The sequence below is a fragment of the Cucurbita pepo genome, chromosome LG07 (assembly GCF_002806865.2).
Source record: "Cucurbita pepo subsp. pepo cultivar mu-cu-16 chromosome LG07, ASM280686v2, whole genome shotgun sequence".
NCBI classification, from domain to species: Eukaryota; Viridiplantae; Streptophyta; class Magnoliopsida; order Cucurbitales; family Cucurbitaceae; genus Cucurbita; species Cucurbita pepo.
Window position 1 is genome coordinate 1,784,963 of NC_036644.1, and position 247,453 is coordinate 2,032,415.

A 247,453-nucleotide genomic window follows, 5' to 3' on the forward strand; every position below is an offset into this window, starting at 1 on the left:
ATATATATATATATATATATATATATATTTATTTATATAAAAACTATAAATCGTGTATTATGAGACCCTCGTAGATTTTTTTAGTCAACCATCTACCGTTTAGGAGTGTTCAAATGACCCAAGAATCCAAATAACTCATACTACCCAACCCAAATCATAAAGTTCTCGGTTGAGTTAAGTTTTTTTTTTTTTGGTTGGATTGAACTTTAGGAAAATCGAAAAATTCAGATCGGTTCGCGGGTTGACTTATTTTTGGTCAAGTCAACATGACCAACCAGAAAATATGGTTACAGCTCAATCCGACCATACTTTTAAAATTATTATGAAAAATAAGAAAATTTCATGTTTATAACTGCTGTTAGTGATGCATTGTGACGTGTGAATGTTTAATATTTGAGTTTTATGAGATTTTAGTTATTAACTTAACATGTTTGGTGGTGGATAAATAGATAAATAAAAAAAAAACAATCCAAAAAACCCAATTCAATACAACTCGAAAATAGATGGTTGGGATGAGTTATGAACTATATTCAAGTTGTTTAGATCACCAATCCAATGAACTAAAAGTTTCGGGTTGGTCCAAATGATTTTTCCAACTCAGATCATACATTACACCCTTTATTATACACAAAATTAAAAGTTCATGAAACTGTTCGACAGTTTTTAAATTTAAGAACTCTTTAGATAATTTCTAAAGTTGAAAGAGGAGACTTATAATTTAATTTAAAAGATAAATACCCATATAAATAAAGTAAGTAAACTTATAATTTTATTCTTATTATGTACTAACATTAATTTCCCCTCCATCTTCAACTTGGCAATTCCCATATATGCCCTATTTGAGAATGTTTATTTACCGTACTTAAATGGTTTGTAAAAGTTCTCTGAATCAAATAAATTACAATATATGAAAATAATCATAAATGGAAAGAACAATATATGGAAAGATATCTCTAAAGATACCTCGGGTAACTAGGCAAATATCTAGGTATTTGCTTTATAATAAAATATCATAAAATATTACGGATAATAAGGTAAATATCTAAGTATTTAATTTATAATTAATATTAAATATAATATATATGGTAAACTATAATTTAAAATATTAAAATATTAAAGTTACTATTCTGTCTGTTACTTCCCATAAATGGATTTCTTTGCAAGTTCTTTGTACTAAGAAAATGTTAGTATTTTAAATATCAGCAAAAGAAAATTGCTTTGAATTTATGCAGCTATGGCAGATAAAGAGTTTCTTCCTCTCGACTTCAATTCAGTTCAAACCGTCCCTGAATCTCACTTGTGGCCGGACTCCGATGAGTTATCGTCGGTCATCGACTTGGACGAAAAGATTTCGCTTCCATCGATTGATCTTCTCGACGACGGGGCATCGGAGCTCCTAGGGAGGGCCTGTGAGCAATGGGGAATGTTTCAGTTGACTAACCATGGTATCTCCAAAACCCTAATAGCTAAGATGGAGGAGGAGGCTCGACGTCTGTTCACTCTACCGGCGAAAGAGAAGATGAAGACATTACGGTCTGCTGACCGTGTCACTGGCTATGGCACGGCCGTAATATCGAAGTATCATTCGAAATGTATGTGGCATGAAGGATTCACCATCTTGGGTTCTCCTGCCGATGATGCTAAGAAGCTTTGGCCATCTGACTCTAAACGAGTTCCCCTCTCCAACTGATGTGGGATCTCACAATCCACTCCTCTTTCGGGGTTAGCGTCCTCGTTGGCACTCGTTCACCTCTCCAATCGATGTAGGATCTCACAATCCACCCCCTTTGGAGCTAGCGTCCTCACTGGCACTCGTTCCTCCAACTGTTGTGGAATTTCACAATCCACCCCCTTCGGGGCCTAGCATCCTTGCTGGTACTCGTTCTTCTCTTCAATTGATGTGGGATCTCACAATACACCTCCCTTAGGGGCTAGCGTCCTCGTTGGCACTCGTTCCTCTCCAATCAATGTGGGATCTCACAATACAACACTCCCTTTGGGGCCAGCGTCCTCACTGGTAGTCGTTCCTCTAACCGATATGGAATCTCATAATCCATCCCTTTCGGGGCCAGCGTTCTCACTGGCACTCGTTCCTCTCTCCAATCGATAGAATTATAATTGAGATGAATGTCACATTCTAATCACAAGCTGTTCATTGCATTTCAGGCCGATGTTATAATGGCCTTAGCTGGGTCAAGCGGGGATCGTGGTCAGCTAACTATGCAACAAAATCAACTGCTCGGCCAGTTAACGAAAGCGAAACTCCAAACGGAGAACTCGACATCGGTATGGCAAGTGACACCACCTCGTCATTTGCCAAAGAAGCTCGTAGAAAGCTGTGTTGCCGGGAGTTCAGCTCCCATAGCCAGCTCGGTCGAGAGAGTCACAGCATCAGCAGGTGGGTGCGTGAATATATATATCTATGGCACGGAATTGAAACCAACCTATTTCGAGAAATCGAATCGTTGCGTGACATATTTTTGTTCTTATGGCAACAAAAACAGGAGTTGGTAAGGATGTTAGAAACCAAGTTCAAGCTGCTGCTGATTCGAGTGCGGAGAAGAAGAGAGAGTTGTGATATTCGTTCCCCGACTCAAACGAATGTTTCGAAATGCATCAAAGTCAGCTGTTGTAAGGCATTTCTCGTGGCGCCCGTCCTTGTTTCGGTACTTTTTAGCTTCGATATTTGTTGTATTTTCTTACCGTTTTGTTTCGAGGGGAGGGGATTCCGGGTTTAAACTTGATGAGCAATGGAAATGAATTCCCTTTCTTTTTATGGAACTTGCTGTTTAAGAAATTGTTCTGAATAGCTTATAACTACTTAAGATGGCTTGTCCCGGATTAGGTTACTGTAACTCGAAATCATTTTATTATATTTGTGGTCAATTTAATAATATATTTTAAAATATTTTTAATTAATACACTGAGTTTACTAAAATAATATTAATAAATAATAAAATAAAACTACTAGACTGGAATTGCTTGGACAAGAGTTATCCTATGGGCCGGAAGTGACTGGGCCAAGCTACCTCCATATGGGCCTTAGGCCCAATTACCGTATGGAAGAACTTTGAAAGGAAAATTTGTATTTCCTACATAGCATTATTAAAAAATATTTGCAAAGATATATATATATATATATATATATATATTTATTTATATAAAAACTATAAATCGTGTATTATGAGACCCTCGTAGATTTTTTTAGTCAACCATCTACCGTTTAGGAGTGTTCAAATGACCCAAGAATCCAAATAACTCATACTACCCAACCCAAATCATAAAGTTCTCGGTTGAGTTAAGTTTTTTTTTTTTTGTTTGGATTGAACTTTAGGAAAATCGAAAAATTCAGATCGGTTCACGGGTTGACTTATTTTTGGTCAAGTCAACATGACCAACCAGAAAATATGGTTACAGCTCAATCCGACCATACTTTTAAAATTATTATGAAAAATAAGAATATTTCATGTTTATAACTGCGGTTAGTGATACATTGTGACGTGTGAATGTTTAATATTTGAGTTTTATGAGATTTTAGTTATTAACTTAACATGTTTGGTGGTGGATAAATAGATAAATAAAAAAAAAACAATCCAAAAAACCCAATTCAATACAACTCGAAAATAGATGGTTGGGATGAGTTATGAACTATATTCAAGTTGTTTAGATCACCAATCCAATGAACTAAAAGTTTCGGGTTGGTCCAAATGATTTTTCCAACTCAGATCATACATTACACCCTTTATTATACACAAAATTAAAAGTTCATGAAACTGTTCGACAGTTTTTAAATTTAAGAACTCTTTAGATAATTTCTAAAGTTGAAAGAGGAGACTTATAATTTAATTTAAAAGATAAATACCCATATAAATAAAGTAAGTAAACTTATAATTTTATTCTTATTATGTACTAACATTAATTTCCCCTCCATCTTCAACTTGGCAATTCCCATATATGCCCTATTTGAGAATGTTTATTTACCGTACTTAAATGGTTTGTAAAAGTTCTCTGAATCAAATAAATTACAATATATGAAAATAATCATAAATGGAAAGAACAATATATGGAAAGATATCTCTAAAGATACCTCGGGTAACTAGGCAAATATCTAGGTATTTGCTTTATAATAAAATATCATAAAATATTACGGATAATAAGGTAAATATCTAAGTATTTAATTTATAATTAATATTAAATATAATATATATGGTAAACTATAATTTAAAATATTAAAATATTAAAGTTACTATTCTGTCTGTTACTTCCCATAAATGGATTTCTTTGCAAGTTCTTTGTACTAAGAAAATGTTAGTATTTTAAATATCAGCAAAAGAAAATTGCTTTGAATTTATGCAGCTATGGCAGATAAAGAGTTTCTTCCTCTCGACTTCAATTCAGTTCAAACCGTCCCTGAATCTCACTTGTGGCCGGACTCCGATGAGTTATCGTCGGTCATCGACTTGGACGAAAAGATTTCGCTTCCATCGATTGATCTTCTCGACGACGGGGCATCGGAGCTCCTAGGGAGGGCCTGTGAGCAATGGGGAATGTTTCAGTTGACTAACCATGGTATCTCCAAAACCCTAATAGCTAAGATGGAGGAGGAGGCTCGACGTCTGTTCACTCTACCGGCGAAAGAGAAGATGAAGACATTACGGTCTGCTGACCGTGTCACTGGCTATGGCACGGCCGTAATATCGAAGTATCATTCGAAATGTATGTGGCATGAAGGATTCACCATCTTGGGTTCTCCTGCCGATGATGCTAAGAAGCTTTGGCCATCTGACTCTAAACGGTTTTGGTAAATCCATGCACTTTCATGCACGTACACAATTAGAGTTTACCACTCTAGGCATATAAATTAGGGCTTACCACTTACCCGTTCAAATATTTTCGTAGTTTAAACTAAATTTGAGATTAAAATATCTTTCTATACACCATCATTAGAATACTCGTACTAGAAGTGAAACTCTCGGTATTGTTTATCACAAAAATCTAATGATACTTTAACTTGAAGTGTTAATGGTTTAAATCTATTTATATTTTAATTACATAAACTCATATTATCATTTATTGAATATACGTCGAACCATTTTTATCCTGCTCATTACTTTTTTTTTTTTTTTTGGCTTTCAAGTGATGTAATGGAAGAGTATCAAAGCGAAATGAAGCGCTTATCAGATAGGTTAATAAAGTTAATCTTCAAGTTTCTTGACATCTCCGAGGAAGAGACAATGAAGCTGTTGTCTTCCATGGACGACTCGGGTAAGTCCTACACCGCCCTCCAACTGAACTCGTATCCACCGTGCCCTGATCCAGACCAAGTCATGGGCCTTGCTGCCCACACCGACACCTCCCTCTTCACCATCGTTCACCAGGCATGCAATGACGGCCTCCAAATCTTCAAAGACAAAGCAGGCTGGATTCCGTTGTCTCCGATGAGAGGTTCTTTCGTTGTCAACGTTGGCGACCTTCTCCACATTATGTCGAACGGGCGGTTTCGGAGCATTCTTCATCGGGTTACGATACAAGGGAAGAAGGTGCATAGATTTTCATTGGCATATTTCTATTATCCACCACCTTATTTATATATTACACCTCATTGCAAGGCATTGAGTGAATCACCACAAACTCCTCTCTATCGCTGTGTGAGTGTGAAAGAATATTTCACCATGAAGGCCAAAAACAATGGGGAGGGACTTTCTACCATCAAAATATGATCACTCAAACCCCTTTTGTCTTCATTTTCAAAAGGGTTTCCAAAGAATTAGTTACATTTATAAGGGTTTGTTTTTAATTGATCCTCAAGTTTGATGATCACACAGCTATGTAATAGTTTGGAAACCTAGCTTGTTTACGATTTGATTTGCAAATTCTATCAAAGGAATCGATAACGGAAAGAAAAAATCGAGCATCTTACAACATAGCATTAGTATTTGAGAGATTATTCTCGAGCTAAGAAATCTCCATGAGTTTGTTGAGATATCTAAACAGGTTTTTTTTGTCTGAGGGCCACACACGAATGGAACAAAAACAAAGCTAAAATAGAGCGGGAAGGTTTATAATCCAAACTTTTACATCAGATACCGAAAATAATAGTTTAGTCCTAATGATAATTTAGTCTCTATACTTTCACATTTGCCGACTTTACTTTCCTCAATCATCGACTTTTCTACCTGTTAATTTGAGTTGAGTATACTGCTAAAGATTAGACATTTATTACCCTTTCTAAGGCAGAAGGTTCCATCCCTCACTCCTGGTTAAATAGTCTTTTCATACTAAGCCCTTATTATCCTTTATTTAATTTTCTTCGTCAGGACCTAAAGGTTTTCCAAAAAGGACACAAAAACTTCATTAGACAGAGGTCCTACACTCTTAAACATAATATCAGCTGCAGCAGCTCAGATAACTGTATGTGTCCAAGACAACTAAGGAATTCAAATTATGTGAGATCTTACATCGGTTGGAGAGAAGAACAAAACATTCTTTATAAGAGTGTGAAAACTTCTCCCTAATGGACGTGTTTTAAAAACTTTGAGTGGAAGCCCGAAATGCAAAATCCAAAAAAGACATTTTCTGCTAGCAGTGGGCTTGGACTGTTACAAATCTTATCAGAGCCAAACACTAGGCGGTGTGCCAGCGAAGATGCTGGTCCCCAATGGGGGTAGATTCTGAAATCCCACATTGGTTGGAGAAGGGAACCAAACATTCTTTATAAAGGTGTGGAAACCTTTCCCAAGTGGATGCATTTTAAAAATTTTGAAGGGAAACTTGGAAAAAAAAATTTAAAAGACGACAATATTTACTAGCGGTGGGCTTGGGCAGTTACAAATAATTATCACGGAGAAAAAGTGACAACAAGAAAAAATGATGACGAAGCAATCATGCAATGGACAAGAAATATCATTTTTAGGAAGGAAAACAGGAAGGCTAATAAGAAAACAACAAACCGGATGAGTTCAGTTTGGGTTGGCACGTCATCAAGAGCCTCTTTAATGCTAACGCGTCCCTCAATCTAGATGCAAGTGCCTACGATAAAAAAAGATAAGATAAGGTAGATCCAATGATGTGTGAGATCCCACATTGGTTGGGGAGGAAAATGAAGACAGTGAGGACGTTGGGCCCTGAAAGGGGACGCTGGGCGCCAAAGGAGTTGGATTGTGAGTTCCTACAGCGATTGGAGAGGGAAACGAAGCATTTTTTATAGGGGTATGGAAACCTCTCCCTATCAAACGTGTTTTAAAAATCTTGAGGGAAATCTTGAAAGAAAAAACCAAAAAAGATAATTTTGTGCTTTGATATCAATATCATGACATGGAATGGCTTCAAGCCTTAGTTTTGAAATCTTCAGTGTAAAAAGGAGAACACAATAGAAAAATGCTTTGGGTATAAAAAAGGTTTACCTTCTTCACTGAATTCAATTCCTTCTGAGATTCACCAATCAAATTATCTAAGCTATCTGAGAAGCTTGAGCTATCATGGTCTCCTATCAATCTTCCTTCCACCTCAATAATCTCATCTTGCAGCTTCATACGCTTCACATTATAAATAGATAGGAATTCAGATTCCTGCTTTCCACGATCCTGAAACAAACCAAGGTGCATTTGAAACCAAACAGATAATAGAACAAAATGTTTCCGTTTAACAGAAACACAAAAAATATAAGTTGTACATATATATAGGTGATTATGCAATTAAAAATTACTAGGTAGAATACAGATGAAAAGGAACCTTCCCAGTGACTAGGATTTCAAGCCAGAAACACAAAAAAGAGAAGTGTTAAGAAACACGACTCTCCACAATGATATGATATTGTCCATTTTGAGCATAAGCTCTCGTGGCTTTGCTTTTGATTTTCCCAAAAGACCTCGTACCAATGAAGATGTATTCCTTAATTATAAATCCATGATCATCCCCTTAATTAGCCGATGTGAGTTACGCACCAACAATCCTCAACAATAAGTTGCATATTTCCATCCATCAGAAACACAAAAAGATGAGTTTTATATATATATATAAATACATTTTGTTAGGAATCACGGATCTCCATAATGGTATGATATTGTCCACTTTGAGCATAAGCTCTTATGGCTTTGCTTTGGACTTCCCCAAAAGGCCTCGTACCAATGGAGATAGTATTCCTCACTTATAAACCCATGATCTTCCACTAAACTAACCAATGTGGGACTCACTCCCAATAATCCTCAACAATACTCCCCTCGAACAAAGTACACTATAAGCCTCCCTGAGGCTTATGAAGCTCTCGAATGGTCTCTCCTTAATCGAGGCTCGACTCCTTTCTTTGGAGCCCTCGAACAAAGTACACCCTTTGTTCGAAACTTTAGTCACTTTTGACTACACCTTCGAGGCTCACAATTCTTCACTCCCAATAATCCTTATTATTGATTATGCAGTTAAACATTATTATGTGGAATACAAATCAAAAGGAACCTTTCTAAACCACTGCAATTTCAAACCAAACCCCTTGTAGTATCAATTTCTGACATATGTTTAATTAAACATAAAATTCCATTCTTCTGCAAATAAAACCTTGCCCGCGCCTCCATCACAGAATTTTGAAATTTTTACACTAGTCAAGCCAACGAGGTAAATTGTTGATCAGAGACACCATATGCAAATAAAAAGATATGGATGTGCAATAATCTAAACTGAATGTTGTTCCATTTCAGGTACAAATATTTTGAAAACAAGAGCTATATACTTGCTACTATATGACCCGTTATGAACAGAGAGAGGAACAAAAAAAAAGAATTCCCTAGATTGGTAATACAAAAATGTTCTGCTGACTTAAATGGAGAAATATACTTCAAGAACCCTGAAAATGTTCAAGATATTTTTCCAAGAGATGCTGCAGTCACTACCACTCTTCAATTAAAACAGAGAAAATAACAAAATCATCAGCCCCCTAGGAGGAACAGAAAACCAGTTAAAAATTGTATAGCGGGGCAGTTCAGAGAATTTCAAGGACTGAAAATGAAATACAGGAAGGCAAATACTATTCAACAAGAAAAAGAAGTTCATCAGGTGATTTTGTCCCGAAGAGAATGATGCGCTGATGATTATGTTAGATAAACTATATTCTATAACAAATTTTCTGGTGATCTTAACAGTACTCTGAGATGTGAACTAACGCCATGATAGATCCTAACATAAACTTCAAAGTAAATTGAAAAACCAAAAAGAAAAAGAAGAAGAACACTGACCAGTTCATCCAAGTTCTCCTCCTCTAGTAACTCGATTGAAACTCCATTGTCAAAATCCACCACACTGGCCGTAACTCGCTGTCCTCAATCAAGCGCTCATTGCAAGTACTCTACAATTTTCAGTAAATGAGCACAACAGCGGTATGAAATCAGACAACAAACTACAAACACATCATAATTATTTACCTAACCTAACCATCACAACTGATATCATACAAAGATTACATGGATCTATGAGGATGGCGCTCCACTGCATAAAGGAAAATAAGATCTCAGAGTCCAAAGCTCTTGCTCGCAAGACGACGCTGCAATTATACATGTATTACAATCATAAGGAAGTCATCGTCAGATCAATCTGAAACTTATTTCAATTGTGTAAAATGGATACTAACACTTAGTTTCTTATTCGAGAAACTTATCAAAATGCTTCTTCTCTCTCTTTTTTCATGGAAAGGAAGAGCGGCGACATCAAATTGATTATCCACACCTGTTATGGTCTGATGCACCAGAAAATGCCGGAATCCAGCTTATGCGACGAAGAAATCATGGAATTCCGAGCATTGACGAAAACCGATCGAACAGCAAAAGGTTCGACATCGCCGGGAAACGTAACTCCGATTAGCAGCTAATTTTCAATGAATTGCTTAGAAGAGAAACCGCTTCTTCCCGTACATCTCCGCGCTGAGGCCTTCCGGACAAAGTGAGGCGGGAAAAGCTATGGATCGGAACACCATGACTGTAAGCTGGGCCGCGATTGAATTTTGGGCCATTTCGGCCCATTTAACAATTAAGTGCTCTGATAAATTTTATTTGATTAATCATTTTTTTTTAATTCAACCATTCAATTCTCGTTATAAATATAAATATATAATCACGTTCTTAACCGTATTTTTTTAATTTATATTTAAAAAATAATTTTAAATATAATACATTATTTTCAATAATCCCAAATAAATAAATGAAAAAGAAATTTAATTTCAAAAAATGAATTGGAATCTTTCCCTTCAATCTTATTTAACTTAATTAATATTTAAATCGATCCTAATTCAAGTTAAAGTCATATATTATGTACTAAAACATTAAAAATTTGAATCTCCACTTACCCCCGTAACGGTTGCAAATAAAAATTTTAAACTTAACAGGTAAGAATGAAATTTGAACCTTCAATCTTTAAGTCATACTATATGTCTTAATCAGTTAAACTATGTTCAAATTGGCTTTTCGATATTCATATAAAGAGAAACTGTGTCACCTCGATGCAAATTTATACCATCAACCCAACATAATTCAACTGGTTAAGACTATAACATCACCCCAGAGGATCCAATCGAGAGATCACTGATTTAAAACAAGTGAATTTGGGGGATGGGTCAACAAGAAAGAGATTAAAATGGTGGGTGTGGGGGTACTAACTTTAAGCCATATTGTTCTTTGAGTGTAGGACATCAATTGTGATGTCTCGGTCCCACATCGATTGGCCGTTAGAAATGGTATCAGAGCCAGACACCGGACGATGTGCCAGCCTTCTAGCTGTTCCCCGAAGGGGGTAGACATAAGGCAGTGTGTCAGCAAGGACGCTGGACCCCTTATTGGGCCCCGAAGGGGGTGGATTATGATATCCTACATTGGTTGGGGAGAAGAACAAAACACCATTTATAAGGGTGTGACCTTCTCCTAGCAGACCAATCAAGAGATCAATGATTCGAATCATTAAAACAAGTGAATTAGGGAGATGGGTCAACAAGAAAAAGAGATTAAAATGGTGGGTGTGGGGGGTACTAACTTTAAGCCATATTGTTCTTGAGTGTAGGACATCAATTGTGATGTCCCGGTCCCACATCGATTGGCCGTTACAAATGGTATTAGAGTCAGACACCGAACGATGTGTCAGCCTTCTCACTGTTTTTCGAAGGGGGATAGACACAAGGCAGTGTACCAGTAAGGACGTTGGCCACTTACTGGGCCCCGAAGGGGGGTGGATTGTGAGGAAGAGAACAAAACACCATTTATAAGGGTGTGAAAACCTTCCCCTAGCAGACGCGTTTTAAAGCTTTGAGGGGAAGCCCGAAAGGAAAGCTCAAAGAGGACAATATCTACTCGTGATAGATCTAGGCGGGGCTGGACCTATTTCTTTTGGATTTGAAGGTAAAACAAAAGGCATAAGAGAAGAAGGCAAAGGGAAGAGTAATAGTATACATTCTACCATGATTGAGTACCAATTACAGGCATAGTTTTGTCAGAATTTGGGGTCATACTGATATGCAAGACAAAAAGAGTTAAAAGTCTAAGAAAAGAACACAAAGCTATGGACCAAAACAAACCAGAACCAGACCACTTCCTTGGCTTTCCATTCAAGTAGTGTGGGTTACCTTTTGTCACTGTTTTTCTGTGTGTGTGTTCTTTGTTCTACTTCCATAGCTTGATGAACTTATCGTGGCTGGCCGAAGCAACTAGACCCGACGCGGTGGACACTGCTAAGGCAGATATTAGACCTTCATGAGCTGACAGTGTCATCGTCTTGTTCTCGCTCGTGTTCCAAAACTCTAATGACTGCAACAGTCGAGACAAAAACAGAGGTGAGGAGCGAATAACCAACAATGACGTTCACTGTCTATAAGAAAACGTGTTTAGAGAAGACGACTTGCCTGATAACATCCAATGACCAGTAAAGTAGAAAAGGTGGGATGGAAAACACAAGAGTGGAACTTATTCCCGTTAATGCTCAACTCGTGAATGGATTCGCCCTCGCTCCCGGAAGCAAGCGACCATACTCGAACGGAATCCTCACTAACGGATGCCAAAAACTCTCCAGAAGGATCCCAACAAAGAGAATTAATCGTTTTCGTATGGCCCTATACTTGAAAGCACACGTTCAGGTAAGTCAATTCGATGAATAGTAGCACATCAATAAACAATAGCATATGACATTTCTTTGGCAGGTAATACCACTGTTAGGATCGCACAACAACGCACACACTCGATCTAGATGAACACAAAGAACAGGAGAGAGAAAATGCAAAGAGATAAAAACCTGTAACGTATGCAACTAAGAGAGAATACAGAGAAGGCATGGGTATATACTCAGTTTACTATATATAGCTTTATCAGATAACCATTTACCACGTATAGTTTCGGTCTGTATAACAATTGAATAAGCTATAAATAAGCAACTGACTCCATGACCCAACAACCACTTCAGACATAAACCAACCTGTAACGTATGCAGACGTGCTTGCGTCTCGACATCAAAAATGGACACGACATTATCTATAGCCGCACCCAAGTACCTTCCAAGACGAGGTTGAAATCTCAGCTGGCCTGTACCGCCCTAATTTACACAAGTGATTTAGAACCTATGTACAAAGCCTATATACAAATGCTACCACTTTCCAAACCTCGAGTAAAAACGAGCATGGAGAAAAGCTAAGATACCTTGAATACTGCTGCACAACTGCCATTAGTGATATTCCAGTATCGAATTTCACCGTCGCCATCGCAAGAGCCGATAAGGTCATCCTTCTTTGGATGGAAGTCCAAAGACATAACAGAAGTCGAATGTCCCGTAAAGCTACGTAGAGTATAACATGGCTGCAGATTGAAGTATGGATTGAGATACAGCAACATAGTCTATAAATCGGTGTATGGCATCGATGCAAGAACAGTAATTAAGGAATAAAGATTCGAGTTAAATCAAAGACATAGAGACTAACATTGTCGGCATCCCAAACCCGGACAATTCGGTCAAATGAAGATGTAGCTAGACGGGGCATGCTAGGACTGAAACGAACATCGGTGATCATAGAACCATGTTCTTCAAGTGACGTTTTCGGCTTCAAATTTTCCGTGTACCATAATACAGCCTGCACAACCATCATCATAAACCCCCAGGGAAAAAAACTGTCAAATACATCCAGGCAATGACCAATGCTGCAACCAAGAACAGATTTCGCAATCTTACATGCACTATTTCGAAATTTAACGTTCTTGATTTATAATACGGTCTCATCGACATTGGATTCTCACCTTTTTATCGTGGCCGCCACTAGCAAGCAATTTTCCATCAGATGAAAAGTGGCAAGAGGTGACTTTGCTCGAGCTTGCTCGAACAGAATTCACCTCGGTAAATGTGAATCCTGAAGGTTCAATTCATTCCTTAAACATAACATACACAATAGCAGATCATGCCTAAAAACAATTTTCAAGAGACCTATTGTAACGACCCAGACCCACCGCTAGCAGATATAGTCCTCTTTGGGTTTTCCCTTTCAGGCTTACCCTCAAGGTTTTTAAAACGCGTCTGCTAGGAAAAGATTTCCACACCCTTATAAAGGGTGTTTCGTTCTCCTCCCCAACCAAAGTGGGATATCACAATCCACCCCCCTTCAAGGCCCACTCGTTCCTTTCTCCAATCGATGTGGGACCCCCACCAAATCCACCCCCTTCGGGGCCCAGCGTCCTTAGTGGCACACCGCCTCGTGTCTACCCCCTTTGGGAACAGTTTCCTCGCTGGCACATTGCCTGGTGTCTGGCTCTGATACCATTTGTAACGGCTCAGGCCCACCGCTAGCAAATATTGTCCTCTTTGGGCTTTCCTTTTTGGGCTTACCCTCAAGGTTTTTAAAACGCGTCTGCTAAGGAAAGGTTTCCACGCCCTTATAAAGGGCGTTACGTTCTCCTCCCCAACCAATGTGGGATATCACCCATCCTAGCACAAGAACAAGTAGAAAGAAAAAGTATAGCATTTAGAGCACCTGTGCTGCCATCCATACAGCGGCCTACGGGATCTCTCGGGTCCGTATCATCATGGGATAAAAAAGACTCGACATTATCATCAAGAGACCCGTCCTCCACGAAGCGATCCATATCAGCCTGCAATTCAAGTTCTTTATCATCCCACTGCCAAAATGGAATGCCAATGAGCAAGTGCAGAAGGAATTATTTATAATTCCTTTCATAGAAACAACTACCGAGCTCCACCTACCAACTGATTTGAGGGAGATGTAAAAGTTCCAGTACCATCACTGTTGAACATAATCAAAGGTTTAGATGAACTACCACTGTGAGGCAAAGCAGGCATTGAGATTGCATCTCCAGGAGTGTGAGTCGAGGGCGTTGAAGGAGCGGAACTTGGGGACGGCCCTGCTGTATTCGCTGTCCCTGAGCTATTTGCTGGACCCGAAGATGATACTGGCTGCTTCCTCTTTCTCCCGGTCTGACTTTTTGAAACCTGAAATGAAACGCCAAATAATTGAACATTTAAAAGCTTACCAAGAAACACAGGAAACATTTTTTTGTACTTGGAACGTTCTATTAGACCTGATCATTTCCACGAAATGAGTTCGACATGCTACCATCCATCGTGACACTGCCAGCACCCCCGATTTTTTCTTGCTGATGCAAATTGTGGTTTGAGCTCTGCGATTGTGGATTAGAAAGCGCGTGCTGCTGAAGCTGCTGCTGCTGCTGTTGCTGACTATTATTTTGTTGGTGCTGTTGTTGGTGCTGTAATTGAGCTATTTTTATCTAAGGAAAACAAGACATGCTTAGAAAACTGGACCATGGTCCACAGAATCCATAGTGTGCTCTAAAACATAATATCCAAGCATAAGAACAAAAACCGAAACCATCCATAAAAAACTAACACCTTAAGCATCATCTCCGTGTTGTCTCCACGTTGCAAAAGCGGACTGCCTGCTTGAAGAGGAGATCCAACGTTTGGAACAACATCACCAACAGAATTCGAAAGCCCGTCTTTAGAAATTCGACTGTTCAAAAGCATTCTCAATCTTCTACCATCATCGTTAACAGAAGGTGACGTTAAATTCTGCTGAGCGAGCATGAGTTGTTGGTGTTGCGGTGTCAACATCTGAAGCTGAGGAAATTGCTGAGGCGCCTGTATGAAAGATTTTTGTTGCTGAAGGATCCCAGAACGAAGCTGCTCTAGCCCCTGCAAAAGAAACGGAAAGATCGAATGAAGAAAAAAAAACACATCGACTTGGATCTGTACATTTTACATTGAAATTTTATTACAGAAATGAAGAGAATCAGTCATTAAAAACCTACAGTGAGAGGCCATCCCTTTAAGGTCAAATTATTGCCACCATGATTTGATCCTGAAAGATATTTTCATTTAACATGTGAGACACGTCCTTGATCTAGTAAACGAAGATTGAGCGATTTAAACACGGTTTAAGCGTTCAAATCAAAATATAATGCCACGAGAGGTCTCAAAACATCAATAATTTAGCAGTACCAGGAATGCCCATCAATGATCCCTCCGGACCGGCAGCTCTAGGATTCAAACCTGCGTTGATCTCGCTCTTTATATCCTGCATCAAAAAGTTTTTTAGGAAAAAAAAGGGAATTTAGGGAAAAGGGAAAGAATGTATTATGGGATGAACATAACAGTGTTACCATACCGGTGCGGAACCTGCCAATTGCTGGCTCCTAGACTGAACTTGAGGAGACATTCCCCCGGCAGTACTGTGTAACACTTGCCTGTAATTAGAACGATAACGCAAGTAAGGTAGCACATTGGCATCCAATACAACGTTCTTCGATAGTGCCTCACAAGTTTAGTAACAATATATACGAGAAACGCACCCTGAGGACTGGCTGGTTGCTGCAGCTGACTTCAGAATTGAAGCATGATTCGGGTCCAACAGCTGCCCAACATTTTCCCCATATCTTTGCTGCAAGATGACAGAAGAAGAATTTTAAAAAGTAATAAGAACGTATGCGGGTCAAAAAACCTAACCAGTATACCTACTTTCATAGCCGCCTCGTCTAGAGAATCCCTCTGAAGGGGTAGTTTTAATCGATCCTCATACATTTTTGTAGCTAATGCATTTACGGATCCAGGATTCTGGCGCATAAGTGGATCATTTCCAACGAAACCATTTGAAGATCCATTTAAGAGTTGAGCTCCATCTCTTCGTGGCTGTTGCTGTTGCTGCGTTTGCTGCTGCTGCTGCTGTGACTGCTGTTGCTGCTGTTGTTGCTGCTGCTGTTGCTGCTGTTGCTGTTGCTGCTGTTGCTGTTGGGCATGTCTCTGCATCAGAAGCATCTGCATATGTTGTGGTTGCTGTTGTTGTGCCTGTGGCTGCTGCTGCTGTTGCTGGTGTTGTTGATGCTGTTGATGCTGTTGCTGCTCTCTTGCTTTTATTAATTGCGTCTAGAAAGTAATAGACCATGAGTTTCTTTTGCACAAAAATTAATGTCTTGAGGGCACATTTTAATGGCTTTTTTAGTCTCAAATAACTCGAGATTGTTTTAGGACATCCTCGATAAATTGCATCTATAAAGATTTCAAATTCAGGGTCACCAACAATTGAAATAAAACATATACAACAGCTAGGTCCATTTCGCTAGAGAAGTTCGGTAGTGGCCCAAACCCACCACTAGTAGATATTGTCGTCTTTGGGCTTCCCTTTTCGGGCTTCCTCTCAAGGTTTTTAAAACGCGTCTGCTAGGGAGAGGTTTCCACACCCTTATAAAGAATGCTTCGTTCTCCACCCCAATTGATGTGGGATCTCACAATCCACCCCCACTTTGGGGCCCAGCGTCCTTGCTGGCACACCGTTTCGTGTCTACACCCCTTTGGGGCTTAGCCTCCTCATTGGCACATCACTCGGTGTCTAGCTCTGATACCATTTGTAATGGCACCGCTAGTAGATATTGTCCTCTTTGGGTTTTCCCCATCGAGCTTCCCCTCAAGGTTTTTAAAACACGTCTGCTAGAGAGAGGTTTTCACACCCTTATAAAGAATGTTTTGTTCTCCTCCCCAACTAATGTGAGATCTCACAATCCACCCCCTTTGGAGCCCAATGTCCTTGTTGGCACCCCGCCTCGTGTCTACCCCACCCCCATACGGGTCTCAACCTCCTCACTGGCACATCACCTGGTGTTTGGCTTTGATACCATTTGCAACGGCCCAATCCCATTGCTAGCAGATATTGTCCTCTTTGGGCTTTTCCATTCGGACTTCCCCTCAAGGTTTTTAAAACCCGTCCACTAGGGAGAGGTTTCCACACCCTTATAAGGAATGCTTCTCCTACCCAACTGATGCCAGACCTCACAAGTTCATAAGAAAAGAAAAGAAAAAATCCACACGTTCCGAAACAGCACACGCTCTAGTTTTTCCACATTTTACATCTTGCCACATCAAATTCTTTACATAAAATCATATTGGGAAAGGATTTAGGAATAAAGGGTTGGTCATCAAAAAAACGATAATGCTCCCTTATGTAGATGATGTGGAGGATTGTTGGGAAGGAGTCCCACGTTGACTAATTTAGGGAACGATGATGGGTTTATAAATAAGGAATACTGGAACGATGCCTTTTGGGAAACCCAAAGCAAAGACATGAGAGTTTATGCTCAAAGTGGACAATATCATACGATTGTGGAGAGTCGTGATTCCTAACATGGGTATCAGAGCCATACCCTTTAACTTAGTCATGTCAATAGAATCCTCAAATGCCGAACAAAGAAGTTGTGAGCCTCGAAGGTGTAGTCAAAAGTGACTCAAATGTCGAACAAGGGTGTACTTTGTTCGAGGACTCCAAAGGAGTCAAGCCAGATCACGCCACCAATGATCAAGACAATAATGGCAGACTCAATCCTAACGATTCAAAGATTAACATCAAATGCAGAAACAACATATTCAACAAACACACCCCCACTTTGGGGCCCAGCGTCCTTGCTGGCACACCGTCTCGTGTCTACACCCCTTTGGGGCTCAGCCTCCTCATTGGCACATCACTCGGTGTCTAGCTCTAATACCATTTGTAATGGCACCGCTAGTAGATATTGTCCTCTTTGGGCTTTCCCCATCGAGCTTCCCCTCAAGGTTTTTAAAACACGTCTGCTAGAGAGAGGTTTTCACACCCTTATAAAGAATGTTTTGTTCTCCTCCCCAACTAATGTGGGATCTCACAATCCACCCCCCCTTTGGAGCCCAATGTCCTTGTTGGCACCCCGCCTCGTGTCTACCCCACCCCCATTCGGGTCTCAACCTCCTCACTGGCACATCACCTGGTGTTTGGCTTTGATACCATTTGCAACGGCCCAATCCCACTGCTAGTAGATATTGTCCTCTTTGGGCTTTTCCATTCGGACTTCCCCTCAAGGTTTTAAAACCCGTCCACTAGGGAGAGGTTTCCACACCCTTATAAGGAATGCTTCTCCTACCCAACTGATGTCAAACCTCACAAGTTCATAAGAAAAGAAAAAAAAAATCCACACGTTCCGAAACAGCACACGCTCTAGTTTTTCCACATTTTACATCTTGCCATATCAAATTCTTTACATAAAATCATATTGGGAAAGGATTTAGGAATAAAGGGTTGGTCATCAAAAAACGATAATTTGCTTGCATTTGAGAGTAACTCTAATGCTCCCTTATGTAGATGATGTGGAGGATTGTTGGGAAGGAGTCCCACATTGACTACTTTAGGGAACGATGATGGGTTTATAAATAAGAAATACATCTCCATCGGTACGATGCCTTTTGGGAAACCCAAAGCAAAGACATGAGAGTTTATGCTCAAAGTGGACAATATCATACCATTGTGGAGAGTCGTGATTCCTAACATGGGTATCAGAGTCATACCCTTAACTTAGTCATGTCAATAGAATCCTCAAATGTCGAACAAAGAAGTTGTGAGCCTCGAAGGTGTAGTCAAAAGTGACTCAAATGTCGAACAAGGGTGTACTTTGTTCGAGGACTCCAAAGGAGTCAAGCCAGATCAGGCCACCAATGATCAAGACAATAATGGCAAACTCAATCCTAACGATTAAAAGATTAACATCAAATGCAGAAACAACATATTCAACAAACCTCGATATACGATGCAGCAACATCGGAGTGCTTTTCGTTAGTCCTGGCAATGAATATATCCCAGAATACCGACCACCACTCGAACAAAAACCCTCCCGGTGCATCAATAGCTGCAACCCCACAACTCCAAACTCATCACTAACATGAACAAACGGTACAATACCACTCCATATTAAACCAAACAAATCAAACAAATACTCACCAACAGGGTCCGAAGACACTTTTCCCTCTGCTTGAAAGGCCTGAGCCGTAGCCTTCAAATCTCTTTTCACCAAATAATCATGAATATACACATCTAACCTGTTACATAGCAGCACGCCAAGAACAACAACAACAACAACAACAGTACTCCAAGTTAGAGGCAACAGAACTAGAACAATCCGTGAAATTGANACAGTACTCCAAGTTAGAGGCAACAGAACTAGAACAATCCGTGAAATTGATATCAAGTCACTAGGAGAAACACATGAACCCTAAAATGAACTAAGCCAATGCCAAAGATTCGCGCGCAAAATTTCAAGAAACAGGGTCGAAATGTCGAAGCTAGAATGCTAAAAAGAACAATAAAATCCAAATTGTAGAACCCCAAAACCAAATCAAACGAGATGAGACAAGAAATCCAGTGAAGTAACAAAAAAAACAGAACCCCAAGTAGAAAAATGCTGGATTATGAAGCAAAACACACAAGAAACTTACATTTTATCAGCTTCCCAGTTCGTCTGAGACATGATTACGAATCAAAACACTGCCAGAAGAGTGGATTAAATCGAAATAAACTGTTAGTTTCTTGAAAAACAAGCTCCTATAGCTCGTATCGAGCTCTTCTCGGCCAAAAACACCAAACCCAGAAGCGAAAAACAAGAACCCTTTTCGCTAAAGCCACAAAAGAATCCAGAAATAGGAGAAAATTAGTAAGAACTGCAGAAGGGGAAATCTACGCGAAGGAATAGAAGCAGAGCCGATGATTCCAGCATCCAAAGTGTATAGAATGTAAGGCCGTATTATTATTATAATTATATATATATGTTTCAAGTAAGGATCGAAATGGATACCTGCAATCCAGAAACGAAATTTTGTTGGGAAGCTTTTTGATTTTATTTCAAGAGAGCTGAAAAATTATTTTGCCGATATCCGTAGACATCGGATGAAAGAAAACTAGTTGTTTGCAGATATCATAATGCCTTTATAATTGAAATTACTGTTTTACCCCTCTAATACAGTCAAATTTTCGGTATATCGCAAGGATTTATGGGCTCATTCTGCTCTGCTTGGTACAGAACAAGGAGGGTCAGTTCGTACTTTCGCTTTACCTTAATCTGCTGAATTTTTTCAAAATGGGGTTTGAACTTTGTGGTAATTGCAGAAAGAGCCCTTTATATTTTTTCAATTTGTAAAACTGCCCCGTGTATTGTTCTAAATTAATATTTTGCTTCCATGGGTCCAGGACTGCTGGTTGGTCTGACTCTGACCTTGGTTAAGAAATTGCAGAATACCAAATTTGACCTTGTCTTTAGTATTTAATTTTTTATTTTCACGTCTTTTATGTGTTTTTTTTAATAAGTCGCGTGTTTTTTAAATTTTGATTTAAACCTTTTTATTATTATTATTATTTAAGACTTTTACCGACGCTTAAAGTTTATTTATGATAAACTTGAGTGAATTAATGAAAATTAAAAAGGAAAAAATAATCTATAATTTAATTATTATTTTTTTTATGACTGAGGGTATGATGGTAAATTGTCATCATATTCAAGATCGTATCTTCGTGAAATTCAACGGACGTCTCTTGATTCTTATTATAATAGACAAGTAAATCGATGATTAATAATTAGTCTAATGAATGACAAACTGATACGAGACTCAAAAAGTCAAAAGTAAACATAACGGATTCCTTTCTAATTTTGGTATGGTTTTGTGTGTGTCGGGTTTTCTTCCTTATTTGTCATTTGGTTTTCCGTTCAAATTGGATATGTCCTTAAGATCGAATTTCAGCCATAACATTAGTATACACTCTGTGTGACACTCAAGTATGTTAGATGAAGACGACTCTACTCTCCCCAGTGTGACACTCAAGTATGTTAGATGAAGACGACTCTACTCTCCCCAGTGGTATGATATTGTCCACCTTGAGTATAAGCTTTCATGGCTTTGCTTTGGGGGAGATAGTATTATTTAATTATAAACCTATGACCATTCCCTAAATTAGCCGATGTGGGACTTTCATCATCCTCTCCCCTCGAACAAAGCACGCCTCCTCTTAATCGAGGCTGACTCTTTTTTTCTTTTGGAGTCTTAGTCATTTTTTTAACTATGCCTTCGAGGATCCCCTTAATCGAGGATCGACTCTTTTTTTCTTTTGGAGTATTAGTGATTTTTTTAACTATGCCTTTGAGGAGTCGACCAATCTATTGGCACGACTAAGTTTATGGCATGACTTTGATACCATGTTAAATGAACACGACTCTCCACAATAGTATGATATTGTCCACGTATAAGCTCTCATGGGTTTGGTTTGGGCTTACCCAAAAGGCTTCATCCCAATTGAGAGAGTATTCTTTGATGATAAACTCATGATCATTCCTTAAATTAGCCGATGTGGGACTTTCATCATCCAACAAAATAAACGAGAGGTATATAAATAAACTGAGACCGCATCCAAATATTATTTATACCAACAATGTGTTTTTAACTGCTTAATCCAAATTTCAAATCTTGGCGGTAGATTATTACATAATGATATGGTCCAATATAATTATTGGACTATAATTTCACATATGGTAGGTATTTAATGTAATAAATTTGTTAAATGTAAAATTATATTTTATATTTAATAGAATTACTTTCAAATTTAGAACCAATTAAACACAAATTTTAATAAATATATTTGAATTTAAATTCAAAGGCTAAAACTGGACATGCAAATTAATTATTTTTATTTCATCAATCCAACTAGTCCAACTCATTGGGCCTTGTATTGAACCGGCCCATTACAATTGAATCCAAATAGCGCGGCCCATTCAATGGGCTTAGTCGACATTATTGGGCCGTGTATCCGAACCTTTCCCATTTAAAAAACCAATAATAAATAATAAATAAATTTAATTTTCAAAAAATAAGTTTTGTATTTTTTTTTTACGATGAAAATTCGAACATCTGACTTATTGATCGATTGAAATAAATAAATAATATTTAAATAAACATAAAAAGAAATACGAGGTTTTTTTAAAAAATAAAAAATAAAAATGGAATAATAGAGAGAAGAGGCGTTGAATAGGAGCATTGAGAGGTCTTTCTCTTGGAATAACAATACGCATGGTGTCAGCTTAAGCCAAGCTGCCACCAAAAGCAACATACCACTGAGATCACAATGTGGGCCCCTTTTTATTAACCCTCCTAAACTGGCCCCCACCCTACACCCTTCTTCCTTCTATTCCCAAAATTCACATGCCCCTCAACCACTCCCTTATCGTCCTTTCGATATCACCCGAACGAGTACATGTCAATTCTCGTTCAACTATATTTATAAAAAAAAATAACGGGTTGAATTAAACTCCAAAACCCCATTTCGGACGTTTCACCCATTAAGTGAAAAAAACTAAGTTACAATGGTTAGGACCCACGACTCCCCACAATGGTATGATACTATCCACTCTAAATATAAGTTGCTTCAAAATTATTTAATGAGACTGTCACAATGTGTCTGTGTTTGNTCAATGGTATGATACTGTCCACTTTAAACATAAACTCTAATGGGTTTGTTTCAAAATTATTTAATGAGACTGTCACAATGTGTCTGTGTTTGTTAGATTTATCCGATCTCTAACAACCGTTGGATAAGGGTATCAAAATTATAATTTCTCATGAGGGATGGCATGCAAGCAGAGGAGTGTCCAGTGACTGATCAGTACAAATGCATGCCATGTCATGCCAACTTATACTTTGAATTTCCACCATATAGTGCATAGATACGCCCCCTCACCCCCAGCCCCCCTTCCTTCCACCACTCTCTCTTCTAGCGCGTGATTCCACTCTCCTACTAAAAACCCGACCACGCGCTCAAACAGCGAGTGATGAAATGAGGGCTATGAATGAATATATTGTAAGAAGAGTGGAAGGAAGGGTTACAATAAAACCANCAGCCCCCCTTCCTTCCACCACTCTCTCTTCTAGCGCGTGATCCCACTCTCCTACTAAAAACCCGACCACGCGCTCAAACAGCGAGTGATGAAATCAGGGCTATGAATGAATATATATTGTAAGAAGAGTGGAAGGAAGGGTTACAATAAAACCATGCAAATCTGCCTCTGCGTCTCTGTACAAAACACAGATAAATAATAAAAAAAATAAAGATCACATCACCACGTCAGCAGAAGAAGAATATATATATTATATTTTAAAAATGATGACGTAGGTGTCCACGTAAGGCGTGGTTGGAAGCGTGTGAGATGGATTTTTAACTCGGGTATTGGAGTTTAGCTCACACGTTGTCTTATGGCGGCAGAGAGAGAGAGAGAGAGAGAGAGTTTTGTTTTTCTGAGAGGTTCGTACAAAGGGGGAAAGGGAACTGTGTGGAAGAGAGAAGAGAGTGGCGCAGAGCCCCATCATTGTCTCAATTATCATCTCTTTTCTTTCTAATTTGCGAAACCAGAGGCTCTCTCTCTATGAGCTGCTGCTGGCGCTGGTGCTGGTGCTGGCGCTGGTGCTGGTGCTGGTGCTGGCGCTGGCGCTGCTGCAGCAGCACAGCGCAGGAGAGAAGAGATTACATCGGCCCATTGCTTTAGTTTTTTCTCCATTTTTTTTTTTTTACCTTTTCCCACCCCCCTGATTATAATTGCTCCATCATTGCCCCATTCCACTTCCTCTTACCTACCTCCCTACTCTTTTCTAAATTGGGTCTTCTCGGTTCGAGAAATTATTTAAAGAGACCGTCCCATCGTGCCTTATAATTTCATATAAACGCTCAATCCATAAGATAACGTAAAAGTATGTTTACAAAAAAATGGGTTTAAGAAAATCGTGTTATTAGAGAAATGATTCGAGAAGGTATATTAAACCCTACCACTACTAGATATTGTCATATTTTGAACTACCTTGAGAGATTTCCACACTCTTATAAACAATGTTTCGTTCACTTCTCCAACTAACGTAGGATCTCACAATCTACCCTCCTTTGAGATCCAACGCCCAGTGTCCACCTCCCTTTGAGGCTCAGTGTTCTCTATGTCTAGATCTGATACCATTTATAACAGCTCAAGCTCATTCTAACCTATGTTATCCTCTTTGACCAGTTACGTGTCGCCATCAGTCTCACGATTTTAAAACACATCCTTAAATTATAAATCTTTTTTATTTTAAATTAAGTTTATAAATATATATATATATATATATATATATATATATATGAGATGGGGCTTGAGAAAAACCTGCCCAAATTTGAAACTATTGATCTTATTATTGGATTCTTAGATCTGGACAGTCAAAAAAGGCTGGAAGTGTTGAAATGGATAGGGCTGAACAAAAATCTGATGACCCAAAATGTCACTTTCCCTCTAATCATTTGCTTTTTCCTACACTTTCCCTTAATAATTATAAATTAACTCTATTTCTTTACTTAATCCAAACCCGACCCATTTCAATCTCGACATTTCCCAGATCAAATCATACAAAATACTCAACTTTGAAGCGGGTTTCAACTATATTCGTGGACCCTGAAGCACGTACATCATTCAATTATACAAACCCAGATTGAAAGTAGGTCTACGAGCTTCAGAATCATTCGATTATACAAACCCTGCTAGGAAAGCAGGTCTACGAGACTTTAAACGTCATTCGATTGTACAAAAATTGGTTACGACACAGGTCTACAAGGTTCAAACCGTCAATAATAAGATTATTGAGGACCTAATGAAAATAGGTACATTCTATTTTGAGTTTTTTTTTTTTTTTTTTTTTTTTNTTCATTGACAATAACAAGACATTAAAACCTCCCCATGCAAAATTGAGACATTTACAACTCAACCCCAAGAAGAGAAAGAAAGAGAAAAATTACAATATTTTTGGTTAGGTGGAAGAATATTTGCTAATTACCCTCCATATAATCTACTAATTATAAAAATCCCCACAACAAACTTCCATCTTCATTCGGATTCTTTAAGGAATATCACGTATGAATTAGAACAATTCTTCCCATCCTTCCATTGCTGGGCGACATCGTTAGCGATTTTCATAGCATCCGACGCAGTCCCGAGCAACCCTCTTCGAGTAAACCCGACCGTATACAACCCGTTCTCAGCTTTCCATCCGTTAGGAAACGGGGTTTTTGGCATACCATCTTTTGAGAAACAATCACACATCTGTACAAATCAAACAAAACCCTAAACCTTAAACGCTAAACGAGGCGAAGTTTTTGGGTCGGGACAATAGGAATTATAAATTTTAAATAAAAATATCTTAAATTGATTATGTAATATTGCGTCATAGATATGGGGAAAAGCTGGAAAAGGGTAGAGAAAAACCAAAGGAACCCAACTGACATATTCTATTTTGCATGGAGAAAAGAATAGGTTTGTAGGGTTATGCAGTCTGGGAATGAGTCCAAATGAGCTAGAAAGTGATGGGTGATTCATAAAAAGATAAAGAAAAAACTAAAATTAAAATAATTAAATTAAATTATTTATTTATATTTATTTAATTAATTTAATTTATTTATTTATTTTACCTTCAGCCAACTGGGCACATTGCTTCGATATCCAGTTGCCAAAATTATTGAATCAAATTCCTTCTCTTGTCCATCAATGAACTTTGCTCCATTTCTCGTAATTTCCTTTATTCCTTCCATCACCTTTATTATGAAACAAAAATAAATAAATAAACTTTATAATAAATGATTAATTCATTAATTAATCTAAGATTACCTTAATTTTTCCTGATCTGATTTGAGATAGAGCGCCGACGTCGAGAACCGGGGTTTTTCCCGTGGCGTTTTTGAGCTCAATTGGACCGGTTTTCGGTCGACGTAGACCCAATTGGTCGGTGTTGCCGAGAGTTAAGTTTGCTATTAAGAGAAGAATCTTATCGACGAGTCTTAATGGTAGCCATTTTAATAGTCCCATGGCTATACCAAACGTCGAGAATCCGAACATTTCTCTAGGTAAGACATGAACCTGCGACGAATGAATAAATGATTAATTAAATTAATACGATGACATAATTATATTTATTTTAATTTTAAAAAAAAATTATACTTACTGTGTTTCTAACGACCATGTGGGGGATGGCATTTTGTCTGCAGAGGTCTAAGCTAACTTCCATACCGGAATTCCCACACCCGACGACTAAAACCCGTTGGTTTTTAAATTCCGAACCGGATTTGTACATACTTGTGTGAACCACGGTTCGTGTAAACCGCTCGATTCCTAAAATCTCTGGAACGACCGGCTCTGCGTTTTCGCCGGTGGCGACGACGAGCCACCGTGAAATGTAGTCGGAATCCTGGGTGGAGACTTTCCAGAAGCCGGAAACTGAGTCGAATTCGGCGGATTGAACGGTTTGATTGAACCGGGGGTGGATTGAGAAATGAGAAGCGTAGGATTCCATGTATGAAATGAACTGATGTTTAGAAGGGTATTTTGGGAAATTTTGAGGGAAACCCATGAGAGGAAGCTCGCAGAAGTGTTTAGGGAGATGAAGTTTGAGACGATCGTAGGTTCGATATTGCCAGAGAGAAGCGATACAATCGGATTTCTCGAGAATCAACGATGGGATTTGATTCTGTGAGAGACAAGCTGCGGCGGCTAATCCTGATGGGCCGGCACCAATGATTACAGGCCCATTAACCCATAAGCATTTTCGTTGTTGTCGTTGGTGATGATCTTCGTCTTGTTCGTTGGAAGAACCCATCAAAGTTGAAAACAAAATAAATTGCTCTGTTTTTGCTCTGCTTCTGGCTCGATCCCCTGTTCTGGAAAGGGAAAAGAAATGGATGAAGAGAGAGAGAGAGAGAGAGGAGAGAGAGAGAGAGAGGGGGGTTTAATGGAGGCGTGAAGGTAAAGGAAAGGGATTTGGTTCAGTGTTGTCTCAAGGCTCTTTCTTCTCAGCTTCTCTGGTGGCAGAGTTTTACTCTGTTTTCTCTTTTCTGGGGATGTTTAGTGAATGAAGTGAAGCCAATGGACGAAGGGAAGATATAAATACATTTTTTTTTTCTTTTTTTAATTTAAAATTTAAATTCTTGGTGGGTTATTTTATTTTATTTTAATTTATAAATAAATAAATAATTTCCCCAACGCAATTTTCAAATGCCTGCAACTTACGCTCTGCAAGTATACTGTATACCTTCACTCTGTCCCTCGTTTTTCTGCGTTTTTATCCTCCACAGATTTTTAGTTTAAAATACTATTTTTTTTTTTAATTTAAAATATATTTATTTATTTATTTATTGTGTAGTTTTAAATAGTTTTTATTTTATCTATCATTTATATATAATTTTTGCAAACTTTCCCTAATTTGATATTTAAAAAAATATAGGAATCATAATAAATATTTTGAAATGTAATAAAATTTCGAGTGTTACATGCATAAATAAAAATGTACGAATCTCAAATTTATTTTATTTTAATAAATTTTAAAATTAGTCGTTAGTGTTAATTTAAAATTATTTGTTATCGGTGCAGATAAAATAATAATAATAAATTATATATAGACGATATGATTAATATATATGTGTGTGAGATATCCCACCTTCGTTGGGGAGAAGAATAAACCACTATTTATAAGGCAGTGGAAACCTTCTACTAGGAGACGCGTTTTAAAGCCTTGAGGGGAAGCCCAAAAAAGACTATCTACTAGCGGTGGATCTGGGTCGTTACAAATAGTATCAGAGTTAGACATCGGACAATGTGTCAGCCCTCTTGCTGTTCCCCGAAGGGGGTAGACATGAGGAAGTGTGCCGGTAAGAACGCTGGGCCCCAAAGGGGGTGGATTTGGGGGCGGTCCCACATCGATTGGAGGAATGAAAGAGTGCCAGCGAGCGAGGACGCTGGGCCCCGAAGGGGGGGTGGATTGTGATGTCCCACATTGGTTGGGTAGGAGAACAAACCACCATTTATAAGGTGGTGGAAATCTTCTCCTAGCGGACGCGTTTTAAAGCCTTGAGGGAAAGCCCGCCCAAATATGATAATATCTACTAGCGGTGGATTTGTGTCGTTACAATTTATATATTATATATAATTTATTTTTTTTACTAGTGACCGTGAAATCTAATGTTGGTTGGAGATGAAAACGAACTATTCCTTATAATAGTGTGGAAACCTCTCCTTAGTAGACGCATTTTGAAAACATGGAGGTTGACAATATCGGTTTAGTAAGGAGTTTGGGACCATTACAAATGGGGTCGGGCGAAGCGGTGTGCCAGCGAGGACGCTAGGGTTCTAAGGAGTGGATTGTGAGATTTTACGTCGGTTGGAGAGGGAAACGAATCATTCCTTAACAACGATACGTTACGAGTTAAAACGGACAATATATGCTAGCAAAAACATGTAATGCTCTAAAGTAGACAATATCTATTAGCAGTAGTTTCACAANCTTTTAAAATTCTATACCTGGTAAGTTTTTATTCATTATAAAATGAATTTAATTAAGTTCTTAAATATTTAATTTTATGTCGTATAAATTTAAAATCTTCTAATTATTTACAAAACTTTTGAACACTATAAAATTTTATTATAAAATAAAACTTTTTAAATCTATTAAATATTTAGTGACCTTTTTGAATCTTAAAATTAAAGACTAATATTACATTATTATTATGGCAATCTCTTTATATTATAGCAATATTGAATAATTATGTGGGGTTTTATTTAATAATTAATTATTAATTAAAGTATGTGGCTTTATATTCAACATTAATGATGAGAATAAAAAATAAAACCAGATATTTTTTTAATTATAATATATAAAGTAGGTCAATCTTTTAAAATCCATTTAACTAAAATATGGTCATGAGGGTCATAATTCTTTTTTAGCAATAACTTAAAACTATTTAAAATATTAAATGCCATATATTTATGATCTGTTAAGAGTTCATATTTAAAAATTAAAAAAAAAAAATCTTATTATTATATGTTAGAAGCCTAATTTAATATCCAAATTATTTAATTTAAATTTTAATATTGAATCATTAGTTAAATTTTGAAAAATAAATAAAAATTTAAAAACTATTGTTATATTTAATAAACATTTTATTTTTAAAATTAAGTTTATAAATATTAATTCCACTTTTGTTTGTTTGGTTATTTACATTTAGTTTTGAAAATTAAATAAAAAATTTATTTTTTATTTAAGAATTAAATTGTTTCATTAAAAACATATAAAGTTTCGAAATGAAAAACTAATATTTTATTTAAAGAAAAATTAGTTTTCAAAATTTAATTTAGATTTTAAAAAATATTTTTTAATAAAAAAAAAAACAAAAAAACAGTAAATTCGGTTTTAATAAAGGGAGAGAGGCGCGTGAATTAAGGCGCGTAAGGGAATTAATCGAAGACGACAAAAGAAGCTGCCACGTGGATTCGCTGGAGGAAGAGGCATTCGTTCTTGGTTGTTGCATCGTTGGAAACAGAAACGATAACCTTTTGCTTCATTCTCAGCCGTTAGATCGCCATTCTTTCCACGCGCATTTGTTTCTCACTTGTAATAACTAATTTAAATATTTTATCATATATTACTAAAAAAATAATTTATTTTACTTAAATTAAAAAAAATAAAATTAAAAAAACCATTAAATAAAATTTAAAATCGAAAGTATCCGCCTATTTAAATTCATGTAAGTCTAAGATTTAACGTAATTTTGTACAATAATTTTTTCTCGATCTCGAGCGTATATAAAAGACAAATTACGTCATTATTACAAAGTTGTTATTACGTCACGTTCGACGTGTTTACCAACTCATTCAAGGGGTCCGTATAAATTAGTTATAATTCAATAAATTCCGTACATACCGAAGCATTTAAAAATTAAACAATCCTTTTTTCACGTACTCGATAATTCTCGACGCGAAAACGAACACCTGTACTCGTACTTATCTCATTAATGAAAACATTCGACCAAAGTTAGGAAAGCAAAGAAGTTTCGTTTTCGCAGACCTATTACCTTAGCTTCATTAATTCTCAATTTCTCTACTTATTCCCTTTTTTGAAACAATCAATTCTCGATCCATTGTTTGGTAAGTTCTCACCCTCGGTCTATAGGGATGTGAGACTACATATATTGTGTGGGTCACAGACTCAATAATTATTAGTTATGATATTATTTTTCTCTCGTACGACCCAACCCATCTCTCGCTTTCGTTTGTTTTTTTATTTTTATTCCTTCAAAATCAGACTGCATATGCAAACAACGTCAATAACCGAGCCGAGAATAAATCACAAAAAACGGCTGTCTAGTGAGAGAACACTGACTAAAAGAACGTACAATTATCGAGAGTCGAGATGTATATGTTCGGGATTGTTCGACGAATATTAACGGGAAAAAATAAAAATAAAAAAAGTTTGGTAGAGGTAATTAAAGAAAACATAGGCCTACAGGATATGGGGATCTAGGGTGGAGCTTCCTCTCACTAACACATTACCTAACATTTGATAGAGAGAGAAAATGTAGTGTTTGAAACTTTGAATCTAGCTAGCTCTTATTATTTTCCTTAATGGACTATTTGCATGCCTATAAATACCTATTCTTTTTTTTTAATATTTTTTTTAAAAAATTATTAATAAATTGTACGACTATTATTAAAATGATAATTAATGTCTTATTTATTTACCGTGGCTGCTTCTAGGCAAACCTCGTGGCTATCACTGAGCGGTCATTTAGGAGACTGTTTCCTTCTCGACGATGAAGCTTATCCCCCATCGTCTTACGGGCCGACCTTGACCCCTGTTATTTTGAGATCATATCTAATATCCAGAGTTTGCCTCGATTTGGTACCGCTCTTGCGGCCCGCACCGAAACCGTGCTTTACCCCTGGATGTCTTTTTTTTTTTAATTATTATGGAATTGGATTGGTAAAAAAATAAAAATAAAAGGTTTTGTAGATTACCCAATTTCCAAAAACTGAGAGACTTTTTTTTGACACAAAAACTTGGCCTTCATTGACAGCCAAAGCACACAAACTGAAGAAAATTACAGGCTATGTGTTAGACATGGGAGAGTTGTAGGCCTTTTTCTTGGATCTCCATATCAAATATAGCAGCTTTTTAGGCATGCCATCCATCACCTTTGTTTTATTTTCTTCTCCCCCCTCCCTCCTTTTATCTTAAATCTTAATCCAAAATCCGCTCTTTATTATAATCTTGACCTAATCATTTTAACTCTTTTCGACCCTCTTCGAGAATCTTCGAGTTTGTATTACTGGAAGGTCGAGATTTCTCTAAACTCTTTAACGAGATCACCTGTGCCCTAATGTAACTACCCAGTTCACTGTTAGTAAATATTGTTCTATTTGGACTTTCCTTTTCACGGCTTCTAAACGAGATTATTGATGCTCTAGTGTAACAGCCTAGTTCATCGTTATCAACGTTTCTATGCGGCTTCCAAACGAGATTATTCATGCTCTAGTGTAACAGCCCAGTTCACCGTTATCAACGTTTTTACATGACGCCCAAACGAGATTATTGATGCTCTACTGTAATAGCCCAGTTTGCCGTTATCAACATTTTTACGTGGCTTCCAAACAAGATTATTGATGCTCTACTGTAACAGCCCAGTTTATCGTTATCAACGTTTTTATGCGGCTTCCAAACGAGATTATTGATGCTCTACTGTAACAGCCCAGTTCACCGTTATCAACGTTTCTACGCCCTCTCCAATCAATGTGGGATCTCACAATCCACCCCTCTTGTGAGCCCTTCCTTGTTGGCACACCTCGTAGTGTTTGACTCTGATACCATTTGTAACAATCCTAACCCACCACAAGCAGGTATTGTCCTATTTGATATTTCCCTTCAAGGGGCTTCCTCTCAAGGTTTTAAAACGCGTCTACGAGAAATTTTCACACCTTTATAAGAAACAATTTGTTCCTCCCTCCAACAGATGTGGGATCTCAGACTTAATGAGATGAGCAATTCCACTGACAACTTACATTTTCTAGTTCAAAAGAGATTGTCAGTGCTACTAAACATATGGTAATTTAATTTCGTTTAAAATATATATATATATACTTTGATGATTAAATTATGTTCGTAGTAACGTATATTTTAATATATAATGATATAATATAAAGTTTAAAAGTTTATAAAATAAAACAAACATTTAGTTTCATGATTGGACTATGTGGGAGGGTAGCTCTCCTTTCTTACCAACTTTGAATGTTCCTTTGAAAAGCTTTTAAATTTCTTCATTTATGAAATTTCCATGGGACTTGGAGAGAACAAAAATTGTTTCTTAATGTGATTGTGCATAAAGTGGTTGCACATCTTTTTGCTCAAACAAATCATTGCCATCATGTGTGTTTCTTCATATATTGTACTTTTTTACAATTTTTTTATCAATTTTTTTCTAACCCTTTTTTACTTTCGGCTCCGGACGATTAAACTTTACCTAGTGAATTTCGTTCTTAGCATTATTTTTTGTAGCTAATTCCGTGGTCGGTCGATATTCCCATTATTTTTCTCTCCAAAGCATGGTTCCACCTTCATCAATTTACCGACTAACTTTGCTCGTTTATTTTAAACCTAATAATTCGCCCAAATCTAATCCTAAAAACCAATCTATTTCATTGCCCGTGTAAAATATTCCAATTTAATTAGTTTATATTGTTTATGTTGGATGATGAAAGTCCCACCGCCGCTAATTTAGGGAATGATCATGAGTTTATAATCAATTAATACTATCTTCATTGGTTTGGGGCATTTTAGGAGAAACCCAAAGCAAACCCACGAGAGTTTATGCTCAAATTAGATAACATCATGCTGGACAGTCTGATTCCTAACAGTTTAATGTGTTTTTTTATTAATTTTTTATCTATACATTAATTAATTAATCTTCTATTAATTATTTAATGCAATAAAGGAAATATTTTAAAGTATTTATTATTATTTAAAGGAAATATTTTGGTATTATTATTATTATTATAATATTTAATGCAATAAAAATAAATAAATAAATAGAGGGGTCTCAGATTTGCACGATGTGAATAGAATGGTTTCTATCAATTGGTGCAGTGATCGGTATTATCAGATAACTGACTCCCACCACAATAATAACTTATTTTTATTTTTATTTTTATTTTTTTCCCTTTTTAATTTATTTTATTTTTATTAAACTTTCATATTAAAATATTTAATGAATTAAAAACGCATTTAAATATCATTTTAATTATTCTTATTTAAGATTATTTTATTTTTATTTTTCTAATATTAATCCTAAATTAAGTAAAATAAGAGTTTAGATATTTAAAAATATAAAAATTTTAAACGATAAAATTATATATATTTTTTACTATTTAATACATATTTTAAAAATACCTTTAAATAGAAAATTTTAAAATGTTTGACAAATTATTTATTTTAATGAAAATGAAAATAAAATTGTACGGAGGAATCAGTGACGGTAACGGTGGAGTGAGCGTCAACAGCGAGGTTGACGTCACGTGACCGAAGACGACCGTCACAGCTGCCAATCAGGCAATAACGTGGCGGAAAGTGGGTCCACTGAGCCACGTCCAGCCAATAGAATCTTGGCATGTGGCCCCCACTCTGACGAACGTAATGACCAAAACGACCCTGACACCATACGAATTGATAGCTCTCAAAATAATCACCGAGATCACGCTTACACCGAAACGACTCCCGGCCCTCAGTTTTTGTAAAAGGATTGGTGCATTTTGATTTGACGCAGAGGGGTACTATCGTCATTAACTACTCTGCCACGTGTCGTTTTTTAAAAAAAAGAAAATTAAATTCGAATTCCTTTTTGTGGAAATATTTAGACTGCAGTTTAAAAGCCTTCGATTTTCCAATTCCTTTTTTTTGGGTCCCTCTGGCTAATCCTTGAATCCGGACCGTTGGTTGCTCCATCAATCACGCGTAATTCAATGTCAATCCAACGGTCAGGGTTCCATCACAACGGACTTTTGATTTTTTTTTCTTTTTTTTTTTAAATTTAATTTTAATAATAATGACGTAATCCTGATTGGTAATTGGTATAGTTGATTAAATGGATCTCATGATCTGATTTGTTTCATTTTCTCCAAGATCATGACGTCACCTTTAATTTTTACTCCTCTGACACCTTTCTTATTGGCTCAATTTTGCAGGAATATTCAATGCCCACTGATTCATAAATTAATTAAAAAAATAAATAAATAAATTACAATTTAGTTTCTGTGGGCTTATTATTAATAAACAGGCCCAATGGGCCCATCGAAAAGCCCAAATCAGAGAATTCAGCCCAGGCCCAATATGGATGGAATAAAACGAAACTAATAAAAAAGAAAATAGAAAGGGGAGAATTTAATTATTTTATTTTATTTTTTGGATTCTTTTCAAAATGGCAATAACACCCATCACCTTTGTGCATGCTTTACAAAAGTGGGGGGAAATTTCTATTGGGTTTGCACTAAAAAATGGGAATCTCAATTAAAAAAAAAAAAAATTACAAAAATTTCACACAATGATGATAATATTTTTATTTCTTTCCTAAAATAAAAATGACGAATCGTCCATCAGATAAAAGAATATACTCTTAAAAGCACTCGTGGATCGTTAAAAATATAATTCTTTTTTAAAAAAATTCAATGAATAGCTGCCTCATAATAAATGCCGGATAGATACTGCATTGATCAGAGATGGGAACAAAATATTTTTTATAAGGGCGAGAGAATAATATCTGCTAGCGGTGGGCTTGAACTAAGAACAATATCTGCTAGCGGTGGGCTTGAACTAAGGACAATATCTGCTAGCAATAGGCTTATATTGAGAATAATATCTGTTAGCAGTGGACTTCGGATGTTATAGTTTCTCTGTCTCTCTTATACCGTGCAAAGTGCTAGGTTCACTATAGTAGAATTCTCGAGTAATTTTTAATAACTCGATTAAGAACAGTTGAAATCCACTAGTAGTGGAAGTTGTATTATGTTCCCAATTTGGGTACACCGAAAATCTATAGAGAACCATTTGTGAATCTCTACCATTCTCTCGTGGAAAATGATTGATGTTTTGTTAACTTAATGTCTGCCCATTATGGTACTTTACGTCTTAGTTTCCAAATTTGCTATAAAATCATTACATAATGCGCGTTTTATAAATCGTGAGGAAACGGGTTAAAGCGGACAATATCTGTTAGTAGTAGGCTTGAGCTGTTACACATGCATTATCGACCAGAAGGTTAGATATTTAAATGTCATACAGTATCTGCGTGAAACAGTGCTAATACAAAAAAATAAATTTTGAAGACGTTCTTAAGTTATGTAGTCTAATCTGAAAGTCGTCGAGTTATATAGACAAAGTGAGGTTGAGGAGATGTATTGTGTTTTTTGTCAAGGGAGGTGTTGATGTTGTATGCCAACTTTGGTTGCCATCTCTCATTCTCTTTTTACTACAAAAATCTCTAACTTAGATTCTCTCCATCACATCCCACCTACCTTCCACCCTTCATAATTCAACAATCAATCTTAGCTAACTACATATTTTAGTTCGTTTTCTTAATTTAACGAGGTGGTATACGAGAGGGAAACCTAAAAATTAGATGCTCGTATTGTGGGTGTGAACTACTTTTGTCGGTAGGATCAGAAAGAATCATAGAAGATCTTACTCGTACAGAGAGAATAAACCTATCATGATTTATGGTCCGTTAGTTGGGAGTGACCTATAGTTTAGAGAAAACGCTATATTTTTTAGGTCAACTAGCCGAGAGTGACCTAGAATATTATATATATAAAAGAGAAAGTAATAGCTCAAGCCTACCAGTAACAGTCTTACGGTTTTAAAATGCGTCTACTAGGAAAATGCGTCTCCAACCCATGTGGGATCTCGCAGAGAGAGGGTATAAGATCCGACATCAGTTGGAGAGGAAACATTTCACTAGCAGACCAGTTTTAAAAACTCTAAGGAGAAGCCTGAAAATGAAAGTTTAGAGAGGACAATATCTGCTATGGTGGGCTTAAGCGGTTACAAATGATATCTGAGCTAGACATCGAGCGATATACCAACGAGGACACTGGGTATCGAAGGGGGTGAATTGTGAGATCCCATATCCCTAGCAGACACATTTCTCGAGAAAAACAATATTTGCTAGCAGTGAACTTGAACTGTTACATAGAGGTGAGGGGTGATCGGTAATTTGATGTTTTGTCGGTAATGAATTGGTGGCATTTTCTCCACAATAATTTATGCAATTATTACCTAATTATATATAGTGATTTAAATGATTATGTTTATTTTCCTTTCTTTTATCTCATAATGTTTCTTTTGTAAACAAATTAAATTTAAAATAAGGTTTATTATTATTATTATTATTATTATTTAAAGATAAGTGACCTATGTTTTGATAAGGCCCTCTTCATGTTATATGAAAAATAAGAACAGTTCCGAAATAATGGGAAATATAAGTAAATTTAAGATATGGACACTTCCACGACCAGCCCATTATTTTTCTTATGGGCCTCATAGCCCTGAATATGGCCCAATTCAAAAGCCGGGCCCATTTCACGTTATGTAAAGCCCACAGCGCACATCATTTCTACATAGCCCAAATAAGTACACTGGGCCTTACTGGGCCTTGTGGTGGCCCGACTAAATTTATATATCATAAAATGTCAGTTATCGTTAAGCTATACTCATATTTGTTAAATTTTATTTATAGATTCACGACAAAATTGAGAAGCAACCAATCCATGTGAGGTTCAAGAGATCGGACATTGCATAACAGTACCATCCCCACCATATGGGAATCCTCGGTAACCTGTGTAACTTAACGTTCAAGGAATGAGGAACTCCCAAAAAGCTTTCCATATTGCATAGAACGGAGCGGAAACTAAGCTAATATGTATAAATTCTTGGTCTTAAAACGTTGTTGTTGTCCCATATTGATTAATTAGGTAGAAGTTTGAGAGATATATAAGTAATAAATATTATCTCAATAGTATTTTTTAAAAACTTTTAAAAGCTAAAATGTGTATTTTCTAAGAAATTTTTGAAATAAAATATCAATAATGATTTTTTAAAAGATTTTTTATTAAAGTTTTTAAAAGTTTAATGAGTGAAAAAAATAAGAGTTATTTATTAATTTAAATGAAATTTATATTTTTTTAACAAAAAAAAAAACTTTTTGAAGTATGCTATTATGGGATGTGTGCAATTACGATAATGTACACGAATAAAGGTTTGAGCTTTCTCACGCGCGCGTGGAGATTTATCGATACTCATCCGTCGATCTCCACATTTTTCACATCAGGAACTCTCTTCCTCCAGACGGATTTCAGATCAAATCGAAGTCGTCTTCGTAATTACTGCGTCGATTTCAGAATCAAGGTCGGAAGCGGATAGATAATCATGTCGACCGCCGCCGTGATCGCACATTCTAGCTCCTGGTCTCGCGCTCTCATCAATATCTCTCCCTACACTTTCTCCGCCGTCGGTATCGCCATCGCCATCGGCGTTTCCGTCCTCGGCGCCGCCTGGTGCTGTCCCATCCCTATCTTATTTCGTTCTCTTTGCGTTTTACTTGATGAATGTTTATTTTGTCAATCCCTTTCTGAACGATGAAAATTTGCGCGGTTGCGTATTTTGTAGGGGGATTTACATTACGGGAAGCAGTTTGATTGGTGCCGCGATCAAAGCTCCTCGCATTACTTCGAAGAATTTGATCAGGTGAAGCGCTAACTCTAGTTGATGAATTGTTCATTTTCCTATTGATTGGATTACTTCTTTTGAGACGGTCGGGTTGGGATGTATAATTAGGGATTCTTATTGCTAAATTCTTGCACTTACACAACTAAGAGCGACGAAACTCCAAGGTTTCATTTCATTACTTTGTTTAATTTTGAATCAATTGGAACAGAGTTGAACACAAGCCTTGAATTTTTGAAAAAAAATTGTACTTCGTCCAACAAAGTCCAACCAATTTCAAGAACTTAGCTACATTTTTCTGGCCATTATTTTGATTACAACGATTTGAATGCTGTGTTATTTCAGTGTAATTTTCTGTGAAGCTGTTGCTATATACGGTGTCATTGTTGCCATCATCTTACAAACCAAGTTAGAGAGTGTTTCAGCGTCTCAGATTTATGCCCCCGAGTCTCTAAGAGCAGGATATGCAATTTTTGCATCTGGAATCATAGTTGGCTTTGCTAACCTTGTCTGCGGGTTTGATATCTTCTCTCTTACTTGGTTTATTCCATCAAAATCGTCGAATTTAGTTCTTCTTTTACGTTTCGTTCTGATTGTTTGCTCTGAATCTTTTCTGATGCTTTGTTTCAAGGCTGTGTGTGGGAATCATTGGAAGCAGCTGTGCGTTATCAGATGCCCAAAACTCCTCTCTTTTTGTGAAAATTCTTGTAATTGAGATCTTTGGCAGTGCGCTCGGGTTGTTCGGAGTGATTGTCGGGATAATTATGTCAGCTCAAGCCTCTTGGCCTGCAAAGACAGGTTGATCTACGTCTTCGATTTTGAACACGAGCTCAAAGTTCGATTACGATGAAGAGGGTAACTTGTTTTTCTTCCCTTGAGCCTAGTTGTTTGCCCCTTCATAGATAATGATTGTTCTTGTAAAAGCTAGAGTGGGGAGTTTGTATGCATTTTTTTATTGTTTGGGTTTCAATCCTATTCCCTTGGAGAACCATTCCATCATTCTGATGTTGGTATTAAATATTTCTTCTTCTGATTCCTTGAAAACACTTGAATCGTTCAATAACTTATGTTGTAGGATTGCTTCTTTTCTAGCTTGTATGACATTTTCTTGCAAAATCTGTGTGTTCAGTTCTTGAATCGTTTATTAAACACTGGCATCTTTATATCTACTGTGTTCTTTGCTGTATTGTACTCTCTCGATTGAAGATCATCTTTTAAAGCTTTTTAGCTACGGTATGCATCATCATGTATGCAATGAAACACAAAAAGATTCACCATGAAAATGTACGAGTTTGCAATGATCGGTAACGAGGAAATTTAGGCTTGAATCTGAAACACGAGTATTTCTAATCGAAGCAGGTACTTGTATCTTACAATCAAATTGATGCAAAATCTGGGTAGCTGCTGTGTAGTAGAAAACTTGATATAGAATTCTTATTTGGTTAGGTATAAAGGTTCCACATAACTCATTCATGATTAATGATGCGAAGGCTCGACTTGAAGCTGATTTATTTCATACGGTTTAGTATACGTTTTAATCATACAATGTATCAAGTACAATTAACTGCAGCCAGAGAGACTAGCTTCCAACCGAAAAACCTGTCTTGAATGCATACTTCGGTTTTCTGCACATTCTTGACTATATAGGCTTCCTGGTCGTCGTATCGATCAATTGAGGAACATCATTGAAGAAAGGAATGTTTTTCTGTTGAAGTTCTTGGCAGTTATCTGGCATAGCTGCCTTCGGGTCGAAAGAAAGGAATGTTTTTCTGTTGAAGTTCTTGGCAGTTATCTGGCATAGCTGCCTTCGGGTCGAAGGGTTCACGGTCAGGAAGAGTCAAACCTTGCTTAAGCCTACCCATAAACCTAGAATGCAGGACTTGCTTCGAGCTTACAGGCAGTCGAACGGATTGATATTCTGCGAGGGCTGTTTGTAAGTTCTCCAGTCCCCATTTCTCAAGGCATTTGCCTAAAACAGCTGCATCTAATATGGACATGTTTGTACTTCTCAAGCCATGAGGAGTTGTGGGATGAGCTGCGTCCCCAACTAATGCTACATTGTCCCAAACTAGTCGTTCCAATGGATTTCTATCATATATGACATTGATGAAAGGCTCTTTTGTTTCTTTGATGACTCTTGCGAACTCGGGAACCCAAACCTTCTCTGCTTGTTCATGCATCTTCCTCACCATCCCGTCGTCTACTTTCATGGTCAGCGACTTACCCTGCATTCATTTTGCTCATTCGTGTCAACCAATACAAACTATAGAACGAACTATTGTATTGAGGTGTACTCAGATCACATTTGGACAATCAATTACCTTGAGTTGTGGCTCTGGTTGATTGATATACCAAATCCAGTTGATTTTTTTGTTTGGAAGCTCGTAGAGAACAATGTGAGTGCCAGATCCCAAATCAAAATACAAGCATTTCCCAAGATCAGGATACGCCCTTCGGATGTCGATTATCGTCTCTGAATTCTCATTCTCAGAGAAATCAAGGACTCCTCTCCAAGCACAATAACCAGAATATCTACACAAAACAATGAAATTGCTATTTGTAAGCATGAACATATACTTCAGCATTCTGCTCCATTTTCATGTTCATATACCTCAACTGAAAGTTGGGAAGAAAGGTTTGAAGAACAGAAGAAAGACACCCATCTGCCCCAACAAGCAAATCCCCAACTATTTCAATAATCTCGTCAGTTTGCAGAACTCTTGCTGCTATTTTCACAGAAGATTTATCCTCAGATGTGCAAAAAGAGAGGAATTGGTGACCCCATAGAAATATATCAGGAGGAAGCTCATTGTAGAGAAGGCCATGGAGGTCAGCCCAATGAGCTGCTCTGAAATTGAAATTCTCATCCCTAGTTAAAATCCTCCTGCCTTTGGTTTCCTCATCAGTTGCTTGATTCTACATACAAATACACACAGGTAACATTGTTCACAATTCAACAAACCCTAGATAAATTCGAAACCTCTTAGACGTATCTGATTCGATTCGAAATTTACCTGATCGACTGTGAGAGGGAGAGTGGATTGGAGGAGAAGTTGAGGCTTGGAAACCCATGACTGAATGAGGCTCTGAGAGAGAGGATCGAGACCAAGGCCGGCGCCGGTGGAACTTCCGGTTGGGGGAGAGGTTGATTTTTCGAGTATCTGAACTTTCCAGCCGGCCTTAATCAGAGCATGAGCGCAGGATATTCCGGCAATGCTGCCGCCGACGATGACTGCTTTGGGGATTCTGTTCTTCCCATTCATCGTTGCGTTCTGTAACTGCCAAACAGAACAGGGAGGACCAGAGAGACTCTTCCCTGTTTGGGGAAATATGCGCTTCAGAAATCGAGGAAGTGTGCCTGGCACGTGCGGCTTGTGCAAACAAAAGATATTTTCAGCCTTTCACCAAACCACTGGACATATTATTCCTAGATTAGATCAATCCCTTCAGGAACATCATCACAGAATGGTGTATTTCTTATTTGAAGCTCTTGCAGGTTTTCTTCAGCTATATTCGGGTCGAAGGCTTGGCGGTTGGGAAGCGCCAAGCCTTGCTTGATCCGCCCGACGTGCCGGGAATGGAGGACTTGCTCATAAATAATAGGCAGCCGGAGAGACTGATACTCAGCAAGAGCTGAATTTAGATCTTCAGCTCCCCATTTCTGAAGGCATTTGCCCAAAACAGCTGCATCTAATATAGACATATTCGTGCTTCTCCCACAATGAGGAGTTATTGGATGAGCTGCTTCTCCAACCAATACCACATTGTCCCAAACTAGTTGTTCTAATGGATCACAATCATAGATGGCATTGATGAAAGGATCTTTTGTTTCTCGAACCACGTTTGCAAACTCAGGAACCCAAATCTCGTTGGCTTGTTCGTGCAATCTCATCACCATCTCCTTGTTTACTTTCATCGTCATCGATCGACCCTGCATTTGTATGCTTGTTGGTTCCAAACTCCAATTAACCAATGAGTATGCTAAAGAGCTGATGTAATAGAACTCGAAACCAGAAACCGAACGGCACAATTGTATTTAATTCCAAAAGGGAATGTAAGCATTCAATGGAAGTAAGCAATCACCTTGATTTGAGGTTCTGGTTGATTCACATACCAAATCCAGTTGATCTTCTTCTTTGGAACCTCAAACATTCCCATATGAGTTCCAGATGCCAAGTCGAAATACAAGCCTTTACCAAGTTGAGGATAAGCCTTATGAATGTTGATCTCAGACTCTGAGAAATCAAAAACCCCTCTCCAAGCATAATAACCTGAATATCTACAATCAAATTCAAGTTATGAATAAGAAAATGCAGCATGATTTAGACTTCGAGACGAAACAACACTACGACTATGAATGTATGAAAACAATGGGGAAGCAAAAATTTGAACTTCTCCTCCATTTTCAGGCTTGTTTGACATGGGTTTTTGGATGCTTAAAAACGGTTCTAAGCACATGAAAAGTACGAAAACAATGGGGAAGGAAAAAATTTGTACTTCTCCTCCATTTTTGAGCTGGTATGAAATGAGCTTTTGGATGCTTAGAAACGGTTCTAAGCACTTGAAAAGTACGAAAACAATGGGTAAGCAAAGAGTTTAATCTTCTCCTCCATTTTCAAGCTGGTTTGAAATGAGTTTTTGGATGCTTAAAAACGGTTCTAAGCATTTGAAAAGCACGAAAACAATGGGGGAGCAAAGAATTTGAACTTCTCCTCCATTTTCGGGCTTGTTTCAAATGAGTTTTTGGATGCTTAAAAACGGTTCTAAGCACTTTGAAAAGTCATTACGAACACTTGTTTGGTACTTAGAAAGCCCATTTACTTTACAGACCTCAACTTCAAGTTGGGAAGAAATGCTTGACGTATGGAAGAGAGACAGCCATCAGCTGCAACAAGCAAATCCCCAACTATTTCAACAATCTCATCAGTTTGCAGAACTTTTGCTACTATTTTCACAGACGTTTTGTCATCAGATATACGCATAGAAAGAAAAAGATGACCCCAAAGAAATATGTCAGGTGGAAGCTCATTGTATAGAAGGCCATGAAGATCAGCCCAATGTACAGCTCTGAAATTGAGATCCTCATCATTAGTCAATATCCGTCCCGTCTTGCTTTCTCCATCAATAGCCCGATTCTATCAAAACAGATGGTGGATGAAAGAATTAACAAATTATTTTATTTGAAATTCAACTCAAATGCATCGAAATCGACGATAAAACTAGAACAGTTTCTCGTTCAATACTCGAATTGAAACAGATTGAAGATAAATTCCGCCATCCAGATTCGATCAAATACACATCAGAGCACACAATTATTTACTGGTAGCATAAACCTTGCCCTAACATTGAAATCACTCTGTTCAAATTTTACAAACAGAGAAGACGGAATGGTCTTCATCAAGTAACGATCACTATCAGACATCGGCGTAATAAAATTACAAGGAAATGATAGGGAGAGATTTTGACCTGCTCCGTCCCTAGAGGGGAAGTGGATTCGACGAGAAGTTCAGGCCGGGAAAGCCACGACTTGATGAGTCTCTGAGACAGAGTGTCAAGGCCGAGTCCGGCGCCGGTGGAACAACCGGTCGGCGGAGTGGAAGTTTTATCGAGGACTTGAACTTCCCAGCCTGCTTTGATCAGAGTATGGGCGCAAGAAATTCCGGCTATACTCCCTCCGACGATCAAGGCTTTGGGCTTCTCCTTCTTCTGGACCATGGCTTTGTTCGTTGATTTGGGCGCTAGAGATGAATTCTGAGAAGAAAAGTTCTGGCGATGTGGATGGTACCGCGAATTTAACGGAAATTCATTGTTGAACTGAGAAACACTTTAATTAACGTTTAAATAGAATATAAACAAAAAAAAAAAAAAAAAAAAAAAAAAAAAAAAAAAAAAAAAAAAAAAAAAAAAAAAAAAAAAAAAAAAAAAAAANTAATATTTAGTAGTATTTTTTAGTAAGGGTATTATTTTTATTAATTCAACCTAAAAATATTATATATTTTTAGGACTATGAACACGGTATATAGTATATGGAAGGAAAATTTCAACATTTTCCTGATAATTTCCCGGGTCGGGTAAATGGGCCGAAAAAACGAATGGATCAAGGCCCAATTGAGGGTCTCGGAGAATGGAAGATTTCTTCTCATCGTGTCCAATTGATACGAGCGGTTCCATTTCGTCTCCGCCAAAGAAAGTTTCTGTAGCTGTCTCCCTCTGAACCTTCTTTATTTTTTTCTTCATTGAAAAGCTATGGGGGAGGTGCGCGAAGTATCAATTTCGCTCGACGGAGTGAGGGACAAGAACTTGATGCAGCTCAAGAAGCTCAATACAGCTCTCTTCCCTGTTCGCTATAACGAAAAGTACTACGCCGATGTCCTTGCCTCCGGCGAGTTCACAAAGCTAGGTTTGATACTTCTTCCATCGACTTCATTATGCTTTATCTTCTTTATCTTCTCTGTTCTTTTGGTTTGCTCGTTATGGCTTCTCTGTTTCTATCTTCGAGCGTTTTTATCATGTTCGTTATCATTCTGTCTTGTGTGCTTTGCTGCTTGTGATTCTGCCGATAAGCGTTTTGGATTTAGCTGCTTGTTATTTAGGAAGAGTGAAGAATGTTCGTGGGGTTTCTGCTATGAGTTATGTGGTTTTAGTTCGACTATTTGGTGGTTTTTGGAATCTTGAACTGTTTGAACTGTTGATTTGGCCTTTTCTTTCCCTTTGGATGCTCTTTGAGACGTTATATGCAGTGTACGATTTTGAGTTTCTATTCATCAGCATTGCTAGCTTGCAAACTTCAAAACCCAGGTTAGTGTTGGTTAGAAATATATATATATATATAGAGAGAGAGAGAGAGAGAACAACTAATGGAAACCAAAAAAAAAAAAAANTACCTTTCAAACGAGAGGTCTTGATATTTTACGTTTTCGTGGTTGTCTATACGAATATCTTTTACATGCAGGATTTTTTTGAATTTGGAAGTAAATAAATGAAGGATTAGCACCAATGCTCGACAATTCTTCAATCTGGTCTGCTATCTATCAGTTACTCCATTTGAAAAGTTTCCATTTGAGTTCCCCAGCTCCTGGTAGGAATAATTAATCTAAGCCTATATTATACTTTGTATGAAAAATTAGATACCCAATGGTTACTGTTCGTAGTTTTATCAGACCATGGAAGCTTTCCGCTGGGTGGGCTTTGATTTTGATTGTTACTGTGAGGTGGTCAATTCTTGTTGCTTTTATTGTGCGTAAAGGTTTCTAACCTTGTTTCGTTTCTGTGGGGTTTGATGATATTTTTATAGTCCAAGGCTTTATACACGTNGAACCATCGAGTGATTGGTCAGTAAGTTAAGCTGGTGATGGTCTAAGAAATTCGTTTGGTCCATTGGAAATCCATTTTTCAGTGTGATTCTCCTGTTTCCAGCAAATTCCTAAATGGAATCTTGACGGAATGAATGTTTTGATCTTTCTTCAAGGATAGTAGGAATGATCCTTGTGTGCTCTCTCTATAACAGTCGACTATTAGACTAGCAGCTTGATATGGGTGGTGTCTGAAACAATACCCACTCTTATTCATTATCTTCATCCACTGTACGGTGTCAAGCATGAGCCCGTACCTTTAATTATATTTGATTTTAGCAGGCCTACCTGATCACCGGGTTCATATATGCTGGTCGATGAATAATGTTTTTACTGCTGACGTATATACTTAGTAATATTTGAATGTGTACGAGTCAATCTATCTGAACACTTTGTAATGCGAGATCCTTTTTTCAATGGCGTGTATGGCTTATATTCCTAGCTGCCTAATCTTTATTATCCCTAAACCAATTTCCCAATATTTTGTAGGTATGCTTTTCATGTTCTTCAGAACTAATAAAATATTTTGCACGTCGCTCGTTGTTTGTAGTGTTACTAATAAGTTAACATGGTCCTTGCCAATTCACCAATTTCCTTTTCATTTAATTAGGAAACATTAGAAATGTGTGTGGGTGTTTCATGACCCTGCTACTTCTCAGGTGACGTATGTCTTAAAGTTCGATTTTTCCTTTTCCTTTTCTTTTTCGGCTTTCACTTACCATTCAATGATAATTCACTTTCTTCATCTATCATTTTGACGCTGCTTCTCCAACATCTCATCATTTGCTCTGTGATTTTCAATTTGAACTCATTGCACAGGTCTTTCATTGCAAACTTGCGTGTTTAAGCAAAAAATAACATAGGAAAAAGAACAATTTAGTTTCCTTTAAAACCCTTCTCTCTGGATTCAGTAATTTGTTGATTAATGGACCTGCAGGCTGCAGCATGCCTAGTCCAGTTTATTTTTAAATGTTAGATGTATAACTTCAGAAATAAGATTATCCTGTTAATTCCTTATCATATTTAAAATCTGAATCAGTCTAATGGTTAATAATTACCATTTCATATACCTTATTACAATGATTGTTGTGCATTAAATAAAACTGTAGTACTCCCTTTTGAATTGTACCAATAAGTTATATTAAGAAAAGGCTAAAATTACATAATTTTATTGTTTTCGCAGCATACTACAGTGATATATGTGTTGGCTCCATTGCATGCCGCCTTGAGAAGAAAGAAAATGGATCTGTACGTGTCTACATCATGACCTTGGGCGTTCTTGCACCATATCGTGAACTAGGCATTGGTAAGTACCAACTTCAAATCTCTTATTAGATTTTTTTTTAATATCGATTTTGAACAAGAGACAGGATCTATTAAAATAAAAAAGGAGGTAAGAAACCTTATGGATAAGGCTTATAATATGTTGATATGCATCTCCCATCCAAATTAATATGTGTATATATATATATATATATATATATATATATATATATATATATAAAGAAAATACTGTGATAAAAAAAGACCTTCTGTGAAGGGCACCTCCAACTTGTCGCTATATATTGTGCAAGTTCACCAAAAAGTTCCCAAGGGTTCTCTCTGTCTTGGACTAACCTTTGGTTTCTTCCTAGCTAAAGACTCAATAAGAAATCTCTAACTGCACGGTTCCAATACACTTTAGTTTTATCTTCCAGCCACCAACATGAAACAGTTTTAGGAATCCAAAATTCAAGCCTAACCGGAAAAACAGAGAAGGTATTAGAAATTTTAACCCGAAAAGAGCATCCTCCAGCAGTAGAAAGGCAATGCAAAAATAGATGATCAAGAGATTTTCTTCTCTTAGTCACAGACTGCAAGTGTTTGGGGAGATGGGTCGGCTGGGATTTTTCTTTTGGAGCTTTTCCTCACTTCTTTTCCTTAACAGATCTGATTGACACAAAGCATCTTCAAATGTGGACTGAACTTCCAAATTTCTTTGTAAAATAGATTTCTTCTTAGATGCAAACTCTTGTCACTGTAATTACTGCTTGTTTATTGTTCAAGAAAGCAAAAATGTGCAGGAAAGTGGTTGTGGTGGAATCAACCCCACATCTTCCCAGATATGAAGCGGTTGTTGCTTTTTTGGTAATATCAGGCCCTTGGGTGTATCCTCTATTGCAGTGCTTCGATCACAGATCTTTCTGTTAAAATCCATATTTGCTGCTAATGTCCTAGAGCATTTTCCTCATTAGTAAATCTCCTTATCCATTTAACTAGGACAGCGTTGTTCCTGTCTTTCAAAGTTCAATAACTAGACCACCAAAAGAGAGAAGAATAGCAACCATTTTCAAGTTACTAGATGGATGCCCTGATCTTGATTGTTTTTCCCTTTCTGGAAGAAGTCCTTTTATGATCTTCTCCAAGCATTTTACCTCCTTTTAAAAGATCCAATATTTGTTAGTAATGTTAGGTAATTGTCCCCTAGATTACCTGGAATTTGCTACCAATGGTGATTAGAAAATTGAACAACTAAATAACGTTGTGCACAAGGTGCAGAAATTAAGTATCATTTATCGGACATCATGGTGGGTTGGAAGGCCCATAGACATTTTTTCTGAAAAAACATTTGATTTTAGTTTCTTGTTTTTATGTTCTGGGTTTTATGCAGGTAGCAGACTGTTAAATCATGTTCTTGATCTCTGCGCAAAGCAAAATATTACCGAAATCTATTTGCATGTTCAGACGAATAATGATGACGCCATCAATTTCTATAAGAAATTTGGGTTTGAGATTACAGAAACCATTCAGAACTATTACGCAAACATTACGCCTCCAGATTGCTATGTTCTTACCAAGTATATTCAAACTCATACCAAGAAGTAACACTTTCAACTTGAGTTTATTCCTGATTTGTGTCCTACAAAATTGTTTTGAACCTTCCTTTTACTCCCTGTGAATTGAGTTAGTCAATTCGGGAAGCGATAGATGTTTGATATTCAATATCGTGGGTGCTAGAGGGCTTTTTGACATGCAAATTTTGTCCCATCTGGTAATTGAGTCAATTTTTGTGTGCTTCTTGAGGATCTTCAGAACAACTTAAATCTATTTATTGCCTTATCAATGATGGTTACTTTTTGCAGATAACATGAAATGTTGGCAGTGTTCCATTAGGATACTATTTTAACACTTCTGGAGGAGAAAGGTATTAAATTATCTCCATTAGAATAAACTTAACTACTCGATTATTCTTACCCTAACAATGAATCATGCAAGGGATCAAATAAGGATTTAAAGTTATTCACTTATTGATTCTTGATAAGACTGTCCATTAGAATGAATGTCAACCACCATGAGTTAACCTATTGGTCTACATGGTCGTGTAAATAATGTTGGGATATGGAGCCTGATGCCTATTTACAGTAAGATCTTGTAGAGATATATTTGGTAGATATTTCGTAAAGATCTGATAGAGATATATGTGGGAGATATTTGATAAAGATATATTTGGTAGATTATGTTCTTTGTGTTCTATCTTGACCGAGTGTGTGCGTTGTTGAGCGATCCTAACAAATAATAGAGAAGGAGTTAGAGAGAATGAGTTCAAGCCATGGTAGGCCACCTATCTAGGATTTAAACTCCTATACTTTATCTTGGGAACCAAATAGAATCAATGTAATCATTTCATATTCAATTAATTGTGCATTCATAACTATTAGAAAGGGAATGAAGGAGATGTTCTATTGTGGACTGGCTGATATTCTTAGTAGATAGCTTAATGGATTATTATTTGACGGTCATGGAGAATGCTTTGGGATCATAAAAGCTGGGTTTAAAGGTTTTCCTTCTCTAGAGACTCATCAATAAGCTACTTAGATAGAGACAGATTTAAAGGTTTTCCTTCTATAGTTCAAACTCTAGAAACACCAAAGCTGTTTCAAATGCCTCTCGATCATGCAGGCCCTCTACCTTGGAATCATAAAACGTCTTCTTTATATGCTTCTATGATCAACTTTTGTCATTAGAACATGCTTGATTTTTCTTTATTTTGTGAAGAATTGAACTTTTGGTTAATGAAGGGGTGGAATATTCTGCCGTAGTAGCCGTCTTTACTATACAGATTGGGTGGGAACAAGTTGAGATTGGTCTTAGAGAGTGTGTTAACAGCATGGAGCCAGTAGGAAAGGACTGAGAATCAGTTCATCAATCACGCTTAATTCTGAAGACCCTTTTTGGCCTTTTGGGATCTAAATATGGTTTCATTCAAACGATTAGATGCTAAAGTCTTCTTGTTCTCAACGCATCTTCTTCCTTCCTTCCCATTTTCTTTTCGGTGCTGAGATGAAGAATTCTATCACTTTCTAGATGTTGAGCTGTTATGCTCGACATTGTTCATGATTAAATCTACTCATATGAGAACTAATACGTGACATCTAAGTCGCATGGAAAAACTTGTTGCTTGAATCATGTTCCAAGCACTATCTCTTTTGGACGATAGCTTGACTGTTATTCAACTAGTCAAGATATATGTTTGACAAGAGATCAGAGATTTGAATCTGTGAACTCTACACGTTGAACTATTCCACTTCATGATAGTGATCTCTCGAGTTTGATTATATAGTCACACTTTGTTAGGTGTAGGTCTTTTTCACTTGAATCTAGAAGGTTTGCTTGTTCATACGTGCTATTCAACTAACTCTGCAATCCGCAACCCTATTCAGATAAAGAGAGAAACAACTTTTGTAATAGTCTAAACTCATTGCTAGCAGATATTTTTCCCATTGGCTCGTTACGTATTGTCATCAGCCTCATGGTTTTAAAATGCGTCTTCTAAGGAGAAGTTTTCATACCCTTATAAGAAATGTTTCGTTCCCCTCTCTAATCGATGTGGGATCTCACAATCCACTCCTTAGGGGGTCAATGTCCTCGCTGGCACATTGCCCAGTGTCTAGTTTTGATACCATTTGTAACAGTACAAGTCTACCGCTAGCAGATATTGTCCTCTTTGGCCCGTTACGTATCATCGTTAGCCTCACGATTTTAAAACGTGGGATCTCAAAGCTTTTGTCCATGGATTTAGATAGGGGTTGGATGCAAGGAAAGACACTAATTTAGTTAGAAAGTAGAACAATGACATTATGTTACCTCTTAACCTCTTTTCATTGACAGTCGTCCTCACAGGTCTGAATGCAAAGCCCAAGCCTTGGCCCTCCCCGCAGCCATTAACGTAGTAATAGCTTGACCAAACCTGCCTCCCATGACAAAATATTATTAGCCCACCTCCAAAAAGAATGCATTCACATTATTTTCAAAGCTCAATTTTGAAAATTGGTCTAATTCTTTATGCCCAACGGCTAACTACAAACTTAAAGTATTGATTCTCAACTTGCAATGGTTATGGATATGTTTATCAGGATTGTGTCTATTGAATGTTATAGGAACGGTAGGCTCTCGCAACGGTTTAGCTAGGAGGCCAAAATACTATTCAATTGGTCGATGCATTAGTAACGCCCCCTTGTAGATTGTTGGATCGAACATCTACCCTTTAGAAGAAATTAAACAAAATAATATGTACGTGTATATATTTTGGTTAAAATATTAAAATTAGTTTATAATATCGGATTGAAGTTAATTTTTTATTATTAAATTTGGTTAAATGAATAATAATAATTTTCACATATCTTCAAAAAGAAAAGGTAGAAGGAGAGTAAATAATTTTTTATCAATACATCAAATTCTTAAATTAAATATAGTTTTTAAGTATCAAAATAAAATATTTACTTTTTTTTTTATAATATACATAGGCAAACGATTTGTTAATGATATATTTCTAAAATGTCGTGTTTTCTTTATGTATTTTATTTTTTCTAATATACTAAAAATACATTAAATTATGTCACATTTGATTATACAATCCTTAGGGACAGTTTACATTTTTATTACATTATCCAACAAAAAAAAAATTGATAAAATATAATATTATTAATTAGAAATTACCATATGTATTAGAAATTCCACATAATGCCGATGATAAACAATGACCGAGACAAAGGGTCGTAATCCTGCAAGGGTGAGTTAACTCCAAAAATCCGTCCTCAGTTCGGATGGTAGGCTGCAAGAAACAAATTTATAAGGAATTATTATATGAATGAATAAATAAATAAATAAATGTTAAATGGGATTTGACTTCGTCTTGTTTTATGATCTGATCTCTTCACCGCTTTCCTCACCAAATTCGCTTTTAGCTGCCCATGTGAATCTATGCATGTGCCCTCACATTTCACATTAATTATATATTTTTTGAAAAGTTATTTATTTATTTATTATTACTCAATAAATAATTTTGAACTTAATTTTTTTTTATTAAATTTAGAGACGAACTAAATTAGTAATTTATTTATTTATTTATTTTCAACATTTACGTCTCACATTATTCTCTCTTATTTATTTATTATTGTTATTTTAAATAACAATAAAAACAATTAATTAAATGTTTGATGAAAAAGAAAATAAATTCATTCTCCAAAAAAAAAATAATAATAAAGAAAGAAAATAAATTTATTGCTTTTATTATTATTATTATTTCTTTTTCCTTTTTAAAATACAAGAAATAATAATATTAGAAAATATAAACTAGGTGTGTGTCAATGGTGGAAACCAACCACATGGACTTCATCTTCCTCACAGTTCTAGAATCTGGACCAGTCAGAAACCCTAATTACGGACGCCATGGCTCCCTCCCTTCGCCGATTTTCAGGCCCTGCAAATTCACAGAATCTCCGCTCCGATCAATCGAACCTAATCGTTTAATTCAATTTCAAATTCGAAAAATGTTCAAATCAGTAGAACTCACTCCCGAAATTCGACATTCACGAAGGCCACATTTCTTTGAACGATGGATTTATACGCCGTCGTTGACAGCACCATCGTCGTAGCCGCTTTCGCCGGCTTCGACACCGTTGAAATCGCACGATCGACTATCGTGACCTGAATCGTCTGATCCGGAACGCACGACATCGGCACGGCGGCGCTGAAGCATCTCACTAGGTATTGTCTTCCACAAGCCGCTCCGTTCTCCCATATTCCCTCTCCGGCCGCCGCAAATAGACTACTCGCCGGAAACAGAGAGATATCGTTTCCGGCACAGGCGGTGGCTGTGTAAATTTCATTCATTCATTCAATTACCACCGCGAATCAAGAACATGAAGAATGCAAATGAAATGGAACTTACGTAAATATGGAGGACTGTAATGCGTTGCAGTGCCGATATCTCCATGGGAGAGATGGAAGAGATGAGCGAGGAAGAAGACGGAGAGAAACAGAGGCTTCGACATGTCGTTCAATTCCTGTGAAATGAAAACAGAGAGCGATTTTCAGAGCAACATCCGACTCGTCGGCTTTTGAATATTGTTTCGCTACGATTTCATTTGATCGAATATGAAATTCATATTATACGAATTAAAAAAAAAAAAACTCTGATTCTCGAACAGGTTTTTCTTCAATTCCTCTGTATCCAAACGCCAAATAAGGCAGCCACCGAATACGTTAACCAATCAGGAGAAGACAACGAGGATTTCCCGGCCCCACCATTCGGCTGACGGGGACGGCCTTTTGAAATACCCGCCGAATGGACCCCACTTGGTTATGCCACGTAAGCCTACGTCTTCGGCCGGCCCCACCGGCGAGGAGATCATGGTGATGACATGGCATTGGGGGTATGAGTACTCCATCCTATCATATATTTTAATTATTTTTTTAGTTCAATTAGTTAAGACATATTTTAAAAATAAAATATTTGAATTTTTCGTTCTATCGGTTATTCAACTAAAAAACATAATTTTATTTATAATAAGAAGCTTTGATCTCTCGTCTTAATATGTCCCTGCTTTATGTTTCAATCTTCCCTGTGAAATTGTTTATTTATTTTTTCTTGAAACGGGGCGAGAATTCTTCGTGCGAGGATCGAGTTTCCTAACTTTTTCATCTTTTTGTATATATATATTTTTAAAATATTAATTTTAATAAATAATTTTTATTTTTCGATATAATTTTTATACTTCCTAACGAATGCAATAATATTTTATAAAAAAAAAATATAATAATATAATATTTAAGGTATTTTTTAAAATTCAAGACACATATATAGGATCGAGAGCGGGAAATATAATCTATATATATATACACACACGAGGCCGAGGAATATAATCGCCATCGTTCAATTTTACCTTAAAATTTTAATCTAATAATTATGAGAAACATGCAATTTTTTGAGTTTATATTTAAAATTGTGGAGAAAGTTGTGGATATTGCAGAAAAGGCCGTGGACAGTCCATGACAATAGTTTGGGCCTTTTGAGCTGCAGTCCTGCCATGGCCGAGAGCACAGAGACCATTCTACACCACTGAGTTATTCTATAATTCTTCCATTAAAGTCACATCCAATTCCACTTATGTCAATACTCCTATAGCAATTGGTAGATATGCTTCCGTTTCTTCCTTCCTTTGCTCATCCATCGCTAATTGCTTCATGATTTCAACTCTCAACCATTTCTAGGTTTGAATCCTCTGCTTCTGCTTATGCTTCTGAGCCAATTGGGGAATTCTTTGATCTTCTTGGTTTTTTGTTGTTCCCGCTTGATTCTTGAGCTTTTGTTTGGTTTCTTCGACTTGGAGGAACATATTTTACGATCCTCTTGAGTTTGCCTGCTGTTTAATTGATGGGTACTGCTTCGACTGGGTACCCATTCGGAATCGCTGTCCATTTAAATGGAAATTCTGCCGTCTTGCCTCATAAATTGGAATTCTCGCGCTCTAGTTTTCCTCTACACGCTGAATTTTCGAGAATCAATCCGCTCTTGGGCTCTGTTTTTGGTGTTTCTACCGAGGTATCGAAGCATTTTATCTTATTTTTCTTTCTCTGATATGAAATTTATACACAATCGTTTGATTTCTGTGCGGATGAAGTGATAATCATTAATTTTCAGCGTTAGGATGATAGAAAATCCTTCCAAAACTGTAATTAGAAGTAAAATACAGATAGAAAATCCTTACGAAACTGTAAATAATGTTTTGAATATCCAAATCCATTTTGCTGAATTCGCATATTGGTTTATCAAGATTCTGGCCTATGATCATCCCATTCTATAATTTGATTGGAACATAATCTTCTTGATGCAGTCACCAGTTCATAAGATACGTTGTTTACCGGACATTGATAACATCTTCTGGGATAAAGATCCAACGCCCTTACTTGATGTGATTGAGAATCCTATCCATTTGAAAAACTTGTCTCCCAAGGTTAGTTTATGGTTTTACACATATATCTCCTTGTGGATGCTAAGGATAATATGGCTTCTAAATTCACCAATTGTGGCAGGAATTGAAACAATTAGCCGACGAAATTCGTTCGGAGTTGTCTTCCTATCTTTCTAACATACGAAAATCTTACAAGGCCAGTTTGGCAGTGGTGGAGCTGACTGTTGCCTTACACCATGTCTTCCATGCTCCAGTGGACAAGATACTGTGGGATGCAGGAGAAGAGGTAGAACTATTTTTCTTACGAACGATATTATTAACTTTCTTCTGTAGCTGAAATTGTCACGAAGTAGGTATCGACACGATTATGCCAATGCATACCGATATGCGACTTCAGGGCATGCAATCATGAGAGAATGTGTCTAAAAAATGAATAGAAATTACTGATTTATTTTGTCTCTTGGCAGGCCTATGCGCACAAGATTCTTACCGGTAGACGACCTCTCATGAGTACATTGCGTAAAAAGAATGGTCTTTCTGGGTCAACATCTCGGTCTGAAAGTGAATTTGATCCATTTGGTGCTGCACATGGCTGCAACAGTGTATCTGCTGGACTTGGTACAGTTGATTGCCAACCTTTTGTATCCTTTTTATATAGCTCATTACATAACCCTGTTCACGTCCTGCCTTCACCATTTGAAAACGACTCATTTTGTTTCCTCCCTTAGCAATATTGTCTTCTATCCTTAGAATCGTACTCGGAAATTGTGAAACAAAATTAATATGATATCATCTAATCGTAGGCATGGCAGTAGCGCGGGATATAAAAGGTAAGCGTGAAAGAATAGTGACAGTAATTAACAACGGGTCAACTATGGCGGGGCAAATATATGAAGCAATGAGTAATGTGGGATATTTGGACTCGAATATGATAGTGATCTTAAATGACAGTCGCCATTCTTTACACCCAAAACTTGATGAGGGCTCTAAGACATCTGTCAGTGCCTTGTCTAGCACCCTCAGCAGGCTGCAGTCCAGCAAATCCTTTCGCAAGTTTCGTGAAGCTGCTAAGGTATTTTGCTGCTTTTTCCTTTTAAGTGACCTGACACTTGGAAGATGTTCTTCGTCGTAATGTTCGATGAGACGTTGGTTATTGTTCTTTTTGTTCTTAATCTGAAAAGTGCTTAGCTTCATACTTTTTTCTGTGATTAGGGTGTAACTAAAAGAATTGGTAAAGGAATGCATGAATTGGCTGCCAAGGTTGACCAATATGCTCGGGGTATGATGGGTCCCTCGGGATCAACCCTTTTCGAAGAACTTGGACTCTATTATATTGGCCCCGTGGATGGCCACAATTTGGAGGATCTCATTTGTGTTTTACAAGAAGTTGCATCGCTCGATTCGATGGGTCCAGTTTTGGTTCATGTCATAACTGAAGAAAATTATGCAGTAGGTCATCAGAGGAGTGCAGAAAACCATCTGGAAGGTATCCTTTCCCAAACTCAACCTTTTCCTCTAGCATGTATTGGCGACTGAATTTTTATTCTACTTTCATCCTAAACTTCTAGCATGTAAGCTTCTTTTTTCAGAGCTTTTCTTGAAGAGCCTTAAGAAATGTTCATACTAATTGATGTAGAATTTCAAATCTACCGTTTCATATTCCATCACTGGTTTATATGCACTGACCTCTAGCTCATTTTGATAAAAGAAGTTTCCCAAGCTGTAACAGCTTAAGTGCTACTGCCAGTAGATATTGTCCTCTTTGGGCTTTCTCTTTTAGGTTTTCCCTCTTGGTTTCTAAAACGCGCCTGCTAGAGAGAGGTTTCCACGCCCTTATAAAGAATGTTTCGTTCTCTTCCCCAACCGATGTGGGATCTCATAATTCACCTCCCTTCGGGGTCCAGCATCTTCACTGGGACTCGTTCCTTTCTCCAATCGATGTGTGACCCTCCAATCCACTCCCTTTCGAGGCACAGCGTCTTTGCTAGCACACCGCCTCGTGTTCACCCCCTTTTGGGGCTCAGCCTTCTCGCTGACACATCGCCCGATGTCTGGCTTTGATACCATTTATAAGAGCTCAAACCCACCGTTAGCAGATATTGTCCGCTTTGGGATTTCCCTCAAGGTTTTTAAAACGCGTGTGCTAGGGAGAAGTTTCCACACCCTTATAAAAAAAGTGTTTCGTTCTCCTCCCCAATCGATGTGGGATCTCACAATCCAACCCCCTTTCGGGGCCTAGCATCCTCGCTGGGACTTGTTCCCTTCTCCAATCGATGTGGGACCCCCCAATCCAGCCCCTTTCGGGGCACAACGCCCTTGCTAGCACACTGCCTCGTGTCCACCCCCTTTTGGGGCTCAGCCTCCGTGTTGACACGTTGCCTGGTGTCTGGCTCTTATTCCATTTGTAACCGTCCAAACCCACCGCTAACAAATATTGTCCTCTTTGGGCTTTCCCTCAAACTTTATAACGCGTCTGCTAGGGAGAGGTTTCCACACCCTTATAAAGTATGTTTCGTTCTCCTCCTCAATTGATGTGGGATTTCACATTATTGTTTCTATTTTCGTGAAATAAGAAAGCAAGTTCTATTCTGTTTAACTCATTCTGGTTTCTCCTTGTAACTCCAGGTTTATATAACATAGACCCATTGATGTACGGAATTGGTTCTCAAACATACAGTGATGTCTTTGTGGAGGCACTAATCATGGAGGCGGAGAAGGACAAAAACATCGTGACAGTTCATGCTGGGATGCAGATGGAGCCTTCAATTCAACTATTCCGGGAAAGATTTCCTGATAAATTCTTTGATGTGGGCATGGCTGAGCAACATGCTGTTACATTTTCTGCTGGTTTGTCATGTGGTGGGTTGAAGCCCTTTTGTGTAATTCCTTCGGCTTTCTTACAGAGGGCATACGATCAGGTCTCTACACGCTCACTTTCTTCTTGCTCGTATCGTAAGCCCCTTCCTGCAATTAATCGTGCACTTACCACAGTGTTCAGGCATCTAACAATAGCAAGTTGATATGGTCTTCTAGGTGGTACACGATGTTGATCGGCAGAGAATTCCCGTGCGTTTTGTAATTACCAGTGCTGGATTGGTAGGATCCGATGGTCCTATGCAATGTGGTGCGTTCGATATAACATTTATGTCATGCTTGCCAAACATGATTGTCATGGCACCATCAGATGAGAATGAGCTAGTGAACATGGTGGCCACTGCAGCGCACATCGACGATCAACCTGTTTGCTTTCGCTATCCAAGAGGCTCCATTGTCACGGCTGACAACCTTGTCCTTGAAGGGGTTCCCATTGAAGTAAACACTTCGCTCTCTTTTTCATCTAATTAGTGTTATTGTGTTTTAAAATGTATAAATATCAAAATAGCGGATAGCGTACGTTTCTGAAATCTCGAGTTCCATGCAACCTGAGAAAATAAAATGAAAGAACTCCTTTTGTCCATTTGACACTGTAACTCAACGCAGATTGGAAAAGGGAGGATTCTTGCTGAGGGTAAGGATGTTGCTTTGCTTGGGTATGGAGCAATGGTTCAGAACTGCCTTAACGCGCGAGCCCTTCTCTCGAAGTTCGGTGTCGAGGTTACAGTGGCTGATGCGAGGTTCTGCAAGCCACTCGACATAGCGCTTCTTCGGCAACTTTGTGATAACCATGCATTTCTAATCACAGTCGAGGAAGGTTCGATTGGAGGCTTTGGATCTCATGTTGCACAATTCCTCACTCTTGATGGACGACTGGATGGAAGAACCAAGGTGCGTTTTTAAAGGCATAGACTTGTATTTGCTTTAAGCACATAATTGAACTCGATCAACCGAACCTAAGAGGGAACGGTTGGTTCTTCGATCTCACACGATTAGTTCTGGCTTAGACATATAACACTTGTACCTCGATCATCTGCAGTGGCGACCGATAGTTCTACCAGATAGTTACATAGAGCAGGCATCACCACAAGAACAGCTCTCCCTAGCTGGGTTAACCGGAAATCACATAGCTGCAACGGCGTTAAGCCTGCTCGGTCGCCCCCGTGAAGCGCTACTAATGATGTGTTAGATCTTGTATCTCGTAGTCTCTGCTGCAGGTGAAGTATTCCAACACTTGAGATTCACCTAAGGGAGATGTAAAACATCAGTATCCATTTTTTGTCTCAATTTGTTGTACATTCTTCTTCGGCTTGTGTATGTGCCATTTTTAATGGTTTTGCTTCCCCCTTTTTGTACACAGTTCTTACAACTCTTATCTCTTCCCACAGGAAAAGAAAGCTCTACCATTCTTTATCCCATTTCCGCTTTTTTTTTCTTTTTTTTTTTTTTTTTTTTTTTTTTTTTTTTTNTCAACTAGTTAACACATATGTCATCGACCAAAAGGTCAGAGGTTCGAATCTTTCTAACCCCACTTCGTTGAATTAAAAAAAGATTATATTTTTTCTCCACGACCTTATAAAAAGAATTTGATTCGATTTATTGATTTCTTAGAGATCAGGGTACATTTGGGAGTAGTTTTAAAAGCGTTAATATGGATGGTAAAAAAATCTTAACCATTGTGAATTTGTTCTTACTCGCTTTTGAAAATAGATTCTCATATAGGTCGAAAAAGTTAAAAAGTTTAGTTAATGTTCGGACTTTCGTCCTTACATTAAGTTTTTTTTTTTTTTTTAATTTGTTTCAATTAAGATCCGTATTGAATATATAATATTCAGATAATATATTAGTTATGAAATATATATATATATATATATATATATATATATATATATATATATATATATATATATATATATTATATCTTAATATTGTTTTTTTTTGTTGATTTGTAGTAAATTTTATTTTATTATCAATATTTAATTAATTTATATTTTTGGGTGGCAAGAGATTAGTTAGTAACTTGTATCTATTTAAAAGTTATGAATATGAATGAAAATACAGACCTTTCATCTCAATTCTATTTCTCTTCCTTAACCGAATTAATTTTTTGTTTTTATTTAATTTTTTTTCAATTAAGACTTAAATTAAAATGGTATTAAATAAAGTCCTAATTTTTTTTTAAGTGAATCAAAATAAAGTCCTAATTTTTTTTTAAGTGAATCAATTGAGATAATTTAGTAATTTTGGGCTCAAAATCGCTAAAATACAAATATTCTTAATTAAAGAAGCAAATAATATTTTTGCGGAATTATCCCTAAAAAAAAAATAGAAAAAAAATAGAAGAACGCAATATTTATTGGATCTCAACACTCTAATTTAAGTTAATGTCTATATTTTTAAAAATCTTAAACATTATGCAATAATAATCATATGGTCTAAACTTTGAATTTAAGTGATATAATTTTTAAAATAAAGTTTTAAAGTGAAATATAAATTGATTTTATTTTATAATAATGTATTTAGTGTAAAAATAGGGGAGAAGCTAAATTGATTTTATTCTTCTCCGTTCTCCTCGGCGGAAGCGATCAAATTCCACGCGCCGAGTAATTGGGTAGCGATATTGTAGGCCCTACAATTAGTAATCCAGGTGTGGGGCATTACAAAACCCCGACCCAAACGCTCGCTGAGTTCTTCTTTACCGTACGGTCAGTACCTGACTCGCGCGGGAGAGGAGAGCGCCAAGAACTAAACGAACGAACAAGATTACCGCCATCATTAATATTTCATTTCCCCATTTTTGAAACTCAGGAGGCAAAAAAGAGAGAGAGAGAGAACAACAGAGTGGCGTACCTCCCGGCTCTCACCGTGCCCATCTTCGCCGCTGATCTCCCGACCGGTAGCTGCGGGGTTCTGCCTCCCGACGGACACTATTGATAGTGGTGACATATTACCGGTTCTGAAGGTGATTTTTCGTTTTTGTTGGATTATTCAAATCGGCTTAGGTTATTATGCTTCTTGTTGATCTGCATGGTAATGACAATGACAATGACAATGCCGCATTGTTCTGTTGAGGAGATGATGATCGTATGGAGTTTTGGTTAGCGTTGTTGGATTTTTAACGAACGTGTAAATTTAAATCCATGGAGGAGTGAAGAAAATGTGATCATGTTCTTTAGCTTTTTGAAAAGGTTAATTAATCGCTGACAGTTAGTTGTGTGGAAAGTGTTTTCTGGCCCTATCGATTTAGAATTATTTGATTGTTTTAATTATGCTTCTTTGCTCTCTGTTGTTGCTAATTAATGAATTTCCAACCACAAAACATGCACGCCAATATTCTGTCATTTAAAGAATGTGGAAAGTTTGAGAGGTTTTCCTTCTGTTTCTTTCTCCGTTGTCTCTTGAGAATCTCACGCGGTATTGGAAATCGCATAGCTTTTGTTTTATTCGATCTTCTCCGTCCTTTTGTCTTCTTGAAACTCGATCGTTGTTTATTGTAATGTGCTTTATGATTTATGAATGTTAGAACACTTGTAGCTGCATTGGCTAGGTGAATCTTAATTCTCGTAGTTACTTTGATTGGCTCCAGTTATGGGGGCTCCATTCGATGGAATAGTAAAAGATATCAAGGGGAGGGCAGCCTGCTATAAGCAGGACTGGACATGTGCACTATGTTCGGGCGTCAGGTTCCTCTTTCCCTCCCTTCAAAATGACAATTCAAGAACAAATTTTATACATGTCTTGAATATCTTACAATGTTCTAATTCGCCTTGATTTTTTTTTTTTTTTTTTTTTTTTTTTTTTTTTTTTTTTTNAGGATTTTAGCTCCTACTATGTACATATTCTTCGCCTCTGCCATTCCTGTCATTGCCTTCGGGGAGCAATTTAGTAGGGATACAGGTGTGTCTTTTCCTTTGCAATGTAGATAAGAAACATTAGCCTTATATTTTTCTTGTCTTTCATTTCTATATGCTGGAAATGGGGTTCTTATTTCAACCTTTTTTCCTTCAAATCCCGATCCTGTTTAGGTGGAAGACTGAGCACAGTGGAATCATTAGCCTCAACCGCGATTTGTGGAATTATCCACTCAATATTTGGGGGACAGCCTTTGCTGATTTTAGGAGTGGCAGAACCAACAGTTATAATGTACACTTACTTGTACAGTTTCAGCAAAGGCCGGCCGGAGTTAGGAGCCGAGCTCTTTTTAGCCTGGGCTGGATGGTGAGTGAATTAGTTTTCCACATAACTATCGTCTTCTCTCCATGTCTGGGCGGAATTTTGGATTATACTTACTTTCTTCGTATGATGTCTGTCATAGGGTTTGCGTTTGGTCGGGACTTTTCTTGATTCTCCTTGCAATCTTTAATGCTTGCGACATTATCACCAAATTTACAAGAGTTGCGGGGGAACTGTTTGGCATGCTTATTGCTGTTCTTTTCTTCCAAGAGGCAATAAAGGTATTATTGATTGGCATTTATTACAAAAGGAGGAGGAGAAGGATTTGAGTGAGACATACTAAATAGCCTAATCGCAGGGATTGATCAGCGAGTTCAATGCTCCCAAATCAGAAAATCCAGAGCCATTGGACTTAAAATTTGAATGGTTGTATGCAAATGGGTTGCTTGCCATCATTTTTGCCAACGGGGTACTCTTTTCAGCCCTGAAAAGCAGACATGCGAGATCGTGGAAATATGGCACTGGTATAAAGTCGATTTAGAGACCTAACATCTGCAAAATATATAGTTAAATTCAAGAACGTTCTTACTTATTTGATATCTCGGAATGCAGGCTGGTTTCGCAGTTTCATTGCAGACTATGGGGTTCCACTTGTGATCGTGTTATGGACAGCATTATCTTATGGAGTCCCCAGCAAAGCTCCCGATGGAGTTCCGAGGAGACTCTTTTGTCCATTACCTTGGGAGCCGGCTTCAATGTACCATTGGACTGTAGCCAAGGTGAGGTTTCTTTTCTACATTAAACTTTATTCCCATTTCCCTCAGTTGTCAAGTATGAAAGGTCATAAACTTTTGGGTAATCATCGCTTTATTTTGTTCAAAATCCAATTCATTTACTAATACCAACGAATGGAAATTAAAAATCCACTTGACATGCCCCATTCGCAGGACATGGGGAAGGTTCCAATGATTTACATCCTTGCTGCTGCTCTGCCAGCCCTGATGATAGCAGGCCTTTACTTTTTTGACCATAGTGTTGCATCACAAATGGCGCAGCAGAAAGAGTTTAATCTTCAAAAACCATCTGCATATCATTATGATGTCTTCTTGCTCGGGATTATGGTAAATATTTGCTATAACTTGATTTCCTGCGTCATATGTGCTTATCCTTTTTTTTTCTTTTTTTTTTTATAAATGTTTTGCTTCAAATATTAGCNATTGCTGGGACTACCTCCTTCTAATGGTGTCCTCCCACAGTCCCCAATGCACACCAAGAGTCTCGCAGTGCTTAAACGGCAGGTGTGTAGGCATCACATGCCAACAAAGTTCACAAGTAGTATTCGATATTCAGACCTGCTGTTGTTGAGTGACAGTAAATGAGAAATCTCGTTTGATTTGATTAGAAAAACGATATATATTGATAGAAATATCTAAAGTGTTTCAAATATGAAAATCGAAAAACCTTTGAGATCACTCTACTCTCTCAAGACGATAGATTTCTTGTGTGTATCATACTCTCATCTCAAAACCCACCATTCTCTTGGAGCCTTACAGTTCTACCTCATTTGCAGATAATACGAAAAAAAATGGTAAAGAGTGCACAGGAATGTATCAAACTAAAAGCAAGCAACTCTGAAGTTTATGGAAAGATGCAGGCGGCGTTCTCTGAAATAGACGCATCTCCAACTGTAATGCTCTAACCTCGTAGTCTCCCTTTTTCCTAACTCCAAGATTGGGTTACCTCATGCACCTTGTTTGCTCTTATTGCAGCCTAAAGAGCTTGAGACCTTGACGAAGGCAGTAATGAGTGCTGATGACAGTGATCACAAGGGAAAATTCGACGCCGAGAAAAATATAGATCCTTATTTGCCTGTTTGTGTGAACGAACAAAGGATGAGCAACTTGCTGCAGTCCGTCCTTGTGGCCGCATCAATATTTGCTGTCCCTATAATGAGAATGATACCCACTTCAGTTCTTTGGGGATACTTTGCTTACATGGCCATTGATAGTCTCCCAGGGAATCAGTTCTGGGAAAGGTTGTTGTTACTGTTTATCACACCGGGTCGGCGTTTCAAGTAAGTTTACATAAATTTAGTCCGCTTGTTCTATCGTTGAGAAGGATCATTAATCGCCATGCTTTATAGCTTATTTATTTGGATTCTCTACCATATACTTAATATTGTGTGTTGTTCTTCGTGTCCTACAGGGTCTTGGAGGGGTCTCATTTATCATTCGTTGAAACCGTGCCATTCAAAGTCATTGCATCGTTCACTCTCCTTCAGTTAGCATATTTCTTGTTGTGCTTTGGGATAACGTGGATACCTGTAGCTGGGATCCTGTTCCCACTGCCATTTTTCCTCCTTATTAGCATAAGAGAGCATGTGCTCCCCAAATTCTTCCAGCATAACCATCTTCAAGAGCTAGATGCCTCAGAGTATGAGGAGATTGCCGGTGCTCCACATCGGAACCTCACAGTTACGGTTAGCTTTAACGTTTTTTACTATCATGGATCATTAATCAACCTTGAGTTTAAGTTCGGCTTGAAATGTTGAAATGAAATGGCCATCAGACAAACTTATGAACAAGATTTGGCTCAGCATGTTTATTTTGATACGGGTAGGAAAAGTACCCAACTCGGTATTATTAAAAAAATAGAGAAACTAGAACTCAGTCAACCTTGTGCCAAAGATCTTTCCATTTTCGAAGAAACTAGAGTTACATCTCGTTTCTATTTCCATTCCAGAGTTTTTTATGTGTTTCCACGCCCCCTTGAGACTAAGAAAAATGAACAACATTCTGAATTTTTGCTTCTAATGTCTGCCCAGGATAAGGAGATACGACCCGATTCAATTGCGGGCGAGAGTAACGAAGAATACTATGACGCCGAGATCTTAGATGAGATGACAACTCATAGAGGAGAACTAAAGCTTCGAACCGTAAGTTGCAACGAAGAAAAGTTCGTTCAGGTTAGAAACTAAAATCCACTGCCTCTTATAACTACTTTTTACCGATCATTTCATCCTTTCACTTAGCCTTGGCACACATCATTTGACATTTGAATTTCAGGTTCATCCTGAAAGTTCAACTCGAACATAATGAAGCATTTGGAGACGAATAGGATACGAGAGTGTTCGATCGAGCTCGATACAACAACGATTACAACGATCAATTACGATCAATACCGAAGAATATAGGGGAACACATTTTCTTCTCATATAGTGGCTGCTGCTAACTTGAGGAATACATGAAATTTTTACATAAACCCATTCGTGATTATAAGTACACATGAAAGCAAGGAAGATATTGGAGAAGATTCGATTCAAGGTTTTAAGACAAACATTTATTTACATTTGGAAAAGTTTCTAGAGAATCTCCCACCCTTTTAGTCAATTCATTTTATTTGATTATTGACAACAAAATAATGAGGTGTGACAATGGTGGGGATATTGGTTCATGAGATGCTTAAGAAAGAGAGGAGAATGGTCTTTGCTGCGAGGACCTCCATGTGTGTAAATCTCATGTAACTCTTTTTTGTGATTATTTAGCCTTTCGAAAAATAATAGAATTCCAAATAATTTTAAATATCCGTTAGCAATTTTAAATGAACATATACTTTGGAAAGAGAAATGAACATATACTTTGGAAAGGGTTCAAACATATGAAAAAGAGTTTTTGTCTTGTGGCTAATCCTTTTTTAAGGATTAAAAAAAGAGTATCATTCCCAGCTCGTTAATAGTTCTTGCCTTTTCCATCAGCGTGTTTCTTTAACTGAAACTCTTAAAGAATTTGTCGCCAAAAGATCAATCTCAACTAAAACTGGATCCAAATATGCATACACAAATATTAAGAAAATTGTGATCAATCTCAACTAAAACTGGATCCAAATATGCATACACAAATATTAAGAAAATTGTTGAAAAAGACAAACGGAATTGAGTTTCAATTCATAAGAAAGGACTGAATCTAAATATGCATAACATTAAGAAAATTGTTGAAAAAGACAAACGGAATTGAGTTTCAATTCATAAGAAAGGACTGAATCTAAATATGCATAACATTAAGAAAATTGTTGAAAAAGACAAACGGAATTGAGTTTCAATTCATAAGAAAGGACTGAATCTAAATATGCATAACATTAAGAAAATTGTTGAAAAAGACAAACGGAATTGAGTTTCAATTCATAAGAAAGGACTGAATCTAAATATGCATAACATTAAGAAAATTGTTGAAAAAGACAAACGGAATTGAGTTTCAATTCATAAGAAAGGACTGAATCTAAATATGCATAACATTAAGAAAATTGTTGAAAAAGACAAACGGAATTGAGTTTCAATTCATAAGAAAGGACTGAATCTAAATATGCATAACATTAAGAAAATTGTTGAAAAAGACAAACGGAATTGAGTTTCAATTCATATAAGGAAGGAAGGTTAGAGACGTTTAATATGGTTCAATCTCCTCATAACATGTTGTACATCCACTCATTCGGACTAAATAGTCAAATCTATCTCTCAACTATTCTTTTGTCGGCTAAAGACCTCTCCTCAACAATGTAACCAATAAATTGTTTATACTAGTTTAGTCGACTTTCAAATATTTTTTAGAATATCTTCCCCGTAAAAATAATCGAAAAATTAATTAATCAAACATACTCAACTATAAAAATAAATAAATAAATAAATAAATATATATATATATATATATATATATATATATATTAATAAAAAATTAGAAAATAAATTCAAGATCTAGTAGGCAATTAAATAATAAAACATGGTATAATTTATTTAAAGATATTAAATCACATGTAGAAGAAGAATTTCACATTTAAATATTCATCTTATGGTTTATTATTTATAATTCAAACAAACAGTTATGTTCTATGGAATATAAATAAGAAACTAAATATTAGGACCACCTAATATAATTAAATTAAACTTTTGTCTTTTTTTTTTTTTTTTTTTTTNAATTCTCAGCCATACCCACAAAGCAGTTAACCTAATTTGCCACTTTTAATTTAGAGTAGCTACTAGCTCGAGATAGAAGAAAAACATTTAGATTAAGAGTTATGACTATTTTAATGTCACTTACCGTATAGTTCTTACAAAACTAACACGACAGTGTTAGGGAAATGCATCTTTCTTCCACGTGTCAACCCTAATACTAAAATTTTGTTAGTCTCTACCTTCGAAATATGCATATTTAAGCACCTATCTAATTAGTTAGTATAATAAATAATTAAAAAAAAAAATCGAAACCTCACCGTACTAAAGTTTCTCGTCTATGCACCAAGGTAAATATCATACCTAAAATGAGTTGTTGTCTGTCCTGTTATCTCTACCTAGCTATCTCACATAACTCGAGCACAGTAGCGCACTTATCATGTTCGGCTTGATGTGTTCATTCTACCAAACTACATTTTCAATGGATAAAAAAATAAACACATTTTTTAAATTTAACAAATGTACTTTATTTATATATATATATTAAAAAAAAAATTAATAAGATAAGAATGGAGGTAACGTTTTAATACTGTAATATACGATAGAGGATTTTCCAAGTAGGCCTAGGATTGAGACAACCTTAATTAATGCGATACGGACACGTGGGTAGTCGCATCACCGCTAGATCTAACGAACGAAATCACGTCGGTCGGCTTATAACTTGCAAGTCATAAAAGGGCCTTAATGGGCCCAACTCAGCCGGTTCAGATCTATCCCGAAAATGTCAAATGATTTTCGAGGCCCCCACCGACTTTGGGCCCATAGGCCCAATAGTTCCGCCCCTCACCTGACAGCCGCCATTATTGGGATCCCTGAACCTGCCCACCCTCTCCCCTCTTGTCATTGCCTTTAATAAATACTTTTTTATATTATTAAAAAATTAATAATATTGTTTTTCTGGGAGGAAAAAATAAAAATATAAAAATAAAATAGTCGGTGGTGAGAGAAGGACATTTGTACTCGAAAAATAAATAAATAAATGCATGCATGTGTGGGGATACCAAATCCACAGTAAAGGTACATTATAATTAATTCTTTTTTATTTTAATTATATTTTATTTTTTATAATAATGGTTAATTGATTTAGTTATTTAAAAAATAAAATAAAATAACAAAATGTAGTTGTAAACGATTTCCATTTTTTGTGATTTTTTCTCTAATATAATTAATATTAATATTTTCATTTTTCATTTATTGATCACTGGATAGGGAGTTACTATCCGTAGACAAAAATTGATTGAGAGCGAAACCATTTTTTATGTTGGTTGTGAATCATGTGTTGGAGTCATCGAATTTGAACATTAATATTGACCGTAACTCAATCTTTTCCGTGCGTGCTTCAAACGGCTCAATTAGGGTTTTCAAATTAGGATTTCGATTTTAAATCGGCTGTATGTTTTTTTCCGTCTAAATTCAAATTTCAGTACTGTTTTCTAAACATATATTAAGATAGCGAAATGAGAAAATAGCTTTTCAGAACTACCCAATAACACAGACGAAAAGTTGCCATTATCCTGACATAGGTCGAGAACAAGACCATTTTTTGGTGATGGTTGTCGATCATAGGAGCTGGAATCATCGAATTTGGATATTTCTCACAACAACATCGAAAAATATCGACCTTCCAAATAAATTCTAATATTTTCAAAATTATATATATATGAAATTTGTAATAATCCAATGATAATTTTTTTTTTTTTTTTTTAATAGTGATGGGACTGAGAAGACATGAAAACGACAATCTGATTCACCGTTTTGTACTTTGGTGACCATGCAATGCCCATAACCCACTGCTCTTGAATCTTCTCTCCATTATTCTCTAAAAAAGACAATTTTTTTTTACTCTCTTATCCACAATTTTTTATTTTTTTATTATTATTTTATTTTCTTCTAAATTTGTGAAATTGAGAACTAAAAATTAACATTAATTTCAATTTATTTCTCAATTGGATTTTTATTTCTATAAATTAAAATTAAAAATTTAAGGTAAAAGATGGATATTTACCTTCAATTTCATTTATCCATTGAGTTATTTTTAAGATTATATTTAAGGTAAAAATTATTTAACAATTATATGAACTAAATTTTATATTTAATAAATCTATAAAATAAAAGTTAATTAATTAAAATTTAGGGTTGGAGGAGTGTGACGTGGAAAGGTGAAACCCGACCCGGCCCACTTGGAGAAGGTAAATTGTGCAACTAAATGAAGAGGCCCACGTGTAGTTGCAGAGAAGGCCCAGTAGGAAGCAGCCACGAACTTATGGTGCGCTCAGGCTCATGGGATTCTGCCACTTTCTGGGCCCCACCACTCCTCGTGCTATGTTCCTTGGCTTCACTTTAACCTACGGTTCAGATCTCACCCTCTTCTTCCCTCGCCATTTTTCTTGCGGATAAATCCATCTCCCGAGGTGCGTGCATTTTCATTAGTTTTGAAATTCAGCTTAATATTATGTTTTAATATTTTTTATATTTTTAAATAATGTTTAAAGTTCATAACTATTTTTTTCGTCTAGTTTATTAAATATTAAAATAAAATTATTCCATTATTAATCTTTAAAAGTTGTTTCTAATTAAATAACCACTTTTTCTCTATATAAATTTAAACTTTAGTTAATTTAAATACTTTATTATAGAAAGAAAAATTAAAACAACTTTTGTTTAATAATGAAAGAGAGTTTATAATATTTTTAGCCGTTAATCGATAATATATTTTTTAACTAATAAATTTATGTATGAATAAAATTAAATTATTATATTTTTCTTAAATTAAATTAAATTTATTGTATTATCATGTTATTGACCAAATGTCCACTACAGTACACAACATTATGAATTAAAAGGATTTTAAAAGTACGTAAGACTGTGAAAATCTCTTTTTATAAATGTATTTTTAAAAAAAAATAAAAGTCAGATAAAAAAATTCAAATAAAATTATATCAGATAGCAAGGGTTTCGTCTTTATTCACGATAGTTACCCTTTATTAAATATTTGTGATTACTGCTTACTATATTTGTGAACTCTCACCACTATCTACGTTGGTCGTTTCAACAAACATTTTCATGATCAGAGCTTTTTCAGTTTAATAACCATGATCCTATCTTATCTATGGCTTCCGAATTCCAATACTCTAATTCATGTGATCACCATAAACTTTCTTCCTCCGAAATATGTTGATAGAACTATGGTTCTATCACGAATCATAAACCTCCTTAACCGTCTCTTACATTTACTGTTTTCAAAATTTTTAAATTTATTTAACTAAAAAGTAAATTAATATTTATTTAATCAAATGACAGGTCAAATAATATGATTTTTTAAAAGCCAAATAAAGTAAAATAATATTTTAAACTGAACTAAATAAAATCACCATATGATTAAAAAACACATGCATATACTATATATTATGATTTGGGCAGGTGATAATTAGGGATAATTTAATTGAAAATATGCAATTATTTCCCGATTAATGCACATGGGGCTGCTCTCCACTTCAAATCTAATGCTTCATTTTTTTAAAAACTGATACAGTTGTGGAGATCGTATATATATAGCTTTATGATGATTAGACTACGTGTTCTGTTTACGCGCTACTAAGCTGGCACACAGGATCTTAGACGGGTTTCGTCCCCTTTCAAGAACACTTTCTTGCTAGTACGGTAAAAGTCTAATGCAAATAGATCGAAAAAAGAAGAGTTCGTGGGTATACTTGCAAAATGGCTTTCTCTACGAGCCTACAAGCTTAGCTTTGGTTTAGCTTCCAACTAAGGCTCAGAGAGTTATTTATCATAGATTGAGTGAACAATCTCATAACCCTCCACCCGTAGCCCACAAAAGGGCTTTCCTAAAGATTATATTAAATAGAAATAGAGAAGGAAATAAATAACTCCAAAGATGGTTATAATCTCCTCTTGTATAGGGATCATCTACATTTGAGTTATTTTTTCTTAAAATCACTTTTTATTTTACCCCATGTAATAATAGTCCTAAACCATATATACAACACGGTAAATGATTACACATTCTGACCGTTTACATAAATCGTCACCTTTGTATATAGTGAAACAAAATTGGATGAAACAGTGCTAAAAGGAGACGATTAGAAGCATAATTACCATTTTTATCTATGATTTTTTGCTACATTTAGCAGACGATAACGAGAGCTAAATTCATATCAAATTATGATATTGAGATATAGACAAGAGTTAGTATTTTTTTACTATATTTTTTCGTGGTTTTTTACCCATTTAGAGATGAGGTAAATCGAATCAACATGAACTATTATCCCTTTTTTTTTGTCATATTAATATCAATATGAATTATATCGATATCGTGTGAAGTTAAATTGGTACTAAATTTTTATATTTTATAAGTAATGTTCGGTTATTTTTGCGACATTTGTGTGAACCATATTAGATCATCATTTTTTTCCCAAGGGTTTGGTTCACACAAGTATCATTTTAAAATAAAATAATTTACATTATCTTAATATATCTAATTGAATATTTTATTTTCTAAAATCAAACTTTAAAAAATTTAATTTAGGTATTAATTTTTTTAAAGAGAATAATTTAAATTTATCAAAATTTGGTAAATGATGCTAAAAATACGTCATTTTTACCAAATAAAGGGAACTCGACTTAAACTCCACTCTGTAAAGTATAGTTTGTTACACTTTTCTTCCTCTAACTTAAGCATTCATTTGTATATGTGAAATATTATTTTAAAAGCTTAATTTTCATAACAAAAATTCAAATAAGAAGATAAAAAATAAAAAATAAAAAATAAAAACTTGCTTTTATTATTCCAATGTCATTTTAATTTGACTAATAATTCAAATATATATATATTTTTAAAATATTAAATAAAAAAATTAAAAGTCATATTGTATCTTTAAATATTCAATAATTTTATATAAAAATAATGTAAATTTTATTTGGTTTAATTTTTGCGTTTTTTTTTTTAAATTTATATTAAAATATTTAAATTTAGAAGTAATTATTAAAGAAAAACTGTGGATAACAGCATTTGTCCTTTTCCATCCCATCAAATAACACCAACACTTTTATTTTTTATTTTTTTATTTGTAATTTTTTATTATTTAGCGAAACGAAAAGTGAAAACGACATATTCCTCAGATTCAGATTTCAGCAATGCTCAATGGCAAATTCCGTAATTCTCCCCCAACCATAAGGGCTTCCTTGTATCCTTCCTTCCATATAACCTCCCTCTCCTCCTCCCCTCCGCTCTCAGCCATCTCTCCTCCCTATCTCTCTCCCAACAAACACATTCACAATGCAGACCGCCGCCGTCATCTTCTTCTCGGTGCTTCTCTCCGCCGCCGCCTTCCATCCCGCTCTCGCCCTCGTCGACGGTAAGCCCTTACTCTCCGAGCACTACACTCGCCGGAATATTGCATTGCTTCTTCTTCGATTTACATCCCTCCCTTCCTTCCGGCCGATGAACCATCGGTTCTATTTATAAAATAATAAATAAATAAATTCGAATTTACATTTTTTTTTTGGAATATAAATTAATAACGCCCAGTCCAGCAGTACTGAGAGTCCAGTTGGTCACGTGATAGCGAAATATCTAAAACTAGAAACTGACACGTCATGGTTTTGATGCTAATTCATCCTTTGGACGGCTCAGATTGAGTAATGACGTGGGCCCCACTGCTCTGCTGGCGCCTTATAAGCTGATGGGCAATGTTAAAAGTATATATATTTTATTTAAAAAGAAAATTAAAAAATTAAAAAATAATTAAAATTGGGATTTTTATTATTTTTTTATTTGAAGGGTATTTGCCGAATGGCGATTTTGAGAGGGGACCAAAGGCGTCGGAAATGAACGGCACGGTGGTGAAAGGGCAGTTTGCGATACCGGCGTGGGAAATTTCAGGGTTCGTTGAGTACATAAAATCCGGTCAGAAACAAGGCGACATGTTGCTGGTGGTGCCGGAGGGGGCGTTCGCCGTCCGGCTAGGGAACGAGGCGTCGATCAAACAGAAGATCAAAGTGGTTAAAGGAGTGTACTATTCCATAACGTTCAGCGCCGCCCGTACCTGCGCTCAAGAGGAGCGGCTGAACATCTCCGTCGCGCCGGACTGGGGGGTTCTGCCGATGCAAACCCTTTACAACAGCAATGGGTGGGACCTGTACGCTTGGGCCTTCCAAGCCACGGCGGACGAGGTGGTTATTCTGATCCACAACCCTGGCGAGGAGGAAGATCCGGCTTGTGGTCCCCTCATCGACGCCATTGCCATTAAGACTCTCTACCCTCCCAAGGCCTCTAATGGTGAGTTTTAAAATATAATTCATTTTAATTATATAAAAAAAGAAACATATATAATAAATTAATTCCGAGAAGTTTATAATATTTTTAAAACTAAATTAATAAAATAATTATCTTTGCACATGGTTTAAAAAATACTTATGTTTTCAAATTTTAATAATTTCTTATATTTAAAAAGTTTAAAATTACCATTAAACATATATTTAAAAATACTAAATTATTAATATTTCAATTTTCTTTAAATTTTCAAAACTTTTATTAATATCCTTCAATTTTTTAAAACATAAAATTTAAAAAATATTACCCTTTTACAAAAATACCCTAATATTAATATTGGTGGGATATTTTTTAAATTTTCTTTTTTTAAAATTAAGGATATTTTTTTTTTAATTTTTATAAAATTTAAAGATTTTAGTGAAATATTTAAAATTTAAAGATATTTTTAAATACTTTTTAAAAGTTTGATTATTTTTTAAATAAATTATTAATGACTTTTATTAATTTATTATTTTTAAGAAGATTTCGAATATATTATTGAAATATTTTAAAATTTAATAATATTTTTTTAGATAAAAGGTAAAGTTTATTAGTCCATTTTAAATACAAAATTAAAGGTTGAAAATTAAGTTTATAAGATAAAGTTCTACTTATCCTTTATTTGCTTTATTTATCTACTAGCAACCAAATTATAATTTGAAAATAAATAATAAAAAAAACAAGTTTATTTATTTATTGTTATAACTAATAAAGTAGTTGCTTGAATCTTTTAACTGTGCAAGCATGTGGGCAGTGTTCATTGATTATTCCAGGCTGTTCTTAAATACAGTTGTTCTGTTCATATCATTCCTTTTTTGTCCTCATATTTTATGTATGGTCGTGTTAGTTGAACATTATTTTCCGTGATATTGTCCACTTTTAGCATAAGCTCATAGCTAACAAGCCTTATAGCAATGGATACAGTGTTTAACTAGCACGGTATCAGAGTCGTGCCCTAAATTTAGTCATGTCAATAGAAAAGAGTTGAGGCTCGATTAAGGGGAGGCGTACTTTGTTCAAGGGGAGGTGTTGGATGAAAGTCTCACATCGGCTAATTTAGAAAATGACCATGAGTTTATAATCAAAGAATATTATTTTAGTTGGTATGAGGCTTGTTAGGACGTCCAAAATAAAGTAATGAAAGTTACAATATCAAGCTCAACTAATAGCTTGAACCTCTTGTGTTAGATGATGGAAGTCCAGGGAATGATCATGGGTTTATAAGTAACTTTTGGGGAAGAGCCTATACTCGACAATATTATACCATTATGGAGAGTCGTGTTGGTCTAACATCTTGAACATCTGTTCTTAGATTTTAAAATTTTCAGGCGAGTAATGTCCGAGTTTTGCACTCCACAGATAATCTGGTGAAGAACGGCGATTTCGAAATCGGTCCATACGTGTTCCCCAACGCATCGTCGGGAGTTTTGGTCCCACCCAACATCGAAGACGACCACTCTCCGATCCCCGGGTGGATGGTCGAGTCTCTCAAGGCCGTTAAATACATAGATTCCGATCACTTCTCCGTCCCTAGCGGGAAGCGCGCCGTCGAGCTCGTCGCCGGAAAAGAAAGCGCCATAGCTCAGGTCGTCCGTACGGTTCCAGGGAGAACATACATCCTCTCGTTTGTCGTCGGCGATGCAAGCAACTCGTGCGAAGGATCCATGGTCGTCGAAGCGTTCGCCGGTAAAAACACTCTGAAAGTGCCGTACCAGTCAAAAGGCAACGGCGGATCGAAACCGGCGGCGCTGAAATTCGTGGCGGAATCGACAAGAACACGTATTATGTTCCTGAGCACATTCTACACCATGCGAAGCGATGATTTCTCGTCGCTGTGTGGGCCGGTGCTCGATAAGGTGAAATTGTTGAGCGTTCGAGGGAGAAAATAATAATTTATAAATATATATATATATATATATATATATATATTTATATACGATATATAATTAATAATTTTCTATGCGGATAGGGCTTTTCTACAATAGTGTGATTTTAAGGGGGGACCATTTTTCTGTAATTGTGATGTGCTAAAAAATCGAGTTAAATCGATTTTTCTCTTACTTTTTAATGAATTACAATTTCCATTTTTCATTTAAGTTTTCTTTTTTCTTTCCTTTCTTTTTTTAATTACAAAATAACATTTTAAACCTTTTTATTTTTATTTTTATAAAATTATAATAAATATTCCTTTGAAAAGCTCTTTTCTATAAAAATGAAAATTTAAATTGTAATTATTAGGTTTTGTTTTTCTTTTTGTGAAATTAAAATCATCTATTAAAATACAAATAATGTGTTAAAAATGGTTGTAACCGTTTAAGTCAGTTAGTAACAAATATTGTTATATTTGGGTTTTACCTTTTTGGCTGGCTTCAGTTTACCTTCATCCAAATGGGATTTCACAATCCACCCTCTTAGACGTCCTCACTGTGTTCCCTTTTTCAATCGGTGTAGAACCCCCAATCAGACCTTTCGGGCTTCTGCTCAAGATTTTACAATGCGTCTAAGCCCACCACTAGCAGATATTGTCTTCCTCACCCCTCTACAATCGCGGTGGGACCTCCCAATCTACCCCCTTCGAGGCCCAACGTCCTTGCTAACACAACACCTTGTGTCCACCCCTTTCGAGGCTCAGCCTCCTCTATGGCACACCGCCAGTCTGATACCATTTGTAACAGTCTCAAGCCCACTGCTAGTAGATATTGTCATTTTTGGGTTTTCCCTTTTGGACTTCCCTTCAAAGTTATAAAACACGTTAGCTAGGAAGAGGTTTAGACAATTCGGGAGCTTGCACGATGGGTTTAAAAATGGGGAAAAAGGTTAAAATTCAAAGCCCAAGTTACTTGGTCCAGACTCAATTTTGGCGGGTGGCTGCCCAGGCCCAGGCCCAAATGATACAACTTTCCACGCGTCAACAATATCGTCGCCACGTGTAGGGCTGAAATTCAAGCGGACTTTTGAAGCGGGAGTTCAATCCAAGGGTGGAGAAAATCGCGTCGAATAAAAGTCGAACCCCTTCCCTTCACGCGGGGTATAAAATGCCTCCCACGACCGTCGTTTACACTGTGCTTGCGTTCTGCTTTCCATTGCCGACCTCTGTTCATCTAAATTTCTACGCAGTTCTCTTCATTCCTTCATTCTCAGGTGCAGATACTCATTCTCAATGGTAAGATTTCTTTTCTCTGCTTTCTCTTTCCGTCTAGTATTCGACATTTTCGATGCTTCTACTTAGTTTTGGTTTCATTCCTTCGCTCAGGCGCTGCCGAGTCAGGCCACCGTAGATTACCCTAGCTTCAAGCTTGTAATAGTCGGAGACGGTGGAACAGGTATGGAGATAGATTTTTCTGTTTCGTTTTCTTGATGTCTTTTTATGCTCAATTTGCCATGGTATTTTGCATGCATAGCTATAGGAACTAGAACTATATGATGCTGCTCCTCAGGTTTTACTGAATCCAGTCTTCTTTAGTGGAATAGAATTTGTATTATTTCTCCGTTCGTAGCGTATCAATTCGATCGGAGATGTTGCCAAAACAGGTTACTGGACTAGGCTTCTGTTGGAAGGCGTTTCAATGTTTCATGTGTATTGTGTGATTAGAGATTGTTAGATCTATGCCTTACTGTTTTTACAATTTTTGTTTATTGCAATGATGTTATTAACCTCTAACGGAGGAGTGTGTCCTGATCCAGGGAAGACAACCTTTGTTAAACGTCATATAACTGGAGAGTTCGAGAAGAAATATGAACGTAAGAATGAATTATGTGGTTGATTATTGCTCATCGTTTAATAAATGATATTTGTAAGGTTGAAGCACTACTAATATTTGTCCTGATTTGATTATGTATAGCGACAATCGGAGTTGAAGTTCATCCACTGGACTTCTTTACGAACTATGGAAAGATAAGGTTTTACTGCTGGGACACCGCTGGTCAGGAGAAGTTTGGTGGACTTAGAGATGGTTACTAGTAAGTGTTCATGTGTAATTTCAAATGTGTTTTGATCACGGCAATGATTTACTCTGAATATGCTGGTATGTATTATTGAAGCGGTGTTCTTCCGTGTAGTTTGTTCATTTGTGCTGTGTTCAACCTGGTTTACTAGTACAGAAGTCTTAAGCATCTATCTGCTCTTCTGTATAGAAAGCATGCTTTATAACTTAGTCTTAGCTCTTTGATACTTTAGATCATGTAATTGATTTTTTTTCTAATTTTATTCATTTTGTTACACGAGGAAAAATATTATAGAAAATTACATTTGTTCTTTATTGATCAAGTGTTTGATGAACACTTTTAGGTTTGATTTGATTTGTTCTAAGCGATCATCTTCTAAAATTTTGTATAAATATTGCAAGTCCGTTACTGAACTATTGCGACGAAGACATTGTTTTACTATGATATTATGCGTCCAGCTTTAACTTCTCTTTGCATGCTCACAAGCTCTGGAGAACAAAAGTATTTCTCATCTTATCAACCTTTTCATATGGTATTTTTAATATTTTTTATCGTAGACTGAAATGTTGAATCTATTGTTTACTGTCGCAATACATTCGAACATAGATACAATGTAGTTTTCAAATTATCCTCAGTTCTCTTAGAATTTGATAGGCACTGTGACTTTGATTAATTGATTCATTTTCCATGTCTGTCCTACATTTATATTAATTATTACTTGCTTTGTACTTTTTTTTCTTTTGGAATTCAGTATTCATGGACAGTGTGCCATCATCATGTTCGATGTCACTGCTCGTTTAACGTACAAAAACGTCCCAACATGGCACCGAGATCTCTGCAGGTATTGTGTTTCTAACCCAAAGGCTCTGAAACACTTTGAAACTCTGGCTTTTTATGTTAGTTTGAAATTTGTGTTTCTTACAAGGACATTTTTAAGAGGTTCCCCACCAGTGGCCTCTTGGGAAAAAAGATAGTTACCAACAGAATGAGATTTGTTGCTATCTATATGTACAATTGTTTAACTTTTGATGTATAAAATGAAGGAAAATAATTAGTGCATGAAAACAAAGTTAAAAATATAAAATAAAATGAACTTCGAAACAGAAAAGAAAAAATAAATTAACATTCGTCTATTGTGTTGTGCTGGTTATAAATTTGGCATTGCTCTGTACCTACCAGGGTTTGTGAGAACATACCCATCGTGTTGTGTGGAAACAAGGTCGATGTGAAAAACAGACAGGTTAAAGCAAAGCAGGTGACCTTCCACAGGAAGAAAAATCTCCAGTACTACGAAATCTCTGCAAAGAGTAATTACAACTTCGAGAAGCCTTTCTTGTATCTTGCTAGAAAGCTTGCTGGGTATGTTCAGTTGTTTTTATTGTTAGGTTGGCATAGTATTGGTTGGTCTTTCCATCAGTTTCATATTAGTCTCATCGGTTGACTCTTTGACGAACAAATTCGTCTTTTATTGGAACGTGCAGGAATACGGAGCTCCACTTCGTCGAATCACCTGCCCTTGCTCCTCCTGAAGTCGAAATTAACTTGGCGGAACAAGCACAGTAAGTTACCTCTATTACCTGATAAATATTTTTAAACCTGTGCCTCCGTCACACCTGCACTTAGAATCTTGCTGGCCAATATAGTTAGGTTATTGATGTGAGTTTTGGGTGTGTTCTGACATGGCTTTCAAGTCCATAGTGCTTACCATCTTCTAGCTTAGAAAGGGAAATGACTATCCATAGGAGTTACTCTAGGTTGACCTTGGACTAATATCTAGGTAGAATAATTTAAATAATAAAATACCTAGAGAGAATAATGACCTTGGACTAATTCTAGGTTACCCAACCGACTTGTATGAATATTTGAAGTAAGTCTAGTCGAGTAGTTTAGACATTCACTAATGACTATTTTTGTGTTTTAGGCACGAAGCAGAGTTGGCACAAGCTGCTGCACAACCTCTTCCTGATGAAGATGACGATGCTTTTGAGTGAAGCGCTTTATATCAACCGACTTGGCTTTGCTGTTTAGGGTTTTATGGTGTGGTTTGTGGTTGTGGTTTTCTGGAGTTTGGAAGGCCGACCTATGTGGTTCTTTATTGAGGTCGGTTGTTTGGTTGTGTAATTCACTATATAATTGGACATAGTAGGTTTGGTTATATTACTACTGCCATCGATTAAATTTTGATAAATGAATACCATTAGCAGTTTTTGTCTTGTCAAATAAATAGGTAAAACAATACTCTCCGACAGCTAAAATGGTTTTGATAATTTAGTAGAAAATTTGATGCTACATTTAAGTGCAAAATATCTAAAGAACAATGCTTGTTCGTGCCTTTCTGAATTTATGATAATAGTTCCAACCCTGATGTGGTCTTGGCTTTAGAAAAGGAAGCATGTAATCAAGATGGCACCGCAAAGAGGTATCTGAGTAAGGGAGCAACAACGGCTATGCGCAAACTGTTCCCTTTTAATGCATAGCTGCAAAGAAAAACCCAAGGCAAAATATGATATTAAACATTTTTCTATTATATATTTGGCAATTTTGAACAGTTGAAAAAGTTGGCGAGAATCATCGATAAAATCTCAAAACTGCTTAAAGGCAGGGCAAGGTATTAATCGGCTACAGATGTCTATTTGGTTTAATTAAACTTGTAAATTCTACCTTTTCTTTTTTTAGTGTTCTTAAAATTCAAACTAAATTTATAGAACAAATCAATAAATAAAAAATGACGAAAAAATCAAGAATAATTACTTATTTTATTATTTCAAAATAAGAACCAGAAAAGGAATTTGGAATTTTTATAGTATTAAAGGCCAGGAAGATGAATATTTTCTGGGATCCAAGATTAGGAAGCGGTTTAATCCCATCTAGAATCATTCTATTCTCCATTTACTTATCTTGTTTTTAATGTCGAATCATTTTAATTTTAATAGAATAAAATTGGATAGATGAAATGTCAGTTTTAATTTTTTTTTTTTAAATAGTTTTTGAACTTTTTGTTTCTATTTTTGTAGTTTAGTTAAGAATTCAAACATTAATATAAGAGGTGAAAAGTATACGAAAGAAATTGTGTTAAAAGAACGAAGATACATACCGTTGCCTAAGGCCAACATGCTGTGGAAATTGAAAATCTTCCGGAAAGGGATGCAAGTTAGCAACCTAATATTTATCATTAAAAAAAGCTACGGATTAATGAACGTCATCAGCTTGAAAATGAGATATAATAAAGAACTATCTTAATATAAAATCATCATGCACCTCTCTAGGTGTACAATATCTGAGCGTCCCCTCTTTCAGAGAATGAGCCTTATCCACCATTTCCGCCTGCATTGCGTTTTAAACAAAAAATGACATCTAAATATGATAACAATAGACGATTGGTGTTTACTACTTAACATACAGCATCAAGTTTGGATCATGCTTCATTTCCAGGTTCAGGAAAAATTAGCTCTATTGCACCACCAACCACATAGTAAAAAAATCATGGCTAAGGATAAAATTTTACCTTAAAAGGTGCCAAAAGTGAGCCGGTGCCCTTCACGTATCGGTAGTAGCTTTTTGTAAAACAACAGCATCGCCTTGAATCAGGACATACGATATCTGAACTCTCTCTTAAGAATCTAATCCATGGTCAGCAGTGAGTTGTGGTGATGAGACAATACTGATCATATGATAGATGTGAGATCCCACATCGGTTGGGAAAAAGAACGAAGGATTCTTTATAAGAGTGTGGAAACTCCCTCTAGCAGATGCGTTTTAAAAACCTTGAGGGGAAGTCCGAAAAGGAAAGTCCAAAGAGGACAACATCATACCCATAACACTGCCCCATCTGTCTATCAAACTAGATGAGACGAGATAGTGATCAAAAGATCCATTGTCGTGCTCGTCGCATCCTTGGTATGCTCCAATGCACCCTCTCTATGAATACTATTGGAATCAGAAAAACTAACACACTCTGATGGTTGGATTTGTCAAGAAACCTACGTATTGGCTCGCATGAGAGCAGCAACTTATCAGAAGCCGCTTCTGATCCACGATTCTTAATGGTTTCTAAGTCAACATCAATCTCGAGTAATGGACTGGGACGCCAAAGAGGTTGATTATTGTATAATTTCCTTTGAAAGGATAAAGGCCTCCTTTTAGCCTGCAAAAGTAGAAGAATGTCATTCAAATTTGGAACCTACAGCTTAGGTTATGTAAGAAAGCCCTCTTTTTATAGTAGCCAATGATCTAAAATTATATTTAGAAACGAATGATAATATCTACCTTGAAACACACAATGCACAGATAAATAATAAGGTAAATCCATATGATGACATGAAACTTCAGTTCACAAGTGTAAATCGGGTTTCTTTTTTTAATATATATGTTCGATGTTGTACAGCTGCATGACAATGCCATAATTTCACGTGCAAAATGAATTTGAAAGAAATACAATTAGATTGATGAGAGAACTCATGATGAAGTTATGATGTCACATCCACAGGAATCTGAAAAAAAATGCCTTAGTCCTTTTGTTGTGAGAGATGATGTATAACAGTCAAAGCTAAAGCTCAACCCCGGCAGATATTCTCTTTTTTGGATTTTTCCTTTCGAACTTCCCTTCAAGGTTTTTAAACTGCGTCTACTAGGGAGAGATTTTCACACCCTTATAAAGAATGTTTCGTTCTCCTCTCCAACCGATGTGGGATCTAAAGATCCACTCCCTTCGAGGCCTAGCGTTCTCACTGGCACCGTTCCCCTCTCCAATCGATGTGGGATCTCACAATCCACCCGCTTCGAGACCCAACGTTCTCACTAGCTTTAGTTCCTTTCTCCAATTGATGTAGGATTTCTATGACTATTTTGTACCTAAAAACCGAGTGGCTTTAAACAGAACTTGGGTTGTTATGCCTTTTATGGAGCATCCTACACGGCCATTACGTAATGTTGAAAGTATAAATCATCAAAGACAGAAGGTGAAACTACACGGCCATTTCAATGTTTTTTAATGACATCAAAAACTCCACAAAAAAATTTCAAACATCAATCAAATTGTGATATTGGTGAAATTAAATGGGAAGGAAACTGTTTAACAATAACAAGAAGGGTAAGAATGGAGAGAAAAGGAAGTGAGAGAAGTATGCTACCCAGAAGTATCGTGGTCTGGAATATGGAACACCAAAATGCATTGGGCTTAAAATGAACTCCTGCCTAGAAAAATCAGCTTTTTCCAATATATCAACCATTTTTGTATGTGTGTCAGATGTCTGCAACAAAGAGGAAAGCATCTAAAGTATTATGATGAATCAGTCAAACAAGTTCCAGCACACAGATAAGATCAAGAAACATACCTCAAATCCAACAACATTTTCCATGAATAACATTACTGGTGGCCTTGATGTTTGTAGCATCAACTCACAAGAATTTTGAGGAATGAAAATGCCCGAGCATCGCTGGAATGCTTCTGTAGACCTAATTATATGGTGCACAATTATCCACTTTCCAATTTATAACATGCACGATGTACAAGCATAAAATGGTTGTTCTAAGGAAAGGATTGTAAACCAAGCCATGGTGTGTGTATAAAATACGTAAGAATGTATCCAGTATCAGTACATCAACTGTTCCAATGGACATTTAAGCTGGTTCATCAAACCTACTTGAACGTTTAAGCATGCAACTCTAAATCAATAATTGCAAAGACGACAATGAACTCTCACTCTCAATCATCAAAGTGCAATTTGCAGTAAAATCATTCCAAAAATGTCCAACGCCCCATGCACATCATTTAAACCTAATTTTTTTTTTTTTTTTTTTTTTTTTTTTTTTTTTTTTTTTTTTTTTTTTTTNGCTAACATAGTATTTTATCCCCAAGTGTGATGTTACAAATAACTTAAAAGAAATAAAATAAGAATCTAAATTACAATGGCCAAAACAAAAGGACCTAAAATAAAAATGGCTTAGCAGAAAAAATTACAATAATAAATTCCTATTTAAAATAAAGCTCCACATTTTCTTATTGTAGTTTCATCAAACACTTTGGAGTAGAACTTCATACCATTTTCCCCTCCTTGATCTTCCTTATTTAAGTACGTTTTTTGTTTGTATCTGAGAATCGAAAGCTAGTTATAGTTATTTGGCCTTTGAATGTGTGATTGATTCTAGAGATTAGGTGAGAACATCCATTTTTGCATCATCTTCCGCTCATGCTTTTACCATGGAAAAGGTTATGAAGTCTGCTTGTGAAGTCAGCAGATTATTTATAGCTCTATAGTAAACAATTATATATAGTAAAAAACTATATCCGGTAAAGCTATATATATGGTAGATAATTATATATATAGTAGATGGTTATATCTAGAATAAACTGAACCGTATATATACCTGCAATACTTTCTGCATTCTCTGTCTTCTCTATTACTATACATGCTTAAAGTCAGCAGTATAAACCTCTAGCTAGTATTGTGTGTTGTTGTGCAATTCTAACAAAAATGATACACAAAATGAGGTGTCTAACGTGTAATGACCAATATGGACATTAAATATAAGAATTTCTTCAGCATCCTAGACGACTAAACTCCAAATAAGATAACAGATCCAAGGACAAAGTATGCCAGACCTATATAGTTGGGAAAAATGAGAATTCAAATGAGACCGACCATGCAACCGATGTTGCTGAAGAATTCAAGGACTCTCCATGGTACATTTTTTAGGCTCTAGTTTTGAGTCTTTCCTGTAGCGCTCTTTTCTTTCTGTAGCTCAACCAAGCATATAGGTTATTTTTCACCATAACTAACCGAAAAGAAAAGGCTGACACTCCTATCCATAGGAAGCTATGCATGCAAAATATAAGAATTACTTTAGTATCCTAAACGTCCAGACTCCAAATTAGATGACAGATCCAAGGACTAAGGAAACCAGACTGGGTAATCTCATTCAAATGCGAGCTAGCATGCCATCAATAACACTGCAGAATTCAAGGTCTCTCCATGATTCGTTTTTTAGACTCCAGTTCTGCCTCTTTCTTGTAGCTCTCTTTTGCTTTCCGAGTCTTCGACCAAGCACGTAGGATTGCTTTGACCATAACTATTAAGAAAAAAATGACTCTCCTATGCAAAGGAAGCTATGAATGAGCTGTTACATATTCCTAAATTGCATGACGCTTTTGGTTTGACTATTCGATGAAAGAAAAAACTCACTACGCTAATCTTTTGAATGAGAGATTCCAACAAAAATACGTCATATAACTACCTTGTTCTCCACTACGTTGAGAGTTCATACGAGCTTCAAATTGCAATCTAATCACTTAACAAAGACGTCCATCGGTCAGAGGTATGTAATTTCCAACGAAATAGATAAGCTATGTTTCAACATTCAATAACTTCAAATTCAATCTACTTATTCCTCGATAGAAAAGAATTGGCATCTCAATTCTGAATGAACAAAATAGTTCCGTTATCTGTATTGAAAAGCAGCAAAACTTTACTCCTGCGATGGACAAGCAACATAATCGCTCTCGAAACAAAAAATAATAAGAAAAAGACGATGTTGAGAAGATTGTAGATCGCTTTTACTTTGGCAGTTCAAAAGAATGTCTACACCGCCAGTCATTTGAATCAGATACTCCAACAAAAACAGTTTATGTACCTATCTACTGTCCGCTTACATCGTGAATTCGTACTAGCTGTAAATTGAAAGCTTATCAAACCATACGTGCATCAGTATCCAGGAGGTAGTTCCTCACTAATTAAATAGGCTTGGCTACAACATTCAACAGCCTCAAATTCAATCTACTTAAACCACAACTGAAGAGAATTTGCATCCAGGAGGTAGTTCCTCACTAATTAAATAAGCTTGGCTACAGCATTCAACAGCCTCAAATTCAATCTACTTAAACAACAACTGAAGAGAATTTGCATTCGATTTTGAAGGAAAACTAGTTTCAATGTTTTCATTGAGAAGCACCGAATACTTATTCATACGGTAGAAAGCAATAAGAAGAAGATGATTCTATCGTACCTGATGCGGACGATCGCCGAAATTATGCTCGTAAACGTCGTTTGCTTTATCGTTGATATCAAAAGCTTGTACTACTTCCGCATCGACTCCAGCACTCAGTAGAGAGTATCTCTGTTATAATTGAAATCGCAAACAAAGCCTCTGTAAGAATATGCGCCTGAGATCGAGAAGGATACAGAGAGAAACATAGGCGAAAACAGTACCATGCCACCAATGCCGCTGAAGAATTCAAGGACTCTCCAATGTTCGTCTTCCTGCTTTGGAAATGCCTTCTCCATTTACGTCTGGTAACTTTGCTCGTCCTGCGCTAAATGGTCAGGCTCGGGCTCCCGTAGATGGTGAGACATTTTATTTGGAAAAATGCTATATCTCCGCGTTTTCAAACCTACTTTGTTTGAGATATATATATATATACATACATACATGTGCGCGCGCGCGGGCGATTTAAAGATGTCACTGTACAACTATTTATAATTGTGTATAGTTTCACACTAATTATCACTTATATTTTTAAGTCAGAAGGTTGACTTTGCTTTGGACTTCCTAAAAGGCCTTGTATCAATAGAGATAGTATTTCAACACTTCTCTTCAAACAAAATATGTCTCTCCTTAATTGAGGTTCGACTCTTTTTCTTTTGGAGTCTTAGCCGTTTTTTACTAGGTCTATTTCTTTCCTTTTGGAGTCCTTTGGTCGACATTTGAGGCAGGGCATGACTCTGATATCATGCTAGATCAACACGACTCTCCACAATGATATGATATTGTCTACTTTGAGTATAAACTCTCATGTATTTGGTTTGGGCTTCTCAAAAAGTCATCGTACCAATGGAGATAGTATTCCAACAAAAATATATACGTGCTTTTGAGAGCAAATATTACGCCATAAACAAATATAGGTCATTTTCGACTTATTTTTTTTACGACTCAGGTGTTTCGTAAAAAATGCATATAAAGTCACCAAACATATAATTACTCTAAATCAAACATGTTTAGTTTTTGAAATCGTCGTATCATTACTATCACTTTGATCACTTTGATATGGTTATTGATGTTTATTTCATTTACCAAGCTGAAGCCTATGGGAACCCATCCTAAATGAGCAGAGATTCTTCGTTTGGACGGGGAGGGAGTGGGCAGAGAATGAGATCGATGATGGGTATTATATTATCTAATATTCGCAAATTTCCCGTGGAAAATCTCTAAAATAATAAATGGAAATTTTTACACAGATGGAAAACGAAACAGACGATCTTCCCCATCTTCGTCACATCTCGTGGACATCTCTAAATGTGTTATCAATTTATCCATGCACCACTCATCTACTACTAGGAGCACATGCCGACTAATTTTCCTGTTGATTCGTTCTTTAACTATATTTTACTGAGAGAGATTCCACTCTAATACTAAATGTAACGACTCATGCAAAATATTTGATATAAGTTTTGGAATTCAAATTCGACGTCTAATAGCCTCAACATTCATTGCATATTCTACGACACGACCACTTTAGTTATCTGCCTTGAAGTACTTATACGAGCGATGTTCTTTAAACATGTTTTTTTCCTCGTTGACATGCATCATACAATATTTTTTTGAAAGTCACATAACATAGTAACAGTAAATTATTTTAAGCATTTTTAACCATCATATGGTTAGAATCACACTCATCTGAATACGATATCTATTCATTGAATGAATACCTCCAGGTAAAAATAGGTAAAAACAATATAATTATGACTCTTTTATAAATTGTATTTTATTTATATTTTAAAAAATGGGCCGGAAAATACAGAAAGCCCATTTTTATAAGCCCAAAAGCCCAAAAGCAATGAATTCGTATTCTACCACTGGGTCGCTTCACCTGAAACCAAAGCCTAATCCATTAGAAAAGGAGGAACTCAGTGCAAGCATCTCGACCCTCTTCTATATTAACCTACACTTACGTCCACCTCTACGAGGCTTCACTCTCATCTGGGGTTCACTTTATTCCGTGGTTCTGCGTTTATCAGGTGACTCTAGGGTTCCCACATTTCAATCTGTAACCTGTTGACGTTTGTTTGCGATTGTTCGTTGATCTGTGTTTTTCTTAACTATCTCGAACTGTTTTTCATTTTGGCCGGGGAGAGTTTATTGTTCGGCCCTTCAATTTTAGTATTTTGTATGCATCAGGCTGTATGCTTAAACTGTATTTCATTAACTGATTAAAGTTCATTTAATCTGTAGCTTGAACGATTAGTACTGTTTATCTGCATGTTTTCGTATGTAGAATATCAAATCTATTTAGGGTTTAAGGTTTTGCACTGAAATTTGATGCTATTTCAGTATGTGGTATATTGATTTATCTTATAGTCATTGGGTACTGAAATTTAGTCATTGGTTGATTTGGTTCTTGTAAGGGAGCATATAGAATATTTATGTGAATGTTTTGCGTCGTTTTCACTTTGATGGATGGCTGCTCTTTATTTGCTTCAAGTTTGGTAAATATTTTCTTCTTGATTTCGTTTTGAGGTTCTGTCATGAATCATTTTGCAAAATCAACTTAGTCAAATTATTCTTCATCCTGCTCGAATTCGACAATTTTAGCCTTTTTCCCTTCCTTATGCGATGGTAATTTAATTGTCTAAGTGATCATAGCTATTTTGTAAGCTAATTCCGGTTGGCTGTATAAATTATGTTTTGCTCATTTATCTACTCTCACGAAACATGGTCCGACTTGGGATGGAAATGTCCATGTTGATGGTTGCTAGGAAAAGAACCATTGGTAAGGATTGGAAAGAAAATAAGGAATGAAGTACGTAATATCAGAATTAAACCCTGTTTTGGTTTTTGAACTTTTTGTCTATTCTAATATGGTCCCCTAAACCATCAGAGGCTCTATGTTACTGTGCAGGATAAGCTATTTAGTTTATAGTTATTATCAGTATTGTATGACTCATGAGAAACTGGTCCACCTCTTTTTATTTTTTATTTTTATTCCTCCATTTCTTAATTAAAGCAGTCACCCCTTTCTCTCACCGCTATACACTTCACTTTTTCTTCTTCCTTTTCGTTTCTCTCCTCCATTTACTCAGATATTTATTTCTCAATTAGCATGGTATGGTGTTGACTTGCATTCAACTCCTCAAATCAGGTATATGATTGTAGTGCAAATTTGAAGCTAAAGGAAGAGAAGGTAGAAAATGACGAAGAAGAAGAATCCTTTGGTTTTTCTGGATGTCTCAATTGACGGAGACCCAAGGGAAAAAATGGTTTTTGAGGTATTTTCCTATTTACACCAGTCAAATATATGGGTTAAGTACTTGGCTCTTGTTTGCACGATAATTATTTCAGCCTCTGTTAATAGAAGAAAGTGTTAGCTTTTCCAGTGTGGTCAGTTTTTTTTTTCTTTTTTCTACATGGTTGTTTTTGCAAGATTTGGTATTTAATTTTTTCTTTCTTGTGCCTGATTTTTTTCAGCTTTTTTATGACCACACTCCAAAAACAGCCGAGAATTTTCGTGCTCTGTGTACAGGTAGATCTTATGCCAAATATCAATGCTTTTTAATTTTTCATGCAAACACTATATTTTTGTTTGTTCATATTATTTCAATCATTAATTAATTATCAGGCTGCAGAATATAATGTTGGTAGTGTTGGGCAATAACATCTTATTTGTAAGATGTCCTGATTTGGTAAGGGACAGGGAAATGAAAATGTATCGGCAAGGAGGGAGTGATTTGGTAGGGGAGAGAAAATCCAGCAAGATTTCCTGCAAGATCTTTCTGGATTTTTCTGATTTTTTTCCCTTATCTGTTAGATTAGCAATCTTCATTTTCTTACTTCTGATTTATTATTGAATTACTAATGTTGGTGATACCAGCTTGACCATATAATGTTTTTAATTTTATCGAACTATTATGGTGAACAACATTCCTGACTCCTTTATAACTATTTATGTAATTTTGTATTACTGATATTTTTAACTTGGTTTTATTTTCTGATATTTTGTTTTATTTGCAGGAGAGAAAGGCATTGGTCCCAAAACTGGAAGACCACTACATTACAAGGCATCTTTTTTTCATCGGATTATTAAAGGCTCCATGGCACAGGTATGTTGTCTACATATGGATGGCCATTAGCCCTAATATAACGGTTTTTATATTGGCTTGAATGCCATGTTTTCTAGCTGAATGTGCCTAAGAAGTGGTCTGTCTTTTAGTCAGTTACCCTTGTTTATGCTGTAGGCTACAGGGCTGACGGTCAAGAATCCTTTTCTTGTGATGTAGTTTTAAGGTTGTACTTGTTAAGTTGTCCATCGTAAACCAAGTAGTTTGTAGAAATGTTATATTCTTTCTTTAACATGAATTAATGGTTATTTTCCATATCTTTCCAGGCTGGAGATTTTGTCAAACGAGATGGTATGCATTTTCTTTGGCTTGTTCATTTTTTTCATTTTATTGTCTGTTGAAGTTATGTTTACTGTTCTTATTTTTTTCACATGTATTTTAATGCTACAGCAATGAACTCATTGACTCTGTAATTGGGTAGAGATGCCCTAACAATCTTTGAAATTGGTAATGCCCTTTTTAGGTAGTTATTTTGAAATTGTGCTTGCTCGTTAAGTAAAATGGATATTATTGTTGAAGGATTACAATTATTTTATGCCTATTGGTTGCTTTTCTGTGTTCAGTTCATTCAGGTGGCTGCTTTTAAACTACAATAGTTGTGGAGTTATTGTAACTTGGAGCTTGAGGAAAGAATTAAATTTTAAAAAATCATTGGTTTAGCTTATTTTGAATGGTTCATTATTACACTTTTTACTCGGTTGCTTATGCTTGTGTTATGTGCATGATTGTTAGTAGATAGTTGATTAATTATCGAGGGGCCAACCTATCCTATGACTGAGGGTATTTTTGTCTGTATCAAAGAATTGTAACAAGCAACTAAACTTCCTTTTTGAATATGGCACCCTTTTCTGGGCCTTACAGTTTGAAATTAGATTTTATTTTATTTCTATTTCTTGAGAAATCTTGTGCGTATCAAGTGAATTGATATGCTGGACATCTGATAACTACATCTTCCTTGGGAGCTACAACAGTGTGGTATCTTTGACAAGTTGTTTGAATATTGTCTATGCTATTATATAGAAGTTACAAGAAAATGTGACCTGTGGGACAATATCAACTTGTATGGACTGTTCTGGATGATGTTGATATTCCCTTCTCTTATCTTACTCAGGTACTGTTGGAGAGAGCATATATGGTGGAAAATTTCCAGGTGAATTTGCATTTTTAGAAATATTTTTATGCTTTTCTGAATGAACTTTTAATACGTTTTTGTTTAGCTTGTATGTAACTATTGAGTTAATGCATGGATTGGTAAGGGACAAGAAGCCTGTTGTTTGTTGAAATGGGCACTGAATTTTTCATGTCTTGTCCCAGCGTGAATAATCTTCAAATTTTGAGTTCGAGAGAGGAAAATATCCTATTTGTTTTTTCAGCTCAAGTAAAAAAAAAAAAAAATGGTTCATTTTCAAGTTTTATTATTGACAATATGGGGAGCGTGGTTGTAAACTTTTGGTGGCTGTGATTTTTTATCATGTGATTTGTGATACTGCTCCTTTGCCATCCAATTTCTTTCTTAGTTTGCTTGCTCGACATATAATAGCATGGGGCTGTGGGTATAATGAAAATTTTAGTGGCTGTATCGATTTCTTTGGTATGCTATATCTGTAAAGTTAATATAGACTCATTTCATTCTCATGATAGAAAATATTTTGTTAAATAAGAAAATGCAGGTCACGGAGTCCCACTTGTTTTCCATGAGGTTCTTCCCCTACATTGATAGGGTTCCTTTTCATCCAAGTACATTACTGCTTTATTCTTTTACAGACATTTTACAGAAGAACTTCTCCATGTGATATGTTCTCTTGTTTCTTAACATTATACAATTTTAATGCACCTGTTTTAATTTAATGGTATAGGTTAGCATTGTCTGGTGCTATACCTGTATTGTGGCTATTGCTGGGTGGCTTACTTCGAGTGTACATCTCATGCTTAGTTTTATAGATTTTGAGATGCATCTGTTTGTTCTAATATTGTTTTCTGGACAATTGGTTCTAGTTTTTGCAAGCTATTAAAAGAGTTTTCATGCGTAGACTATTTTGATAAATTGAGGGGTAACAAATGTTTGAGATTGTTACAGATGAACCTCCTCGATTAAAACATGATGGACCTGGTCTTCTATCAATGTCAATTGCTGACCGGGACACTTTAGGCTCGCATTTTCTTATCACATTTAAGGCTAATAGCCATCTTGACAGGTTTGTTAATGCAGTATTCCGCTTATTTGTTAGATACCATTGTGAATATATATCCTTATTCCTTATAATTGTTTCTTGATACTATCGTGCATATCCTAGGGATGTGTATATAAGCTTGATGTATATCAAAGTCATTATATTATTTACTTGGACTTCATCTCTCATTCCCAAACCCTCCCTCCTTCCCTTCTCTTTTAGGAAGCATGTAGTATTTGGAAAGCTTGTCCAAGGTTTTGATGTACTGAAAAAGATAGAAAGCGTGGATGTAGAAGATGGCGTTCCAACTGTTACGGTGAAAATTGTCAATTGTGGCGAATTTAACGAGGGTAGGGGTTACTAAATATATTGATAAGTTATTGTTTGTTTTATTAACATGAATTATTTCTTGCATGGTAATTTGTGACCCTAGCTTGTAGTTAGTTGACAGTTTTGTAGGTCTGTTCTTTTCCGTTCTATGAGCTTAAGTACGTGGACAATCATTAATTTTTCCATTTTAAATACAGAAAAAAGAAAGGTGAATAAAATGAAGACAGGAAAGACTGCTTCTTCAGACGATGATAGTCATGATGAAAAGAGACGAGGAAAGCAGAAAAAACCAAGGGAGAGGAAGAGGAGGAAGAGAAGATACCACACGTCTGAGTCGGATAGTTCTTCCGATTCAGAATTAGACTATGACTCTGAGAGTGATACTGACACCGATTTGTCGTCGTCATCTTCTGAAAGTTCTTCAAGTGATGACAGGTCTAGAAAGAGAAAGAGGACTTCTAAGAGAGGCAAATATAGGCGTGGGAGAAGAAAGGATAAAAAACGGGACAGAAAGAGACGGAAGCATGATAAGAAGTCGAAGAGAAAATCTAAAAGGTTCTTGATACTACGACTTAAAAGTACATCTTTATTTGTTATTTGTTTCTTTAAGAGAATATTATGCCTTTTATTGGATATATACTTTCAGTTCTATGAAGAATTTGCGGAGTTCTGTCTTTTTTTTTTTTTTTTGGGTATTGGGATGGTGGTGGTGGCTTGGAAATGTTTGATCTTGCTATAGTTCGTTACACGTCGATTTTTTTTAACATGGATTTTCTTGCGTGTAGGGCATTTTCAGGGGGCTTTTGAGCTAAATTAGAATGAATGCAGTTTTGAAAAAAGTCCGTAACTGGAAAAAAGGGTTTAATTGAATCTGAAAGAAATTATTAATTGTGGTTGGCTACTATCGGGACGTGAATTTTGTTATGCCTTTGCTAGTACTTCCAATTTCCTTTGTAGTTAATTTTTTTTTTCTCAGTTGATTCTTGTTTAATATGGCCATTACTTGATACTCTGTTCTTCTCATTATAAGGGACTTGGACAGTCTTACTGATACTGAAAGTGATAGCAAAAGCAGAAGCACTTCTGAGCAAGATGGCCTAGATGTTCAAGGGAAAGATCTAAACCGTCAAGGCTTGTCAGTGAAAGCTGGTAATTTTTATTATCCTTGACCTTGGTAAATTATGATGATGAGCGGTTCTCTAACTCATCTATAATTTTTCCCAATCACCATTTGATTGCGTGCATTTTGTTTTTTTTATGATGCCCTGTAGCTGAAGATGTACCTCAAGTCTCAGATACCCGCCATAGAAGAAGAGGAGAGGCAGATTTGGCGGAAAAGGATGCAGACGGATCCCCGAAGGAGAATGGTGAGCGAAGCCGCAATGGCGTTGCTGCGGTGGATTCTAAATCTGACAAAAGCTCAGAAAGACAACCTGATGTTCTAGACGACCACCCTGGAAAATCTAGGTCCACTCTCCATTCTTGTCACACCTCAGTTAATCTTTGCAAATCGTTACAGATCTGGTATTTTATTAAAAGTTGATGAGCAGGAGTCGAAGCATTAGTCCTAGAAGGACGATGAGTAAGAGTATGAGCATTAGTCCAAGGAAGAGTCGCAGCAAGAGCCGTAGTGTTAGCCTGAAACGAAGTATGAGCAGGAGTCGAAGCCCTCAGGCACAATTGAGGAGCAGGAGCAGAAGCAAGAGCAAGAGCAAGAGCGTCAGCAGAAGTCCTGTTCGAAATAGTAGCAGGAGCGCCAGCAGAAGTCCTGTTCGAAATAGTAGCAGGAGCGCCAGCAGAAGTCCTGTTCGAAATGGTAGTAGAAGCATCAGCAGAAGTCCTGTTAGAAATGGTAGCATGAGCCCAGGTAGAAGTATTAGCAGGAGCCCAGATAGGGTAAGGAAAGGTAGGAGTATCAGTAGAAGCCCCCCATTACGAACCAGGTCTCAGAGAGGTGTCAGCAGAAGCCCCTTGAGATCCAATCCACATAGAAGTCCAAGCAGGAGTCCACCTAGAAGAGCCTCTAGGAAATCAATTAGTAGGAGTCCTGCAAGAGTTTCCAGAAGTGCAAGCAGAAGTCCAGTAAGGTCCTCTCGTCAGAGCTTGAGCAGAAGCTCAGGTAGGGCGCCTTCTAGGAGAAGTATCAGCCAAAGTCCTCGAGCACCAGTTAGGAATCGAAGGAGCTACTCTAGGAGTCCTAGTCCCATCCGAAGGCCAAAGTCACCAGTTTCTGATAGAGGTAGAAGTGCATCAAGAAGTGTTTCTCCAGAAGGGTCTCCAAAGCGCATCAGGAGGGGCCGTGGTTTTAGTGAGCGATATTCATTTGCTCGAAGGTACAGAACACCCTCAAAGTCTCCTGTCAGGTCATACCGTTACAGTGGAAGAGGTGAACGTGACAGGTGAGCTGCGTTTTTTTCTTTTCTAATCAATGTTCAGTTCGTTTAAGGTCACACTCCCAGTTTTTCCATGCTTCTTTGTTTAGTTTTCAGAGAATTGATCTTTTAAGTGCTTGCTTGTGTTACTAGATATTCAAGTTACAGAAGGTATTCTCCTAGGCGTTATCGAAGCCCTCCTAGAGGAAGGTCTCCGTTAAGGTTAGCTATCTCGACTATTTCACTATTAACGTTCAGAATTAAATCTATTCACTTGCACTGAAGTGTTCCGATTCGATTCAAAATCACATTATATTTCTATTCCAATCTTGAGGCAATATCACATTAAACACATGTCCAACATAAAGCCTCAACTCTTAGACAATCACAAATGCCTATGGTCTAGCCAGAATGTTTCGAATTTAAGTCGCTTAGCAACTTCTCGTTTATACAGATACAGAAACAGAAGAAGCAGGACTCCCTCTGCATCCCGTAGTCCTCGTTACCGCAGTCGTCGTAGTCGACGTTATAGCCGTAGCCGAACCCCAATTCGGAGCCGTTCCCCAGTCGAGAGATCCAGGTCTCGTGTGTCTCCTAGAGTAGTTGGGCGGAAATCTCCTTCAAGGAGCAGATCCCCATCGAAATCAAGGTCCCCTGCTGACTCGCCATCCCCCAGAAGGAGTAGCAGAGATCGGTCCAGGTCATCACCTTCTGGTAGCCCAGATGGGAAGAAGGGTCTGGTCTCTTACGGTGATGGATCTCCAGATTCAGATAGGTGAAAAAAAAAAAAAGGGTTCGAGCTCGAAAGACAAAAAAAACTCGTTTTCGTGGAGACTATCCGAAATGAATTTAGGCGTTGTATTATTATTATTAAATCCGGCTTAGATCTGTACCAGAGTATGCTTCGTAGGATATTAAGTGAATAATATTATCATCTTGGATCGTGTTTTTATTAGGTATTCAGACAGTGTTTGTATGTTTGCTTCGATATCTCATGTTAGATTAAAATCCGAAGATTCTAGTTGCTACAATGTTGTTGCTTACCTGAAGTTTTCAGTTGGTGTAGTTCACCCGTTTCAAATGTTTCTTCATTTAACTTCGGAGAGATATCAATCACTTTAAGGGGCAATTCCTTTCTTAGAGAAGTTATGACGAACTGGACCTTTTATATTTTAAATAAATTTTTAGCGCTTAGGCTCCGTCTACATCACATGCTAGGCTTTTTATGTTTATATTTCAATTGTGACGGCCTTGAAACAAGGGTTGCAAATGTCCCTCCTCCCTACGCGATAGTTATATGCAGTAAGTCGTTATTTTTGCCTTTTGCTTACTCATATAACATTAATTTTAATTTCTTAAATCTTGCTTTCGAAACTTTCTTTTGAAATCTCTTTACCTCGTTTTCTTAAATTTTTCTTCTTTAACTGAGGTCAGAGGCTCGAGCATACATCGCTTGGCCGTAGGCGACACAAGAATGAATAGAATAGGCTTAACTCACTTGTTGCTATGAAGTAAGTGTCGCACCATCGCAAGTCCGACTTTATCAAAGTGCGATTGTGCGATTGTGACAAGGTCATAGAAAAAGTGCGATTGTGACAAGGTCATAGAAACATGTGAATCTAGATTTACATGGAGAATGAGAAACGTAAATAGATTTCTCCCTATTATTTAAATGGAGTCAAGGATAAAGATGACTCATTCTCCGACTCTATTAAATTTTAGTGCCGAAGAGTTTACGTTTTTTTTTTAAAATTTTATACAAAGTAATATTATTCTATTTTAAATTTTCACCAAAGTAAGTAGTGCCACAACTTTATTTGATTAAAAAAGAGCATAACACTTTTAGCCAAAAAAGTCAATTATTACATCACAGGAATTTTGACTTTTGAATTGAAGATAAAAAATTTTCTCCCATTTCCATTAAAGCGAATAATATAAGAGGTGACGGATGAAATCAAATGAAATTAAAATATTTATTTCATATATAAACATATTGGATGAACACCCATCATATCATAAAAAAAAAAAAATAATAATAATAAATTTAAAAAAAAAAACTTTTCGTATCCAAAATTTGAATATTTTCTTGCTCGCTAACAATAACATTATTTTGATATAAATATTGGACTATCGTCCAAATTTAGTCTATTTTTTTAAAAAATTTATAAAAAATTAATTTTAATGAAGTTAATAGTTTTTTAAAAATAATAATAAAAAAAAAGAGGACAGAATAAGACGGGAATTTAAAAAAAGTGAATTATCTTTTTTTTTTTTTTTTTTTAAGTTTAAAGTTATNAGACTTAAACGAATGTTCTCCCACTAAAATATAATATTATATAATCAAACAAAGATTCTCTTAGTTGAAATAAAATTTATTTTGATGCCCTTCGAAAATAAATATTAACATTTTAATGTGCAATTTTTAAATAAATTAATAATAAATAATATATGATGATTTAGAGGGTTGAAATTGGTTCAAAATTTGTTGCAGAAGAATCTTTTGAAATTCAAGAAATCAAAAGGATATCTATTTTTCTGAGCTGTCTTGCATAGCCTCTCATTCTGTAATTGACCATTTTTATTTTCTATCCTTTTATCATTGGGAGGTACAGGGGCCGATTTCAAAATACAAGAATTCGAGGGACCAAACGTAAATTAAATTAAAACACATTATAAATTTCGATCAAAATTATAATATATTTTTTATATAAATAGAGCGCGGTTAAAATTTGATTTATAATATATTTTATGATCTAGAATTTATAAAATTATAATTTATTAAATATTTTTTAAAATTAAAAAAGGATTAAAATATTTAAAAGTTTGAGACAAAATAATAATAGTAATAATAATAATTCAACCAAAATTAATTGTAACCATAAGAATTTTTTTAAAAATTTAAATGAAAGAAAAAAATGAGATAAATACTAATTTAAAGTGAGAGTTATTGTAAAAATATAATAATAAATTAAAATTATGGGGGGCATGGGAGGTAATTTCTCAACTATATTAATCGAATTAGTTTCTAATTTAAATTATTCTTGTAAAATAATTCTTAAAATTGTTAAAAATGACAATTTTAATATTTATTATTATTCTATATTAATGACATGACCTGGAATATATATATATATATATTAATAAATTATGGATTAAAATTTTGAGATAATAATATTTTAATTAATTGATTTTGTGCTTTTTTTTTAAAAAAAAATTTGCATTAAAATTTGAAATTAACCTTTAAAAAGTATTATATTTATATCATTTCACTGAAAAAGAGGGAACCACTGACACGTCACTTTCTGAAAACACGTAAAATTCTATTTAATAATAATAATAATAATAATAAAATAGGTAAGAATCCGACCAGATTTTAAATTAAGCCCACAAAAAAATTATATGTTTTTAATTATTACATTTTCTTTTTAAGAAATCTAAAAAATTTATCTTCGTGAAAACATCATTACATAATTGAAAAGTAGATTCTCCTAAACTTTCCCTTTCCTCTCTCGATAAGGTAATTTATATTCCAACCACGTAATTATTAATCAATATTCTTAGATAATTTCAAAAATAAATATTTGAGATTTTCTCATTGAATTATATATTTAATTAGAAAATTAAATATATTTTAAAATATATATACAACATTTTAAAATTTATAGACTATAATAATTTTTTTAACATAGCCAAGAGACCAAGACATTTATTGTGAGATCGTACGCTAGTAGGAGAGAGGAACAAAACACTCTTTACAAGGGGATGAAAATTCTTCATAGCAGACGTATTTTTAAGCCTTGAGAGAAAGTTGAGAAGTAAAAGTCTAAAAAGACAATATCTGTTGGTAGTGGGCTTGAACGGTTACAAATGGTATCAGAGCTAGACACCAACAATGTGCCAACAAAGAGGCTAAATCTTGAAGGAAGTAGACACGGGGCGATGTGCCAGCGATGGGGAGTGGATTGGAGGTCCCACATCGACTAGATAAGGGAACAAGTGCCAGCGAGAACGATCAGCCTCAAATGGGGTGAATTGTAAGATTCTACATCAGTTGATAGAAGGGAACAAGGCACTATTTATAAGAATGTGGAAACCTGTTCCTAACAGACGTGTTTTAAGGAAACCTAGAGAAATCCAAAAAATGACAATATCTGCTAGCAGTGGGCTTGAGTTGTTACATTCTTCTTATTCTCGTGGTAGGATAGGATTCAAGTGCAACTAGATTCTCGCTCTCTCCAACACCCGTTTCAATAGAATTGTGTTCAGTCCATTGTCGAAGATACTTTAATAGACAACAACTCAGACATTAAAGGCGCCCGATTTTAACGTTGGACTCTTCTAAATTTTCTCGGGAATGCTCGTAAGTTGCTTTTCTTCTTCTACTAATTGATATGCTTAGTAGAAAGTTAATTTTTATTCTCTTGTACCTAAAAAAAACATGTAAAAATCAAGAAAATGACGGATTTCACGCACGCCCTTCACTAAAAAAACCAAGAAAGTTAGATAGTACAGTGAAAACAAAAAGGGCAAATAAGTAATTTCACATCAACTATAATAGCCGTTGTTTCTGGACTATCCGAGCCACTTCGCTTCATTCGGCGTTTCAAGTAATAAATATGAACATAAGAACAGAAAAAGAAAAAGAAAAAAGAAAAAGAAAAAAAGTTAAAGCGCTTTTACAAAAGAGAGTGAAAAACTGTGAAAAGCCCAAATGCTTTTTGTTTGTTAAAAAAATAAAAACACTTAAAAACCCTTTAAACAAATTCGAACAGCTCTTCCAATTCTCGCCGTCATCAATGCTTCGCTGAACATTCGTCTTTTTGGTCTGTAATTTCATCGCTGTCTTTTCATTCCTTTTGCTTCAAATTTTTCATTACTTGTTCTTATTTATGCTTATATTCCTCGCCTTGCTTGTTCTCTGCAATCCCTCTTGTTCTTGTTCTTCGTTTTATGCCATTATAGCCTTGTTTCTTCTTTGCCCATTAAGATTTCTAACCTTTTTTAGTGTTTTAGGGACATTTGGGGCTGTTTATGGGTAGTAGCTAATGTAAAATTCATGGGTTTTTGTTCAAATTTAGGTTCTAAAACCTTTCATTGCAGGAACTAATTCAAACTCCTCCAACTCGTATCCTCTGTTGATAAGGTTCCAACATTTTTTTGGGCGAAACAATGAGCTATAACAGCTCTAATATGGGTTCTGGTTTGTTCATTTTGTTTTCAACTGGTTATGATCTTTTGTTTATGCATATGGGTTACTGGGTTTTGCTTAACTTTTTGTTCCATTATGGTCAGGTAGTAGAACTGGTAGGATGGCCCTTGAATTTGGGCGGACCCATGTGGTTAGGCCTAAAGGGAAGCATCAGGCAACCATTGTTTGGCTCCATGGCCTTGGTGACAAGGGCTCAAGGTACTAATGGCTTCTCTTCTTTGAGCTATTTTGCTAGTTTCTAGTTGGCTTAATGAAACCGCTCAAGTGGGGTTAGACAGATATTGTCCTCTTCTGGTTTTCCTTTAAAGCTTTAAAACGCGTTTACTGGTGAGAGGTTTCTACACTCTTGTAAAGAATGTTTAGTTCTCGTCCCCAACTGTTGTGGGATATCACAATCTTGGGCCCAGCGTGACACATCTACTGTTACTAGATATGGTCCTCTTTGGGCTTTCCCTTCTAAGTTTCCCCTCAAGATTTTAAAATGCGTCTACTAGAGGTTTCTATACCCTTATAAAGAATGTTGTGGGATCTGGCACATCGTCCGGTGTCTGTCTTTGATACCATTTGTAACAGCCCAAACCCATTGCTAGTAGATATTGTCCTCTTTGGACATCCTCTTCCGGGCTTCGGTTTTTAATACGCGTATGCTACGGAGAGGTTTCCACACTTTTATAAAAAATGTTTCGTTCTCCTCCCCAACTGTTGTGAGATCTCACAATCCACCCCTTCGGGGCCAGCGTCCTCGTTGGCACATCGCCCGGTGTCTGGCTCTGATACCATTTGTAACAACCCAAATCCACTGTTACTAGATATTGTCCTCTTTGGGCTTTCCCTTCCAAGCTTCCCCTCAAGATGCTTAAAACACGTCTGCTAGGGAAATGCTTCCCCTCGAGATGTGTACTCATTGAGTGTAAAACACTTAGAAGTGGCTGAGTGAGGGAATGTCACTGTCTTGTCCTATCTTCTTGTATAGAAAGTTTGCAAAATGCCATATTCCTTTACTCAAGATTCTTATTAAGGTTTTTGCCTCTATATGACAAATTCATGAATGGGGACCACATAATGTTTTGTTTTCTGTTCTTGAGACTTAGGTAAAACCAAAATCAATATAAAATAATGCTTATTGTTATAAATCTAAATGATATCAGACATTTACATCATTTAAGGATGTCTGGTTTTTTTTCTCATTATTGGGTATCCAACAAGAGTGTGGTCCCATTTTCAAATGTTTGGAGGCTGTTTTTGGTGTATTATTTCATCATGATCGACAAACTTAACGAGTCGTTTTGATAATTTTGTCGTTATTGAATTTTAGAAATTTTAGTTGCTCGAGTATATGTATCTTGTGGGGAATTGTAGAAGTTACGACGTAACGAAGACCTCTAATTTATTGTTTCCATTTTCAGTTGGTCTCAGCTCTTGGAAACTCTTCCTCTACCGAACGTAAGGCCACGTTTACATCGACCTAAATCCTAGTTTTTAGAATGTTCGAGCATGTGACCTAACCTTGTTTCCATGAAGTTTCAGGTGTTGTGTTGTTTAATATGATCAATTAACAGATCAAATACAAATTTTGTTGCAGATTAAGTGGATTTGTCCTACCGCTCCTACTCGTCCCGTAGCGTTATTCGGTGGATTTCCTTGCACTGCGTGTAAGATATTCATCTTGGGACCTTTAATTATTGATCTAGTTGAAAAAAGCCCGAGTTTGGCTTAATCTGGTTCGGGAATGTTTGGCTCACGAGTTCGACTTGTATAGATTTAACATTTTGAAACGTTCGTTGTGTCGTATCAGGGTTCGATGTGGGAGATATCTCAGAAGAGTCTCCTGATGATTTAGAAGGCTTGGATGCTGCAGCTTCGCATGTTGCTAATCTTTTGTCTACAGAACCTGCTGATAGTATGTTTCTTCTTCAAAACATTTTTGAGCTACCAACTACTGTGTGCTTACTTACCTAAGAGATTTTTGTGGGCTAATAAATATTAATATCTTCCCTTTGTTATATCGGAACCGTTTTCATTGAACGTGCTGTTAGTGTTGCCACTTAACTCGTGCATCTATTAAGATATTAGTTCCGTGAGATCCCAATAGGGGTGGATTGTGAGATCTCACATTGGTTGGAGAGGAGAACGTAACATTCCTTATAAGGGTGTGGAAACCTCTCCCTGGTAATGCGTTTTAAAAACCCTGAGGCTGATGGGGATATGTAACGAGCTAAAACAGACAATATCTGCTAGTGGCGGGTTTGAGCTATTACAAATGGTACTAGAGCCAGACACGGGATAGTATGCCAGCGAGGATGCTGGCCCCCCAAGGAGGGTGGATTGTGAGATCCCAGATTAGTTGGAGAGGAGAATGAAACATTGCTTATAAAGGTGTAGAAACCTTTCCTTACCAAATGTGTCTTAAAAATCGTGAGGCTGATGACGATACGTAAAGAGCTAAAACGGACAATATCTGCTAGCGGTGGGCTTGGGCTATTACAAATGGTATCAAAGCCAGACACTGAATAGCGTGCGAGCAAGGATGCTGGTGCCCCTAAGGAGGGTGAATTGTGAGATTTCACATTAGTTGGAGAGGAGAAAGAAGCATTACTTATAAGGGTGTAGAAACCTCTCCCTACCAAATCTGTTTTAATAACTGTGAGGCTGACGGCGATACGTAACGCGCTAAAGCAGGCAATATCTATTAGCGGTGGGCTTGGGCTATTATACTGAACAGTGTGCCAGCAAGGACGCTGGCCGAGGGTGGATTGTGAGATTCCACATTAGTTGGAGAGGGGAATGAAGCATTACTTATAACGGGGTAGAAACCTCTCCCTACCAAACCTGTTTTAATAATTGTGAGGCTGATGGCGATACGTAACGCGCTAAAGCAAGCAATATCTTTTAGCGGTGGGCTTGGGCTATTACACTGAACAGTGTGCCAGCAAGGACGCTGGACCCCAAGGAGAGTGGATTGTGAAATTCCACGCTAGTTGGAGAGGGGAACGAAGCATTACTTACAAGGGTGTAGAAATTTCTCCCTACCAAACACGTTTTAATAACTATGAGGCTGACGGCTATACGTAACAGGCTAAAGCAGTCAATATATGCTAGCGGTAGGCGTGGGCTATTAAAGCCAGACACTAGACACTGGATAGTATGCCAGTGAGGACGTTGGTCCCTTAAGGAGGGTGGATTGTGAGATCCCACATTGGTTGAAGAGGGGAACGAAGCATTACTTACAAGGGTGTAGAAATTTCTCCCTACCAAACACGTTTTAATAACTATGAGGCTGACGGCTATACGTAACAGGCTAAAGCAGTCAATATATGCTAGCGGTAGGCGTGGGCTATTAAAGCCAGACACTAGACACTGGATAGTATGCCAGTGAGGACGTTGGTCCCTTAAGGAGGGTGGATTGTGAGATCCCACATTGGTTGAAGAGGGGAACGAAGCATTACTTACAAGGGTGTAGAAATTTCTCCCTACCAAACACGTTTTAATAACTATGAGGCTGACGGCTATACGTAACAGGCTAAAGCAGTCAATATATGCTAGCGGTAGGCGTGGGCTATTAAAGCCAGACACTAGACACTGGATAGTATGCCAGTGAGGACGTTGGTCCCTTAAGGAGGGTGGATTGTGAGATCCCACATTGGTTGAAGAGGGGAACGAAACATTTCTCATTAGGGTGTAGAATCCTCTCCCTACCAGATGCGTTTTAAAAACTGTGAGGCTAACGGTGATACGTAACAGGCTAAAGCTGACAATATCTGTTAGAAGTGAGCTTAGGCTTGGTGTTTTTCATTCTTCTCCCGTTTAAGTAACTCTGGTATCATTCAACAGTTAAACTAGGTATCGGAGGCTTCAGTATGGGGGCTGCAGCCGCTATTTACTCCGCGTCGTGCCGTGTTCTTGGCCAATATGGAAATGGAAACCTATACCCCATCAACCTTAGTGCAGTTGTTGGCCTCAGCGGCTGGCTTCCCTGTTCAAGGTTTGATATCTTTGAAAGCCTATATAGATCTTTGTTGTCAAGAACACATTTTTTAGCAGCCATTTTTTGTTGCAGATCATTGAGGAACCGGATCACTATGTCGCACGAAGCTGCAAGGCGTGCGGCGTCTCTGCCCATGTTACTCTGTCACGGTTCAGGTAACTTATAACATAAATTTGTTCAAGCTAAGCTACATGAGAATCAACCTCATATTACAGGCGGTTCGTTACAGGTGACGATGTCGTTGCTTACAAACACGGGGAGACATCTGCCCAAACTTTAAGTTCAGCTGGATTTCGTAATCTAACGTTTAAAACCTACAACGGGTGTGTTCTTATCTCGACTTCCTACGCTTCTCGCTTTATATCTCTGATATTAAAAATGGGATGTTGCAATGCAGGCTGGGCCATTACACCATTCCTGAGGAGATGGATGTTGTTTGTAATTGGCTGACAGTAATTCTGGAGCTCGATGGCTTACGATTGGTCGACCGTTGAAGTCGTCGGAGAAAAGTATGGCGACGACGAAGACCATTTGAGGTCTGTAGTTCTTTGGTTTTGGTTGGTTGATTAGTAAAGAATAAGGCATTTGGCTTTGTGGTTTTTGGTGTTTAGCAAATCTGATAAGAGCTTGTTTTTTAGGCTAAGTTTGGGGGTATACGAATCTGAGAAATTTTTCAATGTTGTTGTAATCTAAATATAAACCCTTTTCTACTTATAACTCCTGATCTTGCTTTTTTAATTTTTTATATATATATATACATATATATTATATTTCTTTTTATTTTATCATCTAAAATAAAATATAAATTTAATTTAAAGAATTAAAATATAAAAAACTTTTGGGAAATCTTTTCCCGGCTTTCTATTTTAATTTTTATCTCTACGTAATTTATAATTTATTTTGTAGAATTGGAGCAAAAAATATACGCGAAAAAAGAGGTAAAAGATCCTAATAAATCTAATAATATTTGAATGTTTGGAACATAATTTTTATAAATTTAAATTTTAATATTATAATATAGTGTTTTACATTATTATATATATATATAATAAGTTAGTTTTGTAGGTTAATTCACTAATTTTCTTTTATTATTATTATATTGGAGATTATTACGTCAGCTTAGAATGGTGCTGAAACATACATGGGCCGAATGTAGCCTTTTGGGCTGGTGAGGCTTAAAATTAAATGGGCCAAGACCAACAGCCATTATCAATCAACTAAACTGAAATTTCGTGGCCCAATGGGCTGAAACATATATGGGCCTTAAAATAAAATGGGCCGAGACCAACAGCCATTATCAATCAACTAAGCTGAAAATTTGGTGGCCCAATGGGCTGAAACATATGGGCCGAATGTAGCCTTTTGGGCTGGTGAGGCTTAAAATAAAATGGGCCGAGACAAATAGCTATCATCAATCAACTAAACTGAAAATTTCGTGGCCCAATGGGCTGAAACATATATGGGCCGAATGTAGCCTTTTGGGCTGGTGAGGCTTAAAATAAAATGGGCCGAGACCAACAGCCATCATCAATCAACTAAACTGAAAATTCCGTGGCCCAATGGGCTGAAACATACATGGGCCGAATGTAGCCTTTTGGGCTGGTGATGCTTAAAATTAAATGGGCCAAGACCAACAACCATCATCAATCAACTAAGCTGAAAATTCCGTGGCCCGATGGGCTGAAACATACATGGGCCGAATATAGCCTTTTGGGCTGGTGAGGTTTTAAAATTAAATGGGCCAAGACCAACAGCCATCATCAATCAACTAAGCTGAAAATTTCGTGGCCCAATGGGCCGAATGTAGCCTTTTGGGCTGGTGGCGCTTAAAATAAAATGGGCCGAGACCAACAGCCATTATCAATCAACTAAACTGAAATTTTCGTGGCCCAATGGGCCGAATGTAGCCTTTTGGGCTGGTGAGGCTTAAAATTAAATGGGCCGAGACCAACAGCCATCATCAATCAACTAAACTGAAAATTCGTGGCCCAATGGAAAAACATTCCACGGCCCAATTAAAGCTGCACAATCTTTTCTTTAATTTCTCATCATTTTTTTGTTCTCTAAAATAATAAGGCTGCAAATAAATAACATATTGAGTGAATTTTAAAATACAATTTTTTTTTAAAAATTAAATATTAAAAGCTGGATATTAATTATTAGGAAGTCTTTATAGGGGGGAATGAATAAATAGTTGGGGACTTTGAGGGCATAATGTAAAAGATTTTGGAGGACTAAAAAGTAAAAGAAAACACGTAACTTTTATCATTGTCTTGACGTTTTACTCCCATTCCCCTCTCACGTGCACACACCCCAACCCCCTATTTACCCTTTAAACTCTTTTACCATTCTATTTTTACTTTTAACCGCACCTTCAATTCATCGTGAACTTCCATTTGTTTTAAATTAATATATCATAATTTTTATTAAATGTTTTATAAGTATTTGAATTTGTTATTGCATTTTTTATTTTTATTTTAAAATTAAATTAAAAAATAATAATTAAAAGGGTGTGGTGATTATGCATGGAAGCGCTTCTCCCAAGAAGAGAATCGAATCAGTACTCTTCTCCCTAATGCCTTTATTTTTGCTTTTTTACACTTTGCTTCAGCCTTCCTCCTTAGTCCTTTACCCTTCCCCAAGAACAACACCCAAAACAAGATGAATTATAGCGTTAAAACATTCATATAATTCAATTTAAAGTCACCCATTAGATTAAATGATTGAATTAATTGTTGTTCGGAGTCTTCGTAAAATAATATTGGGTTCGAATTTCTGACATTTGATTGAGTAGGATGTTCGAGTAAAAGAGAGATACATGAATGAATCAATACTATAGTTGAATAACAGTGATTTTGAATAAAAATATGTTGATTACGAAATGCTTAAAATAATCGAAAGTTAATACCTTTATTAACAATATGCATATCTTTTTGTGACTTAAGCATAGGAACGTGTTTAAATTATATGTTGGATGATCTTTAAATTTTTTTTATAAAAAACATGTGAGACATGGGACGTGGGACGATGATATTTGAACTCGTAGGTTACATTGATCATATGTTGCCACATCACCGTAGGATGTGGATTTGGTCTCATGAGGTTCATATCAACGTGGGTTAGTATAGGATTGGGTTGTGTTAGATCCCACATTAATTGGGGAGGAGAATGAAACATACTTTATAAGAATGTGGAAGCCTCTCACTAGAATACTCGTTTTAAAAACCTTGAGAGCAAGTCTGAAAGCCCAAACATGACAATATCTGCTAGAGGTGAGCTTGAGTTGTTACAAATGGTATAAAAAACAGATACCCACCAAACGGTGTGCCACCGAGGACGTTGGGCCCTAAAGAAGGGTGGATTGTGAGATCCCACATCGATTAGAGAAAGGTTGCAAACCGACTCTTCCACCCGACCAAAACAATGCCAACTTTCAAACTGACCCGAATTTTTAGCTTTTCAAAAATTCAACCCAACGCTACATTTATGGTCTGAGTTTGATAGTATTGGTTGACTAAGGATATTCAGTACTAAATTACAGCCAATCACATATATCAATATTTTAGTATAGGTAAATATCTATCTATATATTGGCTTTCTTACCATAGATAAATTTCCATTTATTACTATTTCTATGGTTGTAAATATAGAACTTTCACACACCAAGCCGGCTCTACCTCTATTTAGGATGTGTGGTGGATTAAGCAAACATTCTCAGATCGAATTATTGGATCATATAAATATTCTTATTTTTGAGTAATCCAAATGGACTGTAACAACCCAGATCCACAGGTAGCAGTGTTCTCTTTGGGCTTTCTCTCAAGGCTTTAGAACACGTCTAGTAAGGGAAGGTTTCCACACGGTTATAAAGGGTGATTTGTTCTTACACAGAACAATGTCTCGACATCACATGGACCAAAAGGTATTTTTTTCAACCCAAAAAAAAAAAAAAAAAAAAAAAAAAAAAAAAAAANAGCGGTATAAAAGGCACCACCAGGGGCTCTACCACCAGAGAAACGTGAACGTTCAGGCCATTAAAACCACCACCACATCACCCTTCTACTTCACGCACAAGGTAAGCTTTCGGTTACTTCAAAACAAACCAAAAAATAACCATTTTTAATTGGGACTAAATATTTCAAAATAATCACAATTACAGGATGAGCCGCCCTGGAGATTGGAATTGCAGGTCATGCAACCATCTCAACTTCCAACGGAGGGACTCCTGCCACCGCTGTGGCGACCCTAGGGCTGACTTCGGCGGCGCTGCCTACGGCGGCGGAAGAGGTGGTTCTTCCTCGTTTGGGTTCACCACCGGCCCCGACGTCCGCCCTGGCGATTGGTACTGCGCTGTCGCTAACTGCGGCGCTCATAACTTCGCTAGCCGCTCTATCTGCTTCAAGTGCGGCGCCTCCAAGGATGAAGCTTCCGCCGCCGCCTACGACGGCGATTTGTCCCGTATCAGAGGCTTTAACTTCGGCGGTGCCTCCAACCGCCCTGGATGGAAATCTGGTGATTGGATCTGTGCCAGGTAGGATTCCCAATATTTCCATAAAATTTTCAATTTTTTTCTTTCCAATTTCCATTTTAGTCTTTAAAATTCTCTATTTTAATTCTTTCATCTTTGAAAAATAATTAAATTTGATTATTATTATCAATTTATTTCTTTTTTTTTTAATAATTAAATTATTCCAAAATCCCTAAACCACAGATCAGATTGCAACGAGCATAACTTTGCGAGTCGAAGGGAATGCTTCAGATGCAATGCGCCGAGGGATTCCAACAGCAAGTCACCATACTCGTAGAGGTAATTAATTAATTTAATTACCATATTCGTTATTTTTTAATATTAAAATTACTAATAAATGGGATTTAATTAATTAATTATTATTATTATTTTGGAAATATTTTGCATTTTTTTTTGTCAGGTGGTGGAAATGGAAGGAATAAACTCTAGCTAGAAAGAAGAGAAGCGTTTCTCATGGTACCTGAACGTCGTCGTTTTGTATTTTTTTTTTTTATTTTTTAATTTCAAAAGTAGCTTAATTTCTGCATGCATGCAGAAAGAGTTTAATGAGCCCCTTCCCTTTGTATCCAATTTTATAATTTATATTACTACCCATCTTTTATATTTTATTAATTGGTAGCTTCACTTTATGTTATATGCTTGCCTCAAAATAATAATTTACGTACTTTAATAAAAAAGCGGATAATAATAAATCACTTTACCGTTTGATTCCGTTCTCGAAAAATGTTTTTCGTCTAACAAGAGGTGGCACTGAATCATTAGAATTTGCTCGGAACCCTGAAGACAAAAATATAGTAACTCTAAAATTAAGAGGGCTTGATTTGGAACGGTTAGCAGATTTGCTGAAATTTTTTAAATGACGTAAGTGAAGACAAAATATCGTAAAAAGACTCGGGTTGGTATGTGGGGATGGACAATTTTTAGAAACAATTCAAGACAAATAGGTAACGTGACTGTTAGATGAATGTCGGGATTATCGAGTGTCGAATGTAATTTTCAAATTCGAATATGAATTTTGGATGAAAAAAAAATTATGAAGCTAATTGTTAAGCTAATATGAATTTTAAAACACGTTTGTTAGGGAGAGGTTTCCACACATTTATAAGAAATGATTTATTCCCCTCTTTAACCGACGAGAGATTTCACAATCCACCCCCTTTAGGGACCAACGTTCTCGCTGACATACCGTTTGATGTCTGACTCTTATACCATTTATAACGGGCCAAAACGGACAATATTTGCTAACGGTGGGCTTTAGCTATTACAAATGGTATTAGAGCTAGATATCAGGTGGTAGGAGATGAGATCCTTGTAAGGGTGTAGAAACCTCTCTCTCGCAGACGCATTACTTACAAGGAGATGGATCGTGAAATCCCACGTCGGTTGGAGAAGGGAACGAAACATTACTTGGTATGGAAACCTCTCTCTGACAAACACGTTTTAAAATCGTGAGGTTGACGACGATTTGTAAATTTGAATTAATAAATGAGGCCCACTTAAAGTTTTTAAAACAAAAGAGGATAGAATTTAATCTGACCTAAACCGATTCGACCCAACCCAGTCCAATCCGATAGATTTTGTTTATGGTTCTAGAAATTGGACATAGGATTCCATAAGCTTTGAAAGTATTGGTTGCTCCCTTCATTGACCTTTTGGAGAGATCATGAATTGGTCAAAAAGTGGTAAGAATAAACATTCATTAGTGTCTGCCTACTACCCTCCATTACATAGCTTTTACCAAAGAATCACTTTAACACTGAGCTTTATGTTACTTCATGCATATGCCTTAGCTCGCCTTTAATTATTATTTTTAGTACGTACCCTCGCCTTTCAATCATGCAACCCAATTAGTTCTAATTTCTCAGAGTTTTTTTTTCTTATAGTTATTTTTCCATTTATAACCTTTCGAGAGAAATGAAATCAAACGTGTGCACTGACTTTAGTTGTTTCGATCGAGGGTAGTTTAGGATTTTGAAAAATGTCGAATTATTGGACGGGTAGCTGGTATGAAATATGGCCGTAAGATTAGGGTTTATAAAAATAAAAAAAATCTTTTCGAGGGTTTACTTTTATAAAATAAAAATATAAAGAAATGTTTGTGGGAAAAATCTTATCTGTTCAATCTAAAGACAAGACATTGTAAAGAAGAACTTGTCAAAGAACGAAGTAGAGAAACTCTTTAATCATGTGCTTAAATGATGCCAAGTAGGGCCGAAAATACACTATCAAAATCAGAGATCGAATGGATATTGCTATCAATATATTAAACATTTTTATGAATGATTAGATAGTTCGATGTTCGGTCTTATCTAAACGTGAACTGATTTTGTATTTCGTTTCACTTAAATGCAACGCTTTCTAAGTTATTTTTATAGCTTAAATATGGTAAGTTTTGGAATTCTTGCACGATTGTCATAGATCGAGAAATTCATTTAATTTGGACAAAAAAACATAGTTAACCAAAGAGTTAAGACAACGAAAGTCGATCACATCTAAACATCATTCTAGCAATATGGCATTATAGAACGAAGAAATAAGCCGAACATCTAACATCGCAACATGACACTCTGTCTCTTCACCTTATGTTAGAATTCTTTTCCGCTTGCATTTTTAATGATCTCGAGATCTTGTCATCATATTAATTGTTAGAGATAACTGTAATGGTCGAGAAAGAAAATTAATATTGAAAATGAAAATGGGTCAAACATTATAAAGTTTTCTTGCCATTCCCATTCCCATTCCCTTTCTTTTTAGCCATATGAATATAGGAGCATTTATAAAGCTCTTTTTTACTAAAGTATTTTGCTTCTCCCAACTCCTCTTCTTTTCTTTATCGATAGTACACTAAATCACATTATGAAAAATGTATCTTTCTAGAGCTCTAATTATTAATGCATGCATGGCTCAGATTCCTTTAATTTTTCTAAGGCACACAAAAAAGTGACTTTGGCTGCTCATCTCTCTCTTTTTTTTTTTTTTTTTGGTTTTTTTCTTTTTATCCAAGAAAAAATATTAATAATATCCACTTATTCTATCAAATCCGAGAAAAATTTAAATATTAATTTTATTCACATAATTTAAGAAACACCTAAGCCATTAAATTTTTATCTTTTAAAAGCAATATTTTTCATCCTTTTTATAAATAATGGTGGACCATACATTTTTTTTTTTTTAATTCATTTTGATAATGATGAAAAGAAAATATTTTTTAGTAGTATTGGAAATCGATAGGTAAATACCTTCCTATATATATCACAATTAAATTTATAACAGCAACTATACCCTAAACCATAACTAAGAACAACAAAGAGAGATCCAATTCCATAGCAAGCTAGTAGTATTATGCACAAAGAGATGTTATGACAAAGCACACTCCAACTAGGGGAGATATAATGACTCGAGCTTTCTTCTCTAAACTCTATCACCCTGATGCATTATAGACCATGTAAAATTTATGCATTTCTTTGGAATATCCAGTGCAAATCTACGACCATTCTTAGTCGATGAAAGTTCGAGTTTGTCTTTCTTAAGAAAATAGTTAAATCTTAGCTAACTAAACTATGTGAAAAAGTAGATAATAAAGAACATTCATATGTAGACTATAAGGAAAATTAATAAATGGCTATCACAAACTCGAAAAAGTATTCGGAAAGTTGAAGGGTAGTTCTGAAACCTGTATGATAAATCTAACGTAATATGGTAACTATTAACTAATTAAATTATTGTCCAAATTGGATTTTTTTAAAAATTATTTTTTACCATTCAATCTCGTCAATGGTTCGTCTTTTCCAACCCAATAATTGATGAACTTGACTAAAGTTCTCTTTCTGATTCATACAATTGAACCAAATGGATGCAGATCTACCTATTCAAATTGGGAAAGTCAGGAAGTGCTGGAAAGAATATCTAGGAAGAAAAGTGTATGCATATCACGACACAACTAATAGATCCAGAAAACGGGAATTACATGCCTAAAAAATCTTTGGATTGGTCAGGAGTAAGAATCAAACATAAAACCAGTAGAAGGAAATTTCATTTCGACTCACTTAAGCTTAGATTTTGATGAGCTTTGAAGAGGCTTTGCAATTGGTCGAGCAGGGGCACTTCTAGCTGCTACCTTCTTCAGATCATACTTGACCGAAGAGAAAGCACAGATCATGGCAATAATCATTGTGGGATAAACATAAACAGCTTTGGCAGGATCTGTGTTCACAGGTTTTCCGAGGATTCCTTCCTTAACAAGACCCCAAATTACCAAGAGACTTCCAAACATGCTCATCCTTCCGGGCTTCAAAAGACCCACAAAGGCTCCAGCCACTGAAAAATAGCTTCCGGCAAGAACCTGGGTAGAGAAGGACAAGTCATCTGTCTGAGTAACTAGTTATTAATTTACCAGTTGATTCAATGTATTACCGAGCCCTCTCTGAAGAAAAGTAACAGAAGAAGGGTTTGAAAGGGGTTCTGTTTATTTTTTCTTTTAAGGGCAAAGGTGGAATACTTTTATTCATCTGTGAAATGATTGGTTCATTGGCCTAAACATTTTCTTAACCAGAAACGCAATAAATATTCTACATACATGTACGTATGATGCAAAGAAATTCTCAATAGGAGTTTAGGAAGGATTCCACTTATTGAACAGGGTTCTATGGTCGGTCCGCGACCCCTGGATACCGAAGGATAAGGAATGTGAATGTAGGGGGTTAGACTCTATGGCACTTTTTGTGTGAAGTCCCAATAGGAGTTTAGGAGGGATAAGGAATTCTCAAGTTATCCCTTAGCAATGCACCTGGTTGTGTGGATAAACAAACATGTCATGTCCGAGGTCTTGAAGGAGAAATTGCAGTAAGAGCAGCAATGTATGACAACAACTTGGAAAGCTACTAGAAGTCCAATTTGCAGTCAACTACCAATGCATCTTAAGTTAAAACCAAATCTGCAAGAATCATTGGCTACGCATCCAAATCCTAAGTTGGCTCCTAGATTCATTGGTCCCGTTTAGGTTAATGAGAATATTCGCTCAGTAGCTTATCATCTGTTTTTTGCAAGCATGGTCGTTGTTCACCCAGTTTTCATGTCTCCCAATTATGAAAGGATGTTGGAAAAACTTCTCCAGAGTTTTCAGCAAGTCTCTCTTCTTAAGAGCAGCAATGTTGGAAAAACTGAGGCATTGGGAACTTCACAAGCAGACCCAAAAGTCATGGAGGTTCTAATTTGACGGGAACCTGCATCTACAATGGATGCAACGATGGTATGTTTCTCTGCCTTTGCAATGCAAATACACAATTCCTACTTCGTCTGTTATTTGGGCTGCGGGAGGCTTCCGATACTATAGTAAGTAATCATAGGAGAGTAAGGGATCGGCTTAGCGTTTAGCATGTATGCATGTAGTGGGACCAAAAGTAACTACTTAGGGATTGACAGAAAGGGTATGCAATCAGAGAGCATCTAGAATATGCACAACAAATGGGCACTTTTTGGGTAAACTCTTGGTGTTTAGGAGGGGTAAGGAGCTCTTGAATTCAACCTTAGCTATGTGCTTCTCTATGTGAATGAATAAAGGAGTTCTATCAGATTCCCATATGATTCCCAAAAAGGAAACTCCAGGTCCCCAAGAAGTGTATTTGTTAGCTAACCATGTTGAGAAAATTAAAAATAACCAGTCATTTCTCGGACAAAAAATAAGGGCTTGAATCCAAATTGAAATGAAAAATAAACAAGGAGGTTAAGCAAAGGAACCTCTAAGCGTTGAAGATCAGTCATAGCAGAGGCTTCCTTGATATTGGTCAAGTTATAGACGTCTAACAAGCTACTCCAGCTGGGCACCGTCAAATTCATGATAAGGCCATTCACAATTGCTCCAGGATAGAGAAGTGCCTTAACTACGGGTGCAGGAAAGACTTCACTTGCAATCAACTGGGATGAAGTCACGTGCAAAGGGGTTGTACACATGCCAGATCTGCATGGGACCCTGAGAGGACATGGATTTTAATTATGTAATGCTCATATACATCGTACACCAAAGGCTACATGGATTTTCGAGATTTGCAGAAAAGAAATATCGTATTGTCAAGCCAAGAGTCATAACTCCAAAAACTGGAAAGTTGTTGTATAGAATGTTGGACGGAATATACAGCTAATAACCGATGAAGCAAAGAGTAAAATAAAGCAAGAACATCCAGCCATTCATTTTCTTTTTTGTCACAAGGTTTATTTCTAGATTACGTAAGCATATCAGCAAACAAACATATTAGGCAGTTTCCCTTACCATATCCAGAGGACATGGTGATGAAAGTTTAAAAAAATCAACAGTCATTGATATAAGGATAATGGAAAATTTTCAAACAGAAGCCAAATACTACATATTGATTCTATTGAGGTCCATTCTTTCAACAGCCATTCCATTAATTCCCACGCAGAGGAATCACTTGCAATGTGCAAATCATTAAACGAAGATACAATCATGAAACCAAGCAAATAAAATGCATACATGAAGATTCAATTAAAGAAGAAATGGCAAAAATTCAATCAATTCAACCTTTTCATCCCATTCTCCAGCACTCCCCTCCGGTATGTCCTCGAACATTAATTTTAATTCACAAAAAAAAACAACACATAAATTACTCACATGGACAGGAAGTGATTTAAACCCTAATCTCCTGCTCTAACATCACGTCAAATGACAGTCAACTGTTAAGCTATGGAAATTCAATCTTCACAGATCGTTTGTTTCTGAGAATCAGATATTCAAACACAGGAAAAGTCTGATCAAATAGGACAGAAATACAACGGAAACAAAAAGATCAACAAAGAGAAAACAGCAGAGTGACAGTTACAAGCCACGACTCTCACATAATCCTCAAAATTTTAACGCTAACCGCAGAGAGTAAACTAACTAAAGAGGATCAGTGCTAAACAGTTCTACCATCCGAGTAACTAAATCATATGAACTGTCGAAGTGCAAAAAAAGGTAAAGAAACTGAAAACACACCTGAAGAGCGGGATCTGGAGAATGATGAGGAAGAAATAGATGCGAGAAGCAATTGATGAAAGATTTCTGATCCAACTTTTAGATGACGACGATGGCGTGGATGTTGCCATTGTTGACACCACGAGAAAACAAAAGGTCAGATGAGGGAGATGGAAGAAAGAGGAACTGGTAATTGCGGTTTGCAGGATCCAAGTTTCGAAGGGTCGAATGGGAAACAGCTGAGAGAATGTTGAATGGGCTGGGCCTCTGTGTGGATCGGGCCCATCTTCTTGCTAATGGGCCCAAGCCCAAACCTTCAGCAGCCTTTCAACCAAGCCCAAGCCCAAAACGAAAACTTGGTAAGAAGTTACGTGAATAGCCTTGATTCATTTTATTTATTTATTTATTTTGCATAAAATAGATAATATTAAATTATAAATAAAAATAATTAAAATTATTATTAAAAGATTTTTCAATTAAATACTAAAATGTTTCTGTCATTTTTACTTTTCCGACAGCCAACAAAAACCTTTAAGAATTTAAATACAAAACATTAATTTAGTGAAGGTTAAAATCGACTATTCATATAAACTAAATTGATTTATTTAATTTTTTTTCATTAAAATAGCATAATTAATTTTCCATTTCGAAAATTAAACACGAAAATAATTAACTTTAAAGAGTACGGGATCCTTCTGCCAATGCCAGCAGATTGGAGTCGGGGAGTAGTGGTCCCAACTATGATGTCCACCCCATCTTCCAATCCTGGCCGTCTGATCCCAGATCCCATCCAACGGCCTACAAACCTAAACGCTTCCTTCAATAACACCTTTGATTTCCTCAACTTCTCATGGCCGAGAAGTGTCCACGTTCCTCTATTATAAACCGTCGGATCAAAATGAATTTAACGGCGTGAATTCCTCCGTCCTCGCTTTCTCAGTTAATTTTCAGAATTAGGCTGCACTGTCCCGCTCTTTCTTTTCTCTCTCTCTTTTCTGGAAAATATCTGAATAAGGGAAAAGGAATTTATCCAGCTGCGTCTCTGTTTGCTTCAAAGCTTTTGATTGACGAAGAAATGCAGGAGCCGGCGACGAGTTCCGCCGCCGCTAGCTCCTTGCCTTCGAGCAGCGAGAGGTCGTCCAGTTCGGCTCTTCACCTCGAAGTCAAAGAAGGTTAATCCAGGAGTTTCTTCATTTGATTCCTCCTGAAATCTGATCGTTCTTTTCCTTAGTTTATCTGATTGGAGATTGATCTTTTAGTTAGTTATTTACTTAGAGATTTTTCGAAGTTTTGAATGAATTAGATGTTTAGTGAAGACTGAATTGAGCGGAAATTTAGGTATGGAGAGCGATGAAGAGATCCGGAGAGTGCCGGATATGGTTGGTGAATCAGCCGGAACATCCGCCTCCGGGAGGGACACCGGTTCAGTCGCCGGTCCGGACCGGGTTCAGGCGTCTCGGGATGGTCAAAGGAAGAGAGGGAGAAGTCCGGCTGACAAAGAAAGCAAGAGACTGAAGAGGTTAGCGAAATGTGTGCCATTTTGATATAGTCCGTTTTGTTAGGGTTAAATTACGAATTTGAATCTATGAACTTGATAAATTTTACCATCAGGTCCTTCAATCTAATGAAATTTCAAATTTCATAATTAATTTTAGTGTTCAAATCCAGAGATTCAGATCTTATGATCTGTAGGGGATGGGGAAGCGCCCCCGCCCCGTCCCCAGAAGTTCTCTTACTTCATTGATTGTTGAAGCTATTTTTGTTGATTTTGAGTCAAGATTGCTGAGGAATAGAGTATCGGCACAGCAAGCGAGGGAGAGAAAAAAGGCGTATTTGAATGATTTAGAGGTAAAGGTGAAGGATTTGGAGAAGAAGAACTTGGAGCTTGAAGAAAGGCTTTCCACTTTACAAAATGAGAATCAAATGCTTAGACAAGTACGTTTAATTCATTTCTGTTTCATAATTATAATTTTTATTTGAATCCGTTGGCCCATAAAGGAATGTCGGCGCGTTTTGATTGAAACTTGTAGATATTGAAGAACACAACGACAAGTCGAAGAAGTGGGGAATGAGAATCGTGATGGAAGAAGAAAAGGCCGAAGTATAGAAAGTGAGAGGGAGAGTATTTTGTTAACTGAACAAATATGATAAATTCCTACCAAACTTTGGTAATTTATCCTTCCATTGATTTTTTCTTAACTTTCTTCTGGGTTTCTTATCTTTTCTCTTCCCATTTGAAGAAAAAGTAGCTAATTTGCTCTTAATGAAACAATGAAAGTTTTCATAAGAGAAAGATCAAACAGAGTAGATTGACAAAATGTCAAACAGTTTGCCTGTATAAGCTCGAGACGACGAACTATGAACTCGAGATACAAAACCCTTTTAAGGATATGATCTATGATCGTAGATGATGTTTTACAGAAAATCTGTGTATTATTCTTGTTCTTGAAGGCCTTTCTTGATAGCATCTCAATTGTTGGACTGTCTTCAAGTTCTTGTTTTTCCATGAGGTGGAGCTGTGGCTCCATCCATGGAGCTTGACGACCAACCCTGTAACTTATATCTTAAGAAGAAAAGCTGCCATTCTCTAAGATGGGTCATAGCAATGGCTTGTTAACATTATCAACCAACAGCTCATCCATTAAGAGATCATCCAAATAAATTCAGCTCTAGAAACTAAACCTTAGCAAAACACCAGAAGTTTACGTTGAAATATGGTGAAAAGAACAAAAAACACTAACAGAAAACAAAACTGTGGTTCCTATCTCTACTCTTCTTGGTCGTTTTCAATAAGGATCCTCTTGCAGGCCTCATAACACATGAAAGAAATCCCAGCAGCTGGTACTAACTTCATACAGCTGGGGCCTAGCCCTTTGTATAAGCCTGGAATGCCTTCTTGCTCGAATATACTAACCAGTGCATGGATGACATTCTTATAGACCTGTCTTCCACTTAAGGCTCCCACCTGCATGTGCTTGCGTGCTACCTCGAGCGGGAATGTAACACTGCTCGAGAAGGCACCAGCCGCAGAGCCAATCAAAAGGGTTTCGATGTTTCCAATCCTCTCTTGCTTAAACACTTTCCTATAGGCCTTTCTTAATGTGTCGTATGCAAAGTAATTAGTTGCAGAATATGGAATTACTCCAATCAAACTAGGAGCAAGGCCTCTGTAGAGTTCAGCAGGCCCTTCTTCTCTAAGTATCTTTAAGAATGCATTGAATAGCCCGTCGTATACGTCTCTCTGCATCATTCATAAAGCAATATATACCATTTTCTCATACCAAAAAGGATGAACAATTGCTTATATGTTAAGTTTAGCAAGTACCTGTATAGTCAATCGGGTCTTGAGTAGCTCTAGAGGGTATGTGCAGATTGTTGAGCTAACTCCTGCACATGCCCCAGCAAGAAATGAGGCTGATATAGGAAGTTTTGGTGGCTCACCAGGTTTAGATGACAGATTCTTGTTGACTGTGTCGTACACAAAGAGCTGCACATGGAGTGATGAAGTGTTATGAATAAGGAGTATGCACAATAGTATGATATTGTCCACTTTGAGCATAAGCTCTTGTGGCTTTCCCCAAAAGGCCTTACTTATACCAATTCCCTAAATTAGCCAAGGCTCCCTCCCAACGATCCTCGACAAGTAAGTTTCAAGACTAAGCATTCAAGATACAAAATGAGTACCTTAGAAGCCACAAAAACAAGCAATAAGCAACAGATAAGCCACAAAAACAACAGATAAGGATACAGAATCCAGCTATTAACCCCCACCCACCAAAGACTAAGCATATCAGAGAGATTACAATACCTCAATGGCCTTGCTAGGAGCAACACGAATGACGTTAACAAAATTTCCCCTAAACAGCCCCTTCCACCCATCAGTTTGCATGATATTATGAAACACTTCTGTGGTAGAATTTCCACTACTCCCCACCATTAGATGTGTCCTTATGGTCTCTAATGGCGCCACGCATGTCCTTGACACAGCCCCAGCAACAGCCCCACTAATTAGCCTCCTAAGTGAAGGATTCGCAACTTTAACTCTCAATCTAAGGCCACCCTTCTTCTTCTTCACAACCCCTTCCTCTTCATCAGCCCCAGGAATTCGAAACCCCTCCACCCAAGATAAGTACTTCATGTGAAGTTTATTGCCGCCATTGTTGCGGGGATTGGAAGAATCTGGAGAAACTCCGAAGCCCACTCCCATCTGTCCCACGCTTGCGAACAAGCCACCAGGTAGAACAGTTTCATCCTGAAATCGACATTGAGATCCCAAACCAGAAACGGAGAAGAACCCATCGATTTGGTTCCTACCCATGAATCAAAACCGAGAAAGGGATCTCTTAAGAAGGAAATTAACTCCAACCCGTTTGAAATCCTCAAAATCTCTCAAGAGGGTATTGAAAAGAAGGAAGAAATCAACGAAGAACACCCATTTTCAGAGGCGGAAAATTCGAGGAACAGATATCATACGACAGAGAGCCGTATGAAGTTGAGTGGGGTTGGTAGCCAGGTTCTTCCGTAATGGAACTGAGATTTGATTGAAGGGATAATATTCGAATTCGAAGGGGAGCAATGGAAAATCGCCAAAACCTAAAGGGGAAAGGAAGAGAGGTGGATGAGTCTCTCTTCGCCAACCCAACCAGTGCGGCCAAACGCAGGTTTTGAAGGAAATGTGTTAGTGGAGGAATAATAGGCTGCTTTGTTTGCTTTATTCGTTCCCAAGCCTGCCCTCTGGCTTGGTTCCAACGACTTGGTTTATTTATTTATTTATTTATTTATTTATTTATTTATTTATTTATTTATTTATTTATTTATTTTTGCTCGACTTCAAAACAAATAAAAATAAATATATTTTAAAATGTGTAATTTGTCTAAAAAATTTCATAATTACCCTTCAACTTTTATTTTTTTTAAAAAAGGCCTTTAATTTTTTAAATATTTTAAAAATACCTTTCAATTTAAAAAATATTTTTTAATATTTTTAAATTTTAAAAATATTAATTAATTCTCTTTAATTTCAATTTAAAAAATTTCTTAATATCATATTTAAAAAATACTCATCAACTTTTAAAAAATAGCATTAATATCTTTAATATTTATTTTTTAAAAAATTCTAACAATCAATATATGACAAAATTGTCTATACTTCATAGATCATATACCTCTTCAATAAGGGTATTAATGACATAATATCTATTACTCAAAAGTGTGAATAGATATGAAAATATTATTACTCAACGAAACAACATAATGTTATAGAAAATAGAACTGAGATAGAAGGTTCTATCTTCATTAATATTCACTATAAGATACCAATTAATACCTACCAATAATGAAAATATAAACTAATTAAATCTTGAGAATAAAATAAAATATATTACCAATCAAATCATAAACATAAAATATTAATATTAACTAATTAGTAATATCTAAGATATATTGTATAATTGATATATTCTCTAAATATTAACTGATTACGAATATCTTGACTAATTCAAACTAATAATGCACTAAATTTTGACATATTAACGGTAAAAATATTAACGGACTACTAATATATACATATTTATATTTATTGTATAACCCATATATTCTCCAAATATTATAAGTTGCACTAAATTTTGACGGTAAAAAAATTAACTTTGTTAAAATTTAAAGATAATAATATTATTTTTAAAGCCGTGAGTATTTTTTAAACATGGTACTAATAATCTACTTACGAAGTAGTAAAGAGAAAAAGCTTCTCGATTCTCTACCAGAAACTATTGAGTAAGTCAAATTGAAATTTTGTAGCGTTTAATGACACTGAAAATGATATTAGATGTGCGTCTATCATCGTTTTTTTTTTTTTTTCTAACGATAAACATATCAGTCAAAGTTTTGAATAGTAATTTTCCGATTCATTTCACTTCTCAAATGATTAGTAGCACTTACCCTTTCCCAAACCTAAATGTGATAAAACCAAAATCAAATGCTCCTCTTCCACTTTCTACCATTATCCAACTATATAACCTCACTACAAAATCCCAACTTTCTCATAAGTTCATACACAAACACGAACAAACTTATCATGACACTTCAGCACAAGACAACAACAATGGCTCTTCTCATCGTCGTCGTCTTCTTCTTCACGCACGTTTCCATGGCTCGAGGAGACATTGGTACGGCCACAGCCTATGGCCCTCCATATCTACGTAAGTAAATCATCAAATGATTTTAACGATAATTGACTGGTGATTGACATTTGAATCGTTGTTGTGTTGTAGCCACCCTATGTAATGGGAATCGCGTCGATCAGTTCCCACCTGGCAACCTCTTCGTGGCGGTGAATGAAGGGCTCTGGGACAACGGTGCTGCTTGCGGTCGACGTTATAGATTAAGATGTTTGAGCGGACGAAATCACCCATGCAAGACTGATATCATCGAAGTTCAGGTGGTGAACTTCTGCCCCAAGTCCCCGTGCCCCTCTTCCTTTCTCATGTCTAAAGAGGCCTTCGCAGCTATCTCTCGCCTCCCCAATGCTAGACTCAACGTCGAATATATCGAGTACGTTATCATCTCTCTTCTTTGACGTTGAGGCTAACTATATATAACTGATTTTGATTCATTTGTTGGTTTATGTGCAGAATATAACATGTCGGGTTTTGCAAAGTACTTCAAAGCATAATTTCCTTTGTAATATAGGAAAACCAAATATACGTAAACGCGTCAGATTTTGTAATGTTAACCATTAAAATGGCATTTAATAAAATATTTTAATTCAGATTTGGCACGTGATGACCGTGACATTCCCTTACGACACAGTCATATTACTTGTCGCTTCTAAGACTGAACATTACTATCATCACAGACCAACACAAGTCATTTCAGCATGTTTTATCGTCAATTTTAAAAATTTTATAATAAAAAATTAAAGATGTTGATACGAAGAACGTTGAACTCAAGTTTATAGGCTATCATCCAACAAATATACAAAAATCTATCTGGGTATCGTATTGACATATGGGCGCTATTAGACATTTTTTTTTCAATACCTCCTTAAGGAGGGTAAGAAAAAACATCGATGTAATTCTTCGTTAGTGAGAGGTCAGATAAAAGAGGGACATGTTTGAACGGTTGAAAGAGTCGATCTTAAAAATTAGTATTGATAGGATTGCCGAGAGTTCAAATCCCTCTCCTTCGGTTAAAAAACACGACATTTAGGTTTATGGTAAATATTTGATAATCGATGATTTTGACGGGACGGATAATGTTTTCATAAACTAAAATAACATGTTCTAAAAATTTAAAGCTTATTACAGGCGTGAGTATAGTATTATGACGGCTTGTGACATGATTAGGAAATGTTGACCAATGTACACATTATCATTTAAAATAAAGTCAAAATGGTACGCTCTTTTAATGATTATTTGGAGTCAGTCAAAGCATAATAGTAAGCGCAAATGTAGAACGAGGTCAACTCCATTACAAATTTCTCGAGTCAACCCGAAAAGGACAAATAGAGTTACTAGAAGAATTGGTTTGTGTGCAACTATAAGTAGTAGTGATGAGGATCGTGGAAGGTAACCTTCGTTCCAACATTGAAAATGATAGGTTCTATTAGACTATATTCGTGAGATTCTATATCGGTTGGAGAGGAGAACGAAACATTATTTATAAAGGTGTAGAAACCTCTCCCTAACAGACACGTTTTAAAACTATGAGACTGACGACGATACTTAACGGGTTAAAGCGAACAGTAATGACTAACAGTAGGCTTGAGCTGTTACAAATGGTATCGGAGCCAGACACTGAACTGTGTCAACGAGGGCGCTGGCCCTCTGTAGCACGAAGTATTTTTTATAAAAGTATAAAAACTTCTCCATAACATACGCGTTTTAAAATCGTGAAGCTGACAATAACACGTAACGGGCCAAATACTCAAGACACCAAATGAATGGGAAACAACCTAACATGGAACAAAATGAGGCCAATATCGGCCTGATTAGGGGGCGGTTCGTGTGATGAACATTTTTGTCTCAGAACAGGCGAAACTCTGTTAAACCCACCGAAAGAGAGGTTCGAACCCATCGAATGCAGCTTTGCAGAAGAATTCATGCTTACGCACTTGGCTAAATGCAATCTCAATTTCTATCGCGTGTAATCAATAATGCGGCAGCTTCAAGGTCCAATCCTCGTGCGGCGGAGCAGAACTGTTTAGCGCTGCTTCAGGCCTGTAATTCGCTACCGAAGCTCACCCAAATCCACGCTCACATCTTCAAATTGGGCCTCCACAACAACCCGCTCGTCCTCACCAAATTCGCTTCCATTTCCTCTGTTATCAATGCCACCGATTACGCTGCCTCCTTCTTGTTCTCTGCCGAAGCCGATACTCGGCTTTACGATGCGTTTCTATTCAATACTCTCATTAGAGCCTTTGCCCAAACTGGTCACTCGAAGGCTAGGGCACTGTCTTTGTATGGTATTATGCTTCACGATGGGATTTTGCCTAATAAATTCACTTACCCTTTTGTTTTGAAGGCTTGTGCTGGCCTTGAGGTTTTGAGTTTGGGTCAATCGGTTCATGGGTCGGTGGTGAAATTTGGGTTTGATCATGATGTTCATGTTCAGAATACTATGGTTCATATGTACTCTTGTTGCAGTGGTGGGATAATTTTTGCCCGCAAGGTGTTTGATGAAATGCCCAAGTCAGATTCTGTCACTTGGAGTGCGATGATTGGAGGGTATGCTCGTGTGGGGCGCTCCACTGAAGCAGTGGCCTTATTTAGGGAGATGCAAATGGCGGAGGTTTGCCCGGATGAGATCACTATGGTCTCTGTTCTTTCTGCTTGTACTGATTTGGGTGCGCTTGAACTTGGGAAATGGATTGAAGCTTATATAGAGAGACAAGGAATTCAGAAACCAGTGGAGGTTAGCAATGCACTCATTGATATGTTTGCAAAGTGTGGCGATATTGGTAAAGCTTTGAAGTTATTTAGAGCTATGAGTGATAAAACAATAGTTTCTTGGACTTCTGTGATTGTTGGCATGGCAATGCATGGCCGTGGCCAGGAGGCTATTTCTTTGTTTGAGGAGATGATAGGTTCGTCCGGTGTTGCTCCAGACGATGTCGCCTTTATCGGGTTGCTTTCCGCTTGCAGCCATTCGGGATTAGTCGAAAGAGGTAGAGAATATTTCAATTCTATGATGAAGAAATACAAGCTTGTTCCTAAGATAGAACATTATGGATGCATGGTGGACATGTATTGCAGGACTGGACTTGTGAAGGAGGCTCTTGAGTTCGTTCATAACATGCCAATCGAGCCAAACCCGGTGATTTTACGAACGCTAGTCAGTGCTTGTCGTGGTCATGGTGAATTCAAGCTTGGTGAAAAGATCACCAAACTGTTAATGAGACATGAGCCTATGCATGAATCAAACTATGTTTTGCTTTCCAACATTTATGCAAAGATGTTCAATTGGGAGAAGAAGACCAAAATTAGAGAAGTGATGGAAGTGAAAGGCATGAAAAAGGTTCCAGGAAGCACCATGATTGAGATAGATAATGAAATCTATGAATTTGTTGCTGGTGATAAATCTCATAAACAGTTCAAGGAAATTTACGCGATGGTGGATGAGATGGGGCGAGAGATGACGAAATCTGGATATCGTCCTTCGACATCAGAAGTTTTGCTCGATATCAACGAAGAAGACAAAGAAGATACTTTGAATAGGCATAGTGAAAAACTGGCTATTGCATTTGGTCTTCTTAATACTCCACCTGGAACTCCGATTCGAATAGTAAAGAATTTGCGAGTTTGCTCCGATTGCCACTCCGCTTCCAAGTTCATCTCAAAGATTTATGATCGTGAAATCATAATGAGGGACCGTAATCGGTTTCACCACTTCAAGGGTGGGCTGTGCTCGTGTGGAGATTTCTGGTGAAGTTAAAATAGCACCACCAACATGTCTTCCAGAATCGATGTAATAATCCAAGCCCACCGCTAACAGAATTCAGCCACGTTCAGTTGTTTTTGCTTGGAAGGTTTCTTTGCCGCAACCAAAATAAGAAGCTAGCTTCTTCAGCTGACAGCTTGATCTCAAAGGCGATCGAACGAACAACTCGGTAACGTTCGACTTATCTTCAACTCCATGGTAGAAGATCTTTCAAGTAATCATAGTTTATGCTTAAAGACTCTAGAACTTGATTCTTCCAAGTTATGAACTTCTCAATTCAATCTGAATTTTGCAGGCATGTCAAATTTCACTCTGTTTTGTTCAATCATTAAGGAAACTTCATCAAACACAGCACAGGATGCAGAGACTCTGAAATTATGAAATTCAAGGTAATTCCTGTTGAACATGATTAAGATAATTGATTTACTACGTGAATAAACCACAAAGTCATATGAGCATAACTCAACCGTAATTAACAGGTAGCTTAAAAGTCGAACAATTATCGAAAGTAATTTAGGGTTAGATGCACAAATAAAAGCAAAGTTTGTGCGTTTGGTGAGTCTCCGGTGGAGATGCCAAAAGTAAATGCGCTGTCTGCAATCTCTCTATGAATCGCTATCCAATTCCATTGAGTTCCCAAACAAGGTAGGTAAGCTTGTACCAACCCATGGAATTATCAAAATACTTCCAATATTTATAGGAAGAAAAAAGTGTTTTTTTTCAACTCGACCATTCAAAAACAAAATTAGAGACTACAGCTTCTAAAACCAATACTTTTATACTTGTTCTTCGTTTCAGGGATGGTTAACTAGAAGCTGTGAGACCGAGTTTACGAAATGAAGGAGAAAAGTTGTGGGTCCTCCTTATAATGCTACGGACGATTGTCCGAAGTGCAAGGGTAAACTCGAACTCAAATAGGATAAGATTGTGCGCGTAGGGCCCTTTTGATCCGAAAGAAGAGAGGGCTACTAGAACTGAAAAATCAAGCTAGTCTGAAGATGAATTGAAATTTTGGTGACGTTTAAATTAGCATTAAGTATTCTACCAAAATTTCAACGTGTTAATCTTTTGAAGCCCCAACAAGTTTCTTTTCAATCCTTAATAATTAGAAGAAAGACAAACCCTTTTGGGACCTAACAATGAATAAGACCCATTTAAAATAGCTCCATTTAAATATTCTATTTTAGTAATTTTAATTTAATATTTAAAATCTATATTAAGATAATAATTATATTTTTTTTTATTAATCATTTAACAAAAATCGAAATTAATTTTTCGATATAAAACAGAATAAAAGAAATATAAAACAAAAATCGAAATTCTCATATTTTAAAAATACATAAACTAAAATTTAAAAATAATATATTAAATATATAGACCATCAATTTCGAGCACTGAAGCAGTCAATGGTGACCGATGACAGACCTGCCATTAAACTACTTGATTTTCGGTCGTTTCATTTCATTGGTCTGTTAGGTTTGTTTGGGGCCCACCCTCTCCCAAACTCCTTGACTTTTAAACGTGTAGAAGACGAAAGTCAAATTCTGCCACCTCCCTGCCTCGGTGATTTTATCATTCCCTCTCCTTTAACATTAAATGCTAATTACGTTTATAGCCATTGATTCTAATTAAACTCAATTATTAACTTAAACAATAACCATTGACCTGAAATGGATTTGTAACTCCTTAAAACGATGTCGTTTCACTGGGAGACATAGATCCATAAACTTTGGCCTCCCAACCTCGAATTTCGTAATTATTTATTAAATAAAATTTTATTTCATAAAATATTTATTTTTTATTTTTAAAATATTTTTAAGAATATTGCTTTTGTCCTATGAAATAGTCTATTTTTCACCACAAAATTGTTTGGATTTCTTATCCAAGAGGATAACAGACAATTTTCATTTTTATTTCCAATAATAATAATAATGAGAAACATAATTATAAAAATTAAGATACAATATTACATAAACAACTGAGAAATCGAAATCACTGTTGACTTAATTCTGTGGATCACTTCTCTTCCCTGATCCCCTCGCCGGCGTTCTTCTCTTCCAACAATTTTCCGGCCTCCTCATCGGCCGCCGCCGCCTTCTTCTGCAATTCCTTGGCCTTCAACGCCTGTAATTTCGAGTGATTATAATACGCAACTCCCAAAAACGCAAGCCCATATCCAAACAAATTGATCGGCGTCACCGTATCCTTAATCACCGACCAAGAAAACGCAATCAGCAACCAATCCTTAACAACTCCGGCGACATTCATCGTCAACGCCGATGTCTTTCCGACAAGTAAAAACACAGCCAAATTCAACGCAAAAGCGCACAATGAATTAGTCCCAAACACCAAAAAGTCAAAATGAAAACTCGACGACTCCTTCAAAATTGGATACTCCACGAACACCCACGGCACCAAAAGGAAGACGAAACAACAGGGGGCGACATAATACAGAGATGTAATGGGATTCAAAGAAATCCCTTTTGAAGTAAGCAAAATTTGAATCATAACAAGTCTTGTAGCTTCAAAAGCAACAGCACCCAATTGAAGAAAAACCCCCCAAACATTGAATTGAGCTTCGCCGTAGGCAGCGACGGCGACCCCAAATGAAATTGACAGCATATTGAACAGAGTATCGGATTTGAACGGCTCTTTTTTGAAGAGGACGCCGATGGAGTAGACGGCGACGGGCATGAGGGCTTTGAGCATTTGGATGAAGGAAACGGAGAGGTAAATGTAGGCGGAGTTGGAGAGCCAGAGGGAGAAGGCGTAGAGGGCGCCGATGGGAAGAACAGAGGAGAGGTAGAGATCTCTGGACATGGAAACGGGCTCGACGAGCTTAAAGACGCGGATTATGATGAAGGCGAGGGAGGCGCAGAAGGCCATGTGGATCATGGTTAGGGAGATTGGGAATGGCCAATTGTAGAGCTTTTTGTCGAGGATGAATTTGTTGTAGACGATTACAGTGAAGCTCAGGAAGATCCATATGGCGACGTAGGCGTAGGAGAGTAGGATTTTTTTGACGACGCCTTCACTTAGAGCACCGCCTTTCCCCATCGTTGCCGGAGATGGAAGGTGGGAGGTGGCGGAGACCGCGACGGTGGAGAACAGGGGAGGAGGGAGAGCGCGACGGTGGAAAACAGGGGAGTAGGGAGGCGGCGGAGAGTGCGACGGTGGAGAACCGGGGAAGGAGGGAGGGGGCGGAGAGTGCGACGGTGGAAAACAGGGGAAGGAGGGAGGCGGCGGAGAGTGCGACGGTGGAGAACAGGGGAGGGGATTTGTGGGAATTGGGTGGAGACTTTTAATGAATATATAAGGAAATAAAATAATAACAGATATACGGTTGAATCTCGTGGTTTGGTTATTAGTTTTAATTTTGATTAAATCAGTAACTAATTGATGATAAATATATAAATATAAATAAATATATATATATATATACATATATATGTTTTGGGCTTTCATATCATTCCATGGGCGGCCCAAATAATTTAAATATTTATTTTTCGATAATTAATAATAAAGGGTTTTTTTCCCTTTTATATACAAATAACCATAATTAATTTTTTTTTAAGAAAACTAATGTATTTTGTAGGTAAATAAAAAATAATTAAGTGAATAAAAATGAGAGGAAAATGATTTTTGGTGGATAAAATATGATTTTAATTTAAAACGTAATTATTAAATTAACCATTTTAAATTTTTAAAAAGAAAAATAAAATTAAAGGTGTGCATGGAGCGAGTACTAAGCAAGTGGTCACATTGGCTCGGTTGGTCAAGGATGTTGGATGATGGAAGTCCCACATTGGCTAAATTAAGGAATGATCATTGGTTTATAAACAAAGAATACTCTCTCCATTGGTACGATGCCTTTTATGGAAGCCCAAAGCAAAGCCATGAGAGCTTATGCTCAAAGTGGACAATATCATACCATTATGGAGAGTCGTGTTCGTCTAACAAAGGATAGCCTCGAACGACTATATATAAGACATGTTTTAAGCATTTGCATCGAGTGCTATGTATTATTTCGGTTAACTTTTTCTTTCTTTTTCTTTAATACGATATCTGTCTCTCTCGTGATCTCTACCATTTGAGCTTTTCTTTTTATGGGATCTCAAACACGTTTCTCTTATTTAGTTTTTAGAGGAGAGACCGATTGTGTAACTGCTCTATGATCCACACTGAGTTTTTATCTATTCTGTTCATCCTTTTCTCGAGTTATGCAATTTTCTCTTTGTCCTCATTTAGAATGAGGTTAAGGAGGTGTAACTTCCCGCGTTCTTCACGAGTGATGATCTGTAGCTAAATTGTCGGTATCTTGAAGTCAACGGTTTCTTAATATGCATGATCACCTTGGAACGTGATGTACATGTTTCGAGCAAATTTAGAAGTATATTTAATTATTATTTCGGTTTATAAAATTATTATTTCGGTTTATAAAACATTAAGCTCGTGAACTAGCATTTGTTAGTTTTCCTTCAATTATTACGTCCGTTTTTAGCTCCTAAAAGAATAATTTATATTTATTAACTAATTTTGTTATCATGTTAACAAAAGCGTTTGTAGTCCAACGGTTAGGATAATTGCCTTCCAAGCAATAGACCCGGGTTCGACTCCCGGCAAACGCACATTTCTGTTTGAATTTTTTTTTAGGGTTTTGGTTATCCATTTTAACAAAGATAAACACTCAAGGAACAAGTAGAGCACTTAAGCTTAAGGGAAAACAATTGAGTTTTATAGTTTTTTTCATAAAAAATTTTACATTTTTTTTCCGGCACCGGAGTTGGTGGGGCAAGCGTCGTGTCAGTACTGAGTTTTTTCTCGTTGGAAGCCACATTTTCCCCAAATTTACGTTAACATTGTGCGAAAGCTAAGCCAAATTGTTCAAATCCCGATTTTGGCAGCAATAGTCATAAATAAGTAAGTTGTTTTTGTTTATCTCACTTGCCAAAAAAAGAAAAAGGTGATAATAATTTTTATTTTGGAAATTATAGTGACTATTTACAAAATTTTATATGACAAAACATTGAATTTTTAAAGTCATAAAAAACTATATACTAAATTTCTCAAAAACAAGGCAAAAACTCAACCGAGAGACATAAATGTGTAGCATTGTGGTAAATCAAGCCGACAAGAAACACAACAAAAACAAAACAAAAAAAAAAAAACACGAAGAAATTCGTCAAAATAGTTGAAATTAAACTACAAAGTTCGGATTTTTATTAAGAACCCACGAAGATCTTCGGTTTTTCCGAAATGGGTTCTTCATTTTCCGGCCAGTAATTCCGATCTCCGTTCATATTTCCGAGCCCAAATATGCTTACCATTAGTACGAAACTTAGCAATTCGCTTCCCGTCGAGGATCCGATCCACCGCCACCACCGAACTCATCACCACTCGAGCGTACAGCGGCTGCTCGCCGACCGGAACCAACTCCATCTGAATACCCACAACGCACTCCCCAAACGCCTCTGTAAAAAGCCCCTTTATTTCCTCCGCCGACACCGGAAACCCCCGCGAAAATGTCAGAAACAGAGTCCGGTCGTCCTCCACTATGCCGCCGTCCGACATTCGCCACTCCCATAACCGACCGGTCGGAAAAGTATGGTCCAAGCATTTGGGAACAATTCTGATCGAACCAAAAACCGGATGTGGAAACCCATTAATCACTAAAGCTGCATCCGATTGAGAATCGGTTCTTCCCAACACAATCTCCAAAATGTCAGTAAAAACCCGAGAGCAGACATTGGTGAGAAAGTACTTAACTCCACTGATTGCTCTGAACCGATTTCGTATGAACAACACAACTGAGATTTCTGTTCCGGCCACCAAGGAGGTGGCCGGAAAGACAGGCGGAAGGAGAGTGGGGTGGGGCCCACCGCCGTGTCGGGAATCGAAATCAAGTGAGTTGAGACAGAAAAAAGCTTCATTAGCTAAGGAATTGATGAAGTGGTCGGGGAAAGAGATGATTTTGAAAATGAAATTGGTGAAGCCCTGTTCTTCGAGCCATAGCCAAAGGGAAATGATTAGAAGAGACTGGGCGGGGTCTCGTGAGAGGTTGATCACCAAACGGGAGAAGAGCTCTCTATCAATGGCGTGGTAGAGGTGAAGCTCTTCTAAGCTTATGGAAGCCATTTTAATGGCGGATTTTGAAATGGATGAAACAGGGGAGAAACAGGGGAAAACAGAGGAGTTTTGAGTTGTCTTTTTTTTTTTGTAGAGGGGATGGGAAAATGTTTTTATTAATTAATTATTTTATTTATTTATTTATTTATTATTATTGTTATTATTATTATTTGGGTAATTTGGCAGTTGAAAAGCTTTAATGGGTGAAGTTTTAGATTAACCAATTTGAGGACTGAGCCAACTGAGGAAATGAAGAAGCAGAAAGGTGCTTCTTTTCCATCTTTGGTTTTGTTTTATTTATTTATTTATTTTTACAGTATTTAATGAAGTAAATTAAATGTTTCAAAATAAGCTTAAATTTTTATAGATAGAAAGAACGACTGTTCGAGAGCTACTCAATGGTATTTTAGTGGAAATCGATAGGACTGGAGGTGTTGGGTGTTGTTCATTATAACTTATGTGAGATCCCATGTCGATTGGGGAGGAGAACGGAACATTTTTTTTATAAGGGTGTGGAAATTTCTGTTAAGTAGACGCGTTTTAAAAACCTTGAGGGGAAACTTGAGAGAGAAAGACTAAAGAGGACAATATGTACTAGCGATGGGTTTGAACTGTTACAAATGGTATTAGAGTCAGTCATCGGACGATGTGCCAAGAGGAGACTGAACACGAGGTGGTGTGCCAACAAGAACACCGGGCCCTGAAGGGGAGTGGAATAAGGGGTCCCACATCAATTGGAGAAAGGAACGAGTGGAAGCCTTAGAGAACAATATCTGCTAGCGATGAACTTGAGCCGTTATAACTTAACAACCAAAAAGCTCCGTGTAGATCGAATATTCATAACTATATAGCTTGATTCAAATCAAAATGAAAACCAATTTATAAGATTAATAAATATATTTTATTACTAAACAAAAACTAATCTTCAATATTAATATAGTTTATTTGGAAAATACAAAAAAAAAAAAAAAAAAAAAAAAAAAAAAAAAAAAAAAAAAAAAAAAAAAAAAAAAAAAAAAAAAANAAATTTACAGAAATTTTTTATTTTAGTTTTAAAATAAATATTTCTTTAAATGGGTTTATTAATTTGTTTGTATTTAAAAAATGGAAAATTCCAGTTTAGGTCCTTTAAATCTTTCATATTTACGTGGGGGGGTCCTTTAATTAATACAGACTATACATAGTAAATCTTCCTCTTTAGGTTTTCACAATTATGAAGGGTCTCAGAATAATTATCTTCCAATATTGAAGTAAATTAAAAAAAAAATTAAATAAATAAAGAATTATTATTCTTAAATTATTTTATTTTCCAATTTGGATAAGTCACAGAAATTCTCTACATGGCTTCATTTTTTATTTTACAAATTAATTTGAAAACAATTATAAATTTTCTTAATTAAATACATCAAAAGTTTTATCTTAAAAAATACTAATTTAAGAAATTAATTAAAGGATAACTGAATTCCAAAATCCCCATATTTATAAATTTTCGTGATTAAATACATCAAAACCTTATCTTAAAAAAAATACTAATTTAAGAAATTAATTAAAGAATTTTAATTAGGAAAGAATTTTAAATTAACATTTTTGTGATTTAACTATAATAATCGTAAGTAGATATATTTATTTCAATTATTTTTATATTAATATTTAACATTTATTCTATTATAAATTATTTTAAATTGCTAAATGTGAAATATAAACATGTAGAAGGATAGAGTATAAATTTTAAATTTTGATTTAAAGACTATAAATAATTAATTTTACCAAATAAGTAAAACAGTTAAAAAAAAAATTGACCATGGTAAAAAAGCAATCTCAAAACCAACTTACACCCTTCATCTTCTTTAAATACTAAATTAGAGAGAGATTTCTTACCTCTTCAAGAGCAAGCCCTGCAAGAGAAATAAACATCTAACACCATTCGAAAAACGCGACTCCTCGAGAACGAACCAAGAACTACTAACAAAGAACATAATAAGAACCAATCGATAACTTCATTTCCGTGTAGTACTAAAAACTCTAGAAAAATGGACATCTAAACATCTGGAAATAGGCACTAACAAAAGAGAACATAAGGAGTCTCATAAAAATCACTGCAAACACTACCAACAACAGTCTACCGTAATTGTTCTGTCTTGCAGGGAGAGAAAGGGGTATCTAAAATATTACATTTCGATCATTCGTGGTTCAGAATAAAATTCATAAAGAGACTTCCCATGCAAGACAGCCCCAGCAATTAGAATACAATAAACTCAAATGGCAGCAGCGTGTACCACCACCACCACCACATCAAGAGCACATTACCCTCTCGCATCCAAGCCTAGTGCAGTGGCTTCCATCCATTTCGAGTCCGATTTGGATTCGAACCACAATGACATGTGAACCACAAAGGCAACCCAGGTAGCCGATATTCTATGCTGAAGATCTCTACATCTATGATGGCACTGCATCCAACCAAAGTAAAATATTGGCACAGCTACTCATAAGCAGAGGATAAATAATACACCTCCACCACAACCTAAAAAACTTGGATAGGAAAATTAACATATTTCTTTCAACCATCACTAAATGAGCAAAAATTTACCACAACAGCTAGTAAGAATTCAGTTTAAACAGATGGTAAAAAGGGAAATATAAATGATAATCAAGCTGAAGGGTAAACTACAAAAGAAAATGGATTCAGAAAGGAAAATTATCACATTAAAAAAAAAAAGGAAATAAGAGAACATACTGTATGTGGATGTATCAATCTGCTCTGGAAGCTCCTTAATATCTACTTCGAACCTTTCTTGAACCTGCAATGCCGAAGACTAAGAAAATGGCATCTAATGGTCACAGTAAGTAATAATTAGAAGTTACATACATTGTTGAGAACATCAGAATCAGCTGCAGATGATACAAAAGTAATTGCAAGCCCTTTGGTGCCAAATCTTCCAGCTCTGCCAACCTGTAAGATTTTTGAAGGAAGACAAAATATACACACTTTGGAAGCCCAATGTAGATGGTATAATGAGNTCCAGCTCTGCCAACCTGTAAGATTTTTGAAGGAAGACTAAATATACACACTTTGGAAGCCCAATGTAGATGGTATAATGAGAAACAAAATACATAGGAATGATCCACGTTACCCTGTGCAGGTAAGTATCAGCAGAATCTGGCATGTCATAGTTGATGACAATGTTTACACGTTCAATGTCAATTCCTCGACCAACCAAATCTGTTGCCACAAGAATCCGCTTATGTCCTTCCTTAAAACCCTTGTAACGAGTCAACCTGGCACATCATCTTTCCATATTAGTTATATTGATCTCAAGAAAAATCAATCACCTTCAGAAGTAAATGGGCAATTTTGCAACTTCCTACCAAATAACGTTAATGCAGGAAAATAGTTCTACATCTAGAGAAAGGAAGATACTGAAGTCACTATACCATAACTAACCAAAAAAAGAAGGTCGAAGTCTAGAATGCCCATAAGCAGCAACATTAATAAGGAAAATCAATACACTTGGGCACAATTGAGTATGGAAATTTTGAATGTGTAATACAATATCAGACCTACCTCTCTTCCTGAGACATGCCAGAATGGATACATATAGATGGAAAATTACACTCCACCAATAACTTATCCAGCTCAGCTGCCCTACTAACACTTTTAACAAAAATAACCACTTGATTGAAGTCCAATGCATCAAGGAGGTCGTTCAACTTCCGATTTTTCTCCATCTCGCTCAGTTTGATGTAGTGCTGACATTCCAAAAACAAACTTTAAGGAAAAAAAAAAAAAAAAACCTCAATCTATCCACAGTAACACAATGTTAACAACTGTGTACCTGGACAAGACCATGCAATGTCAACTTTGCCTCGTCATCGACATATATTTCCATTGGCTGAAAGGAACAAACGTCACAGTAAATCATAATACTTCCTCAAGATGAAGGTAATGAAAGAGCATGTTCATCCCATGAACCAAGATTGTGGTCCAACTGATCTGCCTCCCCTTTGCAAATACCTCAGACGCAGACTATTACACTAGTACAAAAAAAAACTGATAGGATACCCCAGAGCACACAGTTGAAAGTTGGAACCAGAACCCACTAAGAGAATAACAAGTGACACGCAATGGGATAGGAAAAAGGAAGAAATGGGTGACTTTAACACCAAATACTACTTCAGAACCCCTAAAACTGTATCACCAACATATCCCTCCAATATACTAGTAAATCCCCAAAAAGGCTGTAGGTGATGGAAGATAAAAGATAGAACACAAAAAAGAGATCCCTCTTGAACGACAAGAAAGTAGGAAACCCAACAGTAGAAACCACAATTTGCAAAACTCTAAGAGAAAGTGAAATTTAAAGGGAAAAAACTTCTAAATTGAAGGTTTACTAGCTGTGGGACATTACATCTTGCATAAACTTCTTGCAAACTGGGCGGATTTCTTTGCTCAGTGTCGCCGAAAACATCATAACTTGTTTGTCATGAGGAGTCATCTTGAAGATTTCCTGTACATCCCTCCGCATATCTGCAGTGTACATGAAGAGAGCATAATAAGAAGATATGCCAATGCCAAATAATACATATATTAAAACATAGCCCATGAGACAACTAAAAGGACCCAATGGAAAACAAATATGAAACTTGGAAGAACATAATATATGGTGGAGAATCTAATAATACTTCAAAGGACAAATGATTTTCAAAGAAAATATACCAAGTGACTCAAGCATCTTGTCACATTCATCCAAGATAAAATGCCGCACATTCTTCAGGGAAAGGTCCTTATCTCTTGTCAATGCCAATATCCTTCCCGGTGTTCCAACAACAATATGAGGGCATTCGTTCTTCAGAAGATCTTTGTGAATTTTAATATTCACTCCACCATAGAAGACTGCAACTTTCAGATCGGGAAGATAAGTGCTGAACCTTTCGAACTCATGACAGATCTAAAAAAGGTATAAAAAATGTTAGGAGCTAGGCATTCATATAATGCAAAGAAATAGTTCTATACGTGCTTCAAGAGCAGTCGTATTTTAAAAGATAAGCAGCATACTAACGCACCTGGTACGCAAGCTCCCTAGTATGGCACAGAACTAGGGCAGAAACTTGGCCAGCAACAGGGTCAATCTGCTGCAGTGTTGACAGAACAAAAACAGCAGTTTTACCCATACCAGATTTAGCTTGACAAATAACATCCATGCCGAGGATAGCTTGGGGAATACATTCGTGTTGCACTGATGAAGAACCAAAGAAAAGGATCGAACCAAATGAACTGTTGGTAAGTAAATTATAACGTCTCCGATCCTTTATGTGAAAGGTTTATCAAACCATATATATTGCTCCGAAATCAAGATTATGATATTAATTTATTACCTGCAAAACATAAAACAACAGATATAAACATCTAAGATGGGCTGGTAACAAAAGGCAATTAAGGGATGATAACTTTTTTTTTGTGTCTGTGTGTGATGAGAACAAGTGGAAATAGCATAATCTAAAAAGACATTGGTTCCAAATTGATGTGCAAGTGTGATCTCATCCATGAATTATATTGTCCAAAAAAGGTGTCAACATATTTCTCACTATTTGAAACACAATAGCATACTTTAAGCAATGTTTGGATGATAAATTATTGGAAGTTGTGTTTAGTTAGAATGACATTAAATAGCCCCTTAGGTTGAGAAGTACAAGTGTTCTCAAGGCAACAAAACTTTAAGGTAATGAACACAGAGAAATAAGTGAACTACTGTATCGTAGGTCAAAAAGATCAAGTTCATAGAAAATTTAAGAGTAATTGTGTCAATTTTAATTACATGTTCACTTCCACTATGGTTTAAGATCCAACAATTGAAAATTTAAAAAAAAAAAAAAAAGAAATTTGCCTTCAGATGGATGCTCAAATCCCGAGTCCACAATAGCACGGAGAAGCTCCGGCTTCAATAGGAAGTCTCTGAATCCCGAACTGTGAATTCCAACATAACCCCTGAGAACGAAGACAGTGAAAGAAGGTAAGGATCTATAACAAAAACAACAACAAAAAGAGCGACATTCCATGGGGAAAAAACCAACACATCGATATAAAATCATAATCTGCACGAAAGACATAGTAGGAAGAAGAAATCATCGTTTTTTAGTTCACTGCAAGCTCAAACAACTACATATTCCAACCGCTCTAACTCCAAACTAAACCAGACGAACAGAATTACTTCCAAATCTAAAATTTTCTCAAAACACGCATCCAAGACACCGTAGGGAACTATTCGACCCATCATTTCCAAATCCATATGCAAAAGCCTAAAAATAAAAAGATTAGAAATGGTGCGCAAGAACACTACTCACTTCTTTCCAGCTTCACCGTTGACTTTAGCTCCAACGGAATCGGGTGCCTTCTCTTCCTCTTCCTCATAGTCGAGGAGCTCTTCCTCATATTCGTTGTCTCTTGTTTCTCCCATTTCTTCCTAAACATAAAACCGGAGAACGAATTCAATTTCATTCCAAGTTCACGAAAAACCAAATCCAACCCAACAATGAAACTAGGGTTTAAAACAGTAAGAACGAGATATTAGTGCTTTCTAACACAAAGATTGAAATTACCTGTTAGCCTGCTAAGAACTCAACTTAAGAGTTAGGGTTGCGATTTCACAAAGTCTGCAAAGGAAAACTAAAAGTGTTAAGACCTGCCTCTCGAGGAATCGCAGAGCGCAGTGTGGAAGAGCGGAGAGAGTAATTAGGGTTTCAAAAGAACTCGAGAACGGTTATAAAGGCGGAATTCTACTTCATATTGCCCAAAATACCCCTGCCCCATGCCTCTATTTACTGTGTCTTATGCGATAACTTCACCGCTTTATCTGATATTTTGGGGGTAAAAGTGAAATATTGAGATAAATGTGATAGTTTCAAAATATTGTTATTAATTCGCGAATTGTTTGGTCTAAATTTACAAATTTTAAATTTCAAGCATTTTTTTTCCATTTTCATGAATTATTTGGTTTATATTGCTACAAACATTAAAAAAAAAAAAAAAAACTTTTAAAATTATCCTGATATAAAATGTTTTTTTTTTATTAATTCAATTTTTTAAATATATATAATTAATCTTTTCTCTGTCGATGCCGTGATCTTTTCATCTACTCATAGCTGTTAGATGAACACGACTCTCCACAATTGTATGATATTGTCCACTTTGAGCAAGAGCTCTCATTGCTTTGCCAAAATGTTTCATACTAATGGAGAGAGTATTATTTGATTATAAATTCATGACCATCACCTAAACTAGCTGATGTGGGACTTTCATCATCAACATTTGCTACTTAATTGTTCCTCGTGCATTCACTCGAAAGATTTTTATATCAATGGATCGACCAATAACCAATTATGAAAATAAAAAATTTGAGACTAGACCCATTTGAAGGGAATGACATTGTAGGAAATAAAAAACACCGGCAGCCATTATCAGCTAGTATACCAACAAACTTAATTAGAGAAATCAATGGAACTACATATTAGGAATCACAAACATCAATAATTATATGATATTGTCCACTTTTAGCAGACTCGGATTCCATTTGACAGGAATACACAGTCATTGGGTCTTCAAAGATCAACCAAAGGTCAATGGATGATGTGATGGGGGCTGTTCAGCCTCGTCAGTTGGGCATCTGGCGAGCTTCCAAGAGCTTAAATCCATGGCCTCCGAGGGGCTCCTAGCACCAGCATATTGGCACCAGAGACCAAAGACTGCGTCCAGTTCATGAACAAGCTCGCTCAACACCGTCAATGGCGAACTTCCCGGTCGTAGGTCCCCACGAATCGGTTTCGGCGCCGCCAAAATCTCAACTTTTCACAGACATAAAGGCTCGTGTTCTTAGCCAATTGGTCAAGAATCTACCTCCAATTCTAACCACTTTACGACATGTCGGCTGAACGGGATTGATGTGTCGGTAGATTTCATGATTCATGATAAACTCTCGGAACAAATAGGGAAATTCAGCAATTGGGTGATTATATAAAAATAAATAGACCATTTTAAAAGGCGGAATATATTCTAAACTTTTAAAATATTTCGACTAAAGCCCGTCTGGATTTTATTCGAAGCCTCCTCACTTTCGACGTCATAAGGCAAAGCCGTTGGCTATCAGGGTTTCGGCGGCGCCTTCGCTTTATTGATCACTGCCCTTCCTTGGTGCGCGCCCAGGCCTCTCTCCACCGCGATTTAGTGCTTTTCTTTGGCTGGAGACGCGTAAATAGGTCGAATGAGGTGAGTTTCTTGTGTATTTGCTTGTCTTTTCCATTCTCAATGATCATTTAGAGAAACCCCTTTTGGTCAGTGATCGCTCGGAGTAGGGTTTATTGGTCACTTTTTGGTTCTTCCCTTAGCTTGTAGGGTAAACAATTAGAAACATTAGCTTTTTCGTGTATAGTTTTAAGGGTATTTTACTTTGGTTTTGGAATCTTTAATAGTTGTATTTTTCTTCTTCATCAAGCAAAGTTGAGAGCTCGTTGGTTGGGGGTTTTTAGCCTCAAATCCTTTGATCAAGGTATGGGAAGTTGTTTACGCAGAGAAAGTATGTATTCTAGGTGTTGTCTACTCAGCCGGTTAGAGGGTTGTTCTAGCAAACCCTGTTGCTCGTTTTTACAGTTTTCTGGGAAATATCTGCGGGCTCTTATAGTTTTGGTGGTGGATAATCTCAAGCTTCTTTTTCATGTAAGGATCTTAATTTATGGCTTGGATTAGATATGAATCAGTTTATGTTCAAAGTCTTTGTATTCTGATTTCCTTCTCCCCAGATATGTATAAGTTGCTTGGGGATTTAGCTTCTTCTTCTTCTTTAATTACACTTTTTGGAGGATTGGGTGAGCAGCTTGAGAACCAGGGAGATTAGTAATGGCTAACAAAAATAAGGAGAATGAGTACAATTCCATTGATATCTATGATGGAGATGTAGCTAGGATAACGTAGCTGATTGCTTAAATTTGTGAGATGTGACGTTGGTTGGAGAGGGGAACGAAGCATTTTTTATAAGGGTATGGAAATCTCTCCCTAGTAGACGCGTTTTTAAGACCGTGAGGTTGGTGGTGATATGTAATGGGCCAAAGTGGACAATATTTGCTAGCGGTGGGCATGGGCTGTTACAAATGATATTAGAGTCGGATACTGAGCGGTGTGTTAGCGAGGACGCTGGGTCCTCAAGGGGGTGGATTGTGAGATCCTACATCGGTTGGAGAGGGGAACAAAGCATTCCTTATAAGGGTGTTGAAATCTCTCCCTAGTAGACGCGTTTTAAAACCATGAGGTTGAAGCCAAAGTGGTCAATATCTGCTAGCGGTGGGATTGGGCTGTACAAATGGTATTAGAGTCAAGCACTGGGTGGTGTGCCAGCGAGAACGCTGGGCCCCCAAGGGGGTGGATTGTGAGGGTCTCCAGACCAGGGTAGAGTCAAGCTAAAGATGGCTCTGGAGAGGGGAACAAAGCATTCCTTATAAGGGTGTGGAGATCTCTCCCTAGTAGACGCGTTTTAAAACCGTGAGGTTGACGGTGTATGTACAGGACAAGGCGGACAATATCTACTAGCGGTGAGATTGGGCCGTTACAAATAGTATTAGAGTCAAGCACTGGGCGGTGTGCTAGCGAGGACGCTGGGTCCCTAAGGGGGTGGATTGTGAGATCCCACATCGGTTGGAGAGGGGAACGAAGCATTCCTTATAAGGGTGTGAAACTTCTCCCTAGTAGACGTGTTTTAAAACTGTGAAGCTGACGGTGATACGTAACGGGCCAAAGTGGACAATATCTGTTAGCGGTGGGCTTGGGTTTGGGCTGTTACAAATGGTATCAGAGCAGACACGGGAAGGTGTGCTAACAAGGACGATGGGCCCTAAGGGGGTGGATTGTGAGATCCCACATCAGTTGGAGAGGGAAACAAAACATTCTTTATAGGGTGTGAAAACCTCTTCCTAGCAGACGCGTTTTAAAACCGTGAGGCTGACAGCGATACGTAACCGGACAAAGCAAACAATATCTACTAGCGGTGGGCTTGGTCTTGGGCTGTTACAAAATTGTTTGATAATGATATTGTTTTCTATAAACTAAAGTATTTACTTTGAGGCTGCATTTTCAGTGGTTTTAGAATTCCTTTGAAGGAATTGATTGAACTATCCAGTTAACTAGAAGCATAGCTATAGAAACTCCTGTATAGAATGCAACTGATCACTTTATGAACTTAACATGGCTTGTACAGAGAAGAAGCTGTCGTGGACGCTGCACTGGACCTGCATTAGGTGATGCGATGGACGGGCTGTCTACTGGTCTGAGAGTCGAAGACCAAGAAGCTAAGAAACAATGCTTACCCGAAAATTTCGCGAGCTCTAGCATGTGTGAAATGGACAACAGTACAGTTTGGTCTCAAAGAAGCATGGCATCAGCTCAGTCGCATGATTCCCATAACAATGTTGGGAGCAGTACAGAGTTTGTAAATTCTGGTAAGTGTGCTTGTCTTGGATCTGGACTGTCTATTCCTTGAACTTTGGCTGTAATCTGTTTGTGGGTAAGGCTCTATTTTTGCTTGTTGTCTGGGTTTTGGTTGAGGATTGTTGGGAGGGAGTCCCATATTGGGCAGTTAAGAAGTTGATCGTGGGTTTATAAGTAAGGAATATATCTCCATTGGTACGAGGACTTTTGGGGAAACCATGAGAGCTTATGCTCAAAGTGGACAATATCATACCATTGTGGAGATTCGTGATTCCTAACATGGTATTAGAGTTATGCCCTTAACTTAGTCATGTCAATAGAATCCTCAAATGTCAAACAGAGAAGTCGTGAGCCTCGAAGATGTAATCAAAAGTGATTCAAGTGTCGAACAGGGGGTGTACTTTGTTCGAGCGCTCCAGAGAAGTCGAGCCTTGATTGAAGGGGGAGGTTGTTTGAGAGCTCCATAGGCCTCAGAGGAGGCTCTATGGTGTGAGGCCCTATGGCGTATTTTGTTCGAGAGGAGAATTGTTGGGAGAGGTGTCCCACATCGGCTAATTAAGGGGTATATCATGAGTTTATAAGTAAGGAATACGTCTCCATTGGTATGAGGCCTTTCGGGAAACCAAAGGGAAAGCCATGAGAGCTTATGCTCAAAGTGGACAATATCATACCATTGTGGAGATCCGTGGTTCCTAACATGGTATCAGAATCATGCCCTTAATGTAGTCATGTCAATAGAATCTTCAAATGTCGAACAAAGAAGTTTTGAGCCTCGAAGGTGTAGTCAAAAGTGACTCAATTGTCGAACAAAGTGTGTACTTTGTTCGAGGGCTCCATAAAAGGGGTTGAGCCCACGGCCACTATGATTCCGAATGCTGTGCCTCAACTGCTCTGTTGTTTCGGGTTCGGGTAGATATGAAGGCTTGAATGCTTTTGGGGCTTATTTTTATCTGATACAATCTTGGTTACTAAAAGTAAAACAAAATTCATCATCTGTTCCAATCCTAGTTTTCTGAGCTTAAGCTAACCCGAATAAGCATTAATGATTTCAGGACTACTTCTTTGGAACGAAACCCGGAAGCAATGGGTCGGAAATAAAACGTCCAAGAGCCAAAAGCAAGTTCGAGAACCCAAAATAAGGTAAATGATAAACGTTTAACATAACACGATGCACGAACACAGAACTTGCTGTCAACAAAAATTAAGTATGCGCTGACTTCTTAATCTTCTGCAGTTGGAACGCTACTTACGACAGCTTACTTACAACGAACAAGCCATTCCCGGAGGCCATACCTCTAGCTGTAAGTTATCAGCCGCCTTCACTTGTTACCTACTGTAGTTCGTTGTCGAACCCGAATATGACTGTTCTTTTGTATATGAAATGCCAGGAGATGATAGAGTTTCTTGTTGATGTCTGGGAGCAGGAGGGCCTGTATGACTGAGCCTGCTATTCAAGGGAGTCTCCTATTGCTTAAACTCATGCAGCTCGATTTTTTTCGCTGCCGACCCATATCGTCGATCATGAACAATCGCTCACTGCGTATACTATACGAATGTTAGTGTTTATGTTGAATTTGAGCTACTCGTTATGGATTCTTTTCAAGAATGGGATAGTCTTTTATGTCGAACTCCTGCTACAACTTTAAAGGAACAAAAACTTTATAGTTTTGACGTCTTGGCTGAACCGTTAGAAGTTCAAATATTGACTCAAATATTGACTCGTGATGCCAAAAATACACGAACATAACATCAAAACTGAAACGTCGGACCATCCGAATACATTAAAAAACCAGGCAAAAATGTTGGTCAGAAAAATTAGAGAATCAAAGGTCAGATATTGATAAAAGTAGAGAGGTCCAGATGGCAAAAGCGGATTGGATGGAAGAGTTTCCTTATTCAACGGTGAAATATGAGATAAGGAGCATTGAATGAGTGGGAGATGTGGGTGTGAAGAGACAGTGGAATGAAATGATTGGGGTTTGACAGCAAATGTGTGTTGGGGTTTTGGTGTCACAAAGAAAGTGGGTGTGGGCTCATGACATTGATGGGGGCATCCCTCATTTACCACCTAAAACCCCGACTCGACTCGATTCAACCCGACCCAACTCACCACTTCACCATACTTCATTCAATTCAACGCTCTTAATCATCTTATTATAACAAGTACATCACAAACCGCAACACTAATCCTATCGATGAAGTAAGTAATACCTCCTTATTCACGTCGACATCATAGAACGTGTTGACATGACGTCATAATAGCACTTTTTTCGACAATGAGACAGCAATTGTTTGACACTTGATCCAATATATCGAGTAAGTCAACTGTGTAAAAATTGTAATTCGAGGATAATTCGGACATATGAGTGAGTCTTGAGCCACGTTTTGAGAGAATGTTCTGGAAAACGTGGGCAAAGAACTCGTTTGTGAAAGTCAATTGCATTGAAAACATGTGGGTAATGGCGATTACAATACTTGATCGAGGGAGGTTCGGTGACTACTTGGTCCCCCATGTAGTAGTACATTTTAAGATGGTTCAGGTCTGACAAGCGTAGACATGATTTCGTCGAACAGTAGTATAAAATAAAATGAAATAAGAAAGTAGTAAACGTAAGAGCAACTAAAAGAGGTTTGACATGTCATGGATATACAACCTTTGACAACATGTCTTGGACAAGCATAACTACGACACACAACATCATACTGGTATGAATATATATCTTGTAGGTTAGCTCAACCCATTGACTAAATCGCTTCGACTAATTAGTTAGCCGAACGTGAAGATGAGTTAGGTCTTTATTGGTGTTATATTGTGGAGAGATCTTGAGAGGTTTGCCAACTCGACCAAACCCCTCTAGCAAATGGAGCAAGTGAGAAACAAATCTTATGCACAAACATCTCGGGATAGAGGCCGATCCCCTTTGGGGGGAGGCGGGTTCTCGTTCGTCTCCTTCCCCTTCAACATTTGACCTGAGACACTATCACGACATGTTGACTTAATCATTCGATGTTAATTGAGCTGGAAGCTTGGTGAAATTCACACGTGTGAACTGTCGTAACGCCAAGAAATTTCCAGTCGGGTACGAGCGAGTCATTTTTCTACATTCTTTATATAAAATAAAAAAAGCATGCTTATTATATAGTTTAATTTGGTTAATTAAATTTCGTATAAAGTTAGCCATCAAGGATGCTTACGTGGCAACAAGTTGCAAATTAATTAATTAATTAATTAGGGCTAATCAATATGTCTATTTATTCCTTTCAAAACGGTCAAATGAAAGAGATGGATATGCATGAACAATCCCATTTCGGAGTGATTTAAATGCTCTAATTAATAAAATTTAATATTTTAATTTTAAATTATAATTTGTCCAACTAATCACGCTCAAGTTAGTGACTTTAGTTAACTCAAAATTATCGTTAAATTATTTTTACTTAGTTCTCGGTTTTAACCAATGAAGATTATAATTTAGTTTCTACCACAATTACTAGTCCAATAGAGCTCTATCACAAATATATGACTACCCCTTCGAGACTCGTAACCTTTTTGTCTGACACTTGGGTCACAATGACTGTGAGATCCCACATCGGTTGGGGAGGATAACGAACCACAAGGGTGTGGAAACCTTCCTCTAGCAGACGTATTTAAAAACCTGAGAGGAAGCTTGAAAAACTCAACGAGGACAAAATCTGCTAGTGGTGAGCTTGGACCGTTACAAATGGTATCAGAGCCAGATACGGGACAGTGTGTCAACGAGGAGGCTGTCCCGCGAAGGGGGTAGACACGAGGATGCTAGGGCCCAAAGAGAGTAGATTTGGTAGGGGTCCCACATCGATTGGAGAAAGTAACAAGTGCCAGCGAGGGCGCTAGGCCCTGAAAGGGGGTGGATTGTGAGATCCCACATCGATCGGGGACGAGAACGAAACACCCTTTATAAAGGTAGCAGGCGCGTTTTAAAAACCTTAAGGGAAAGTTCAAAAAAGAGAATATCTGGTAACGGTGGGTTGGGCCGTTACAATGACTTTCGAGGATAAGAGGACAACCTTGATACCACTAATAAAAGACAACTAACCTCCACAGCTTGATATCCTTAGCTTTAACGTTACATATTTAATTTTGATTTGTTCTTTTGATTGTCACGTATGCTTCATCGGCTGTCAATCACGATAACTATAATGTCTATTTATAAAATTATTAAATTTAGGAGACAAAATTATAATTTTTAAAATTATAAGGACTAAATTCTAATTTTATTTTTAATTATTTTGTAAATAAAAAAAGAATCTCATTCTTATACTATTATAATATAATGTTATTGAATAATAAAGTAATTGCAAGTGNGAAAAAGAATCTCATTCTTATAATATTATAATATAATGTTATTGAATAATAAAGTAATTGCAAGTGGACGGTGGTGTTGGATTGGGTGCTTTTGAGGGAAAGAGAGGAGAAAGTGGAATAATAATAATAATAATAATAATAATAATAATAATAATTTTTATTTTTATTTTTGTTTATTTATTTATTTATTTATTTATTTATTTTTTATTTTTTTTTAAATGTGAAATCCCGAATACGATGAAGCCTTTAATTTCAGACCAATGAACAGAGAAAGAGAATCCATTGGTGGGTCAGTCAATGGTTTAAGAGAGGATTGGGTACCTCGGTCAAATATTAACCGTTTGACCTAATATATTAAAACTTCGATAACATCTTGAATCAGGTTTAAGATTTTATCGAGCAGTCTAAATTTATTGTTAGTAGACATTGTCCGGTTTGACTCGTTACGTATCTCTATCAGTGTCACAGTTTTAAAATCCGTTACGTATCTTATAAAAAATGTTTGGTTTCAGTCTCTAGCTAATGTGTGACCTTACACTTTTATTATATTTTTATTATTTGAAAATTCTAATAATCTCGTGCATCGTAAATGTACTACAAAAATTACCCATTGGATCGTTTTAGTGATTAGTAAATATATATATATAATAAAGATTAATAGAAAATAAATAAATAAATAAATAAAAACAATTTAATATTGTTTTGAATTGAAGTGTTTTTAGAACGTTTTTAATGGAAAAAAAAAGCCTCTTGAATATTTAAAAAAAGGTAAATATTATAAAATAATATAATTAGTCAAAACTTGGTATAAATAAAACGGTTCTTTTAAAGAGCACATTTTTGTTATTTCCCATGTCACTAGTGGACGTGCGATTTTCATCAACATCTCCCCTCGAATAAAGTACGTAAAGTAATTAAAAAACAAAAGGTAATGAAAGGTACGTAAATATTATAAAATAATATAATTAGTCAAATTTTGGTCAAAATAAAACGGCTCTTTTAAAGAGCACATTTTTGTTGTTTCCCATGTCACTAGTCAACGTGCAATTTTCATCAATACCTCCCCTCGAATAAAGTACGTCTCCCCTTAGTTGAGGATTCTATTGACATGGATAAGTTTAGGGCATGACTCTTATACCAAGTTAGATGAACACGACTCTCCACAATGGTATGATATTGTCCACTTTGGGCATAAGTGCTAGTGACTTTACTTTGGGCTTCCTCAAAAGGCCTCGTACCAATAGAGTTAATATTCCTCACTTATAAACCCATGATCATTCCCTAAATTAGCCGATGTGGGACTTTCATCATCCAACACCTCCCCTCGAACAAAGTATACCTCCTCTTAATCGAGGCTCGACTTCTTTTTCTTTTAAACAAAGCTAAAAGGTGAAAGATATTTTTAAGACATAATAAACATATTAAATATAAATTTAAAATTTTAGAAACTAAAAAATTCAATGTATTGAATGAAGTTATTAACGGTTAGATATAAACCTAAATTTAAGTGAGTAATAATTAGATACACAATGCAGGGTTAGGGTAACCTTGTGTCCAAACATGCTGTAATCCTATGAAGAATATGGAAGGAATAGGATAAGCGAGTATCCAAACAGGCAGAAAAAAGAAAACATAAAAACCAGCGTATGGTTTAATTGATTTGATTAGGTGGAAGAATATAAGCAAGGAGGGCCCACCATTTTGTGATCAGATACAATGCATGTGGGTTTTGTTAGCGTGTATCCGCATGTATTGAAACCCTTTTCTCAATTCTCAATAGTCAATAAGACTCGTTTTGATTCATTCGGTACCTTTCATTTTCCTCTTACCTTCTTCATCTTCTTCTTCTTCTTCCTTTTTTCCCTATCTTGATAGGGTTTCCATGTCCTCTTGCCTTTCGTCTGTCTCATGCATCAGCTCTTCCCACGTCAAAGCTTGGTGATCGCCGTCTTCACCTTTCTTCGCTCTCTTTTTTTTCCTCTCTTTGGAGGGTTTTTTGGTGGCGTGCTGCCGACAGTCGAGTTTTTCGGTTTCGTCAAGCCGTATCCATGGCTAAGATCTTTGGTTTTACTCGTAAGGTTTCTTTGACTCTGGATCGTTTATTTTTCTGTTTGATATCTTGATTTTGATTGGTTTTAGATGATAAGTTGTAGTTTCCCTATTTTTTTAGTGTTTTGTGCGAACTACGATCTTTAGCTGCTGTGATTTGTCAGATCGTTTATGTATGTCCTCTTGATATTGGTAGTTGATTGGATCTTAGGTTTGGAGGTGTTTGGTGATTTGGAGATTTAGGTCTTTAGGTTATGAATTTTGATGTTGCTCTGCGGTAACTTGTAGATTCTAGAGGTATACGGTCTTGGATCAACTGTTTCAAGACTTAACAGAGTCGAATCTCATGAACTTCGATGTTTGTGGAAAAGAGTCGTGGTTGTGAGCTCTATCCTAGAACGTTAGCTGTGTCTTTGATGATGATCTGATTGTAGATTTAGGAATGGTATCCTCTGTATGTTGCTGTAATTTCTAATATCAGTAAAAGACCAAGTGGTTTTATGAAGTAGAAGGATGGTAATTTGTTCTGTGTTCTAGTAGATCTTTATTGTTTTCTTTTTGGTGTTATTTATGTAATAATACTCAAATGATCATTGAGTATGAAATTTGTGGTGTGATTTGTTAAGGTTGTATAGTCTCTCAAGTTGCGAACGTGTTTGGATGTATCAGCTAATTTCTTTTTCCTCTTGTTCTTGCAGTCACAGAGAGTGAGGATTTTTTCTCTGGGGCACCGATCTATCAGAACCCCAAGGATACCAGTCTCTTTTTGTCCCTTGGTCGTCAGGTGGATGTTTATTATCCTCTTCGCAAGAGGTCCCGAGCTACTGAATCATTTGTGCCTAGTGGAGAAATACTCAAAAAGAAGAAGACATCTATTGAAATCCTTCCAGATGAGTGTCTCTTTGAGGTCTTCAGGCGCCTGCCTGATAGAGAAACGAGGAGCCTCTGTGCTTGCGTTTCTAAACGCTGGCTCATGCTTTTAAGCAACATTAGTGGAAATGAGTTTTACAGTGCTTCTGAAAATTTGAGGCCAGAGAATGTTGCGACTGTAAATGAGACAGATAACAAGGTTGAGAATGATGGACATCTATCACGAAACTTGGAAGGGGAGAAGGCAACAGATATAAGACTAGCTGCGATAGCAGTAGGAACTGCTAGTTGCGGTGGCTTGGGCAAGCTATCAATTCGTGGTGGCATTCATGGCTCAAAGGTTTCCAACATTGGCCTTAAGGCTGTTGCTCGTGGATGTCCTTCACTTAAAGCTATTTCTTTGTGGAATTTGTCTTCTATAGGAGATGAAGGTCTGATTGAAATTGCCAAGGGATGTCAATTCCTAGAGAAGCTTGATTTATGTCAATGTCCTGGAATTTCAAACAAGGCTTTGCTGGAACTTGCTAAAAACTGCCCTAATCTGACTGATATAACAATCGAGTCTTGTGCAAACATTGGCAATGAAGGCCTTCAAGCTCTTGGGCAATATTGTTCCAATTTGAAGTCTATTTCGATTAGAGACTGCCCACTTATCGGGGATCAAGGACTAGCAAGCTTGTTCTTATCTACCGCTGATACCTTAAACAAGGTGAAGCTTCAGGGTCTAAATGTCACCGATATGTCTCTTGCTGTCATTGGACATTATGGAAGGGCAGTTACGGACCTTATGCTCACTGGCCTCACAAATGTTACTGAGAAGGGATTTTGGGTCATGGGCAATGGTCATGGTTTGCAAAAGTTGAAATCATTTACACTTGCATCTTGCCATGGTGTGACTGACGTAGGGCTACAATCCATTGCAAAGGGATGCCCAAACTTGAAAAAATTCTGCTTGCGCAAGTGTTCGTTTTTATCGGACAAGGGCATGGTCTCTTTCACTCAGGCTGCCTTATCCATCGAGAACTTACAATTAGAAGAGTGCCACAGGATTACCCAATTGGGTTTATTTGGTACCATCTTAAACTGTGGTGCAAAGCTAAAGGCGCTTTCTCTAGTAAACTGCTTAGGGATCAAGGATTTGAGCCTGAACTTGCCTTCTACGACCCCGTGCAAGTCGCTGCAGTCATTATCCATCTGCAACTGCCCTGGGTTTGGTAATGTAAGCTTAACTCTTTTGAGCAAGCTGTGTCCCCAGCTTCAGCACGTGAATTTATCTGGGCTCAGTGGTATTTCAGATTCTGGTCTATTGCCATTGCTTAAGAACTGTGAGGCAGGATTGGTGAATGTCAATTTGAGTGGCTGTGTGAATCTAACTGACAAAGTTATTTCATCCTTGACCAAGCTTCATGGTTGGACTCTTGAAGTGCTCAATGTTGATGGTTGTTCAAAGGTCACCGATTCGAGTTTGGTGGCAATTTCCGAGAACTGTCCACTGCTCAATGATCTCGACGTTTCCAAATGTGGCATCACTGATTTTGGGGTTGCAGCCCTTGCTCAAGCTAACCAGTTCAACCTGCAGATCCTTTCTGTGTTTGGGTGTTCTGCCTTAACTGACAAGAGCTTGTTTGCTCTTATGAAATTGGGTGACTCCCTTTTAGGCTTGAATCTTCGGAACTGCAACTCAATCAGCACCAGGAGTATCGAGCTGCTTTTAGCTCAGCTCCATCGTTGTGACATCCTTTACTGAGCAGGAGCATGACAACTCTATTCCAGATTTAGCAAAAAAGTCGTAACAAATGGAGAAATCGTCCATCTAAGAAGGTAGCTTAAAAATCGTAAAGGATTTATCAGTAGACTGTAGTTTTTGGGTCCATGGGTATGGGTCTTCGTCATCTAATCTCCTTGGTTCCATTTTCCAGGGAATATGGTCATTCTCTCTATTTTTTACAGATCTTCCATGAATGGGGTCTGTTTTTTTGTGTTTTGGCTCTCACATGAGATGTCTCCACTTTGATTGATGACCATCCTTCCCTGAGCTTTCCACTTTCTGGATCCAAGGTTATTAGCTTCTGTGTAATATGGGTAGTTCGTATCCTGGTTTTTTGTCCAGCTCGTGTCGTGCATACGACGCGGTTAGGATTATCTCAGGTGTGCTAATTCCCCAGCCATGTTTCGGTTCCTCGTCATGTCTGTTTATGTAATGTTTGGGTTTGTGTTTTCCACAAAGGGGTAGGTTTATGATCTCGCCTAGTCGAATCATCTTCCTGGTTGCTTCTAGCAGTTCCAATATTTGGTGCCTTTCCCTCTCACAGGGTCTCGGTAGTGGCAGCGGGTTATACAAGTCTGCCACCACAATCTTCTTGTCCGCAAGGGATTGTTTTTTTAGTTCATACCGAGGCCTTAGTTTTTCAGGTACCAAGTGTTTTTTAAGCCCTTTTGCAACCAAGTATGTAATGACTGGTAGATTGGCCGTTATCCTTTGTGATGCAACCTGTAAGTTTCATATCCAGTATTATTAATAAATAAGAACTTTCTTTGAGTATTATCTTCATGTGATCCGTGCAATGGAATGATATATTTGGCATTGGTTTTCATTTCTGTAAATTGTTAGCTCCAAAATTCAAGATCAAAATGAGTATGAACACATGGCGCAGTCCAGGATTGTAAAAAGTTTTTAACTGTGGTATCTCAAAGGCTGGAACTATCATGAACGTTCCAAGGTGGAGATTGTCATAAGTTTAGATTTCAGTTTTAGATTTCAGTTTAGGTTAGGTGGAGATTGTCAATAGCTTAGATTTGGAGATTGTCATAAGTTTAGATTTCAGTTTTAGATTTCAGTTTAGGTTAGGTGGAGATTGTCAATAGCTTAGATTTATTTGGTTATTTGAATTAAATTTAGTCCTACCATATTCAAAATTTAAAATTTAGAAAAGTTTTGGAAGTCACATTGTATTTGTTGGGTGAGCACTTGACACAATTCGTGCTTTCGAAGGCGCGGACTAGCGATTGTGCGGCACTCACTTTCCAGCGACAAGTGAGCTTAAGCCAATTTGTTCTTGCGTCGCCTACGGCCAAGCGACGGCCAAGCGACGTATGATCGAGCTTCTAGCCTCGATTTCAAAAGAAGGGTTTAGAAAACGAGAGAGAGAGATTTTAGAAAGAGAGATTTTGGGAAGAGACGTTATATAAGCAAACAAGAGAAAGATAACAACGGCTTAGCATATATAACCTTGGGTAGGGAGAAGGGTGAGTGACTGTGTAGTGTGATAGGGAGACATTCACTTGTAACACTTTGTTTGATTAGTGATTGGTTGCTACCCGTGGATGTAGGAGAACTTTTCTTTTTCTCTCCGAACCACGTAAATATCTTGGTGTCTCTATGTGTAATTCCGTTCATTGGTGTTGTGAGTACATTTGTTAAACTTCTCTCCGAACCACGTAAACATCTTAGTGTCTCTTTGTGTAATTCCATTCATTACTGTTGTGAGTACATTTGTTCTGCTTTCAGCGCACAACACTGCCTTGTAAGCACCATTACATTAATACACATGAAAATATTAAATCTTCAATCATTTGAAACTTCAATGAATTGCGGGAGATTATAATATTGTCTTCATGATAAGATATAAGATGCTTCAAGGCCAAAATTTGGGCCAACAAAAGATAAAGCTTCAGAGGGTTCTTGGATGTTGATGAGGGCATAAGGCACTTCAAGCTTTATCTTCATCGCAACTCTTGCTTTGTCTCGCAGTTACATCCCACCAGCAACGGATCAAGCAGATAACAAGTGTCTAAGTTATCGTCGAAGCCAATGCCATATCCAATTATATAAAGCAGTTAGACCTTGATTTCCAGTGTGTATAATTGTTGTATAGGTGTTTGCTATCTTTTCCACTTCGCACCAGAATTCACTAGCTTGATATAAGCATTCTGGAAATCTTCGAAGAACACATTCTGATTGTTGGCATACTCTTTGATCCATCTATGAGTTCAAAGTAAATTACTTCAGTTAATCAGCTAATTTTCTGTCTATCTCTTAAATCTTTAGGACTTTTCTACTTTAGTTCAACAAATTGAACCCATTCATGTAATTCTTACTCAATTACAGTGGTGCAGAGAAATTATGGTGAAACTAGTAAAGATTTGAATGAAAGAGAAGAACCTCAAGCATTCATCATCATCAGCAAGAGCACGATCAGAAGGCAGCCCTATCATACTGGACATACCACCTAAAATTAAAAAAGTAAAATAAGATCTGAGTGGAAATATGTATTACCAATTCAAGGAAATGGCAGGCATTATTGATCGATGGTAAAACTAACAACTAGTACTTAATTCATCCTATTTATTCTGGAACTGCTCTTGATCCTGAACTTGATTGAACTTATTTACCCCGTAAAGGGAGAGACCATTCATTAGCAGCTTTTCAAGACGAAAGAAGAATGAGACAGAACAGGAAGGAAAGAGGTAAACTCCTGAACCGGAGTTTCGGAACCCATTTTGAAGTAAAAGAAGAAAAAGTCGTCGACTGCTAATAAGAACCTAACAGAACTTTTCAAAATATGGGTTCTAAAACCACGGGTCTTATCTAGCAGTTCAGCATTAAATTTGATTTAAAGGCATACTAAATAATGAGGATTTGAGAAGGAATGAAGGCAGTGAGTCATGTAGCCAGTGGTTTGCAATTGAGGCTTGATTCAATTCAAACATCAGAAGTATGAACACATTGTTATGAGATTGATTACCCTTAGATGACCATGGCTTCTCCAAAAGGATTTTGAAATATGCATTATCAAAAACAACAGGGCTTCCAAAACCTTTGCCACCAATAGTATGGGCTCCCGATAGAGCAACTAGTTCTCGTGTTCTGCAAAGAAAAACAGCATCCATAAATTTCCTTCTTTAATCTTGCAGAAGTCACTGTAGAGGTAAATTCAATCTATTATGAATTATTTGGAATTTGCACTTTTAGGCCTGAGGTGAAGGATGTGACTGATAATGGGCAGATTTCTAGAGTGCCACCATCATTTTCAACTGTGAGATCCCACATCAGTTGGGGAAGAGAGGAGAAGACGAAGCATTTTTTATAAGAGTGAAAACCTCTCCCTCTCTAGCAGAGGCATTTTAAAAACCTTGAGAGGAAGCCCGAAAGAGAAAGCCCAGAGAGGACAATATCTGCTAGCGGTGGGCTTGGGCTTGGGCTTGGGCTTGGGCTGTTACATAACTGACCGTGGGAGGCAGTTGGTTTTCATAAATAACAAGATTGGACAACATATTTAAAAGGAATGTATCATACAATCAAATGCAGAGGCAGTATTTCCCATGACTAAATGCCCATTTTAATAATGGACTTGACTCATTCGCTGCCTTATGTAGCCGAAAAGGAATCCAGATAATAACTTTGAAACTATTATCAAGTCGCCACGGTAGGAAATAATTATATGAAAGAGAGCAACACAATTACTTAGAATGTATTAGCCAAGAAGAAAAGATGCAAATGAAAATAAATACCAAATAGAAAAACAGTTAGTTAGCAGATGCACTCACGCAAATCCTTTTTTGCTGAAGATTTGCTTCAGTCCAACAGCATCCAAGGATTCTTCAGGAAGTTTACCTTCAGGATCTGGCTTCCTATTTGGAAACAGAAAACACAGCTAAAATTGTCATGAACAAACCTCCTAACCAATTTTTACTTGTATGATGAAAAAAAGGCAATAATGATAGTAGGAGCGCAGGAAATTAGTTAGCTAGAATGGTCTACCGCACATGGGGATAAAACTTGGTTAGAAAGCAGGTTAGCATAAGGTAGAATTGGCAGGAAACAGGGTTAAAAGAGAAAGTGTGGACATAGTGAGGGAACCTTTTAGAATTAGACACCGAAACAATCAGTTGAATATTAAAGAGAGAGGTTCTCATTCGTCGAAACTCTCCCATGTGCATACAGCTCAATGAAAAAGCTAAAATGGTGAGAATATACCCATTACAATCCAGAGAACCAAACGAACCATTCTTGGGCATAAATAATGTTGGATATAGTTTATTCAATTGTTATACATACTAAACGACTATTTATAGTAAAAAGCTGTGTAAGACATATACGGTAGATATTGATATTTATATATAGTAAACTGAAACTATATATATACATTTAGACGATGTACTTTTCTCATTCTCTATATTCTATCGGTACATATCTGAAGTCATCACTGCAAAACCTTTAGCTAATATTCTTTCTTACATTTCTCTCTCCTGTTCTTTGTGATTTATCTAGAGAGTGTGTGGGCTGTTCTTTGTGATTTATCTAGAGAGTGTGTGGGTTGTTGTGTGATCCTAACAAATAAAGCCCATGGAAAAATAAAGCAAAGAGACAAAAGTAAACAAATTGCATCTCAAGGAAAATATTGATTAACGGCTTGGGTTAAAGTCTATGGCTCCTCATATAACAAGGAAAACAGCCAGCTTCGTCTTACCCCAAGTCTAATCTACCCAACTCAACAGCAATAATTGGACCTCCACATATTGAAACTGCTTCAGCGCCAGCCACTGCTATTAAGTCTGCCCAAGATACTATTCAAAACCCAATTTGCTAACAAGTTAGCCTCGTTACTGGTCAGTAACTTTTATCTCCCTTCAAATAGTAATGGAAAGATAGAGAGCAGATATACCTGGTCTTATTAAATCCAGTTTACTCTTTGCTTCTTCAAGAATCTAGAGAACAACACGACCACCGGTAAGCTCGCTAGGAAAGAGACTCATAAAACACCAGGGCCCAACAAAAAGAAAAAATCACCTTAACTGACTTCTTGAGACCTTTGTTTTCAGGTCTATTAAGTTCGTGAATGATAGACCCATTCATACCACCTACATAAGAATGATATGGCTTGCTAAAATGATGATCATATTGAAAACTTTAAAACAACAAACATATCAACAGAAGGGGACATCATAGCCTGTGTAACCTCATAAAATTCAAGTTTGATTCAAACAAAAGATCACAGTTCACCACATATCCAATGTTGTCTCAGAATTAAAAATCTGTCTATGAATTCGGATAATGAAAGGAGCCAATGAAATTAACCTGAATTATCGTTCATTTCAAAGGTTCCAGCATCGTGAAACACCAGACGAAGCAGACCAGGAGCCCGGACTTTGGTTACTACCTTTCTTACTTCTTCTCTTATCCGTTCATCTTCACTTCTATCCAATCTTCTGCCCAGAAAGAAAATAAACAGAATTGGGTTCATAATCCATCTTCTAAGACCTAAAGATAAATGGAATATATAGTGTTGATTGATGAAGGTAGATGATTCAGATCCTTCATGAATTCTCGTTAATATTAGAGTCAATAATAATACAGAAAGCTATATACTCAATACTTCAAATTAATCGTAAGCAATAGCTCCATCCTCCATCTTACTCTGCCGCCTCAGCTCTAAAGCCTTCCACGGATTCATGCAAAATAAGAAGAAATGGCAGCGCGGCAGAAAAGACAAATTCCCTCTTCTTCAGAAAGCAGAAATCGGTCTGAACTGTCATTCAAACAGCATATTTAGGGTTCAAATTAAAGATATAAAGATAACAACAACTAGTTCTGCGAGTAGTAAGATTCAGTTGCCATTGCACGATGCACAATACAGGTCTCGATTTCAGCCAAAAACCAATTCGTTCAGACGATTGAAAATACACACAGGATCGATAACATAAGTCAAATTCAAGTTCCGAAGATTGAACTGAAAACACTGCATCTCAAAGGCTTCTCAAATAAGAAGAAGAAAGTAGATATGTGGTGTTATACCAGAAGCATCGGCATGAGCGGGGGGAGAACAATTGATGGCAGTTTTAGAGCGAAATGGTACCGTCGAAGGTGACGATAGCGCGGGAACTTTTGGCTTGAGATAGTGTCTGAGAGATGACGAGGAGACGGCGGCGGCGGCGGCGTTGCACGGCGGCAGGTAGGAGAAGGTGGAAGTCATCTCACGAGTGGGTGAAATGGACCGGTTACCGTAGATTTAAGTTCGACCCATTTCTATAGTTCCACTGGTCCACTAGTAGCCGATACCGAATCGTCCAAAATTGGCGGTAGATAATAGATTATGACTCCAAAAAAACCAATTAGAATAATGACCTAAAATTACTAATCATATCATAGGTGAAATTAGACTACGAGTCACGTCACCAAACTACGAGACCTAATGCTTCTCGAGCTTGTGAAATTTCAGTTTAACCCCGGTCCGATTCTGATACTATGTTAGGAATCATGAATCTATACAAGGAAATTGATCTGATACCATGTTCAGAATCATGAGTCTCCATAACGGTACGTGTGATGTCCTAGTTGGGGAGGAGAACAAAACACCATTTATAAGGGTGTGGAAACCTCCCCTGGTAGACGCATTTTAAAGCCTTGAAGGGGAAGTTCGAAAGGGAAAGCCCGAGGACAAGTGTCATTACAGTATGATACTTGCTCTCATGATTTTGCTTTTGGTTTACTCAAGAGGTATTTTCTTACTTGTTTACTGATGATCAACTCCTCTCCCAACAATCCTCAACCGACAATGCAACGATTTCATTCAATAATTCATTGATTCACGTTATATAAACCACTACCCAAGTTGGCTTTACAAAACTACAAATTTTAACCGTGACCAAAACTCCTAAACTCCAAATTAAGTGTAAGTTTATACAAATGCTAGTGTACGAGCCAGCGACGTGCTCGCTATCTTGGACCAGATAGCTGCACCGACGAAAGATACGCATCGCTATTGCAATCGGATGGCCCCGACGAAGTCCACTCCTCGCTACTCGACTTCAAAAACCCAGAAAACAGCCGAGAACCCAGAGGCGACGAAGTCGGTGGCTGGGGCACAGCGCTAACCCCTTCAAGCATTTGCACCACTCTCGCCATCGATGGCCTCAACTGCATATCCTCCTGCACGCACCACAGCGCAACCTTAATAGCTACGAACACCCTCTCATCATTTTCATTTATGTTCAACTTAGCATCAAGAACAGCTCTCAATTTCCCTTCTTCCATCATCTTAAAAGCATACGTCGGGAAATGCGATTTCTCCGAGCTCTCCGTCGGGTCGTAATTCTTCCTCCCGCCGATGATTTCTAGCAACACCATTCCGTAGCTATAAACATCGCTCTTCTCTGAAATCGCGTAGTTCGTTATCCATTCCGGTGCGAGATAGCCTCTGGTTCCTCTCAATGTGGTGAACACATGGCTTTGTTCGCGGTTCATCAGCTTAGCTAACCCGAAATCCGAGACTTTGGCTTGGAAATGGTCGTCTAATAAGACGTTCTCTGGCTTGATATCACAATGGACGATCTTGGCATCGCAGTCCTCATGAAGGTACGCTAAACCCTTGGCTGTGCCCACGGCTATGTTGAATCTCGTATCCCAATCAAGCGAGAAATCTTCTCTGTTCTTCCTGAAAATCCATTTGTCAAGTGATCCATTCGCCATGAACTCGTAAGCAAGAAGGCGATGAGTTCCTTCGGCGCAGAAGCCTTTCAATCTGACCAAATGGATGTGATGAATGCTGCCGATTATGCCGACTTCGGCTCGGAATTCCTTTTTTCCTTGGCCGATTCCTTCGAGTTTCTTCACGGCCAAACGAGTTCCATCTGGTAATACTCCTCTGTAAACTGAGCCAAATCCGCCTTGTCCGAGTTTCACCAAGAAATTATCTGTAGCAGTTTGAAGATCCTTGTAGCTGTAACGAATCGGAGCTCCGGAAAGACCTTCTAGGAAATTTTCTTCTTCTGAGCTCTCTTGTGGAGCTTCTGGAGATTTGTTCTTCTTTCTAACGTAGCGAATTCCGATGTAAATCAGACCAGAAATGATGATCAAAGTCGCGATGGCAATACCTAGAATCGCAGCGATTGGCTTCTTTTCAGCGCTTCCATTTCCGTCGTTTTCGCGATTTCTCGACAGTTTGATGAACGAAACGAACTCGGAATTCTTAGGGTTTTGAAATCCACCGATTTGATCAAGCAAGAAACAATCCCCGGAACTATGATAAAACAGAGCAATACAAGAACAATTAGTTCTACAAGAGGATTTGCAATTCTCCAAATCTGTTTTGACAGACGGCTGCAAGAATTCGAGTGCGAAGTAACCAATCTTATCATGAGATTCCACGAGCTCTGTAGATTCAATCGATTGGTCACATGGCGCAGCGATTCCCGTCTGACAATTCGGTTGCGAGCCAAGAATCGAAGGACAGAGGCATTTATTTTCACTATAACAAATGAAATTCGGACCACATGGTTGAGGTGTTCCACAAGGATCTTCAGGAATTCGAAGAGAGGAAGCCTCACCAGATCCACTCATTTGAAGTTTATAAAACGAGATGAATCCATCGCTGCCAAGAACAGCAATCCATGTAGCGTTTGCGTCAGTATTAGTGGAGAAAGCAAATTGCCAGAGTAAAACGTTATTTCCGCCATGGAAATTCCACGAGTTTGCTGTGAGTGTTGCAGAGATTACAGAGCCACCATCTTTGTTGATCGTTTTGCGATTCTCTTTACTCATTGACCAATACGGCTGTGGGGATTTGAATCCTGCAGATAAAATCATATCTCCAGATTTCAATTCAAGAACATAGGTTAAATTATTCTGATCGGGCTTACTTACAAGCCGCATACCCTCAACGAAACCCTGATTCGACAAAAGAGTATCAGTCGGATGGGCGAAACTCTCCCAAATCACCGAGCTATCATTTCCAAGCAAAGCCAAGTTTCCAGAATCCATTAACGCAAGAACAGAGACTCCTCTGTTCATCGTGTTCGTCGACCAAACCACATTGTTTTCCTTGTATAAAACCACATTACCTTCCTCTTCAAACACGAATTTATCAGAAGTCGAAACCGGAGAGAGCTGATTCGCAGTCCAGACGATTTTCCGGCTGCTTAAGTGAATGATTGCTAGAAAATACTGCGTTACTTCCCCTGGATTAGTGAATCCAAACCCGAATTCAGAGTTGTTAGATCGAAGAAACACCCCGTCGTGATCGACCCAGTTCATCTGAGTTCCTTGAAGCCCGGGAGAAATCTGCCCCACGCTCTGTAAACCACCGGAGCAAGGCCCAAACCGACGGAGAAGAACAGTCAACCATACAATGACCGGAAAACCACTACCAAAACCGCTCGTTCCCATCCCTTCTCCGAATCAAACCCAGATAACACTACCTAAACCAGAAGAATCCTAGAAGAAACGAAGAACACAGAAATTCAAGCTTAAACTCAAATTCTCTCAGCGGATTCAGAAATTAGAAGCGATCTGAAACGATGAAGTTGAAGCAAACTAGTTTAGAAATGTTAGAAACCGGGGAACAAGCAATCCAGAAAGCAGGTAGCGGAAAACCAACCGCGACGAATTGGATTAAAGAAAGAAAAGGGTATATGTAGAACAGAAAATCCATTAAACCCATATAAAAATCACCACCAAATTCCAAGTTTGTACAAGAAATGGACCAAATCCCAAGAAACGATTGGTGTTAGTTGGAGAATCTTGGAAATGGGTTGTTAATTTGAGTGAAGAACAACAGAGTAAAGCACTGAATTGGGGGAAGGGGCAACCGAGATTAGGATGAAAGGCGTTCAAAATTTCGTCGGATTGTAAGAAAGAAAGAAAGAAAGTAAATGGGAAATTGGGAATAATAAATGCGAGGTAGGAAGGTAGTGGTGGGTGTTCAAACATGTCAACTAACTCAACCTCATAGCCTGCCATTGCTGAGCTGTCAGGATTTTTTTAAATCTTCGACCCCTCTTTATCAGGTCCTTCCTCACAAAATGCCTTTTTTTCCTATATTTTTTTTTGGACCCATCTTTCACCCATGTAGTCTAAGTCAATGGAAGTCTTTTGCTTATGAATCTTCCTCGTTACTCTGAGAAAGTAACCGTGACATCTCACATCAGTTGTGGAGGAGAATGATTCCGGCATGCGTTTTAAATTTTTTGAAGAGAATCCCGAAAAGAAAAGCCCAAAGACAACAATATCCGCTAGCGTTGGGGTTGAGTCATTACAAATGATATAGAGCCAAACACCGGGCGATTTGCCAGCGAGGAGGCTACACCTGGAAGGGGAGTGGACACGAAGCAATATGCCAGCAAGGACGTTGGACCCCGAAAGGGCGTGGATTGTGAGTGAGATCCCATATCGGTTAGGGAGAAGAATGAAGCATAAGGGTGTGGAAACCTTTCCCTACCCTACACATTTTAAAAACCCCTTCTCTTCCTGGTCCTATCGAACCTGACTCTTAACACACCTGAAGGATGAGTGGAACCCGAAAATGGAAAGCTCAAAAATGACAATATCTGCTAGTGGTGGGCTTGGGTCATTACAGTAACCAAGGCTGGAATGTCAACACGAGTTTATTATTATTGAATTCACCAACTTGATAGTACCCTATTTTTGAAACGTCCAATGCTAAAGTCACTGAATGGGTAAGTTGGGTAAGTCGTCAATTTTATTGACGACTTTACAAGTGGGCATTATATAGAGATTTCTATTATATCAATCTACCCTTGTTTAATTCGTATTGAAGTATATACTCGGGAGGGGTAGTGCAAGGTGGATAATTTCAAAGCATACTCGAGAAAAATGTTCTAATTCTATGAACTAGTCGGTAACATTCACGAACAAAAAGGGTATAATAGGAAAGTCTTAAAATATAAAATAATTAAGATTTAAAGTGAAATTTGGATTAGATAAAAAAAAAAAGATAGAAGAGTCTTACCTAACACTATGTTATAATAGAGTACAAGATTCAAATTATATAATTTGAACAAAGATATTATTGTTAGCAACCTACATACTTACGTCATCATCACTTAATACAAACAAAATAAGATTATTATTATTATTATTATTATTATAGTATTTCTTACCTTTAATTAAAATTTACTGCTTAATTTTAATATATATTTTAAAAAATTACTTTCGAAGATTTTTTTGATAATAAATAATAAAAATATTAATTATGGAATTAAAAAAATAAAATGAATGTATATATAATTGTATAGTAAGCAAAATTATATATTTTAAAATTAATGATAAATTCGAATTAATTGAATTTTTTGAAAGCATCAATTTTTTTCAACAATTATATTACATTATAAATCCAAAATATAAATATTTAATAAATGTAAATATATTTTTAGTTAATAAAATTGAGTTATCGTAAATAATTTACCATAATATTAAAAACGTAAGTTACTAATTAACGTGTCAATTTAATATCGTCTATATATATAATCATTCAATTTAAAATTGTTTTTTAATTTATTTTATCATAAAACAACTTTATTACAATATCCATTATTTTATTTAATTCTTTATTTTCAAAGCAATAAAGATGTATTAAATGAACATGTCGTACCAATAATCTAAATTTATAATTATTTTTAAATAAAAAAAAAAAAACTAAAAAGAAACATAATTTAATATTTTCTTATTAAAGCTTCTGCAATACAAAATAGAAAAGAAAAAACAATAAAATTATTTAAATAATTTAAAAGATAATGCAACTAAATAATTTCATAACCCCATTAATTAGGACAGCACACTAAAGTCCACCTTGGATTTAAAATATTGATAAGTTTATTTTAAATATTAATTTTTAAAATGCATTTTCGCCACGTGGCGATCACAAAATAATTTATCACATGGAACAAAATCATTAAAAACATTCATTTATTATTCCAATCAAACAAAAATTTAAATAGATATTATGAGCAAATTAAAATAAGAATTAAATATTGAAAATATAATCTAAAAATATTTTTTTTGCTATTTTTATTGAAACATTTTATAACGAAATGTTTTTAATTTATGAGCAACAAAATCTTTGTGGTTCTAATTTAATTAAATTTTAAAAGAATTAGTGAGAAGACATGATATACTAAATTAATGTAATAAGAATAATAATAAACACATTTTAATTTATTAATATTTTTTTCAAATTATTTAATAAAAATATCTTATTAAAAAAACAAAATATCTAAAAATTATGGTCCTCTGACTAATTCTAATACTATTTGGAACAACAGAAGCTCACTCTACTTCGACTAGATGTAGAGGGCCCACCCTACTCCGATTCTACTTCGACTAGATGTAGAGGGCCCGTAGAGGGCCCACCCTACTCCGATTAGTGCATCCTTCCATCCGATGACTAGCTCTGGCCCTATTTATAATAGCTCAAACCCACCTTACTCTGATCCTATGGAGATGGTCTAACCCTACTTCGACCAGTGCCTTGCAACGTCCGGTGGCTGACTCTGATACTATTTAAACAATTAATGTAACGACCCAGATCCACCGCTAGCAAATATTGCTCTCTTTGAGTTTTTCTCTTTTAGGCTTCCCTTCAAGGCTTTAAAACGCATCTATTAGGGGAAGGTTTCCACACCTTTATAAATAGTGTTTGTTCTCCTCGTCAGTCAATGTGGGACATCACAATTAAGTACCGATATAAAATAAACATGATAGTCAGAAGAATATAATATATACATAATTAAAGTTAAAAAAAAAAAGAAAGAAACAAAGCATAATATTAATAAAATAAAATAAAAACATTTGTTCATTCAAACACTCATTCGAAAGTGGGAGCAGAGTTTGAAAAAAAAACCATCAACTTTGGCATAAAATAGGCATTAGGTATTATTTGAAAGCGAACACCATTGTCAATTCATTTAAATTTCTTATCAAAACGATTCGTTTCAAACCATTTCTCTTGCTAATTAATTCATTATTATATTTATATGAATTTTTTTGTCCGTTTAATAATTTAACGGTGATTCGAACGGCAATGAGCAATATGATCTTATACCTTACGTGTTGTCGTGACCAACGCGATTTCGTTGCATAATCATATATTGTCATAAAAATCATTGGTATGATATTTTTAAAGCTAAATTAATAAAAATACCCTTAAACTTTGCATTTCGTCTAAAAAATACTTAATTTCAGATCAAAACCCGTAATATTTTGTTTTAAAAATACCCTTTTAACTTTTAAATGATTTCAAAAATATTTTTTGAAGTATTTCAAAAATACCCTTTTAAGTTTTTTAAATTTTCATTAAAACCTTTAAAAAATATTTTCCAAAGTAACATTCAGATATTTGTAGATAATCTATGAGATGTTGATAACAGTAAAAAAAAAATTTAAGAATATTTTTTTTAAAGAGAGTAATTGTAAATATATTATTAATAAAATAAAAAAAAGTTAAAAATTAATAATTAAAATTAATTATAAAACAGGGGAAAATTAAACAAAGAGGATACTCTTTGCCTAATGTTGCTTTCATTAATTAAGAATAAGTTAGTTTATGACATATTTATATAATTTTAAATCTAAGTGACATATATTATGGAATAATAAATTAATTTAAAATAAACTTCCGTTGCATAATTAAATTAAAATTTAGCAAAATTAATAGACATATTTTATATTTTTAAAATTTGAAGTCAATTAAAAATTAAAAATTAAAAATTAAAAATTAAAAATCTTTTTCTTGTAGCTGCAACCTTCACGGACTGTCGGAGTTGCGTCGACTGAATGGGACAGCAAACGCCGCTTGAAACTCTTGAGCAGCTGCCGGTACGCGGTGGCTGTGGAGTGAGCCGCCGGTGGATATGGGTTCTCAACTTTTAGAACCCCGAAATTGTGGGCCTTAGCCCAAACCGCTTCGTCACGTTCAATCAATGGCACGTGTCGCGGTCATAGTTATCTAAGGTGTTGTCTGCGGCTATGTGTTGGATGTTCCGATTATATTTGTTAAAGGCGTGTTATTCATAATTATGCTCGTTCCAAACCTCTTTTACTTGATTTCATGTGTAGTTAGGTCTATACTATTCATATCACGTCAATATGCGAGTGTACGACTTTTCACCAAAATCATGTCTATGCCTGTCATAACTAAAATGCCTCAAACATTGTTTTATTTCAAATTGGGGTTGTTTTTTTTATTTACTTTTAACCTAAACCATTGCTTTATTTCAAACGGTTACAGACGCATTTTCCTCGCTCACGTTTTCTAAAACACTTTTTGTCAAAGGTGACTCAAGGTTAAATCATAAATTTGAATTGTCCGCCAAATTTGATTTTCACGCAGCTGATGTGAGATCTAACATTGGTTGGAGGAGAGAACGAACCATTTCTTATAAGGGTGTGGAAACTTCTCCCTAGTAGACGCGTTTTCAAACTGTGAGGCTGACGACGCTACGTAACGAGCAAAAATGGAGAATATCTACTAGTAGTGAGCTTGGACGGTTACAAATAATATAAGAGTCAGACATTGAGCGATGTGCCAGTGAGGACACTGGACCTCCAAGGGGTGGATTGTGAGATCCCACATCAGTTGGAAAGAGAAACGAAACATTCGTTATAAGGGTGTAGAAATCTCTCTCTAATAAACACGTTTTAAAACCGTTAGACTAACAACGATACATAACGGGTCAAAACAGGCAATATCTGCTAGTAGTGAGCTTAGACTGTAATAAATGATATCAGAACCAGATATAGGGCGGTGTGCTAGTGAAGGCGCTAGACCCCAAAAGGGTGAATTGTGAGATCCTACATCGGTTAGAGAGGAGAACGGAACATTCGTTATAAGGGTGTAGAAATCTCTCTCTAGCAAACGTGTTTTAAAAATCATAAGATTAATAGCGATACTTAACCGGCCAAAACGGACAATTCTAAATTGATAGAACAAGTGAGCTAAAAGCAGCCAGGTTTGTCGGTCTTAACAAACATAAAACAAGAATTATCCTAAAACGGACAATTCTAAATTGATAGAACAAGTGAGCTAAAAGCAGCCAGGTTTGTCGGTCTTAACAAACATAAAACAAGAATTATCCTATTTGACCCCACAAAGAACTAATGTCACCAAACATTCAATGATCCATTCAGCCCTTTCCCAAAGACAACACAGATAAACCACATTGCTCCAAAAACATGATAGCTAAGCTCATTGGGTCAATGCTTCTCTGTCCCCCATTTCCACACACACTAACCTCCATGGCTCCAACCAACCTAACCATCAATCCTAAACGACGCCCGGGTTAGCTTTCTTTCGACCGCAATTCGGCTCGAAAAAGATTCAGCCAATGAACCGGTTGGAACGAAGCTTAGGGAACCAACATTGGTGACTTCCCTTCAAAGAATGACTAAAATTTGCCTTTCGTTTTCTCGTTGTCTCTGCATCGAGTCTTTGCTCCCATGATGGGCTATATTCATTGACCACCATTGGGGAACAATCATCAGATTTGGTTTCCTCTAGTGAACACCTCGAACCAACTTTAAGCTCGGGATATCTCGAGCTCGAAGCTAAGAAGGGGCGGCCTAACCGCAGCGCTAGATCACAACCATCCTCACATTGGTTCCCAATTGCTGCAGCCATTGTATCAAAGCCACTAGTTTTCTCCATAACACCTCCATTTCTAGAGTCCACACACATAGAAATCGGTTCACGAGCGATTTCGAAGCTAGAACGCTGTCGTTTCAAGCGAACATCATCGTTATAACACAACGGATAGACCGAGAACCTGCTTGATGGCAGAGCATTGGCCATAGGTTTAACCAAACTCCAAAAATAAGGAGCACAGCTTGAATTCTTCATTACAATGGGAGGAGGAGACAACTCATGATGCCTAGAACTGAGATAGTTTGTGGAGTTCTTATGTCTTTGGCTTCTAGAAGCTTTTCTAGGAGTGCAGCCTAAATTAAGAGCAGCTGAAAGGGAAACAAAATTCAACACAAAAACCCCCAAAAAAGAGGATTCAACAAGCAAGTTTTGTAGCTACCTTCAATGCAAGGTTGAAGGAACTCTCCAGTTTTTGTGGTATCATCAAGGCGTAATATGGTATTAACAGCATCCACTAAGCGGTCCCGAAGGGTATTAAACTCAATGTATTCAGCCTATCATGAACAAACGAAATGATATCAAGTTTAAACAGATCATAGCTATGAACAAGTGAGATTAAAGGTGAAAACCTCAGAAATGGCTTTGGAGTATAAGATTTCTTCAGCTTTGAGAACAACAACAGGAAGAATTTCTTGCCATTCTTTGTTTTTTTTAGTGTTGGAGCTATGAATCTGATGCATAACCCTAACAGAACAAACGACAAGACAAATCAAGAACAACCCAACAGAGATTCAAACGAAAATGATGAGCAAAAACAGAGAAGAGACCTGAAAATCTCTTGAATGAGTGATCCTCTGATGGGTTGGTGCCTATCACTGTGCCAAGCTCTTCGCACACACTCATAAGGCCTCGGGCCTGGTCTTGGCATCTTCAAGACAAGGAGAGTTTAGCTCAGCTCAGCTCAGCTATGGGGTTTTGAGTGAAAAAAATCCCTTGAAGACAACAAAATGTTTGGAATTCCAAGATTCAAGGAAGAAGAAGGGGCTGGTCTTGTTCTTCAACAGTGTGGTGTGTTGGTGTGTTGAAAGACTCAATTATTTGACAGAGGGTATTACCTAGCCCCATGAGCCCTGACCATTCATGTAGCCCTGGGGGAGCTCTCATGATATTGTCACCGTCCGTGGCCCAAACTAACCCCAACCTCAAATGCCAACACTCAATGTCTTACGAATCACGGATTTATGATATTGTCTACTTTGAGTCTAAGTTTGCTATTCCACTAAATGTCTCCTACAAATGAAGATGTATTCCTTACTTATAAACCCATGATCATTCCTTCTCTCTCTTAATAATCTTCAGCGCACAGTTTTTCAAATCGACTATTAAGACATTGTATCTTCGATAAAGTTTTAAATTTTATGTTTGGATAAGGATTGAAATGTGCAAAAGTTTAATGGGTAGGGACTAAAAATCAATTTTTTTTCCTTCCAAATCACTTGCAATGGCCAAGATTAGACCTCTCCCAAATTCACTAACCCCAAAAAGCAATCATTTTTATCAACATTTTGCTTCCAAAGTGGGTCCCAAAGTGAAATTGTTTCAGCAACTCCGACAAATGTTACTTTTTTTTAACGAGGGTCTATTGTTGTGGTACCTTTATTGATATGGTGTATTTACACTAGATTTAGCTACCCTAAGCACATCGTTAACAGATATTATTTGTTTTGTCCTGTTACATAGCCGACAACCTCATGATCTTTTAAAACGCGTATGATGCAAAGGTTTCCACACCCATATAAGGAATGTTTCGTTCTTCACTCCAACCAACCAACGTGGGATCTCACAATTCACCTCTTTATGGACTAGCGTCCTAGCTGCCACACCACTCAGTGCCTGGGTTCTGAAACTATTTGTAAACGTACAAAGCTTATCGAATCAAAATTATTAATTTTATTGTTAATTCAAATTAAAAAGGAATCTATGAATAATGTTTATCATAGTCCAAAAGTAACATTAAAAGTGGGAATTAGGAATCTTTAAAATTAATAAACCCATGAAATTTGGAGCTTATAATGAGAAATAATTCAGTGCGGTAAAACACAACGCAGAACAACTTTTCAACCAATCATTCATCCCCATCACATTCGAACCCGACTCATCCTCATCCGTCAGATCAGGTCCCCTGCATGATTGCCACGTGGGCTCCACCACTCAAAAACCAAACAAGTATTTCTTTTTCTTTTTTTTTTTTTCTTTTTTGGTTTGGATTTTATTGCTTTAAATCGGTAATTGATTTGGATTGATAACCCCTTCAATCCTAGCCGTCCATTTTGCAACTTGATTTATCCTCGTTTCCAATTCCAACTGCTCCACCACTCCACCAAATCCGTCGGTTTATCTTTATCAGTCGCCGGCGCAGTCAGTCTGCAACAACCCGCCATGATGTCCGCCGCGAGCCCACTTTCTCTGATCTGTGCTCTGCTTCTTTGCTTGCCTTTAGCCGTTCTCTTTACCGTTAACAGCCCCACCGCCATTAATTCCGTCCAAAATTCCGACCATCCTTTCATTTTCCCCTTGCAGTCACTTTACATGCCTAAGACCCACCGCAAAATTACCCTCTTCCAAATCCCTTCTCCGCCGCCTCCGCCTCCGCCTACGCCGCCGCCAGAGGAGGATGATTTGTTGTTCCCACTTGCCTCCCGGGTCGACCCGACCCCATCACCAACCCGGAAATTGGCTTTCATGTTTCTCACGAATTCCCCTCTCCCTTTTGCTCCTCTTTGGGAACTGTTCTTCAAAAACATCCCCCCGGATCTTTACAATGTTTACATCCACGCTGACCCGACCCGAGAATATGACCCGCCTTTCTCCGGCGTGTTTTCCCACCGTGTCATCCCATCGAAACCCACTCAGAGATTCACCCCTTCTCTAACCGCCGCCGCCCGCCGCCTTCTCGCCCACGCGCTGCTGCATGATTCTTCTAATTCCATGTTTGCCCTTCTCTCCCCCTCTTGCATCCCTCTTCATTCCTTCAATTTCACTTACAAAACGCTAATCCACTCCAAGAAGAGCTTCATCGAGGTTCTCAAAAATGAAATCGGTGCCTACGACAGATGGGCGGCGCGTGGTCCCGACGCGATGCTTCCCGTTGTTAAATTGGAGGATTTACGAATTGGGTCACAGTTTTGGGTCCTCACGCGTCGGCACGCGCGGACTGTGGTGAGAGATAAGAAAGTTTGGTCAAAGTTTGACTTACCATGCGTGCGGTGGGACACGTGTTATCCAGAGGAGAATTATTTCCCCACCTTACTCAGCATGTGGGACCACCGAGGACTTATTCCAGCTACACTAACACACGTGGACTGGAATGGGAGTTTCGATGGCCACCCTCGCACGTACGACAAATCTGACGTCACACCCAATCTCATACGTTCTCTCAGAATGTCCCGCCTCAGATACGGCGACGGCGGCATTGAAATGAGAATCAGAACGAGAAATAAAACCTCCGGCCGCCGTAGTTCGTCGTCTTCCTCCGCCGCTAAACATTACCGCCGGCATACGTTCCTCTTTGCTAGGAAATTCTCCGCCGATACGCTCCAGCCGTTGATGAACATATCCAGCGACGTCATCTTTAAAGATTGATGAAAATATATACACAAAATTATGTTTTTTTTTTTTGGTCTTTTTAAGGATAATTCGGGACAAACAAACCCAATGTTTTTTTTTTTTTTTGAACTTACAAATTAACTCTAGGTTTTGTATATGCATGTCGAGATCGAGCTTTTTCAAGACTTGTCGTGAGCGAGCGTGTCAAAATTAAGATAGTGTATAGTTGAAAATAGACAACCCTTACCATAAATATAAACTATGGTATTAAGGGTAATAATGAAACTTTTAAAAATTAAAATATTTTAAACGAGGTACATATGTTTTATGTCTATAACGATACGTATGTTTCAAGTTATCCCATCCTGAAGTTTGGTCCACCATTTTGGTTACGTGCTATGATGTTATCGGACGGCGGTTCTCCACCGTCTGTGGCGGGTGAGGTAGCTGGTCAAGGACCTTCTTCCTCCATGACCCAATTGGTGGCCACCCGACTCCATGGTTCTTCTCTTCATCTCTGCGATATCATAAGACTTTTAACGTTATGAATATTTGAGTATAATAAAATGTCAAATATGGTATCTATGGACTTACATTTGAAAGGTGCAAGAGCGTGTCTGTTGTGGACGATCAGGGTCGTCTTCGTCCTTAGGCTTATCATTCCATGATAGCAAAGGCGAAGTGTTGGGCAGCTCGTTTGTGACGCGTGGATGTTTGATGCAATTTGTGGGAGCGCCATGGAGGGGGTGGTGGTGAAGGGGAAGAGATAGGCCAAGTTGAAGCTCCATTTTTGAATTGAGTTAAAAGGAAGAGAAGAAATGGGAGAGGCATTTATGGAAGAAGCGAGATGGGCATGAGTCGGGAAAAGGGGTGGCAATGAGAGGGACACAAAGAAGGAAGATGAGGATAGAGATGGAGTGGTCGTGTGGGTTGGACCTTCATGTCCCTCTTCTCTAATCTCTTTCTTTTTGTTGTCGACTAATTATTCATATCAAATCCATACAAAATCGACCCACACCCACCGCTAGAAGATATTGTCTTTCTTTTGGGCTTTTCAAAGGGTGTTTTGTTCTCCTCACCAACTAACATGGGACATCACGATCCACCCCCTTCGGGGCTCAGCGTCCTCGCTCGCACTCTGTTCCTTTCTCCAATTCGATGTGAGACCCCCACCAAATCTACCCCTTTGGGACCCAGAGTCCTTACTCGCACACCGCCTCATGTCTACCCCCTTCAGGGAACAGCGAGAAAGCTGGCACATCGTTCGATGTCTGGCTCTGATACCATTTGTAACGATCCATGCCCACCACTAGCAGATATTGTCCTCTTTTGGGCTTTCCACTCCCTTATAGAGGGAGAGTGTTTTGTTCTTCTCACCAACCAATGTGAGACATCACAGTCCACCCCCTTCGGGGCCCAGCGTCCCTGCTAACATTCGTTTCTTTCTCCAATTCGATGTGGGACCCCCACCAAATCCACTTCCTTTGGGGCCAGAGTCCTTACTGGCACATCGTCCGGTGTCTGGCTCTGATAACATTTGAAACAACCCGGCTCACCGCTAGCAGATATTGTCCTCTTTGAACTTTCCTTTTCGAGCTTCCCCTCAAGGCTTTAAAACGCGTCTGCTAGGGGAAGGTTTCCACTCCCTTATAAAGGGTGCTTTGTTCTCCTCCCCAACCAATATGGGACATCACAATAACTGATGTTCGGAATGCTTTTCAACCGTTTTCACTGTTCAAGTTATGTAACTAGTTGAGCAGCAGATTCACGTGACAAAAATAAAAGAGAATCATATAATGAAATCGATAAAATGTAACAAGAAATTAAAGAGCGATATATGACAAAAATAAAAGAATGTGTCAATGAGATATGATATAATGTAACTAAATAAGGGATATTGTGATAGAGGGGTCACATGAGGGCGGGGAAAGAGACCTAAGCTTGTGAAGTCCACGTGGGCACCATAGGGGGAGGGGCATTGGGTGATTTAGGAGGGTAGGTGGCTTTGGACTTTCAATTGGAGAGATAGTGGACCCCACCGACACCTGTATTATTGTCATTTGGGCCTACCTTCCCCGTCCATATTCATCACCCTTGGGCCTTGGCCCATAATTTCTCTCTCGATTATAAATATGTCCGCACGTGAGTTCGGCATGCGCAAGTTTTTTTCCGCCATAATTGATTGGGCTGGGAAAGAAAAAAGGCCGTAATTTACTTGGGCCCAAATTTATTGGGCTGGTAAAGAAAAAAGCCCATACATCGCAGAAGCTCAAGAAAGAAAAGCCCGGCCCAGACCACTCCATTCCACAGGCACGCGCATATCACGTGAGAAAAGATCCCAATCTCTTGGCCAAGGAAAGGCGGAAGCGAGCAGAGCCTTATCAAATTGTGTGGCGAAGAATGCAGAGAGCATAATGTAGATAACCCTAATCTCCACCCCATTTCGTCTCTCAATCATTCACCAGATCCGCCATTATCGTTCACTCGAAGCTCCAAAGCTCGACGCAGCCATGGCGAATGTAATAATGGCCTCCTCCAAACCCCTCTCCCCTCCCCCTTCCATCGCCTCCACCAAAACCCCAAAATTCTCCATTCCCAAAACCCTAACCCTAACCCTAACCCCCACGATTCTCAAAAACCCCAAATTCGTCTCCCTCTCCACCACCACTCTCAAATCCCTCTCCCTCATCGCCGCCACATCGCTCTCCTTTGCGCCTCCTTCCCTCGCCGAAGAGATCGAAAAGGCCGCGCTCTTCGATTTCAACCTCACTCTTCCAATCATGATGGCGCAATTCCTTCTCCTCATGGTCGGTCTCGACAAACTCTACTTCTCTCCACTCGGCAAATTCATGGACGAAAGAGACGCCGCCATAAAAGAGAAGCTCAACAGCGTTAAAGACACATCCGAGGAGGTGAAGCAGTTGGATGAACAAGCCGCAGCGGTGATGAGGGCGGCCAGAGCAGAAATTTCAGCGGCGCTTAACAAGATGAAGAAGGAAACTCAGGCAGAAGTGGAGGAGAAACTGGCGGAGGGAAGGAAGAAAATCGATGCGGAGTTGCAGGAGGCATTGGCGAGCTTGGAGAATCAGAAGGTGGAGACCATTAAATCCCTGGATGCTCAAATTGCAGCTCTTAGCGACGAAATCGTCAAGAAGGTTCTTCCCGTTTAGATCGATTTTGCTCTGAATTTCTGTTCTGTTCTGGAATTCATCTACATTTCTACTTACGTTCTTATAATCGCTTTGCCTTGCAATCATAATGGATATGAAAGAACAATTAAATGTATAAATAATTCGTTTCTTTATTTCCCCCTCCATCTGCCTTCCACTTAATACTGTATTAATCCCAAGTTTTAGACTAGTCCTAATGAAATTACCAATTTACCCTTACCTCCTTAGTTATAGAGTATTAATAAATTTTTTAAAATTCAACAATATGGTAATTTTGTAGGTAGACTTTAAAGAAATAAATAAATAATCATATTTGAAAATTTAGATCCCTAACTTGGCCCATATTGAATTGGGCCCAATATTAAAGCCCACGTAGCGTAGCTCATTTAAACAAGTTTATGGGCTTTCGGAACACCCAGCCCGTAACAATCAAAGCAAGCCCAGCCCAAACATTACTTTTTTTTTTTTTTTTTTTTTTTTTTTTTTTTTTTTTTTTTTTTTTTTTTTTTTTTTTTTTTTTNGTCACTTCAATGGGTCCAACTCTTTCCCACCTTTTCCCTCAAAAGCTTTATAACTTCAATCAAACATCCCATTATTATATAGCGGAAAATCTCCAACAAGATTTATTTTTAATTTATTATAAATAAATAAAATACATATAAATAGACAGTATAAGCTATAAAGTTTGGGTTAAATAATTAGTTCGAGTTAGGTTTGGTTAGACGTGACGCGGGAAAGATAAGCATTCATCATTTTTTTTTTTTTAAATTAAGCTTATATTATGCACATAATTTGTTAATTGACTAAGCCTATGAGTATGGCCCATCAAATATAATATTTTAGCTGACTTAAATATGAGATATTAAATTAAGAATTTAATTTTGTAATTAAAGGGTTAAAAATTGAAAATTGGGTTCACGTGTGGGAGGGATGGAAAATTAGGTTTTACTTTACTTTACCCAAGGTAAGAAAAGATTAAAAAGGAAAAAGTGGGGGATTTGGTTGGGTTTGACTTGTGGAGGAAATGAAGAATGGTGGGGTCAAGGATCTAGGGGGATCGAAATGAAGGGTGAGGATTGAAGGAGGAAAGGGAATCTGGGCCGTAGAAAAAGAGAGGGATATTGTAATCTGAGAGATGTGAAAGCTGGTGTATCTAAAGCTCTTAATCATCATGTTATCATGTTTCTGTGTTAGTACCCCTCGCGTGCCCTTCTACAGTTCTTTTTCTGTACCTTTTTATTTATTTATTTATTTATTTATTTATTTATTTATTTCCCATTTTCCAATTTAACTAGGCCCCACCATTCATATTAATTTTTACCCTTCCATTACAAAAAAAAAAAAATTAAAAATTAAAAATTAAAAATTGAGTTAGAGTTATTTTCTTTATAAGGGTTGAGCTCAGTTTTTAGAAATTTTAAAATAGTTTACGAGTTAACAATTTTTTTATCCAAAAATAGAGTTATAAACCAACTTAACCATGAGATGGGAGCCTTTTTGAGTTATCATTGTTGATTTGTCTGTTTTTCAGTTAGTTAGTTGCATTGTTGATCTGTCTGTTTGATCTGTTTGTGTTTTAGTTAGTTAGTTGCATTGTTGATAGGTCTGTTTTTTAAGTTAGTTAGTTGCATTGTTGATCTGTTTGTGTTTTAGTTAGTTAGTTGCATTGTTGATCTATCTGTTTTTTAAGTTAGTTAGTTGCATTGTTGATTTGTTTATGTTTTAGTTAGTTAATTGCATTGTTGATCTATCTATTTTTTAGTTAGTTAGTTGCATTGTTCATCGGTCTGTTTTTTAGTTAGTTAGTTGCATTGTTGATTGTCTGTTCTTTTAGCTAGTTAGTTGCATTGTTCATCTATATGTTTTTTTAAGTTAGTTGCATTGTTGATCTGTCTGTTTTTTAGTTAATTGCATGGTTGATCTGTCTGTTTTTTAGTTAATTGCATGGTTGATCTGTCTGTTTTTTAGTTAATTGCATGGTTGATCTGTCTGTTTTTTAGTTAGTTGCATGGTTGATCTGTCTGTTTTTTAGTTAGTTGCATTGTTGATTGTCTGTTCTTTTAGCTAGTTAGTTGCATTGTTCATCTATATGTTTTTTTAAGTTAGTTAGTTGCATTGTTGATCTGTCTATTTTTTAGTTAATTGCATGGTTGATCGGTCTGTTTTTTAGTTAGTTGCATTGTTGATTGTCTGTTCTTTTAGCTAGTTAGTTGCATTGTTCATCGGTCAGTTTTTTAAGTTAGTTAGTTGCATTGTTGATAGGTCTGTATTTTACTTAGTTAGTTGCATTGTTGATCCGTTTGTTTTTTAGTTAGTTANGTTAGTTGCATTGTTGATTTGTTTATGTTTTAGTTAGTTAATTGCATTGTTGATCTATCTATTTTTTAGTTAGTTAGTTGCATTGTTCATCGGTCTGTTTTTTAGTTAGTTAGTTGCATTGTTGATTGTCTGTTCTTTTAGCTAGTTAGTTGCATTGTTCATCTATATGTTTTTTTAAGTTAGTTGCATTGTTGATCTGTCTGTTTTTTAGTTAATTGCATGGTTGATCTGTCTGTTTTTTAGTTAATTGCATGGTTGATCTGTCTGTTTTTTAGTTAATTGCATGGTTGATCTGTCTGTTTTTTAGTTAGTTGCATGGTTGATCTGTCTGTTTTTTAGTTAGTTGCATTGTTGATTGTCTGTTCTTTTAGCTAGTTAGTTGCATTGTTCATCTATATGTTTTTTTAAGTTAGTTAGTTGCATTGTTGATCTGTCTATTTTTTAGTTAATTGCATGGTTGATCGGTCTGTTTTTTAGTTAGTTGCATTGTTGATTGTCTGTTCTTTTAGCTAGTTAGTTGCATTGTTCATCGGTCAGTTTTTTAAGTTAGTTAGTTGCATTGTTGATAGGTCTGTATTTTACTTAGTTAGTTGCATTGTTGATCCGTTTGTTTTTTAGTTAGTTAGTTGCATTGTTGGAATGTCTGTTTTTTTAGTTAGTTAGTTGAACATGCCTGTTAGTATGATATTGTCTACTTTTAGACTTTTAGATAGTATTATTTGTTTATAAAGCTACAAACATTCTCTAAATTAGCTGAGACTTTCATAGTTTAAATTAAGAATATTTAAAGTAGGTAATAAATGTAAGTTTAATATTTAAAATTTAAGATATTTCAAGATTATTAACAAAAAATTAAAATAAAATATAAAAAAGTATAATTATTAGGGAGAAAAAGTAAATACATTGGTAAAAATGGGATGAATGATGGTTAGGGTGGGGACGTGGCAGGTATAAAAGGGGTGATTTGGGCATTATGAGGGGGTAAGGATGACGTCAAGCGTATCTAGGTGGAGTGGGCCCCACGGGGTTTAAATTTTTGAAAATTTTGGAAGAGATAGTTTGGTCAATGGACAGAAAAAGACAAAGTAAAAAAAAGGTCTAGGGGAGGGGTTAGGTCTTTTCATCATGCTACGTATGACACGGCATGATGACATTTGGAGTGCCACGTTGTCTTAGCTGTGATGGGGACCACCCCTCTCTGAAAATCTACTGCCACTTGATTCTCTGTCATCCCCCTCTAATTCTATCGCCTTTTTTTGGAAGGAATCCATTTATTACCCTCTTTTTTCACCTTTTCACTTTTACCTTTTACTCACTTTCTTCCCCCCATAATTTAACTAATTCTTTGGCTTAATTATTCTTTAACTAAATATTACTCGATTTGACCCGCCACTTATCGTCATCAATTTTACAATTTTAAACGTAAGACTAACAGCGATATACAACGGACTAAATCAGACAATATCTATTAACAATTGGCTTTATGCTATTACAAATAGTATTAAAGTCAATCACCAAGCAGTGCGAGACACTAGGAGTAAGACTATACCGTCTCCATAACAGATGCATTTTAAAGTTAGAGTAGGACTAGTCAGAGTGGACAATATTATAACATTGTGGAGCGTCGTGATTTCTAACCCGACATGTATTGGGTCGATTCATATGATTTCCTGAAACTAGATTGAATTGAACTGAATCAACTCGAATTTATTGTTAATAACTCAAAAAAATTCGACCCAACACAACTCAACCCACGAACAACTGAGTCGTGTTTGTACTACTCTATGTAGCTATGGGAACAACTCGAATTTATTATTAACAACCCGAACCAACCCAACTTTAAAAATATTTCAAAAAAGTCTGAATTCAACCTCACACAACTCGACCTACGAACAACCGAGTCGTGTTTATACTACTCTATGTAGATACGAGAACAACACAGATTTATTATTAATGACCCGAACCAACCCAACTTAAAAACACAAACAACTGTGTCTTGATTATACTATTCCATGTAGACACAGGAACAACTCGAGTGTATTATTAATGACTCGAACCAACCGAATTTAAAAATATATCAAAAAAGTCTTAATTGACCTAACACAACCCAACCCACGAACAACCGAACCGTGTTTATACGACTTTTCGTAGAATCGGGAACAGGTGATTTTGGTTATGGTAGATCGAGAAACATAGGATTCCAAAACTTTTGTGGGTTTCATAAGGTTTCTTCATCTTCACATCTTTTCAACTCTGCTTTGCTTAGATTCACTGAAACTCTTTTTAAAGCTGTGTCCTTTTTTTCTCATTCCAATTCATTTTTAAATTCCCCGCGCGTGGGCATCACGTCCCAATTTTAAAAAAAATTTATAATTGTTATTAAAATAAAAATAAATAAATAAACAAATTGGTTTTTTCAATAATTTTTTATCATATAATTGAAAATAAAAAATATAATTTTTCTTTAATCTAAAATACAATAATTTTTAAATAATTATATTTTAACGGTTTAGATATCGAGTATCGTTATAAAATTAATTATATAATTTCCTCCTAATTTTATTAAAAGCACAACAACGAACAATTACTCGAGCCTAATTTTTTTTTATTATATATATTTAAAAAAAATTACTCGTAATTTATTGCAAAAAAATTAATATAACTCGCCAAGTTTAAAAACGAGAATTTAATTTTGTCTTAGTTATTACCCTTAATTCCCGGCCGATTCATAGTTGTCACATGGCCTAAATATTTTCTCGCTAAATTTTTATATTCCAATTTAAGTTGACCTACGATACAATAATTTTGGTGAAACGATACTTGTACGATCTCTTTTTATGCAATTTGATTGTGAAATGTCTTATTTGGTCCGTGTAGCACTGAACGTTCGTGGAGTGACCACTATGAGAAAGTTGACTTCAATTGAAACATGGGTCGAGAGAAAAATCTTTCCATGATGTAGTCATGTCATGTAAATTATGATATCGTATGATTGAAGATCAATATAGTTAAAGAACAAGAATCTTATATATATATTTAATCAATATATATTATTCGTCGTCACACATATATTAATATATTAATGATATCGACCGTGTTTATATAATGTAAATTAAAATTGTGTATTATTATTATATCATATAATTTAATATTAATGGATATAGTTGCAATAATTTAATATTTAAATTTGAAAGTATGATATTTTAATTTATTATTTGATTTGCAATAAATGCTTTAATTAATTGTCAAAATCGTTTCGTGAACGATACATCACATCCATATTTATTGAGTCTTTAAAAGGATTTTTTGGGCAGCCCATCCAATCTTTGCCTATTTAATTTCACCTAATTATTTATTGTTTTTTTATTTTATTTTTATTTATTTATTTTGTAGATACATAAATAAATGAGCTATAAATGACTAATGCACATTCGTGTAAGAAGAGTGTTAAAGTGAATATTATATTAAATGTTTTTTTTTTTTTTTTTTTTTTTTTTTTTTTTTTTTTTNGGATGAGCTCCGTAGCTGATAGTTATATGCAGTAGGTCGGTTGTTGTTGACTTTTGCTTACATTCTCATACAACACCAATTTCAATTTCTTAAATTTTGCTTTCAAAACTCTATTTTTGAGATCTCTCTACTTGTTTTCTAAAACTTTCTTCTTGAACCCGGGCAAGAGGTTCGAGCATACGTCGCTTGGTTGTAGGTGACGCGAGAACGAATAAGCTTAACTTACTTGTTGCTGAGAAGTGAGTGCTGCACAATCACAAGTTCACTGCCATCAAAGTGCGAGAGACTGAAGCTGTATACGAAAGGCAAGACTGTATCATGGCCTTTGTTACAGTCGAACAACTAATTGACCTTGACACCGATCAATTTCAAGACAAAAGGTATAATCAGACTTTTTGTAGGAGATAATTACCGACCCAATTCACTGAAAGACGGGAGAGGTGACAGACTTGAAGGTAGAGGTAGGGAAAGTAATGTTAGGGTTGTTTTAGTAATTATATTTAGAAAGAAATTTAATATTATTAGAAAATAGAAAAGAGTGTAATTTATTATTTATGTTTTGATAATATAAAATGAGACAAAATTGTAATGGAAAGTTGTTTTTAGAAAATAAAAAATAAAAAAGGTATTTGTACGAATCTTTATAGGGTTTGGAAAAAGATTGGAATGTTATGAAATTATTAAGACAAAAATAAATAAATAAATAAATAAATAAATAAAGGGAAATGGGGTGAGGCGGGGCGGGCGGGTCTCTCTGTAAAGTCGGACCCTGGATTTGGAGTCAGATAGTCAAAATCTCGGGGCTCCACTTTTTAATCCTCCGGTCGGATTCTTTGTTCTTTTGATGTCCCAAAAGACTCAAACATCCACACTAACAAACTTTTAATCATTTATTTATTATTATTATTTAACACAATATTCAATATTAAATCTCAATTCCTATAGTTTTCCCTTAAAAAAAAAAAAAAAAAAAAAATCATATTTGGGCGAGATCCATCTCTCACTGAGCATTTCTTATAAGATGGGGAAACATCTCGCTAGCAGACGCGTTTTAAAATCGTGAGGCTAATGACAATATGAAACGGGCCAAAACTAACAATATTTGCTAGCGGTGGAGTTAAGCGGTTACGATTTCTCTTTATTTTGACTCGAGATTTTTTTAGTATACCGAATCTTCGACTTCAATATGTTAATGTTAATTATCTTTTTACTCAATCCTAAACCTAACTCGATACGATTTTTTTTAGTTTGAGCGATATCTACGAGCGAGAAGATTTAAGCCTCTGATCTCTTGATTAGTAATATATAACTTCACCAATTAAGTTATGCTCGAGTTCTCTTATAACCTAACATGGGTATCAAATAGAAAATACAAGTGCACATTCGCGCTAAAAAAATACTTGAGAACAGTGATAATAGGGATGATTTTAAAAGTTTTGGCTTAGTTCAACAACGTGTGTGAAGTCCCACATTGGTTAGAGAGGAAAATTAAGCATTCCTTATAAGCTTGTAAGGGTGTGGAAACCTCTATCTAGTAAACACGTTTTAAAATTGTGAGCCTAACAACAACACATAACAAGCCCAAACGGATAATATTTGCCAGCAGTGAATATGAGCTGTTATAAATGGTATCAAAGCTAGACACTGAGCGATGTGTTAGCGAGAATACTGAAACTTGAAGGGAGGTGGATTGTGAGATAAAAAATATGTCTTAAAAAAGTGTGAAATCTACTTACTCACGTGAACTATTTAAGCCTTCTGACTTGTTAGTGGAGGAGAGAGGCGTGGTTTACACGTGGGATGGTTTCGCGTGGATAAATTTGAGGTTGTTAATTATGTGTAGCAAGGTATTATGGTCGGGACAACGTTGATAAACAAAACAAAACAACCCCCAAAATATATTAAAAGACCTTCCATTATTCCAACATCTTAGATAAGAGCGATCTTTTCCATACACTTCCCTTCTCCTTCTTCCCCCTTTCATTCTGGTTTTCCCTGAAAACCTCCATTAAAACCCTCTGTTTCTTCTTTGAAACACAAACCCACTCATCCAAGTTCAACAAACCACAACAGGAACAACAAAACAAAAATGTTTGCAGCAGAGAATGGCTTAAAGGGCGACCCAAGGCTCCAAGGAATCTCTCAAGCCATTCGAGTAGTTCCTCACTTCCCCAAGCCTGGTTCGTTCCTGTTCTTGCCTTTTTTTTTTTTTTTTTTTTTTTTTTTTTTTTTTTTTTTTTTTTTTTTTTTTTTTTTTTTTTTTTNTTGCTGGATCATAAGGCGTTTAAGGATACTGTCGACATTTTTGTCGATCGTTACAGGGGAATGAACATCTCTGTTGTCGCTGGTTCGGTTTTCTTTCTCCATACTTCATGGATTAGTGTTGGTGTTGCCGACAATGCTTGAGGATTCTCTCTGTTTTGTTCTTTGTTCGATTTTTTCTTGCAACTTTCTTGGGTTTTCTCATCCTCCCCTGATTTTTGCTCTGTTTTTTTTTTTAATTTTTTTTTTTACTGAATTTAGTCTTTCTCTCTCTTCTTTTACACGGTTTATTGGATGTGTTCTTTGAAGGAAAGTTAAAACTTTCTTCTTGTACTTTGCTGTCCACGTCTCTTTACCCTTTTACAAAAACGCTTTCCTAAGAAATTATGATCTTCTTTTTCCCATTAAAAGGCTCTGTTTTGACTTGGAAATGCAGGGGTAGAAGCCAGGGGGTTCATGTTTGGCCCATCAATTGCGTTAGCCATTGGAGCAAAGTTTGTTCCTTTAAGAAAACCCAGAAAACTTCCAGGTAGAATCTCTGCAAAAACCCTTGAATTTCACCCTAAATGCTCTGTTTTTTTATGTGTTTTTTGTTGTGTTCATTACTAGGGGAAGTGATTTCAGAAGCTTATGATTTGGAGTATGGAAATGACTGCTTAGAAATGCAAATTGATGCTGTGAAGCCAGGGGAACGTGCATTGATTATCGACGATTTGGTAGCCACTGGTGGAACCTTATCTGCAGCAATCAGGCTTCTGGGTATGTTTTTTTTGTCAGTTTTCTGGTTATGATTCTTGGAATTGTTCTTAAGAACATAATCTTGTTATTGTTGTGTTTTGATTCCTTAATTTAAGGATGTTTTTTGTTGACTTTTGATGCTTTGCTAACCTTAAAAGCAAGGTCGTGGAATCCATGGTTTTGTTCTGAACAAGAACATAAAACATGGGGTTACTAATCATGGGGTTTAAGATTTCTTGTTGAAAATGATTATCATTCATCATTATTATGTTTGCCTCGAAATCTTGTAATAGATAATTAAAGATTTGATGGGTCCATTATGATCTTAATAATTTCGTTTAGTTTTATAATTAATTTACTGTTTCTTTTCCTGTCTTGTTGGTAGAACGGATGGGTGCTGAAGTGGTTGAATGTGGTTGTGTGGTTGGATTACGCGAAGTTAAGGTAATTAAGGTGTTTTTTTAACTGTTTAATTGTGTGATTAACGATACTTAGGGTTTTGAAATTTCTGGTAATTAAGGGACAGCGCAGGCTTAATGGAAAGCCGCTTTATATCCTTGTTGAACCACGCCAATTGGATGGTTGTTTTTAAGGTACAGTTTCGATGCTCTGTTTCTTCCATGCTTGCTCTGTTTTTTACTACCACAACTTGGTAATGATATTATGCTAAAGCCGAATAAAAAAAACAAGAAACCAGAACGAAAAGAAACGAATGAGTAGTCGTTTCGAAGATTTGATTTCTCCAATTTCCCTATTCATGGAGGTTCTATGTGTGAGATCCCACGTCAGTTGGGGAGGAGAACGAAACTTTTCGTTAAGGGTTGTGAAAACCTCTCCCTAACGTTTTATAAATTTTGAGGGAAAGTTCAAAGAGGATAATCTCTTTATATGGGTGTGTAAATCACTCCCTAGTAGATGTGTTTTAAAAAACTTGAGGGGTAGCTGAAAGAGAATAATATCTACTAATGGCGAGCTTGGGTTGTTGCATCATAATTGTTGGATTCCATTCATATGTGAGATCTCACGTCGGTTGGGGAGGAGAACGAAATCTTACTTATAAGGGTGTGAAACCTCTCCCTAACATTTTGTTTTAAAAACCTTGAGTGAAAGTTCAAAGAGACAACATTTGCTAGCGGTGTGTTTGGGCTGAATTCCCTAGGCATTTTCGATTACTTAGAATGATTTCTACCACCATCCTCTAGACATCTGAACAACAGCTAATAAACATGTTGTGTTGATGCAGGTGGGTGTGGACATGGACGACGAACGTGCTTCTGCTTAGGCTGAGATTGAGAAGATGATGCTTGAGCTAACAGGGAGGGAGGGAGGGAGGGAGAGATGAATGAATTGGGTGGGTTCATTGTGTAGTATTCTTTAGTGCTAAATTATGTGTCATGTTATTTCAACAAAATCTTGAATGGAATGAACAGAGTATTCTCAGATCCTGATATTAAAAAAAATCCCATGATTTTGTACATGAAGAGGATCCAATTTTTGTGCTCCTTCCTGATCTTCCATGGAGATATTTGGGTTAAAAAAAAAAAATCTATTTGTTCTATCAACTAAGCGATGATGAATTTACTTACAAGAAAGAGCATCTTATGAAATGACCGCTCCGTCCAATCAAATTTCTGGGATCCAATCATTCCATTCTGACAGCATGATAGAGTGGTTTCCTCAATCTAGCATTATCTGTGAAGATATCTGATAGCAACTTCCTGGATTCTTCATCTATTATTGACTCATCTTCTATGCCCACCCATCCCATTCAAGTTCTTGTCAGCTTGGACAACTCAACCTCATCCCTCATAAGCTAGAAACATACCCACAATTAGTCTCCTAACAGATTTCACAATCAAAATATAACTAAAAGGCTTGACCAATGCTGTCCCGGGTTGAAACGAGAGATGCCGGGAGGGGAAGGGTACACTACAGACAATCGTTAAGCAACACCGAGAGATAAGCCTTTAGCAGTCAAACTATTAGGATCGACAATTCGAGATGAGCTGCAAAGGGTAATAAAGAGAGGTGGTGGAAGAAAGACAGCCTAGCCTATCAGTTCTACTGTTTCACTGAGCCTTCAGGATGAGTTAATGAAATGGAACCCACAAGCAGTTCACAATGAACCATGCCTTTCTTGGCCTTTTCTCCAAGTGCTTGATTAAACCCTCTTGAAAAGCATCCTGATTGACTGTACATCCCAACTAATACAACCAATACATCCTTTCCCTCTGCGCCAAAATAGCCTGTTGGAGGGCTTCTTGTGGATATTTTCAAAATCTACTTCCACAGCCAGAGAAGATATAATGATTTATGGGCCAAAGCATGTAACTTCCATATCTGAGGAGTGTATATGCATATTACCAGCTTTTTTAAGGAAAAGAAGACGAGCCCACTTCGTAGGCCCAAGGCTCTATCGACATCAATGTGCTATTAGGACTTGAACCCAGCTTTTTTAAGGAAAAGAAGACGAGCCCACTTCGTAGGCCCAAGGCTCTATCGACATCAATGTGCTATTAGGACTTGAACCCAGAAGAAGCATCAACAGAAAAACTTAAGAACACATTGATTGGAAAGAAAAATGAGTGTCAACGGACGCTGGACTTCGAAGGGAGATGGATTTTGAGATCCTACGTTGGTTGGAGAGGGAAACGAAACATTCTTTATAAAGGCGTGGAAACCTCTCCCTATTAGAGGCATTTTAAAAACCTTGAGGAGGAGAAGTCAGTAAGCGAAAGTCCAAAGAGAACAATATCTACAAGTGGTAGGCTTTGGTTGTTACAAATGGTATCATAGCTAGACACCGAGCGGTGTGCCAACGAGGACGCTGGTCCCAAAGGGGGTAGATTGTGAGATCCCACATCAGTTGGAGAAGGGAACGAAACATTCTTTATAAAGATGTGGAAACCTCTCCCTAGCAGACGTGTTTTACAAACCTTGAAGGAGAGCCCGAAAGAGAAAGTTCAAAGATGACAATATCTACACGATCTTTTATGACAAACGTTGCCAGGCTAGATGGTTGTTTACCCACGATTATGATAATGTTTAGAAGCAAACATTTTTATGCACAGACAAATTCCCCAAGATCTGTGAGCGACATGTTTGACAGGAGATGGGAACAGCTTGTCGACATAAGAAATTCGTGCTGCTTTTTAGGTAAGACGTCTTACATTTTCAACGTAAATGAAAGGCAATTCTAGCAGATAACAGTCCAGAAATCTATTTAATGCCAGCAATCATAATGCAAATGAACCTTTCAAGAGGAGGATCAGTGCAAGAATTGAAATCATTTCAAACAGAAAATTTCATCACAGAAGAACACTAGAGAGATATTCAATTCAAATATCACACTATAAGATCAGAATCCCATGATTTTGGAAAGAAGCCTAAGATGGCATTGTCTTGTCATATACCCTAACGTCACTCCATGTGAGCATCCTATGGCCAAATAGTGCCGCATCCATTATGAACACAAAACACCAAACTTCCAACGAAAGCTATATCATATCAAATCAGAAACAGAAAAAGCAAAAAAGCGTACAATAATCTTAAAACAAACACTAGCGAAGATCAAGATGTTTAGAATATACCGATTTCCGAGGAGGAGGGCTCCAATCGATTCCCAATGGCAGCGGCGAAGGCGATCATTCTGGAAATTTCTCCCCCCTAATTTCCCCTAATCGAGGTAATCAAATCGGTGATTCAATGAGGAATCACAAGAGAATCGCAGACGGCAGATATGGCGGGGAAGACCTATTTCGTAAACAGGGAGGCCAGATGAAGCCGCGATTCCGATTTGCCGCGAACATTCGCTTTTTCTATGGGATTTTTGTATGATATTCGGGTAACAGGTTCGAATCGTATTGTAAAGAGCCTATGTTCATGATTTAATTCAATAAAGTCGCTATATAGAGTTCATCATGAACAAATTGATAGAGATCTAGCTGATCATGGTAGAAAATAGAAACAAAATCACTAGAACGTGTTATCGGGAGAAGTTGAGATTAATGATATCACCTAAAACATGCTATTTATGTGTCTAATTTCATGCTAATATTGTTAATCATGTTCTTATTGGTCTATTTGCTACTGATCAATCAACTTCGTGTTAATTGAAGCGTTTTAGATAATCAAAAATAAAATTGAACTCAAATCCCGAGAGGATGGCGTCTCAACGCCAATGTGGAGTCGAGACACTTCTGCGACCCGCTTGAGCCTTTAGATCTGTACAAGTAGCTTTTCAACGAAATGACCATAGGTTTGAATGTATGCTGCTAACGTTGAGGTATTGTGAGATCCTATATTAATTGGAGAGGGAAACGAATCATTTCTTATAAAGGCGTGGAACCTTCTCTCTAACAGATATGTTTTAAAATCGTGAGGCTGACGACGATACGTAACGGACCAAAGTGGACAATATCTGCTAACCGTGGGCTTTGGTTGTTACAAGCCAACAAGAACATTGGCTCTCAAGGGAGGTAGGTTATGAGATCCCACATCGGTTGGGGAGGGGAACGAAGCATTCATTATAAGGGCATGGAAACATTTTCCTAAGAGACACGTTTTAAAGTCGTGAGGCTAACGACGATACACGTAATGAGCTAAAACGAACAAGGTCTACTAGTGGTGGGTTTGAGCTGTTACAAATATTATCGACGTTAAATGTCTGTTAGCGGTAGGTTTGGAGAGAGAAACGAACCATTCTTTATAAAAGTGTGTAAACCTCTTCCTAACAGACATTACAGATATTTTCGACGTTACAAACTTTTCTCTAATAAAATTGTGAGGCTGACGACGGTACGTAACAGACCAAAGTAGACAATATCTGCTAATGGTGGGTTTGGGTTCTTATAAGCCAGCCAGAACACTAGCCCTCAAGGGAGGTAGGTTATGAGTGACCAAAGTAACAATCTAACGGTGGGTTTGGGTTCTTATAAGCCAGCCAAAACACTGGCCCCCAAGGGAGGTAGGTTATGAGATCCCACATCAGGTAGGTTTGGGTTCTTATAAGCCAGTCAGAACACTGGCCCCCAAGGGAGGTAGGTAATGAGATCCCGTTGGGAAGGGGAACAAATCATTTCTAATAAAAGTGTTGAAACCTTTTCTTAGAAGACACATTTTTAAAACACCGGCTAACAACGATACGTAATGAGTTAAAGCGAACAATATCTACTAGTAGTGGGTTTGAATTGATACGAATATTATCGGCGTTAAATGTCTCCTAGTAGTGGGTTTGGGCTGTTACAAATGGTAACAGAGCTAGACACGGGGTGGTGGGCCAGCAAAGACATAGGTAAGATCCACATCAGTTAGAGAGATGAATAAACACTTTCAACACTTTCTGCCGTAAGATCCACATCTGTTGGAGAGAGAAACAAAGATTTCATGTGATGAGATCCACATGAATGAGAGAAACATTCTTTATAAGAGTGTGGAAACCTCTTCATAACGGACATTATAGATATTGTTGACGTTAAGCGTCTCAACGTATATTACTCTACATTTAAAGTAAACGATATACACGTGCAAAATGAGATACGAATATAGAGTCTAAATCGAACGAATTTGATAGAAAGTAGTACACAAATTTATTAACACTGAACGAGAGCAATGATGAGTGAAATCAAGAGGGGAAAAAGAACATTTAATAAACCCACAAAACATGAAAAAACACGACCAAATGAAACAAGAACATGAACGAAAACAACGAACAATAACGAACAAGACCCACAAAACAAAGCACAAACATTCCAGAAGGTTCCATCACAGTGTTCTTATCGGCTTCATTTACACCGGTACCCAGCGGGCACAGATTTCTTGCAAGAGCTAACCAGCAAGCTAAAGGAAACAGGGACATCCAAGTTAATTCCAAGAACATTGGCTTTAATTGCAGTGCAAAGACAAGCCGCCGCCTCAAGATTCGTCAACCCAGTAAGCAAACTGCAGCATTTGCTCGAAACAGGGGTTCCGATGAGGCTGCCGATTCCGAGAATGTTGGTACACACACTGAATTTCACGGTGTCTTTTGGGCAGTAAGCTGTTTGTACTGCCGGAGATGACGACGGCGGGCGGATGATTTTGGGGATTGCCGGTTTCTTTTTGGCTGGCGACGGCTTGATTTTGGGCTGGTTGCAGAGGGAGGCGGCGGAGAGGGATAAACAGAGGAGGAGAGAGAGGAGGAGGATGGGTGGAGAGAGGGATTTGGAGGCCATTTTTTTTTATGGGGGTGGCTCTAAGGGGATTGAGCTTAGAGGGATAGTGGGGGGTTTCATTTAAACTAGTGTGAAGAGTGAGGCTTGTAGAAGAGGATGAAAATGGTCTTAGTTGGAATGTTTGGATTGTTGTGTGGAAAATGTTTGGGATTTTGTCCATCACAAATTATTTGAGAAAAGGTATCTAATGGAACTAGTTGTAGTAGTAGCTCGGAAATGAATCCTATGTTGGCTAATTAAAGGGATGATCATGGGTTTACGAGTAAGAAATACATCTCCTCTCAGATCCCATAAATATTCTTTGTAAAGGTGTAGAAACCTCACATGTATTTTAAAACATTGAGGGGAAGACCAGAATGTAAAGCCCAAAAAGAACAATATCTGCTAGCGGTGACTTGGGTTTCTACAAATGATATCATAGCTAGACACTGGACGATGTGCCAACGAGGAGGTGGAGCTCCGAAGAAGGTGGAGACAAGGCGGGAGGAGAGGGAAACATTTCTTATGAGGGTGTGAAAACTATCATGAGTTTACAAGTAAGAAATACATCTACTGTGAGATCCCATGTTAGTTGAGGAACAGAACGAAACATTTTTTGTAACTGTGTAGAAACCTTAAATGTGTTTTAAAAACATTGAGGGGAAGACCGGAAGGTAAAGCCCAAAAAGGATAATATCTGCTAGCGGTGGCTTGGGTTTCTACAAATGATATCAGAGCTAAACACTGGACGATGTGCCATCGAGGAAGCGAAGCTCCGAAGAGGGTGGACACGAGACGGGAGGAGAGCTAAACATTCTTTATAAGGGTGTGAAAACTTTTTCCAGCAAACACTTTTTAAAAATCATGAGAGGAAGTCAAAAAGGGAAAGGCCATATCTCTTGGCGTTGTACTTGGGGTTGTTACATCTCCAGTGGTATTAGGACTTTTGGCGAAACCAAAAGGAAAACTACGAAAGCTTATACTCAAAGTAGAGAATATCATACTATTATGGAGGTTCATGATTTCTAACATGTTTATTAAAGTCATGCCCTTAACTTAGTCATGCTAATCGAATTCTCATGTGTCGAACAAAGAAGTTGCTAGCCTCGAAATTGTAGTCAAAAGTGACTCAAGTGTCGAACAAATAATGTACTTTTTCAATGGGTCGAAAGAAAAGAGTCGAACTTCGATTAAAGGGAGGCTGTTCGAGGGCTACATTGGCCTCATGGGAGATTCTATGGTGTACTTTGTTCGAGTAGATGATTGTTGGGAGGGAGTCTGGATAATCAAGTGGACAATATCATACTATTTTGCAGTTTCTCCATTCCTACAGTAACCATAAGAAGAATTTTTTTTTTTTTTTTTTTTACGGGAGACGTGTTTTGTGGAGACAGTGATTTTACATACCGTGTTTTTGGAGTAGTGGGTACGTTAAATGAATTGAAAGGGATGCAAGTGGTGCATTACAACCAACCAATCGTGACATATCGAGCTTAGTTTGTCTTATTTTTATACATATATCGACAAAGATTGGGGGTTGTCAATTCAATAATGGCTAACCAAATCAGGCCCCCATAACACTTAAACATGGATACTCAACCCTCACATGTTCGTGGCCCTAGACAGTGTCGGTAGATAGAGATTTTAATGAATTTGATACTCATTTGATTAATAATGCAAATATCGGGTACGAAGCTACATATATCGGGGCAAAGAAGTAATTATAAAAAATAACGGGGCAAAAAAGTAATTATAAAAAATAACTATTTGTGGTGAGCATAAATAGAGGCACATCCCTGACGGTATCTTCCCACTCCAATTCGACATAAAATCACAGCCAGCTGTTACCACACGTACACGTGGACCCTCCGTGAGTGGGTCCATATTACCTCTTCACGTGAACAAATACTATTTAAATAGATTTTTGCAGAATGCTATAAAATTTAAAATATATTATTCATAATACATTTATTAATAAAAATAAAAAATAAAAAATAAAAAATAAAAAATTAAATTAAATTAAATTAAATTAAATTAAATAAAACAATAAAAATAAACTAATTAACTTTTAATCAATTTTATTTGACTATACTTAATTAAATGATTTATTATTTAATTCAATTTTACAAATAAAGATTGATTTATTATTAATTAGTTAGCTAACAATATTTTAAGTATAATTAATTATTTAATTAGAATTTGTTAACTTATGTCAGTAAAACGTTCGTGTTTTCAATAATTATAATTAATTATTTATCGAAAATAATTATCATTAATTTATTCATTATCAATATATCATAATTTTAGCATGTAATTAATTGATTCAAATTAAATTTATAAATATTAATACTGAAATTAATATATTCTATTGTAATAAATTTGTATGTAATTTTTGTAATTTAATTATTATACTAATTATTTACTCTTAAAAGTTTATTTAATTTTATTAATTAACGATAATTATTAAAGTTGATGGATAAATAAATTACAAAAATCTAAAATTTAAAATATATTATTCTTAATATATTTATTAATAAATGAAAATTTAATTAGTTCAAATTATTTTAGTAAATTAATACGTGGACTCATCCAAGTGGGGAAGATTAATTGTTTGGTTAATGTTAATTAAGATCATTAATAGGTTTAGGCGACTTGTGGGCTGTGGAGTGGCGGGTGGGCCGGGCCCAGCCCATTTGTGTGGTTGTTCGAAAGTTTTGAACTGGCTCTACTGCCTAGACGAGATCTCAACTCTGTCCCCTTCTTCCTTTTGGCAGGCAGTGTTCATTGTTGATTATAATTCCTGCATTGTTTCTGTTTACTTTTATGCCGATTTGTCTCTGTATCGGTTCATTGATTCTGAACGCCACCAACATTTCTGCGTTGTCGATTCAATTCTCTCTGTCTCCATCTCGCTTTTGCTCCTGAAGGTTGACGAGATGGAGAGTTTGCCGACGACGGCGAAGCCCCAGAGGCGTGGCCGATCCAAGCCTTCTCAGACCTTCAAGCCTTCCATATTTATGGCATTCTTCTCTTGTCTTGCTTGGCTTTATGTTGCCGGAAGGTATGCTTGTTTCCATTTTTCTTTTCCTGTTAAATTTCATCTTGCGCCTGTGATAGTATTGGAAGGAAGAATCTGAATCTGGGCGATCGAGCCACTGTGATAGTGCAATTTTATTCTCGGTGTTGTATGGGTGGAATTGGATCTTCTTATTGCATCCGATTGCTTTTTGCGTTCGAATCGAAGTTGACCTGATGATCGATCATGCAGTTTTATCTTCGCATTGGCTCTCGACTTCCTGCATTAGTAGCAGTTTTCTTCTTAATTTTTCGACTCTTTTTCTGTTCAAAATTTTTCATTAGCTTATCATCATCAGGAAATGCATCCCCCCCGGACTAAAAAAAAATGAGATATAGAAATTGACTGTTAGTATTGCGCTAAGCTAATCTATTGCATTTCACCTGTGTTTCTCTTATAAATTCGTTGATTCCGCTTACTACGGCTTCGGTTTCTTCAGGCTATGGCAGGATGCAGAAAATAGGAAACTACTTACTAGCCTTTTACAGAAGAATGCATCCCAGGTATATTAATTACGAGTACTTTCTAATCGAAATTATTGCCAGTTTCCATTTCGCATCGTCAGATTTTTCTTCAATGTATCATGGAATTGAAATTTTGAATGAATATTGCGCGCGTATTAACCAATTGCTAGTATCCGATACTTCCTAGTTCTGCTTGTAATCGTAATTTCCTCCTTTCATCGAGCTATAATTCCCTCTGCAACTATTGTTTTTGTGATTTATTGTTTAGCTTGGTAACCTTAACCCCTGAAGATGCGTGTCATTGTATGCAGAGACCCATGATTTTGAGCGTTGAAGATAAGCTGCAAGTTCTGGGTTGCAAGTACGTGCCTAATTTTTCCTGCTTGATTCTTATATGAAACCCTATATTTCTTTTGTAATATTCCGTTCTATGATCTTGAAAGTACGAAGTTCTTTTATTTTTATTTTTATTTTTATTTTTATTTTATTTTATGATCTCCCCCATGTCTATCTTGTGTGGGTTGGACATTTTGTTTCCATTTCATTCGTTGTATTATTTGTTTTTAATTACATAGTTTCTAATATAAATTCCAATCTTAATGTTTTGCATACTATTGAAATTAAAATTTTACATAATTTTATGAAGAGATTTGGAGAGAAGGATTGTAGAGGTTGAGATGCATTTAACATTAGCAAAGAGTCAAGGGTACCTGAGGAATCAATTGCGACAGAGTGGATCTTCTGACCCTAGCCGCAAGCTCCTCGCTGTTATTGGTGTTTATACAGGATTTGGAAGTCGCCTAAAGCGCAATGTATTCAGAGGATCTTGGATGCCGAAAGGTCAGTCAAGGTTTAGGTATTATTCAATTGGGGTGTCGAAATTAAACACTTTCCCGAGCTTCATTTCAAATGACTGTGATTGTACTTCATTTTTCCAGAGATCCAAAATTTTTGTTCTCACAATTTTCCTTTTCCAAATTTATAATAATTGAGGTTCAACCAAGTAGCTATTCATATTTTTTTTCCATTGAGCTAGCATAGGTCCATTGGAATATTCAGGTCAAATAAATAGTAATCATTATAACCTGGTTCTTACAATCTCTACAAATGATCCATGTATTATTCTTAACCATATGAGATCTAGCATGCCCATGGTATCAAAGGTCTGTCTAACTATTGAATTTATGAACAGTGATTTAGTTGATATCGACAGTTTTCTTTGGAACTTAAAGTTTTACTCCGTTGTACGGGCTTGTAATTGGTGGGTAGAAAGAATGTGATCTCCTTGCAAGCCAACCTGGTTTATTGAACAGGAGTAGGTAAAAAAAAGAGCCATGTTTCACATTGAAGAAATCTTGAAATTTTATATTTGAATTGCTTCTGTGGACTAGAGTGAGACAGATGCTTGGAATCAATACAAGAATCTTATCATCTTTGCGATGTGAAAATGTATTTTTTTTAAGGATGTAATAAAGGATTTATATGGAAATATTTTCTCTGCTAGAATATTTGAATCTTATCGAAGTACTCGAAAATGTTTCATTTTTTGAAGAAATATTGACTGGTTTAATTTTCTGGAATGTTTTTGACAGTGTAATTGATGATATATGATATTTACTCTTCTGGCATTTATAGGTGATGCATTGAAAAAGCTGGAGGAAAAAGGGGTGGTCATTCGCTTTGTTATTGGTCGGAGGTTTTCCTTTTCACTTTCAACTCTATTTTCATATCCATGTTCTTCACTTCCATTTCTTTTATCCAATGACATTGCATTTCTCATCTCGTTGTTATGCATCATAGCTATTTTGTGTACTCTTCCTGTCATGACTTTTATTGATTTGGCATTGGCAGTGCAAACCGAGGTGATAGCTTAGACCGCAATATTGACAAGGAAAACAGTTCAACCAAGGACTTCTTGATACTTGTAAGTCATCAAAGTCCTAGTTTTATGTTCTTCACCTGTTCGATCACTCAGAATTAGCAAAGGTTTTCAACTCAAATTTTTGGTTCATGGTTCTCCTGATAGTATAATTGTGGCTGCATGTTCACTTGTTACCATTGTGTTCTAGAACAGCCAATATCATCGGTAGATGATTTGTTGAGGAGTATCTCATTAATGTATTGGTATTGTACAGAATATAGAACTGTTAATCCATGTGTATGTTTGATGTGATTTTTCACACCGCCGATTGCTAGCCAATTCTCAACACACGTTCCCTTTATTTTGTAGGAAGGTCATGAAGAAGCTGATGATTTGTTACCTAAAAAGGCGAAGTTCTTTTTCAGTGCAGCAGTTCAAAATTGGGATGCAGACTTTTACGTGAAAGTTGATGACAACATTGACCTTGATCTTGGTTGATCATCTAATCATCGACTTTTATTTTTAATAAATTTATTTATCACAGCTTGGTGATTAATTGAAACTTTTTTGGGACAAATAGAGGGTTTAATCGGACTTCTTGAACGTCGTCGTGGTCAAGATGGCTCCTACATTGGGTGCATGAAGTCTGGAGATGTGATTGCCGACGAGTATGAATTCTATTATCCCATTCTTATTATAAAATGCATGCAGATGTATGAATTCTGTTGATCAACTTCTATCATAATATTTTCTCTCTTAATTAAATTATTTATTTCTTTGAACTGCTTTTAACTAATAATATTTGAAACAAAAATTGCTCTGTATGAAAATGTTTTTCTTTATATCAAAATCAAGAAACTCACTCTTTGTATCTTATTAAGAAATTTGGCATTGTTTTCCGAAATATGAAATTCTTAACATTATTGTTAAACTGGTTATTTTTATTGTTATTATTCTAACTTTTAAGCCTAAACAGAAGTGTCAACATATTTTCTGTTTTTCGTAAGAAAAATGTCAGCATATATATTCATTTTTATTGATACCCGAACATTGCATTTGCAGGAATTTTAGTAATTATAAAATTTTATGTTAGATTATGATACTCTGACTGACATGGAATTTTATTTTGTGAAAGAATAATATTAAGTTCACCATTTTTTTTCAATTGATAAGGCTTCTACATTTTAAACTGATTGGAGGATTATCTTGTTTTCATCTCCTTAAAGCCTTGCATTTTTATAGTAAAGATACTTATGGTCTAGGTTTGTTGTTATACATGGTTTTGTTAATTAAAATTGATGGTGCCTGGATAATGTAGAAACGGTTCTCTGCTCTCATCGGTTGATCTTTAAGGTTTTGAAATGTTATACTTTTTGATTTTTTATTTTCAGAGGAAAACAGTGGTACGAACCGGATTGGTGGAGGTTTGGAGATGAGAAATCGTACGTAATCTTGCTTCAGAATGGAGCCGCGAAGGATTTTGTAATTTCTTTCTTCAAATATATTGAATACTGCCTGGACTCTGGTGTAAAACGTGATCAATTTTTGCATCGTTTAGGTACTTCCGGCATGCATCTGGTTCGCTTGTTATCCTCTCCAAAAATTTGGCTCGGTATATTAATATTAACAGGTAATTTCAATTACTCGAGTACCAGAAAATGATGTCCTCAATCATAGAAGTGTTTGAAGTTACTTTTTCCAGTAAATTACAGTTGATGAATTGCCATCAGCCAGTTGAGTTGGCAGCCTTTCTTAGAAGTGTTTGTAGTTAGAACATGAAATAACTATGATTTTACTGGTCAAAATCAGGAAATAAACTCTCACGAGCATAATCTTACTCCTTCAAGACAAAACAACTCCATCAATTTGAATGTGGTTGTATGTGTGATCGCATCTTCAGCCCCATAAATATGGAAGAATCTTGTTACTGAAATTTCTCTTGAATCCTATTCTAAACTAAACTTCCAGAATCTAGTTCTTGGCTTCGTCATTATCATTGTCTTGCCTCTGAAAGCCTTATTAAATGTGTGTTATTTGCAGTGCATCTTTGAAGACTTACGCACACGACGATGTATCAGTGGGGGCATGGATGATTGGTATCCAGGCCACTCATATAGATGATAGTCGACTTTGCTGCAGTAGCGTTAGCCAAGGTAAATGTGCTTCCATTCCATCATTGTAGCGTTAGCCACATTTTTTTTTACTTAAAAAAGTATTGTTTTAAAGTAGCGGGTTGATTTGGAAATTTGATGAGAGCGGATCAAAGATGATTTGGTGCATCTTTCTCCTCATCATACAAGCTCACATCCAATAGGATAACGAAACCTCAAGTATAGAAACCAGATATATGATAATTAACTTCTAGAACCTAGTTTTGGATTAAATATGCAAATTGGTCTCTAATGTTTATAGCGTCTTCTCTAATGTTCTGATCTTATTCAATTCATTTCAATCAAATCATGCTATAAAGAAAAGGTTATGGTTTACGCTGATGAAGAATTAAAAATTGATTCAAGGTCTCCATTTTATGTTATTTGTTTATGCAATGCTCAAAAATTCGTTTTCTTCTTTCCATTAATCTCTTCCACTTGGATCTTGCTCATTCCAAACTCTTGTTTACTCCATCTCTTTTCCATTTCTTCTTATTTTGCTTTGTTCAAGTAACAATTAGTGAAAATATGAATAGTATGAGTCAAGGAGGTGCTCAAAGGGGTTGGATTACTCCCTGAACAGCATCATTCCTTGAGTACTCTATTTGGCCAAGTTTTTGCATCATTAGAATGAATTTGTCCAAATTATATCATTTACTCATTTTCTAACGACACGACACTTTCATTAGAAGGCGTTATAAACCTTAGGCACTAGTTGTTTATGGCTTTCAAAATCACAGCGAGAAGGTAATCTTGGTCGATCGTTATATGCACTTACATGTTCTTTTTTCAGACAAGGTGTGTTCCGTGGCTTAGTCAATCCAGAATTGTGGACATGCAGCAAATTTTGAGGTGCTTAAGCAATTCTTTTGCTACAGTCTTATGTGCCTGAGTTCACCCCGCCACCGGATTGCCCTGTTCGGATGTCGGGACACAGCGATTTTTTTTTTCCTGGGATAGTAACAGGTTGACCAAACTAGTAATACCCTCTTGTTAATAGTAGAAAGTAAAAATTAGTCTGATACATGTTTATGGATATATGTTGAAATATCACAGTTCTTTCTTCTTTCTCCTTCCTCATAAACATTGATTTTTTTCTTTTTCTTTCTGAAGAGAATATCATTGGCTCCAAATAAATTGTTTAAATTCAGCATGCTGCTACTGTTAATATTTGTGCTCACCCAGCTTCTGAGTGGTGGTTCTGTATTGTTTGGTTTGTTTTAAGTACAAAGAACAGGTTTATATAATGGATATAAACATAATATGTGTATCCATATATATATATATGGAGTTATACATATTGAACAAGGAAAACTTTTCTAATGAAAGGAACTTAACATTTAAAAGTTGGAAATCATATTGAAATTCATCTTTCCCTTCACCCATTTGAAAATGCTTTAATCAATGAAGATTACAATGAAAGTTGATGAATGAATTAGAATAACACATTAACAATGAAAGTTGATGAATGAATGAATGAATGATATTAACAGAGGAGACTTGACATATAATTTAAGACGATGCGGTTCGATAAAGTAAAATGCATGAAATTGGAATGGAGACAATTAAGTTATTGGCTAATTCACAGAGATTCAAGCATCCACCTTGGCTGCAGCCGATGCGTAGCTGACACTGCTGTCTCGCATCGTCTGGCATCGATTGGATTGTTCGTATTGAAGGAATTTGATCTTCATTTTTGTTGAGCTGAGCTTCAACATCTGGTGAAATAGAAGCAATTCATCATCAGATGCAGAGGATGCCATGGAACCAAAAAAATATCCCTTTGCCTCAAGGTTTTAAAACGCATATATTGGAGAGGTTTCCACACCCTTATAAGGAATATTTGGTTCTCCTCTCCAACCAACGTGGGATCTCATAATCCACCCCCCTTGGGGCCAGCGTCCTCGCTGGCACACGGCCCGGTGTTTGGCTTTGATACCATTTGTAACAGCCCAAGCTCACCGCTTGCAGATATCTTCCTCTCCAACCAACGTGGGATCTCATAATCCACCCCCTTGGGGCCAGCGTCCTTGCTGGCACACGGCCCGGTGTTTGGCTTTGATACCATTTGTAACAGCCCAAGCTCACCGCTTGCAGATATCGTCGTCTTTAGGCTTTCCCTTCATGTAAAAGGTGTTTACTAGGGAGAGGTTTCCACACCCTTATAAAGAATGTTTCGTTCTCCTCTCCAACCAATGTGGGATCTCATAATCCACCCCCTCGAAGCCCAGCGTCCTCGTTGGCGCACTGCCCGGTGTTTGGCTTTGATACCATATGTAATAGCCCAAGCTCACTGCTTGCAGATATCATCGTCTTTAGGCTTTCCCTTCAGATAAAACACGTTTACTAGGGAGAGGTTTCCACAACCTTATAAGGAATGTTTCGTTCTCCTCTCCCACCAATGTGGGATCTCACACTTTTCTTTTTTTTTTTTCCGTTTTGGAGTGTTTTCAGAAACTTACATGAAGATATATACTGATAGAGTGACGACCACAAATGATGTTGTTATACTCCTGCAGATACATTCTGAATGCTTCAGGATCTCCTGTTTCTATTACATCCATGCCCATGTGATCCAAAGCTTCAATAGATTCGTATATTGCCCCATGTTTCTTGTCGTAATGCATGTAGCTGAACCTATGAGTGCACATCAGATGAAATTCAAACGGTGAATAAGTTCGAAAGCCATTTATGTAAGATTGAAGAATTCAACACTTCATACATTATCCACCACGTAACAACGTAATGGCAAAGAATGCATTGATGAAACAAAAAAGAAGCAACCCGAACATACCGAGACCCCCAGTGACAAAAGTCCGAGGATACCGAGAAGAAATTCGTTGGATCATCCATATATTTGGCAAGCAGGCGTCCGTACATCGCCTCACTTTGTGCAGAAACAGCACCAACTAAAATAGGTACAACTTTCACTAAATGCCTGCATGATTGCATCTTCATCTATAAGAGAAGGTCTCCAGAATGATACATAATAATCATTAAGTCAAACTAAAATTACCCCTCAAATACTTTCGCAAGATATGGCAAGTGCATTTCCATGCTGTGTTCAGCTTCATCAACAAGCATATCCATCAGTTCAAATTTCCCTGTTGCTTTAAGCTCCTCAATGACTGCCAAAGTGAAAAAGACATGAAGATATTATAGAAGAACAATTAAAAAAAATCAGACAACTATTTCAAATTTCAATGGATGCAAGTGTTGAGGATTATTAGGAGTGAGTCCCAGATTGGTTAATTTAGTGGAAGATCATGGATTTATAAGTGGGGAATACTATCTCCATTGGTATGAGGCATTTTGGGGAAGCCCAAAGCAAATCCATGAGAGCTTATGCTCAAAATGGACAATATCATACCATTGTAGAGAGTCGTGATTCCTAACATGGTATCAGAGCCATGCCCTAAACTTAGCCATGTCAATAGAATCCTCAAATATCGAACAAAAAATTGTGAGCCTCGAAGGTGTAGTCAAAAGTGACTAAAGTGTCGAACAAAGGGTGTACTTTGTCCGAGGGCTCCAGAGAAAGGAGTCGAGCCTCGATTAAGGGGAGGCTATTCAAGAGCTCCATAAGCCTCAGGGGAGGTTTATAGTGTACTTTGTTGAGAGTGAGTCCCACATTGGTTAATTTAATGGAAGATCATGGGTTATTAAGTGGGGAATACTATCTCCATTGGTATGAGGACTTATTGGTATGAGGCCTTTTGGGGAAGCCCAAAGCAAAGCCATGAGAGCTTAAGCTCAAAGTGGACAATATCATACTATTGTAGCTCAAAGTGGACAATATCATACTATTGTGGAGAGTTGTAGAGAGTTGTGATTCCTAACAACAAGCTCATGCAAAGTAATCTAACAATAAAATCTTTAAATGTAAGAATACCTTCCACATCAATAGGAAGGTCACTGAGAGGGGTCTGATAAATAGTGGCTGTTGAAAGAGCACATTTTTTAGTATAATAATGGTGAGATGGACCAAGAAGAAAGATCCTAGAACTGCAAATATAAGCATCATATATTAGTATAGCAATATGCTGGTAGCCGCTTACAAATATAACAAACAAATAAACGGCTTTAAAAGGGTTATCTTGACATGATTTCAAAGAATTTTGTTCTTAGAACAATCATAATAAAATGTTCGGGAACGAGTTCACCGTGCAAGCTCTAAAACTTGAACACGAAGCGGTATAGCAACTTGCTAGATTAGACAAGAAGTAGAGATTAAAAGGGAGATAAACCGACATGTTTGTTGGATCAATGTTAGCAAATGCATATGCAGCAGCACGTCCCGAATACGAATAACCAGCATGCCTGTGGTTCGACAGAAATCCAAATACATCAAAATTATTACATTTTATAAGTCTTTTTAGAAACAAATTCTGATGGAAACTTACGGAGCAATTACACCACGTACGTCAGGGGATTTAGACAGGCCTGATGCCCTTAGCCATCCATCAAGCTCCTCTGCCAGTTTCTTAGCTAGAAGGAGAGAAAATCCAAGGCATCATAATTTATTATCCATTTGACTTCCACAACAAATTATAAAAACTGCACAATACAAAGAAACTCAAACACGAATACCCTCCTCGTGTCATGGAAGATCTATACAGGTTAATGCAAAATAAGTAAAGATGTGTCTTCGAGCAATGGAGCGTTATTCCATTCGAGTGTTGTGTATTTAAGATTATGTAGAGCAACGTTCCTCATTAAAATCATGACCTCTAGTATATGAGGATACTTTGGATCACAATGGGAGGTCTTGATCTACTTATTTGTTCAATAAAAGTTTAATCTTCCTCCAAGTATGACTCAAAATCTTAGAAGTATGAATTCTTGGTCAGATATAAATATTGTCTCTTTAGGTTTTCCTTTTCGGGCTTCCCCTAAAGGTTTTTAAAACGGCATGCTAGGAAGAGGTTTCCACACCCGTATAAGGGTGTTTCGTTCTCCTCCCCAACCGATGTGAGATCTCACAATCCACCCCCCTCAGGGCCCAGCGTCCTTGCTGGCACTCGTTCCTTTCTCCAATCGATGTGGGACCCCACCAAATCCACCCCATTCGGGGCCAACGTCCTTACTGGCACACCGCCTCGTGTCTACCCCTTCGGGGAACAGCCTCCTCGCTCGGACATTGCCCGGTATTTGGCTCTGATACCATTTGTAACGGCCCAGGTCCACCGCTAGCAGATATTGTGCTCTTTGAGCTTTCCCTCAAGGTTTTTAAAAAGCAAGCGTCGGGCTAGGGGCAGGTTTCCACACCCTTATAAAGGGTGTTTCGTTCTCTTCCCCAATTGATGTGGGATCTCACATACAGACTTTAGGAACAAATCAAAAGTGTAATGTTTAAACATTGTTAGATTATCATTTTTTTGCAAAAGTAGAAACCAAGGCCAAGTAACAACCAGGTCACAACTTGAAGTTCAAACTATATCTTTCTCCCAGCTTTTTCTTCACAACAATTGAGTTGAAGTACCCCCTCAGTGTTCCACCAATAAAACCCGACTTCTCAAACACACAAAAATCTCTCTGCCATATAAGTTCAATCCAAAAACTTCCACAAACTGCCTTGCGCAGCCACAAAACAAACAAACAAATAAACTCCTAGCATTCAAGTATATCAAAATTTGAATAATCAACAGCCTTCCAGAAAATCGCACTAATCTAGATGGACGGAGTAACACAGAACCAGAAAATTCATGATCAGCAGAGAGAGAGGAGTGCATAACTCATTCGAATTTGTTTCATATAAGAAGAGAGTAATAGAAGGCGACTTACAATTACGGGAATACCACGAACCAGCATGAGATGCTCTTCTGACATTCTCCATAACAGCAACTACGACGATCACAGATTGAATCAAAACGAAAAAGGTCAGAAAATTAAACAAAAACACAGTCGTGACATCAGTGAGTAAAAGAAGATCGAATGACGATGAACTGACTTCCAATCGGCTTTTAAGCATTCTGAGTTCTCCAAATCTTCAAATTTTCCCGATTCTGCCGGCTCCACTTTGGGTTGATTCGGCCCATATTACCTCAGGCCCATATTACCCCAGGCCCATATAGCCCTGGCCCAAATACCAAATCTCTTTATTTAATTTTTTTTTTATTTTTATAATTATAATAAATATTTAGTAATTATTTTATGTAATATCTTCCATTTTAAAATTTTTAATAAAAAAATATAATCCCTACTTATATTTTAAAAATAGATTTTATTAATATTTCTAAATTTAAAAAAAAAAATTAAAAATAACTTAGAATTTTCTTTTAAATTTATAATATTTTTATTCAATTATGATTTTCGGACATGGCCGAAAGCCGGCTGGGGCGCGACTGAAAATTGGCTCTCCGTCGCTGTTGGTGCGAAGAAGGTCGAATCAAAGCAGTCAACGCTCGGTTGACCAAGTCTCCTTCAACGCCACCGATTCTCACGAGCGAGTTCGTCATTGCAGACCGCCGCATATTCAAACGCCTCGATGAATACGCCGACAACATCTGATGGTGTCGGCTACTGCCGCCATTTTTATGCAGACTGCACCGGAAGGAGCCGGGGTGGTTCGTCGGCGAACACATACACGGCTGAGAAACCGGCGAGTTCCGATTTGTGACGGCGATGGACCGGTGACCTAGGGAAAATCGAACAGAGTGAGACATGGGAGAGGAAGAGATGTTCACTCGAGAAGAAGCAGATCGACGATGGTTGTGGAAGAACGTGGAGAGAAATCCGCCGCCGCCGGCGGGATGTGGCCGGAGAACAGGGCCGCTTGTTTCGTTGTTCATGGAGATTTCGGGTTTTGTTTTGGTAAACTGAATTTGTTTCGGCGGTGGTATTTATAGGTCGGAGTGGGAAGGGGGGAGGGGCGGATCGTAATTATGGGATAGTTGGAGGGCTTTTATGCAAATATGGTGGGCCATACGATTTTGATTCCCCATCTAACGGCTACGACGATGTAGAGCGCGTGATGCACCAAGAGCTTCTCTGATTTCTACAACCACTTCAATTGGTGCCACGTGTTTTAAAATTACTAGGAAACGAGTTTTTCATTTACCTGTCGGTAATTTAATTACAATTTATAGTAAATAAATAAAAATTACAGAGATGAGGGTATTATGGTAATTTTGTTATTTAGGGCTTTCCTCATAAGCGTCTCACAACATCTTCCTCTCTCTCTGCTGCCTCTAGGGTTTTTCTTTTGGATCAGACTCTGCGGCTTAGTCGTCTATTGTAGCTTCGATACCCTAATCATGGCGGAACAGGTATGGATTTTGTTCTTTATCTCTTGTTTCATACATTCAATCGAGTCTCATTGGCACTTGCATGTTTGAAACTCTGTTTTGCTTGTATTTCAGACGGAGAAGGCTTTTCTCAAGCAGCCTAAGGTGTTTCTTAGGTGAGAAATTTGACTGGTTATTGTATAGTTTCGCTTAGTGATGCCTGTTTGAATGTCTCGCTTGATGCTGGCAAGGTTGTATTCTTTTTGCTGTCTAATATGTTACTGTATCTACTTTGAATCGTGTGTTTTCAGCTCGAAGAAATCGGGGAAAGGAAAGAGGCCAGGAAAAGGAGGAAACCGGTTTTGGAAGAGCATTGGCTTGGGGTTTAAAACTCCAAGAGAGGCTATTGAAGGTTTTAACCTCTTCATTTCAGATCGGTGTTTTAACTTCGCTTGTTCTTGTATGCTGAAGGATTCTTGCGTTTTTTTTTTTTTTTTTTTTTTTTTTTTTTTTTTTTTTTTTTTTTTTTTTTTTTTTTTTTTTTTTTNTTTCTATGATTTGTGTCGGCGACTTATAATCGTGGCTTATAAGATGGTTTCTCTTCGCCTGAATTGATGTTTTTTATTTTAATTTCACGAGGCTTGAATGAATCTGCAGTTAGGGTGGTATTTGTTTTGAATTGGATGGTAGTTCTGATAGGGGGCACGAAGACATCGAGTTATTTGATGACACTTCATTTGACAACAATTAGATTTCCGTAATTATTGGCCGGTATCATTACCCTTCAACTTCTTTTTAGCTCCAAATATTGTATTGTCGGCACTTCAGTCTTTAGCGAATGTTATCTACACAATTGTGTAATTCAAGAATTAGCATTTAGCATTTAGTTATTGTAACGACTCATGCCTTGGATTCAGAATTTGGATTCGGCACCTAATTGCCCCGGCATTCCCATACATCCCCTACGACATGGTCATGTTAGTTGTTCCTTGTTCCTTGTTTTTCATTTCAAAGAGTGAAAGACTATTCCCACAAACCAACATGAATCCTTCCAACATGTCTTGTCCTCACTCACATGCTTCCTAGGAAAATTCTTAGGTCACCCTATCTAGAATTGCTCCAAGCGAAGCACACTTAACTATGAAGTTCAAAGGAACCTGCACTTTGTTGACAGTGACTTTCAATTCTTTTTCCACCTTTTCTTAGCCACCCTATCCTTAGGATCACTCTCATTTAGATATGGTCTCGATTCATTCATGTATCCCTCCTTTACTCAGGTGTCATAGAATTGTTCCAAGTGAAGCACACTTAATTATGAAGTTCAAAGGAACCTGCACTTTGTTGATAGTGACTTTCAATTCTTTTTCCACCTTTTCTTAGCCACCCTATCCTTAGGATCACTCTCATTTAGATATGGTCTCGATTCATTCATGTATCCCTCCTTTACTCAGGTGTCATAGAATTGTTCCAAGTGAAGCACACTTAATTATGAAGTTCAAAGGAACCTGCACTTTGTTGATAGTGACTTTCAATTCTTTTTCCACCTTTTCTTAGCCACCCTATCCTTAGGATCACTCTCATTTAGATATGGTCTCGATTCATTCATGTATCCCTCCTTTACTCAGGTGTCATAGTTATTTAGCGAGGTTTATGATACAATGGGGATCTTCCCTTTCCTTCATTTGAAAGTCTGAATTTGATTCAATGCTATGACTATTCAGCATATACAATGTATATTTGTTGCTATTAAATCGCAGGTGTACTTTAGAAATTGCAAACTTGTGGAGTTTTCATATGGATTTCTGTTCTATCCTCTAATTCTTAGTTTTACTGAAGACTGAAGAGTATTTCTTCTGCAGGAACATATATTGATAAGAAGTGTCCATTCACTGGCACTGTTTCTATTAGGGGGCGTATACTGGCAGGTACCTGCCACAGTGCCAAGATGGTGAGAACCATCATTGTTAGACGTAATTATCTTCACTATGTGAAGAAGTATCAAAGGTGAGTAGCTAATACTCCAATTAACTTTGGTTATATCAAACTACGGGAATCCTGAGGGAGTTCTTTTTACAGGTACGAAAAGAGACACTCTAACATTCCAGCACACATAGCTCCTTGCTTTAGGGTGAAAGAGGGAGACCACGTCATCATTGGCCAGTGCAGGTTTATTATACTTATACTTCATACGCCTCTGATGCTTGTTTCTATGCCTTTGATTGGAGTCATTTTCTTAATGAACGGCTATCATCGCAGGCCTTTGTCGAAGACAGTGAGGTTTAATGTATTAAAAGTGATTCCTGCTGGATCATCCACAGCTGGTAAGAAGGCTTTCACCGGAATTTAAGTCGAGAATTTTCAGGTCCAGTATTTGTTTATGTGAAGGGGATGATATGTTAGCATGAGCTTTCTTCAGCCAAATGATCTTTTCACTTTAATTATTAACTGAGTTTTCCAGTATTGTGATACTACTACTGCAATTTTGATTTCCCAAGTTTTGCTTTTTTTCATCAGTGCCCTCGTTCTTGTTTTATCCAACCATATTTTCGATGTGCTATTCCCCCCCCCAAAAGAGAGAAAAATTGAAATGTGGCTGTATGATGTCTTTCAAATCATGCTTCTTTTTTGTTGTTTTTTTGCCATCCCCTTAGGTGTTAAAAGTAGTTCTGAACTCGTTCTCTTATTTATTGCCAATTTGGAATACCTATAAATTATCGATTTAATTTCTTGAAAAGGAAACTGTCTCTTGTCGCATTAGAGGGAATCTTTTCTATCATTAATTTGTTAACCAGGGCCAATCAATGCTAGGAAAACTTGTTTGAAACATTGGTTAGTCATTGTGTTCTTATACTCTAAATGTAGGGATTTTAAATCTATTTGAAGGCCAGGGGCCAATGGGGAAATGGGGGTATGTAATAGTATGTATAAGCAGAGTCTTCCTACAAGCAAAAGATATTATACTTTAATTCGTTAAATCTCATTTTGATGTCTAAGATTTTGTGATTATTATTTCCATTCAATACAATTTTAATTTTTTTTTTTTTTTTCAATAAACGTGTTTTAGTTTATGAGCTTTTGATATCTATTTTTGTTCTCTTCAATATCTTGAAATAAATAGTATAATGGATTAATTAAATATTTTTGAATTTTGTGCAATATATATGATGGGGTAAGAGTAAACCAAGGTAAATTGATACATAGTGGGTACTCGTTACATGTATATTAATAAGTCAAGGTGAACTTTTGATATTTTAAAAATTAAGGACGAGAATGGAATAACTTGAAATTTTAGAAACTAAAATAAAATTTATTAGATGCATTATTTCAATGAGAAATGATAATGATAATGACGTTTGCACTAAAATGTATCCGTCAAAACACAAGCGCCTTTCTATAGAGTGAAACTTAAACAACAAGAACAATGTAATTTTGGATCAAAAGGTATAAGAGATGAACTAGGAACTCAAAACCACCGTTAGCCGATGTTGTTCTCTTTAAGCTTTTCCTTTCAGTTTTCCTAAGGTTTTTAAAATGCGTATGCTAGGAGAAGGTTTTCACACCTCTATAAAGAATGCTTCATTCACCTCGCTGGCTCTCGTTTTCTTCTCCAATTGATATGAGATCTCACTACTATACTCTCTATTAGAAGCATTGGGTATCTCTACTAGAAGCATTGTTAAGAGATTATCTTATGTTTCAAGAAATTGCCAACATTAATGCCAGACATTAAGGGGCTTCAACCTAAGATTAGCATGTGAGCGAAAGGGCGATGGACATGGCTTGGAAGGGGGCGGAGCTGGTACTGTGGCTATGGAAGAAGTGGCTGGAGTTCATAACCCTGCCACAATTGTTTCAAACGGTTCATGAGCAAACTAGAATGCTTCCCCCGCCATGGATAGGAGCCATGACTGAAACTAAACGGAATGAAGCACACTTCCTCTCTCTTATGATTCTTCATTTTTGCTTGCATATTCTACTACATTTGGATTCAATCAACCCTGATTGTTTCATGGGTTTAGCCATGGAATTTGGAATAAATATTCAACATTCATGATGTTTCACGAGACAATTGAAGAGAATGCTAGCCTATTTATTTTGCACAAAAACCAAACAACGTTTACACAGATTTGATACATATGCCTACAATCAGATACGAGATAATCGATACATATCCAAGAACGTATAATATTTTGTGTAAGAATCGAATTAAGTACCAGGTCAACATACTTCTCGAGCACATCTATCAGAACTTACTTACGATCCCCAGTTAGGAATGTTTGCTGTGGCTTCATTAACCATTTTCACCAGTGTCACCTGCAAATGCATTAATGGAAAATGTTCTCTCAGTCATCACTAAAAGTTTAAGACTGTGTTTGAAAATTTTTAAATTCATTAAGAACTACTCAATCATAATACACTTCCTGTACCAAGTTAACCATGGTAGCTGTATAGGACAAAAGTTAGGACACGTACCACGCTTTCGGGGACGCCAGGTGGTGGCAAGGGAAGGTTTCTTGGGGGAACGACGCTATCATAGGACCTTTTGTCAAATCTCCATTCTCCAATCTTCCCATAAGTCAGTTCTCCCTGTATTCCAGAGGCATAACGAGACAGACAGAAGGTAAGCCATGCTATCTAAATCAATTTGAGAGACTGGTATGACATAATCAACATTGTTTTGTTACCTTCATAGTGTAGTCACATCCGTAAGTATAATGGATTATGAACTTCTTGCCGACTTCGGTATCCCATGGTGGCTGTAAAGAAACAACGTCCCAAAAGTTAACTAACAGAGAAAATCAGGATATCCATCACCTAGGAGAGTGAAAGGCCAATGTCCCTCATTTCCTACATTCACGTGTTTCCTATATGGAATTAGGTAAGATATCACATGGTTTGGCAAAAAGATATCACATGGATACAAATGTTATGCTGTATACAAAAAGATAATCTGACAGAAAAGAAACAGAAAGGGCTTTTCTCTTAGAACCTGAATCATGAAGTCCTTATACAGAATGTTATCAACACCATGTAGAGCGGAAGCAACTGCATAAGCATACCTGCAATCACGATGTAAGAAGAAGACGAATGGAAATGAAAAGGAAAGAAGTCAAGGAAAACCATGGAAGTGATGAAGATAAATTGAACCTCCAAGGAGAAAAGCTTACATTTCAAGAACCCATCCAAAAGCCTTGTCAGTTTCAGGATCCTTCTTCATAGCCAAGGAAACATTCATCCAAGTGGGAGCTATTTTGTTGAGAGAATCCTAGCAAAATTTAATCGAAAGAGTCAGAGAATGAAGATAGGTGAGAAGAATCCTAATGTCATCACTTAGAAGCATGGTGTTGCATACCTTTCCAACAATAACAGGCGAATTCCCTATCGGATCGATGTTCGTAATTGGACCCATGTCCTCAGGGAAGAATTTCCGTAGTTGCTTCTCATACTTCTTGGGTTCAATGTAAAAGAAAGGAAATGCAGCCCCAAGCCCATCCTTAGATAAATTTGGTATAGGTTTGACAATAATATGATCCGGCTCTGACATGAGTATGTAACTATAAAACATCATTTTAGACAAAATCAGGCTAAACTCAAGGTAAAACATAATTGATCCATCAGTCAATTAGAACAGAAAAATCAAGTTCCTCCTACTCTTCCTTGATGTCCGCACTTTGAAGCCATTGCACAAACGCCCACGGTCTATTGAGGACTATGTAGCCCTGTTACAGTTTCAAACCACAGATGAGCAGCTAATAGATGGTAATTTCAGCTCTAGGAAACAAATCCAAGATAGAAAATTCTGAATTCAATTAGAATTGTTGCCCATTTGACATTATTTCACTAGCCGAGGTGTTTACAATCAAACAATTTCAACACTAGCTTGGGATTTCCTAAGGGGAATTTTATCAAACAGGTGGAGTGCACAAACAAAATCATAGATAGCATATCACAGAATCACAGAATCACAGAAAAACCCATCCCCTAAGATCGTCAAAGCATACAGAACACCATATAAATTAGTACCTGATCCATCCCCGCCGGTAGAGGCTGAGCAACAAACGTGGGAATTTCATCCATATACTTGTCGGGCTTCCCCGAGTGCAAGATCCTGGTGAAACCACCCATCTCAGAATTAGGTTCATCCTTAAACTTCTTGAACCAATAGTACATGATCCGACACTGCCAAGTGTTGTAAACCGAATCCGAGGAAGTGACAGCCGTATGGAACAGTCGCTTGGAGGAAGACGACTTCAATCTATCCGCCGGCATCTTAATCACAGGGTCGACAGTAATGGAAGACGAAAATCTCGATGGACCAGGAAGCTCTTGCTTAAGAGGGGCATTAGCAGAGATGATGATGTTGTAGGTAATTAGGGCTACGGAGAAGGTTACAAGAACCAAGAAGAACAAATTCCCGCAACCCATTTCGCGATTCGAATCTCAACTCAAATGAATTTGCCCATATCAATTCCCTTCAAAGCAGAGACGGAAGAATTATATGTTCCCGAGAAGTCGTCGCTGCAGAAATTGGCTGACAGATAAATTTCATCTTGGAATTATACAATTAATAAGACGCAGATTTGGATCTTGGAGCGGGCGGCGGCTGGGATTGTTACAAACTCCACATAATAAACAATCAGCCATACAGCCCAGTTCAGATCTTCGAGCCATTGCAACCATCTTCTGCTCCATTCTACTTCAAAACTGTTTTTTTTCTAAATTATATAAACAATATATATAACTAATTCACGCACTAATTTTAATAAATAAATAAATAAAAAGTGAAATAAAATATTCATAAACTTAACTTATTAAATCATATTTTTAATTTAGCTTTAATTTGATCAAATTAAAAATTTTGAGTAAAAATTGAAACAATTGAATATTTGGATGTTTTATTTAAATACAATATTTTAAATGATTATGTTTATAAATGTAACGACCTAGGTCCACCGCTAGTAGATATTGTCCTCTTTAGGTTTTTTCTTTTTTTTTTGGCTTCCCCTCAAGGCTTTAAAACGCGTCTCCTAGGGGAACGTTTCCATACACCTTATAAATGGTGGTTTGTTCTCCTCCCCAACCAATGTGGGACATCACAATTCACTCCCCTTCGGGACCCAGCGTCCTTGCTGGCACTCTTTTCTTCCTCCAATTGATGTGGGACTGCCCCCAAATCCACCTCCTTTGGAGCCAGCGTCCTTACTGACACACCGCCACATTGTCTACCCCCCTTCGAAGAACAGCGAGAAAGCTAGCACATCGTTCGGAACCTGGCTCTGATACCATTAGTAAAGACCCAGGTCCACCGCTAGCGAATATTGTCCTCTTTAGGCTTTTCCTTCTGGGCTTCCCCTCAAGGCTGTCTCGTAGTGGGAGACCCTTATAAATGGTGGTTTATTCTCCTTCTCAACCAACTTGCGACATCACAATAAAAAATATATTTAAATTAAAAAATATATATAATATATATGAAGATCCGTGTCTTCTTCCTTTTTAAATAAAATAAAGTTTATTTTTTAAGAGAATAATGACGAATAGCTAAAGAAAATTAATCAAAATGAAACGGGTACCATTAGANGGTCCACCGCTAGTAGATATTGTCCTCTTTAGGTTTTTTCTTTTTTTTTTGGCTTCCCCTCAAGGCTTTAAAACGCGTCTCCTAGGGGAACGTTTCCATACACCTTATAAATGGTGGTTTGTTCTCCTCCCCAACCAATGTGGGACATCACAATTCACTCCCCTTCGGGACCCAGCGTCCTTGCTGGCACTCTTTTCTTCCTCCAATTGATGTGGGACTGCCCCCAAATCCACCTCCTTTGGAGCCAGCGTCCTTACTGACACACCGCCACATTGTCTACCCCCCTTCGAAGAACAGCGAGAAAGCTAGCACATCGTTCGGAACCTGGCTCTGATACCATTAGTAAAGACCCAGGTCCACCGCTAGCGAATATTGTCCTCTTTAGGCTTTTCCTTCTGGGCTTCCCCTCAAGGCTGTCTCGTAGTGGGAGACCCTTATAAATGGTGGTTTATTCTCCTTCTCAACCAACTTGCGACATCACAATAAAAAATATATTTAAATTAAAATATATATATAATATATATGAAGATCCGTGTCTTCTTCCTTTTTAAATAAAATAAAGTTTATTTTTTAAGAGAATAATGACGAATAGCTAAAGAAAATTAATCAAAATGAAACGGGTACCATTAGATTTTTTTTTTATAAATATTATATTTTAAATTTCAGAGTTTTAAAATTAAACAGACTAAAAATTTAAATATTATTATTATTATTATTTTGTTTGGTNGTTTTTTTTTTTAAATATTATATTTTAAATTTTAGAGTTTTAAAATTAAAAGGACTAAAAATTTAAATATTATTATTATTATTATTTTGTTTGGTTAATTCGGAATTGGGCGTGTTTGGATATAGAAATAGTGTGTGCTTACTTAGCTTAGTTGTAAATTGTAATCGANTCCCCTTCGGGACCCAGCGTCCTTGCTGGCACTCTTTTCTTCCTCCAATTGATGTGGGACTGCCCCCAAATCCACCTCCTTTGGAGCCAGCGTCCTTACTGACACACCGCCACATTGTCTACCCCCCTTCGAAGAACAGCGAGAAAGCTAGCACATCGTCCGGAACCTGGCTCTGATACCATTAGTAAAGACCCAGGTCCACCGCTAGCGAATATTGTCCTCTTTAGGCTTTTCCTTCTGGGCTTCCCCTCAAGGCTGTCTCGTAGTGGGAGACCCTTATAAATGGTGGTTTATTCTCCTTCTCAACCAACTTGCGACATCACAATAAAAAATATATTTAAATTAAAATATATATATAATATATATGAAGATCCGTGTCTTCTTCCTTTTTAAATAAAATAAAGTTTATTTTTTAAGAGAATAATGACGAATAGCTAAAGAAAATTAATCAAAATGAAACGGGTACCATTAGATTTTTTTTTTATAAATATTATATTTTAAATTTCAGAGTTTTAAAATTAAACAGACTAAAAATTTAAATATTATTATTATTATTATTTTGTTTGGTTAATTCGGAATTGGGCGTGTTTGGATATAGAAATAGTGTGTGCTTACTTAGCTTAGTTGTAAATTGTAATCGNTGCCCCCAAATCCACCTCCTTTGGAGCCAGCGTCCTTACTGACACACCGCCACATTGTCTACCCCCCTTCGAAGAACAGCGAGAAAGCTAGCACATCGTTCGGAACCTGGCTCTGATACCATTAGTAAAGACCCAGGTCCACCGCTAGCGAATATTGTCCTCTTTAGGCTTTTCCTTCTGGGCTTCCCCTCAAGGCTGTCTCGTAGTGGGAGACCCTTATAAATGGTGGTTTATTCTCCTTCTCAACCAACTTGCGACATCACAATAAAAAATATATTTAAATTAAAATATATATATAATATATATGAAGATCCGTGTCTTCTTCCTTTTTAAATAAAATAAAGTTTATTTTTTAAGAGAATAATGACGAATAGCTAAAGAAAATTAATCAAAATGAAACGGGTACCATTAGATTTTTTTTTTATAAATATTATATTTTAAATTTCAGAGTTTTAAAATTAAACAGACTAAAAATTTAAATATTATTATTATTATTATTTTGTTTGGTTAATTCGGAATTGGGCGTGTTTGGATATAGAAATAGTGTGTGCTTACTTAGCTTAGTTGTAAATTGTAATCGACAATTCTAACCTTTAACTTTTCAAAATCCTTTATTCCGTGTTTGGTCATAGCATAGAGTATGCCCGCTTGGCTTACTTCCACCTCTCTAATATTCCAACGTTTTATNCAAATTCCTTTATTCCGTGTTTGGTCATAGCATAGAGTACGTCCGCTTGGCTTACTTCCACCTCTCTAATATTCCAACGTTTTATTCATAATTACGAAATTAAACTGTTTTATACCGAATTAAACTTTTTTATAATATTTTTCTCGTTACGTAAATTATATAATGAANATTCATTATTACGAAATTAAACTGTTTTATACCGAATTAAACTTTTTTATAATATTTTTCTCGTTACGTAAATTATATAATGAATTATTAAATTATACAAATCATAAAAATTACTTTTGAAAACCTCATTTAATTTTTTGTTATTTAAAATTAAGTCACAAAAAAAAAAAGGAAATTTATGGTTTTATAGGTATATTATAAATATTGGAAATAGGAAAAAAAATTATGAAATATTAATTATAGCAAAATTAAATTTAAAGGAAGCAATTATAATACCTGACATCTGCGGCGTACGAAGCATAATTGATCAACGGCCGTAAATATCTGACACCGTGGACCACTCAATGGTTTCGATTCGTAGAGAACGCGCACTGTTCTTCACGGGTGCGTGCGTGTCAACATCTGATTGGACGTTTAATTGAGATATGATTCAAAGATTTTAAGAGATTTTAATTTATCTAGGATTTCATAATATTGGAATGGTGGAAATCAATAATAAAGCACTTACAAGTTTTGGAGCCTCTCGTCTCGGATTCCGATTGGGCAGAGGAACAGATTATAATTGCTTTCATGGCGGCTGAAACAACCTAAATTCCATCGAGGTTTTCCTTCTTTGATTATGGCGTCTTCTTCTTCTTCTTCCGCCATTGATGAAACCTTTCGGTTGGAGGAGAGAGGATCTAATCGGATCGAGGAGGAATCGGATCTGGAAGTCGGAGTTTCGTATTCGTCCTGTGGAGGTTTCTTCGGATTCGGATCGAGGTTGTCTCGGAGCAGTAGTGTTCGATGCCGATATGTATCGCTGCAAACGCAGCAGAACGACGAGGAAGTGAATCAGAGTTGGATGATGAAGAAGGTGAAGAGGTTCGAGGAGATTGTAAAAGCTATGGCTAGGTCGAAGTGGAGAAGCTTCATTAACGGAATAGTTAACAAGAGACGCAGTGTGAGGTTTCAGTATGATCCGAGGAGTTATGCGCTGAACTTTGACCACGGGATCGGAGAAGATGGCGGCGGAGGTGGCCGCCATGGTTACAGTCCGCCGTCTGAACCGCCGATGGGATTGGGGATTCGGATGAATAGAAGCGAGATATGATGTGATCATGCAAATAGTGTTCGATAACTTCCATCGGTTCTTCCCAATTCATATTTTATACATTACTTTTATTTATTTATTTATATATATATATATTATAATAGTGACGATTATACATGATTTGATTCACATTAACATATTAGTGACAATACAATTATTATATTAATCAATAATTTTGAACAAAAAAAATACGGTTGCATTTTCCTTCATTCACATCGGTTAACACGGTTAGAGATTCAAATCATTATCAGCTTCATTTGTTGACTCAAAATAACCAAAGTACATTTAACAATAATTGACTTACATTTTTTTTCAGCGGACTTGCGATTGTGCGGCACTCACTTTTCAATGACAAGTGAGCTAAGCCAATTCGTTCTTGCGTCGCCTACGGCCAAGCGACGTATGCTCGAGCCTCTGGCCTCAGTTTTAAGAGAAGGTTTTAGAAAGTAAGGACAGAGAGAGATTTTCGAAAGAGATTTTTGAAAGAGACATCATATAAGCATATAACCTTGGGTAGGGGTACGACTAAGTTCAAAATTACCATTAAGTTATCTTCTGCCTGGTACGGCTCTTCTAGGAATGACGGGCGAGTGGATGAGACCTTCGAGTCGCGTCTCAACCATTTGGTTGGAGCCATGGTCTACACAACAATGCTTCATATCATCCCTACTCGGCCGTGACACTCCTAGATGCTTATGATCAATAGAACAAGAAGAGGAAGGAAGGTTCTTTTTAGAGAATAGCATCACTTTTTCGGTACCTACTTTTCTGTCAGGACCAGATACTCGTCCTCGAGATAGATCTAATGATCCGTTTGACCTATCGAGAGATTTAATTCAATTTGCACCCAAAAGAAAAAAAAATTGAAAAAAACTCTATTTGACCATATTGACTACAACTTCGAAACAATGTGGAAACCAAGGGGCGCTACTATGAGTGTAAAGGAAGCATACAAAGCTTATTACACTATACATCTATTCCTCACCAAGAAAATTGTTCAGCATCTCACTAAAAGCAAAGTTCTACAAATCTGCATATTCAAATTCTAATGTTGGGTGTAGTTTCATTCATCCATCCATCCATCCATCTCCTTCACCATTTACATTTCTTTCAGCATACAAGTTATATGGCACAGATTCACTTCAATTCCCAGTTTCATTCTCTGCACTAGGTAACGAACTGTATTTCAGTAATGCTTCGAATTTGTTTGGGTTATACCTTATGCATACAACAAGAAATCGTGGGATCGGGTTCTTTCTCGAGCTATTCATGGTCGTCGCCTGGTGTGTCACCTGCATTACTTCTTTTGAAATTGTGTTAGAACAAGGCACACAAGTTCTGGACTAGCATTTGGGTCAGTAGCTATATACCTTTTGCGTTTGGTCTTCATGGTTGTTGTGGTTGAAGGATTGGCGTGCCAATTCCTCTTCCTTTGGTTGATAAACCAGTTATTTATCTGCTTCAGTTGCAGACCGGTTTCCTGAACCAACTTTGCTTTATCTTCCTCCTAAAAAACAGAAGATCAATACAAGGTGTAGCAGTGAGTTATTGGAGAAAGTAAAGCTTCACAACTGCTAACAATTTGCTTGTTTAGTGGCTAGATGATGAATATGCGCTTCTTTTGAGACGCAATGAATGTTGTGTCGTGGATTGTTGAGAGGGAGTCCCACATTGGCTAACTAAGGGGATGATCATGGGTTTATAAGAAATACATCTCTATTGGTATGAGGCCTTTTCGGAAACCAAAAATAAAGTCACGATAGCTTATACTCCAAAGTGGGCAAAATCATACCATTGTTGAGATCCGTGATTCCTAACAAATAGATAGGGAGTTTGTCAGGGTACTTGGTTATAAAAGAGGGAGTGAGAAAGGAGAAAGTTGGTTTATGTGAGATCCCACATCGGTTGGGTTCAATGAGTTTGGTTTATGTGAGATCCCACGTCGGTTGGGGAGGAGAATGAAACATTCTGATTCAGTGGGTTTGGTTTATGTGAGGTCCCACATCGGTTGGAGGGGAGAACGAAACATTCTTTATAAAGGTGTGGAAGTCCATAAGGGAAAGCTCAAATAAGACAATATCAACTAACGAACTTGAGTTGTTGATAATATCTACTAGCGGTGAGGTTGGGTTGGTTACCGTTTGGGACTTGTGTACAAGAGAACGGAGGTTCCAAGTACGTTGAATACTTGGTTATCTCGTAGTTCCGTTACTTTGTACATTGCAATACATTTCTGATTCTATTAAATTAACAGCAGAAGCTCATAATTGACCTTGCATATTAGAAACGAAGAAAATTCAGATACTCACAGTAGGGTATGGCCATTTTGAATGTGATTGCCACCAAGCTTTTAAGACGGACGTAGTGCCACCAGGAAGTTTACCTGCTCTCCTCTTTCGTAAAATTTCCTCCCTGATGTCTACAATTTTCTCCTTGTAACCCTGTTCAAACCAGGGTTAGTATTCAAATAATATTTATTAAACCTTCATTTATACAGAGAGAGTGTAACGGCTCAGATCCACCGCTAGCAGATATTGTTCTTTTTGGGCTTTCCCGACTTTCCCTTTCGGGCTTCCCATCAAGGCTTTAAAATGCGTCTGCTAGGGGAAGGTTTCCATCCCTTTTAAAGGGTGATTTGTTCTCCTCCCCAACCAATGTGGGACATCACAATCCACCCCCTTTGGGGCCCAGTGTCCTTATTGGCACACCGCCTCGTGTCTACCCCCTTCGGGGAATAGCGAGAAGGCTGGCACATCGTCCGGTGTCTGGCTCTGATACCATTTGTAACGGCCCAGATCCACCGCTAGCAGATATTGTCCTCTTTAGACTTTTCCGACTTTCCCTTTCGGATTTTCCCTCAAGGCTTTAAAACGCATCTGGTAGAGGAAGGTTTCCACACCCTTATAAAAGGTGATTTGTTCTCCTTCCCAACCAACTTGGGACATCATAGAGAGAGAGATAGATAGAGGTCTCACATTCTTTAATTCATGCTTCAATTCGTGCCTCACCCTCTCCATCAAGGATTTCTCACTCTCTGTTGGGATAAGGGGACCAAATCCCGTAGCATCATGACCCTCCAAACATCCATCAAACATAATAGCATCGCTATCTATCTGGTCTTCCTCATCATCAGACATGGTAGCACCCGTACCTTCACCAGGTGAAACACCTGGACGAGGCAAATGCAGAAATAATTATAGCTTTTATGGCCAGCATTAATTATATACCATCCAAATAAAAAAGTCATCCGGTGTACACAGAAAAACTGAACAACATGCTATCATGTCCTTGGTTGGGACAAAATGTAGGACCATAGAGGCACACTAGATCAAAATCACAGAGAAATTGAGATGTTAACATAAACAACCAGCTACCAATTTAATCCCCTTGTTTGAGTCGTACCCATCTTTCTTCTAATAAACTGAAACATAGTTGCACCTTTAGATATCATAATTTTCAGCTTCTATTATCTCAACGAGTGGCCCAATGTGGGTATTAAATTTAGGGGACCTCAGGCTTAAAAGTCTAGTAAATAGCCATTTATGATGAACGTCAGAGAAAATAAAGAGTACACAGTTTTAAGACTCCAAATGCTTAACAAAAGCAATTGACTTCCTTCCATCCCATCAGTTGGTGGAAGACCCGTTAGAAATCAGGACTCTCCACAATGATATGATATTGCCCACTTTGAGCATAAGCTCTCGTGGCTTTGCTTTGAACTTCCACAAAAGGCCTCGTTCAAATGGAGATAGTATTCCTCACTTATAAACCCATGATCTTCCACTAAAATAATAATCAATGTGGGACTCACTTTCAATAATCCTCAACAAGATCCAGCAGGAAGAAGGCTATCCTGTATTTCTAATGCAAATTTATCGTGCCATATGCGGCAGTGAAGTCTTTCAATTCGCATAATCTAAAGAACTTCTGTCTAACTGGTTAAGAAGTAGACTTTAGGTATACTTGTAAGGCATTTAGGGGTAACAAGGGGCAAGCATTATCCTAAAGAAACATCAAACATGAGAAGAATGAAACTTTTACTCAGTAGGGAAAGCAAATTCTAGATGTTCAAAACATTTCCACTCTCAATTGTTTGAAAATCACCTGTCAAGCTCTGCAAAGATTGCTCAATTTCCCAGCAGGCATACACTGCTTCCATTGCATGGAAGCGGACATGCTGCTGAAGTTGTTCTTTAAACGAACAAAGTAATAGAACATAATGCGTCTGCAGCATAGGGAGATGGAAAAACAATGAGAATTCAATTAGCGTCATCAAGCTGTCAGTTCTAAAGATCTGCAATGTACCAGAAGCAACAGATAACTTCATGCAGCACTTCAGAATTTACTGAAATATCGACAGTGTCATACTAGACATACCGTGCAAGAACAAATTATCTAATTAAAGAACCTCGAGAAACCAAACAAGTCCTAGTTTGACGTTTGAAAAGGAATCCAGACGAAAAACACGAAAAGAATTTCCCTGCAATAGTCGACTGCTTCAAGAAATTGGATATAAACATCATAGAACAGTATAAAAGGAAGAGCCAGACATTGATAATTCAAAGTTCTTAAGTTTACTAGAATATGATGATGACACAACAATGTAAGACATGGATTATGTCCTTCGAAATTGGGAGACTGGAATGAAGCATACGATTCAGAAATCAGTTTAATCAATGCCCTGCTGAGAAAAAAAAGCATGAACACATAGTATCTAGCAACTTCCCAACATTCAATTCAATAATGAATTGACAATCACTCGCTTTCTTAGCCCTAGTTCTTAAATCGAAAAGGGTTTGCTGATTCGCCCAATTTCAGAGCACAAAATCACCAGAAGATATCGACTAATTAAACTGGAAAAGCAAAAACCACACACAGATGGTAGCCCTACCACGATTCAATTAAGCGAAAAAGCAAACGAGCGGGGGAGTCGCTGTTATTCAGAGCCCTGTTTCCATGGAAGACGATGGTTCTAGACATTCTAAACTCCCCCCAAGAAGAATGTCGAAAACGTACGATCAACTTCCAAAGTGAAAATTAAAGAAATGGAGATACTTACAAAGTGCAGACAGGGATATAATTTTATAATCTTTCTCCAACAGTATTAAACAATCCATCAAAAAAGAAGAAGCGTACCATGAACTGATCGATCTCTTTTCCATTTCCGACTACGGGTTGAGAACCGTGCCCCAGCGACGAGTACTTCGCCGCCACATTCTGAGACTCAGCAAGCTGAGAATCTATCCTCGGCAACTGATCCACCGGTGTTGCGATCCGGAGACAGGCAACGTGAGCAGAGAGCAGCTGCTCGTAAAGTGGATGCGCCAGAATTTCAGCCTTAGCCCGCGCATTCTGCCAATTCACTGCCGCCTCTTCACAATGAGCACCTTCATTACCATCGCTCTCAATCGCCACATCGTCACTGTTGTTCACACCCTCCCCTCCCCCGCCGCAGCTATTGTTCTTCAAATCATCCGATTCGCGCGACAAAGTGGTGGTGGCGCCAATCATAGCATCGGCAGCATCGGCAACTTCATCAATAACATCACTATGATTGCGATGGAGGATCGGACGGGAGAGCCATTGACCGGTCGGATGAGACACAGCAGAATTAGAACCCGTCGTGTGAAGATTAAGGAAGTCGGTGATGTCCTTATCCGCAGCGCTCGTCATGGAATCACCAGAATACTGAGAATGAGGTGTTTGATTCCGAAGTAGCGCACTATTCAACCAATTCGGAGTGCTCTGAAGCAGATGCTCAGACTTAGAACCATCGCCAGCCGGAGAGTGATCAGTAAGCTGATCAGATAAAATAGAGCGCAGAGTGCTATCAAGCGGCCGTTCCGACTGCTCCTCCGGAGGCTGGTTCCCGTAATGGAGAGGAAGTCCCCGAGAGAGTTGGTCCCGGAAAGCCATAAAAGCCTTCACCAGTAAAGAAGCAGATTCAGTCACTTGGAACTAGTCAAAGATTACACAGCCATATAGGAAGCTGGTGATATAGACAGATCAACCGGTACAGAATCGAGTGTACAGTTCAAACGTGTCTTTGAGAACACAAAAAGGAGAGGCAGGGGAAGCCTCGGGAAGATGTTGAATTTTACAGATTAGGAAGGAATGAAAGCAATGGATACAGAGGGCGGTTTTCAGGCGATGAAACAGCTCGGAAAACTGCCAATTCTAAAGGCGGAGACTGGTAGGAATCCTCTTAGAAAATGACACGATCTTTAATTTTTGTAAATAATCAATGAACTAAAATATCTCCTACCTATTTTATATATATATATTATCTTGTTGAATATAATTAATTAATTATTGAAATATTGTTAAATATAGCTCAAACAAACGGCAGCAAATATTGTCTCGTGCTCCTTATGTTTTAAAACATGTCACACGTTGTAAGCAATGTTTTGTTTCTGTCTCCAACTGATTTTGGATCTCACAATCCATGGATAACGTCCTTGTTGGCATATCATCCAGTGTCTGGTTTTGATTCTATTTCTCAATTTGTGTGTGTCATCCTTGCACCGGGGCCATGCTAATCTTCTTTGTATCGTTCCAATTTTATTGGATGTGCCCAATTGTGAGATTCCACATTGGTTGAGGAGGGGAACGAAAAATTTCTTATAAGGGTGTGGAAACCTGTTTTAGTAGATGTATTTTAAAACCCAGAAAGAAAAATCTAAAAAGAACAATACCTGTCATGAGTGGACTTGGACTGTTATAAATTTTATCAAATTCAAACACCGAGTGGTGTACCAGTGAGAACCTTGGGTCCCCTGTCAAATCTAGCCACTGGGTGGTGTAGCAATGAGAACACCGGGTCTCCAATAAATCCAAACACCGAGTGATGTACTAGTGAGAACGTTGGGTCCCCTATCAAATCTAGCCACTGGGTGGTGTAGCAATGAGAACACTGGGTCTCCAATAAATCCAAACACCGAGTGATGTACTAGTGAGAACGTTGAGTCCCCTATCAAATCTAGCCACTGGGTGGTGATCTCCAATAAATCCAAACACCGAGTGATGTACTAGTGAGAACGTTGAGTCCCCTATCAAATCTAGCCACTGGGTAGTGTAGCAATGAGAACACTGAGTCTCCAAAGGGTAGATATCAAAAACAGCACTAATGCACCGAATCTCATCACAAACTTCGCAATTAAATGGATATAGACTCCAGACTGTTACAATTATTTTGCGAAAAAACTTTATATTATACAATTAAATGCGACGATGTCTACTATTTATGGGCTAAGTGCATAATAATAATATGAATAATTTTAATTGATGTGACATAATATGATGCCATTATTTTGAATACATATTACAAAGTCCGAGATGAAATGAATGAAATTTCATAATGATAGGGATATGACTTCCATAAGTTCTATAAAGGGACTTCTGCCATCTTTTGCACTATAAACGATACGTCCTTGCACCAAATAATTGGTTTTCTTTTGGACCACACAACTTTATACTATACCATAAAACTTAGGGCATACTCAAATAAATTAGGGTTTTTGCGCTCGTAAGGTCCTGTAAACATGGCTACGGGTTTTTTCGTGCCTTATTTTAATCTTAATACAATCTCTGATGAACGGAAAAGATCGTTAATAGTACCCAACTGTTTTTAGTGATAATAAAATTTAAATATGTTTGATGAAACGTTCGGGATAGAGTGGTGGGAGACAGAGAGTTAGTGAAGACAAAATTCATTGATTGAGCAAGTAGGTGGTAGTTGCCCGATTGTTGGGTAAGTAATGAAACATGAGATGGGAAATAGAGAGTGATGTGTTGAAGGAAGAGTACTCGGTTTATGCACGTAATTTTAAGTAGGAGTTTGTCTTATTTACGCTTGTTGTTCATTTGTCAGTACCTAAATGTTAGCGTTTAATTAGTTGAATTAAAAGGTTACATTTTCTCCACTGTTCTTAGTCCAAAGGGAGAGATTGTGAGATCTCACGTCGGTTAGAGAGGGGAACGAAGCTTATTGTTTTAGAAACGTGAGGCTGATGGCGGTACGTAACGGGCTAAATCGGACAATATTAGCTTGTGGTAAACTTGAGCTATTAAAAATGGTAAAATCGAGAGGCTGACGATAATACGTAACAGACTAAAGTAGACAATATTTACTAGCGGTGGAGTCCGGTAAATTTGAGAGAAATCATAAATAAAAAAGGTAAAAAAATTGCTGAATTTTTTGAAAAGGAAGAGAAAGGGGGAAGAAAAGGAGGGAGGGGGACCATGGAGTGCACTAATTCTCTCACCGATAACCCATCCGACCGGCACGCCTTTATATAACTACCCTATCCTCACCGTACACGTGTCATGTCTGTTACTGGGGACCGTCACCTTAATTTTCACTCCCGGCCCTCTGCTGCCGCCTTAAATCAAAGCCAACTACTTTGATTATTGGTTGTGGGTAAAAGTTGAGTTAATAATTTTTAAATAATAATAAAAAAATTTATTAGAAAAAAAAAAACCACAATTGAGACCAATTTTTTTGTCGACCAGCAGTAATACGTAATGGGTTAAAACGGATAATATCAGTTAACGGTCGGATTGAACTGTTGCAGATAATATCAAAGTCAAACACCTAGAGAGGAACAAGGGTGGACTGTTATAAATGAGATTGTAACGTCTCGTGCTTTATATTCGCATATTTTTTTGCATTAACATTAAAAAAACGATGATAAAAATAATTTTGAAAAACGTAATTATTACCCGAAAGGAATGGAAAATAATTGAGGCTCTGATGAAAGCAAATAGTGTATAGACTATTGATTGAATATAGTGGAAGAAAGAAGGTAAAGGCACCCATGGTTGTCCCAATCCCGAACACACAAAAAAACGTAATTTTGGTACACATAACCTTTCTCTAAACACGTCAACTCGCTTTCATTTCAATTTTTCAAATCGTTTTGGCTCTTCTTCACCATCACACACCGACCATCGCCAGAAATGGTCGTCGGTGGTGGTCATCAGAGTAATTGTCTTAGTGGAGTTGTTGACGGTTTGTAACAATGGATTGTGGCAGTCATCAACGAGCGGGATAATCTGAGGGCATTTTAGTCATTTTGTAGACAAGGAAAGTTCATTACTAGTTAAAGAAATTAAATGTTATTATATGTAAATTCATTACTATTTATTCACGTGTGATTTTATTTTAAAAATTATTGTATTATATTTATTAATATAATAATTGAGTTCCAAATGTAAAAAACAAGTTTTATAGTATGAAATAATAGCTATTTATTTTTTATTGTTTTTATCTTTAAATATATATTTTTAAAAAATTATTTTTAAATTTAGAATTTTGATGGGAGTTTAAATATTTTTAAATTTTAAAAATAAAAAAAAATAATTATGCAAGTAGACATAATTATTAGCATTCAATGTGGGCATATTTGACAAGATTTGATATTAAAGATACACTTTTTTTTTCTTTTTTTTTTTTGTTTAAAAAAAAAAAAAAACAATTCGTATGTTCAAGAATTGATCAATTTGAATTTTCCGACTCGAATTATAAAAGTTATATTGGGTTAGATTTTTTTTAGTTTGGATTGAATTGAATTTTTAAAAAAATTGAAAATTCTTCCATTAATGGGTTGACTTTTTTGTGGGTCAACTAAAATAAACGCAGCTCCCCTAAAGTTTACCTACTACGGTATCAGCGTGAATCCACTAGACAGACGTAATTCTTTAGCTAGTACACAGAAGTGCATACCATGATTCTTGTCTATCAATAATGACATGCATTGCACGGTAAATGTGAAGAAGTAGACCATTATCTCGACAATAATGAGCAAACTAGTATTTGCAGTGAATCCACCGGTTAAGTAGTCATGCATTACAATAGGAACTCCCAATTCTCGAGCAAAAACATGGTTTCAACCTAACCCAATATCAAACATTACATATATATATATATATATATATATATATATATATATAATATGAATCGTAAATATTTGATATTTGAATTTTATAAGATTTTAATTATTAAAATAGTATAAATTTTTAAATAATTAAAAAAATAACTCAATCATCCAACTCAACCCATTGTGAACACGGTGAATTGGGTTGGGGTGTGAACCCGAGTCGAAAGCACTAGGCTAAGGTCCCTATTAAGCAATGGTCAAGTAAGCCCAAGCTCAAAACCAATCAAACCAACGGCTGGCAAACGTTGGAGCAGCCCACCAAACATGGAGCAGTTTGTCTAAATTCTGAGCCAATCAAATCCATAAGTTGAGCGACCAATCAGAACTCTCAAGATTTGGGTTTAAAAGAGCAAAGATTTCAGCATAGAACAAGTTTGATTAGCTTTTCTTTTTACCTACAAAGAATCAAACATGTTTGATCCTACAATTTTGAAACGAATTTCAACGAGGGATGGATCGATGAATCAATGGATTCTACTCGAAAAGACTTTCGAAACAACAACATAAGAAAGTCCCACGTTTCAGAATTCTCATTTACTTTCGTCGGGGTACGTAACACCTCGGCGCAAACAAGCTCCGCTTAATCATTCTCCGTTAGGCATTGGGTCAAGTTGTTTATCTCTTGTTGACGAGTCACAGAATCCATTTGCGAGCTTCAAAGACAGTCATCAGCTGGGATCATGTTTAGATCTGGTAGAAAAAACCCACCGCATTCCATTGGATTAATCTCTCGTGTTCTGTCGGCTTCGGATCGTGTACTATTTCCGGGTACGGTTTGTATTGGCGAAGAAGTTGTAGGAAGGGTTTCGGGTGTTGGATCCCGACCAGTATTTGACAACGAATCGAAGTTCAAATTGAGCTGAAAAACAGGAAAGATTGAAATCAGGAGATGAACAAGAAATTGTGAGATTTGTTAACAGGAAATATTGAATCACCTTCATTTTCTTCAAGTTTTGATTGTTGGTTGTGTGTTCTTTGAACGTGGCATGTAAGCCTTCAAGCTCCTGACATTAAACAAAGAACACAAATGAGTAGCAGCATCATTGCTTTAACTAAAGTAGAACAAACAAACAGAAGGATATGGCTTCCATTGGCAGCGCGTGAAGAACAATGATTCTCAAAACAACGTGCTTTTCAACTATACACTAATTGCTACTTTATTCAAAAGCACTTGAAGAGCCGTGCTTGTAGGAGAGATCTGTGAAGTTCAAATTCAAAAAACCTCACTTTTTTAAAAAGCAAAACACCGAAATTAATGTAACAGCCCAAACCCACCACCGCTAGCAGATATTGTTTGCTTTGGCTCGTTACGTATCGTCGTTAGTCTCACGATTCGTTTTCCTTTCCAACCGACGTGGGATCTCACAATCCACCCCTCTTAGGGCCTGCACACTGCCTAGTGTTTGGCTGTGAGTAGATATTGTCCACTTTGGCACGTTACTTATCGACTAGGGAGAGGTTTCCACACCCTTATTATAAGGAATGTTTCGTTCTCCTCTCCTTCCGATGTGGGATCTTACAATCCACCCCCTTGGGAGCCCCAACGTCCTCGTTGGCACGCCACCCAGTATCTGACTGTGATACCACTGGTAACAGCCCAAGCCCACTGCTAGTAGATATAGTTTGCTTCGGCCCGTTACGTATCGTCGTCAGCCTCACGATTCTCAAACGCGTCTACTAGGAAGAGATTTCCACACCCTCATAACAAATGCTCTATTCCCCTCTCCAATCAATGTGGGATCTCACAATCCACCCCCTTGGATGCCCAGTGTCACAATCGCGGTTTGATCGTGACCCCCAGCATCCACACCAGCACACACACCCAGTGTCTGATTGTGATACCATTTGTAACAGTCCAAGCCCACCACTATCAAATATTGTCCGCTTTGGTCCCATACAAACACGTCTACTAAGAAAGGTTTCTAATCAGTCCAAAAACACTTTTAAAAGCAAATTCATCAGACTGCAACTCTGATTCTCTCCATTACCTTTCTGAGATGAACCCTTTCCTTCAAAAGTAAAGACTCCTCTACTCTCAGATCAGCCAATGCCTGAACAAAGTTCATGGGTATTACAGATCAGCCAATGCCATAAACAATATGTAGCAAACAAGAAGATGAGGATATTACCTTCTTTCTTTTGAGCCTCTTGGCCATGGCGATCCTCCAGCTGCATTCATTACTACCACACCCCTACACAAAAGCCCAACCCACATCGGATTCACATTCTTTATACACAAAACAACACATAAAAGTCACAATTACATTCAGAAAATTCAAAAAACAGACACCCTTTTGGTTTGTTTTTTTCTCATTTCAATTCAGATAAACCAGTGATTAAAGGCCACATCATGACACCCACTCACATGGTCGCTTATTACATCAATCTAACTAAACCCCTCAATTTCTTCTTGAGAATCTTACTTTTCATTGCTTGCGTGACCCTTCACGTGCCCTCTTCGTTCAATTGAATGCCATTTAAAAAACAGAGAAAAAAACAGAGGGTTGAAAAGGATCATTGACCTTCAGATCTGAGAACCCAGAGGATCAAATGGTGGCTTAAGAACCATCTCTGGATGGTTCTAACCCCTTCCATGCCGTCCGATTATAAGGGGCTCAAACTAATTGCTCTGATCTCGAGAACGGAAGATAAACAAACATACTTTGTTCAATGACTTTGCCAAAGCATTCTATCTCCAACGCTGTTCTAGAGACCGTCATTATTGTTTGGTTACCGGCTCCGTTCCGACGGTATTAGGAACAAAATACGGAAGAAAATGGTCATCGTTCAAAAGGGAATTGTGGGTTTTCAGTTGAAATGCGTTTTTCTGAGAAATTACAAGCAAATTCATCACGTGGTGTTACAGAATCGGCCACGATGAGCGAAGAACTCGCTCGTCGGAGCGACTCAGAATCGTTTGAGAAATTCGCTGAATCCATGGGTAAAAGAAACCGCCACGGCGGAGATCGGTGGCTCTGTATCTAAACCCAAAACCAGAGAAGGAAATAAAAAAAGAGCAAAACGGAGAAAAGAACCTTGGATCTGGAGGAGTGGGAGAATCCGGAGGGATGACTGGACTCTTCGAATCCATCGGCGGTGGCGGAAGGGGAGGTATCGCCGCTCCAAGAGAGAGGAGTGGTAGGGCTGCATCTAGTGGAGCTCGACTCCTTATTCTTATGAGCAAAAACATCATATCGAAAAGATGAAAGAATCCTGGAACGCCGCTGCCTGAGACCCCATTTAGCCGGAATAGCAGCGGGTACCGGAGATTTCACGGAGGAGGAAGCTTGAGACTGCTTGAGCCGAACCAGTAACTCTACGACGACGCTGTCATCAGCCATGGCCGCACTCAACCACTCGTCCTTCAAGACCATCTTGACCGGCGGCGGGCGACGGCGAGAGAAGGCAGTGAAAATGGCGGAAGGAAGAAATGGAAATTGGAGGAGTAGAGATTCCAGTTATTCGTTTTTGTTTTGTGGGCTATTAGGGTGGGTGGGCCCGCAGCTCTTTCCAGTATTTACCATTTTATTTATTTATTAATTTTTCTAATTCTATTTTCCATTTTTTAATTAATGATATTAATATCATATTGCCGGGAAACAGCATTTTTCTTTTTCTTTTTCATTTAATTTCCAAAACCCCGGGCCCACCTACCACGTGGCGCGCCGAAATCCAGCCTCGCTTTTACGAACTATGGGCTTCAATGGGCCGAGCCGGACTTTTTACACAAAGCCCAATAACAAATTTTAAAAAATAATATTATTTAAATTTTATTTCTATATAATGCTTGAAATTAGGCCAAAAATAACAATAATTATAATGGTTAGTTATGGTTGCTAATACTAGAAAATTAATTAATTTTAGATATTTAATAATTATTGGTAATAAAATATATATGGATTAATTTAATTTCATATTAATTATGAAATTATGTTTTAGGAATTAATAATCAATGCTCAATAACTGCATTACAAAACTAAATTCAATTATCAATATTCTAAATTATACTTAAAGATTCCAAAATTGAAAATATAATTTAAAAATATATGCATTGTATTTATTTTCATTTAATTGTAATTTTAATTTCTATTTTAATTATTAATTTGGTTAAAAATCTACATATTTATTGGGCCGTGTCTAACTTGGTTAATGGGCCGTTGGGCTGGATTTGAAGTTCGTGGGCTTGAAAATGAAACTGACACGTGTTTTTTCCCGACATATATTTAAAATTTAATTAAAAGCGCGTGACGCACACATTCCACATTTTGCTCCTAATAATTTAGGGTCACCATCCCTTTTAATTTTAGTTGATTCCCCATCTTATTTACCACAATGCCCTTCCACCGTCAAATAATTTCTCAATTACCAAATAATAATATAAATTTAATCAATTTTATTTGGGATGTGAAATTATTTATTTAATTTCCCCAATATAATATTTTAAAATTAAATTAAATTTATTTATGTATTTAATTTTGAAAATAATGTGTGGCCGTACAACTATAGAAGCGGGTTAAAGTGATGGATAGTTGTTGGGCTTGGGCCCACTTCCAACTGGCCCATCAACGTCCAATTACTAAATTTTCACCTTCTTTTTAAAAAAAAAAATATAATAATAATTTTCACATAATTCAAAATCCTCTATGATTGTGGGCCCCGTACAGGTATCATGTACGTAAATGTAATTTCATGTCCCTCCATCTTTACATTTTCTTACTTTCTCACTTATTATTATTATTATTATTTGAGTCGAGTTGTCAATTTTATGTTCGAGGTTATGGTCCCAGAATTCTCGGTGTACGTTGAAAATGAGAAGAGAGTGAAGAACATTTTTTTTTAAATAAATGGAGTCAATAACGAGATTATATTTTCTGCCCGGTTTAATATTAATATATTTTTAACACATATTAAAATAATTAATTAATTAATTTGGATTAATATTGTAGATTTTTTTTAATTATTAAATATTATGGTGTAGTATTAAATTTTAATTTTAAAAAAAATTAATTAGTAGCAAGTATTTTGTTAAGATTTTTTTTTTTACAATGTTAAATAAAAGATAAATATATTTTTTTAAAAGAATAATAAACGAAAAAAAAATTAACTAAGAAAATTTGATCCCCCAAATTTATTGCATGGAATCTCTGCCTTGATCCTCGGGAAAATAAATGGGAAATTTCGTGAAGATGGAGAAAGAAGTATGTAGTAGGATGGAATCAACTTTAGTTTATTGATCTTGTTGGATCGAGCTTTAACAGGTGGCAGCGGACTTGCGATTGTGCAGCATTCACTTTTTCCTAAAAAGTGAGTTAAGCCTATTTGTTCTTGCGTCACCTACGGCCAAGCGACATATACTCGAGTCTCTAGTCCTGGTTCAAGAAGAAAGTTTTAGAAAATAGGAGCAGAGAGATTTCGAAAGAGAGTTTTGAAAGCAAGATTTGAGAAATTGAAATTGGTGTTATATGGGAAGATAAGAAATTGAAATATAATTAACGTTGACTGACTTATATATTAATTATTTGTTTATAATATGGAGGGACGCGTGAAATATTAAATAATTTAATTTATTAATATTATAATTTAAAATTTAAAAAAATTATAATTTACCAAACATGTTGGGTTATTCGTTTTAAAATTTAAATTATTATATTTAATTTTTTAAAAAGCCCAAAATTATGCAAACAATTTTGTCCCATTTAATTAGCCACATTCTGTTTGTCAAAAAACCAAAAAAGAAATTTCCCATATTCTCCCTCTCTCCTTAATTTAGAATATACTTTAAATAATAATAATAATTATTATTATTATTATTTTAATATTCATTTATTTTCGCTTTTACATATTTATTATGGAGTTGGTAAAAAAGGGCTTTATACTTTGTATTATAAAATTGTATATTCATCAGATCCACATTCAAATAATCATAATAAATAATTATTTTGCGGGAAATTTAAACTTTTTTAAAAATTAATTCAATTTATTTTTAAAATAAAATTTTAATTATCTTATTACTATAAATCCTATTTTAAATAAAAAAAAATATTAATTTATTCAATTAAACTTAAATAATTAATAAAACTTTAAATTTAAATCTTACCCATATTCTTCATTTTATTTTTTATTTTTTTATTTTTAAATTTATTTTATATTTAACCGTTGGATTTACTTTAAATAACAACTTGAAATTTTGGATATAAAGAATTACCAACGAGTACTAAGATTGACTAAACTCTACGATAACATATTACTACTAATATACTTTAATTAATTAATAATATATATTTTTTTATATAGTTTAAGTGAAGCGGAAGATCTGAGCATCTATGAGCGAAATATAAAATCTATAGGTCTACTATATATGTAGCCGATCTGTAGACCACATGAGTTAGATGAGTGACGAATCGAGCTGAAGAAAACATCGAGTTGAGACACGTGTCCCTCCTCTCTTTACTTTCTACTATTGACAACGAAGAATGGTGTAAATAGAAGAGAGTTGTGAGATCTCACGTTGGTTGGAGAGAGATACGAAACATCCCTTTAAGAGTGTGGAAACCTCTCCCTACCAAACGCGTTTTAAAATCCGGAAGGAAAAGCTCAAAGAAGACAATATTTACTAGCAGTGAGCTTGGATTGTTATGAGACTAATCTCACTACCTAGGTTTGCTCGAGTATGTTGGATACACTACTTCACTAACGTGAGGTTCTTTCTTGTGTATCTGACTATCACACCTCAACAAAATCTTTTGTAATAACTCAAACCCACTACAAGCAGATATTGTACTCTTATGTAGAGGATCTAACCCTAATCCAACCAATGTCTTCGGCGACTACCTCTAATACCATTTGTAACAACCCAAACCCATCTGTCCGATTTGACCCATTACATGTCGTCGTCAGCCTCATGGTTTTAAAACGCGTTTGCTGGGAAGAGGTTATCGCACTTTCTTAAGAAATATTTCATTCTCCTCTTCGACTAATATGAGATCTCATAATCCACCCCCTTAGTGGCCCAACGTTCTCGTTGGCATACTATGCCAACCAGTGTCTAACTCTAGTATCATTTGTAACAGTTCAAATCCACAACTAGAAGATATTGTCATATACTCGAGATCAAAATCACGGCCCGAAGAACGGTTCAGAAATGAATTTTCAATTCTTCCTTTTCTCTCTCTCTCTCTATTGACTGTTTGTTTTATCAATGGAATCTCACATAGAAAGAGGCAGAGAAAAATGGGATTTAAAAACCCTTTTCCCCAATAACTGCCCACATGATTGGCTATGCAGCAGCAGCAGCAGCAGCGCAAGGGAAGCCCCACTGTGGTTGTGTGCGCGCTTCAGCATCTCCAATTCTTAACAAACATCGCAACACGACACCCATCTCTCTCTTTCTCTTATATCTTCATCTCATCCTAATCCCGAAAGCGAATACTCCGATAATGAACCTTCTTCTTCTTCTTCTTCTTCTTCTTCTTCTTCGATTTTGCTCTGTTTTTGTGGGTTCCTCTGCTCCGTTGCCGTCTCTGGTTCCTCCATTTTCCGATTCAATGGCTGCTGCTGCTGCTTCTTCTCCAGGTGGGTGTCTTCACAGATCTCTCTCTCTTAAATTTGATGCTTCTTCACTGAAAATTAACCAGTCATTTCATGTTTTTCAGAGATTTCCATGGGAATGTTGAATCAAAGAAGCGAAACCCACAACAGAATCCTGATTGTTCTTATCGTTTGTGCTTCATTCGGTGCAGTCTCAGTGATTTCACTCATTTTGTGGGTTTATTACAGAAGAAACTCCACGAACATCCATAAACGAAACACTCGTAGCCCAGGTCAGTCACTTCTGAGTTCTTCAGGGAATCTGCCATTTTCGTTGGATTTGAAACCTCGAATGTAACACTGTTTGAATTTGGATTTGAAGATGCCGAAAAGGGTTTCGTTGGATTAGCACCATTCTTGCGGAAATTCAGCTCAAACAAAATGGTGGGTCACAATAAATTCTCTGTTCCAGTCATTGATTACGCGGTTCTGGAAAAATCCACCAACATTTTCCAGGAAAGTAACATTCTGGGCGTGGGTGGATTCGGACGGGTTTACAAGGCTCAATTAGAACAGAATCTACACGTTGCAGTGAAGAAACTTGAATGTTTGGATAAGGATTCAGAGAAAGAATTCTTGGTAATAACTCCATGATCTTCTTCTTGTTCTTCGTCATAACAAAACTAAACTCCATTAACACGAAATTTGCAGAATGAAGTGGAGATATTGAGCAAAACCCATCACTCGAATATCATCCAGCTTCTGGGTTACACGATTCATGAAGAATCAAGGCTTCTTGTATACGAATTAATGGAGAATGGATCACTTGAAACACTGTTACATGGTAAGAACACTGAATCAAAGGCGATGAATTACTGTTCTTGTGGGTTTATTGTTAATTGGGTATGAATGTTCATAGGGCCTTCGCATGGAGAGGGATTAACATGGCATATGCGCATGAAGATTGCTCTGGATTCAGCGAGGTGAGTTTGTTTAAACAACGTCTGGGGTTGAAGAAGTTTGTGTGTGTTCTTGACATTTGAAAACTGTTGACCAGAGGGTTGGAATATCTGCATGAACACTGCAAGCCTGCAATAATACATAGAGATCTGAAATCATCCAATATTCTTTTGGATGCGAACTTCAATGCTAAGGTAAAATAATGGCTATCATTTAACGCTTGGAAGAGTCCAATCCATAGCTTTTTTTTATATTGAGAATGAATCAGAAACAGGCAGTCTGCTAGGCCCTCAATTATTTGTTCTTGTTCTTGTTTGTTTTGTGGATTCAGCTTTCTGATTTCGGGTTGTCCGTGATTGTTGGAGCACAAAACAAGAACGAGATCAAGCTTTCTGGGACGATGGGCTATGTTGCTCCCGAGTATCTTTTAGATGGTATGTCTAATTTGGATCTTCTTCCTTGATGTTCGGAATTTGATTGATGTTAGGTTTAAAAGTTCGTATCGACTTGAACAGAGCTTAACTGAAGCCTAAAATTGTATCAACTTGAACATAGCTTAACTGACGCTTATATATCATCGACCAAAAGGTCTTCTTCCTTGATGCTTGGAAAATGAACTTTCTTTTACCTGTACAGGCAAATTGACGGATAAGAGCGATGTGTATGCGTTTGGTGTTGTGCTTTTGGAGCTACTTTTAGGGAAAAGGCCTGTTGAGAAACTGGCACCAACTCAATGTCAATCCATTGTCACATGGGTAGTTCTCCTCCTGAAACCAATCCTCTAATACTCTCAATGTCATTCAATATGTTTCTCAAATTGGAATTTTGTTTTGCAGGCTATGCCACATCTCACTGATAGATCAAAGTTGCCTGATATCGTTGACCCAGTGATCAAGAACACAATGGATCCGAAACACTTATTTCAGGTTCGTAAATCAAGCTTTTCATATTGGGCACTACTCGGTCAGACATAGATAGTTCTGAGTTGAAAGTAGAATCAATTTGAGAATTTATGGTGTACCTGGGTTGGTATAGGTTGCTGCTGTTGCCGTGCTGTGCGTACAACCTGAACCGAGCTATCGTCCTCTAATAACAGATGTTTTGCACTCTCTTATTCCTCTTGTTCCTGTTGAGCTTGGAGGGACACTCAGATCATCAACACAACAACAACAACAAGCATCTGTGGCTGAAGATTAGCTAGGAAGAAGAAGTGAGAAAGAGAATCATTTCATGATATACTACAGCACTGGTTTCAGGGTTCTTCAATGCACAAATGTATGATTTTTCCAATCATATTTGTTCTTATTTCTGCAAATATGGTTGCCTGCACATGGTGCTTGGTTCAAATTCTTGTGAAGAATGGTGGAATGTTATGCTACATAATTTTTTTATCCTCCACAGAACAATAAAAAGATGCATAATTTTGGGGCAAAAAGGTGCAATTTTAGAACTCTTTTGTACATATGGTCATCGAGCCACACTCATAAGATGCTATGCTACATTAAAGAAATGGAAAGCCAAAAAAAGGCAATAAGATTTTCCTCTTCTATATCTTGCATCTAAAGCATAGTAGCAGTAGCAGTTTTTCCCTATCCCTTAAATGAAAACCTAGAATCTTGGGTTAATAAAGGGAAGAGGAAGAGTTTTATGCCTCTACTTTCTATCAATGTACTCTAATCCCTACTGAATAAGAACTCTTCCATGAGACAGATCAAATACATGAAAGTTACATAACTCTAGAAAGCCAGTCGGAACCTTATAACAGAGTGAAGATGTGAGATCCCACGTCGGTTGGGAATGAGAACAAAACACCATTTAATCTAACCATGTTCCATGAGACAGATCAAATATATGGAAGTTAAAGAACTCTAGAAAGCCAGTTATAAGTTGGGAAGGAGAACAAAATACCATTTATAAGAGTGTGGAAACCTTTCTCAAGCCGACGTAGTTCAAAATCCTTGAAGGAAAGCCCAAAAGGAAAAGCTCAAAGAAGACAATATCTACTAGCGGTACGCTTTGACTATTACAAGAGATATTTAGTAACCAGCCTAAGTGCATTATGGTCTAAAGTTAATGATCAGCCACCAAAAAATTCAAATATGCAAATAGCAAATTTACCGATAGTTGAAGTACTATGAAATATTAAGCTTCAAACTTGATCACAAACGAAGAGTTCCAACTATCACTGAGCCACCTTATTACAAAATTTAGATCAATGTCTCAGCTAGACTTAGATTCCGATAAGAAGTCATATTCGATCACTCGAGAATATAAGACTGGAAAGCAAAACTTTGAGAATACTATTTTTTTTAATTGTATATCCTATTTGATATCCAATTTACCGCACGTTGTGGAACGAATCGATGATGGCGTCTGCGAGATATTCACATTTAGCTAATGATAGTCCAGCCAACGAAATCCGTCCATCCTTCGTCATGTATACATGCCACTTGTCTGTCATATGATCACTCTGCTTGAACATAAAGAATGCAAATCAACATGTTATGAAAACCCAAAGCACAAATTGCATTGTTGCCAAAACTTGAAAAAGAAATCAGATAGAACAATACGCTAGGACAGTCAGTTTCAAAAGGATATGTTAAAAAGCATATGATGTTAAATTGGAAAGTATCGTATGTTGTGTGAACAGTAGAGAAAATTCATTAGTCTATAAGACAATAATCACCTGAATTTTGCTTAAGCCTGTGAATGAGAACATGCCAATCTGCTTGAGTATAAAGGACCAATCTTTCCCACTTTTATCTTTTGCGCTGAGACTATCATAGAGCTTCTGTCTAACATTCTTTATCCTTCCAGCCATCATTTCCATTTCTGCTTTCCACTCGTTAAATAGTGCTGGATCTCCAACGATATTCGCAACGATTCTAGCCCCATGAACTGGAGGATTTGAGTACATCGGTCGAGCAAGCCTCTTTAGCTGGCTCTTTACTCTAAAAATATGAAAGTATCCATTAAAAATTTATAGCAATAAAACAGAATGGACAACTTCCTACATTAATCATCATGAAAATTATAGATGATTAACCAAAGTGAACTAATAAAATATAGTTTCATTTAACTATAAAAATTATGCAAGCGATGCATCTCATATCCAATATCTTTTCTGAACCAGCAGGAGAACATTGAAGTGCCTATTTCAATGTATTTTTTGTAATAATACGAATATTAAATATAAGCCAGGGTCTTACAAACATCTTTTATTTAGGTTCTTATGCATTTCAAGACAACAAGGAATGATAACAGACGTAAGAAATCATGGAAAGGACAATGCATAAAATTTTGCTCACTGAACCTTGTTGCTGCATCTGATGATGAGCAGACCACGTTGATAGCCCCAATCCTTTCAGCGTAAAGACCAAGATTTTTACTATATGATTGAGCAACCAGAAGCTCCAAACCACGAGCAGCAAACAGCCTAACAGATGCTGCATCGGCATCAAGGCTTCCACTAGCAAATCCCTAGAACTCGAGAGGAAAAATATTATTTAGGGTATCCTTTTTGAAGTACTGCAATTATGGAGCTCTAAAATTTTCAGGTATGTATCACCACTCAAAATTTAAGAAGGGGCGCAAACAAAAATGAGCAAGCGCAGACATAACTGCATATAGGGGCACCTAACTCCAAGTTGAAACAAAATGTTATGGTAGATGTTTTCTGTTCAAAGAGTCAATACACTACCTGATATGCAACATCGAAAAATGGAATGTGGTTCTTTTCCTGAATGACATCAGCAATTTTTTCCCACTGCTCAGGTGTTGGATCAATGCCAGTTGGGTTGTGAGCACAACCATGAAGCAACACAAAGGATCCTTCAGGTGCCGCCTGGAAGATGTATGTGGAAAGACAATGTACTGAGGAAGAAAATCGTAAAAAAGAAGAGAGCAATAAACAGAACTAGCCTCAAGACTAATATCACAAGGAGAAAATAATACGGTCAGGCAATAACCTTAATATCAGATATCATCCCGTCAAAATCCAAACCAACTGTTTTAGGATCATAATATCGGTACTCAGACCATGGAACTCTCGCATCATTGAAAATATTTTTATGATTCCCTGCAGCGAAAATTTCCTGGCCATGAAAATTTAGTTTGCCAAGAAACAAACCAAATAAGAAGTGAAGTAAACATATCAATACAAACCCCAAGTTGGAGAAGATATCAGGACTTTTGCACCAGGAAAGTATCTTTCAATAAAAGCTGCAGCAATTCTAAGAGAACCAGTCCCTGACAGACCTTGAATAGTTGCAACCTAGCAAATATGGTATAAATAAAACAAAATGGGATCACACTTACAGCATTACTACCTCACTGATTCTTTCTTTTAAGCAATAATCCATTGATATAGAAAGAAAATGGACTTTGAAGCTAAAGTTTCACATACACGCTGCTGCTTGATGACTGCGTTATCAGCTCCAAATAACAATTCTGCAGTGGCCTTATTGAATGCAGCCAGACCTTCAATTGGGAGATACTACACATAGGAAATAAGTTATATACAGAATCCTTGAAGCTGATAATAATTCCAAATAATACATTCATATGCAGTACCATCAACATACCTCTTTGTTATCTCCTCTCTCAAGCATTAGTTTCTCTACCTGTTTAATCAAAGAAGCAAAGTTCAATATAATAAAGGTTTAAGGCCACCCTCCATTGAAAATAATGATTGAATAAAAATACAAAGATTTCATTAATAAAACCCAATTGCAGAGTCGGAAAAGGCAGATTTTGACCTTTTTCACAACATCAAGCACATAAGGATGTAGCTCTTCTGTGCGGTATGCACCAACTCCCAAGTTGAGTTTGTTTCCATGCGTATCTGCTTTGAAAGCCTCAGAAACTCCAAGAATTGGATCAGGAGGAGCCATCGTTATCCCCTCAAAACGAGAAGCATTAACCGAAGCAACCATTGATATCCTGCTCAAGGACTGGAAAAAAAAAAAAAAAAAAAAAAGCATCAATCCGCCTTTCGCTCCCCTGCACTCTACACTATCATTTTCTAAATTTTTTCGCTGAAAACTACACTTCAGTAACTCCAACTAGATAAGCAATAAAATTTAGAAAATGTGCATGAATCATGATAGCGGTTGCACAGACATCCTTCAAGAGTAAGCCAGCATGCAAAAAAGACACATATAAACACTCGATCTAATGAGCGAATAACATTTCAAGATCAACAACCAACCAAACAAACAATTCTTTAAAATAAATAAGAAAAATATTGAGAATGAACAAACAACTACCCCGATCAGCAACTGATTGAAGAGAAGTTAACTAATCAATTCCGATACAGAAAGAGTGAGAACAATGACAAAGCATACCTTCGCCTTCGCGAACGGATTGTTTTTCTCTCGATCGATACTTAGACAGTTACTTCCAAGGTTCAACTTCGCCAGCTAAAGGAGCAGAACGCACAATTAGTCATCATTAGCAATAAACTACTACATCCATTCCAGTAATCAAAAGAAAAAAGAGATGAAAACCAGAAGACAATATCGTAAGAACGAAAGCAATAGCTAACGAAGGATAGAGAAAACCTTCATGTTCTCAAGCGAGGAAAGTGAAGCTGAAGGCGAGGCGTAAGCGAGAGGAAGGAAAGAGGACGCCATCTAAATCCACGCAAGAATCTCAGCAATGAAGCAAACAGAAACGAATTGATACAACAGCAAATCAATGAATTGAATACAGAGCTTGAAGGAAATTGGATCAGCGACAATGGAGTTCACAAGGAGAGCAAGATGGAGCGAATGAATGAGGAGAGAAGGCGATGGGTTCGAGGGGCAATTGTGAGGGACTTGGCTGCAAACGCCGGGCGTTGGTTGGATCTGTTCCCAGGGGCTGAAATGGTAATTATGGTAGCTTAAGAAGGATAAAATGGGAAATTGAGTTTATGGATTGGATTCGTGTCTTAAAATGATGCCACGTGTACGCTACTTCTCAACTCGTTTATAAATCGTAATTTCTTTTTTATGTGAAATTAAATCCAATTCAATCATTTAGCTGCATTTTTTAAATTAAAACTTTAATATTTTAATATTTAAGCTTCACTGTCTAGAATGACATAAGCCCAAATTTTTGTCTTATATTTTAATATATTTCTTAATGTTCAAAATTATTGATTTTTTTTTTTTTTTTTCTAAATTAAATAGTTTATACTATTAAAATTCACGATATTATTATATATTTAGATGACATATTTAGTATACTTATAGACTTCTAATAAATAAGATAAATATGCATATAAATTATATACATCATATAATTTCACATAATTTCATTATATATATAAAATAAATATACATAAATATTTATTTCTAACATTTTTTTCAAATAAAAAATGAATATTACTATAATATAAATATGCAAGAATATAATATTTTTAAATTGACATGAATTAAAGGTCAGATATTAAAGTAAAAAAGGAGCATTTTTTAATTGCAAATAAAAGTCAAATACAAAAAGTCCAAATTGATAACGTACTTACAACTTGTCTTGAAACTTATATTTATTAATCTTGAATTGCCACAAGGGTAAACTTGGAACAATACCCACAAAAATAATGAATTCATTTTTTTTAGGAAGAAATTTAATCTTAATATTTATAAATAATAGCCTAGAGAGGTAATTAGCATATATATATATATATATATATAGAAAAGAATATCATATTTTGAGGTTAAAGCATAATTTTAATGAGACGGCCCCTAACATATCATAACAAATAAAAATATTATTAAAATTCCAAAATTGGAATTACCAATATAAACCCTACTAATAAATTTAACATGCTCATATATATATATATATATATATATATATAGTTAAGATAGTTGATGAAATTCCCCTCCTACCCTTGTAATGTACAGAAATTACCAAACGCCTTCAACAAAAAATTGCACTCGAATAATCTTAACGACACTTTAATATTAAATAATAGAAAAGAGAAATCGAACTTCTCTGCCACAACCAAGAATAAAAATATGAACGACTATATGCAATTAAGATTTAAATATTAATTTTATGGATATTATTGTAAGTAAAATATTTAATTGTTTAAACTAATAATTAAATTGTTTTTGCAAATAGACCAGTTTTATATTTTTATTAGTTTACAACCTGTGATAAATTCTGTTGGTTAGACAAACACAACTCTCCACAATAGTGTGATATTATCCACTTTGAATATAAACTCTCAAGGCTTTGCTTTGGACTTACTCAAAAAACCTCATACCAATGAAGAGAAGAGAGTATTCTTTGTTTATAAACCCATCATTCCTTAAACTAGCGAACTTTCATCATCCAACACCTCCCCTTAAACAAAGGACGCCTCCCCTTAATCGAGACACAACACCTTTGGAGTCTTAGTCATTTTTTATTACCTTACTACTCTCTACAATGGTATGATATTGTCCACTTTGAGCATAAACTCTCGTGGCTTTGATTTGGGCTTCCCCAAAAGGTCTCATACCAATAGAGAGAGTATTCTTTGTTTATAAACTCATGATCATCCCCTAAATTAGTCGATGTAGGACTTTTATCATGTCATTCTTAACTAGCGAAGGGTACTATGCCTCAAGATACGATCATCTTGATAGGGATGTTTGACAGACCATGGGGAACTCCCCATGAGTTCATCAGTACAGACTTGCTTGAAACAAATATGAATTTGCAAACAATTCCCTATGAAAGTCACGAACATCATAGGCAAACAATTGTCAAATTGAATGTTCTCCCAAATAAACTTTAAATGTGATTCTTGAATTCTTAGCCAAATTTCAAAAGCCAAACATAAAATGATCATCAACCAAGACTTGCATGGTTATCAACAAACTTTAAATTATCAGTATTATTGTAGAAACAAAACATGAAATGTAGTTAGTTCAGACAATCAATCAAAACCAAAGACCCAAAAGTTTAACCAGCATAGAATATAGAAAAAGATTTAGAAACTAAAACCATACTTCGAACAAAAATGTCATCAATGACGTAGATGATGGATTTGTTCAAATATGTAAAATAAAACAGCAAGCCAATTAATATATGAATCAAGAAACAGTAGGTAAATGGAAAGCCTGGTGTGGATACCAAACTCCTTCATATGAATACTTGAACGATCAAGACAAAAATGAAACTCCCACCGATGTTAGAAGAAAAGGAACTAAACTGAAATAGGATAGTAATAAACGAAACGAACACGAGATTAACATATGAACTGAAACTACTCCAGATATATATTTAAAATAGAAGGCTAAATAGTGCTACAGGTGTTTCTCTTCGACAAGTTCTTAATTGAGTGACAAAAATTCAAACATCTAGCTCTATATTCTTTGTCTTGTCCGCATCTAATGCTTAAATAGGTTTCAAAACAATTGCGAAGGATTGAAGAGCAAATCACAAACAAAACACCTCAAAATCCGAGCTTAGTACGTCGCCAGTGCCTTCGCTTCGCATTGTACCTAAACAAGAAGCCAAAATGCAGCGTTAGATTTAAAATCGAGAAGTACTGAAATGATAACATGGAAGAAACCAGAACGGAAGAGTAAACACCTGATGGTATTGTCCGTCCTAAGGCGGATCCAGTGAGGAATAGGCCTGTTCTGCCTCATCTTCTTCGCCAACTTCTTCTTGATTCTGAAGGTCTTGTGAGACGGCTGCGCATGATTAAGAAAACTTACATCACAAAACCTCACAAAACAAAAATCAATTGAAAGTACAATGCAAAATAAATCGAGAGATAAAATGCAGAAACGAAATCATTTCAATGAAGAAATAGTTACCATCTTCGAGATTCGGGAACCGGCTGCGAGGGCTTCGGACAGTGAACAACGAGCAAAAACCCTAATTTCAGAGAGAGGGTGAAAGAGGAGATGCGCCTTTTATATGAACCGCCAAAACCATGCTGCCCGGGAAATTAACGAGAAGTCTCGGTCCAACCCGGACAATATAATGGGCCGATCCATAAAACATATTCATTGGGCTCATATACCCAAAAGGCCCAATTTAAAATTTTAAAGTTTTTTTTTTTTTTTTTTTAAATAAAGTTAGGAACAGACCGTGAAAGAGTGGTTAAATAAATAGGTTTTATGGTTGGAAGGATCGTGACGGACAAATGAGAAAGAGACACGTCAGTATATGTGGCGTCAGTCAAATACCCATAATCAACGGGATTGATGGATAACAACCAGCCATGGGCGTCACGGTCACGGATCGCAATGATGGACAACCGGATTGGAGCAGGTACGAAATTGGGCCCATGTTTGGTAGTTAGATAGCCGGGCCCATAATCCGGATGCCGCCACGTGGCACTAATACACATTTTAAATATATATATAAACTTCTCAAATTTGTCATTCTTTTGTACTTTTTTAATTCCCGAAAATTATTAATATCAATATCAAATTAATTAAAATAATTTATTACTTCCGACATTATAATTAAACCATAACAATTTAACGTTAATTAAAATTTATTACATACTAATTTACGCTATTATTTTAAAAGTAGCTTTAGTAAAATTAAAATAAAGCGAGAATATATATATATATATATATATTTTTTTTTCAGTTAAAGATGCATAAAACTCTTTCTATTGGATAATTCTGGTGAGATCCAGTCAGTTGGGGAGAAGAAATAAACATTATTTTATAAGAGTTTAGAAAATTTTCCCTTAACCTGAGTTGTTTTAAAAATCCAGAGGATAAGTGATATGAATCCAACCACTAATTAACTGTATGTACGTGAAAAAGCATTTACCGGAATTAATCAAGAAAAGAATTGAGTGACAATAAATATAAAATGACCATTGGAATACAAAATTTGTTGTCTTTGAGATTCATTAGATTAGTCTTGATCAAGCTAATTTTGGAGTTAGTCGTATTGGGATCTGATCAATAACATGTTCAATCTAAGAGTTATTTATTATTTTAGCTAGCTCGTGGGTGCAATCATCGAAATTTTGCATCCATCCCATAATGGATTCTAGCTTCACAAAATTCAGCATTACGGACGCTTATCAACAAGCCTAAAAGAAAAAGTCGATAAGGACAATATCAGCTAATGGCCCGAGAAAGTCAGAAGTCTAAATAAGACAATATTTGCTAGCTGTCGGCTTGAACTATTACAATTCGACTTTATATCGAAATCAATTTCTTGGAATTTCATTCGGTCTCGATCCATGGTTAGATATCTAGTCATGATATTGAGGTTGTCAAAGTACTTAAACCACCGCTCCTTAGCCATTCTCCCCCACACTCCCTGCTCGCACTTGGGGAGCTCGCACAGCTCAAGAACGGTATCAATGGCGAGGCCTCAACAGCGGTATCGAGGCGTTCGTCGACGGCATTGGGGGTCTTGGGTTTCCGAAATTCGACACCCTTTATTGTAAGTCACAAGCTAATAATTTCAGTTTTGTTTTCAATTTCTTATGTGCTCTGCTCTGCTGCTCTGTTCTTCGCAGGAAGACCAGAATTTGGCTGGGCACTTTCGAAACGGCCGAAGATGCAGCCAGAGCCTACGACGGAGCCGCCCGGCTCATGTGCGGCCCTAGAGCCAGAACCAATTTCCCCTTCAACGCAAACGATTCCAATTCTTTTGAACTCTTCTCTGCAAATTTGACCGCCAAGCTTCACCGGTGTTACATGGCGTCTCTGCATTTGACGAACCCATCGCCGCAGAAACCCGCCATGCCAGTGACGACGGAGAACGAAAGGGTGGCGGCGGCGGCGGCGGTGAAAAGGGGTCAGACGGAGATGGTCGCCCATCAGCCGTTTGAGGCTCTGGAAGAGGATGATATTGAACAAATGATTGAGGAATTGATTCATTATGGGTCTGTTGAGCTCTGTTCCGTGATGCCGCCGCCGCCGTCTCAGGCGTTTTGATATTTTATTAAAATTTTATAAAAACCTATTTTGATCCAACTTTGGGGATTAGAGAATTATTGTTATTTGTATAATCCAATCATTTTAATCTACTCCTACTACCCTTCTTCACAATAATTTAATAATTTGCATGGATCGTGTTCCCCAGTAAAGAGACGAGTAGACGGGTCTCTGTCTGTGATATCCCACATCGGTTGGGAGGAGAACGAAACACCCTTTGTAAGGGTGTGGGGTCTCTATCTGTGATATCCCATGTCGGTTGGGAGGAGAACGAAACACCCTTTGTAACAGTGTGGAAATCTCTCACTACTAAACTGGTTTTAAAACTTTGAGGGGAAACCCGAAAGACTAAGCCCAAATAGGACAGCTAGTGGTGGGCTTGGGCCGTTACAATGTCATATGTATATATATGTAGGTGAGGCGAAAATTGGGTAGGAAAGGGACGGAAGAATATGCTGTTTGAGATTTTGTTGCTTTGTTTAAACGAGAATTTGCTGTTTTGTTTGAGATGGGTCTTTACGTATATTTGATGGTCGTTTAGTTTAGCTAGTCGTGACAAAAAAAAATCCTCGATTTTACTCGGTAGACTGAGAATACCCGACTTATCAGACAACTCGAGGCAGAGGGAAAAATCCGAGGGTTTGAGTGTCTTAAAGTGTATGGTTCTTAATAAGGAATAAAAGGAAGAAAGTGAGTCAAACATAATGATGCCACACACAATCATGAATCTCATGCACTCCAATATAACAATCATATCCACTCATTTATTTTTACCGTTGCTTTTCGAATTTGCACGATATTAACTATTTATAAATAGCATACTACAGTTCTTCGAGAGAGTATGTGCAATGTGAGTCGAGATCGGTCTAGGTCATATGGATTGGTCTTACCAATCTCGAACGTGGGTCTAGGTCACATTAGGGGTGTACATTCAACCTGACAACCTGACAACCTAGACCAACCCAACCCGAACTATAAGGGTTGGGTTGAGTTGGGTTGGATAAGCATTTCGGGTAGGGTTGGGTTCATTTTTCTGAACCTGAACTGAATCGGTTCGGTTTCGGGTTCGTGAGCAAAACCTTCGATTTGACTCGAGTCAAATAAAAATAAATAAAATGTGTATTAATGGGTTTGCCGCCGTGTATTAAGGTCAATTTCTCTTAATATTCTAAGATTGGATCCGAATAATTATAAATTGTGAATAAATAAAACTTAAAAAAAATAAATTGACGACCCAACCCAAACCCAACCCGAAATTAGAGGGTTGGGTTGTGAAAAGTTTCGGGTTGGGTTAGGTTACCAATCCAACTAACCCGAACTTTTGGACTGGGTTAAAAAGATCTCCCAATCTGACCCAACCCGGACCATGTACACCCCTAGATCACATCGGGCTTGGTTAGCCAGTTCTTAATGAAAGTGTTGGGTCATCCCATTGACTCGTCTTGAATGGGCTGGCCTCGTATTCTCGACATACTCTCAACTTGATTTTTCTTAGAACGAAGAAATTTTAAATTGTTTTTTTAATAATTAATTTAATTTAAATATCTACGTATACCTAAATCCTACCACTTCCATTCATGAATTTGTAATTGATGGGCCAATAACTTGGGCCGTTTCAAATTCATGGGCCGGCCCAATTGTTTAAAGGCCTGCTTACCTCAGCCCAATATTTAATTTTTATTTTGGATTAATTAATTAATTTCTTGTATAAATTAAAAGGATGATAAAGGGTTAGGCCAAGGATGTGAAAAGGGTTGGTAGTTAGGTACCCAACTGGCACTAACAAAATAATAATAATAATAATAATAATAATAAAGTAAATAAAAAGTTATTTAATTATGACGTAAATGTTGAAAAATAAAAAAAATTAAAAAAATTAAAAGTAATAGGGTTTTATAAACTTGTCCTCCAAGTGTAAGGAATCAAAGCACATGGGGGGTGTGGGGGCAACCAAACCCTGTCCTTAAGTTTCACTTCTATACAGCTCGTATGCACCATTTGGTCGATAAAACGGCCCCATCACCTTTTTCTGACCTATTAATCGATAGTAAACGTCAGTTGCTGTTAAATTATGCTTATTTTGACGACTTATTCTTTACAAAATACAGAACTGAGATCATATGAACTCGAACATGCATAGTTCAAAGCAAGAACATGTGTTTGAGATTCGAATCACTTTACAAACAAATTTGATTATGTCAAACTTGAATGATTCTAAACTACGTAGAATTACAAATTTTGACTAAAAGAAAATACAAATGTTCTTTAAGTGTATTTTTCTGAGTCAATTTTAGAAAAATAACATACATGACTTTATAGAATATGAAAACAAAACCCTTTTCGAGACATTTCAAAAGTGGTAACCATCCTAATTTATAACTATAATTAAAAGTAAATAAAAATTCTTAAAATTTTAAAAATATTAACGAAAGACCATAAATCTAGATTTTAATCATTTATCACAAATTTGTAACCATTTGATAATAAATGGAGCTTCACTCCTTCAAGCACAATTTGTTTATGTGATGTCCCACATTGGTTGGGGAGGGGAACAAACTACCATTTGTTTATGAGGGTGTGAAAACCTTCCCCTAGCAGACGTGTTTTAAAGCTTTGAGGGAAAGCCCGAAAGGGAAAGTCCAAAGAGAACAATATCTGCTAGCGATAGATCTGGGCCGTTACAAATGGTATCAGAGCTAGACACTAGACGATGTGTCAGCCTTCTCGCTGTTCCCTGAAGGGGTAGGCACGAGGCGCGGTGCCAGTAAGGACGCTGGCCCCAAAGGGGGGGGGGTGGATTTGGGGCTTTCTCGCTGTTCAATGAAGGGGGTAGGCATGAGGCGTGGTGCCAGTAAAGACACTGGCCCCAAAGGGAGGAAAGAAAGAGTGCCAGTGAGGACGCAACCTTCCCCTAGCAGACGCCTTTTAAAGCTTTGAGAGGAAGCCCAAAGAGGACAATATCTACTAGTGGTGGATCTGGACGGGCAAAGCCCAAAGATGACAATATCTACTAGCGGTGGATTTGAAAAAAGGTTTGCACATCCTTATTAATGGTGCTTCGTTCTCCCGCTCAACCGATGCTGGACCTGGAAAATGAGGTGGAGGACAAAATTGGTTGTAAGATATGGGATGGAATACAAGAAGACACACAAAATCAAAGATGTTTGAAGTGTTAGATATCCAAACCCAAACACAGACAGCTTTTAATCAAACCTCTTTTTCCTCGAAATTTCCTACTCAGAATTTACCCTTAGTTTTCACTTTCCTTTTTTTTTTTTTTTTACTTAAATTAAAGACTCAGTTGACTTGGCGTTAGTCAACCCAATACCAAATTTAGTATAAATTTTAATTTTCATAAAATTATATACGTCGAAATTACAAAAGACGGCGGCGGCGCCAAAAAAAAAAAACCAAACCAAACCAAACCAATAACTCGACGTCGGCCGTGAACCGCAAAGACCGGTCCACTTTTTCTTCCAACACGGTTTCCTTATAATTTCCCGTCTGAATTCTAAATTTTAATATTTCTCCGTTTGACTTTCAATTAATTTTCGGCCGGACGGTGCCCCGACCCGGGTCCCATTTTTTGCACCGTCAAAGCCGTATTCCCTAATTTCTTTTTATATTTTTTTATTTTAAAAATAATATAATATTTAGACGAAAATAAATCCCCAAATATAAATCCCTTTCTTCTTTAGTCCTTTACGCTCAATTCCCCCAATGTCTCCTTCCTCCCCTTACGCCGCCTGTTTCCGCCCCTCCCCTCCTTCCCCGCCGCCGCTACCTCCGCCAATGTCCGCCCAGTCCAACCTCACCACCGCCCTCTACCAAACCCCCACCGCCGCCTTCTCTCTCACCTGGTCCCGCTCCCACCTCGCCCGCACCCTCCACCTAACCTCCGACCGCCAACATTCCTTCCTCCTCCGTCTCAATCCCTTCTCCTTCTGGAAGAAATCCGGCTCCAAACACCTCTCCGGCGACCCATCTCTCAAAATCTTCTGGGATTTCTCCCGGGCTCGTTTCGGGTCGGGTCCAGAGCCGAGATCCGGATTCTTCCTTGCCCTCGTCGTCGACAACCAAATGACCCTTCTCGTCGGCGATTTGGTGAAGGAGGCGTACGGAAGAACCAAAGCTTTGAAAATCAAAAAGCCCCAATCGCTTGTGCTGAAACGAGAACAAGTTATTGCCCATAAAATTTACTCGACCAAAGCGAAAATCGGCGGTAAAATCCGTAATATTCAGATCGATTGCGGCTACAACGACGACACGCGCCTCTGTTTCGGCGTCGACGATGTTAAGGTTCTGGAAATCAAGCACCTGAAATGGAAGTTTCGTGGGAATGAAAAAATCGACGTCGACGGCGTTCCGGTGCAGATCTCGTGGGATGTTTATAATTGGGTGTTCGGCGATGAGAAGGATCAGTCCCACGCGATTTTCATGTTCAGATTCGACGGAGAAGATGATGAACAGGAAGAACAGAGGTTGGATACGGCGTCGTTTAAGAAGAGTGAAACAGAGCTCTGGTCGACGAGAATGAGCTCGTCGTCGTCGTCGCTGTCGATGTCGTCGGTGGGTTCCTCCGCCGGAAGCTCCTCTGTTCTTGACTGGACCACCGTGGAGGAATCGGAGCTCAGCGGCGGCCCTTCTGCGTTTTCTCTGCTGATTTACGCTTGGAAAAAGTGAAGAACATCAAATTGGTAATATCAAATTTATTTCAAACATTATATTTCATTCATTCGACGCATAGATCTAACAAAATCGCACATTCTTTTTTTTTTTTTTTTTTTTTTTTTTTTTTTTTTTTTTTTTTTTTTTTTTTTTTTTTTTTTTTTTTTTTTTTTT

The 247,453-nt window shown here is 37.0% G+C and overlaps 46 protein-coding genes, 2 long non-coding RNA genes, 1 other non-coding gene and 3 pseudogenes across 69 annotated transcripts; 27 read left to right on the forward strand and 25 right to left on the reverse strand.

Annotated features, from left to right (window-relative positions):
• The first annotated feature begins 1,234 nt into the window (after positions 1-1,234).
• Positions 1,235-1,690, forward strand: LOC111798758 (gibberellin 3-beta-dioxygenase 1-like). The gene has a single exon (XM_023682085.1). It carries the CDS (start codon positions 1,235-1,237, stop codon positions 1,688-1,690), a length of 456 nt encoding a protein of 151 aa, XP_023537853.1.
• A 436-nt stretch (positions 1,691-2,126) lies between these two features.
• LOC111798981 lies at positions 2,127-2,797 on the forward strand. The gene is made up of 2 exons (XM_023682351.1): positions 2,127-2,398; positions 2,505-2,797. The coding sequence occupies exons 1-2, from the start codon at positions 2,128-2,130 to the stop codon at positions 2,576-2,578; spliced, it is 345 nt and encodes a 114-aa protein (XP_023538119.1). The 5' UTR covers position 2,127; the 3' UTR covers positions 2,579-2,797.
• Positions 2,798-4,358: 1,561 nt separating this feature from the next.
• Positions 4,359-6,515, forward strand: LOC111798759 (gibberellin 3-beta-dioxygenase 1-like). Its single transcript, XM_023682086.1, has 2 exons — positions 4,359-4,801; positions 5,138-6,515. The coding sequence occupies exons 1-2, from the start codon at positions 4,359-4,361 to the stop codon at positions 5,718-5,720; spliced, it is 1,026 nt and encodes a 341-aa protein (XP_023537854.1). The 3' UTR covers positions 5,721-6,515.
• Positions 6,516-6,750: 235 nt separating this feature from the next.
• LOC111798985 lies at positions 6,751-9,902 on the reverse strand. Its single transcript, XR_002815746.1, has 5 exons — positions 9,617-9,902; positions 9,411-9,529; positions 9,225-9,334; positions 7,404-7,583; positions 6,751-7,029 (listed from the first exon to the last, which is right to left on the reverse strand). It is a non-coding gene; the product is annotated as an uncharacterized LOC111798985 (long non-coding RNA).
• Positions 9,903-11,392: 1,490 nt separating this feature from the next.
• LOC111798958 (transcriptional corepressor LEUNIG-like) lies at positions 11,393-20,209 on the reverse strand. 2 transcript variants are annotated; one of them, XM_023682317.1, is made up of 19 exons: positions 20,118-20,209; positions 19,762-19,810; positions 19,268-19,365; positions 19,066-19,175; positions 15,994-16,398; positions 15,828-15,916; positions 15,644-15,722; positions 15,478-15,553; positions 15,288-15,337; positions 14,869-15,171; positions 14,541-14,747; positions 14,206-14,451; positions 13,976-14,093; positions 13,248-13,357; positions 12,935-13,084; positions 12,657-12,812; positions 12,436-12,552; positions 11,870-12,076; positions 11,393-11,774 (listed from the first exon to the last, which is right to left on the reverse strand). In XM_023682317.1, the coding sequence occupies exons 2-19, from the start codon at positions 19,791-19,793 to the stop codon at positions 11,631-11,633; spliced, it is 2,697 nt and encodes an 898-aa protein (XP_023538085.1). In that variant the 5' UTR covers positions 19,794-19,810; positions 20,118-20,209; the 3' UTR covers positions 11,393-11,630. The 2 variants fall into 2 exon arrangements, with proteins under 2 accessions (XP_023538085.1, XP_023538084.1); XM_023682316.1 differs by having other exon boundaries at positions 13,976-14,120.
• A 4,845-nt stretch (positions 20,210-25,054) lies between these two features.
• Positions 25,055-27,198, reverse strand: LOC111799071 (probable indole-3-pyruvate monooxygenase YUCCA4). Its single transcript, XM_023682467.1, has 4 exons — positions 26,314-27,198; positions 25,980-26,228; positions 25,784-25,906; positions 25,055-25,418 (listed from the first exon to the last, which is right to left on the reverse strand). Exons 1-4 carry the CDS (start codon positions 26,962-26,964, stop codon positions 25,203-25,205), a joined length of 1,239 nt encoding a protein of 412 aa, XP_023538235.1. The 5' UTR covers positions 26,965-27,198; the 3' UTR covers positions 25,055-25,202.
• A 10,246-nt stretch (positions 27,199-37,444) lies between these two features.
• LOC111798005 (V-type proton ATPase subunit c''2-like) lies at positions 37,445-39,018 on the forward strand. The gene is made up of 4 exons (XM_023680940.1): positions 37,445-37,733; positions 37,846-37,923; positions 38,248-38,418; positions 38,534-39,018. Exons 1-4 carry the CDS (start codon positions 37,606-37,608, stop codon positions 38,703-38,705), a joined length of 549 nt encoding a protein of 182 aa, XP_023536708.1. The 5' UTR covers positions 37,445-37,605; the 3' UTR covers positions 38,706-39,018.
• Positions 39,019-39,378: 360 nt separating this feature from the next.
• On the reverse strand, positions 39,379-41,266 carry LOC111799001 (aurachin C monooxygenase/isomerase). Of its 2 annotated transcripts, none has more exons than XM_023682376.1 (5): positions 40,917-41,266; positions 40,514-40,818; positions 40,224-40,434; positions 39,708-40,127; positions 39,379-39,643 (listed from the first exon to the last, which is right to left on the reverse strand). In XM_023682376.1, the coding sequence occupies exons 1-5, from the start codon at positions 41,163-41,165 to the stop codon at positions 39,542-39,544; spliced, it is 1,287 nt and encodes a 428-aa protein (XP_023538144.1). In that variant the 5' UTR covers positions 41,166-41,266; the 3' UTR covers positions 39,379-39,541. The 2 variants fall into 2 exon arrangements, with proteins under 2 accessions (XP_023538144.1, XP_023538143.1); XM_023682375.1 differs by having other exon boundaries at positions 39,379-39,601; positions 39,666-40,127; positions 40,917-41,261.
• On the reverse strand, positions 41,212-43,702 carry LOC111799003 (aurachin C monooxygenase/isomerase-like). The gene is made up of 4 exons (XM_023682377.1): positions 43,369-43,702; positions 42,733-43,037; positions 41,986-42,181; positions 41,212-41,833 (listed from the first exon to the last, which is right to left on the reverse strand). The coding sequence occupies exons 1-4, from the start codon at positions 43,615-43,617 to the stop codon at positions 41,330-41,332; spliced, it is 1,254 nt and encodes a 417-aa protein (XP_023538145.1). The 5' UTR covers positions 43,618-43,702; the 3' UTR covers positions 41,212-41,329.
• A 354-nt stretch (positions 43,703-44,056) lies between these two features.
• On the forward strand, positions 44,057-48,375 carry LOC111798081 (N-alpha-acetyltransferase 50-like). Of its 2 annotated transcripts, none has more exons than XM_023681038.1 (3): positions 44,057-44,302; positions 46,438-46,560; positions 47,905-48,375. In XM_023681038.1, exons 1-3 carry the CDS (start codon positions 44,149-44,151, stop codon positions 48,117-48,119), a joined length of 492 nt encoding a protein of 163 aa, XP_023536806.1. In that variant the 5' UTR covers positions 44,057-44,148; the 3' UTR covers positions 48,120-48,375. The 2 variants fall into 2 exon arrangements, with proteins under 2 accessions (XP_023536806.1, XP_023536807.1); XM_023681039.1 differs by lacking the exon at positions 44,057-44,302 and adding an exon at positions 45,028-45,138.
• A 3,452-nt stretch (positions 48,376-51,827) lies between these two features.
• LOC111799141 (EG45-like domain containing protein) lies at positions 51,828-52,691 on the reverse strand. Its single transcript, XM_023682557.1, has 3 exons — positions 52,465-52,691; positions 52,087-52,387; positions 51,828-51,993 (listed from the first exon to the last, which is right to left on the reverse strand). Exons 1-3 carry the CDS (start codon positions 52,565-52,567, stop codon positions 51,987-51,989), a joined length of 411 nt encoding a protein of 136 aa, XP_023538325.1. The 5' UTR covers positions 52,568-52,691; the 3' UTR covers positions 51,828-51,986.
• A 976-nt stretch (positions 52,692-53,667) lies between these two features.
• On the forward strand, positions 53,668-58,779 carry LOC111798648 (probable 1-deoxy-D-xylulose-5-phosphate synthase, chloroplastic). The gene is made up of 10 exons (XM_023681926.1): positions 53,668-54,117; positions 54,410-54,529; positions 54,609-54,773; positions 54,955-55,105; positions 55,291-55,559; positions 55,700-55,973; positions 57,113-57,405; positions 57,521-57,799; positions 57,968-58,252; positions 58,401-58,779. The coding sequence occupies exons 1-10, from the start codon at positions 53,950-53,952 to the stop codon at positions 58,548-58,550; spliced, it is 2,154 nt and encodes a 717-aa protein (XP_023537694.1). The 5' UTR covers positions 53,668-53,949; the 3' UTR covers positions 58,551-58,779.
• Positions 58,780-58,842: 63 nt separating this feature from the next.
• On the forward strand, positions 58,843-65,090 carry LOC111798051 (probable boron transporter 6). Its single transcript, XM_023681003.1, has 15 exons — positions 58,843-58,871; positions 60,170-60,323; positions 60,948-61,044; positions 61,176-61,258; positions 61,387-61,579; positions 61,677-61,815; positions 61,893-62,058; positions 62,147-62,313; positions 62,482-62,685; positions 62,749-62,832; positions 63,105-63,221; positions 63,304-63,608; positions 63,740-64,013; positions 64,359-64,499; positions 64,600-65,090. Exons 3-15 carry the CDS (start codon positions 60,950-60,952, stop codon positions 64,627-64,629), a joined length of 1,998 nt encoding a protein of 665 aa, XP_023536771.1. The 5' UTR covers positions 58,843-58,871; positions 60,170-60,323; positions 60,948-60,949; the 3' UTR covers positions 64,630-65,090.
• Positions 65,091-71,756: 6,666 nt separating this feature from the next.
• On the forward strand, positions 71,757-74,963 carry LOC111798050. Its single transcript, XM_023681002.1, has 3 exons — positions 71,757-71,911; positions 72,337-72,834; positions 74,227-74,963. The coding sequence occupies exons 1-3, from the start codon at positions 71,833-71,835 to the stop codon at positions 74,754-74,756; spliced, it is 1,107 nt and encodes a 368-aa protein (XP_023536770.1). The 5' UTR covers positions 71,757-71,832; the 3' UTR covers positions 74,757-74,963.
• Positions 74,964-75,911: 948 nt separating this feature from the next.
• On the forward strand, positions 75,912-79,017 carry LOC111799117 (GTP-binding nuclear protein Ran-3-like). Its single transcript, XM_023682524.1, has 8 exons — positions 75,912-76,030; positions 76,121-76,190; positions 76,552-76,608; positions 76,710-76,827; positions 77,564-77,653; positions 77,992-78,171; positions 78,294-78,371; positions 78,734-79,017. Exons 1-8 carry the CDS (start codon positions 76,028-76,030, stop codon positions 78,801-78,803), a joined length of 666 nt encoding a protein of 221 aa, XP_023538292.1. The 5' UTR covers positions 75,912-76,027; the 3' UTR covers positions 78,804-79,017.
• Positions 78,984-85,181, reverse strand: LOC111798760 (annotated as a pseudogene).
• Positions 85,182-86,710: 1,529 nt separating this feature from the next.
• On the forward strand, positions 86,711-94,823 carry LOC111798349 (peptidyl-prolyl cis-trans isomerase CYP95-like). Of its 5 annotated transcripts, XM_023681432.1 has the most exons (16): positions 86,711-86,822; positions 87,944-88,070; positions 88,270-88,324; positions 88,813-88,901; positions 89,186-89,210; positions 90,031-90,069; positions 90,590-90,656; positions 90,997-91,114; positions 91,313-91,440; positions 91,618-91,975; positions 92,451-92,569; positions 92,692-92,887; positions 92,971-93,161; positions 93,198-93,819; positions 93,946-94,014; positions 94,247-94,823. In XM_023681432.1, exons 2-16 carry the CDS (start codon positions 88,027-88,029, stop codon positions 94,569-94,571), a joined length of 2,445 nt encoding a protein of 814 aa, XP_023537200.1. In that variant the 5' UTR covers positions 86,711-86,822; positions 87,944-88,026; the 3' UTR covers positions 94,572-94,823. The 5 variants fall into 5 exon arrangements, with proteins under 5 accessions (XP_023537200.1, XP_023537195.1, XP_023537198.1 ...); XM_023681427.1 differs by having other exon boundaries at positions 92,971-93,819; XM_023681429.1 differs by lacking the exon at positions 86,711-86,822 and adding an exon at positions 86,836-86,934 and having other exon boundaries at positions 92,971-93,819.
• Positions 94,824-98,499: 3,676 nt separating this feature from the next.
• Positions 98,500-103,700, forward strand: LOC111798088 (acyl-protein thioesterase 2-like). Of its 3 annotated transcripts, none has more exons than XM_023681050.1 (10): positions 98,500-98,615; positions 98,893-98,986; positions 99,085-99,199; positions 100,408-100,444; positions 100,584-100,653; positions 100,797-100,901; positions 102,833-102,983; positions 103,059-103,141; positions 103,216-103,309; positions 103,384-103,700. In XM_023681050.1, exons 2-10 carry the CDS (start codon positions 98,962-98,964, stop codon positions 103,478-103,480), a joined length of 777 nt encoding a protein of 258 aa, XP_023536818.1. In that variant the 5' UTR covers positions 98,500-98,615; positions 98,893-98,961; the 3' UTR covers positions 103,481-103,700. The 3 variants fall into 3 exon arrangements, with proteins under 3 accessions (XP_023536818.1, XP_023536819.1, XP_023536816.1); XM_023681048.1 differs by having other exon boundaries at positions 98,501-98,615; positions 98,893-98,992; XM_023681051.1 differs by lacking the exon at positions 98,893-98,986.
• A 3,268-nt stretch (positions 103,701-106,968) lies between these two features.
• On the forward strand, positions 106,969-108,126 carry LOC111799008 (uncharacterized RNA-binding protein C17H9.04c-like). The gene is made up of 4 exons (XM_023682383.1): positions 106,969-107,061; positions 107,146-107,517; positions 107,698-107,793; positions 107,915-108,126. The coding sequence occupies exons 2-3, from the start codon at positions 107,147-107,149 to the stop codon at positions 107,789-107,791; spliced, it is 465 nt and encodes a 154-aa protein (XP_023538151.1). The 5' UTR covers positions 106,969-107,061; position 107,146; the 3' UTR covers positions 107,792-107,793; positions 107,915-108,126.
• Positions 108,127-111,323: 3,197 nt separating this feature from the next.
• LOC111799258 lies at positions 111,324-114,679 on the reverse strand. The gene is made up of 3 exons (XM_023682731.1): positions 114,503-114,679; positions 113,251-113,482; positions 111,324-111,856 (listed from the first exon to the last, which is right to left on the reverse strand). The coding sequence occupies exons 1-3, from the start codon at positions 114,610-114,612 to the stop codon at positions 111,557-111,559; spliced, it is 642 nt and encodes a 213-aa protein (XP_023538499.1). The 5' UTR covers positions 114,613-114,679; the 3' UTR covers positions 111,324-111,556.
• A 745-nt stretch (positions 114,680-115,424) lies between these two features.
• On the forward strand, positions 115,425-116,680 carry LOC111798871 (transcription factor HY5-like). Its single transcript, XM_023682221.1, has 4 exons — positions 115,425-115,653; positions 115,820-116,000; positions 116,260-116,416; positions 116,512-116,680. Exons 1-4 carry the CDS (start codon positions 115,557-115,559, stop codon positions 116,551-116,553), a joined length of 477 nt encoding a protein of 158 aa, XP_023537989.1. The 5' UTR covers positions 115,425-115,556; the 3' UTR covers positions 116,554-116,680.
• A 396-nt stretch (positions 116,681-117,076) lies between these two features.
• LOC111798870 (adenine nucleotide transporter BT1, chloroplastic/mitochondrial) lies at positions 117,077-119,173 on the reverse strand. The gene is made up of 3 exons (XM_023682220.1): positions 118,290-119,173; positions 117,807-117,968; positions 117,077-117,722 (listed from the first exon to the last, which is right to left on the reverse strand). Exons 1-3 carry the CDS (start codon positions 118,797-118,799, stop codon positions 117,249-117,251), a joined length of 1,146 nt encoding a protein of 381 aa, XP_023537988.1. The 5' UTR covers positions 118,800-119,173; the 3' UTR covers positions 117,077-117,248.
• A 1,408-nt stretch (positions 119,174-120,581) lies between these two features.
• On the forward strand, positions 120,582-121,055 carry LOC111798761 (EG45-like domain containing protein). The gene is made up of 2 exons (XM_023682087.1): positions 120,582-120,678; positions 120,751-121,055. Exons 1-2 carry the CDS (start codon positions 120,582-120,584, stop codon positions 121,053-121,055), a joined length of 402 nt encoding a protein of 133 aa, XP_023537855.1.
• Positions 121,056-122,459: 1,404 nt separating this feature from the next.
• Positions 122,460-125,485, forward strand: LOC111798224 (pentatricopeptide repeat-containing protein At4g21065-like). Of its 4 annotated transcripts, XM_023681248.1 has the most exons (4): positions 122,460-124,634; positions 124,716-124,809; positions 124,900-125,065; positions 125,219-125,485. In XM_023681248.1, exon 1 carries the CDS (start codon positions 122,600-122,602, stop codon positions 124,406-124,408), a length of 1,809 nt encoding a protein of 602 aa, XP_023537016.1. In that variant the 5' UTR covers positions 122,460-122,599; the 3' UTR covers positions 124,409-124,634; positions 124,716-124,809; positions 124,900-125,065; positions 125,219-125,485. The 4 variants fall into 4 exon arrangements, with proteins under 4 accessions (XP_023537016.1, XP_023537018.1, XP_023537014.1 ...); XM_023681250.1 differs by lacking the exon at positions 124,900-125,065 and having other exon boundaries at positions 122,460-124,618; positions 125,219-125,484; XM_023681246.1 differs by lacking the exon at positions 124,900-125,065 and having other exon boundaries at positions 125,219-125,483.
• An 836-nt stretch (positions 125,486-126,321) lies between these two features.
• LOC111798121 lies at positions 126,322-127,748 on the reverse strand (annotated as a pseudogene).
• Positions 127,749-128,976: 1,228 nt separating this feature from the next.
• On the forward strand, positions 128,977-129,048 carry TRNAG-UCC. The gene has a single exon. It is a non-coding gene; the product is annotated as a tRNA-Gly (tRNA).
• A 457-nt stretch (positions 129,049-129,505) lies between these two features.
• On the reverse strand, positions 129,506-130,641 carry LOC111799011. Its single transcript, XM_023682388.1, has one exon. The coding sequence runs from the start codon at positions 130,553-130,555 to the stop codon at positions 129,686-129,688; it is 870 nt and encodes a 289-aa protein (XP_023538156.1). The 5' UTR covers positions 130,556-130,641; the 3' UTR covers positions 129,506-129,685.
• A 1,936-nt stretch (positions 130,642-132,577) lies between these two features.
• Positions 132,578-137,286, reverse strand: LOC111798845 (DEAD-box ATP-dependent RNA helicase 56-like). 3 transcript variants are annotated; one of them, XM_023682192.1, is made up of 12 exons: positions 137,141-137,286; positions 136,886-137,000; positions 136,429-136,529; positions 135,608-135,780; positions 135,261-135,492; positions 134,953-135,071; positions 134,380-134,436; positions 134,109-134,293; positions 133,616-133,822; positions 133,413-133,532; positions 133,281-133,344; positions 132,578-132,993 (listed from the first exon to the last, which is right to left on the reverse strand). In XM_023682192.1, exons 2-11 carry the CDS (start codon positions 136,996-136,998, stop codon positions 133,323-133,325), a joined length of 1,329 nt encoding a protein of 442 aa, XP_023537960.1. In that variant the 5' UTR covers positions 136,999-137,000; positions 137,141-137,286; the 3' UTR covers positions 132,578-132,993; positions 133,281-133,322. The 3 variants fall into 3 exon arrangements, with proteins under 3 accessions (XP_023537960.1, XP_023537959.1, XP_023537961.1); XM_023682191.1 differs by having other exon boundaries at positions 136,886-137,004; XM_023682193.1 differs by having other exon boundaries at positions 133,413-133,496; positions 133,678-133,822; positions 136,886-137,004; positions 137,141-137,285.
• Positions 137,287-138,600: 1,314 nt separating this feature from the next.
• Positions 138,601-142,682, forward strand: LOC111798846. 2 transcript variants are annotated; one of them, XM_023682194.1, is made up of 6 exons: positions 138,601-138,803; positions 139,030-139,250; positions 140,782-141,022; positions 142,064-142,151; positions 142,246-142,312; positions 142,400-142,682. In XM_023682194.1, exons 2-6 carry the CDS (start codon positions 139,086-139,088, stop codon positions 142,451-142,453), a joined length of 615 nt encoding a protein of 204 aa, XP_023537962.1. In that variant the 5' UTR covers positions 138,601-138,803; positions 139,030-139,085; the 3' UTR covers positions 142,454-142,682. The 2 variants fall into 2 exon arrangements, with proteins under 2 accessions (XP_023537962.1, XP_023537963.1); XM_023682195.1 differs by having other exon boundaries at positions 139,035-139,250.
• A 4,506-nt stretch (positions 142,683-147,188) lies between these two features.
• LOC111798844 (EIN3-binding F-box protein 1-like) lies at positions 147,189-150,823 on the forward strand. Its single transcript, XM_023682189.1, has 2 exons — positions 147,189-147,426; positions 148,101-150,823. The coding sequence occupies exons 1-2, from the start codon at positions 147,402-147,404 to the stop codon at positions 150,017-150,019; spliced, it is 1,944 nt and encodes a 647-aa protein (XP_023537957.1). The 5' UTR covers positions 147,189-147,401; the 3' UTR covers positions 150,020-150,823.
• A 967-nt stretch (positions 150,824-151,790) lies between these two features.
• Positions 151,791-156,302, reverse strand: LOC111799327 (putative L-ascorbate peroxidase 6). 4 transcript variants are annotated; one of them, XM_023682849.1, is made up of 10 exons: positions 156,129-156,302; positions 155,690-155,796; positions 155,351-155,481; positions 155,063-155,133; positions 154,938-154,980; positions 154,743-154,839; positions 153,820-153,903; positions 153,018-153,139; positions 152,435-152,501; positions 151,791-152,254 (listed from the first exon to the last, which is right to left on the reverse strand). In XM_023682849.1, the coding sequence occupies exons 1-10, from the start codon at positions 156,243-156,245 to the stop codon at positions 152,155-152,157; spliced, it is 939 nt and encodes a 312-aa protein (XP_023538617.1). In that variant the 5' UTR covers positions 156,246-156,302; the 3' UTR covers positions 151,791-152,154. The 4 variants fall into 4 exon arrangements, with proteins under 4 accessions (XP_023538617.1, XP_023538616.1, XP_023538615.1 ...); XM_023682848.1 differs by having other exon boundaries at positions 155,351-155,478; positions 155,690-155,801; positions 156,068-156,300; XM_023682847.1 differs by having other exon boundaries at positions 155,690-155,801; positions 156,068-156,300.
• A 518-nt stretch (positions 156,303-156,820) lies between these two features.
• LOC111798067 (G-type lectin S-receptor-like serine/threonine-protein kinase SD2-5) lies at positions 156,821-159,927 on the reverse strand. Its single transcript, XM_023681021.1, has one exon. The coding sequence runs from the start codon at positions 159,434-159,436 to the stop codon at positions 156,989-156,991; it is 2,448 nt and encodes an 815-aa protein (XP_023536789.1). The 5' UTR covers positions 159,437-159,927; the 3' UTR covers positions 156,821-156,988.
• A 5,099-nt stretch (positions 159,928-165,026) lies between these two features.
• Positions 165,027-166,753, reverse strand: LOC111799066. The gene is made up of 4 exons (XM_023682461.1): positions 166,475-166,753; positions 166,277-166,391; positions 166,087-166,201; positions 165,027-166,015 (listed from the first exon to the last, which is right to left on the reverse strand). The coding sequence occupies exons 1-4, from the start codon at positions 166,573-166,575 to the stop codon at positions 165,384-165,386; spliced, it is 963 nt and encodes a 320-aa protein (XP_023538229.1). The 5' UTR covers positions 166,576-166,753; the 3' UTR covers positions 165,027-165,383.
• A 1,152-nt stretch (positions 166,754-167,905) lies between these two features.
• On the forward strand, positions 167,906-169,499 carry LOC111798298. The gene has a single exon (XM_023681358.1). The coding sequence runs from the start codon at positions 168,087-168,089 to the stop codon at positions 169,287-169,289; it is 1,203 nt and encodes a 400-aa protein (XP_023537126.1). The 5' UTR covers positions 167,906-168,086; the 3' UTR covers positions 169,290-169,499.
• LOC111798299 lies at positions 169,458-170,110 on the reverse strand. Its single transcript, XM_023681359.1, has 2 exons — positions 169,848-170,110; positions 169,458-169,770 (listed from the first exon to the last, which is right to left on the reverse strand). The coding sequence occupies exons 1-2, from the start codon at positions 170,039-170,041 to the stop codon at positions 169,650-169,652; spliced, it is 315 nt and encodes a 104-aa protein (XP_023537127.1). The 5' UTR covers positions 170,042-170,110; the 3' UTR covers positions 169,458-169,649.
• A 1,510-nt stretch (positions 170,111-171,620) lies between these two features.
• On the forward strand, positions 171,621-172,567 carry LOC111799219 (ATP synthase subunit b', chloroplastic). The gene has a single exon (XM_023682672.1). The coding sequence runs from the start codon at positions 171,764-171,766 to the stop codon at positions 172,421-172,423; it is 660 nt and encodes a 219-aa protein (XP_023538440.1). The 5' UTR covers positions 171,621-171,763; the 3' UTR covers positions 172,424-172,567.
• Positions 172,568-180,154: 7,587 nt separating this feature from the next.
• On the forward strand, positions 180,155-182,729 carry LOC111798181 (adenine phosphoribosyltransferase 5-like). Its single transcript, XM_023681186.1, has 7 exons — positions 180,155-180,433; positions 180,490-180,599; positions 180,951-181,043; positions 181,124-181,273; positions 181,638-181,696; positions 181,773-181,845; positions 182,496-182,729. The coding sequence occupies exons 1-6, from the start codon at positions 180,342-180,344 to the stop codon at positions 181,842-181,844; spliced, it is 576 nt and encodes a 191-aa protein (XP_023536954.1). The 5' UTR covers positions 180,155-180,341; the 3' UTR covers position 181,845; positions 182,496-182,729.
• Positions 182,730-184,446: 1,717 nt separating this feature from the next.
• Positions 184,447-185,264, reverse strand: LOC111799092. Its single transcript, XR_002815766.1, has 2 exons — positions 184,843-185,264; positions 184,447-184,749 (listed from the first exon to the last, which is right to left on the reverse strand). It is a non-coding gene; the product is annotated as an uncharacterized LOC111799092 (long non-coding RNA).
• Positions 185,265-186,800: 1,536 nt separating this feature from the next.
• On the reverse strand, positions 186,801-187,520 carry LOC111799314 (pEARLI1-like lipid transfer protein 1). The gene has a single exon (XM_023682827.1). It carries the CDS (start codon positions 187,462-187,464, stop codon positions 187,036-187,038), a length of 429 nt encoding a protein of 142 aa, XP_023538595.1. The 5' UTR covers positions 187,465-187,520; the 3' UTR covers positions 186,801-187,035.
• Positions 187,521-190,191: 2,671 nt separating this feature from the next.
• Positions 190,192-196,162, forward strand: LOC111798946 (hydroxyproline O-galactosyltransferase HPGT3-like). Its single transcript, XM_023682301.1, has 12 exons — positions 190,192-190,504; positions 190,959-191,022; positions 191,295-191,344; positions 191,630-191,823; positions 192,619-192,679; positions 192,835-192,907; positions 193,214-193,337; positions 193,425-193,512; positions 194,236-194,286; positions 194,403-194,474; positions 194,885-194,997; positions 195,788-196,162. The coding sequence occupies exons 1-12, from the start codon at positions 190,380-190,382 to the stop codon at positions 195,808-195,810; spliced, it is 1,038 nt and encodes a 345-aa protein (XP_023538069.1). The 5' UTR covers positions 190,192-190,379; the 3' UTR covers positions 195,811-196,162.
• Positions 196,163-196,351: 189 nt separating this feature from the next.
• Positions 196,352-201,098, reverse strand: LOC111798948 (protein MEMO1-like). Its single transcript, XM_023682302.1, has 9 exons — positions 200,945-201,098; positions 200,779-200,838; positions 199,398-199,482; positions 199,246-199,314; positions 198,887-198,999; positions 198,011-198,122; positions 197,789-197,932; positions 197,457-197,631; positions 196,352-196,712 (listed from the first exon to the last, which is right to left on the reverse strand). Exons 2-9 carry the CDS (start codon positions 200,828-200,830, stop codon positions 196,587-196,589), a joined length of 876 nt encoding a protein of 291 aa, XP_023538070.1. The 5' UTR covers positions 200,831-200,838; positions 200,945-201,098; the 3' UTR covers positions 196,352-196,586.
• A 1,023-nt stretch (positions 201,099-202,121) lies between these two features.
• LOC111798529 (40S ribosomal protein S11) lies at positions 202,122-204,733 on the forward strand. Its single transcript, XM_023681745.1, has 6 exons — positions 202,122-202,262; positions 202,356-202,396; positions 202,532-202,632; positions 204,080-204,224; positions 204,297-204,386; positions 204,477-204,733. Exons 1-6 carry the CDS (start codon positions 202,251-202,253, stop codon positions 204,565-204,567), a joined length of 480 nt encoding a protein of 159 aa, XP_023537513.1. The 5' UTR covers positions 202,122-202,250; the 3' UTR covers positions 204,568-204,733.
• A 1,556-nt stretch (positions 204,734-206,289) lies between these two features.
• On the reverse strand, positions 206,290-208,917 carry LOC111798528 (hydroxyproline O-arabinosyltransferase 1-like). Its single transcript, XM_023681744.1, has 8 exons — positions 208,245-208,917; positions 207,873-207,940; positions 207,574-207,775; positions 207,389-207,486; positions 207,211-207,280; positions 206,906-206,977; positions 206,694-206,807; positions 206,290-206,534 (listed from the first exon to the last, which is right to left on the reverse strand). The coding sequence occupies exons 1-8, from the start codon at positions 208,644-208,646 to the stop codon at positions 206,475-206,477; spliced, it is 1,086 nt and encodes a 361-aa protein (XP_023537512.1). The 5' UTR covers positions 208,647-208,917; the 3' UTR covers positions 206,290-206,474.
• Positions 208,918-212,681: 3,764 nt separating this feature from the next.
• On the forward strand, positions 212,682-213,364 carry LOC111798530. The gene has a single exon (XM_023681746.1). The coding sequence runs from the start codon at positions 212,812-212,814 to the stop codon at positions 213,283-213,285; it is 474 nt and encodes a 157-aa protein (XP_023537514.1). The 5' UTR covers positions 212,682-212,811; the 3' UTR covers positions 213,286-213,364.
• Positions 213,365-214,148: 784 nt separating this feature from the next.
• On the reverse strand, positions 214,149-219,518 carry LOC111798667 (homeobox protein knotted-1-like 3). Of its 3 annotated transcripts, none has more exons than XM_023681956.1 (6): positions 218,422-219,518; positions 217,390-217,510; positions 216,261-216,454; positions 215,595-215,726; positions 214,656-214,792; positions 214,149-214,585 (listed from the first exon to the last, which is right to left on the reverse strand). In XM_023681956.1, the coding sequence occupies exons 1-6, from the start codon at positions 219,199-219,201 to the stop codon at positions 214,549-214,551; spliced, it is 1,401 nt and encodes a 466-aa protein (XP_023537724.1). In that variant the 5' UTR covers positions 219,202-219,518; the 3' UTR covers positions 214,149-214,548. The 3 variants fall into 3 exon arrangements, with proteins under 3 accessions (XP_023537724.1, XP_023537723.1, XP_023537725.1); XM_023681955.1 differs by having other exon boundaries at positions 214,149-214,588; XM_023681957.1 differs by having other exon boundaries at positions 214,422-214,577.
• Positions 219,519-219,766: 248 nt separating this feature from the next.
• Positions 219,767-219,877, reverse strand: LOC111799335 (annotated as a pseudogene).
• Positions 219,878-223,563: 3,686 nt separating this feature from the next.
• Positions 223,564-226,670, reverse strand: LOC111798015. Its single transcript, XM_023680955.1, has 5 exons — positions 226,259-226,670; positions 225,353-225,415; positions 225,212-225,274; positions 224,159-224,227; positions 223,564-224,082 (listed from the first exon to the last, which is right to left on the reverse strand). Exons 1-5 carry the CDS (start codon positions 226,595-226,597, stop codon positions 223,879-223,881), a joined length of 738 nt encoding a protein of 245 aa, XP_023536723.1. The 5' UTR covers positions 226,598-226,670; the 3' UTR covers positions 223,564-223,878.
• Positions 226,671-230,435: 3,765 nt separating this feature from the next.
• Positions 230,436-233,259, forward strand: LOC111798075 (probable receptor-like protein kinase At1g80640). Its single transcript, XM_023681032.1, has 10 exons — positions 230,436-230,795; positions 230,876-231,043; positions 231,133-231,389; positions 231,462-231,594; positions 231,670-231,733; positions 231,808-231,904; positions 232,042-232,144; positions 232,347-232,465; positions 232,547-232,636; positions 232,746-233,259. The coding sequence occupies exons 1-10, from the start codon at positions 230,492-230,494 to the stop codon at positions 232,905-232,907; spliced, it is 1,497 nt and encodes a 498-aa protein (XP_023536800.1). The 5' UTR covers positions 230,436-230,491; the 3' UTR covers positions 232,908-233,259.
• A 543-nt stretch (positions 233,260-233,802) lies between these two features.
• Positions 233,803-237,537, reverse strand: LOC111798959 (aspartate aminotransferase, chloroplastic-like). The gene is made up of 11 exons (XM_023682318.1): positions 237,272-237,537; positions 237,056-237,130; positions 236,468-236,662; positions 236,294-236,332; positions 236,116-236,205; positions 235,875-235,983; positions 235,679-235,788; positions 235,411-235,554; positions 235,024-235,190; positions 234,397-234,661; positions 233,803-234,180 (listed from the first exon to the last, which is right to left on the reverse strand). Exons 1-11 carry the CDS (start codon positions 237,341-237,343, stop codon positions 234,049-234,051), a joined length of 1,398 nt encoding a protein of 465 aa, XP_023538086.1. The 5' UTR covers positions 237,344-237,537; the 3' UTR covers positions 233,803-234,048.
• A 2,397-nt stretch (positions 237,538-239,934) lies between these two features.
• On the reverse strand, positions 239,935-240,593 carry LOC111798910 (60S ribosomal protein L39). Its single transcript, XM_023682260.1, has 3 exons — positions 240,512-240,593; positions 240,282-240,385; positions 239,935-240,190 (listed from the first exon to the last, which is right to left on the reverse strand). The coding sequence occupies exons 1-3, from the start codon at positions 240,512-240,514 to the stop codon at positions 240,142-240,144; spliced, it is 156 nt and encodes a 51-aa protein (XP_023538028.1). The 5' UTR covers positions 240,515-240,593; the 3' UTR covers positions 239,935-240,141.
• Positions 240,594-242,006: 1,413 nt separating this feature from the next.
• LOC111799233 (ethylene-responsive transcription factor ERF003-like) lies at positions 242,007-242,611 on the forward strand. The gene is made up of 2 exons (XM_023682693.1): positions 242,007-242,114; positions 242,191-242,611. The coding sequence occupies exons 1-2, from the start codon at positions 242,032-242,034 to the stop codon at positions 242,609-242,611; spliced, it is 504 nt and encodes a 167-aa protein (XP_023538461.1). The 5' UTR covers positions 242,007-242,031.
• Positions 242,612-246,309: 3,698 nt separating this feature from the next.
• Positions 246,310-247,330, forward strand: LOC111798704. Its single transcript, XM_023682009.1, has one exon. It carries the CDS (start codon positions 246,332-246,334, stop codon positions 247,292-247,294), a length of 963 nt encoding a protein of 320 aa, XP_023537777.1. The 5' UTR covers positions 246,310-246,331; the 3' UTR covers positions 247,295-247,330.
• Positions 247,331-247,453: the final 123 nt, after the last annotated feature.

Bases quoted from the DNA above. Each gene is read 5' to 3' on its own strand.
- LOC111799117 (XM_023682524.1), top strand. The intron at 77,654-77,991 runs GTATTGTGTTTC...TGTACCTACCAG, and splicing joins TGGCACCGAGATCTCTGCAG to GGTTTGTGAGAACATACCCA. The intron at 78,172-78,293 runs GTATGTTCAGTT...TGGAACGTGCAG, and splicing joins CTTGCTAGAAAGCTTGCTGG to GAATACGGAGCTCCACTTCG.
- LOC111798075 (XM_023681032.1), top strand. From the start codon at position 230,492: ATGATTGGCTATGCAGCAGCAGCAGCAGCAGCGCAAGGGAAGCCCCAC. The intron at 232,145-232,346 runs GTATGTCTAATT...TTACCTGTACAG, and splicing joins TCCCGAGTATCTTTTAGATG to GCAAATTGACGGATAAGAGC. The intron at 232,466-232,546 runs GTAGTTCTCCTC...TTTGTTTTGCAG, and splicing joins GTCAATCCATTGTCACATGG to GCTATGCCACATCTCACTGA.
- LOC111798946 (XM_023682301.1), top strand. From the start codon at position 190,380: ATGGAGAGTTTGCCGACGACGGCGAAGCCCCAGAGGCGTGGCCGATCC. The intron at 191,824-192,618 runs GTCAGTCAAGGT...TGGCATTTATAG, and splicing joins AGGATCTTGGATGCCGAAAG to GTGATGCATTGAAAAAGCTG. The intron at 193,338-193,424 runs GTTGATCATCTA...TGGGACAAATAG, and splicing joins CAACATTGACCTTGATCTTG to AGGGTTTAATCGGACTTCTT.
- LOC111798050 (XM_023681002.1), top strand. From the start codon at position 71,833: ATGCAGACCGCCGCCGTCATCTTCTTCTCGGTGCTTCTCTCCGCCGCC. The intron at 71,912-72,336 runs GTAAGCCCTTAC...TTTTATTTGAAG, and splicing joins CGCTCTCGCCCTCGTCGACG to GGTATTTGCCGAATGGCGAT. The intron at 72,835-74,226 runs GTGAGTTTTAAA...TGCACTCCACAG, and splicing joins CCCTCCCAAGGCCTCTAATG to ATAATCTGGTGAAGAACGGC.
- LOC111799233 (XM_023682693.1), top strand. From the start codon at position 242,032: ATGGCGAGGCCTCAACAGCGGTATCGAGGCGTTCGTCGACGGCATTGG. The intron at 242,115-242,190 runs GTAAGTCACAAG...TGTTCTTCGCAG, and splicing joins GAAATTCGACACCCTTTATT to GAAGACCAGAATTTGGCTGG.
- LOC111798844 (XM_023682189.1), top strand. From the start codon at position 147,402: ATGGCTAAGATCTTTGGTTTTACTC. The intron at 147,427-148,100 runs GTAAGGTTTCTT...TTGTTCTTGCAG, and splicing joins TAAGATCTTTGGTTTTACTC to TCACAGAGAGTGAGGATTTT.
- LOC111798015 (XM_023680955.1), bottom strand. From the start codon at position 226,597: ATGGTCTTGAAGGACGAGTGGTTGAGTGCGGCCATGGCTGATGACAGC. The intron at 225,275-225,352 runs GTAATATCCTCA...AACTTTGTTCAG, and splicing joins AGAGGCTCAAAAGAAAGAAG to GCATTGGCTGATCTGAGAGT. The intron at 224,083-224,158 runs GTGATTCAATAT...CCTGTTTTTCAG, and splicing joins AAAACTTGAAGAAAATGAAG to CTCAATTTGAACTTCGATTC.
- LOC111799219 (XM_023682672.1), top strand. From the start codon at position 171,764: ATGGCGAATGTAATAATGGCCTCCTCCAAACCCCTCTCCCCTCCCCCT.
- LOC111798648 (XM_023681926.1), top strand. From the start codon at position 53,950: ATGGGTACTGCTTCGACTGGGTACCCATTCGGAATCGCTGTCCATTTA. The intron at 54,530-54,608 runs GTTAGTTTATGG...CAATTGTGGCAG, and splicing joins TGAAAAACTTGTCTCCCAAG to GAATTGAAACAATTAGCCGA. The intron at 54,774-54,954 runs GTAGAACTATTT...GTCTCTTGGCAG, and splicing joins TGTGGGATGCAGGAGAAGAG to GCCTATGCGCACAAGATTCT.
- LOC111798958 (XM_023682316.1), bottom strand. From the start codon at position 19,793: ATGTCTCAGACGAACTGGGAAGCTGATAAAAT. The intron at 16,399-19,065 runs GTTTGTTGAATA...ATTACTTTCTAG, and splicing joins TTGCTGCATCGTATATCGAG to ACGCAATTAATAAAAGCAAG. The intron at 15,172-15,287 runs GTAGGTTTTTAA...TTTCTTTTGCAG, and splicing joins TAAAGGGATGGCCTCTCACT to GGGCTAGAGCAGCTTCGTTC.
- LOC111798530 (XM_023681746.1), top strand. From the start codon at position 212,812: ATGGCGTCTTCTTCTTCTTCTTCCGCCATTGATGAAACCTTTCGGTTG.
- LOC111798528 (XM_023681744.1), bottom strand. From the start codon at position 208,646: ATGGGTTGCGGGAATTTGTTCTTCTTGGTTCTTGTAACCTTCTCCGTA. The intron at 207,487-207,573 runs GTATGCAACACC...AAATTTTGCTAG, and splicing joins CGCCTGTTATTGTTGGAAAG to GATTCTCTCAACAAAATAGC. The intron at 207,281-207,388 runs GTAAGCTTTTCT...TCGTGATTGCAG, and splicing joins TTTGGATGGGTTCTTGAAAT to GTATGCTTATGCAGTTGCTT.
- LOC111798529 (XM_023681745.1), top strand. The intron at 204,225-204,296 runs GTGAGTAGCTAA...TTCTTTTTACAG, and splicing joins TATGTGAAGAAGTATCAAAG to GTACGAAAAGAGACACTCTA. The intron at 204,387-204,476 runs GTTTATTATACT...CTATCATCGCAG, and splicing joins GTCATCATTGGCCAGTGCAG to GCCTTTGTCGAAGACAGTGA.
- LOC111798846 (XM_023682194.1), top strand. From the start codon at position 139,086: ATGGGAAGTTGTTTACGCAGAGAAAGTATGTATTCTAGGTGTTGTCTA. The intron at 139,251-140,781 runs GTAAGGATCTTA...TGGCTTGTACAG, and splicing joins ATCTCAAGCTTCTTTTTCAT to AGAAGAAGCTGTCGTGGACG. The intron at 142,313-142,399 runs GTAAGTTATCAG...ATGAAATGCCAG, and splicing joins CGGAGGCCATACCTCTAGCT to GAGATGATAGAGTTTCTTGT.
- LOC111798349 (XM_023681427.1), top strand. From the start codon at position 88,027: ATGTCTCAATTGACGGAGACCCAAGGGAAAAAATGGTTTTTGAG. The intron at 88,071-88,269 runs GTATTTTCCTAT...GATTTTTTTCAG, and splicing joins GGGAAAAAATGGTTTTTGAG to CTTTTTTATGACCACACTCC. The intron at 91,441-91,617 runs GTAGGGGTTACT...TTTTAAATACAG, and splicing joins TTGTGGCGAATTTAACGAGG to AAAAAAGAAAGGTGAATAAA.
- LOC111798298 (XM_023681358.1), top strand. From the start codon at position 168,087: ATGATGTCCGCCGCGAGCCCACTTTCTCTGATCTGTGCTCTGCTTCTT.
- LOC111798067 (XM_023681021.1), bottom strand. From the start codon at position 159,436: ATGGGAACGAGCGGTTTTGGTAGTGGTTTTCCGGTCATTGTATGGTTG.
- LOC111799003 (XM_023682377.1), bottom strand. From the start codon at position 43,617: ATGGTCCAGAAGAAGGAGAAGCCCAAAGCCTTGATCGTCGGAGGGAGT. The intron at 43,038-43,368 runs GTCAAAATCTCT...CTGTTTTGATAG, and splicing joins CCCCTCTAGGGACGGAGCAG to AATCGGGCTATTGATGGAGA. The intron at 41,834-41,985 runs GTGATTGCTTAC...ATACAAATGCAG, and splicing joins AACCAGAACCTCAAATCAAG to GGTCGATCGATGACGATGAA.
- LOC111798667 (XM_023681955.1), bottom strand. From the start codon at position 219,201: ATGGCTTTCCGGGACCAACTCTCTCGGGGACTTCCTCTCCATTACGGG. The intron at 217,511-218,421 runs GTACGCTTCTTC...CCTATGCTGCAG, and splicing joins AAGAGATCGATCAGTTCATG to ACGCATTATGTTCTATTACT. The intron at 214,589-214,655 runs GTATATAGCTAC...CAATTTCAAAAG, and splicing joins ATGAAGACCAAACGCAAAAG to AAGTAATGCAGGTGACACAC.
- LOC111798704 (XM_023682009.1), top strand. From the start codon at position 246,332: ATGTCTCCTTCCTCCCCTTACGCCGCCTGTTTCCGCCCCTCCCCTCCT.
- LOC111799008 (XM_023682383.1), top strand. From the start codon at position 107,147: ATGAGCCGCCCTGGAGATTGGAATTGCAGGTCATGCAACCATCTCAAC. The intron at 107,518-107,697 runs GTAGGATTCCCA...CCTAAACCACAG, and splicing joins GGTGATTGGATCTGTGCCAG to ATCAGATTGCAACGAGCATA.
- LOC111799011 (XM_023682388.1), bottom strand. From the start codon at position 130,555: ATGGCTTCCATAAGCTTAGAAGAGCTTCACCTCTACCACGCCATTGAT.
- LOC111798959 (XM_023682318.1), bottom strand. From the start codon at position 237,343: ATGGCGTCCTCTTTCCTTCCTCTCGCTTACGCCTCGCCTTCAGCTTCA. The intron at 236,663-237,055 runs GTATGCTTTGTC...TTTTTTTTCCAG, and splicing joins ATCCGTTCGCGAAGGCGAAG to TCCTTGAGCAGGATATCAAT. The intron at 235,191-235,410 runs GTAGTGTATTGA...CTCGAGTTCTAG, and splicing joins TTTTCGATGTTGCATATCAG to GGATTTGCTAGTGGAAGCCT.
- LOC111798981 (XM_023682351.1), top strand. From the start codon at position 2,128: ATGTCACATTCTAATCACAAGCTGTTCATTGCATTTCAGGCCGATGTT. The intron at 2,399-2,504 runs GTGGGTGCGTGA...CAACAAAAACAG, and splicing joins GAGAGTCACAGCATCAGCAG to GAGTTGGTAAGGATGTTAGA.
- LOC111799001 (XM_023682376.1), bottom strand. From the start codon at position 41,165: ATGAATGGGAAGAACAGAATCCCCAAAGCAGTCATCGTCGGCGGCAGC. The intron at 40,128-40,223 runs GTAATTGATTGT...AAATGAATGCAG, and splicing joins AACCAGAGCCACAACTCAAG to GGTAAGTCGCTGACCATGAA. The intron at 39,644-39,707 runs GCAGCTATGCCA...TTCGACCCGAAG, and splicing joins GTGAACCCTTCGACCCGAAG to GCAGCTATGCCAGATAACTG.
- LOC111798845 (XM_023682192.1), bottom strand. From the start codon at position 136,998: ATGGGAGAAACAAGAGACAACGAATATGAGGAAGAGCTCCTCGACTAT. The intron at 133,533-133,615 runs GTGTGTATATTT...TGGGCTTCCAAA, and splicing joins ATCTACATTGGGCTTCCAAA to GTGTGTATATTTTGTCTTCC. The intron at 133,345-133,412 runs GTATGTAACTTC...TCGGCATTGCAG, and splicing joins ATTCTGATGTTCTCAACAAT to GTTCAAGAAAGGTTCGAAGT.
- LOC111798758 (XM_023682085.1), top strand. From the start codon at position 1,235: ATGGCAGATAAAGAGTTTCTTCCTCTCGACTTCAATTCAGTTCAAACC.
- LOC111798871 (XM_023682221.1), top strand. From the start codon at position 115,557: ATGCAGGAGCCGGCGACGAGTTCCGCCGCCGCTAGCTCCTTGCCTTCG. The intron at 116,001-116,259 runs GTTAGCGAAATG...TTTTGAGTCAAG, and splicing joins GAAAGCAAGAGACTGAAGAG to ATTGCTGAGGAATAGAGTAT. The intron at 116,417-116,511 runs GTACGTTTAATT...TGAAACTTGTAG, and splicing joins AGAATCAAATGCTTAGACAA to ATATTGAAGAACACAACGAC.
- LOC111799141 (XM_023682557.1), bottom strand. From the start codon at position 52,567: ATGTCGAAGCCTCTGTTTCTCTCCGTCTTCTTCCTCGCTCATCTCTTC. The intron at 52,388-52,464 runs GTAAGTTCCATT...AAATTTACACAG, and splicing joins TTACAGTCCTCCATATTTAC to CCACCGCCTGTGCCGGAAAC.
- LOC111798224 (XM_023681248.1), top strand. From the start codon at position 122,600: ATGCAATCTCAATTTCTATCGCGTGTAATCAATAATGCGGCAGCTTCA.
- LOC111798870 (XM_023682220.1), bottom strand. From the start codon at position 118,799: ATGGGTAGGAACCAAATCGATGGGTTCTTCTCCGTTTCTGGTTTGGGA. The intron at 117,969-118,289 runs GTATTGTAATCT...CTCCATGTGCAG, and splicing joins CTCCTAGCAAGGCCATTGAG to CTCTTTGTGTACGACACAGT. The intron at 117,723-117,806 runs GTACTTGCTAAA...TGAATGATGCAG, and splicing joins AGACCCGATTGACTATACAG to AGAGACGTATACGACGGGCT.
- LOC111799327 (XM_023682847.1), bottom strand. From the start codon at position 156,245: ATGACTTCCACCTTCTCCTACCTGCCGCCGTGCAACGCCGCCGCCGCC. The intron at 155,482-155,689 runs GTAAGATGGAGG...CTTTCTGGGCAG, and splicing joins TTTAGAGCTGAGGCGGCAGA to AAGATTGGATAGAAGTGAAG. The intron at 153,140-153,819 runs GTGAGTGCATCT...TTTTCTTTGCAG, and splicing joins TTCAGCAAAAAAGGATTTGC to AACACGAGAACTAGTTGCTC.
- LOC111799314 (XM_023682827.1), bottom strand. From the start codon at position 187,464: ATGGCCTCCAAATCCCTCTCTCCACCCATCCTCCTCCTCTCTCTCCTC.
- LOC111798761 (XM_023682087.1), top strand. From the start codon at position 120,582: ATGGCTCTTCTCATCGTCGTCGTCTTCTTCTTCACGCACGTTTCCATG. The intron at 120,679-120,750 runs GTAAGTAAATCA...GTTGTGTTGTAG, and splicing joins CTATGGCCCTCCATATCTAC to CCACCCTATGTAATGGGAAT.
- LOC111798081 (XM_023681038.1), top strand. From the start codon at position 44,149: ATGGGGGAGGTGCGCGAAGTATCAATTTCGCTCGACGGAGTGAGGGAC. The intron at 44,303-46,437 runs GTTTGATACTTC...TTGTTTTCGCAG, and splicing joins CGGCGAGTTCACAAAGCTAG to CATACTACAGTGATATATGT. The intron at 46,561-47,904 runs GTAAGTACCAAC...GGTTTTATGCAG, and splicing joins ATATCGTGAACTAGGCATTG to GTAGCAGACTGTTAAATCAT.
- LOC111798948 (XM_023682302.1), bottom strand. From the start codon at position 200,830: ATGGAGAATGTCAGAAGAGCATCTCATGCTGGTTCGTGGTATTCCCGT. The intron at 198,123-198,886 runs GTATTCTTACAT...TCACTTTGGCAG, and splicing joins CCTTCCTATTGATGTGGAAG to TCATTGAGGAGCTTAAAGCA. The intron at 197,933-198,010 runs GTAATTTTAGTT...GCAATCATGCAG, and splicing joins CTTGCGAAAGTATTTGAGGG to GCATTTAGTGAAAGTTGTAC.
- LOC111798910 (XM_023682260.1), bottom strand. The intron at 240,191-240,281 runs GTGTTTACTCTT...CTTCTTGTTTAG, and splicing joins AGGACGGACAATACCATCAG to GTACAATGCGAAGCGAAGGC.
- LOC111799066 (XM_023682461.1), bottom strand. From the start codon at position 166,575: ATGCCAAGACCAGGCCCGAGGCCTTATGAGTGTGTGCGAAGAGCTTGG. The intron at 166,392-166,474 runs GTCTCTTCTCTG...TTGTTCTGTTAG, and splicing joins CTCATTCAAGAGATTTTCAG to GGTTATGCATCAGATTCATA. The intron at 166,202-166,276 runs GTTTTCACCTTT...TGTTCATGATAG, and splicing joins ACTCCAAAGCCATTTCTGAG to GCTGAATACATTGAGTTTAA.
- LOC111798299 (XM_023681359.1), bottom strand. From the start codon at position 170,041: ATGGAGCTTCAACTTGGCCTATCTCTTCCCCTTCACCACCACCCCCTC. The intron at 169,771-169,847 runs GTAAGTCCATAG...ATGATATCGCAG, and splicing joins CGCTCTTGCACCTTTCAAAT to AGATGAAGAGAAGAACCATG.
- LOC111799258 (XM_023682731.1), bottom strand. From the start codon at position 114,612: ATGGCAACATCCACGCCATCGTCGTCATCTAAAAGTTGGATCAGAAAT. The intron at 113,483-114,502 runs GTGTGTTTTCAG...ATGTCCTCTCAG, and splicing joins CTCCAGATCCCGCTCTTCAG to GGTCCCATGCAGATCTGGCA. The intron at 111,857-113,250 runs GTTCCTTTGCTT...TTCTCTACCCAG, and splicing joins CTGATCTTCAACGCTTAGAG to GTTCTTGCCGGAAGCTATTT.
- LOC111798759 (XM_023682086.1), top strand. From the start codon at position 4,359: ATGGCAGATAAAGAGTTTCTTCCTCTCGACTTCAATTCAGTTCAAACC. The intron at 4,802-5,137 runs GTAAATCCATGC...TTGGCTTTCAAG, and splicing joins TCTGACTCTAAACGGTTTTG to TGATGTAATGGAAGAGTATC.
- LOC111799071 (XM_023682467.1), bottom strand. From the start codon at position 26,964: ATGGGTTCTTCCAACGAACAAGACGAAGATCATCACCAACGACAACAA. The intron at 26,229-26,313 runs GTAAGTATAATT...CATTCGTCGCAG, and splicing joins ACATGGTCGTTAGAAACACA to GTTCATGTCTTACCTAGAGA. The intron at 25,907-25,979 runs GTAATCTTAGAT...TTCATAATAAAG, and splicing joins TCAGATCAGGAAAAATTAAG to GTGATGGAAGGAATAAAGGA.
- LOC111798005 (XM_023680940.1), top strand. From the start codon at position 37,606: ATGTCGACCGCCGCCGTGATCGCACATTCTAGCTCCTGGTCTCGCGCT. The intron at 37,734-37,845 runs GTGCTGTCCCAT...CGTATTTTGTAG, and splicing joins TCCGTCCTCGGCGCCGCCTG to GGGGATTTACATTACGGGAA. The intron at 37,924-38,247 runs GTGAAGCGCTAA...GTGTTATTTCAG, and splicing joins ACTTCGAAGAATTTGATCAG to TGTAATTTTCTGTGAAGCTG.
- LOC111798088 (XM_023681048.1), top strand. From the start codon at position 98,962: ATGAGCTATAACAGCTCTAATATGGGTTCTG. The intron at 102,984-103,058 runs GTTTGATATCTT...TTTTTGTTGCAG, and splicing joins GGCTGGCTTCCCTGTTCAAG to ATCATTGAGGAACCGGATCA. The intron at 103,142-103,215 runs GTAACTTATAAC...GGTTCGTTACAG, and splicing joins GTTACTCTGTCACGGTTCAG to GTGACGATGTCGTTGCTTAC.